This window comes from Colletotrichum fioriniae (assembly GCF_027942845.1).
Source record: "Colletotrichum fioriniae strain IMI 355084 chromosome Unknown scaffold_5, whole genome shotgun sequence".
In the NCBI taxonomy this organism is placed as follows: Eukaryota; Fungi; Ascomycota; class Sordariomycetes; order Glomerellales; family Glomerellaceae; genus Colletotrichum; species Colletotrichum fioriniae.
The window spans coordinates 2,910,754-3,182,826 of NW_027076841.1; the positions used below are offsets into that span (position 1 = coordinate 2,910,754).

The following is a 272,073-nucleotide window of genomic DNA, read 5'->3' on the forward strand; positions in this document are numbered from 1 at the left end:
GGATCGCTGCTTAGCCATGCAAGAGGCGAGGCCGGCGTCTGCTAGTGGGAGAGATGGAGGTGCGATGACTGACCCCAACCCAGATACGTCTTCTGGGGTATTACGCCGCCTGACGTGGGGGTTAGCTTCGAAAAGGCCCTTGATCTCCAAGTTGCCTCCTTGGACACCTGCAGAATCGAGCATTCCAAGCCGGCATTGCCATCCCGCTAAGCTTCACACCAGAGTAGTCTTGGAGGGCAGACGAATAACCTCCAGATCTAAGGGACCATCCTCCCGATGAAATCTGTGAGAAATGAGCCATGAAAGACCTTGCGACAGCCGCAAGCAGTTCGGTTGTCACTAATGTGGCTCGGTATTCTTAAACCGGTGGGTGAGGCGGCGCCCTTCTCAAGTTTCGGTCTTGTTTTTACCTCCATCCAAGTTCTATCAATGGGTTGATGTTGGAGGCTGGCACGGCGTCTCGACCGGCGCTCATGGGGTCAACCGATCTCAGCAGGCAATACATTGTGATTCGATTCGGGGTATGAGAGAATTTGCTGCATTTGCGCCGGTCATCTTTCTGTGAAAGATATGCTTGACCTGAGTAGTAAACAACGGATCTTAAGAAAGAGGTAAACCATGCTCTGAATAGAGATATCGCGAGACAATCAGGCATGCGCTTCTGCCGTAGGTGCATCAGAGAATGATGTCTGGTTCAGAAAGCCTCGAGTGAATTCCAAAGATTCGTTGTAAAAGAAGCTGGATTGTGAGTCGCCGATTGACACCTGCTCACGTAAGCCTAAAAGAGAGTGAGTGAGAGAGAGTGAGAGAGTGGGAAAAGGGGATTTGCTGATGTCTCCTCCAGATCACCTAAGCCTTCAAAGCTGCCTCATCATATCCCAAATCATCTTGGAATCATTCCGCACCACGAATCCCATGCGCGATATCGAGAGGCATAGCCCTTTCCCCGCAGCCATCGTTTTCTACCGAATCTCATTCATACTGTCTATACAACTCACGCATTTTCGCGCATGGATGAAAAGCAACATCGTCGCTTGTCCCCACCAAATGATTCTGATCTGCCTCATTGAGAGCGTCAAGGACTTTCTATTCGCTGTTTTGTGGCGGAGTTCTTATGAGCCCTTGTATTATGAACAGGGTTCAAGATCAGAGAATGAATAGTATGAAAATAACCTGATTAATATCTACCAAGCCGACAAGTCGAACACGTTCCATGAACACTTTCATTTCGGAGGGGTGGGAGTGAAGAACAAAGCACGGAGTGAGCGACCAGCATCGGACACAATACACCGCTGCAAGTCATGCACACACACGAAGGCTAGCCCATCATGCAGTCGATGATTTCGAGATACCTTGCTACGACATGACCATGGAATCTCGAGGTTGCAAGATGGCTCCACCGTTCAGTTTCCAGATTGGGAAACCGTCTTCGTCATGTGTTCTGAATAGTTTTCCAAGCCATCGTTTCCTCAAGCGCCCTGCAAACGTCCAAATCGATTTGTGAGAGGACCAAGCGTAACGACTCATGAGTGAGAACAACCTTGCTGCCATCGGATGTTGGACGGATCAACAGACAGTAGACAACACTAACCCCCACGCTAGCCAACGTGCCAGCTCCCCCGGAAAGCCAGGTGCCAACTCGTTTGAGGGGTCCCCTTGTCATGGACTATTCCCAGCTTCTTGAGGCGGTAAGGCAGCCCTCATGATTTACGACGTGCGTTCAAACGACATGTATCCGTCTTGGATTGAAACTATCTGTCGGTGGCAGTGTTTCTCTGCCTGCCTGCCTGCCTGCCTGCCTGCCTGCCTGTCTTTGGTCGCGTGCCGAGTCTTACATATTTTGCGGTCTTACTCTGCATCAATCTCAGTCTCGTCCACCACTCATGCTCACATCTTGGGACTGTAGAAAGCAAGGCCCTGTCATCATCAGCGCATAGATGACGGTGAACCTAGTATTTTCTCCTGCTTATGGATCCATATTCCTGCGTCGGTCGTCCTCCAGATGCAAGGACGGACCCCGTGACATTGTGGAAGAGCTGTAGCTGTGCCCGATGTCTTGGCCTTTCCCTCATGCCACCATCGACAGTGCAAGTCGTCTCCTTTTTCTACAGTGTTTGTCCGCTCGTCCATTTGCGCCGGTCCAGCGTCTTGTATCTGTCGTTGGCGCCTTCGGGAATAGTTGCAAGTGTCTGCTGACCACCAAATGTCCCCCCCCTAAATGGAGCAGGACTCCGCCCAAATGGTGTGGCAGACGTCGTTGCCAGCAGTCTTCCTGATGTTGCAGCTGCGCCGCGGGACCTTTCCCCTTTCCCACGACGAGACTCACTCACACTGCCCAGCACGTCGGATAACGGCACCTCGCCACCACCGGGCGGCCCCCCTTCCAGACAGAAGACTGGCTTTCCCCGCACTTTGCCTGACAGCGATCTGATATTGTTCCCCGCGGATTACAGTCTGCTCTTAAGCCGCACGGTATCGTGCCTTCATCGACGTCATGTTTCACACCATATGGCCTGGAATCCGACAGTCTCTCCTATTTATGATTGATGGAGAATCAGGTCCGTCATTATGTCAATGGCTCTCTTCGCATCTATCTCGGCTTCGCAAGAAATCTCATGCCGCCATCTACATCGGAGGCCTTGAGATGATAGCCCAATCGTATTACACAACGCACACTCCGGCAGTCAACCCTTCCACGGATAGAATCATGGTTTTGGCATCACATCGCCCTCACAGAGGACAGCAGCGAGCTGCCTATGCCACGTCTGCAGGCTTGGAAATCCGGGGGCGGGACGTCATGCGGTGCGGATCTCGACATCTGGACCTTCCACGAAGCCCAACATTGCTGGCACCACTCTCGCTCGCATTGGGTTAGTTTGCGATTCTACTCGTTGGAGCTACAAGGCGGGCGGAGAACTATCACTGTTACCCTCGGTTGGGTATGGATTTCCGTGTCGTTGGCAGGGGCGATTCCCATCGTTTCGGTGCACTTGGAAGTCTTGGAAGTCCGGGAAGACCACTCATCCTTAAGCCGCTATATGCCGCGCGAATGTTCATTCGGTGATGTGGAAAATCTCCACGTGTCTTGCAGCTATGATGTGATCAAGAGTAGAACCGACCTGTGGTAATGGCTCGTCGATCAAGGAGCTGTCGCCAAGATACAGAGCTGAAGAGACAAGATCTTGTTTCCTCCTTGCCTCTCTGAACCTGGTTTCGTAATAGCCAGGTTCTCTTGTTGTTTCCTCATTCCTCTCGGGAGGTATATGGAGGTCTGATATACGATGCGCTTACTCTCGGCAGCTCCCGCTTGCTGCTTCTCAATACCAACGCACGATTCTATAATCAATCCCCTCCAAGTCCTCGGCGTTGCTGTATTTCCAGAGATTTGGCGTTCTTATTGTCTCCTTTCTCTTCTTCTATAATGTAGATATCCGACAACCTCAGTTATATAGCTACGACGACAACTCCGATAAGTGTCAGCCTCTTTTAAGGATTGCCGCACGACTTCGTTTCACTCCCCTGGCTTTTCTAGAGCCCTTGATATGTTTTCTGGTTTCTACCTAGCCTTTCCAAACCTGCTTAGTACCAGGGATTTCCGTAGCACCTACCGAGTACTGTGAAACCTATACATATGCGGAGGACCCTGCAAGTGTTCACTCATCCCACGGCTGACCGAGGGATTGTCTCGCTGAGCCCCCACACCCCACGGCACGTCTCTGCGGGCTTGACAAGGAACGTTGACTTGACCTTCCCGAAGGAGACCAGGTGAAGCTGGAGGCGCTCTAGAGCAGTCAATCCGGGCTTCTGGGACCTTGGAGAAGGATGGTGTTCTCGTTCCTGGCGGGGGCTTACCTTAGTATGTTGCTGTCGGGCAGCCGCTGGCTAGGACAAGCTGCAAGTTGGGCCTTTGTGCCTGCTTAGAGACCCTATTTTGACTACACGTCTTCAAAATGACAGTTTATGAATGAAGCAGGCACTGTGTCTCAATCAAGGATGTCGATATTTGCCTTTCGTGGCTGAAGCATCACTCCTTACTTTTGTTCCTGACGAGAGAGTTACTGTACTGCCAGATTGACCACTATGAAACGAAACTCAACTTTTAAGATATTGCTCTTGTCACAATGAGCCACCTAAATGATATGGTTCAAGCCAATATTCATAACGCTTGCTGTGTTATTATTGAGATATTCAACATCCCGAGGCCACAATCCACTATTTGCAACATACCCACCACCTCCTTCCGTAATGTAGTAGGGAATGGTGGTATAAGAAGTCTGTGCTATAAAGAACCTTTACAATAATAAAACCAATAAATTAGTCTCTTGAAAACCGAAGTCACACATAACGGAAAAGAACCCTATCACACAGGCTCGTTAATGCGCCGTAAACCGCCCCCCTTGCATGCTCGAGGCCGCACCGGGGTTGCGTCTCAACTTCGCCTCCTTCATGCTGCATCATTCTCATTTTTGGCATGCCACTACATTTAAGTAGACATTAGCTACTATATTTGAAGTAAATCTGCGTCGACACGACCACAAAAACAACGCAGAGGGCCTTCTCTTGGGTGCACATGTTGACATCAACACTTTGAGGTCAAATGTGGTTCCAGAACCGAAAAGCCGTCCGAAACAACTCCTTACAAAGTGCCGGCAAGATTTCAATCATTTCCACGAAGGAAAAAGACACTGGAATTTTGAAGGACATATGAACGGTCACCTGAAGTCACCTAGTATGACGTGGCATTCGACCCGAACGGTGACAGAAGCGCCGTTCGATGCCATAGACGCATACTTATATTTAAAGATGCATTAGTCGCGCTCTTGGATTAAGGCCAGATTCACCTGCTTACGACGAGAAAGTTGGCTTCTACCAAGCTTCTGAGAACTGCGTATGGGCGACTTACCGCTGTCGTCAATCCGTAGATTCTAAAGCACCCCTTCGATACAAAATGATCTTAGTTGTCACACTTTAACTACCTGGACCAGTCGCTTGGCAAGCAGCCTACTGATAGAAGCTCTTTTCGCAAAAACATTTACGTTCAAGTTCATAATCGCCACATACTTCTCATTCTCAATGACAATCCCAGTGACGTCCACTTCTGGATTTGTGGATTTAGGCTGGTGATTGGAACAACTTCATCCCGATCTGCATCAATGTAAACCCACCAAACGTAGTCCCGTAGTTCCGCAGTCTCGAACTCATCACGAATCCGGTGCTCTATTTCCAAGGAATTCTATCATATCCTTCAGCATATCCTTGGAATAACAATGATCTAGCCCATTGTAGGTCTTGAAGTCAACATCACAACCCATCGTCCGTAAAACTCTCGACGCCTCTTGGCCATAATGTACTGGAACATTATCATCCACAGTCCCATGCCCGAGAAACACAGGTGTCTCTCGTAATGATAGACGCGTCGTCAGCTCCGGTACTGGGATGCCGATTTCGTCTCCCAGGGTACGTAATGCTCGCTTCACCGGATCGCATTGAGCGCGGCCAGCCTCCCTGCTAGTATTTGAATCTGCATCAGACTGCTCAAAGGGGTCGTCATCAGAGTATTCCGGCGCCTCGTCATACCGTCCATCCAGTCGACGATATCTTTCCACCATGGCCTCGCTTATCGCGCCAGCCATGGGCAACATCCCGCACATACCCAGTATGCCACCGAGTGCCGTCCCCCGCCACATCAACAGGCAAAGAAGTGCCGCGGCACAGCCTTGGCTGAAGCCGCCGAGTACTACTCTACCCGTCCCGCCCACCCGAATAGCTTCGTCTTCTATTAAAGAATGAAGGAACAAAACCGTTTCCTTTGCGTGGCCCAAAAGTGTCTCCTCCCAGTCACCGCTCCCGTCATACCATTGATTGATAATCGACCGTCTGTAAATGGTTGCCCGCGACCGCGGCGCAGTCGGGAATACGAAGCGCGTATGCGGTAGATAATCTTGGAAGGTACCCGAGCTCAGGCCCGGCGATGCGGCTGGAAAGCCCAGGGGGACAGACAGAAGGTCCGGTGCAAAAAATTTAGCACTGGAACCTCGGCCGTGCAGGAGGATGATGGTTTGCTGGTGCGGCTGCTTCAACGGCGGTATGACCATGGGTGGAGGGAAAGCATGCAATGGCAATCGCGGCTCAGAACTGATGCCCGAAGCGTTCTCCACGTCTACAGCCTGGGCCATTGGTGATGTGTTGACCTGTCAAGTTGTCTTGGGGCTAGGAGCGGAGAGAGGGGGCAGAGCGGGCGGGTTGAGATGGCGTTCGGCGATGGGCCGGAAAGTATCCACCACGACCGGAGTGCTTCCCGCGACCGGCCGACTGATGCGGTTTTGAGACGACGGAAATTTGTCCAACAACTGTATTCGATAATATAGCAAACTTGCATCGTCATCGTCAATGTTGTTTCGTTCTTTCATCGCCTGTAGATATACTTCCATTCTCGACGACGCAGGTGTGAGGGTTACTCCAGAGCTTTTATTCTGAATGCATCGACGACGTATACCAAAACCATTTCCAGGTTCGGCATCGCGAGAAGGATACCAGAGCCTTCGAGGAGGGGCTGGCGGCATCTACCAACCTCTATCGAGTCTCTATCGAACCCCGTCTCGGTATATCCACAACCTCGCGACGAAACCTCCTTGAAGGTACTAAGAAGGACAACAACCAAGGCTCAAAGGTATGCCTGAGATCAGGACGGCTCATTATCGAACGCTCCGCTCGTTGGAAAAATCAATCGCAGCCCTTATTGTCTTTTCACCTAGCAGAAATACATCCAGGCCGAGAAATAGTTCCACGGAGAAGTGCCTTCTCGATGAGCCGGCTGCGCTGATAGCCAAACGCCTAGCACCGATAGGATCTTGCATCTTATCGTAAGGTATCATCATTCTGTCTCAAGCAAATAAGTTCCATCAAAGTCCACTACTTCTCTTTATGAGGTTCGATATCATCGCTCAGTTGCTGAGGGAGAGTGGGTACTCCGCGGCACATATACCGACAATTCGGCTGGACGCAATAGCCCTAGGAGCGTCATATATGGGCAAGCTGGCGCCACGAGCCCCATGATGGAGAAATGCACAGCACTGACTTTATTGGAAGCGATCTTACCCGAGGCAGATTTCTTTTGCACACTGAAAGTATTAGATTGTAGGACATAGGCTCGGGCCCAGAAGAAATCTCACCAGCGTACCCATGATCTCAACAATGAAAATTAAAAGCCATCATATCGCGGCAATATTGTTCGAAAGAATAGGGCGTAAACAAAACTGAGACCTCTTCCTTCTGCATTCACAAAATTGAGTTTGATCCCAACAACCTGGCGATTCTGAGCGACTTTCGGCGTCGTGATTCAATGCGTCCATGGCGAAGCAGAGGGCACTATGTTTGACACATACCAGGTCCGATGCTTAGTGGATTCCGTATTCCAGCGCTTAGAAGTATATTGCAATTCAATTATATCCATCTCGTATGCTGACCACTTCGTCGTCGCCCATCAATGGCCTCAAATCTTGCTCCATGTACAGGCGAGACGTGTAGGCAGCCGCCGCTCACCCAATAAAGGAGTGTGATGAAGGAGTCGAGTGTCAGCCATTAGGACGAGGCATACAGATATTGCTCCAGGCACCGTCAGATCTATATCACGATAGCTAGCAAGAGTCAGCACCTATAACGCCAGGTACATCTTCAGCTCTTCCTCCTAGAAGCGGCACGGGAATCCTGTGTGGTTTTGAGGGGCCAGAGTAAGCAAGGGATAGCAACCCAATCCTTGCACAAAGCTGACCGCATTGTTTGAAATCAGCGTTCTGAGTGAGGATTCTTCTTGGTCGTTCGTTCGTAGGATTGTAAGTGAAGGATTGTAAGCCCAAGTCAGCACCTACCCTTCGGCAGGAATGAGTGATCCGTACGGAGTAGAAGGGAAATATCTAACTGTGTGCAAGACCATTGGCTACCCATATAAATTGAGTAGGTAGCACACGACACATGGTCCAGGGTTCAGAGAGGGGAACGGTCGGAGACGCCGTGACTTCAAGAGAAATCGGGTCTGATGGAAACCTTGACCGCCGTTCTTTCTCCAGTCAAGACCCAGTTGGAGCGCGTAAAGAGAAAACAAAGTTCAAGAGTCATAAGGCTGAGCGAAAGGCCCAGGAATGCAGCTAGACGTCAGTGGACTTTTTCAGTATGCGAACCTGTGGGCAATTGACAGAGTCGTTCCCGCAGATAGACAACTTTTACGAGGTTTCGGTCAAGATTAGCGAAGGGGTGGCAGATGCTCCATACCAGCATGGTACGCTTGATGAAGCACTTTTCCATCTTCAGAGACGGGCGCGCAGCGGCGACAACTGTTACTGGGGGGTGTGACTGTGGAGACGGGATGGGGCGACGGGCTCGGGTTCTTCGTGGAGTTAAATTTAGAGATGCTACTGGCGCTAGTGGCGCGCCTTTAACTCGTTTCTTCAGGGGGCCGCCTGGGTGTTTCTTTGGGAATGTTGGCCCGTTGTGCCAGCCTGCCAGGCTTTGTTCCGGGATAATGGATGTGATGCTTTAGGTCTGAAGGGTGTTTATTTTGGGTTACTTTTCGATGCCGGTAGTCGTGGAAGCTGGTTCTCGAGGCTTGTAGAGCTGGATCTTGCAGGATCGGCTTAGATATGTCATCGGACAAGGTACATGCGTGGCGAGGGGCTACTGGTCGTACAGAAGCGAGTTTGCGGTTGGAACCCGGGAACTAAACTTCAACCCTTCTGCTTCTGTATGCTGTGATACCTGTCAACCTACCTGACAGCATTGTCTGCAAGCCTTTGCTGCAAGCCCTGCGCCTCTTCCATGCACAATATGGAGAACCATCAAACTGCACATAGCTCTTCATGTCAATAAGCGAATTTCCAAAGGCAAGCCCTGGAAAGTCTTCAAGGAGACCAGCATCACAAATGTCTGGCAAGACAGTGCCCCAGTCGATACGATGGAGAATGTAAAAGGACGTGGGCTCAGTGGCGTTTCGAACCCAAGATCAACCTTTCTTGCTGCGTTCTAAGCAAGGGGAAGCCCGAGCTCCTTTCGATTCCACCAGCAGGCTGGAAGGATTTACAGCGATGACCAAACGGTGTTATGTGGATTCGGAGCAAGAGACTTGTCTATCGAAAGGGCTGAGATGCGGTTCAATGCCAGGTTGACGAGCAGAGACCACAGCCTATTGTCGATGTTGGCTCGCACAGCCACCGCCTGACAGCCTGGGAGGATGGTTTGAGGCAACCCGACCGGCTGGATACGAGTGCCCACTGCCCACGAAGGTAGGCCGCTGCACAACGCGTAGAACGTGGAAGAGTCCGGGATACCCCGAGCCGCCGTTCAGTCAACGGCTGCACGCTGCCAGAACAAGCCGATCAGACGACTCGGGGCTATGGAACGTTGCGGCGGCTGTGGCACGGGGCGGCCGTATCTTACTTCTGTTTGTCTGCGGCAGCGCGCTTGCCTCGACTCATCGTCGCTTCCCTTTGGCCCAGTACCGAGGCCAAAGTTGAATGGCAAAGCCTTTTTTTGGTGACCAGGGTCGGCCTCTTCACCCTTCTTTCGTGTTGTGAAATGGCGCGTGATGAGCGGTAGCCCCGTGTTGGTCTTGGCCCCTGGCCGTACAGCGGAGAATTATGAAGATCTCTGGAGTATTTTCGGGGCATCGGCACGCAGTCTGAACTTCTGAAGTGGCTAAGAGAAATTTGAATTTGCCCTTACCTCACAAGAAGAGCACTCGCGCCGGTGGTGGAGGGACAAGGGGGAAGCTGTTAGTCGGCGAATGACAAGACCATGAGATCTCTGAGAGATGAAATGAGACTGAGAGTACCTGTATCAAACGGATTGGTATTAGAACTGACGGTGGGAAAAGGGGCGGGCTGCACTGTGACAGGGCAAAGAAACTCCTGTCCCCCCGGGCCGCCCTTTGTTTCGAACCGTCGGGCTGAACTTTCTGAAGTCAGTTCGGAGCTTCGCAAACCACAAGAAGAAGAAACCAAGGGATTACTGGAAGGATAACTCCTGTTTCAACCTCTGGACAGCAAGTTCCGGTTCGCGATAGGTCAGAACTGGCAATGTGGCTTGGTTCTTGGAGCGCTAGATTTATGGACTCCGTAAGATAAACGGGGCGTTGCAACAGTTTGCTACTGGATTCTGGAGATCGAGCGGTCGTGGTTGGCCGACGGTGGCCGCGGGACTCGGTATATCTCAGGAGGTGGGATGAGGACTTTGTGAATCTGGAAGATTAATCATTGGTAGCCTCGAAATGAGCACGAAGGACAACCCAAAAATTCAGAGACGGGCTGGACTTAACAGATGATTGCGAGTCTCTCAAAGCCACTGAGAGAACACATCTGCTCCTGCATTGCTGGGCGCAGCATTGCTTACTCCTTCATTGTGCGCGCGCGCACTTTGTGACCTACGCAGCAGGCGCACGACGAATGGCCTCATCGCGAGGTGTAGATGCAGGGACTTGGTGTGACATCCAGTGTCGGCAGGGTTCCTCGCAAGCAACGCATGCAAGCAGGAAATACCTGGACTCCTAGAGTGCCAAGGTCTGACAATACTGTGTATGCTGCGGTGCCAAGTTAAGGTGCGCTAGGTTTTGGAGGAGGGGGATCTCCCACTGGACGAGCGAGAGTTTAGCCTCGCAGCGGGAAGCTCACGGCCAAACACGGCGCCATCGTCGGGCAACGGGGCCCCGAGATTATTCTTGTCTTGCTGTGGTATTGTGGTTGACCAGAACAAGTCGGGTTGCTGAGTCGAGTCGAGTCGGGCGCGGGGGTACGACCGAAGTTGGAGACCGCCAGTCCGTCACTGAGAGAGTCAAAATTTTGAGAGAAGACGATACGGACCGGCTCACGGATGCGCCGCAGGGATCACCGCTGCTTCACCTGCTGAGTTGTTGCATGCACTGGCCATCAGGTGGACGTACGATGGCGGCAGGCTGCAGTGACTGTCCATTTGTGCCCCAGTGTCTGGGTCTTGGAGCCCCCTGCAGTGAACATAGACTGCAGTGCCCCTTATTTTGTCAGGCGAAGGAAGCATGAAATTGGTTGCCCTCCTGGCTTGGTACTCGATAAGACACGTCGACCAACGAGGTGAACTTGTTCGGCTTCCCTGGAAAGGCGAGGAAGCAATCCTTCTCGATCTTGGTTGACCAGCAGCTTGTCGAACAACAACGGTACAACTTTTGTCTGCTAGCGGGCCCGGCGCCATGTGCCCTCTTGGAATGCTGGCGCGAGGAAACAAACCAGGTGGGCGACTGAGTGACAGCAGGAAGCTAAGGCAGGCTGGCTGACCCATGGCTGGATGTTGCCTCCAAGTCATCCCCGGGAATGATTCGCCTCGTGGCAGCAGCTCTTTGGAATGCGCTGGAAACGGCCCGGTCGAGTCGAGGAAGCCGGCGGCAAACACGATGTGCAACGCAACGTCACTCACTCATGGCCGTGGTAGTGACAGGCGAGGTGCTGAGTGTTGAGGCGAGTATGATGGACTCTGATCTGTCTGGCGGAATTCCGCGCGCTTCATCACGAAGCGTAGCGAGGTGTTTCTTCGTGTTCCATGTCAATCATTGCTGATCATCCGACGTCCTAAGTGGCCTTTGCCAGGAAATTATGCTTGATTGACCGTGGGCCATGGTCCGCAATGATGTATCCGTATGGATGGACCGTATCCGTACGAGAGATATCCCTCGTTGGCTCCGTACAGTATACGTACATTTTGCACGTACTTCTTAGTCAGATTTGAGATCAGGTACGTACCGAGATACATCCATGGCCCGTCGCTTCCATTGACCTGGGAGTGGCAGAGTGCCGTCCCAACTTCCCAAGTGGTGTGTGTGTCTCTCCTGCAGCCTGCTCATCCCTCAGGAACGGATGGCAGCTGCTCTACGAATCCTTGGACACATCTCTCTCTCTATCTCTCTCTCTCTCTCTCTGCCGCAATCCTCCGACTTCTATCAACTCTACCATGACCAGACTCCTGCTGGTAGGCGATGCCTTCCACCCGGAATAGACTCTAGGAGTCAATCTCTCTCAATCTCTCCTCCTCTGCCTTACGGAAAGGAGACCCCGGACGGAAAAAGAAAGCAGTGCCACTTCTCCCGCTGCCTTTCTTCTTCGGGCAAAGTCATTGAATCCGTCTTCTTTCATTGGGTCATCTATGCAAGTGCAAATTAACCCTTTGCTTGTGGGAGGGACTTTGGGAACAAGCAACAGCAGCCCACTGACGTTCCCAGTTCAAGTCCACCTTGAATTTTCACCCCATGGATCTTCAGTCCTCAGTTGCTCGCTGTTCTCTAGAGATGTTCTTCCCTCTGGTCATGCCACCACTCACAAATCACCAGTCACAAGTTGCAGCTCCCCATACGGTGGTGCTGACAATTATGCGCACACACACCCAAACAAGTTGTCCTTTGACAACAATAGCGAACGGCCCCATCACCCCCAGTCACTCTGACCTTTCCTTCAAGAGCTAAGGGACCAGGGGTGTCGATGGTTCAGGCTCAAGAGTCAAGGCTTGGCCGATGACCACCCCTTCACCCCCCTTCCCAGGACACTAGGCAAGTGCAGGGTCCTGAATAAGGTACGAGGTCGTATTGATTCGCCCAGCTCGTGGAGCGTGGGCCATGGCCCAGCGAGCCACATCCCACCCCCGTCCCATCCAGCCCAGGGACCAAGTCACCAAGACAAGAGAGAACGAGCCATGGCGCACCTTTGCCCTGGTCTGTCCATGGTCACCGGTGCTTAGTGCTTGGGTACCACAGATACTTGGTCTTGGTACCTGTTGTTGGTGTGGTTGCTCATGTTCTGCCTAGTTGGCCCTGCTAGGCACTGCTGTGCCTCATCTCGTCGAGTCCAAGTAATAAAACCATCCTCCCCGTTCGTGTGTTTCTATCCCTCAACCTCGTTCCTCACCTCCTCTTATTTTGCTTCCCCACGAGCTTCTACCTCTTGCCTTTTCTTAGCTCACCTGCCAGTCTCTCGTTAATCGGCATAGCTTTTCATTATTTCCACACTCTCACTGCCCCTCAAGCCACTTTCCAGCTTCCAGCTCCTTTAATACTTGTCAGCAGCCTCTGATAAATATCTCGTCACCTTCGAACCTTTTCTCATCGAACTCGCTACTCGCTTCTTCCCTCGATCGACGTATACGAATCACCGGCAAAATGTTCTCCAAGATCTTCTCTGCTGCCACCGTGGCTCTCGCCGCTTCCACCATGGTCTCTGCCCAGACCTTCACCACCTGCGATCCTACCAAGAAGGGTATGTTTTTTCCGTGACTGGTTGTTTGAACTACCGTTTTGTTTTTCTCGTAAAACAGTTTTGCTAACTGATATTCAGACTGCCCCGCCGACCCTGCTCTGGGCAAGTCGGTCAGCATCGACTTCACCAAGGGCAACGATGACTCCGTCTTCCGCAAGCTTGACGGCACTGCCGTGAAGTTCGAGGATGGCGGTGCTCTCTTCGCCATCAACAAGGAGACCGATGCTCCTACCATGGCCTCCAAGAAGTACATCTTCTTCGGCAAGATTGACGTCGTCCTCAAGGCCTCTCCCGGCCAGGGTGTCGTCACCTCCGTCGTTCTTCAGTCCGACGACCTCGACGAGATTGATTGGGAGTGGGTTGGCGGTGACAACGAGCAGGTCCAGACCAACTACTTCGGTAAGGGTGACACCAGCACCTACGACCGTGGTGCCTACCACCCCGTCTCCAACCCCCTCAACGACTACCACACCTACACCATCGACTGGACCCAGGAGTCCGTCAAGTGGATCATCGACGGTGCTCTGGTTCGTGAGCTGAAGTACGCCGACGCCAAGGGTGGCGCCATGTTCCCCCAGACTCCCATGGAGGTCAAGATCGGAACCTGGGTTGCCGGCCGCAAGGACGCCCCCAAGGGCACCGTCGAGTGGGCTGGCGGCTACACCGACTTCTCCAAGGCTCCCTACAACGCCTACTACAAGTCCATCACCATCACCGACTACCAGGGCAACAAGGGTGTCAAGGGCGCCAAGGAGTACGTCTACGGTGACCGTTCCGGCAGCTGGGAGTCCATCGTCGTCAAGACTGAGGGCGGCAGCGACGACAGCTCTTCCTCCGCCTCCAAGGCCGCCACTAAGACCGACTCCAAGACCACCCTGAGCACCGTCACTGCCTCCGGCCCTGCTTCCGCTACCGCTTCCAGCGAGGCCTCAGCTACCGAGGACGCTGCCTCTACCGCCACTGGCTCCAGCTCCGGCTCTTCCAGCGCTTCTTCCACCGGCACCGCTGCCGGCGCCTCCAGCACCCCCTCCACCGTTGCCGCCAACTCCGGCTTCATGAACAAGGCCAACCTTGCTCTCGGTGCCGCCGGCCTCTTCTTCACCTTCCTGCTGTAAGCGGGTCCACCGGAACTCTTGAACGACCGTACATGCGCATAAAGACAACCACAAAAAAAAATCATGCCGCCCGGAGAGCGGATTGTACAACTTCTTCACTTTCGATCACGATCCTTATCACGACTGAGTTACGCATGTTCCTTTACGGACCTAGCGCGCAGTTGGGGCCATACCTTGCGACATAATCCGGTACTTTTAATGATCACGCTCTCCCGCGGAATTCTGTCTCCATGAACTGGAGGAAGCATTTCCGCAACGGCCTTGCCAATATTTTACGCGAGAGGAGGAAAGTCAGACAACGGGAATTGCATTTCAGATGGCGGATGCTCTTTTTTTCTTGAAGCAGCTGGGTAGTGTTTGTGGGAGATGGACTATGATACCTTTAGAGAAGAGTTGAAGAGGACGCCTTGTGCCATTTCGCCGAGGTAGTCGAGAGAGATAAAATGTTGACAATCAAAAACATTCAGATTTGAATACTTCCTCCCGTGGCTTTCGGTTCACGCAGATCTCACAATATCGGAATTTTAGACTCGCGTGAAAATCATAGGGCGTGGATGCCTGGATGGCGCGAATTGGTCAACCAAGAGAAAAACACCGCGGTTGCAATCTCACTGTGTTTGAAGTTGAGCAACCCCGGCAGGGTCCCCCACCTGAATAAGAATTTTGACTCAAAGAGGAGAGGGGGGCCGGGGGATGATGGATCCCAGAAATCGGATCCATTACCGCGCTCTACCTTATTCGGTACCTAATTTCCACCTGTGCACCATTGCCGCCCTCACTAAGTGTGAGACCCAAGCACAACCAAAGCAAGGAGATTTCTTATGGAAAGTCGAGTACTTGCACAGACAGTAGTGAGGCATTGTGCCCAAGATAGGGCGCCGTCGGTGCCGCACGGGTAGCCTAAAGTGTCTCTGCGCGTCTGATGTGATTCTAGCGTGACGGGCACCGTTGGAGCCAAGGAAAGGATTTTGTTTTTCTTTTTGAGGGGGGGGGGAGAGGAAAGGAAATGGGATAAGTACCGCGCAGGAGCGTCGCAGGATTTAGGTACGTGAGACTTGATCGAGTCTTGGAGGGGTTTTCGTTAATCAAACTTGCTTGGGCCCAAGGATCTTGGTAGGCGATCGTCTCTTGAGTCCGGTATTAATGTTAGTGCGCATCGCCCTGCGGCACAATTGTCTCGATTATTCCATGACATTTTTCTTGGCTAGTCGCCCGGTTTTAGTGGCTTTTTTTCAACTGAAGTCCTGCGGGAATTGTAAGATCCGTGAGGCATCCTTACGCGCTGTTAGAGTTGATGTTGTGATATTTCCTTCTTCCGTCCACCGCCATTTATTGTGTTTAGTGTGTATCGATACAATAGCACTGAGACGCACGGGTTTCCTGAGCGGAAGACTGATCGTTATTCACGAAGTCGATGCTCCGTATCAATATCATCATAGCATGGCATGGCATAGCATGGCTGATGACCTTTGCTGTATCCATTTCTGAATGCCTGTCTACCACTTCCCAGGGACCCAGACACGCCAGAGTCCAGGCTGAGGACCATGCCGTCCGAACCGCCCAATCAAAACAAAAGTCCCGTTTTGTCCAGGCTCGCTGAAGCCTGGATGGGGGAAGAGGGTTTGACGCCGGACGGCAGTGATTTGCTCCAGGGCCCTTGTTCCTCGGTACGTGTATTGGCAAATGTTCTATTGACTCGGCGAGGAGAGGCGGAGACTGCCCCGGAGCTTCCTTTAATATTGAACCGCCGGGTGAGACACGGTGACGGTTGGCCCAACAGGCGAGGGAGCGGAAGATGCCCGGAGCGAAGGTTGTAGGTCGAATCCTCGTAGAGACCAAAAGTGCGACTATTTATCCAGGGAAAACCAGAAGCGAAGCCATACCTAGGTAGCGAGTAGCTTCCCTTGTTGGTGCATTTTCGTGCCTAGTAATTTTGGTGACTGGGCGATGCATCTCTCAGAGTCGGTACACAACTATTCTAGCTGCCTACCTACCTGGGCCGAGGGCCCGACTTTTTCACCTCGCCTTTTCCAAAAAAAAATCAAAAATCGATTGCCCTCAAGGCATTGAAGCTGTGAAGAGAGTTTTGAACAAGGCGTAACGAAGCGAGAATGTTCTCACCTCTTCCACCATGGCATCGGCAGCTGGATTTGCATGGAACCAGGCCTGCCACGCTTGATGAAGCCGGCAGGATGAAAGGAGGGAAGGAGTGATTGTTCATCCGGGATGGCCCCATTGGTGCCTTCCGGTTGGAGGCTTAAGTAGCTTCCTGCCCTTCGGCAGCGGAAGGTGGTAGGCACCCACCCCCGCTTCACCCGGCTCCTTTCTCCGTTCCTGCTCCCGGAATCATGGAAGTCTACCGGCATTGTGGGGCCTTTCGCCTCCGAGGCGGTATTGATGTGTGCATGGCCTAAGAACGCGGCATCGCAGCACGCAGGCTATTCTGAAATATGCAGGTACGGCGCACAATGATGTCGATATCGGGCTGGGCTAGCACCGGTCCGCCGTTGGAAGCGAGACGTAGCCGGCTCATCGGGTTTCGGTGGCAAGAAAAGAACTTACTCGCGAAGGGCTTTCGGGCGCGACATTTCGGACCTGCCGCGCCGATCGGCCCTCTACCATGCGGATCTTGCATGGCTGCTGCCACCAGGAAAATCAAGCAATGGGCCCGGCGCGGACGTCACCACCGGCGATCGCGGCGCCGGTCCCCTTCTGACGGGTTTGAGATGTACACAAAAGCCGCCAGCGAATTCTGGCAAGGTGGAAGTCCCACGTGGTTTTCGTGATTGTTTTCGTGCACATACTTGCACGTATCTTACCTCACGATATTCTGAATTAAGCCTTTTGTTCTCCCATACACGAAAACTATCTTATAAGAGTGAAGTGCGGACGGCAATTCGATTTCAGCAAATGTAGACAACCATGGGGCAGAGGGGGGGTGTTCGAGAGTGTTCCGAAGTTCCGCGGCGAAGATATGCGGTGATTGAATAAACCTCACCAACAACCCCCCCCCCCTCCTGGGAAGCAAACACAACTCCACGGCTCCCGCATCTAGAACACGGGATCAACCTTCTTGTACAGTACCCTGCTTCAGATATCTCCCCGAACGGGAGACGCGGGATCTGGCAGCGGCTCGGAGATAGGGGGGGCTTTTCGGGCATCTGCATCGTCGTTTGTGTAATCATTCGATTCCTCGACTTAAGATTGGGCCCGGGGATTGTAAGTATGAATAGTTGGGGACTCAAAGGGGCAGGAAAGGTGTAGTGGGATCCCGGTAGTCGCCTTCGTAGATGGGTATGCATGATGCGGCAAGGGCGGAACACAAGATAATCAAATCAAAGGGGGCACTGCTATGAAAAGACAAGGTCAAAGGTACGGTGTGTTGCAGCCTTGAGCAGGATGCATGAAATCGGAGTCAAATTGTTTCCACATGTGTGTTTTGAGGTCTTTTTGGGAAATAGAAGTCTACGAGATAAGTCCGGCTGCGTACTAAGCAGAGTTCCATCCTGCGGCCTGCCAGCTGTACGGATACGGAGTACGATTGCCTCTGTAATTCCGTGGTCCGGAAGGGACCCTTGCCGGGCCACGTTCACGGCATGTCTAGTAACGGAGTAGGTTCTACCGGTATCTTTGTCGGTGAGGTAAAGCTCTCCGTCCTCGCACCGGTAGTTATCAGACTTTCAGCTCCCATTCAATCTTAACAATGGCAGCCAACTAGCGTGGCGGTAGTAGACAGATTGGCATTTAGAATTCCGAGCTACCTCATCGTCGGATGATCAATATCCTCCTGGGCAAAGATAAGAGAAAGCTTGAAGATCGATTCACACAACGACCACAGCAACAAAGTTGGACTGAACCGCGGGCAGCGGGCGGGTCATCGGTGACGTGCCGATGGCCCCTGCGCGGCAGACTTTGTGATTTCTCCATAAAAATGCACGTTTTCTAGAAGCTTTGACAGAAGAAACCGAGAACGGCGAAGGCCGGTCAACCGCCGCCCAACGGGAAGAATCCGCAGTTGACGTAAGGGCAAGGCTTTCGAAGGGGCCACAAAATCTCTTCAAATCCCAAATTGGAGCTCAGTCATCAATGAGATCAATGAGGTGAGGCTGAACGATTCATTCAATCGCGTTGGCTGCCAAGTTGGTTTCCCCGTGGCCTTGGAAACAGGGGATGGGCTATCCGGGATGAACTATGTAGGAGGGGATGGGGAACGTGGTGAAGAAACCCAGGAAAGCTTTTTTCGTGCAAATCCCCTTTCAGAGTTGTCTCAAACACCAGAGAGACCCGAACTCCAATTTTTCTCGCTCTCTCTCAGTCCCGCCCCTCAGTTACGGTGTGAAGCCACCCAAGTGCCGGAAAATACTGGAGTCGATGACATCAAAACACCACCTTTACTCGGGAACGGCGGCCAAGAGAATCCCTGTGCTCACTGATTGGATAGTGGACACATGCCTTCCTTCGTTATCCATTCGTTCTTTGAAGGGGTAGCTCCCCATCTTGCCGCCGCATCTACATGTCTCTAGTTCTTCGTGTGTTGACATGTTGAAGTTTTGAACAGCGGAGAGAGAGAGCCCGAACCCCACCCTTCTTCAACAGCAATATCTCGAGCTGTAAGGAGTAAGGACGTGCCGGGTAAAGCTCAACCGCCACCTAGAGAGCGAGAGATACAGGATCTAAACGGAATTGCAGATAATGAGAGAAGCCGTTGGCTCTGTTGCCGTCATTCAATACCGTCCAAACCAAGCATCCATTGCCAGGGGCCCCCGGTGATTCTTGATAGTGTAATGTGTATCCGCGCAGATAGAAGGCAAAAGCACAACAACCTCCAAGATTTCTAAGCCAGATTTCCAGAGTTACCCACCTCGGCCGGCCCAGGCCCCCATATCGGCCCGGCGAATCATGACGACGCATATCGACCTTCTTTGACATTCCGTGCTGGAAAGGTTCCGCACCACCACTGGCCCACCCCTCTTCCAAATTGTTCAAACGGCGTCTCTGCGTCTCTGCGCCTCTCTACCTCTGGCCTTTTGTGCATCAACAGAGTGTCAGTCAACGGGGTCCTTCTTTTCACTCCCCCTTGGTCCTTGCTCCATCGATCTCGAACCGCGGCACCGAGCCGCACTTAGGTCCATCTAGTTTCCAATCTATTCCCAGTCCGTTCCCGCTGTTTGACTCCACCCATGTTGCAGTTTTTTCTCCTCTGCCCTCTAACACGTAGTACTTGCTGTGATTTTTTTGCGCAAAATTCGTTATCCAGGCTTTCCAGCTTCATGGTTCCTTGGACGACCGGCGGCGTTAGTCCCCTCTTTCGCCGATGAGTTTAGGACTTAAGTGAGTTTACAAGATGGGGAGCTAAAGGTTTAAAAGAGGCGTGTCGTTCCCGCCTTCCGACGATATCATTCCACTCTGTACTCACAAGCTTCCTGTTTTCTTATACATAAGACCATCTCTCTTATAATAAACCAAGAAACAACTGGCCTCCAGATACCCCTTCTCTATCCTATCTTTCACACCACACATAAATCACAATGGCCGCTACCGACTACAAGTTTGAGGGCTGGGTTGGCCTCGACGAGAAGTCCTCCGAGGGCAACATGGTCTGGCAAGAATACGAGCCCAAGCCGTGGGAGGAGAACGATGTCGACATCCAGATCACCCACTCCGGTGTCTGCGGCTCCGACATCCACGTCCTGCGCTCCGGCTGGGGCCCCGCCCCCTACCCCGTCTGCGTCGGCCACGAGATCGTCGGTGTCGCCGTCCGCGTCGGCTCCAAGGCCGTCGGCGGCATCAAGGTCGGCGACCGCGTCGGTGTCGGCGCCCAGTCCGACTCCTGCCTCGGCCGCCAGGGCCCCTGCGAGCCCTGCGAGACCAAGAACGAGCAGTACTGCCCCAAGTCCGTCCACACCTACGGCCACTTCCACTACAACGGCGGCAAGGCCATGGGCGGCCACTCAAAGTACCATCGCTGCCCCTCCCACTTTGTCGTCAAGATCCCCGACGGCCTCGAGTCCGCCTACGCCGCGCCCATGCTGTGCGGTGGTGTGACCGTCTTCTCCCCGCTTAAGCAGCACGGCGCCGGCCCCGGCAAGACCGTCGCCATCAACGGCGTCGGTGGCCTCGGCCACATGGCCATCATGCTCGCCAAGGCCATGGGCGCCGACAAGGTCGTCGGTATCTCCCGCAAGGGCGACAAGCGCGACGAGGTCCTCAAGATGGGCGCCGACGGCTACATCGCCACTAGCGAGGAGCCCGACTGGGCCAAGACCTACGCCAACTCCTTTGACATTGTCATCTCCACTGTCTCCTCCGCCAAGGTCCCCATGCAGGACTTCCTCAACCTCGTCAAGCTCGACGGCTCCCTCGTCCAGGTCGGTCTCCCTGACGACGGCGCCTACACCATCTCCCCCGTCCCCATGGTCATGCGCCGCGTCAAGTTCACCGGCTCCCTGATTGGATCCCCCCACGAGATCCGCGAGATGTGGGAGCTCGCCGCCGAGAAGGGCGTCAAGCCCTGGATCCAGGTCCGCCCCATGAGCGAGGCCAACCAGGCTATCGTCGATCTGGAGGAGGGCAAGGCCCGTTACCGCTACGTCCTCCAGAACTAAGCGGGAAGGGATTGTGTGTTTTGAACATGATCAAACCGTTTTCTGGAGATGCTGTACATAAGATGAGGTTGATGACATGACTTGGGTGCATAGAAAGGGCATAGCGATTGGTTATATTATAGACATAGAGAGATAGATAAAATCTCAACTCAGAAGCTGACAGCTTCAAATTTCTCATGATTTGATTCACCTTTGTTCGTGATTTCTCTGCATACAAAGCGCTCACGCTCCTAAAGATCGTGTTCGTTGAGAACTCAACACTGAAAGAAGTTATTCTATCAACTCCGTTGTCGATGGTGATATTTGTAAATACTTTTAAACAAGTTGAGATATCGCGGTGCGCAAGCTTCGGTGTGGTTACGGATGATGTCACGCCGCCTCGGTGAAGGAGTTACCGAACATCCTGGCATGTGGGGAAATGACTTGCAAGGTCCCCGTTCAACGACCATCTCACTCCATTTTGGATCACTTACATCCCTCTCATCAAGTCAAACGGGTTTCATTCAACAGTCAGGTTATTGTCTTCACGGTCTCTAGGCTACTAAATAGAGAATGATTGGATGGTTAAAGATCCCTGCTGCTCATTCTCGTCCCCTTACTTTGCCTTGGTGCCTGATGGCGAACGCCTCCTACGGGTAAGCAGATTGCCTAAACGCATCGAGATATAAGCTGCCCCGAAACAGCATGATGAGAAAACATCTCATAGACATTAGACATATCAACTGGACTCCCACAAGACTATCAACATTCCCATTCCTAAAATCACCTGGTTCGAATCATCCACCCAAATTGTCCAGGCATTATCCACTGACATTCCCCAACCCAGCCAACCGCCGCCCAATCTCGTTCAAAGTCATGGCCCCCCACAACGATGTCGCCGCGTTCCACGAGGCCTTGGCCTCAAGCAAGCGCATTCTCGCTCTCTGCGGCGCGGGCCTCTCCGCCTCCTCCGGCCTGCCGACCTTCCGCGGCGCCGGCGGTCTTTGGCGAAACCATGACGCCACAGACCTGGCGACCATGAAGGCCTTCCGCCGGGACCCGGGCCTCGTGTGGCTGTTCTACGCGTACCGGAGACACATGGCTCTATCGGCGAGTCCGAACAAGGCGCACTATGCCCTCGCCGCGCTGGCGGAGAAGAACCCGGATTTCTTGTGCCTGACGCAGAATGTTGATGGTGAGAACGACTCTCTTGCATTTCCCGCAAAGAGACAACGACAGCTAAACGTCACTCGCAGGTCTCTCGCCAAGGGCAGGACACAAGGAGGACCAACTCCGCCTCCTCCACGGAAGCCTCTTTGACATCAAATGCGCCAACCCGCAATGCACCTACATCGACCACAACAACACCCAAGACCCCCTCTGCCCAGCCCTAGCCCCGGCCTCCGAAGACCTCGCAGACCCAACCCAGACCCTACCGCTCCTCGACCCTTCCAAGAAGCTCCCGGCCATCGACGAAGCAGACCTGCCCCACTGCCCATCCTGCAAGACGGGCCTGCTGAGGCCCGGCGTCGTCTGGTTCGGCGAGGCCCTCGACGATGCCATGCTCGACGGCGTCGACGCCTGGATCGAGCGAGGGGAAAGTCGACCTCATGATCGTCGTCGGCACGTCGGCGCAGGTGTGGCCGGCCGCGGGGTACATTCTCAAGGCGCACGCGGCCGGGGCGCGGGTGTGTACCGTCAACCCCGAGGCTGAGGACGAGGGCCAGATGGGCAAGGTGAAGAGGGGGGACTTTGCGTTCGGGAGGGACGCGGCGGAGGTGCTGCCTTTATTGTTGGAGCCTGTTATTGGGAAGATGAGGGCGGATGGGCGGACGTATACGGAGGATTGGAAGGCTGAGTAGGCAGAGACACGAATGCGGCTTTTGCTTTGTTGTTCTAGTGGTGGCAGAGGAATGGATCCAATAGCGAAATGTTGTCATGAGTAGTGGTTCGGTTGAGTGTTTTTGGGCATTATATTGTTTTCCTATCAAGCAACCTTTTGAGCCATCTGGCCATGGCGCAATGCATTTCAATCAACCTCCAGGTTTTGTGACTTTACGGGTTCAAGTGAGAGCCACATTACCCCGAAGGTTGTCAAACCAAGGCCATGGGCAAGAACTATTCCAGTCAAAGTAGGAGTTTCGGAAGTTGTTGAACTGGCCTCTACAATGAATAACAAGATAGACGAGATGACTTACTCATCCATTTTGAAAAGTCTACGGCAGTACAGCAAAGGGTTGTGAGCCTAGAGCAGGATGTGTAATGTTCTTGATGCGATCGCTCGTTGACGTAAAACATCAAAGCGGTGTTGCACGAGTTCTCCCAAGATTTCGTAAATATATAATAATGTCTACTCCTGTGTTGTTTCTCTCAGCCAGACTCTTGAATCCCTAAAGCGGAGAAGAAATCGAACTTGTCTCTACCATTCACGTACGCAGAACTTCCTGATCGATGTAGCCTCCCTCGACAAAACATGTCTTAGCTGTAACACTGGTTCACATGGCTAGATGATTCGACACATGAGATAGCCTCATATTGAACACAAGAAGCAACAACCGTGGGATATGGTTTCCATCCATCCATCATCATCATCATTCTCATCCAATAAACCTTGAAGTGAGGAGGGAGGTATTAAGCTTCAACGAACAGAAACGCCTCAAGCGAGTTCTCATGCTTCTCAACTCTCATGACACATGGCATAGATTCACATATGTCGTAGAGAGCCTTGAAGGGGTAAACGCGCACAGCTCATCAAACGGGAGGAGCTGAAATGGCGGGCATCCAAGACAGTAGCCTTATCCAGCCAGACAATTACAAAGCGACGACATATACTCATTTCCAGCCTTTCACACGTTTAACCTCGCCTCATTTCTCACATTATCCCTGAACGATTCACGATACAACATCAAGAATAACGAACCAGTATATACAGAGGAACACGTCCTACCTTATGCGTAACACTCGTGGCAACCTCCATAGCACAGAGACACAAACAAATCACATGACCGCAAACTGACCGACCATCGTCTCTCACTCTCGAATCTCACATATATACTCAACCTTCACCCACCTCACTCCAAGCTTGAAGTTGACTTACACCACCACCACCACACCAACAACCCCATAGCCTCACCTGTACCTGTACCTTACAAAACCGTACCGACCAAACCCCAAACTCAAAAGAGCAACTTCACCAGCAACAATGTCAACCCTCACAATATCCCCCGACACCCCTGAAGCCCCCCAAATCGCCTCCATCCACATCTCCTCAATGTCCTCAAATCCCCTCCTCCCTTGCAATTCCCCCACGCCCGCCTCCCTCGCCGACCTCCACAATTACCTCGCGAACGACGCCCTGCATCACCTCCGCGACCACGGCGATGCGCCGCGGATTCTCGTGGCTCGCGTAGGCTCCGACGTGGACTCCGACGACGACGACGACTCCGACGTGGGTGCGGCGGACGCCGATGACGATGATGATGCTACCGGCACCGGGAACGGTGGACGTGTGATCTCCTTTGTGAAATGGGATATCGTCCGACGTCGAGGTCAAGGTCAAGGTCGAAGTCATGTCATTCAGACCCCCACCGCACCCGCATCTGCCAGCGGTTCACGACGCTTAGAGCCGGGCAATATGCTGCCAGCGACGGCGGCGGCGGCGGCAGCAGCGCAGGGTGTGGTGGATGATGGGAGCGAAGAGGGGCCTCCTCAGGACCAACAACAACACCATCAACAATCGAAAGCGGAGGTCGGGGGAGGAACCAAAGTATGTGTAGCAGAGGACTACAATAACAACAACGACGACGAAAGCGAAGACGAAGAGTGGCCCGCTTCAGCGAACCGAGAATACCTCACCGCCTACGCGACCGCCGCATCAAAAGCACGTCGGGAAGCCATGGGCTCACGGCCTTTTCTCCGTGAGCAAGCCTTTCAATCTCTTCATATGATTACTCGTCCACTCTGCCTTTCGGTCCTTTCTTTTCTCTGACAGCTTTATTTTTGTCCCCCTCCCCCCATTCCCTTCTGCCGCTCCATTCATGATTCAACCGCCGTTCTTAGCCCAACATCTTCAACCACACGCGCACAACTCCACCATCCCGGTATTTCCCATTACGTGAAATTTTCGGGAAATGTCGCGCGAGGGGGTGTGGTCCATTCTCCCATCCACCTACCTGTATCGGCATTTTCCCCCCATCCCAGTTGCCTGTACCCGGCTTTCCGCCGACTATGTTAGCAGCACCGGTGCCGTATTTGCCTTATCCGCAAACCTCGCACTTCCTTGCTGGCGCTGTCTGAGTCGGCTCCGAGGTCGGTGTTTGCCCCCGGTGGGGGTTTGCCTGGTGGGGAAACGCATCAGACAGCGAAGACCCTCAAAGACTCGGAGTCTCTCTCCTCCCCGGGGTGCTCCCCCCAAGAAACGCTGATCCCAGACAGTTCTCGACGGCTTCCTCCTCCCTCGGCATCACCCTTTGTCGAATTCCAGAATGTCATTTCTGTGACATCTCCCCACGGAACGGCGGGGACAGCGCCGCAGCGGGAACCACAGTTTTCCCTTTTATTCCCATCGCGGTTCCCACGTTACACCTGTTACCCGTGTCCACTTTGCCAATGACATTGGCATTAACCGTTGAAAGGCCCGATTTTGGTTTTGCTGACATCTCATGGGCGCTCTCTCCCCGCCGGCACCGGGGACCACCGACGGCGGCGGACCCGGGCTCGGCGGAGATGCCCGGCTTTCTAGATTTGACGTTCTTGTGCACTGACTACCGCTTCCGAGGCCGCGGCGCGGGGAAAGCTCTGGTACATGCCGCTACCGAGGCCGCCAGAGCTGAGGGGCTCCCGGTATTCCTTGAAAGCACGACAGACGCCGTGCCGTTCTATGAAAGGTTGGGTTTCGCAACGATTGGAGGATTTCACATGAGTCTCCCAGACGGAGCTCCGTCGACGGAGGGAGTGACGATCTACCAAGAGACCCTTATGGTTCTTGAGAATACGCAAGACTCGTGCGAGACCAGTAAGTACTGCTGGCTTCGTCTGCCTAAACCGCGATGATCTGACGAGTGCACCCGGTACAAAGAACGGATGAATCCATAAGAAACGTAAAATGTCGAACCGTTATGCTTAGAATTGTGGAAAGACGGCCCAGCATCCGTGCCCAAGGTCATTCCCTCAGTCCGAGATCGTCGGGCCGCGACTTTCTGACCTATAATGATCAGCAAGTATGCCATCACAGTATGATGTCGGAAAGTGGAGGGCGGGAGGCGGTTAGGCACCCAAAACCACACTCTCCTCTCTGCAATGGCCGGGCGATACAGCTCTAGACCATTCGAGGCAGAGCAGAGTCGGGCAACTATGCCCAGCCTGCCTTCGTCGCATCACAGGAATCAATGACCAATCGAATTCCCAAGTTGAACTAGACGCATGTCTCGAACTTTGCAGTTGACCGGTTTGGTTCGGCTTTGGTGCTTTTTGAGAGAGCGGTGAAACTCGTCCAGTTTGCCGCCGCTGCCTCGTCCGGCGCTTGCGAGTCCCCAGACGTGACACAGTCTCTTCCAATCGATCGATCCAGCATTTTTGTTTCGAGGAAAACTGCGTAGATGGAAACGTGTGAATTTCTAGTAACAGAACTACTACGACTTTGCGTTTCCGTCTCCACAGGGTAGGAGGACTTTTCGGCTCATAACATGTAAAGAATGTGGAGTCTATGAATGCAGTAGGTCGTGAAGGTCGCGGAAAAATCACGAGAATAAGGTATAGATATACCAAAATGCCGTTTCACATGCATTCGCGCCGTTGCGGACGTGGAGGTGTCAGTGTGTCACTGTTCCATGGTGGCCTCGGACCGAAATAGAGGCTTCGGGTATATCTTTACCGGGCAGGACTCGCCACTTGGGTCGAATAGGCAGTTGTCGATTCAATTTATACCTGGTCGGAGCCGACGGCCACCGGAAGCGCTAGCGATAGAGCCGCCGGGCTGGCATCGTGAGACTAGCGGGATTAGGAACTCAATGACGTAAGTAGCAGCTGGGTGATTCTATGAACCCCTGTTTGGTTTTGGCTCTGCTAGGTTAAGGGTGTGGTGCCTGTGTGCGTTCACGATGTCGCACAACACATGAAGTTACCCCCCCACGAGCCACGAGGGATGTGTCTTTCGGGAAGGGTTATGGCTTGCTCATTGTTGAGGCGAGGCGATCGGAAGCCGTGGCATGCAGGGCTTCGTGGGGGTCTCCCGCAGGACATGGCAGGAAGAAGAGACAGTTAAGTTGTTGAGTTTCAATGTCATTTGTCGAAGAACGTCAGAAGATGATAGAGCACGAGGACCTTTGGGGGCCTTTTTTTCGGCAGGTGAGCCGACGTGGCATTTTGACATTTGGCGAGCAGGGTATTGCCGTTAAAGATGCCCTCTCAAGCAGCAAGTTGGTTTGAGAGGTGTCAGTTTGGTCGGCTGCTGGCGGTGGCAAGACGACCGTGGAACGAATGCTGTGGGTTAGGCCAAGATGATATTCGGCCATGGTGGTGTGTGGGTTTTCCTGGCCCTGATTTTTCGAGTGGTGGTTTCTTTCGTGCCGAGGGTGGGATAAGTCGACGTCCATTTGAGATTGGCATGGTTAGTATGATGAGCAGCGAAACAGGGACGATGATTCGCAGGAGACCAACTGCCCCGCAACCCCGCGTTACCAGGAACTGAGGCTGGTCCACGGCCCACCAGATCTGGGCTTTGGCTGATTTGGAGAGTGGTGAGTTGTGAGGTCTTTGGTTGGAGTATCCAAGTTCTTCGATGCCGATTTGGAAGTTGGGGCCGTGACACAGAAGACGCATTTCAGTTCAGGGACTGGCAAGGTTCCTTGCTCATCGGGCGCGACCGGAACAGGCGTGGACGCTCCTTCGCATCGACTCCTCCTGCCTAGCTAGCATGCCGGAGGGAGGAGACGTCGTCTAGACCGACGGCATGGAGATTGGAATCGATGGAGACAGTGACAAAGAGTCTCAACGGGGAAAGGGTGACATGACAGGGGCGGGACGGGTTGAAAGGACCCTGAAGCGCAACGGCGGAACGGCGATGATTCGGGGCGGCATACGACAGCCCACGATTTGTGTCATCGTTGGACGATCTCTTGGCTGTGGGTTGAATTGTAGGTAATAACTTGAATCTGTGTCATGGCATGGGCTGGTCCGCTTGATGGCTGGCGTGGTGGCTTGATTTGATGGTTCCGAACAACGGCAAGCTAATGAGTTGGTGGTGAGTGGGAGAGTGGGAGGTGAGGGACATCCGCTTCTTTGCCCGCTCAAACTTGATGATGGGCTGCATATCTTAGCAGCTTCTGGATTCTAGGATGAGGGATGATGCTGTTGATGGTGGTCCCCTGGTAGATGTTGTGTCGCAGGTTGATCCCTCTTCCAGATAGAGCAGCGGGTCTCCTGAGGTGTTGCTGGTTGTGCGGTTGCGTGCAGTCGGGCTGCATGCGACTCGACATTTGGCTGCGGTCAGCGCCGTGCAGTTGTAGGGAGTACTGCGGTGCCGCATAGCTAGGTGGTGAATGGGCGTTGCTTGCGCGCGCGAGAGATGCTGGTTGAAGAGGAGGTTGAAGTTGGGACGATGGGCCAGAGAGACCTTGGTCGTCGAGTTCTGACTCGGCAATATTCGAGAATTACGTTATGGGTATTGCTGCGCTAGTCTCGAAACAGGCAGTACCGGACTTTCTATAAGGTAATGGGAGCCACTTCGCTAAAGGGGTGGGTCATCAATGGAAGTCTAGGGCACTTCACTCCAGTCTCCAGGTCTACCTAGTGTACAAGTAAGGTATCTACGGAGTACGCAGGAAGGAATGTACGTCTGCGCTACAAGCGCCGGTCGAGGCAAGAAGCGGCGAGTGAGCTGCAGAATGGCAGTAGTCAATGGTGGGGCCCCATGTTCCGCCCGAGTACCGCCGACTCGGATCGTGCAGCAACCACCACCACCTTGGAGTTCCTTACTTTACCTTACCTGACGTTGCGGAGTCTTGGGAACAATACATGTACCCTCCTACCTTGCAATGTAGGCACGGGTACGGAGTAGCGTACGGAGTAGTGTACGGATTGACGGAGCTGAAGCTGAGGAAACCCCAAGGGCCCCAAAAGACGAGGTGAAATATATGAGCCGTGATTTGCCCATTTGCCATTATGTATTTCTGTCTCGTAGCATCTTTCTAGAACGCCTGCCCCGGAATGGACAGAGATAAGGCGGCGCCCATCTCCCCTCCCAAATGTCTCGTGCTTTATCTTTCCGTCCCTCCATCGACACCACCACTTCCCTTCCCCCATGCCATTCCCAGCAACGACGACCCAGTCATCGTGCCAGACAGGGCCAAAGGGTCGACAAGTCGCACACTTTGCCATGTGCTTTTGTGGAGAATTCCCCTTCAAAGTTCCTATCCGGCCACCAAACTGTGACCATCACCAAAGTCACCATGACCAAAAGTCTGTGAGTCGGAGAGTCCTCCATACCTATTCTCCATTGTCAACCTTTCTTCTTTTCACGCGGAATGCAACGAAAACGGCCCTGGCGGCCTTTTTAGCCTCGCACCTTCAAGCACACTTCCCGGTTCCCATACAAGTCCCCGGTGGCCTTCACTGATGCTCCTGGTACGACACAACGTAGTCGCTATCAAACGTTCAACATGTCACCTAGGTAGACCTACTGCGTAGAGGCTAGACCTATTCGGCTAACATGCCTTGACGTCTCCAAGTGCTTCACCGTGCCCTGGTCTCTTCTTTGAGCGATAGATCACTTGGTCACTTTCCTCTTGTTTACCCGACGTCTATTTCTCTTACCACATTTTCTTACCTTTTGCGCCCTCTTGTCTGCTATCGACCGCCGCATCGACGCGCGCCTGGTCGTTCGATTCCCGGCGAGCCGCAAGGTAATTCATTCCTTCGTAATTGGGCGGTTTCTGGCTTGGCTTTGTTCAACAATCGATCCGACACTTACACCCCCCGCGTACCTTGGGCGTGGATGTTCGAAAAGCACAGCCCCGGGCCTACCCTGTTCTCTTTATGTTTTTCCCTTTTGCCCTGTTTCTTAACTTTTGGTTCGTTAGCCGGTAGTTCCCCATGTTAGTTGTCACTGACACGGACAAAGTCTCTCCCTCTATGTCTCTCTCTCTCCTTCCTCTGCTCGTCTTATTGAGACTTTTTTTGATGCCAAGCCATGCCTATGCCTGTCTCCTCGGGTATTGCATTTGCAGCTGCCGCTTTGCACATCATTCCGTGTCGGTGAGGGCAAGGCAGGCACCAGGCTGCAGAAGTGTCCAGGACTGCACTGCGGTGCGGTCAGAGAGTTAGAGGCAAAAAGGACGCCAGGAGGGTGAGGCCATGCCTGTCCCATTCCATCCCATGCCATCCCGTCCCGTCCCATCTCAGTCGACATGTCCTTGCCCATGCTCTTGTCTCCATCTTGATCCCCATACTCCATCAAACCAAGGTTTGGACCATTCTTTCTTGATGTCTTTTTCGGCCGCTTGGTCCGTCAGTCGGACCATTGAGACCAACGCCCGCCGGCCAGTCAGATACTGCCGCGCCTCCTCTTCCAATACACCCTCCTGCTTCTTCCTCCACCGACGCGAGACGTGCCATTCATAGTGAAGGGGTAGAGTAAGAGACTTTGCCCGGGCCTGCCTGACATCTTTGCAGTAGGCCGCCGGCGGTCAGGAACTTTGACCCTTCTTGGTTGGAGCTCCATCCCAATCCTGACTATACTCCTCTCACGGCAGATCCTGTGTCAAGGGTCGCTCTGTTTTAGTCTGTCTCTGTCTGTCTGTCCTTGCGGGTTGAGAGGAACCGCAACACTCTCGATCAAAGATTGATCTTCAAAAAAAAAAAAAAAGAAAGTGAACCAATGTACGAGGGCCAGCGGCAATGTAAAAAAAAGGACAGTAAGGAGCAAGAAGAAACCAAAAACCTTCACCCGGCATTTGAACTCCCCTGGCCGTGTCAGTGTTTGGGTACCATATCTCTCTCACCTACATTCTGTTATTCACTTTTTACGTGGTTGGGCCGGTAATAGAATGAGTATTCGTAAAGGTGGGAGGAGAAAGAGAGAAGGAGAAGGAAAAGGAACTTGCACATCCCATCTTGTCAGGTTCCTCCTTCTTACTATGGTTTTTTTCTCTTTCCCCTTGCGCATCCATCCATCCATCCATCCATACCTTGCCTTACCTTACCTTTTTACCTTACGGAGGAGTACTGGACTGGAGTGTGTGCTCTTTACCTTAACCACCTTGGCTTTTTCTTTTCCTTCTCTCTTACTCTCTCTTCCCTCTCTCTTCATTTCCCTCTTCTTCCTCTCTCTCTCTCACTCCCTCCCTCTCCTCTTCCCTCCTCCTCCTCATCTGCTCACCCCATCCATCGTTCTCGCCACCCAATCCCCATAAAAATTTAATTATTTCTTCGTCTCCAACAAAAACGGCCAACCCCAAACTAGACGCTCTCCAAGGAACCCAGGGATAAGATCGAATATCCAAGACCAAGGACGTCCTGGTGCACCGGCACATCCATTAATGGATACTTGAAGCGCCATTACCACTAGAGACATTGGACACTGCTCTCTTACATATACTTTTCTCCTCCGCCTCTAGTACCCAATGACACCGATAAGCAAGGCTTATCTCATCCTTGCCGCCATCGTCACTTGAGAGTCCACCGATATCGATCCATCAAACCCCATTCATCCAATCCATCCAATCCCAAGTTTGGATTACTTCCCAGTCCCGGGCCCCAATTCCGGCCCTGCATCCGCACCCCCCAAAAAAGTACAACCACCATTACATTTCCATCACCAAAAACGGGCGCAAATCATTCCGCCTTGGCCACTCCTGTCCTGCGGCGCACACTACCTTATCTTTGCCTTTCCCCAAAGAAATTCGAAGCCGCGACCGCACCGCACCGCGCCCCCTCGGACTTTCTACATCCCACCCCAGATCTTGACGAGGAACCACTCAAACTCAACACATACCTAGACAAGTACCTGTTCTCGATTCTCTGGAAGGTTGGAACGCCTACCCTTTACAGAGTATCCCGTTCCAAATCCCCGTTGTCGGCTTATCTTGTACCCTTCGCACGCACGCGACACAACGCGCCTCACGACTCGGACGGGTACCTATCAGTCTCCTGCTAGGTAGATAGCTCTTGGGAACACAATCTGCTCGTGTCTTTGTTCCACCTCGTCTAGCCTTGAAGCATCCAGGCCCCCCGTTCATCTCACGCCAAACCTCGCCATCGCTACCGGTCGTTGTCCGTCTGCTGGCGTACCTGATCTTTGCCTGCTGCCACCTCCCGGGCTTCCAACAAGCCCGTCTTATCTCAACCGGCCTCGGCGCACCGTAGCGTTATCAGTCCAGTCCCTGCCCTGTGGTAGCCCGTCTGCTGTTTCGTGTTACAACACAGGCTCACCCATAGGAATTCGTCAAGATCGAATTACCGCTCGCCAGCCAATCTGATTTGGCGGATCCTGCATTGGTGCTACGCACACAATTCTCAAATCTCACGTCAACTCGACCACAGATATTCTTATTCTTCTGCTGTCGATCTTGAGTGGCGGCCCAGACCTACCTACATAGGACCAGCACCAGGATCAAGCCAACGAGCGACATTGCATCACTTGCTTCGCATCCCATCCCATCTGCTGCACGCCGTGGGGCTCGTTGAACCAGCTTCCATCCCGGGGAGTGTGCCAGCCTCTCCCGTCTGCTTCCTTGGCCTTTGGCGAAGCCTATCGTCCTATCACCGTTGTCATATCTCCGGTTAACCCTAGGAGTAAATTCACGCCCGCTTCATTCCCCCAATCTCCAGACAAGGGCCCTGGGACCCCGACTTGACGAACCGGGTCCGTCCGCCCGTCTGCTTCCCCTGCGTCGGCCCAGCCCTGCCTGTATATACATAGCATTGTCTCTACTGCCGCGCATCACCTATCCATCATGTCCAACCCAAGTGCCGTCACCAGGACGGCTCCCATCGCCATTGCACCAAAGCCTCCCCGCCGCCAGAACTCTTATCTGCAAGAGGCATTCACGAACCTCGAACTTTTCCGCGGCGGCAGCATGCCTGGACGGGAAATCGCAGAGTCTGTTGGCTCATATACCACACGATCACTCAGCCCATGTGAATCCTGCCAACGGTCCAGGGTCAAGTGTATCGTGAGCGAAGACGAAGATAGCTGCATACCTTGCCAGGCTAGCGGATCTGATTGTTCCTTGCTCAACAGCCCCCAGCCAAGGAAACGCAAGCTGAACGGTGACTTTGACGACAGTGGTAAAAGAAGGTCAGTCTGCTCAATTTTCCCCTCTTCTCATGTCTTCAGTCTCACTCCCCTCTCCTACCTACTCCTACCTACTCCTACCAATACTCACTCTCACATTACTACTGCTCCCCGCCTATTCCTCCCCCCTCCTCTCCCTAACCACACTGGCGAGTACATCTCCCTACTGCTCCCTCCCCGCCAGCCTGGCTCGCTTCCGCTTGAGCTTGCATTTTGCGCCCGTTTGATGTTTCTTGGGCAGCCATGGGGGCACGCCGCGGTCAGGGGGGCACGTCTGATAACGAACCTTAATCTCTGACACGTGATTGGTCCATTAGTTCACCAGCTAGAGCCGATATCAGAAGGCGAAGGCAACACCAACCCAGCCTCTCCAGCACCACAGGAAGCAGCTCTTTTCTTGAAGACATGGCGAATGTCGGAGGCCCGACTCTGCTCAAGCGGACGCTGGGTCTCCAAAATGATCGCTACAGCCAGTACATAGGCCCGACGACCGACTTTGAGCCTTCTCTCATCAACCTCTCACCCTTCAACCCTCAGGATGAGAGTCTACTGGCGCGCGGCACTCTGCGCAAGGTCAGTGACGATGACACGTTCCTGCTACTACCAGATTCCAACACGCCCGGCCACGAGCATATCCTCGAGGATATCGAGGAGATTGAGGGCCTCGTGCGGCCACATGGTCGCAAGCTAGTAGACTTGTACTTCCGCATCGTTCACCCCGCCTTCCCGATTATTCAGAAGACCGTCTTCCTAGAAAAGTACGAGCGTAGTTACCGCGAATTTTCGCCTTGTCTACTAGCTGCTGTTTACCTTTTTGCCATCAACTGGTGGGAGCACGATGAAGAGCTCGCACAAGTCCCTCGACCAAACATTCCCAACCTCGAGCGGATGATCCGGACAACTCTTGCCGACGCAATTTACCGTCCGAAACTGTCCACCATCCAGGCTGGTCTCCTTCTCTCCCAGCGACCCGAAGGCGATCAATGGGCTCCGACTGCCCAGCTCGTCGCCACCGCCCAGGAACTTGGCCTCCACCTCGACTGTACGCACTGGAAGATCCCACCTTGGGAGAAGGGATTGCGGAAACGCCTTGCCTGGGCTCTGTATATGCAGGACAAATGGGGTTCCCTCGTTCATGGGCGGCCCTCGCACATTTTCTCCACCAACTGGGGAGTTCAACCGCTTACAGATCATGACTTTCCCGATGTCGAGTGGGACGAGAAGGATGTGGAGGAGAAGCTGGATATCGAACGCGGTCGCACATTGTTCGGTCAAATGGTACAACTGTCGCAGATTCTTGCCGAGATTCTCGACACCTTTTACTCATTGCAGGCCATGCAAAACGTCACCAACGCTGGCGGGCAAGGCACGCATCTGGTTCTGGGCATGGCAAAGCCCATCCAATTGAAGCTCAAGGAGTGGTATGCCAGTTTACCAGCGGCCATTCGCATGGACAGCACGTATTCGTCGATCTCTGCCCCGCCAGGTCGATTGTCGAGCATCGGATACCTCCACCTTGCTTACTTCGCCGCCGAAATCACGCTCCATCGCCGTATTATTCGTTCGCTCGAAGCAACCGGGTCGGCTGTCGATTCATATGTTCAACATATTTGCCGAAGCGCGGCCAAGGCTCGGCTGATTTCCGCAATGGACTTTGTCAACCGCCTGACTACCTCTCACCTTCGCTCCTTCTGGTACTTCGCGTCCAAGACCAACTTTGCCCTCATCGGAACATTTGGTTCGCTTCTGTGGGCGACATCCCCAGGACGAGAGGAAGCCGATTGGTACCGCAGGCGCTTGGGTGAATACCGCTGGACATTATCCGTGAGCTCGAAGCCAGGCGAAGGCAAAGGTCTAACAATGTTTGCCATGACGATGCTTGACATTTCAACCGGCCTGCTCAAGAAACTTCCCGAAAAACCTTCCATGAGCCGCAGCGGAAGCGTGGTGGATATCGGACTTGGAAGCATTAGCAGCAGCTTTGCTAACAACGGCTTGCTTTCTCTTGGACAGAGCGCGCCAGCAACCATGAGTCTAGGAGGATTTAGCGGACTGCCCAGTGCCGACGTAAGCAACGCTCAGAGCCCACTCAGCGTGGACAGCAGCGACGACGAGATGTACGAGACATTCGCTCCGACGTCGGGTATGGCAGGCTTGGCCGAATGAAGAGTGCAGAGTGCAGAGGCGATGAATGGATCATCGCTGAAGCTGTGAAGGAGAAAATAATGACAGCATGAAGAGACGAAGACTCGCTCAAGCGGGAGATGCCATCCAAGAGAAGGGAGCTTTTCGCTCGGAGGAATTTTGGGATTGCATCATGATCTGCAGGATACCACTGGTTGATGGGCGGCAGGCCTCGCGGAGGCTATGTCAGAAAGTTGGGAAGAGAGTAATGCCTGCCGCTCACAGCCTGATATTGATGATATTTTGGACTTTTTTGCTTTTTGGTCGGGATCGATGATGCGAGAAGGGGAACCCAACGCGATTTACTCGGTGCCGGCGCAAAACTCTCGGGAGGGATATATACCATCCATCATCTTTGAGCGGGAAGAAAGTCGTAGCAGGATTTTTTTTTTTTTTTGTGGAGGTTGAGCGATCCATACCTTGCCTTACATATTAGCATAGATTGCAGAGCTCTTTTGATGAAATTACATATACCTTGATGTCTTGCGATGGTTTTAGCTTACCTTACACACCTGGAATGCTTACCTTCTACGTTAAGATACCTTGATGTCTTGTTTAGTCGACTAGGCTAAACGATGATTCATCTAGTCACCTCTTGAGCGACAGGTGCAAGAGCCCAATGATAACGAATGGCAATGAAATGTCGCGAGCCGCTTTCCATCAATTGGGTGAAGGCCGATGGGGGAGAGAAAGCATGAGATTCCATGAGCTGTCTCCAACGGAGGAAACCAACGCCCTCAAGTAGGTATCTAGATATCCAACCGAAATCACGCAATCGATGGTGACATGGTAGCCATCAGCCTCGCCTTAACGACTGGCAACAAACTACGTCGCCAGCATTCCTGTGAATCAGAGCCGGAAAGCATCGGCCTTGGGCAAAGATATCTACACTAAAAAGAGGCCAATATCACGGATTGGCGTCTGTGTGACCCAGTTTTGCGATTATATCGACCACCACTTTGAGTGTGAGGTGGTGCAGCTTCGCAGTCGCGTGATGATGCAGCCGGTTCTACTTGAGACGGCTGACCGACACATTGGGGGCCATTTTGTTTGGTTCTTCACAGAAAATAAGGCACAAAAATTTAGAGTGATTGAGAATATACGACATATAATCCTGACGTAGAAGTCAAAATGAGGCCAACGAAGGTATCGCAAAGGTTAAAGGTATTGTAGAATTTCTGGGGTAGGCCTCATTACATAATCACGCTCTGCCCCGCTACCCCCCGGCGCCAAAAGTCCAAGGTAGCGGCGCACCAAGAACCCCCACCACCTCCGAAATACCACCTTCCTACCTACAAACGTGGGAACTATCCCGTCCCGCCGGAACCCATCTCCGCCGCGACTTTCCAAAAACCACCCCGACGAAAAGACGTCGTCGCCGCGGAGTGTTCACGATCACGTCTACGTCCACGCCCACGTCCACGATCACACCCACACGATCAACCAAACCTCCAACGACCTCTCTCTTCCTCCCTCAACCCCCCTCAATCGCAAACTCTCTCCCTCGAAAATCCCCCCTCAACCTCGCCCAAAATGCAAGGCTTCAACATGGGACGGTACGTCCCGCCCGAACACGAAGGCACGACAACAGGCAACGCCCTCGCCCGCAAACACCCCCTCGGCGCCCGCGCCTCCAAGCCCGGCATCCTCGTCGTCCGCTTCGAGATGCCCTTTGCCATCTGGTGCGCCCACTGCCCGAAACCGACCATTATCGGGCAAGGCGTCCGCTTCAACGCCGAGAAGAAACGCATCGGGTCCTATTTTACGACGGCGATATGGCAGTTCCGCATGAAGCACGCCGACTGCGGCGGCTGGATCGAGATCCACACCGATCCCAAGAATACCGCCTACGTCGTCGTCTCGGGCGCCAAGAAGCGGGATACAGGCGAGGACAATGGGAGGGTGCCGGAGGAAGGGGAGATGGTCATCCTCACGGAGGAGGAGCGCGAGAAACTTCGTAGCAACGCATTCGCTTCGCTCGAAAAGACGATTGAAGACCGCCAACACCTCGCGCAGGCGACGGAGCGCATAGATGAGTTACAGGACGCTGCGAAAAGGGCTTGGGATGATCCGTATACGCGCAACAAGGCGCTTCGCGCGACGTTCCGCGCGGGACGCCACCAGCGCGAGCGGGAGGCTGCCGTGGGCGACGCCCTCAAAGATAAGATGAGTTTGGGGATCGAGCTTGTGCCTGCGACGGAGGAGGATGCGCGGCGGGCGAGGTTGGTTGAGTTTGGGGGTGTTGGGGATGGGGTTGATGAGGCGGGGCAGAAGGCTTTTGCGAAGCCGCTTTTTGCGTCGTCTTCTTCCTCTTCTGTTCCTCCGTCTTCAACCTCGGCCAAGGACGGAAAGTCTACAAAGACGACGATGACAACGAAGACGGCGACTGGTAAGGCGGCGCTACTGCCCAAGGGAACACCCAAAGCAGAGGTCCTCGCTTCCAAGAGGAGGGACACCATTGTCTCCGAGATTGTCGGGAACACGCGCATGGCGAGGGATCCGTTCCTGGTCGAGACCAAGGCAGCGGAGAGGTCATTGGCGCCGAGGATTCCGGGGCTGAAGAGGAAGCGTGATGAGGACGGTGGTGGTGGTGTTGGTGTGCAGCAGAAACAAGAGTTGCTGAAGACCACGGAGCCCGAGCAGAGCACACCATCGTCCAAGTCGCTCGTGGCTTATGATTCCGATTCGGATTGAAACGGGGAGCCCTCTATACTTTGATTTCACGAGGAGCGCTTCCTGATTTGGTTGTGCGGCGTTTTAACGGACATGATTCAGAGCAGAGATACCCCGGACATTATTATTATTGGCGTTAGTGTGGTTTTTACTACAGAAGCTTTTTCTTTATATAGATCAACTCGAGGGTGCTTTCCCGAGTGGTGATGACCAGAAAATGAGGTTTGACTAAAGTCCCCCAAGCCATCATCCACCATAGGCCAGGCCCACTTTGGCACATGCTCCTAAAGATGCGCCCTCGCATTGTACTCAGGATGCATCCAAAACAAGTTACTTAGAGTCACACAGGGCAGTTGTTGCTGTTTGCATGACTGTTACTGACTATCTGATATAGATCCTAGAGCCACTGGTCCGAGTTGATCGAACAAATTGGAATCCAATCTGGGGTGGTATGTATGCTGTGCATGCCCACGTCGTCCCCATCGGCCATTAACAGCTCTCCCCTTGAGCAATGGGCATCATCATAATCAAGCCCCCATCCTATCCGCGATTGTCTCATGTGAAAACTCCAAAGCTGATTCCCATAAAAATGCCCTTGCCTAGTCCCTTAAACACAAATATGGAAGAATCCTGGCCTCGCTGCTGTTCGCTGGTGAGGGAACACTAAGTGCCCCTCAGCAGGACCACGTTGAGTAGGGTTCCAGAATGCCAAGTCCAATCACAACCCGGGGGATATAAGTCTCCTGCGACGCCATTTCCATGAATGCTCTCTCTAGCCGTGTTCCCTTCAAATTTCCCGACTGCGCTTCATACATCGTCAAGGCGGCCGGCGGGTTCCTCGTCATCGTCGCCGAAGCTGCCAACGGATGACATGTCGTCATCGTCTTCGCTCTCGGCACCGGCTTCGTCGGCAGCATCTTTGCTTGCGTACTTTTGGACGTACTCTGAGCCCTTGTTAGCAAGATATTTTGACCCCTTTCTGCCTTCTATTGCGTCAACGCACCCTTGACCTTGGCGTCGTAGCTCTTGGGTTCTCTTATCATCAGGGCAGCCGCCTCGCCATTCAGGGGGTCCGTCGGGTTTGGGTATCGGAGAAGCTGAGGCAAGAAGACCTCGAAGATGTTGATCATGTCGAACATGGGCGACCAAGTCTGGTTGATGACATCCAGGCAGACGGAGCCCGACCTATGCATTTTCCTAGATCAGCTCCTTGCTCTGTTTTATTACCAGCCAAACCACCTGTTTGTGCATATGCATCTCGGCAGGATGTTCTCCACTCACAACTCGTCAATATTGGGGTGGAAAATGCGATTCACAAATCCGATACTCGGTGACTTATAGGGGTACTGGTCAGGAAGCTCGACATGGACCTTCCAGACGCCGCCTTCGAATGGAGCTGCAGAGAATAAGCACAATGAAGTGGTACTTGGATATTGGTTGGACTGACTCTCGGTAGGGCCCTTAAACCTAACATAGAACTCTTGCCTGGGTGGTGGGGTTAGGATCCGAGTATGTCGTCGAATGGGTCTAAGTCTTACACTTGACGTGGTGTTAGTGGCAACAGCTCTGAATACGGGCTAGGGAGGCAACATACTGTTGTCGTTCACCAGAGTAACCTCATAGTCACTCATCAACCTACGAAGGTCAGTATACCAAGCAAAAGGTGGTTGGTCGGTAAATCGCACATCCTGCAGCAGGTTAGCAGGCTATCAAAGGTATGGCGTGACTCGGGGTGCCGTTACTTCATGACCTAGACAAAAGACAGAGGTGTGAGCTTGCTGCACCGTTATCATCCAAAGGCTCTGGTGGCATTGTAGACTTACATCAGTCTCGATTCTTCTGCGTGGGCTGCTCATCTTGTCGGTTGCGCGCGGGGTGTTCAGACGATTATTCGATTGGGGTATAGTTGTTGTAAGCCGGATGCGGGGGAATACGGTTCGATGTTGGCGTGGAAGTTCCCCTAAATATGAGGTCTCGCCGCGGGGTTTCAAAAGGTGGTTTCCTATTCGTGATGTCGCTTGTTGTTGGTCTTGGGAATCGTGAGGAGTGCAGTGGGTAGTTACAGAGAGGAGGAGAAGGTCGGATCGGGTTCCTGACGCCAAGTCACGCGCAATGATGATGTGGGCGATCCCGGACCATGAGTGATAAGTGCAACGATAAGGAAAGGTGGGCCCGAGGATTAGGCGGCTAGGCGCGGATCTTGCCAGCCACACAGGTTCCCTCACTGTCTGTTAGAGCCAACTGCCCACCTGCCTTGGGCTCTTACATGACTAAGACAATGTGGGACAATGCAAGCCTTAATCGTCTCGGAGGAACAATGTCGAACCTGAAGGTCGATGTTGGAGAGGCAAAACGTTCCACAAGTATTGAAAGACTGCATACAAAGCCGTAGATACCTTCGAAGAAGAGTTTCTTGAAATTCAACCACGATTTCCTCGATTCTGTAACGGCATCCAGTCTTGCCCGAGGCTACAAGCACTTCTTAGTTCTAGCTGAACTCAACTCACCTTAGACGTTCAGAGCCAGATCAGCCAACAGACACCGGCAGTTCCGACTAACAGAGTTCGCAAGAATGATGTAAGTCCTTGGGGCTGTACAACAGCGCAGTACCATAAGGGCCGTTCCGTCCAACGAAACCGCCTGCTTGCGAGATCCCTTGAGACATTTCTACAAGGAATAACCTATTGTTCCACGCAAGTACGAATCGGATGGACTGCAGTCGTGGGCAAGGTTGTACGCTGTCACGAGCCAGGAAAGAGACGCCGTTCTCTAATGGGTAGGGGGTCTATCCGTGATACCGGCTGCCCGTCACTAATGCTATGCGGGGACCCATCTTATACCCAGTGAAAGCGGTGTCGGTTGACCATTACTAAGGCTAAGCCAACGAGAATAGGCTCCAAAAGGTCAAGTCACGCGAGCGCCATCATCCCAAGCTTCGGGTTCGCTAGTCAGCTTGTCCCAAGCCGATCTGGGCCAAGGGAACCTTGGACATCCCAATGCCCGTCCTTGCGGAGGGCCGAGATCAGAAACCGCCGGGCCCGAGGCAAAATTGCCTCGGTCTTAGCTCACTTACCTCAGCACCGGGCCCTGAAGAGGATCAGCGTTGTACTGGCGCTCTAGGGACGATGGACAATAGAACGCAGCACAGCTCACTAATCCCTTCCCAGAACAAAAAGATACGTATCGTTGAGGTCGCAATGAACCTCTCTGGTAGGTGCCACCGAACGTGCCTCGGCGCCTTGTCCAATCACGGAGGTTGGTCGCAGGTGGACCGGACACCGTTCCTTGGACCTTTGGGGGGACTTTCCCAGCGAAGCGTCCAGCACGGCACCTGTGTGGTCAGCTTCATGAGATTGGCCCGCTTTTCTCATCTCTAACCCCCAGCCCAGAGAAGCGGCGGGAACGAAACACCACCGGTAATTTTTTGGAGATACTCAATTCTACGCAGCAAAAACCATCATGACTTGGATAATAAAAGATTGCGCTTCGCCCTTCAACGCAAACTTTTCTTAATCTTCTCTTCTCCACACAGACAACATCAGCGTCAACTCAACACGATCAGATTTGCATTCTTGCATTCTCTTTTTTTCTGCACTTGCATATTCCATTCATACGTTTACTTCTTATTAGAGACAAAAAGGTACTTGGCTGCTCATATGTCTCTCCCTACAATCCGAAGTACCTGTCTGAGGTCGTGTGCCTCTCTACTGAGAAGCACGCGACCCTCGACAGCAGCGTCTCTGATGCGACCCATGTATCCCGCTGTTATGCAACCATTGCAAATGCGACACAGCTCGCATTCTCCCATGGGTACAACTTCTGCAAACCAAAGAAAGAAAGTCACACTGGGTTCCTTGCGCAGTCTGTACAAGAAGCGCGAGCCAATCACAGTAATGACTGCGCACGACTTCCCCAGTGCCCATGTTGCCGACCATGCTGGCATGGATATCATCCTTGTAGGGGACAGCTTGGCCATGGTTGCGCTTGGTATGGAAGACACGAGCGAAGTTGTGGTAGAAGAAATGCTGCTCCATTGCCGTTCTGTCGCAAGAGCCACCAAGTCCGCATTTACTGTAAGTCTACTCTGGATCTAAGCTGCAAATATCGTACTGATCCAAACTCAGGTGGGTGATTTGCCCATGGGCAGCTATGAAATAGCTCCGGAACAAGCTCTGGAAACTGCCATCCGCTTCGTCAAAGAGGGTCGCGTGCAAGGCGTGAAGCTCGAGGGTGGCAAGGAGATGGCCCCCACAATCCAGAAGATCACGTCCGCGGGCATCCCCGTTCTCGCGCACGTGGGACTGACACCGCAACGGCAGAACGCTCTTGGCGGCTTCAGAGTGCAAGGCAAGACTTCCGACGGGGCTCTGAGGCTCCTTGAGGATGCACTCGCCGTACAAGAGGCCGGTGCTTTCGCCATGGTCATCGAGGCTGTTCCCGCTGAAGTCGCAGCACTTGTCACGGAAAAGCTCTCTGTCCCAACCATTGGCATCGGCGCCGGTAATGGCTGCTCCGGCCAGGTCTTGGTGCAGGTCGACATGACCGGAAACTTCCCTCCCGGCCGATTCCTGCCAAAGTTCGTCAAGAAGTACGGTGATGTCTGGAGCGAGAGTCTTCGTGCTATCGAGACCTATCGAGACGAGGTGAAGAGCCGACAGTATCCTGCACCCGAGCACACCTATCCCATTTCCAAGGAGGCGCTTGACGAATTTACCAGCGCTCTTGGAAAGTTGTGAGGAGTTGACCGCGTTCGGTGGGTAATAGATCATTGCTTTGCGTCACTTTCGTGCTGCATTACCGGTGTTTGGGAGTCTAAAGGGCGGTGGCATTTTCATCGTTTTTCAGCCATGGGATACCATTTGATAGCATACTTAATCTCAGCCGAAGGCTGGATTCATAGCATAAGAAATCACAAGCTGGCCGCTTGAATCTTTGAAGCACTGTCGTAAGCATGTTAGCATTTGCATCTGCCATTAGTAATAATTGCTGCATTGACGTACACTATGCAAGTTACCGACAATCTCGTCGAGGGAGGGGGCGAAAGAGTCATTGACGTAACAAAAGACGCTGTCTGTTTCTTGAAGCTTGAGTCTCTTGCGCAGATACCAGATGACAGTGTGGAATGTCTGGGTAGACGAGATCTTGGCCACCCCTCGAGCGAGCGAGGGTGCACTTCCGACAGCCTTGAATTTGACGACGACCTTGTCTGAAGGATACTCGCCTGCGCTGCTCAGAGCAGAAGCCACATCGCGAGGTTGAGCTATCAGGATGGCTGAGGCGGACATGGTGAGTGGCACTTCCGGAGAGGCAGGACGATCCGGGATGGTGGCAGGCGGAGGTGACGCCGAGTCTGACCTCGGGATGCCAGGCGACGATGGAGTGGCCATTTTCGGATACTGCGTTACTGTCCACCGCAGATGCGTGTTCGAAGAAGGGTTAAAATGAGAAGGATAAAAGTCGAGAGCGGTGTCGAGCTAGCCGAGTCATCAGATGGAGATTGTTCGGATGAATAGAAAGTAAAGGAAGAAAGTTGAGGTTGGAGATGAAAGAGTGAGACTGGCCACATATTGTGTGCTAGGTTTGGCAGGTGGTTGACTGGGGCCCGTGAGTGGTTACCTACTGCCTGAGTGCGCCCCGGGCGGACTTACTAGGCACCAAGCACCTCAAGAACCTTCTATTCTCCAGACACAACTACACACCCACTATCAATTTCATATCCAACAACTGTCTAGACAAATTTCAAACCATCTCTTCATCATGGACCCACGATGCTACAACCGACTATGGTCAAGAGCACAACACTCGATAATCTCGTAAACCAAAAAGTTTGGAAAATAGGCTATCTGGCATCATGCATGCGCCATGATCGCCGAGTACCGTACCTAGGAGAAAGACGGAATTCAGTCTCACCGCATAAGCCACGCTCATTACCTTACAGAGAGCACAATATGCCGTGAGCAACACTCGAGCCAACGAGTGATTCGCAACCACGCATTCTGCCGCGGAGAGCTAACACGTAGTCGGGCTACTTATAGCAATTCACTTCTTCTCTAAGCTTGCTTGATGCCTTAGAGGCATGCAAACGTGACACAACCGTAAGAAATCTTCTCTGATTCACCTCACCTTCCTTATTCCTACGCCACACAATCACAAACGAGATGTTGCTTGCCATCATGGTCATGGGCATATTTATAAGGCACATTTTGTGCACTTTGGATTGTTTCTTTTCCCAAACATTCCTTGAACCAAGCAAAACTCAATTTCTAACCTTGCCTACAGAACTTCGAACCCCCTTTAAGATCTTGATCTCACCGCACCCCCAGGGTCGTCCAAATCTACTAAAATGGCAACAACACATGCTACGCTTGTGCGCAAGCAAACGCGCGATGTCAAAAACTTGGGAAGCTTGGCATTCGTCTTTTCCTTAGATGGCTTGTATCTCGATGTTCCCGCCGTCATTGCTGTAGCGCGTCACGGACTCGTTCCTCGCGTGAAGGATGACCAAGTAATTCGAGATCGAATAAGCCAGAGTATCAATGTCCTCGACCACCATGTCGAGAACGGCTGGGTCGTGTACGGTGTCAACACGGGCTTCGGCGGCAGCGCCGACTCACGGACGGAACAGCACAAGCGACTACAAATTTCTCTGCTCCAACACACTCAAAGCGCCATCATCGCCTCCTCTGACATGACCGACAGTCAGATTGATCAAGACGGACAGTCTCACGTCATTCCCACGGCTTGGGTGAAAGCCGCCATCGTGATCAGAGCGAACCAAAACCTCCGCGGCCATAGTGCCGTCAGACTGGAGGTTATCGAGACCCTTCTCAGCCTTCTCCGTCACGACATCACGCCGTTGATTCCTTTGCGAGGCACCATTTCGGCATCCGGGGACTTGATGCCCCTATCTTACATCGCGGGGACTCTGACCGGGGATCCCAACATTTCCGTCACCATTGGATCAGGCCCCAGCAGAAAAGTCATGTCTGCCCGCGATGCATTGAAACAACATGGCATACAACCTGTTGAGCTGCAACCAAAGGAGGGCTTGGGCCTGATCAACGGGACTGCACCCTCTGCTGCATTGGCTACATTGGTAATTCACGAAGCGAACCAACTCGCAGTCCTCGCCCAAGGGCTTACTGCTTTCACATCCGAGTGCCTACTTGGTAACGTCGAGTGGACTAATGAGTTCATCCATAGAATTCGACCTCACGGCGGACAGAAAGAAGTGGCCAACAATATTCGCAACTTCCTCAAGTCCTCCAAGTATGTGACTGGTCTGGAAGGTAAGAAACGGACGGGCCAAGGTCTATGGCAGGACAGATACTCGACACGAACCGCGCCACAGTGGATGGGCCCGTACCTCGAGGACCTTCAACTGGCATATAGGCAAATCCGGACCGAGCTCAACTCAACGTCCGACAACCCAGTCATCGACATAGGCGTTGGCGGCGATGTTGCCGCAGGTGACGTGTACTCGGGAGGCAACTTCCAAGCGACTGCCATCACCTCTGCCATGGACAAGACCAGAACGGCGTTGCAGATGATCGGGCGAATGCTCTTCTCCCAGTGCTCCGAGCTGATCAACCCGGCCACGAACAACGGCCTCGACCCGAACCTGGTCTTTGGAGACCCTGATCAGTCCTATACAATGAAGGGCATCGACGTCAACATGAGTGCCTACATGTCAGAGCTGGCTGCGCTCGCGCATCCCGTCTCGTCACACGTCCAGTCGGCCGAGATGCACAACCAGGGCATCAACTCCCTCGCATTTCTCTCAGGCCGCCGTACCATGGAGGCCGTCGATGTCTTATCGCACATGTGTGCCGCTCACCTGCTGGTGTGCTGCCAGGCGGCTGACTTGAGAGCCTATCACGAGAAATTCCTCTCCTCTGTGTCCTTGTCGCCTTCCATGACGAACTTGGCTTCCTTGTTGGTAGCAGATAAGGACACCAAGAGCAACGGTCAGACCACTGATACAACGTCAACGGCCACTGGTTTGGACGAGCTGGTCAGAGTGTGGTGGTACGGAGCAAACAAGTACAGCCACACCCAGCGCTGCTCCATCGTTGCCTCGAAAGCCGCCTCCCACATTGTGGATACGATAGCCCACGACGGATCTAGCTCCGTCTCGTTGATGGAAGTCCTGGCTGTCCGAGACGAGTTCTGGCAAACCATGGAAGTGTGGGTCGCCGACCCGTCCAAGAACCCTGACTCGAGACACACGCACCCTGAAGGACTAGGACGAGGCTCTGCAGCGCTTCACAGTCTCGTGCGCCAGGAATTGGGAGTCCAATTTCACCAGGGCCTTAGAGAAGAACAGTCTAGTACTATTGGCACCAGCGTTTCAAAGATTTACGAGGCCATCCGCCAGGGTTCCGTCATCCAGAAAATATTGCCCTGTCTTTTTCACGATGACGGAGAGATTGAAAGATATATCAGTGACGGCGGAGCGTGGGCTCGCAACATGCCGAGCCAGCCCCTAGTTGATGGCCAGTACCTGTCAGCGTCGCTGGTACATGAGCGAGAACAAGAAACACTGAAGAGGAAGCGGGAGGAGTAGGTCTCGCGGGGGCTTTGGCTCGTCACGCTTATATATACAATAGACATTGGCTAAACCCGGCTCCGTTGAAACAAAAAGAAATGGAATATTGTTGAAGACTTAACACTGAATCCTGAGCACTGGAATGAGTGGCCAGTTGTTTACGGATAGTTCATGCGTACATTTCAATATAATACAGCACTCGAAAGTGGCAATGAGCCATCTTAATCTCAACTCAAGTTGAAATAGAGCTACCCCCAAGCATTCGACCACTACGTTCTTCTTCCTCGTCGACTCGACTATTGAATACTCATGTCAAGATTAATTCCAAGATTGCGCATAGACTTTTATCTTTTCTTGGCTCTGGAATGATGCGTTTTGCAAAAGAACACAGATATGGTATAGTATGGTATGGTGTGTATTTGTTAGTCAGAGTTTACGAGGTGGGTGTGCTTCAAGAAGACGAGATACAAATGAGTAAAAATAAAAAAAAAGACAATGAATGTATATAGCCTTCTAACCAAACAAACCACATCAAACTATCAGAAAATAAGAAATTCACACAAATTCAACCTCAAACACCCCAAAAGCAAAAGAAACTGTCCCTAGCAAGGCTCGAACTTGCGACCTTTGGATATCTCTAGTTGTTCTAGAGTCATACGTATGGATATGAGACCAACGCTCTACCGACTGAGCCATAGAGACTAGTTGTTACTTTTCTTCTTCTGAAAGCGTATTATGGACCCTGCAACAGAGGACCCCGCTGGACAAAATCGTCATCTCCACTGAGCGGGCCCGTGGGATGGTGGGGCAGCGCGGTGCAGCGCGCGGTGCGGCACGCGGAATACGCAGCACACACCTACCTACGCAAGCGCGGACGGGATGGTATGCATAGAAGCTTTTTGCCTGACGTGCAAACCGAGAAACGAACGCGTGGGAAAACGAGCCGTCCGGTTCAAAGGCTATGTAGCTTGCGCATCGTCGAAACCTAATTCGCATGACAAACCCCCCATTTGCTATGGAATTCTTCTTTCCTCCACCTCATTTCGGACACGATAACCTTTCAGGAATCGTCTTTGCTCGAAAGTAACAAGTCATCCTTTGTTGTTCCTACCTGCCTACCTCACCTAGACCAAGCTCGGGCCGCTTGCAAGACGGCTGGTGTGGCTGGTTCGACAGACCGGCGCCTTTCTCATGACGAGACTAGAATGAATGCACAATAGCTTCTTAAAGTCGAGATCGTGGCTGTCAATGCACCCCCGGAATCCGGAAATTTGATGTACTTAATAGTTCGTTACATGCTCGAAGGATCTGACACTGAGATCTCGTCTCCAAACTGAGGCGGTGACATAATCGAAGCCTGGAATTCACGACGACATTCATCTAGGATACGGGGGGGTATATGAAATGCTTGAATTATCCTCAACGCCTTGTTCTGAATAACACAAACACTCGGGCTGCTTCACAACACCCGCAGCATCCTACTTTCCCAAACCATGCAGTTTTCTTTTCGTGTTCAACGTACAATATACACAAGCATAGACTGTTCAATGTGGATATCTACACCGTGGTTCATTAAGACGCGCCGTCCTGGTTTCTCCGCCTATCGCATGTACGGCCTTTGGTGATAATGATGATGCTGATGGCCGACAAAATGCGGCCACCCTGCCCGCGCCAAAAAAGAAAATGGAAAATTGAGCCGTCGTGGTATAAGATAATCCATGCCAAACGCCACTGTGCATGCAATGATATCAATGCGAGCCGACCTATTAGTGAAAGACGAAGTGAAGAGAAAATAAACATGACCGGAAACCAAACATGGTTTCATGTTGGACAGTCTACTGGTATCATTGGTTCCACGACAGTGGAACGTATCCGTAGCTTTTTGATGATAATGCGCCGCGCATTGCAACGGCAAGTGGGGGATCGAGAAGAACATTGGGAAGCAGGGCAGAGTCAGTGTTAAGGTGTAGAGCGACATGACGAGGAGTCCGTGGGCTGGCCTTGTCTACAAGGAGTCGTCCGTGTATTCGTCGTCGCGTGAGTGTTTAGATCGGTATCTGGGAACCCGGCCCAGTTGGCTGAGAAGGTCGTCCAGCTCGGCCCAGTTGTCAGTGTTTTCAGCAAACTTGCGATGCTTGCGTGTGAGAATGTGCTTCGAGCTGTTAGCGTGACAGTATTATTATTCAAGTCCCACTCTCCACATACCTCGTCAAAATCCTTAAATTTGTCCTGGCAGTTCTCACAGTAGCCCGGCTTCAGGTCGCGCTTGCTCTTAGCCGGCGGAGCCTGGGTCTTGGAGCTGGTTCTTGAGAGCTTGGAGCTCTGCTTCTCGGCATCCTCCTCAATGAGCTCCATACGCCTGCTGGTGGTTCGAGAAACACTAGTAGATCTAGTAGACGTCGCTTCCAGAGACATCTCCGTGAGCCGCCGAGAGCTGGCGTCCTGGGGAACCGGGGCACCCCGTTGCAACACCTTTCGTTGCAAACCATGCACCTCCTTACTCGTACCGGCCTTGGCTCCGTTGATGCCAGAGGTAGACGAGATCATGTTCGACCGAATGGCCGAAGTCACATTTGACGGCTGCAATCCAGAGGCGACGGGTTCGCCGGCCAAGAAACGCCCATTGCCAGTCCGTCCAGTGAAAGCATGTTGAGTCCGCCCGAAGTCAATCGGGTTTGATACCACAGCCTTGGGAGGATTGAACACATCCATGGGCTTCATGGCAGCCCGCAACTTGTTCTGGCCTTCTTGCATCTCAGAAAGCGAGCGCTTGCCAACGGCTGCCTTTGGCGCAGGCACTTCCGGAGGCTGGAGAGACGGGCTCTCCTCGGCCGCAGGCTTGGCAACATGTTCCTTGTGTTCCTTTGGATCCTTTTGCTGCGTTGACGGTTTCCGACTGGGCCGTTCGACGGGTTCCGGCTCTTCGACAAATGGGCACCGGCCCTCGGTAACAGTCCTGAACTGCGGCCATTCGCCGTGGTACTTGTTATTGACCTTGGGATACTCCCGCACCATGATGGGCTTCTGCTTCTCGTCGATGTCGTAGATGTAGATATATGGCCCCTTGAAGTTGATCATTTCCCGGCTCGTGACAGCATCCGAGGGACCGTTCAGGCGCTCATGCTGCAACAGCTGCAGCAGACCGGGCTCCTCCGTAGCCTTCTTTGTTCCCACGTTTCTCGCAGAATCGCGGTTGGCGCCATATGCCGCGACGACATGCGGATCAGGCTCCAGCAGGAACTGCAATATCCTCTGGAACTTTTCCACTGACCAAATCTTCTTTCCCATGTCTCGAGCCTTGTGAAGAACATCGTTGCTCTGGGTTGATCTCGTCCTCCGGGTTCTGTCATCGTGAGCCTGAGCTCGCCTCGAGGTAGTCTCTAGCAGAAGACGTCTCCGTGCATCGGTAGACCGGTCGAGAAGGGAAGGGTTGATAGTTTGAGGCTGCTCCTCGAGTTCGGTATCGTGTGCAGCAGCTTGCACGTCTTCCTGCGCAGGTATCGGTCGGGCGGTCACAATGTGGGTGATGCTACTGGAGAAGAACCTTTCGTCTCTCTATACAAGAAGTTGTCAGTGGATAAGAGCCAACAACATCATGGCTGGCAAGCTTTGCACGTACGGCTCCAAGAGACTGGGCTTGACGGGCAAGCTTGGCCCTCTGGTCTTCCGGAACACTATCAAAGTAAAAGACCATCTTGGGAAACCTCCCACGGTATTCTGCCTGCCATTGACGGATCCTCTCGACGTTACTAGAGTCGTCATGGTGTGTTGATCGTTCCTTTGTTATAGGGCGGCCGACCCGCTGGGGAAGCTGGGAAGCCTTTGTGACCTTCGAGGGCGACCGAAGCTGACGCGAGCCGACATTTTCGACAACCTGCTTCTTGAACGGGGTGGCTGGGCGTAGAGCTCCTCCCGTTGAATGTTGGCATGAGAGCGCTTCTGTTTGGCGTGAGCCAGAGCAGAAGCGGCTCTCAAGGGTGAATTGACCACATTGGGGTTGCTAGACAAAGGCGTTCGTCTGGTTGACATGGCCGAAGGAGGGATGGGATTCGGTGATAGGGATATGGCTGCCATAAAAATGCCCAATCAATATGTTTGATGTGAGAAGGCTGTTGAAAATTATCGGTCGGGTCTGAGTGGTTCGGAGGAGGCGCTGCAAATCAGACAGAGGAGGAGACAGAACGTGAGTATCTGCGGTGGTGGTGGTTGTGGTGGCTGCGAGAGGCGGGGGGGGGTTTGCTGCTCTGTGGACAAGCACGCGACGTGGGAGGCTACTACACGTCGCTCACGCGTTCCAACAGAGACCGTGTCGACAAGTTCACCAAGACATTGAAGACGGAGTTTGAGCCTGGTAGAAGTTGCAAAAAACCACACAAGCGGAAGAGAAAGGAGGAGGGGAGGGTATCGTCGTCGGAGTCGTCGTGAAAGAGCAGCACCTGAGAGGTGTGTGGTGAATGTGCAGAGGAAAGAGCTTTCTTAATCAAGAGAGTGGTTGGTGTTGTGTGTGTGTGTGCGTGCGTGTGGTGGGAACACCGGGAAGAGAGGCCCCCCCCGTCGTCCACTCTTACCAGACCGTGGCCCCCCCCAGGCTTACCCAAGGACCCATGGCAGGACCCAAGTCGCGCTTGACGAGTTTGGGAGGGGAACAACAGCGCTAATCCCAGTTGGACACGCCCAAAAACACGCACGGGCCAGGTCTCTCTCCAGCAACCGGCCAAATCTGCTTGGCCCAGCGCGTCTTGCCAGTCAGCGGCCACAGTGGATGCAGCCGCTGTAGTACAGGCATAGCTCGCTATAATTCCGGGTATGGTCCCTACCTAGGTATGGTAAGGTCCCCAACTTTAGTGAACCTCTCTACCTCACCTTACCTACCTTAGGTAAGAGAACCCATGGCCCACCCCCCGTCAACAATAACAACCTCTCGGGCAAGGCTCCTGGGTGCTAGGCGACAGGCTGTCTGCGGGTGGATAAAGGTGACAGGCGTGCAGACGATGGAAATTGGATGGAGCTGCCAGTGTGGAAAAACAATAAGAAAATCTTGCTGCTTCTGGGGCCATGTTGGGGTCCATTCCCCGGTGCATCTGCATCTTACCTACGCAATGTGTTCGACAGTGACCATGATAGCCATGTGTTGACAGGCGGGCATTAGCATCTTGTCAAGTATCTTTTCACGTTCCAGAGAACCTTGAAAAGTTATGACATAACACTACGCAGTATCGACTTCGTAGACAGATACGGTAGCACCTCGTACTATTCTACTATGTCCGTAAGGATTGGCAGGGTGGCTGGACGGAATAAGCTATGGGATGTATAACAATTCGCATGCAGATGCAAAACATAGTCTGCACGCCTTCACTAAATACATAAAAAATAACTTATACACAAGCTCTCATTTTCACTGCAAATTCTCATCCACTCGTCATTGTGGCACGATACCTAAAAGGGGGGTCATCTAGGTTACCCCGTCTCACTTTCTCACGTAAAGTCCGCTTGCGCTCGCCATTGACGAGTCAGCAGCGAGCGAGCACCTTCACAAATTCTCCTGCGCCGTATCCGTTCGTACCTTGTGGTTAGCATCTCCGGTCATGACCTCATCCGAACCGTAGAGCCTGTCCATCTTTCGCATCCACCTACCTCCCCTTGTCTGACTGTCGCTCACCTCACACCCACCACTCATATCCCAAGTGACAATAAGGTACCCGGTCATGAACGTCTCACGGCCGGTGAGCCGCGCCCTCCGTGCCGCCCCGAGGTTACGCCCGGCATCACCATGGCGGCGGCCTCTATCACCCTCCGCCTCCGCCGCCGTCGCCGGTCGTCAGCTCCGGCCGTTCTCCGACGTCTCTGCCGCCGATCTGCAGTTCGGCCAGCCGGTACATGAGACTCACCCTCACATTCTCAAGGCCGGAGAGAGTGAGTCAACTCCCGCCATTCTCACTCATACACAATTGAATCTCATGGGTGCCTGTCTACTTCAAGTGAATCTCATGTGAATGGCCCATGAGAACAAAGATATCTTACATCCTCCACCTATACCTTAGACTAACACCACTCTCCAGTCACACCAGGCATAACAGCCCAGGAATATCACGATCGCCGCGCCCGCCTCGCCGAGCGCCTCCCAGACAACGCCGTCGCCGTCCTCGCCGCCGCCGACCTCAAATATCGCTCCGGCGCCGTCTTCTTCCCCTACCGCCAAGACTCCAACTTCCTCTACCTCACCGGCTGGAACGAGGGCGACTCGGTCGCCGTCATCCGCAAGACGGGTAAGGACTACGGCGACTACGAGTTCCACCTCTTTGCCAGGCCAAAGGAGCCCGTCGCGGAGCAGTGGATGGGCGCCCGCAACGGCGTCCAGGCCGCCCTCGACATCTTCAACGCCGACAAGGCAGACGACATTGCCCGTATCGACCGCTGCCTCCCCGAGATCCTCAAGGGTGCCAGTAGAGTCTACACCGACATCCCGAAGCCGGGCAGCGAGCAGAACTCGGCCAGCAACGGCAGCAGCAGCAAACTGGTTGCCAGCCTCATGAACTCGGACAAGTCCTGGTTCCCCTCCGTCCGGATCCCGCTCTACCCCGTCATCAACCAGCTTCGCGCCATCAAGTCCTCCGCCGAGATCGCAAACATGCGCCGCGCGGGCCAAATCTCCGGCCGCGTCATCACGGACGCCATGCGCCGATCCTGGACCAGAGAAAAAGACCTTCACGCCTTTTTAGACTACCGCTTCACCGCCGACGGCTGCGACGGCCCGGCCTACGTCCCCGTCGTCGCGGGCGGGCGCAACGGCCTCTGCATCCACTACGTTGTCAACAACAACACGATTCCCCAAGACGAAATGCTCCTCGTCGACGCGGGCGGCGAGTACGGCACCTACATCACAGACATCTCCCGCACCTGGCCCGCGTCCGGCAAATTCTCCCCCGCGCAGCGCGACCTCTACGAGGCCGTCCTCACGGTCCAGCGGTCCAGCGTCGCGCTCTGCCGCGAGGACGCCAACCTTTCTCTGGACGAGATCCACGAGCACACCTCGGCGGGCCTGCTCGAGCAGCTAAAGAGGCTCGGCTTCGAGGGCGTCACGTCCCGCGACGTCGACGTACTCTTCCCCCATCACGTGGGGCACTACGTCGGGCTGGACGTGCACGACGTCCCCGGCTACGGCCGGCGGACGCCCCTGAGGAAGGGCCACTGCGTGACGATCGAGCCGGGCATCTACATTCCGGACACGGACCGGTGGCCGGAGCATTTCCGGGGTATGGGCGTGCGGATCGAGGATAGTATATGCGTGGACGAGACATCGCCGTATATCCTTACGACGGAGGCCGTCAAGGAGGTTGCTGATATTGAGGCTCTGAGGGACTAGAGAAGGGGGCGGGAAGAGAGGGGACAGGGTCCAGGGCGGACGGGCTGTGTGGTGTGGTGTATCAACATTTGTGAAACCCTGTAAACCTCCGTGTATCCATCGCTGTAACAACAAAGTAACGATACCAAAGTGGCACCATAGAATGGCGCCGTTACACAAAGAGAAGTTATTCCGCTTTTGCTGGTTGAGCAACGACCTATTTCGTCCACCTGAAAAGTCGCAAGAGACGGGCTACCCATATTCTTACAGCATAGTCGCTTACTAGGCTGGCATCTCTTGTCGTCATTCTCTCCACCGGACGGTATCAAAACCCTTGTTTCCCACCGGAACTGCGAAGGTCAAAGGGAAAGTTCGTCAAGGCGCGTTCCCAGCATAGACCTGGTGGAGCCTGCTCCTTGTCATAGCACTAGCCCTAGTTACCTCGGAACCGACTCACCGAGTTTACAGGCAGGATTCAGTCAAAGGCCATGTTGGTCGGCTGATTCAGAAGAACGTGAGATTATCATCATCTCGGTGCAGGTGGTTAGTGTGACATGTGTGGCAGGTTGCCGACTTATATGGTGGCGGTTGAATATTCACCATTCGCATGGAATAACTAGTGTTGACTGACTTGAGTAAAATTGCGGCTTCAAGAGTGGCTAACAACGATCAAGGACACGTAAAGATAGAAGATACTCAGGATGTTCCTCCTCGTCAATCTGGGCATCGCAGTGATCGTAGCTACGGAGATTGTCTCTGGAAACAGTGAGGAATCTCAGTATTTCTCTTCTGGCTGATACACCTTGCTTTAGGGGACCGCGACCTTCGATCCTAGTCTCATTCACGCCGAAGTTCATCCGAACTTGAAAAGCTTCCTGTCCGACATATCACCAGGGATGACGCCATACGAACCGCTTTGGTAGTCAATAAAGCCATCTTTTCATTCCCCAAATAGCTCCATTTGATTCCGAACGCAGTAAAACATTTCATTGCAGGTCTGACAACCTGTGATTATTCTTAACATGCCTACTCATTCCTCGTAGATTGACCACAATCGTATATTTTGGGGGCAAATCGCAGCCCATGACAAACGTAATATGTACAGTTCGCAATCGTAATGCGTCATGTGATGAGAGGGGGGAAGATTCTTTTAACAGAAACCTCTTGGGTCGAACAGCGTCCTGCTGTAGTTCGGCATGGGGAAGGGCTGCCGAGCCTGCGCGCTCAAGAGCTGCTCAAAGGCCTGCAGACGCCTCGCGAGTTCCTGGTGCTCACGCATAATGGCCTTGTTCCTTCGTTCTAGATAGTGTATATATTCAGTCGCCTTCGTGAGGACGGTGCCCTGCAGATGAGTGTAAGCAAAAAGGTTCCGCGTTTGCCAGACAGGGGAAACCACTCCAGCTTACCTTGCTAACTTTAGGGCCGCGCTGCGATTGGCTGTCAACCTCAGCATCTTCACCACCTCCTTCCTCAGGTATTGACCTCAAGGACGGCACCGCGTCGCGCAGCTCCGAAATTCTGTCTTTGAGATTGGTACGGTACTTCCTCTCAATGTCGTTGTGCGCCGTTCGATCGCCAGCCTTCACCTTATCCTTCGACTTTTCAGATATGCCAGTGGCATTGGTTGTGCTCCGTGACACTTGCGGCCTTTGGGTGCCAGGCTCCTCCTTAATGGGGGCTTTTTCCTTTTGCTTGCCCTTATGAGGAGCCGCTTGCTCGGGGTCGTTAGCCGTATCGTTCATACTGCCTGACGCCATAGTAGCATCGAAGTTCTCCAAGCTCGCAAACTCTGGACCAAGGTCTGCTCCGACACCAAATCCCATGCCGGACCCCAGACTGGTCGAAGATCGCCCCGTGTTGAGCGCTATTGCTAGTAAGCGTCGCTGTTCGGGATCAAGCATAGGCGCACCCATGGCACCCATTCCCCCCATTCCAAAAAGGGGATTCATCCTTAGCCCAGGTGCAGGCTTTTCCCAGCTCAAGGGCGTTGAGTAAAGGCCCTCCCTGGGTGGTACCTCTTGAGGCGGCTGAGAATCAATCTTCCCAAGCTGGTCACCGAGATTCATTGATTCCAGAAAGTCCTCATCGTCAGAGAGGGCATTGTCGAGCGCGGCGTCATCCATGAAGTCCTCTGGCTTGAACACAGGATTAGTGTATAATCCGGCACCCAGGCCAGGTGTTGTCGACATGGGATTCAAGCGGTTTGCAGCGGGCCTAGCAAATGTCAGTACGTTAGCTTTTCTTTAATGCTCAGTGACAAGTCTCCAGCTCAAGCTATCTTACCTAGGCCGGTAATTCGGAGTAGGGTTGCTACGCCTTGAAAAGTCGATCTCAAAGCTTCCACCAAGCTTTTGTTCCTCATCATCGTCGAATTGGATCCAGTAGTCAACCGATTCCAATGCAGCAGCCTCAGAATCGACTTTGGTCCGTTTCCGTGCGTGACCATCTCGCCGTCGGGGATCTTGATTCGGCGCAGCGCGGCTCGGTAAGCCTGGATTTCTTTGTTGACCACCATGGTTGAACTGCATTTGAGCTGGCATGGAGCCGAGCCCAAAGTTCGTGCTGGCAGGCGATGCCTGAGCAAAGGAAGGCAACGAACCCGAGGGGCCGTTGGACGTCGACTCAGAGTTTGCAGGGTCGCCACCTAAGGACTCCCACAAGGAGTTGTCCGGCGCATTCCTAGCAGCACCTGTGGCGGACGACTCGGCAGTCTGCTCGGCCGAGTTTGTTGTTTGGTTGTTGGGGACAGCAAAGTAGTCGAGGTTTTTGAGAAAGTTGGGGTCCATCACAACGCCAGCATTTCGGCCCCCGAAACGTCGGCGGTCGTCGATCTAGAAATCGATATATGCAATGTAGAGTGGATGTACAGCGGCTCGATCGCTTGCCGAATAATCCTTAAGCAATTGAGACCCGGACCTCGTACGCTTCTTGGTCGGTGAAAGAGTTTGGCGACTCAAGATGGTCAGTCGTACGACCTCGTATAGCCAATCAAGGCGATGTAGTCGTCCAATGGCAGCGAAGGCGATGGGGACAAGCAGCGAGCAATAGTCGTCGGGGTCGGCGTTGGCAAGGGAGGCAGGGCAGGACGCAGTAGATGAGCAGAGACGGTCGTTCGCGTTCGTGTACCGTCAAGAGAGTGTCGCTCGCGCAACAACAGGCAAGGCGGAGATTTCGCTTATTAAGATCAGCACAGGTTCAAATCGTTCAAAGAATTGTTTGGTCTTTGCGAGGAGGCCTGTGAGTTCGTAGGAGGCAAACGAGAAGCACGGGGACGGACAATAACAAGATCCATCAAACACGGGGAAGGATGAGAAAAGAGTTGAGGATTGGGGAGAGGAATATGTGGAGGCGAGGACGAAAATGACTGGTCATACCTTACGTATCCAACAAGGGACATGTGGGAGGCTGCAGGAGGTTTACGGAGGCGGGAGAAAAAAGTTGAGCGGTTCAGGTGATTTGATAGTGGTGGTGGTGGTGCTGTTAGAAACGGCGGCAATTTGTGGGAGAGCAGGCCGGGATCGCGACTCGCAGGAGGCAGCTGAAGCTCTGTAGCGGAAGGACGAAGACAAAAGTCGGCTGATATTCAAAGACAGGAAAAGGGACCCGCGCCGGATTCCGTGAGGGAGGGGGGGATTGACTCGAATTGACTCGGGCCAGGGCGGCCGAGTAGGCAAAAAAATAACTCCGGCAGAAAAGTGTGCAAAGGTTTGGCAATTGGGCGGGAAACAATGATGCAGGATCGGGAGGAATGGCCTGACATCGAATTTGCCAGTGGCCGGGGCACACTGGCTGAGCGTATCAAAAATCGACCACTTCATCTTGACAATCGTATGATGAACGAGGCTGCTGGAGGGGAGTCGTGCGATGGGCGCCGAGCTCCAGGACAAGGGTCATTCATTGGACATGTGTCGATCCGGCCCCACCACACCGCGCTCTCGTTGTCAGCCTTGCAAGCTGGTCCGAGCGCCGGCCCCAGAATAGACTTCCCGCTCCGTTAGGGTCCGGCTGCTTCTGGCTTGGTCTCCCCGTGCCCCCCCAAAAAAAATCCCCTAGACATCTTTCCCGAATCGGCGTCGGTCCAGTCAAACTGTCCACCACCTTCCGTACCCCCCTTTGACGTTTTTGTCCCGTTTCTGAATAGGAGCAGGATCGTGATTCGCTATTCCCCAAATCCAGACATCAGGTACTTGCCGTGCTCCTCGGGGCGGGACCGGCGCGGAAGTTCTCAAACGTCAGGAACACTGCTCTCCGCTCCTCCCCTTCGCCGTCGCATCCATGGCCCTGTTCCGCCCCTGCCAAGATACTTCACCTTCCCTCGAACATACAGGCGCAACGGTTATGCCGCAATTGCAATGAAGACCGGTAGTAGAACCGTTTGTGGCGGCGGCACCCACGTGGAACGGTCGAAACAAAATGCCCCAAGCGCTGTTGGCGCCGTTGAGCTAACAATGCGCATAGACATCTAGAACTTCTCTGAATACATCTTTTAATTGCTTTTCCTCCCTTGCGTTCCCTTCCGACTGACGTCCCGACGGCGGTCGAGAAGTTGTCTCTCATATAAGTTTGTTTGATTTCATGCTGCCCATGCTGCCCCAATCAAGTTTGCTGCAAGTGCACATGCTCTGATGATCGTATCTGCGTTCAATAGTTGGCCAGCGCGGACAATACAAACTTCGGTCAAAGGGCATCAGGAGCGGCAGAGTCGCTGGTATCACGGTGGTGAATGAGAGCATCGGTACCTATCCCTCAGACATCAATTCTTCGGATTGTACAAATACTCGCTCCTCATTTTCTTAATACTTCCCAAGAGAATTACACACTCCATCCTCTCATTCGCTTTACCTCCCGAGCCATCAATCCATCCTCGCTCTACGGTCACCATGAAGTTCATCATGGGCATCGCCACCGTCCTCCTGGTTTCGGCCTCAGTCGTTGCTATTCCAGCCAGCCCCATCGCCACCCCAAGCCCTCACCTCGAGCCAATGTGGCCAAAATGCATCAAGTTCTACAAAGCTACAGGCGGTGAGACGTGCGACTCCATCGCCTCCAAAAACAACATCACCAAAGCCGATGTCAAGGGCCTAAACCAGGCCATTGGCGGCCTCCGTGGATGCTCAATGAACAACATTTTCGAGGGTTACTGGTACTGTGTCAAGCCAGACGGCTGGTAATGATTCTGGCAAGGGGGATACAGAGTCTCGCATGATGGACAAACTTCACACGGGAGAAAGACGGAGGACTACCTAGGTGGCGGATCAAGCGAGGCTTCGTATAGTGACGAGCTACTTTGGCGTGGCGTTATCCTTGTTGCCAACAATTGCTAGTTACGGTCAACAATATCCACGAATCACCATCATCCGCTATAGTTACTCTCCCTGTGCAACTGTTCTTCTCCTTATTCGATTTCGGTTCTAATGGTGGCCTGAATCAACAATCGCTCGGAGAGTACTCTTCAGCGCTGTTGAGGATTGGGGTCAGCCGCTCGACTGATGCAGTCACTACAAACACTGGTCTCAACAAGAGTCTCGTGTTTGGCACTCGGCCCTTTACAGCCCTTGCCTACGTTCTCGCAATAAACGATGTTATGGAAGCCTTTATGACCGCAGGCCCACTGCTTATCATACAGGGTGCACATCTTCCTCGATCTTGACTCTCGACTCTGTGGCCTGCTACTTGTTCCCTCGTTCTCGTGGGTGATGGTCCTTGCTACCTTTGCCCGTCAGCATATTTATTTACTTCTATGCCCGCAATCTTGAGCTCAGAGGAATTTTTATACAAACTGGAAGATGTGTATTCGAGATGACTTGACTCTCTCAGACAGTTGTTGTCTCACACCGTGACTCTAGAGTCGGTTATATCGATGAATTGCTCTCTTGCCTTCTCGTGTACTCTGCTTCGGACTCTGAGGTCGCGGGCTGTCTAATAACAGCAGGAAGCCTAGGCGGAAAAGGCACTCCGAGATAGAGCTTCAAGGCATCGGATTCGCTGAGAAGAGGCTCAGAGGAGATTCTCTGACGAGGTAACAAAGCAACACAACAAACGTGTTGGGAATGGAAAGAAGAAATCAGCGAGTTTTGGCTAAATACCAGTGATGCTGGTTCTTGAATCGAATGTGGTAGTTTCAAGACAACTGAGGACTAAAAAGGATCAACAGGAAGTCAATATATGCCACTCTCGGCGAAGGAGAATATTTGACGTTTTCCGATGTGCAACCAATACCATGTGGTCCAGACCCCGTCGGACGCCTTGCCGCGTTCCGCGGTACTGGAAATGACGAATCGAGACGCAGGCAGCAAAGGAAGAGCAGAAGCCCTTCGGTATATCACATATCAGAATTCTGCAGGGTGACTTGATAGCTTGGACGGAGAGGGGGGAAAGGGGGAGGAGACCGGGAGTCGGGACTTGGTCTCTCTCGTCAGCTTCTTGGGGGGCATGCCACCGATGTCCGTCGTTCCCAGTGGGCCACAACCGACGTCACTTCGGCGAAGAACTACGGGATTGGTGGACCCTTGGATGTGTAACCTATCAAGCGGTCGGTTGTTGGGGTCCTTACCCGGCTGAGTGCAGAAGAATATTGTCTAAGGGTATGGTTTCACGAAAAGGCGGTGGGTAAGGGTACGGGCATCTTTGTCTTCTCTTGGCTGTAAGTTCATCGAGATTTATCTTGGACGCTCTACTATGCTACGCGCGCGCTCTTTATCTCTCAACTCCCCAAAGAGGAGAGTCTTTCTGGTAAGGATGAATGTGCGGACCAAGGCAGTGAGCAGTAAAGATTGCTGTCAAAAGGTGGGGGCGGACTGGGCTCCTGATGATGCTTAAAGACCCTAGATCCCTGTTGACTCCTCCGGGGTACCAGAAGCCCCCCCGTCCTGGCCCTATCACGCACTGTCACTCTTTGATATGTGATCTGCTCAGGGTGTCAAACGTCAAAAGTCACGTCGGTATTCTGTTCTGTTTGTTTCCAGCCGCAGGAAAAGGGGGAAGTAAGTATGTACCTCTGCAAATCTTGCAGCCTTCATGCGAGAGAGCGCCTCGGGATACGACCTTGAACACTTCCCCGAGGAAGTCCATGTTGCCGCGATGTTTAGTACGCTTGTAGCTTGCCAGTCGACGACCCCCTTCCCCCTTCAAGTTTTCTCGAAGAACCCCGCTACTGCGAGCTGCTGCGCGAATGGGCTGATGTGGATGGCCGTTTGCTTGCGCCATTTGTCAGACGCACATTCATAGACATGCATAGCAGCGCACGACAGGCTTCCTTCCGCAGCGAATAGTCTCTGGACCGAGAAAATCCCTCCGAGTGGAGAAAGGCCGACGCACTACTTCCTGCAGGGTCGCCAGAGGAAAGCCGGTTATTCATGTAAAGATGCTTCTTTGGACTCGATTCTTAGACGTAGGCACCCGGATTGGGTCCTTTCAGGTCACAGCTGTTCGGAGCAGTCATCGAGATGTCGGACCTCGTTGTCGGTTAAGAATACCCCCAACTTACAGCCTCCGAATTTTTTTTGAGAATATGAATTTCAAGGCCACGAGCCGTGATGATAACTTGCTTCGGCGCTCATTTTGCCGGTGACATTGGGAATTTCAATGTATATACGGCCTGTTCTTATGGAACACCAAGCGACAACAACGGGCAATGCGATGCCAATGGGCCGAAACACTTCAGAGAAAACCGCAACATGCTTCCGACTTACTCATAAGCTGCATGTAATAGTTTACAAAGCTACACTGATTTTTCATGCCTTTCCTGACGCAAGTCGGGAACGAGGCTTTGGAGAATACACGCCTCGGGCGAGGGATGATGATTTCATCGCACAGACTGGATTGGTGACGATGTCTGATAAAGACCTGTACGTTTCGACTCAAGGCATGATAGGGCTATTTATGAAGCGAGCTCCTTGGGCAGAAAACTGGTCAAGCCTTTTCTCTCGAACAGCCAATAAGGAGACACTAATTTTACTGCTGGCCATACCTTCTGTTGTATGCCAATCTTTAGTTATTTCATCTTTGGTAAATGAAACTCCAGATCAAATAATTCACTCATGGGCCGCGAGTTCGATAGTAGCCCAAAGTCCAGTGGTCATTTGGGGTCGTCAAACGCTGACTTGACCGCCCAACCCCCAACCTCACAGCTACATAAGTCGAAGAGAGCTGGAGATTGCAACAATGTTCGTCTATTCTTCCATGCGACGAAGGAATCGCCTCTTCTCATTCATGTGCTAGCTTGTATTTGTGTTATTGCTCCAGGATATCTGCTTAGAAGTTATTCGATGTCGCCCACTGCGTAGTCATATAACACCAGTGAGCCTGGGTGGCCACTCGCTCATACAGACTCATTCACCTAGTCATCTCGTTCGATAAGGATTTCGGTCGTGTTCTTAAGGATGCGCATTGTTGTATTCGGAAGACTTCCGTTGCATGAATTCAGGTTCACTCCGAGGTCGTTAATGGGTCGGATGTAGCTCAAACACTTCATCCCTTGAACCCCTGGTGTCGTCCCTTCCTACCCATCCTCACTAAGGTATGACTTGAGTTCGAAACGCCTTTTTGTACCGAGATCAGTCTTTTAAGAATAAGGTATTCACTTATGGATAATACCAAAGGTAGCAAGGGAGGTAACTTACTGCAGGAACGGATAGTGGTGAAATGGAAGGCACCATGGTCTTGCCTCGTCAAGAAGGACACGGTCAATGGGAAGGCACGAGCTGGTGGTTAGCTCTTTCCGCTTTCAAACCAAAAGCCTCATGCTGAAGAGGGCACTTTCCCGATGACCAAACCTAGGTCCCGCGACCAGTCCCTTCCTCTTTCTACCTACTATTCTATGCCAAGTCCCTTCCTAAATCTGGAAGTTGCCTCGTTTCGTTTCATTATCTCTTCCAACAAGTTACGGCCGAGACTCACAACCTTCTTCCACACCCACTCCTCTCCTTCTCACATATCCTTGCATCATAACCGGCGTCACTTCGTCATATCTCACTGGCTGCAACATCACTCTGTCGGTCTCCGTCTCGAAGTCCTCTACTTCCTTGCACTCACTTCAACCTGGGACAAACAACGCCAAGGCGGCGCAGGTGACAGAATGTGGTGCAGCGTGCCGAAAATCCTTTTGGGATTGTTGTCGATTCGGGTATGGACCGACGGTGTCGAAGCCTTCTCTTGGGGAGGTGTTGAAATGAGAGCAGACCACTCCAGGTCCGTGGAAGAGCATTTGATCAACCCCTCGGTTGTGGTTCACGACGCATCACGCTTGCCAAATGTCTACGCCGTCGCCATGAAGGAGCTCCAAGAACTCGAATCAGAACCTCTCTGCCATCGAATCGCTGCTCGGCTCCTGGTCAACAATTGCCAGCTGCTGGAGGGCAAAGACGACGCTACAGTTCTCACCGATAGCGGCAGACGAATCCGTGACTTTGTGGACTCCTATGCCGCCAGTCTTGCTATCTGTGATCTGGAGAGAGGCAGTTTTGTCATCCCGTCTGGATGTGCACTGTTCAGAGAACGTTCTCTAGCTCATCTACCGACCTCGAAAGTTGCTCACCTTCACGTCTCACCCCGGCAGATAGATTCGTGTCTCTCGGGATTAGCCAAGTCCGACTCTGCGTGGAATACCTGGGTGAGCTACCGTCACAAAGCTCTCAGATTCTGCGAAGCTGCTCGCGCAGACAATGACAAAGGTAACCATTCATCATCCTTACATAAAAAATCTTCTAACCTTGCTGCAGCCCAGAGCATTCGTCTGTATCAACGTCTCACCGAAGTCCTCTCCAAACTCTCCGAGGGTGTTGAACAAGAGCTTGAATCCCACCTACATGCGATCAACTTGAGAGCAGCCGAGACTACGGAGCAGCTCCGCCAAATGAACCCAGACATCGACCAGTTGCGAAACAGCTTACAAGACCTGGACAGATTTGTTTCTCAAGACGTGATGCAGATGGCGCAGGTAGGTTTACTAGATCCATTCCTGTACAGTGCGACTTGACTGACTGGAAAGGCATCAAAGTCTGCGATGCGAGGCGGCCTCGAGGATGCCCAGAACCTGCAACAGCTGCTGACTGTGCTGCTCAAAACGGTCCTTAGCAGCAACGCCGAGGTTGCAGCATCACATGAGCTGGCACTGACAAACTTCAAAGAACGAACTGGCAATGAGGTCGCGGTTGTCATGGCTGCGCTCGCAACAGCTGTAGCATCGTCTACATCCCTTCATGGCCAGTTGGTAAGCAAGCCAGGACTAACCGTTTGCTTTCTGGGCTGACATCAGATAGGAACTTTCACATATTCGAGCGATTGAACTAGCTGATCGGCAAGACAGTCTTGAGAAGGTTAGTGAAGACGGTCTTCTGGAAGAACCCAACGTGCAGCTGACTATCTTTAGGGATTGGAGAAACTCCTAGACATTACCGACGACATTTCCTCGAAATACGCATCACACTCTGAGATGCTTTCACACGTGAACCAGGTTTCAGAAGACCTGCTGGATACACTTGACAATATGGCAACGTCGACGTCAGAAGTTCGCGGTTCTTTCCATCGACCGGGTTGGACAAGTTGGGTGCCATATGTGGCGTGCCCAGCCGCGTCTTTGCTCATGGGATCTTACGGTCTTCCACCATCAGCAGTGAGAAACCTCGGACTAATTGCGCTCGGTATGGCTATGAAACATTACTTTGCAAGAAAAGGATACTGACTTTTATGTGCTCTACAGGCGAACTTGCTGGCTTCGTGGTAGCTTATGCCAAATATCTTTCGCCGGGTATCCTCGAGACCGATCGGCGTATATCTCCAATAGTTGGCGCCATGAACAAGACCTTCATCTCCACGGCGACCCCAAATCATCTCTCCAGAGATCTGCCGCTAGATATGCGCAATATCCGAGGATCGAAGACGACTTGAGAGATACTAATCGAGAGCGACAATCGACATGAATCTCCACATCGAAACACTTACAAAGTTTATGACATCTGGGCAAGGCGAAATTGTTTCTGGCGTTTGTGATTTCATCCTTCACCTGTCTTCTTGCTTTTCGTTGATATTTTGGGATGGGTTACTAGATTATGGTCTTTGCAATCGGTGGAAATTAGTACTGGGCAAACGGTTGCCTCTGACATCATTTCTCGCATATGAACTTAGCAAATCGCCTATTCGGGTACTATGCACTTTTAACCGGAGTTTAATCATTCTCATCCATTCATCTCCCCTTTTGCTATCTTGTGTGCCTATATCCCAGTGCAAGGCAGACTGACTGCGGGGAAGTGCATGAAGGCGTATTACTGTTTTTCCTCATAGCCTGACCCCGACCGCTAGCCAAACTTTGCCGTTGTCTCCAAACACCCGACCGTCTTGAAGCTGCGGGATTAACTCAAGACGAGACGAAGACAGCGGCGATGGCGGACAAGGTCAAGATCGCGCTCATTCAAATGCACCCTAAGGTCAGTAAGTCTAGGACTACCCCTCATCAAGAATGCTTAGCCCAGTCTAGCTCCCGCGCTTCCTTTTCATGCGCCATAGTTCACGAGGTTCCCTGCGGCTGCGGCGGGAGGACTTTTTGCCTATGAGCCGGGGTAAAAAAAAAACAGAGTTCTGATGAGCATCACAGGTCGTCGCGCCAGAGGAGAACTTCACCAAGGCAGAGGCTTACATCCGCACCGCCGTTTCTAAGGGCTGTTCGCTCGCCGTACTGCCCGAGTACCATCTTACATCATGGGTCCCCGATCACCCTCAGTTCGTATCCGCCTGCGCGCAGTCCTGGACGTACCTTGAGCGGTATCAGGCCCTGGCCAAGGAGCTAGGCGTGTCCATCGTGCCGGGGACCATTGTGGAGCCGGACGGTGAGGAGGGGGCAGACGACCTGGACCTTTTGAACGTTGCGTACTTTATCGGGCCCGACGGCGCCGTTCTGGGGCGGTATCAGAAGAAGAACCTGTGGCACAACGAGAGGCCGCACCTGACCAAGGGTCCCGAACCGCACGGCGCCTTTGATACGCCGCTGGGGAGGGCGGGCATGCTGGTGTGCTGGGACCTGGCGTTCCCCGAGGCGTTTAGGGAGCTCATCCGCGACGGGGCGAGGATAATTGTCTGTCCCGCCTTCTGGCTCGCCGACGAGTATAAGCGCGACAACGGGGCGGGGAACGGCGCGACCGAGGTGGTGAACCGGGACTCGGAGCGGGTGTTTCTGGAGAACGTTATGGTGACGAGGGCGTTTGAGAACACGGCGGCCGTGGTCCTCGTCAACGCGGGCGGGCCCGCTGGCGGAGGCGGGGTGGAGGTTCGGGAGGAGGGCGGGGCGAGGGTCCGGTATTGCGGCGTCAGTCAGGTTGCGATGCCTCTTGTCGGCGCACTCGGCAAGCTGGGCGCCGAGGAGGCGATGGAGATTGTCGAGGTCGATTTGGGGCTGTTGGATGTTGCTGAGGACGCGTACAAGGTGAGGGAGGACATGAGGAAGGAAGGGTGGCATTATGGGTACTCGATTGTGAAGGAATAAGCGACGATCTCAAGACGACAGTGTATGGTTCACAGGACACTTAATATAGAAAGACGGCAGAGATATCTTGACTCAGGGTATAGGTGGTCATGATGAATGATTTTGATTGCAAAGGTCTGGTGTCAATGGCACACTACTCGCTATCAATATGCCTGAGACTTGTAGGCGGATGAAAAGATAGACCCCGGCCGCTACTTTAGTTCATTGAGAGCTCTGGCTGGTCTCATCTAGATAAGCAAGAAACTTCCTTCTCTGCTCGATACGGGGCCGGGTATGTTTCGACTCCAGGTAATCCCAATATTTCCGGATCTTGGCCTCATCCGGGCCACCCTCTGAGCCGGCAGCATCGACACGTCTCAATCGTTTGTCGTCATTGATCGTCCATACTCCTTGCCAATTGTTGGGAAGGTCCTTGTGCTCCTTCAGGTACTTCACCAGACTTGTGGCTAACGGTGTGCATAGCGAAGTAGCCATCAGCGCCAAGACGATATCTTCGCGCGGGTAGCCAAACGAGACAAACCGGTCCATGAGGTTCTGGAGCTCGACGGTCTTATCTGTCGATTCTTGGGAGTCGGTCATGGTTTGATCTGTGGCATCGTTCGGAACTTCTCCTGTTTCTTCTTTTTCTTCCTCTTCCTCCTCCACCTCCTCCTCTCCTTCTCCCTCTTCGGCGGGCGACTCTTGAACTTGTGCAGGAGTGGGTGACTGGTTCCGGTCGACCCCTTCTCCTTTATCTCTCCCGAAGGACAAAGGCAAAGGGGTCACCGACTCTTCCTCGCCCAAAAGCTGTTGTGACGGCGAGATATCGAACTCGACACTGTCTTGCGATTTGTCAGGTGCGTTGAAGGCATCATCGAAGCCAAAGTCCTGCGTTTCGGGCTCCAAACGACGGGGCTTGCTAGCTGAATCATGTTCAGGCTCGTCTTCCTCTACGTCCATCTCTGCAGTCCCCTCAACTTGCTCCTCACTGGCCGTCCACTGTTTGACGCTAAGCGAGGGGCTGGGGCCAAGGTTGCCAAAGCTTGCGAGACCTAGCTTGTCGTCGGGAGTCGATGGGATCTCGTCGTCTGGGCCTAGGCGCTGTCGCTTTTTCCTGCTATTTGGTGTCGACGGAAAGCCAGACGTCTCGACAGCGATTGATTGCCTCTTTCTAGAAGCACTGGGAGTAACCGCTTGCTGCATCTGTAAAGATTCTAGAGGCACATCCGGTACAGCGTCTTCGTCCTCGGGCTGTGGAACCCCATCGTCCTCGGATTCTACGTCAGATTCGTCCAATATGCCGCTGGCGGCGAAGCCGGCGACGTGGTCTGCAAAGCATTGTTGTATCAACTGAGCATTTTCAACGTGGAAGCCCAGACTATCTGCAACTGCTGCCCAGTCGGTTTCGACTGCACCTTTCTGGTACTGGTCTCCAACAGCTTGCCATAATTGCCACAAGTCGATGGGCTGACCATTGATTTCGGGATTAGTTTGGGTGTCGATATGGTGGTACGTCCTGTAGCCCCAAAGTTGGTCGTAGAAATCCTGTCTCGTGACAGCTGGGGCTTCTTCGACTTTTGGCACTCGTGGCTGTTCCGCTTCGTATTTCTTTCTCGCGGGGCTTGCACCAGATAGAGCGACCTTTGGTGCAGAAGTCTCCGCGGCCTGGCTGTTAGATTCGTTTGGCCTCTCGTTCTGTGGGCGTTCCGTCTGCCGACTTGGCTCGCCACCGCTAGGAGCTGTGTCCGGTCGGGTCTTTCTGTTGACTGTAGAGGATTCTTTAGGTGAGGGTCCGCTCTCCTCGAGGCTTTCCTTAGAGCTCTCCCGAAGTCGCGGCTCCAATATCTGTGTCCAGTGCCGTTTCCACGCACCCTCTGAATGAGTGGAGTGCTACTCGGGTTCAGCCTAGAGCCATCATCATTACGGTGGAAATCAGACGTACCTTTTCTGAGAATCTCTTGAAGAATTTGGTGTCGGGTGTACCGCCAAATCTGCCTGCCTCGCGTATCAGCAAGTCGTCTTCTGCCTCTGTGAATTTGGCTCTCTTCGCTGGAGTCGATGGCGCTTTGACGGCTGGCTGATGGGCGGCGGAGGTCGGTTTCACCGCTGTCTTCACCGCTGCCTTCGCCGGAGGCAATTGCGAGACAGTTTGGGTAGCTGGAGGAGGCGCCTTCTTTACTGCTGGTCGCGTAGCTCCAGATCGCTTAGAAGAAGTCGCGGCTGCCGGTGGTGGCGGCAATGCGATATCAGGAGCATTAGCTGCCAGCTTCTCAAGCTCAGTCGGAGGCAATTTCGATAGCTTCTTGATCCATCGATCTCTCCAAGAATGCCAGGTATGACGATTGTTCTACGTCCCTTTAGTGATAGTAAGAAGAGTGTACCTCGAAAACTGAACTCACTATTCCCTCGAATGTCTGATAGATCTCATTGCCGCTCTTTTTATTCGCCGCATGAGACAACACCCACCTGGCGAGACTCTCATCGTCGGTCGCGTTGAACGGTGTGCGGGTTCCTTTAATAGGGGCAGAATTGGCCGACTTGGCTGTAGGACGGGATCCGCCAGCAGGACGAGAACCACCAACGGGGCGCGAAGCTGTGGGGGTCTGGTGCATCTCGTATTTATCCGTTTCTTGTATCGCGCCGTTGTCGACGGAATCTCTGACAAACTTCCAATCGAGCGATCCAGCTGGTTTGAGCCCAGTGTCATACGTAATGTAGTGGTCCGCCTGGGTTTCCAACTTGGCAATTGTGCCGCCGTTTTGCTACCTCAGTCAGCTCCCAGAACGCCTGGCATGTTAGAAGTGATTACCTACCTTGATAAGTTCCAGGATTTTCACCCTGCCGGGCACGCGCAACGACACAAAGAACTTCAGATCCTTGAAGAGAGTGCCGCGGGCGCCGGGCACTCCATCGTAAGTGATTCCACCTGCCGACATATCCAGCCGAACATGAAAAGTGTAGCTGGGAAAACTCCAAGCTTGACTTTGTGACACGTGTGGACCTCTCAAGCTTGCCCTTGGAAAAAGTTGTTGATGTCGCTGAGAGTGAAACTCAGGACGGACAACTACACATAGGGAGACAGCCTGCCTTGAAGAAGTTTGGTCAAGTCGAGAATCGCAATGATGCCCCAGGAGGGTACGATAAAATAATCAGTCAAGAGTGAGGATCCACGCAAACGACGCGCTTGCTGAAGTTGATATCTCGGCCTGAAAGGCGTGTACAGGGCACACTCAAATGTCCTTCCTTTTTATGTCCGTTAGGAATAGGCGTTAGGAATAGACCAAGTGCCTTTGTTTTTTGGAGTGGGCTTGCTGCCTCTAATTGACACGGACTGTGATGCAGCTTCGTCTTTGTTACCCGCGCAAGTGCACTGCCAACACTGCAGGTATCTAACGTATTAGTAGAAGGCACACATGTGCTCAAGCGAGACGCGTGTTCGTGGAAGGGATGCCGCGTGTTCACGTGTGAACTGCTTCTATGCGTTAAGATTTGTATTCTAAACAGTACATGGGCATATGCAGTATAGCATCGACAAACGGTCTATTCAAATGTGCGCTATGACCTCTCTTACTCGATACAGTGATACTTTTGGCATGCTTCAGTGTCATGTCAACGCTCTCACTCTAAACTATCGTTGTTCTGCGACCGTTCTCTCCATTTAGCTCGTAACTGTGAAGAATTTCTCAAACCCTAGAATTATTAAACTCCTTCCTTGCTGCTGGCCAAGATCCTCAGTCTGTTGATGAGGACGGTGTGCCTAGGTACTTTAGGCTGACACCTCAAGGCTCAGGCCCTCTCCACTCGCTACCGGCCACAGCAACGGATACCTAGGTAGTGGGCTTGTCATCCGTTTGCCTTACCCGCCTCAGCCGGCACATCCAGCCCGAAGTACTGTAAACTAGGACTAAGTGGAACGTCGCCATATCTGCCGGAATTCTCAGATTTCGGTTTTCTTCAAGATCATGTGTTGGAAGAAGTCATAACACTTGATTTTGGTATAATGAGCGCCCTCCGGAATGCGGCACTCTTCGTGCTGGCTGTGTCCTTCACCGTCTTTGTCGCCTTCTTTGGCCGACTGCCGGCTCTGAGGTTCGTCATCATATTTGTCCGCTGGCTGGAGTACAAAGCCATCTCACTATTAAGAACATGAACTCACCATTTCTGCAGACACACGCCAATTGCAACGATGCATAGGATAATGTGGATCCATATCCCAAATGGCTTCCTCGCTGTAGACAAACTCATCACGGGAGGGAGGTTCTCGACTTCCATGATACGCTTTGGCAACTTCATGATGCATGACCGTCATCCCACTGTCGTCGTAGGTGTCCGAGTTTGCTACAGATCCACGGAATTCTCAAGCAGCTAACGCATCGCAGATCTTCTTCCTGCTCATTCTCTCTGTTTCGGAATACCTATATCTACCGGGAGCGTGGCCCCAGATTTCGCTCTTCCACAAGATTATAGGCTGCATCGTCATCTTCTTCCCTTATTGGTTCCTGTATCTATCCGTCATGGCCGACCCGGGCTACATTACAGCCGAGAATCACGCCTACTACATGTCTCTCTACCCCTACGACTACTCAATCTTCTACCCCGGACAGAAATGCAGCACGTGCAACCTCATCAAGCCTCCCCGTTCCAAGCACTGCAGCATCTGCAAGCGCTGCGTCGCAAAACTCGATCACCACTGCATCTTCATCAACGGCTGCGTCGGCTACAAGAACCAACACTACTTCGTTCTGCTCCTCCTGTCTACGGCCGTCCTGACCTCGTACGGCGGGCTCCTCGGTTTCTCACTCCTCTCCAACAAGATCGCCGCCAACTACCCCCAATGGGCGCTGTGGCCGCCAAAGGGCATGGAGATCAAAGAGTACCTCCTCATCTGGAGCTGGGCCCTGCAGGACAATGTCGGCATGGGCGCCGTCACCCTCCTCGCGGCCATGACCTCCCCGCTGGTCTGGGGCCTGCTAGGCTACACCTTTTGGCTTATCTACTGCGGTACCACGACCAACGAGTCGCTAAAGTGGTCCGACTGGAAGGCCGAGATGGACGACGGCTGCGCCTTCAAGCGGAGCATGCCCGCGAACCGCGTCAAGGACAAGCGCTTCGAGCCGGAGAGGACGCGCTGGCCGCTGCAGACGCAGCAGGTCTTGACGAGGACCGAGGACGGGATGTCGCCTCCGGACCACGGGCCTGGCGATGGTGAGTGGGAGCGCGTGTGGAACCTCAAGGATGTCGAAAACCTCTACGATTTGGGGCTGTGGGACAACTTGGCAGATATTTTTGTGTCGAACTACGGCTTCAACGTCAAACGAGACCAGCCGTCTGTGGAGGCCCTGGGACGACAGAGGCATTCGCCCAAAGCCTGATCCATTCGTCCTTCCTTAAGACAAGTTGTGTATACGTAGTGTGTAGTATTAATGTAACATGCCACAACCAAAAATGGACGATATTGCCAACTTGGACATCTGTGATTTAGGTAGCCAGGACACGGTGTCATATGGAATTCACAACGCATAGGACGAGGCATAGCATATCAAAACATGTAGCATGCGTAGAGGCTCTTTCAACATTTGTCTTTGTTTCATTTCAACGTGTCTCATCTAATTCGTACCTGGGGCTGCTGAACCCAAGGCAATCTCAGACGCCCCAGCTACTCAGGGCTTGTAAAGCCAATCTGAGGATCTAATGATGCATGCCGCAGAACTCTCCGTACCGTTTGTGCATGTCAGCCAGCCGCTGCAGGAAGTTTTCCACTTCTCAGGCAGGAACTTTGGCTTGACGTGGCCACCGACTGTCCAAAGTTTTTATCTTCAAACGTGCACACGCTTACAGAATAGTGCCGAATCTAAAAAAAAAAAAAAAACTTATGTTAGAACAGAAGCTCCTCAACAATCGTTATGGTGACTTGTGTAGACATACCCAAATGTGCGCTTGATGCTGTTGACGTAGTACTCTTGCCAGTTACGCTTCGTGGCCTCCTCCTCACCGACAGGGACGCCATCCCAGTTGACACGCATCAGCGTAACGTGGTCGACGTCGTTCTGGTCAAACTCGATGCTGAGCTTAGAGAAGTGGCCCTCGGGCCACTGCTTCAGGCGCCAGCTCTGTACAATCTTCTTGGGAGCGCTGAGCTCGAGGTACTCGCCCGTGACGTTTCCGTCAAACAGTTCAAACTTTGCGCCCTTGATGGCGCCCTGGAAGACCTTGGGCGGCGCGCGAGTGAAGGCGGCGATGCGGGCGGGGTCGACAAAGGTCTGGTAGGCCTCCTCGGCCGTGGTGCGGAACTCGGCGGTGTCGGTCAGAGTCATGGTGTTGACGACCTTGCCGGAGCTACCCTTGACGCTGGTCGAAGTGGTGGTGGACTTGGCCGGCGTGTTCTGTGCCTGGTACTTCGGGGTCGAGAAGCCGCTGGATGGGTTGGATCCGGGAGCATGCTGAATATCCTTGCCGTGCTCGGCGATCAAGGCTCCGGGCAGCTTGAGGAACTCCTTGCGGAGCTCGGGCACGAGCTTGGAGCGGACGAGGTCCTTGACAGGCTGCTTCTCCTTGGAGTCGGAGTAGATGTCGATGTCAAACTATCAGGCAGGCAAAGTCTCAGTAAAACGGGGCGTCCTGTTGACGATGCAGAGATTTCACAAGAGATAGACCCACCACAAACTCATCCTCCTCGGTGTCGTGGGCAACCTCAGGAACGGTGATGGTGCCAGAGACCTCAGCCTCGTCGGCAGTGGTGCCTGCGCTACGTTAGCGAGGCTCCAGAACACACGACTTCACAAAAATGGTACAATGTCAGGCAGAGAAAGTCGGTTGAACGAGATTTTTTTACGGGATGTGAAATACATGTGCTTGCATTGATGGACCTACCGGTGTATTCTAGAACGAGCTTAACATCGTAAATGGTGATGACCTTGCCCTTCCTTTGGCTAACGTCGACGTCGCCATCCATGCTCACAACCTTGCTAATCTTTGCCGTGACACCGCTATCGGCAGTCTCGACTTTCGCCAAGCTCTCCTCAAGGTACTGTCTCGCCCAGGCCGAGGCATCCTTGTTGACCCAATGCCAGTTGTTAGGGTTGTGGAGGACCATCTTGTCGGCGGTGACTCGGTTTCTGATTCAGGCTGCGAGGTAGGAAATGGGTGTCTGTAAAGATTCCAATTGCGAAGGTTAGCAAAGGAACGAATGAATGCGTCGCGAGATTTCGTAGGTTGAAGAAGTAAACAAATAAATTATCGGTTTGTCCCGGATCAGTGGTTGGTCAATAGACCGCAGCGTTTTTCATCAATAAGGGAGTACAAATCACTCTATGACTGGTGCCAGCTGGTGTATCATCATATTGGGAGAAGATGGAAAGGAAAAAGGCGCGGGGTAGATAAAGAAGGGGTGGAATTGGGGGTCAGTCCTTACCTCAGTGCGGATTGGCGCGTTGGAGTGTCATGTCCAAGGAAGTGTTGCGCATGGAAAGAAAAGGAAGATGGGATTAAATCTGAGCGCGGGACCTCTTTTGAAAGAAAGCTCTAGAATTCTGACGGCCTCTCCGCTGCCAGGTGGGCTGGGCGGTAAATCGTCGGCCGATTGGTTTGCCCGTAGTTGCGGCTGAACCCCACCTTCTCGTGCCCGACCTGCCTATTCAAGGTCACCAAATTGGTTGACCGAGAGGGGCCTGTGCTTGTCATGGCATTGGAGCTGCTCTTTCAGCAGTCTTGCAAGTTGCACATGTTCATCAGTCGTCCAGATCAATGTTGCGTACCACGAATCCACGAAAAGACGAGCCCACATGCTCGGTCCGGATTACTGAACTCCTTATTTCTTCTTGTCTCAGATGGCAAGAGTTTCAGGGCAGAGTGCAAACTGCGTCGCTTCACTGCAGCTTTCTTCTTTCCTCCTCATGTTGTACCAGATCCCTGGATGAACTAAGGTAGGTAGACGAGATATATGGGAGCCGGTACATGGAACTGCAGACGTCGGCTCATCAGGCAAACCATTTGTCACGAAGTCTTTCTATCATTCTGAGTGCGACTCATCTACATACATCTTCTTTCATCATCTGGAACCTCGAACAGGAAAAGCAAGCTGTGATTCGATAAGGTCTCGCTTACGGATGCAAGCAAGTCCAGCTCACGAAAATGCAAACACCACTCTCCATCAACCATGGCATGTGAAACGGCTGGCTTGCAGGCGACAGGCCGATGCAAAATCTGAGTGCCTTCCAGGCCATCTTCTGGAAGCCGGATATGGTCGCTCCCGCGCGGCCAACGTCCGCTCTTGGCCTACTATTTCCGTGCTATCTGGGGCAGGGTCATCTGCAGTCTACGATGCCATTGAGTGATTGCGTTCTGACCATTGCATTCACACGATGTCACCGTGAAGAGGTCTAAGGACGGGAACTCAACGGATGATACCTGCTCGACCGGACGGTTGCCGCAGTGCCGATGCTTGCCAAGTTGCCTCGTTGCACGATAATGAGAAACTCGATGATCGATGTAGTTTTCAGGATCGTGCAGTCCAAGATGTGCTCGACGGCATCGATAAGCTCGATTCCCAGTTCTGGGGTACTCAGCAAAGCCACGATGGTTCCCAGCAAACGGGCCTTGAGCAATATTTAGAACTTCTATGCCTGTTCTTTGCATCCAACCCCGCAGCTTCACGTACCCACAGGAGGTTTCTTCATTCACGTGGAAGCTATTCGGCACCTCAACCCTGTTGAATTACAGGACAGGGCCCAGCCACCCGATATAAACGCCAAAGACAGCCAAAGGTCCAAACAAGCAACAAGTCGGTGAGGAAGACCCCCGAGGCCTGGCTCCTGACTAGGACTTAAGCTTGCTCAACGCTAATGCCTGCTTCCCTTCAAGGCTGCCAGCCAACAACCGAATCACTCGTCCAGCTTCATCGGGCGGACGGCGGCCGCGGAGAGGAAGTAGGGCCAGGAGAGCAACAGAAGTCTTTCAGACTGTCGAGCAAATCGAAGGGCATTTTAAGCGCCGACAATCACCTCCGCGTTCTTTTCACAGCGCCATCAACCAATCAAAACCCTAGACGTCTCTTTGACTAGCCAGGGTCTAAGTATGCTTCCAAGAATAGAATGGCCTCCCACTAGAAAACTAACCAATCGATATGGCCGCCTACCGACGTCTCCACGAGTCTCTTCTCTTGGCTCCATCAAAATGACAGGCCACTTTGGACCGGACCCTGGCGCGATGCTCACTCATCTTTCCTCTTGTTGGGCCGTGGCAGGTCGCTACGAGCTTTGCGTATGCTATGTTCCATGCTCGCCTCTTCTCGTTGGTTGTCTTCTGCTAAGGCATATTGTGATAAGGTCTGCTAGCTATGTCGAGTCGATAATGCTCAGTACTGCGACCCTGGCTCTGAGCTTCATGCCTCCCTACTCTCTCTTATGCCGTCCTGGCCGATGATGGTCGTAACAGTACCACGCCATTTCATCATTCTCAAGAGGGAGAAGAAAGCCAGAGATGAACTGCAGCGGTGGACCTTAGCAGCACCATAGCTTTGTCGGCATCTGCAGGCCGGCCATGCAGTCGCGACAGCAGCCACATGGGATGTTGCTGGTCCTTCCGCACTTTGCTGTCCGGCTCGCTTTCACAACCTCATGCTGCAAGCAAGCAAGTGCTGCTCCTCGCGGATGGACGAACGTACTTCGTACCCATCCATAGCTTGACACCCCTTCGAATTAGCTCAATACCCTGTCATGTATCGGCTCCCGCTATGAGGTACATATGCTCTGCACCGAAGTCGGGAAACGAGTTAGTCACTATGTTTGCTGCAAGTTGCAACAACTCAGCGCCGAGCATCAACTGCCTTTAGTCCCGGCCTTGAGATCCACCATTGCGCTTTTGCTCCGGGACCCGGCTGCTATTCCTGTCGTTTCCTCGTGCTCCCGAGAGCCCGCTGTTCTCCATGCCCCTCCTGCTTCTCACCCCAATGTCTTGAATCTCGGCCACCCAAGTGTAGGGGTGCCACAGGGGTGCAGTTCTGTCGGCGGGCGATCAAGCATGAGCCAAGAGCGAGCCAGCAACCCCGGTACCCTCCTGTACGTGGGGTGGGATGTATGTACCTCTCATGCAGGAGGTTGACCACATTGCAGCAGACCCGACCTAGACATGACCATCTCTTTTATCTTCTGCGTCCGCCCACCCAAACTTTTGTTCCCTTTTCGCTTCAGCCGCGCCCTCCCCCTCCTAGGTGTGACACGACCTTACTGCCGGCTGCCTGTCCGTCCTCTCGGTTGTGCGGTGTGTTCCGCGACATGAGACTGGCTTTCCATCAGTCAAGTTGAATGGGCTGGTAAAGAGTGGAAGAAGTGCGAAAGAGGTTGGCAAGTTGCTGGCTGAGGTATCCTTAACCCCAGTGAGGGTCTAAGTCGTCCTCATCTGCTCGAACCGACTCCAGTGTCATTCCGAGTCTACAACCCTATCAAGTTTCTGACGTCGCCGGGAGTTGCTCAACTCAGCGGGTAGCCATTTGGCTTACAATGAACAATCCTCGCGATCCAACCCGGTTGCGCCAGGGTCTCAATCCGTTGTTAACTCAGTCTCTGGGTGCATACCACAACCAGGTCAACACGCCGCTGTCAGCTGTGTCCTCATCGCACTTACACTCAGCTGCTCACACACCGGCAAGCGCAATACAGCCTTACAACCCACAAGAATGGATAGCTTCACCTGCTGCCGGGTCTGAAAGGTCCCATCAATCACACCAGTTCCCTGAGCAAGGTATGCATCATTCAAAACTTGCATTGGCCCCGGCCGGCTTTGCTGACCAGTCTCGATAGGATCACCATTACCTCCGCCTCCATATAGTCCACCGCGAAGCCAACGACCACAGAGCGGTTTTTTCGAGTCCTCACCAGCGGCGAATACGTCGGCAGCACGGATCCCTCCCACGAATGTTCATAGGCCGTCCCCGGAGCCTTCAACGAACACATCATTTCCTCCCCCACCGGGAGCCGGAGGTCGGACAAGCTCACGCGAAAGGCGCTTCGGGTTTCATTCTCTGAGACGGAGCAGAGAGCCCCAAGAATCAAGTCCTCCGGAGCCGATGCCGCCTATGCCGTTATCAAGGCCAACCCCTCTTCAGATCCAGATCCCACATCCAATGCCACATCACAATGACCCGAACTCATCACACGGCCCGCCCGGTGCTCGAAGAGCTACTTCTGCCAGTGCAGTCGAGACACCAACTTCAGCTCGCTCACGTTCGGCGTCTCAGTCAAGATGGGAACCGGGAATGCCCCTCCCGCCGCCACCTCCGGTCCCACCGCCAGCTTCGTCTCGGTCACAGAGCGTGCAGAGCGGGCCGAGAACGACTACACCCGTGGCTTCCCCGCCCACAAGGCGTCCTCCGCCAACAGGCGTTGCAGCCCTTGGACCAGTACCTCCGACTCCTGCAGACTGGGTTGATCAACCCGAGGAATCTAGTAGTTCTTCACAACGGAGACACTCTCCGAAGTTGACCATCGATACTGCTAGTGCTGCGAGCTCTACACAGACCGGAGAATCAAGCAATTCCGGCGCATTGAGCTCTGGTGGCAGTCTTAGTCGGGCGAGAGCTGTCCGCCACGACAAGACCATCGTTCAGCGCCGGGCTGAGAGCCGGACCAGACCGCATAACTCGATAGATGGGACCATTAACCCAGTTCAGCTCAATGACATCGTTGTTCCGAATGAGAACACACTTTCTCGCAGGTTAACGATCAACAGATCAGGACCAAGAAGCGGGGGACGGACATCGAACGACACGCCTCGGACTGACGAACAATCGACTACACCGCGGGCACCCGGGTCGTCATCGTCATGCAGTCGAATTGAGGCGGCAACACCGCCGTTTTCACCTCATCCGTCAAAGGGCACTCCCATGATGGATGGATCACCAAGCGTCTTGCCCAAGGCGCTGCCAACACCGCCGCCGCAGACTCGATCGGCATCGAGCTCTCAAACAAGATTCAGCTCAATGACACCCGCTGAAGGCCCTTCGTCAGCATCCATCTCATCCACGAAGCACATTGTCATCACGCAAACTGCGGATCAGTTTTGCTGCGAAACTATTGAGCGATTCCAGGCATTCGCTACCCAAGAGTCCACTGCGGCCACCGATGCCGAGCGAGTTCGCATGTTTGCCGACTTCATCGTGAACGAGTCCAGGATCAGGCGAGAAAGATATTCCTCTGCCATCGGGGCCATGGGCTCGGAGATCTTTGATCTGACGAGGGACCTCTTCCGCCCCATGGTCACACGGCGTGAGTCGGCAACTTCACAGGCTGAGTGGACACCCCAGTCATCTGAACCTACGCGATCCCATCGTGGGTCGATGAATTCGGTCTATCGCGAGACGCCCGGGGAATCGAGTTCCGCTCCAACGTCAGCCAACGTTCCGGGCTCGCCCATTGTGCCATCGGCAAACAACCCAAACTACTCTTCCAACTACATGCCGTCGCTTTCTCCGATATTGAGTCTTAGCGTGAGTGACAATCACGACGATGGGGACTCCCGGGGCCGGCCTGCCAGTAGATGGTGGGAGGCAGACTCTTCAGGGGCAGGCGGGAAATTTGTCGAGAGGTCCAAGAGAGAGTCCAAGTACATGGGCGTTCCAAAGGAAGCTCACGAAGCCTTGCAATGGGAGGACAGTCCGCAAGCGGGCCCCAGTAACCCGAGATCTTCGGGCGAGTATCCTCCCGAAAAGACGGGCTGGCATGAGATGGAGCCCGTGGTTACGCCACAACCACTCCGGTACTCATCAGAATCCCTTGGGTCTTCAGCTTCGCCCACGACGCCGAACCCAGCCCATCTGGACGTCTCTCGACTCGTCACTCTTCCACCGCCGTATCCTCGTCATCATCCAGCTGTCAACAATAACCATCCAGAATTGACCGAGACTAGAGTAGCCGTTCGCCAGATCAGCGACCTCTCCCAGATTGAAACTACAAAAGAAAGATTCCAAGTCACCAGCACGAAGAAGCGCGAGGAAGCCGCAAAGGCGTCCATTGAGAGGCGAAATGCTTTGCGCTCCAATTTACAGCAGGAAATCAACGCCGGCAACATTTCGTTTGCCGATGCATCGACCATCGAAGATGATTCGGTGGCAGCCGAAAAGGAGAAACAGAAGGAGCTGGGCAAGACAGAGTTTGAGCAGTTCCAAAGCCAGGTCGTCATGCCCCTAAACGACCTCATCACCGGCCGCATCGTCCAGGCCACAACCCTCTTCGACAAGCTGGCGGGAGGGCTCTTTGACGACGTAGCCAGCGCCGCCGACATGCCCCAGGAAGAAGGCGACGACAAGCCCGAGCTCCTAGAGAAGCTGACGCTCCTCAAATGGATCTTTGAGGCGCGGGAGATGCTGCACCGCGCCATCTTTGACGTCCTCACGGACCGCAACAACCGCTACCGTGACGTCGTCCTCACGCCCTACCGCCTGGCCGGAAACGAGGAGAAGCTCCAAAACGCCGTCGCCTTTTTCGCCGAGGATGCCGCGAAGCGGCAGCTGGCTTTCGCGCACGAGGTCTTTGCGCGCACGCAAGAGTTCCAGGCCGTCATGGAGCGCAATGTCATGCGCGGCGTCGAGGTGCAGCTCTCGGCATTCTGGGACATTGCGCCGCCGCTGTGCCGGCTGCTCGATAAGATCACGCCCGCCGACCCGGAGGCTCTGCACATCCAGATCCCGTCGGCTGAGTACGACGAGAACCCGTCGTACCGCCGGCACCCGTTGCAGTACCTCTTCAGCCTGCTCTTGCACACGGAGAAGAGCACGTACCAGTTCATCGAGTCGCAGACGAACCTCTTGTGCCTGCTGCACGAGGTCAAGGAGGCCGTCACGCACGCAAAGGCCAAGGTTGTGCAGAACGAGATGGACGATGGGCGGGGTAGAGAGTTTACCGCCGAGGAGCGCGATGCGCGCGCGCAGCGTCTCCGCGACGAGGAGGGACGTATGTTGACGGACGACTTGAAGGAAAAGGTCCGCGTCGTGCAGGACCAGTGGACGAGTGCGCTGGGCGAGAACATCAAGAATGTGAAGCAGATGCTGGGGGAGTATCTGCTCGAGACAGGAGGGTGGGACGAGGCTTTGGAGGAGGGTGGTGTCGGCAGCGTCTAAATGAGCTTTTGCAATAGACGAGAGAGAAGGACACCAGAGGTTCGGGTATGATTTCTCTTATATATCTTCACGGCGACGAAGACGTTGATACCCCTTTGCGTATGACGACACTTGTTTACACTTCTTGTATATATTTTCCCAAGAAACTTCTAGGTAGGGGGTTTTGTGACCCAGGAATTAGCTAGACATGGCACGAAGATATGATATTGAACGGCATGGGATTTTCAAAAGTATTTCCAAAGTGCATCGTAGTGTTTTTTCTGATAACTTGTTTCCTCTCCATTTTTATGAGAGATGTTCTCCGCGACCCATCTACACAGTAATATCTTTCGTACGACAACTTTCCCATCCAAACGCCCATTATGTTACATTTATAAATACGGCGCCGCCCATCCTTGGAAGAATGGCCATATGCCTTGTATATTTGTTTTGTTGCTCTGCCTTCGCTGATTGCCGAGATCCAACCGCCCAAGAAATCAGCCAAGGCAGAACATTAAAATAAATAAACACGGCACATGGGCACTCGTTCTTCCGAGGGTGGGGGGCGTGGTGTGCCGTCCCACGATCTTGTGCTTTGGTATCCCCCCATCAAGGGTTTCCTTGATTCGATCGCGTCTCCCTCACTTCTAGTCGGCAGCCTTTCCAGTATCTTTTCGTAGAGCCCGGCTTTGTAATCAGTCCATTAGCTCGTTCACAGCAGTCATCTCTTCAAACAATCCATCTCGCGCTGAAGGAACTCTCTCTCTCTCTCTCTCTCTCTCTCTCTCTCTCTCTCTCTCTCTCTCTCTCTCTCTCTCTCTCTCTCTCTCCTCTCTCAGCTAGAAAAGGCTTCCACCCCCATCGTCGATAGTACTAGGAAACACACTTCATTTGTTCTCCAACCGGTCTCTAAACTCCTTGGGCAGATCCATGCCGACCCTCCGCGCCGTCAAGCGCACGCGCTCCTCCTCGTCCATGTTCATGCCCGGGTTGTAGCGCTCGAGGAGCGTGACGTAGGTGCGCTGGGCGCGGAGGTAGGCGGCGAACTGCTCGGCCTCTGCGGCATCGGCCGCGGCGCGGGACGAGTCTTGATTTGCGGCGACGGGGGCGGCGGTGAAGCTGGTGCGTAGGCGGTTGTGGATTGCCGAGCGCTCGCGGGCGAGGACGGGACGAGGCGGGAGCTCGCGTAGGAGGGAGCGGTAGAGGGAGCGGAGGTGGGGGACTGTGGTCATTTTGGCTGTTTTGCTCGATTGATTTGCCGATGTTTAGGTGTTTGTGAGGTATCCGGAGAAGATGGGAGCAACGGCGGAGGAGAATGTGGTGATGGTTGAGGTGTTGCTGGTAGTGACGATGCGACGGGAATTTTTTGGATTGAAGCTTTGCAATATGAGCGTCGAAATCCGAGGCCGGGGTCCCTTCTTTCCTTGGAGCTCTCCCGATGCGCTCAGCGGGTGTTTGGGTGGATCCCCCGTCCCTGGCGGGCACTGCTGCACTTCGGGCAGGTTCTTGCCTTGGAATCTCACCTCAGGCACTTTCAATGGAAATTTGAATACAGCCCGACCCAGGTACCCTAGAAAGGCCCGAACTACTGCAGCTTATATTACATAAGGCGAGGAAGGCAACCTGAGCTGAGCTATTACCCGTGGACGGCTATCGGTCCCATCCATGGCCCGGCGCCGGCACAGGCAACAGGCACGGATGGAGGGGTCCTGACTCTGGATTCTCGACCCCTCCTTAACAGAGCACTTGCAGCTCTAGTTACGGCAAAGCTTACCGCACTTCAGCATCTTTACTTAAGTCTGATTTTTCATAGGCATTTCCCAATACCGACCTTATCCACAGAAAGAAAGTGGAGGGCGTTGAAAAGACGACACTGCAGCTCTACGGACACCTACTAAGGTACCTCTAGTCTTCTAAGCTGGTCTTCGTAGCGAATTGACTCGTTTGTGCGTCCACAATGGCCCATCCCATGACGCAACAGCCGCCATGGTAAACACATGCTGGAGCCATAGAGTGAGCCAGGAACCAAGGAGCTTTGCCTCTTGGACACAACTTTCCCCCTCCTCCACTGTCCACATCCACATTGCGCATCCACACAAACCACCTTTGACCTCCCATCTTACGTCTAGAGTTCCATGCCCTCCAAGGTCCGACCATCAAGCGGAAACAACAAAACAAGACAGGAGCCCACCTCCCGTCTCTCTTTCGTGCCCTTCCTCCTCATCTCCTCCGTTCTCGTCGTGACACTGGCTATCCTATCTCTACGAGCTCTTCCCCGGCTCTCCCTCCTCTCGAACCACTTCTTCCCTATCACCACGACCACGACCCTCTTCTCTTCCTCCTCGTCTTCCTCGACAAAGAGAAACTCGCCGCCCGCCATGTCATCCTACGCAAAGGAGCTCGAGGTGGCCCAGCTGGCCGTCCAGCGCGCCTCCATCCTCACCAAGCGCGTCTTCCACGAAAAGGCAAAGGGCACTGTCGACAAGAACGACAAGTCCCCCGTCACCATTGGCGATTTTGGCGCCCAGGCCCTCATCATCGCCGCCCTCCGCCACCACTTCCCTGACGACGAGATCGTCGCCGAGGAGGAGGCTGCCCAGCTGCGCTCCGAACCCCAGCTCCGCGATCAGATCTGGGATCTCGTAAAGACCACCCAGCTCGACGACGCCGCCGCCGAAGCCTCCCTCGGCGGCGGCATCGCCTCCGCCGAAAGCATGATGGACATCATCGACCAAGGGAACAGCAAGGGCGGCGCCGCCGGCCGCATCTGGGCTATTGACCCCATTGACGGCACAAAGGGCTTCCTCCGTGGGGGCCAGTACGCCGTCTGCCTGGCCCTCATGGTTGACGGCGACGTCAAGGTCGGCGTCCTCGGCTGCCCCAACCTCCCCGTCGACGACAAGGCGCCCCTCGCCGCCGACATCGGCTCTAACGCAAACGACGACACGGGCTACGGCGTCATCTTCTCTGCCGTCCTCGGCCAGGGCGCCACCTCGCGGCCCCTCCGCACCGGCGCCATCGCCTCCGGCGGTCCCATCTCCATGAAGCCCGTCACCGATCTGTCCGCCGCCACCTTTTGCGAGAGCGTCGAGGCTGGCCACAGCGCGCACGACGACCAGGCCCAGATCGCCGCCAAGCTCGGCATCACCAAGCCCAGCGTCCGCATGGACAGCCAGAGCAAGTACGGCTCCATCGCCCGCGGCGCCGGCGACATCTACCTCCGCCTACCCGTCAAGGCGACGTACCAGGAAAAGATTTGGGACCACGCGGCCGGCGACCTCATTGTGCGCGAGGCCGGCGGTCAGGTCACGGATATCCAGGGCAAGAGGTTGGATTTCGCCGTCGGACGGACGCTGGCGAACAACAAGGGCGTCATTGCTGCACCGGCTGCCGTGCACGGCGAGGTGTTGAAGGTTGTTCAAGAGGTGTTGAGCTCAAAATCTAGCTAAGAAAAAAAAACCTTAGGAAAGAATAATAGTAAAAATATGAAAGATGTTTTGGACTTTCTTGATTTTGCGATTGTTGTGATTTTCCCTGGGCTGTCTTGAAGAACCAGCAGAATAAATAGTGTACATTGTTTGTCTCTTTTTTTCTCTTTTCCCTTCCCCGTACAGTGATATACAGCTATACACAGCCCTCCAGAAGCTCTGCCATCGACACACAACCACAGCCGACTCTGCAGCAAAGCCCAAAGAAGTGCCACACCACATCCCATAGCCTTCCCTCTTTCCCACTCCAACCGTCCGCGCAGCGAAATCGTCTATTTGATCTTCTTCTGCTTCAGCTTAATCGTCTGGTCATCGATAAACACGCCCTTGCCCTTATACGGTTCCGGCGGCCGCCACTTGCGCACCCGGCCCGCGAAGCTCATCATCAGCTCGCGGTCGATGCTCTCGAGCAAAATACGCGTCGGGCTCGCCGCCGTGACCTTGACGCCGCGCGGGATCCCCATCTCGACCGGGTGCGTGAAACCGAGCTTCAAACACAAAAACTTTTGGCCGGGGAACTCCTCGAGCCGCCCGCGCTGCTCGACGCTCGCGCGGTAGCCGATGCCGACGAGGCGGAGGATCGCCGTGTGGCCTTCGGAGACGCCCATGATGTAGCGCTGGAGGTAGGCCCATGTCGTGCCTGTCAAGTTTCAAAGTAGTCAGCAAAGCGCGTTCAGTCAATTGTGATGGACTCGACTTTCGCTGAAGACGAGAAGACAAGCTTGAACTTCCTTAAGAAAGGGCAGTGAAGGAGAGGGAAGGGGGGAAACAGCAAAAAAGGTAAAGAACCCACCCCACATCTCGCTCTGCTCCTTAATGTTCGAGTCCTCCACGCTCAGAACCGCCGTGCTGCCCTCGACATCGTAATCAATCTTCAGAAAAGGCGGAATCTCCAGATCCAATTCTCCTGTAGCAAACCAATTCAATCCAGCATTAGCTTAAGCTCCTTGCGGCCTCCCGGTCACCCCCCTTTCTCGAAGGGGCCCGACCAAAAAAACATACCCAGGGGTCCCGTGACGGTGACCGTTCTCTTGTAAACCTTCAAGTAGCTCGTCGGATCCTTCTTCAGCTTCGGCTCGCTAATGGCCAGCTTCACGCCCGGCGGGATCGAGACCGGCGTCCGCCCGAGCTTGGAGTTTCGTGTCGGCGTCGAGGAGAACTGGCGAGGCTGCTGCTGCTGTTGGAAAGCCGGCACAAGGAAGGCTGGTATCGTCGTGGCCGGCGAGGCGGCAAACGCCCGCCTCAAAGCCGTCCTGGAGGCCAGCATTGTTCGTTTCTTCGGAGAGATTGGCAAGCTTCACACCTCCCAATGGCGCGCTCGCTCATGTGCTTCTCGACAATTGGAATTGGCGACCCTCAGCAACTTTTCCACATCTTAGTCAGCCATGCGCGATCCACAATCTGGATTCTTCCGATTGGCCCCTGCTTAGCTCGGGAGGAACACTACCTTACCTCAGGTAAGTGTCCGCACCTAAGGTTATTACAGCTGGAACGCAACGTTAGGTAGCTCAAGCTCATTGCTTCCTCTTGGCTTTCAGGTCTAGGCAATTTTTACGTATAATTGATAAATGTCACAAGAAACAGGAGTTGAAGAATTATGTTGTTTGTGCCAGTAATTTGTACAGAGTAATCTCTGATTCTTCGTACTCATTTGATACGTCAGGCGAACTACTAAGAGAGGTATATCTAGAAGCCCATTTCCAGCAAGAAGCCGGAATCGCGAAGCGAAATGCCACCACGGGTGGGTTGGCGTAGTGTCAGGTCATAGTGACAGTGCGATTGAACTGCGCTTAAACCTCCTCCTCAAGAGGGACCTCCTCCTCGTACTCCTCCTCCTCCTCGTCAACACCAGCATCCTGGTATTGCTGGTATTCGGAGACGAGATCGTTCATGTTGGACTCAGCCTCAGTGAACTCCATCTCGTCCATACCCTCACCGGTGTACCAATGCAAGAAAGCCTTGCGACGGAACATAGCAGTGAACTGCTCACCGACACGCTTGAAGAGCTCCTGGATGGCGGTGGAGTTACCGACAAAGGTGGAGGACATCTTGAGGCCGCGGGGGGGGATGGAGCAAAGGGCGGTCTGAACGTTGTTGGGAATCCACTCGACGAAGTAGGACGAGTTCTTGTTCTGCACGTTGCGCATCTGGTCCTCGACATCCTTCATGGCGACCTTACCACGGCTGGGAACAACAAAGTTAACATTCATTCGCACTCCAGGGGCATTGTAGTCAACTTACAAGATGGCAGAGCAGGTCAGGTAACGACCGTTGCGGAAGTCAGAGGCAGCCATCATGTTCTTGGGGTCGAACATCTGCTGGGTGAGCTCGGGAACGCTGACAGCGCGGAAGGAGTGGGCGCCACGGCTGGTCAGGGGAGCGAAGCCGACCATGAAGAAGTGGAGACGGGGGAAAGGAACCATGTTGACGGCGAGCTTGCGCAGGTCAGAGTTCAGCTGACCGGGGAAACGGAGGCAGGTGGTGACACCGGACATGACGGCGGAGACGAGGTGGTTCAGGTCGCCGTAAGAGGGGTTGGAGAGCTTGAGGGTACGCATGCAGATGTCGTAGAGAGCCTCGTTGTCAATGCAGAAGGTCTCGTCGGAGTTCTCGACCAGCTGGTGGACGGAGAGAGTGGCGTTGTAGGGCTCGACGACGGTGTCGGAAACCTTGGGAGAGGGAACGACGGAGAAGGTGGCCATCATGCGGTCGGGGAACTCCTCACGGATCTTGGAAATCAGGAGGGTACCCATACCGGCACCGGTACCACCACCAAGAGAGTGGGTGATCTGGAAGCCCTGGAGGCAGTCGCAGCCCTCGGCCTCGCGACGGACGACATCGAGAACCTGATCGACGAGCTCAGCTCCCTCGGTGTAGTGACCCTTGGCCCAGTTGTTGCCGGCACCGGACTGGCCAAAGACGAAGTTGTCGGGGCGGAAAAGCTGGCCAAAGGGACCGGCACGGACGGCGTCCATGGTACCGGGCTCCAAGTCGACGAGGACGGCGCGGGGAACGTACTTGTTGCCGGAGGCCTGATTGGGTGAGAAGGTCAGCATTCGTCAATAGGATTGCCTGCACACTGGGGGACTAGGATAACAAACTTCGTTGAAGTAGACGCTCATACGCTCGAGCTGGAGCTCGGAAGTGCCGTTGTACCTGTGGTATAATTAGCTACTAGGTCCATGGGGCAGCCGCACTGGAGGACAAAGTGACATACACGCCATTGCTGTCGAGACCGTGCTCGCCAGAGATGTTTTGCCTGTACCAAGGTCAGTACGAAATCGTATCAAATGTCGAAATCGCCGCGTCGTGAGCGGTTGGCTACGCACCAGAAGGCAGCACCAATCTGGTTACCCTGTTCAAAGAAGTTAGCCCCGCACTCCGGCTCGTTGTGTTGAGATCAGGAGATACTTACGCACTGGCCGGTCTGAAGGTGAACCTATTGCGAGAAAACAATCAATGGTCAGCGGAATGTTTCCCATGCTAGAAGCGTTGGAGATGCAAGTCGGGCCATGTTTGGTAAATGTCGTTTTGGGTGGGAATATCGGCGGGGTACGCTCAGGGGCTATCCCGAAATAGTGGCCATTCCGACGCGTCGCAGAATTGTTGTGATGGGAGAGAGCGACTTACAATCTCACGCATTTTGAATGATGGATAGCTCTGAAGCTAACTTGGCCGACGATGTACGATGAAGAAGACGAAGAGAGTGCTCGAGAGCTAGGCGAAGCTTCAAGGCAAAGGGTTGTTGTGGAGGATTGGGCGAGGTAAGGTGTGGTTAGGTAGGGGAGGAGGTTGTTGATTTTTGTTTGCGGGTGGATGTGATTTTGTTCACCGCCACGGCTCGGTGGACGCCCAGAAGACAGGCCAGCGACAGGCCAGCGACAGGCCAGCGACAGGCCAGAGGGAAGGGGTGCAGCTCGCTTGTTTACTGCGTGGTGCTAGTCAGGCCCGTGCACGACCCCGATTGGGGAAAGACCAGTGCAAGGCACCCGCCCACGACCGCCCAAGTCTCTCCAAGTGGCCTTCCTAGTGGCCCCCAGTGCCCCCAGTGTCCCCCCCAAGACCAATTGGAAGTGGGGTTGACTGAGTTAAGGTGACAGCAGATTGGCAGACAGCGCGCCCACGGCAGGTACGTATCTCAAGGTCCCCTGTATTTCGTCTCCTCTGTTCTTTCCGATCCGAGACCCGGGGTGACCGACTATCTGCTGAGACATCCAAACATCCAACGACACGTCTAGATAAGGTGCCAACCACTCCATCAGAAACCCAGGAATTCAAGGCATGAATTGTAGGCAATAGTGCTGAGCTTCGGGAGGTCACGGACTCTCTGACAATCGGAGCAGGTGCGGCACTGGCACCGGGCAGCCCTACCGAAAGCCAATGTCAAACACAGTGCCTACGTACGTGTACCAACAGGAACGACATTGGATTGCTCGGCACTGATCCCCAAGCACTGACCGAAAATGCTAAATTGCCAGTGGAGCTCAACATTTGCAAGGGGGGGCTCTTGATGCCAAATGAACTAACGGTGTGCCTGAGAGCTATCAAACGCAGATCAACTTCATAAAGTTCACAAAGTGCACTCAGCAATCAAATAATACGTGACTGACGATCGAGGCATCACCCTTTTCGGAACAATGGTAGCTACGTAAACTATCATGGCCACGATATATTCCCTTAGTGAGCCTTGACAACACCAGCCGCGTCGGCCTGAGCTGCAATTCTCTTCTTGTAGGCCTGAACGTCGCCGGGGAACTTCTCAACAGTGCCTCCGTCACATACCCAAAGGGAGGTGCACACGGTCTGCAACATGGTGACGTCGTGGGAAACCATCAGAACACCACCCTGGAACTCCTGCAAGGCCGTAGCGAGCGCGTCCATCGCCTCGATATCGAGATGGTTAGAAGGCTCGTCAAGAACCAAGATGTGCGGGTTGGTCAACGCAAGGCAAGCGAATGCCACACGCGACTTTTGACCTCCGGAAAGCACCGCCATCTTCTGCAGACCTGTCGTGCCCGTGATACCAAAGGCACCCAGTTGTCTGCGGTACTCTTCATCCGTCCGGCCGGGGTACTCCTTGGACATGAAGCCAACCGCACTCATCGTCAAATCAAGGGCATCAACGTGATGCTGGGCAAAGAAGCCGACGCGCAGACGGGGGTTTTGCGAAATGATACCCGAAGTGGCCGACAGCTTTCCGATCAACAACTTGAGAATAGTTGTCTTACCCGCACCGTTGGGTCCAACGATACCGATACGAGAGTCCAGTTGCACGTCGAGATCCACATTGCGCAGCAAGATGTTCTCCTTTGTGTAACCAAATGTCACGCCCGTCATCTGGATGATAGGAGGCGACATCTTCTCGACATCAGGGAACTTGAACTGCACGCTGTACTCTGTCTCGGGCGGCTCGAGTACCGGCATCTTTTCGAGTTTCTTGATACGTGACTGGGCTTCGGAAGACTTGGCCGCGTTGTAGCGGAACTTGTCGATGAAGGCTTGAAGATGGGCTCTTTGGGCCATTTGGTTCTCGTACTCTCTCTTCGCAGTCTTCTTGCGCTCCTCGCGAGTGGCATAGAAGGACTCGAAGTTGGCACCGCGGTAGTAGTCGAGACGCTGTGAGTGTTGGTGAATGATATCCGTCGCAATCTCATTGAGGAAGGCTCTGTCGTGAGAAACCACGAGAACCGTGCTGGGATATCCTTGGAGGTAGTTGGCAAGGAAAGCAATAGATGGGACGTCCAACATGTTGGACGGTTCGTCGAGAAGCAGCAGGTCGGGCTCGCAGAACAAAGCTCTGGCCAACGCCAGACGCATACGCCAACCACCGGAGAAGGTCTTGGTGGCATTCTGTTGTTTTTCGGCAGAGAAACCGAGACCAGCCAAAATACTTGCGGCTCGTGACTCGGCCTTGTCGGACTCCATCTCAGCAAGCTTGCCCTGAATATCACCGAGCCTGCCGTCTTGAGCTTCTCTTTCCTTGTCGAGTCTGGCGGCATCGGCTGAAGTATCGGCCATGCCCGCACGTTGGGTTTCGATCTCTGCCAGCTTCTGAGTAATTTCCTAGAAAGTTGTCAGTATGATGGCACATTTCACAAGGAATTACGACTGCGTATCACTTACAGTCTGCTCTTTGAGAAGAACTTTGCGCCACACATCGGCATCAAGCACAGCTTGGATTGCAGGGGTGTCGTCACCAGTAAGCTACGCAAATATTAGTATACAACAGAGTTGAAGGTGAACGGTATTCATTCTTACCTCCTGTTCGACGTGAAGAATGGTAATGTGAGGCGGGATTGGCAATTCTCTGCGAGACAGAGCACGAAGAAGCGTAGATTTACCGACACCGTTGTGTCCAACAAGACCGTACCTGTGACCATAGGAAAGGGTCAAGTCCGTATCAGTCACGATGCGCAGGCCACCAATGGAGACATCGATGTTGTCCAGCTTGATATCCTTGGTCTTGTTTGCTCCTGAACCACCCATCTGCAGAGGATTGACAGCCATGTAGAATTCCTCGTATGACTGAGTAGATTCAGGCTCGTCGAGCAATCTGGAAGCCTCATACTCAACCGTCTTGAAGGTCTTCTTCTGCTGCTTGGCTGCAATTTTGCGCTCAGCCTTCTCCAGCTTCTTTCGATCAACCTTTGATTCGACCTTGCGAGCGTTCGCGGACTCGAGATCGACAGCTCCCGTTGACACGGCCAGAGTGGAAGACATGTTCCGCTGAGAACTGACTTGGAAAGTCTCGTCAAGACGTCTGACTGCCAAAGGACCGCTTCGCAGTCCTCCATTGGACTCAGTGTACTTCTCGACCCATTTCCCAACAAGTTTCTCAATCTTCTCCTGGAGCTTAGCGTCGGGCTTTCCAGAGGCAGAGAGCAACAACTCGGTGACAGTGGCGGCTGCCTCGGCGAGAGGTGAGACGCCAGACTGCTCTTCCTCGTCCGAGTAGATCGTTGATGCGTGCGTCAAGTATCCAACCGAGTACTCGGAGAGCACCGGGTCGATGTTCGGCAAGACAGTTCTAATCTCCGCATCCATCGTTGCTACACAAAAAGTTGTAAGTTTGTGGTGGCGGTGATGGTAGAAATTTGCTTCAACGGATCTTTCAGCAATGCAAAGCTATTTGCTCTGCGACAGTTGACTTGACGTGAGACAAATGAGGTGGAAGCAAGCCCAGAATAATGTCACTTTGCTAGGCTATCGTAATTGCCTGATGACGACTTCACTTGTGATCTAGATGCGATATTCACGACAGGCCTCAAAATGTGGACCTTGAACCGAGTGCCCTGACCGGGCTTTGAGGTCTAAATCGGGATAAAGCCCGGCCCGTGAAGACGTCCTCTGGGGCTGCTTATGTCACCTCGACAGCGTCCAGTGACTTCAGGCTGATGTCTCAGCATTTTGACCAATGAGATGTATTGCAACAACACCGCAGCACTGCCAATGAGGCAGTTGCAAAAAGGAAGTGAACTCCTTCTGCAGACTGCATTTACCGAATGCCGATTGCTCTTTAGTTCAGAAGGAGGCAATTAAATGGCACAATCCAATGTTTCTCTCTGTCAACCTTTGCCGAATGGTCGATTTTTCAACGTCTTCCAACGACCGACTCAGACTTGTTGTCTCTCTCTCTCTCTTGAAGTCCCGACAGCATGGATAACATCGCCGATTGACCTGACACTGTGGAGTTGGCTGAGACAAACGGGCAAAACGGCAATTCTCGACGCTCCATCCGTACGCTGTAGACGGAATGCTCTATCGAATACGTCTCTATTGCCACCGCCGTCACCGACATTACATTGCCGAAAATGGATGAAACCCAAAGTCTCAATTTGACATTGGCCAGCTGAAAAGCATTCGCAGAGCCTAGTCTAACCAACACCAGCGAATGGGGAGCCGCAGATCACCGAACATCGAGCTGGGTACCCTTGGCCATCGACGCGACTTGCGGAGATGGACGAACAGCGTGTAATGTTTCGCGCAGCTGCATGTAATCGCGTCAGCTGTAGGACGCACGCGACGGCTTGCAGAGGATCGTTTATTCATTTGTCGCATGGCAACCAATCAGTCTCTGACACTAGGAGAGGAAAAAAGAGCCATCAGCATGCGAAAGTTTTGAATGTCATTGGGAGACCTAGCCCTGCTCACGCCATACTACGTCCGCCATGCGCTGGAGATCCGTCCGGGGATCCCAGTAGCAGGTTAAAGTTATTCCGATGTTCGATGCTCATTGCACAATCTGTGCAAACTCTCACCAGGGTGGATACGCGAAGACGAAATGGGACATCATCGCCGCAATCAGTGTCTTGGATGGAAATGAGCCATGGAGATTTAGAGGGAAAAAACAAACGCTGAAATGAACGAAAACGAAACGACGGTCGCAGCGCAGCAACAACATCACAACAACAGCAACAACAACGGCGAAAAGCTTCCGACCTCGTAGACTGCGGCAGAGAACTTGGCCTCAAACCGGACACAATTCCGCGTCATCCTATTCAGTCACGGTTCGGTCATGGTCTCCTCTTCATGGCCAGAAGCGGACCCAACACCAACCGAAGTTCAATGTGGGATTCAATTCCCTAGTTCCGTATCACGTTGGACGCTGCAGTCAAGTGGGAACATCTGCTCACGGTCAAGGCTGGACTTGCTCCTTCAAAACCTTTGCCCTACCAATACGACCACATATTGGCTCCTGTTCCCGCCCAGAGTCGCATGCGAGACAGATCGGGCAACCACAAAGCTTTTGCTTTAGGGGTCCCCGGAGCAGAACCTTGATTCCGATGACACTGGTGCGCAGTTCGTTCCCACATCTACTACCCTCTCTGGAGTCTGTCCTACCTTGATTATTTTCTGGACTGGGATACTCGTACTTGCGAGATGACAGACCAGGATCTATCTGACTTCTGCCCCTACCAACTGGCAACGAAACAGTGATGAGGTTGATTATGAGGGTTACGATGGCACGCGAATCACACCGGAATTCAAACTTCGTTCAACGGTGATCCTCCGCGTTGGGAAAGGCCATGTCCAATTGACTTTGGCTACTCGACTCCCTGCGGGATTTCTCTGGGGCGGAGCTAAATCAAGAACACGCGCCTTTTTTTATTTATATTGGAGGCTCTTTGCTAGGCTTCCCTGCTCAGACTCCAAGTATGGATCAAGCATCCACCTCTGTCCCACTTTGGCGACTCTGCATCTGCCTATCAAGATTTCGTCATTGGGGAGTCTGTCGGCACCAAAACCTGTGCCTTTTTTTTTTTTTGGTTCGACGGCACCGCCGCACCGGAGAGTCGGAACGGCAGCGCCAAGGGGGTCCCATTGTTGAGAACGTTTCCCGTCTGATTTGCGGGAGAGAAAAGATTGCGGGCAGAACGATCTCCACAAGCTCTCATCCAGTCAGTGGGAAGCCGAAGCTCTTTGGCGAATCCTTTGGATGATGCAGATAACTACATGCCCGATATTCAATGGCAGGTTTTTTCTGACTTGTCGTGCAGGAATCTTGCAGGACCTGCAGAACACACTCATCAGCTGGTCGTCTAGCTGCATACCGTTCCCCGAGAGTAGCATAAGGACAGGTTCCGACGCAGGATTACACTATTTTACTATGGAGTCTGCACAAGCGATCACCGGGACGTCGGCAGACCGGACCACAACTTGGCCTTGTCGCATCGCCTCTCGAACTCTCCCAGTCTCCCCTCCTTCCGAGTCTCCATACCGATTCCCACGTCCTCGTACCGAACCCCGCGGACCAAGAGAGGCTTTGATGGTCTCAAGTTTCACGCGGTTAAATTGACTAGCAGGGCAACAGTCTGTGTGGGATTGTGAGGTGTGCGCTGGAGCTCTGGTCGAAACCCCGAGCGCTATCGAACGTCCTCTCATAACCTACCAACCCCCTCCATTGGTCAATGTTCGATGCACACGTTGCATGGGGCCATGGGGCCATGGGCTAGCTTCTGAGGTCGCGACTTTGCCTGGCATCTGGATGGATTGAGATCCCAACTGGTTCGAAAATCCTGGTCTGCGGCTACTCTGCACCATGCTTTTCTTTCTTTTTCTTCTTCTGTCTTTCTCAGATGAAAAAATCTTGCGGGTGAGATGGAACTCATCGGTCCATCGGAAGCTGCTCGACCCATCATAAATTCTCAACTTATAACCCTACTTGGTATCTCTCCGGGCCTGGGCGTCGACCAAGCGACGGAGTAAAACCTCGAAGCAATGTCTTGGCAGCTCCTGCTGGTCAATTGGCTTACGGGCTTAGTCGGCCGGCCGTGTGTTGTGCATGGGGCAGCTACCTACCTCGATTCTTGTTCGATGAACCGAGGGGGGAAAAACACTCGATATTACCCTCCTTACCTCGCCTCTCTCTCTCTCTTCTTGAGCCTTGCATGGATGGGCAACACGAAGAATCAGGTCATCCGGAAGACCAAGTTAACCTCATCGGGTAGCGCCAATGTATCTGGCACCAGACGGCTTCGCTTCGTGTTTCTTTCATTGCCGGCTCTAGTTGGAACGGCCGCAAAGGCCGGCGATGCGGTAGCTTCGTTATTTCGAAAGCTCAAAGCCGGATTACGCACTACCGGACATTTGCTAGAGCTTCATTCGGTCCAGCTTAGGGTGCGGCGAGAAGGGTCCTCTACTCTAGCCTTGGACCCTTGACTGCTCCAAATCTTAATGATTTGACGATGAGGTGTTCTAGTTATCCGTCGCGCATTGTGAGAGAGACGATTTGGATCATTTGTGTCACCTCGAAACGCTCAACAGCTTCTCGCAACGGCAACAGATGGGATTGGCCAAGGCTTTGTCAGATCGTCCCCCCCGGTTCCCGAATCCCACGATAACAGGGGTCCCGTGGAGCGAGCTTTCCCGAATACATCTTCTCCATGTGCCATGCCGGATTTGCAGATGCAAATGGCGGGCCACATGTCGTAACTCGGCTCAGGTTTCTCTCCTTCCCCCCCTCTCTCCCCTTCCGAGCTTTGCTCAAGCTTAGAGATTGGGCAGAAAGCTTTACGCTAGAGCACCAAATGCCAAGTGGACTAACGCCCTGCCCGCTAAAGCAAGCGCTGCTTCGAATATGGATGAGTGCGTTTGGCTGACGAATGGACAGCATGAGGCGTTCGGGTTTGCGGTATGACGGGATGGGCGAAACTTGGAAAGTTTGCTGCTAGCCAGGCGGAACTAGGACTATTCCCGCATGTTTTCTTCATTTGCTCTACGGACTTACGGTACTCGAGAAGAAAACATGGCAGTAAGGCGGGTGAGTACCGACACGAGGTCGCCGCAAACGTGCATGCTCAGTAGTGCTTCACAAACCAGCCGCCGGGATTTTTTTTTTCTTTGCAATTATCTTTCTTTTTGCAGATGATGGCTGGCGGGGAGCACGAGTCGCGATTGAGGCTCGGCTGGTGGACACCGTGGGCTGGCGGAGAGAGAGACGTCGGAATCGGAGAGAGCCTCACAGGAGATCGTCGTCTTGACCTTGTCTTGTCAGACCCTCTCTTCCCCCCTCCCCAGCTGGATTGCCAAAGGCATAAGCGGGGGTAAAGGACGCATTACGGATATTCGTGTATCCCAAACGACAGTTCGAAAGGCGACATGCTGATTGGGCGGGTAACCCTGAACGAAAGAGTGGTTCATTCCCCCCCAAAAGAGCAGAAACATCTTCATCTATTGCGTCGGTGGGGGTGAGGCTTGAGTGATGTTTGATCTGGTGTGGAGAGGGGTGACTGAGCCTCTCACCTCAGTCAACTCGCCTACTACTGGTGATAACCACCGAGCTTCTTTCTCAATTCTCAAGCAATTTCCTCCGTCTGCGAACGATGAAGAGATGGAAGGAGCGGGGTATGAAATGGAACGTCTGGGCAAGCTAAACTCTTCTGACGTCGGCAAGGACCAGGGCATTAAAGTCAATAGGTAATCCATCTCGGTCTGTCTCAAGACATGGCATGTGCACGTTGAAACGACGTGTCCTGCGGTATCACCTAACAACAGCCAGGCAATGATGTTTGTGACGGGCCTTGCGTCGTGGATCACACAACATGGGGGAGGACCCCTTCCATTCTGTTATCTGTAAGACTGTACCTGCCGGGGAGGATCGATCTCAACGTTGTGTCTCGTGGTGTGTGGTGTGAGGTGGTTGTGTGAGATGATGGTGTGGCCGGTTCGGGTAGGATGTTTACTTGTTTTGCTTTTTGTGTATGTTGTTGTTTTGGTTTGTTGTCGTTGTCAATGGCTGTCAAGCAACCGCAACTCAAAACACAGGCCGGCAGGTGGCCCACCAGCCGCGGGCCCTTGCTCGTGGATACTGGGTACTGGATGCTGCGTAGGTTCCTCTCTTGAGTCTTACCACCCATGTCACCTCGTCACTGTGGGCGGGGTGGTGGTTCAATAGGTGGTCAAGACTCAGGTTCCATCCCATCACAACATCAGACCGGCGGCCAGCCAGCTGGGTCGGCGGTCTGTCTGTCTCTGGGGCATCATTTCTTCTTTAATCTGTGTTGTCTCGCTCAACCACGCGGCTTTTGCTCATGGTCGCAGCACAAGATCTTGGGATAACAAGCAACATGCTGCACGCGCTGTGCGTGTGTGCGTGTACGCATGTGTACCAGGGTCTTACAGAGATCGCCAGTGGCAGCATCGATACCACGAAAGCGAGATACATCGCCCTCCGCGGCCTAGGTAATCAGATGAGATGGCGAGAGAGAGAGGGGGGAGAAAAAGAAAAGAAGAGCAAGAAAGGCCCCCGGCTTGTTGATGCATCGGACCAGCTGAAAGAAGATACCGGGAGGCGGGGAATAGGACGAGGGCCCCTTCCTCCGTGCGTAGTGCCGAACTTTATGGGCTCTGTGGCTGTCGGATGGAGTTGCATCGTCCGGTCTTTTCTTTGGAGACTTGTTTTGTTGGCCTGGCTGATCTCCAACACCGATGCTTCAGCTCCATCCCCCGCACACCGTACCACGAAACCCCATTCTTTCCGATACGTGTAGTTCTGCTTGCTCCTCTTCCCATGGATGTCTACCGGTGCCAGGTAGCTTGGGGATCGCCGTTGGCGAGTGGGAAGAGGCAAAGGAGTACGGAGTAGGTAGATTGATGGCGCCATGTTGGTGATGGTGGTGGAGGTGAAGACGACGGTTGCAGAAGAAAAAGCTGCTAAAAATCGAGCCGGTCTCTGCGAGATCAAAGGGTCTTCCTTGGTTGACTTGATAGGAAACGGTTCGCGGTAAGGTAGGCTTGGGATGCCCGGTGTTTACAAGCCTCCTATCGACTTGCTTCACGGTCCCTCCTCCACCCTTCTTAGGCCTAAGGCCTGCGTACGCCTGTGGGCAAGGAACAGACCATTTGGACGGTCTTGTGCGCCTGCTAGTTAGATAGGCAAGGTCTCCTCTGCCTGTGTAAGAGGAATAGAGGATGTGGCCATGGTCGTACCGTACCTTTTTTTTGTTGAAATTTTTTCCAAGGTGTAGCAGTCCGAGATGGTATTGTAAGTCTCGAGATGAGGCAAGTCAACGACAGATGGCGGCATGCTGGTGCCCATGGGCTGAATGGACGACGGCCAACGACAGTAACACGAGGCAAGGGCAAACTTGGCGACGTAAGTAGGCATCGAATCTCGAGATGAGAGACAGAAACAGGCAGAGTTGCTGCAGGTGTCAGAAGTGAAGCGAGCGTGGCTTGACGCCGTGCAAACGTGGTCGGCGACACGAGCTGAGGATTCATAGGTTATGCTGTGCGCGGTACAATATCCATCCACAGATGCAACGAGACAGAGAGTGTCGACGGGATGTCGCCGCCATGCGGCCTGTCTGCGAGTTTGATAGTTTGAGCGTAATGTATCTGTACTCTGAAGGTGTTCCCAACGGGTTCACAGACGGGCTCCATCAGTGCCATCCGCTAGCAATGGTAGGCTGCCGCTGAATGAGCCTGAATTAAAAAGATGGCGAGGAACAGCAAGCAAGCGAGTGCTGCGGCGCTTCCGGGGATCGATACGCCTGGGTTTCTCTCCGAGAGTGAGGGGGCGCTTCTCAGCTCAGGCATGGCCCCTGCAAAGGATAGTCTTCCGTCAGCTCTTTGAAAGCGCCGGGAGTTGTTGTGGGGTTCTTGTTGTTGTTGTATCCGTAGTCGCGCGGCGGCCCCCTTCGGATACACGTACCATCTGGTCAATGGCCATCGGCAAGCAACCACGCGAGAAATAGGCAGGGTCAGGGAGGTGATTTTGAAAGCAAAGGTGGTTCAAGTGAGACCAGGTTGATGTTGGCAACTTGGCAAGGCGAGAGACTAAAGAGTCCTAGACACGGACAAGCGTTCCGCCTTCAACGGACGTGTGTTGAGCATGGCCACGAGGCGGCCTGTGACCCTTTTTCCTGTCATTACAGGCCCGGTCGAGAACACCAAAGGTTGGTATTTGAGGAAGAAAGCAAAAGTAAGTACGTAGTCGCGTAGTGTACCGTATCCGTAGGCAGTCGTCGGATGAGAGACTACCTAGGGTTTGCTGCTGCTGGAGTGTGCCAAGGAAGGTGAGATAGCAGGTCTCAGCCGATCTCGCGCTAGGACAGGTGGTGTTCTTTCGGTGTTTCTTCTTCCCACGCACCCACGGCAGCCGGATTTCCCAAGCCTACGTTTACATACGTTGGCTCGATTGATTTCTGGGATAGCCTCTTTGTGAAGTGGCAGGGGGGCTGGCACCGGTGGTTTGGTGGCAGTGGCGAGAGTACCCCTCTGTGAGCAGTGTAGCATCGGTACGGATCATAGTTGGTCTGTTTTGGGTTGTTTGGACAGGAGGGGCGAACATGGAAGCAACAAAGAAGCATTGAGGCTTGGATGGAGGCTGGACTCGAGTCAAGAGTGTTGCAGAGCGAATTCGTTGAGCATTTTGTATATTACTGCTTTGGGTACAGTACTCTGGATGTGGACATTTGTTGCATCTGTATTTGGAGCAGAGAAGACGGGAGGACGAGGATGAGAAGCGGAATAGAAGTGGAACATGGCGGCTGGATGGCGCTGCCTCACCATGCTAAAAGTTGCATAGCGGGTGAGAAGGAGGAACAAACGAGACGAGGACAAAGACAAGCAGCGGTCCGTTGCAGGAAGGATTCCGTCGGGCAGTTGTAACTTGTGACTAAGAAGGCGTGTGGGAATGGGAAGGCAAGTGAGGTGCTGGTAAGGTAAGGTGAGGTAAGGTGAGGTGGTTTGCTCTTGTGCCGGGCCGTGTGCCCAGTCCTTCGTCCTTGGTCGAGTCGTGTTTGGCTGTTGCGGTGTGTGTTATCAACGGGTTGGGTATGTTATCGCCCAGGTCAGCATGGGCAGGTTGTGACAAAAAGGAAAAAGAGTCGTAGACTTCCAAGTTGGTCATTGCACCCGTAGTGTACTGCATTGTGTAAGGAGTGAGTATTACATAGGTAGAAGTAAGTGTACTATGGTACTAGTGTATGGTGTATGGATGGAGGAATGAACAGGAGGCGTTGATTAATGGTTGAATTAATTGTCGTATTGTGTATAACATTGATGGCAGATGGATATTGAGGTACATGAACCAACTGCTAAATAAGGCAAGGAGGGCAAGTACCTGGTAGCTGAGGTGCATTATTGCGTACTGCGTAAGGTAGGAAAGCAAGGAACGGCCCAATGGACGGTGCAGGACATCACAGGCAGGTCCCCTGGGTGCTGGGCGTGGGCTTGCAGGTCCGTCATTTCACCAGGGCAGCGACTGGCTCGGAGCGCTCAGCAGTCATCTCCTGCTGCTCCACGCGTCGACGGCTACTGGAAGAGAGGCGCCAGAGAGGACCACTCCTGGCACTTAGCGATGGCCCACTCGCCGTCCCAGGTACCTTATGCACCTGCAAACATGGATAATGCCCTGAGAGTGGACACCCGTCTGCCTTGAATCCTTACCTTCCTTTGCAGTACACCAGGTGAGGTATCTTACAAAGTACCTCAAGGCACTGGGCTGCGAACAGTTAGCAGCTATCAGTGCATACCATACCTACCTATCTTGCCCAGTGGCTATTGCACAAGAGGTACCTTTCCCAGCCTGTACTTTCATCTCGAAGTACCTACCTTACCTTACTGTGGAGGCGTATGTACGCAGTACGTACAGGGCAGCAGGTACCTTAGCGCAGGTATTGGCCCGCTTGCCATTCCTCATCCCCCCCAATGCTCCACTTGCTCTCATTCTCCCATCTTTCTCTCTTTTCAGTGTGTCTGTGCCTGCGCCTGCGTGTAGGTATGCTATTTCCTGCCCGCTTTTGTTTATGAAAAGAATACAGAGAGGGGGGGGAAAATACAAGAAAAATTGACAGAAACGAGGAAAAAGAAAGGGAATCAAGCAAGGGAAAAAGAGGTAAACAATTCAAAAGACACACCATAGCTACAGCAACAGCAACAGCAACGCTCTCAACACAGAACCAAAGATACAATAACAACTTCATACGGATACAGACAGACAGACAGACACAAGTAAAAGACGAGTCTTACTCGGTCGAATCTCTGTCACTGTATCTTCCCCCCCTCCTCGGCTGCCCTGGCGCCCCTCCTCCACTTACTACTGGCAAGCCTTGCCTAGGTCTCCAAATTCCCGATTCCTCCAAGACGATCCTCGCCCACCCTACCCTGCTCGACCGTCAGACTTCAGTCAAGACTCTGACTGAGAGAGAGAGAGAGAGAGAGAGAAATCCCGTCCAGGACTCCAGTTTCCAACTCAGCTAGCTTGGTCTATCCCGGTCTTATCCTCTCTGGGAACAACGACCCTGCTTCTTCTTCTTCTTCTTATTCTTTTTGTTCTCCATTATCCAGCCCATACGGTAGCAACCTGTCCATCCAGTGTCCACCCTCTCTATACTCGGTTTAGCTGCCAATTCCTCGACTTGTACTCTGCCATAGCACACAGAGACTGCTTTGTGCTCTCGTCTGGCTCTGCATCTGCATTGCTTTCCTCGTCGTCCATTCCTCTTTGACCTCTGCCCCGAACCTTGGACTTTTTAGACCACACCAAGCACCGACCGGCATCAGCACCGACACCTTGACCTGGACCTTGACACCTGGACCTGGACCTGGACCTGGACCCGGACTTGGACCTTACTACCTTGACCATCCGAGAGAACGAATGAACCAACTCCCACGGACACCACACACCACACTCACTACACACACCACACACCAAAGTCGCCCACCCCGTCTGCCCGTCCACCCATCCATCCATCCATCCCGTCTCCAATTCCACCCACCTTGCTCTCCTCCTCACCTTACCTTAACTTACCTCTACCTATCTACCTACCTTACCTACCTTCCTACCGGGACGGGACCTTACTTCACCTCACCGTGTCCGGGTCTGGCTTGATCTGACCTCTACCGCGTTCAACCCGCCCGCTTGCGCGCTTCTTCTTCCTCCTCCTCTTCCCTTCTCTTCGGTCCCCAGCGTCCTTTTCTTTCCATTCGCCTTCTATTCTGGTCTAACGGGGGGTTTCCTGGACCCATTGGCCATATTACTTGATTGTCCGAGGGTCAATCCGTCTGTGTGAGATCACGGTCGCTCGACGTGTGTGCGATTCTTCTTTCGCCCTGCCGAATACAGCCCTTTCTCTGTCTCGGGCCTCACTCTCGCTCTTCAACTAGACAACTCACCTTACGTCCACCACCACCACCACCAGCTCAACTCGCCAACGGCCCTGTCTAGGATTTCTTTACTTCGATTCAACCTTGCGCCCCTGTTCTCTCTCCATCCCCTCAATCCTTCTCTCTCTCTCCCTCTCCTGGAATCCGTCTTCTCTCTGCCCGCCGAGACCGCGACACAACCCACCCACCCACCCACACCTCGCAAAACACACAAAGACTCGACACGCGCATTCCTCACCATACGACCCGAGAAATTGGCCCATATGTCTTGACGATGCTCACCACGTCTCTCGAGAGCATCCACGACTCTTCCGCCCGCATGCCCGTCTTGGGCCTCGTAGCCGTAGCTTGGTTCTCCCGCGTCGAATAAGGCTCTGCAATCATGCAGACCGTTCCCAGTGTAAGTTGGATTGCCTTCATGCTTGCTTACTAGCCTTCGCCATCCACCCCGACAGGCATCCCCCCAACACCTGCTTGGTTCACAACCACGCGGATACTGTGTTGCGCATGCTTTCTTCTCCCGTAGACACACCAATTCTCGCCCTATATGGGTCTTCCTCATTTCCCATCTACTCCTCCATTCCCATGCTTTCCCGCACCCAGCACCGGTGTCCCTGATATCTTGTCCTTCTTTTGCCTGGTTCATCCCATCTTGCCTGCTGACTCGTCGCCTCATTAGCTTGTGGGAACTGGCACTGCCGTTGCTGCAGCGGCTGTAGGTCTAGTGTTTGCTCATCCCGACGATTCGAGTTCCACACAGTCTTCTTCCAACAGGAGGATACTAGTCTCAGACCAAGACATTCCTCCGAATCATCGACTGAGCAGCCCTCCCGTCTCTTCCTCACGGCCCGGCACCAGTTCTGTTGGCCAGCTGCCGACCCTCGACGACGCCCGCTACACGCCACTTCCCACCCACTTCTCCTTTACCTCGAACTCGAACTCGAATTCAAACCCAAACGACACCCCGACCGAACCCTCTGCGCGCCCCCGCCGTCCTCTCAGCTCTCACTTCAACTTTGCGCCTTCCATATTGCACAGTAGGAGAGCGTCCTACGTGAAGCAGGGAGACCAAGCTGCGCCCTCGGTCAATGAAGATACGAGAGACTCTGTTTCCTCCAGTGGGTCCTGGATGAGACGCCTGTCACTACGGCCTTTGTCACAACACGGAAGCATCAGATCGAATTTGGGTTTCGATACCCAGTCTGTCGCTTTCTCTCACGGCTCAGCCGCTCCGATCCTTTCGCCTACCGGTTCTATTCCTCCGCCTCTACCTCCGAATAAACTGGTGAAGCGCCCGCCCTCGGCACACCAGAATGGTCCTGTAATGCGCCGTCGCTCCAGGACACACCTTCCCAGTCTTCGCCGACCAGCGACAAGCCACCAAAGATCTGCCACCTTGCACCAGATCAATTACGACGGAAACCACATCGAGCCCATTGCAGAACCGAAATTCTCCTTTGACCAATACCTACAGGAAGCAGGAGAAGGTCCGGTGCCACCGCGACCCGAAGACGAATCGACCTTGCAACAAAAAACAAAATCAACAACCAAGTGGACCTCATTTTTCCACAATCGCAGAGCAAATGTCATTGCACGGAGCGTGCCTGACCGTATAATTGACCGGAGTCCCAGCACCCGATCGGCAACAACAAAACGCATACTGGTACCCGACGGCCAAAAGCAGGATATTTACTTAATAAGGAGTGGCATGTTGGGAGACTCGGTTGCGCCCGTTGAAGAAGCCTTGGTTCTTGTCGAAGATCCCCCATCGGCGGTCGACGATACAAACGAGGAAGTTCATTGTGAGAAGGAAACAGAAGTAGAATCGCAAGAAGACAACACCCCAGCAACACCAGAAGATACCCCGACAAAGCGCACGCATCGATCGCTCACAATGCATTTCAACTCTCCGAATTGGATGCCAAGAGCTGGTAGCCTCCGACGAACGAAACGCGGGGCGGTATCCAAAGGTGGTGGTGGTGGGAATAAGCGGCATGTGTCTGCGCCTACGACGACATCCCCCGGCCAGGCGCAAGCGCAAGACAACAACCTTGCTGCGCCTGCAGACGAGTCTCAAACGTCGCCAAAGCATCACCCTGCCGCCAGCCTAGACCCCACTTCGGATACGCACCTCAGGACTCGCAGTCGCAACTCTTCGTCGCCCTTGCCGCCGCTTTCGCGTCTTTCCAGCTTCAACGTCGACGTTTCTAGACTTGGCTCCTCATCGGGAGGCGTTACTCCATCTCCCCGCTCAATACATCCTTCTGGCAGTTCCCAGGGCTCGGCAGCGCTAGCTGCGTATAATCGCAGCGCTACGACAGATCGCAGTTCGACCATGAACAGTTCTGATTTCGATGCTAGATTTATTTCTGGCGACGATTATGACACGGATTTACAGAGCGACACTGTCTTTGACTCGTTGCGAACTGCCGAATCCGATCGCAATCGCGCAGCGGAAACCCCACTCGACCACATGTTTGATGAGTCGCCCCCAAGCACTGCCGGTCATCCCAAGGCCAAGAGGCTGTCCATCCAGGAAATGCTCAGTCACTCGTGGGATGCCAATGAGAGAATCATGGAAGAAGACGAAAATATGCCGACGCCGGTACGTGTTCATCATGAACCCAGAATTCGTACCGATTCAGATACCATGGCACCGCGCTACAGCTTGGAACGCCCTTCGAATGAGTACTCGCTCGGAAGCAAGGACTTTGGCCGCTTGTCTATCGAAGACGATTTCGATGAAGATTGGGCACGCGACGAAGACGAAATGGCCTACAGCAACCAGCTATCGCCTCCTAGCTCGATGAACTCGCGTGGCGTTAGCCCTAATTTGCGCATGGCGCTTGCCAACATTAGCGGTAATGGCAACGCCGATGCAACGCACGACCCTAGCGAGAGGCCGAGAAGCAACATATTTGACTGGAGTGAACCAACCCAAGAGAAGACCGACCTGGGCAGCTCCTTCAGACCCAAGACCGCCTATGGAAAGCAAGACCTCGATATCAGAGGTGGTCGCGCCGCCATCCGGATGCGACCCTCAGCCATGCACGTCCGCAGCCAAAGTGTGCCAGTAGTCCACGATCCCTCAGACAGAGGACCAGTCAATCCCAAATTCGGCACCTGGGGCCTGAGTAGCAAGACTGTCAGCGAGGACTGGGACGATGACTTTGAGTTCGGTGGCAACGAGAGCGAAGACAAGGAAACCGAGAACGCATTCGCAATGGTCGTTCCCGCCTCCATTCAAGCGTCACAACCTAGCCTCAAGCAGCATTCCGGCCATATCAGAGAACTCTCGCTACTCGTCAACGATCTCAAGCGTCTGTGTCGCCATGGCCGAGATCTGGATATGCTCGGCGGCTCCAACGCAGGTCTCTGGGAGGAAGCCGAGGGCATCATTGCACTTGCATCACCTGATGAAGATGAGTTGGAAGGCATGGACGTGGATTCTTCCTCTATCATGAGCGGATTCGACGCTGCGTCGCCGGACCCCGTCGAGAAGGAAGACCCCTTTGATGAGGTACACGAGATCAACGTTTCAAAAACAGCCGTCATTCGTGAACGCCCCGCTGGTCGTAGACGTTCGGTCTTCTCTCCAGACGACGATATCTTTGGCGGAAACAGTCCTGCTCCGGATGAGCTTCCTCCGCCGCGGCCAAGAACGCCGGAAAATAACATCAATATGGGTGGCCACGACGTTACCGATATTGTCAGATCCGTTCTGGACGCCATGCAGCAACGATCCGTTTCCGATGCCGCCGCCCGCGACGATAAGCTGCACTTTGGCACCAACAGCCTCAAGGCTCTCGTCAAGCGCGCAGGCGATCTCCGGGACATCTTGTCAGAGGTCATACGCCGCGCAGACCAACTTACATCGAGCCCTGCCAGAACACCCCGGCAGCACAATGATAGTCCGGCCTTCACCCGGGTTTTCACACCAGACCATACTCCATCCCCATCCAGCCCGCCAAAGAAATTGCCTCACAGCAGAAGCGCAAATTCTGCACTCGGTCGTGGATCAGTTGACGCTTCACCGTCAAGCGGCTTACAACGGATGCAAATGATGACGGTCAGCTGAGATGAGGCAAGAGATGTTGAATCACAACATCTGAAGCCTTGACGGCGTGACGGCCCAAACGTCCTTTTCGGGCTACAACAGCCCTGTACATGTACGAACATTGTTGATTTTCTTGTCTGCATAGCGACGGTTTTAGGGGGGTTTTCAGTTGGGGGTTTCTTTTTGTCCCGTTTTCTTCACTCGACGCCGCCACATTCGACACAAAAGACAGTCCCGGCACTTTTCTCGACTCGATCGACTCGGCCGAATCCAGCGAACCACAAAATTTCTACACTGCGACATCTGTGGCTGGCAACAAGCCTTGTAGACAGATACATTTTCCAGCTTCTCCAGCTGGGTTTCCCTAACGCTTCTTTACTATTTTCTTACCAACGAGAGAAGGGTTATGACGACGTAATCATGTACGATTTCGCTAGGCAAGTCCTCAAGCCCAGGTTTAATGGAATGCCATGGCAGGACAAGCACCCTCTGGCGATGGAACGGGTGGATGATGAAATGGGAATGCGAACGAAAAAAACAAAAGGGCAGGGAAATGAAAGAGGGAATGGAATTTGGAATCAAAGCATCGAGCACGACACGTGGTCCACATTGCGAAGATGGGCCATGTGCCAAAACAGATATCTATCTCGTTTAGAGACCTAGTACTCTTTTCAGCAAGTTCTTGCAGTGGCATTATGCCATGGGTAGACGAAGAGGCAAAACAAAACAGACAGGATCAGTTCATTGGTCGGCCCATTGGTTATATATCATGGCTTTTTTACCCTCCTTTTTTTCGTACATGCTTTTGCTCCGCGTATGGCGGTCTTCTTGTTGCTTCCATTCCAACAACTCATGATCACGAGACTCTATATAATGGGCATACGCTTCTCCCCTCCCTTCGCCAGGCATCATGTATTTCTTGTTTGTTCTAGGGGGGCGGGGGCGCGTCGTAATGCCTGGCACGGATCAGCATTTATTTACCTGGGCTCATTCTCATTCGCATTCCTTCATTGCACTCACTCACATGACCTCTGCACTAGCGACTTTCTCAAAGCACACTTTCGGAGAACGATAGGACGGGAAAAGGAAGAATGGATCATGAAGGGCTATAGAAAGTAATGATGCAAGGAGCACCCGGGCTTTTCAATAATAAGGGAGAAGACAGGGAAGAGGGTTCCTTTTATTAATGAAATATATATATACACTAATGGGCTTTTCAGAGGGATGGTGACGATGGAGCATATTCGGATGAGATTAATGACGTCGCGAAGTAGGAACGAAAAGAAGGAGAGCAAGGAGAAGGAGATGATGTGATGAAGACGCGTACATGGGTTTAATGAATGGCACACATTTTCAGAGTTTTTCTCACGCAGAGGATCGGATGTGTGTGAGAATGTGACTGGTGCTGAAATCGAAAGTTGCAGATATTTTTGTGTGCGAATGAATTATAGACGACTCTCATGGACTGGTTACTAAATGACGAACTCGAGGGTGCAGTCGTCAGATTCTACTTTGCCGTATGAACGGAGCTGTCCAGGTTACAAAAAAAGAGAGCCGAGTGTCGTGTGTAGCCCGTCTTTCTTCGAAAGTAGTACCTTTTTATTCCCATCAAGCAGACAGATGGGTGCATTTTCCTGACCGTAGTCGTCGTCGGAAGAAGCCCCCCCCCTCGTTTTGGCTGAGCATGATCGCTATCGTTGTGACCGGTGTCCGAACATCTTTAGTTTCTGGTTCTTCTTCACGTGATGGCTACCATGACAGGTTTATGATATGAATCAACTTCTTTACTTGGCTGTCTGGATAGATGGTAGACAGCACGTGCACTTTGGAATCGACACGGTGACTCGTGGTAAATGGAGAGAAGGGATCTTTGTTCGTTCGACTTCACTCTATTTCTGCCTATTTACTTTCCCTGTAATGTGGCCTTTCGACTCTTGACGAGTTGTAACATTCTGACTTTGGGATAAATCAACCGGGGATAATAAAGGGGGGAGGGTATTACTACAATATAAGAATAATCAGGACACACATAAAAACACATACACACATGTTGATAATCCCGAGGGTCAATGTGAGAATATTTGAAGCTTTTATAGCTGCTAGACAAGATAGAAAGAAAAACACTGTTTGAGTGTGGGTGTGACTGCAATAGTCCTTTTAGAGAAAAGAAGGGAATTTCCCACAACCTCGCGGAAACAAAAATCGCTATGTAAAAGGACCACTGATTTCTTCGTACATCGTGTCATCGATTCCTTTCCCTGAGACCAATCTCAGATTCTGGTTCTTCCTGTTCTGGATATCCTTTTCCAATCTTTGTCCAAACACAAACAGTTTCCTCAGCCAAACTGGATAATCACATCCTCCTCCACAAACTCCTGAGCCACATCCTCCGCAATCCAGTATCGTCCACCGCCCAGAGGCGTGACGCTCCTGCTTCTGAGCTCGGCGCCGTAGACGTCGTTCCACATGGCCTGGCCGTCGAAGCTGACGAGGCCAAACGTGGACGGGTCGGTGCTGGTTCCGCCCGTCTTCTTGGTGCGCTTGATGCGCAGGCGGCGGGATTCAGGGTCCTCGGGCTTCATGGGTGTCGTGTCGTGCGCGTGGCGGCGGGGCTTGGTGGGTGGAATCCACATGATGCCCGTGTCTTTCGGGATCGTGATGACGGGAGCGGTCCAGAGGGGTACGACAGCAGGAGGAGCGGCGGAGAAGAAGATTGGGTTTGCGACGGCGGGGTCGCAGACGCTTGTCGTTGCCACGGAGCCTGCGAGGGCCGGGTGAGTTGTCGCCGCGTTGAAGGAGGATGAGATGACGGCTCGGTTGAGAGCCTCTGCCCACTCTGACGGGGTGGAAGCCTTCCGCACGAGACGCGGCGCAGGGATCGCGCCGATGGCCTCATTCAGGGCGGCTTCCCATTGCGCGGCCGTCGCCGTTGTGCGGCGGAGGGGCTCAGGTTGGGTGGAGGGCGGTTGAGCGGACATTTGGGATTTGAGGGAATCCCACCACGTCGGTTGCTTGACGGCGGGGACTTCGGGGAGCGGCTCAAAGTCCGACACGACTTCCTCATCGTCGGATCGTGTTGATGCGGTGTCCAAGGATGGCGTGGAGCGGCCGGATGTGGCACGGGAGCTGGGTCTTGCGACGGCGAGGGACATCCAGTCTTCAACACGGGTCTCTACGGACGTAGGGGCCCAGAGGCTGAACGACTCGAGCTGGGGCAGCTCCTCGGACGTGACGCGGGCGGCGGAGGGCATGCCGAGGCCGACGGGGAGGGCAGAAGTTGTCCTGAAGCACGCGCGCTTGTGGCTGGGGTTGAACAGGCCAGTAGACTCCTTGTAGACGACGGCGGGTCTCGCAGCCCACATGGACGTCGTCTTGCTCTTGCGCTGCTGCTGTGGCTTGCTCCAGAGGGGAGTGTTGGACTGGGCCACCTTTTGCTTCTTCGCGGGCGCGGTCCAGAGAGAAGTGCTGCAGATGACGGCAGGCTCTGGCAGACGCTCGCGGACGCGGGCAGGGGCGCTCATCTTGTCGAGGTAGCTTCCCCAGACACGGGCATCGGGTTGCGGAAGACCTGTTGAGGCGCGACGGCTGATGAACTGCTTTGGCTTGGGTGCCCAAAGAAGGGAGACGGGTTCCGGCGAGGAGGAGAACTCCTCGGCGGCGATGGTGATGACCATTGAGTCGTGCTTGGTGTCGTCGTTGCCCTCGGCTGTCTTCTCGTCTTCAGAGTCTTCGTACTCTGACTGAGAGCGCTCAGAGATGTACTCCTCGGCGAAGGACTCTGGGCGGTATGTCATAGGCTGGGGGAGAAGACTGTTCTTGGATGGGACCTGATCCGACTGGAGGAGACTGGCGATTTCCCAAAGAGTGGTCTCGTCGAAGCCGTCGTCACTATCTTCGTCGTCCTCAATATCAGACACTTCGTCGTCACCTTCTTCCTCGTCGTCGTAGTCGTCGAAGAAGGAAGAGGAGTATTCTTGAGCCTCGAGTTGCTTTGCGCGAGCTTCCAATGCGGCACGTACTGCAGGTCCACCAGTTGACATAGTACCGGGCATAGCCATAAACATATGACTTGGCCCACGCGGTTGGACGGTGGCGGTGTCCGACTTCTCGCCCCAGGGGAACTGGAAGATACCGAGCGTACCTCTCTTATCAGGAAGGGGTTGCGGGCTCTCAAGAATATCGGGCAACAGTGTGACACGCTTGCTACGTCTTGGTGGACGTTGGGTCAGGGGACGCTGGGGCTGTTGGAAGTTATCCTTGACGGGCTCAGGGCTCCAAGAGACACGCCAAAGTCCGGAGGTGGGCCGTAGCTTTTTAGCAGCAGTGTGATCGGGCTGCCAAAGTTGCGAGCTCACGATATTTAGGGGATCGGAGACCTTGCGTGTCGCAGGGCGAACGGAGATACCAGGTAAGGCGTCGCCCTGGGGGGAAGTAACTTTAGACGCGACGCCATGGTTTGCGGGAGGAGCCCAAAGCAGCGGTGGTTCGCGCTCAAAATAGACTGGCGAGTCGGGTTTCCACAGACATTCTGGGGGTGCGGGAGCTCGCTCGTTCGGCATGAGCCTCGCGAGTATCTGAGCGTTGACACCGTCACCGCCGTCGGACTCCTCGTCGGTGTCCGGTGGGGTAGGACTGCCAAGCTGCAACGCCGCCGCAGTCGCACTCAAGGGCGCCTTTGAGACAGACAAGAAATTGAGATTTCTCTTTGCCAATAGTTCAGAAGCGTTCTCCATATACTCCATTTGAGCATCCGCAAGTCGCTGTTGCCAGAGACTGGTGCGATTGTTGTTGGTGCCGTCAGAAGAGAGGGAAGACGCGCTTAGCGTCCTCAGATCTTCAGATGAAGACTTGCTCATGCTGCCCATCCGAGCGCGGCGGGAATTGCGCCGATCTAACGCAATGTTATTGCGCTGGGGGATATCTTGCAGCGACTCGTCAATCTGAGCAAGGCTTCGTGAGTTGACAATTGCAGATTCGTGTTGCGAGTTGCGGACCGACGTCGTCCCAACTGTCGACATGGAGTCCCGGCTGAGACCATGCTGCATCTCGTGCCATTGGTTCTCTTGCTGGCCCATTTCAGCCTCCAAAGATTCCAGAAGACGAATCCTCTGTCCCTGGCTCTCGTACGAGTCGCGGTTCGGCTGTTCCAATTTCTTGAGTTGCGCTTGAATCATCTCGTAAGCATGTTGCGGCGACTCCAATGGAGAAGGTTCTGCGGCGTGCATCACGATCGCGTTCTTCTTGACGGGAGATCTGAGTTGGAGAGCCCGCGGAGGGGGCTGTCTGCGTGACTGCACCGGCTCCTTGCGCTCAGTGAATGTGATGCTCTCGTCGCCGATGCGGCGATGCCAGCGAGCGCCTCTGTTCGCGAGGCTCACCTCTGGAAGGTCGACGGGGCTTTCGCGGGCCTCTTGCGGCGCTTCCACGTCTCTCTCGTGCTCAACAGATGCATCGAGCATGATTGTCATGACTTCCTTGCCGTCATTGTGGCTGATCATGGACAAGTCGCGCGGCTGGATCCACGTCGGCTTCGGCATGTGCGTAGCTTCTTGGATGTTCACTGGTGCGACGGGTGAGTGGATGGATCCCCAGTTTGTTGTAGTCTCTTCATCGCGAGTCCTGACCGTCCTCGTCTCGCTGAACTCGGAGAGACTAGGGTTGCGGACCGGAATGACAGGTGATGACTGGCGCTTTGCTCCATCGTATGCCCGCTTGATCTCCGCGGTATCGTTGATAGGCAAGGCAGGAATCCAAGAGTCGTGCTCATCTGGTCTTCCAGTAATAACAGAGGTATCAACGCTGAATTTAGAAGTGTTGCGGGGCAGATCCGGCCTGACTGACTCTTCGATATCAAGAATGCTTTGAGTTCGAATGGACGTCTTGGTCGAGCGATCAGACTGCTTGGACTGATCCCGGCTGCTTCCTGATTCCCATGCATCTCTCTCGTTAACTCCCGAGTTACTTGCAGGCTTGAAGGCCAAAGGAACCATGGGCATCTCAGGGACTGGGGTCCTGGGCTGGGCGCCCGCCTCAGAGTTGCCAAGACCTCCCGGGAAGAAGAGGTCCATCTTCTCATCGAAAGTCATGCTCTTGGTGTCATTTGGCAGTGCGCGTACAGGGTGGTTACCGGCGCTCTTCGGTGGTGGTGGCAAAGGAGGCAGTTGGGTCGGGCTGCCAGGATTCGACAACAGAATCGATTTCCTGCTCATGATGGAACCACCTGACTTGCTCCGCCTATGGTTAGGAGAGTTCTCCGCTGGGAAGATTTGACGGTCCTTGCCCTGCTGTCTCGGGATCGGGCGAGGTCGATGAACGACGGACCCTGATGACTTGAGCCCTGGCCCAGGGGACTGCATAATGGGCGTCTTGGCGGCCTGGTTCGAGGCTCCCTCAATAATGCTTTGCACTGCTGTCGGGTCGTTGTACTGGATGTTGTTCACGAACATGACAGTCTGCTCCTGTTGAACCGCGTCCTTGGGCAAAGGCCTCATAGCCATGGCCCTCGGGTTTGACGGCAGACCACCTGTTGGCCGTCGCTGTAAACTACTCCCACCAGGTGTTTTGGGCGAAAGAGGCTTTTGCCTGGAAGGACGAATCGTCGGGTCAACTGCAGTCTGAATGGGCCAGGTCGGTGGCAGATCCGGCTTCTTGGTGGGTGACATCAAACGAGCGGCGCTCTTGGGCGGAGGCGGAGGTACGAGACCAATGGGCGGTGATGCAACTGTGAATTCGGTCGCGGTAGAGGATTTTTGGCTCACGGAACGATCGAGGGTCATTTGCGTCTTCTGGCTCATAGTCCTCTCCACGGTGCGCTGGCTGGCTGATCTTTCCATCGTCTCAAAGGGGCTCAGAGGTCTTTCCGGCCGTTGTGGGCGAGGCGGAGAAATACTGCTGACGGGTGCGGTCTGCGGGGGCGTGACTGGTCTCTTTTCGTTCTCAAGCTGCTGCAGGGTCTCTGGCATTTGCCTGGGGGACCTGCGTCTGATTTCCTCCACGCCGGGAGACAGCTGGGCGGACGAAGTCGTTGCGGGAGGATTCGACATGAGCCCAACCGATCTGAGTTGTTGCGGTTCCGCGGGGGGCGACTTCAACCCAATTTCCTTCCGCTTACCACTCTGAGCACGTTTGAGAGCCTCTTCCGGAGTAATCGCTGGGGGCTTGGGAGCCGGGCGCTGGGCGTTGAAGCTCGAGTTCCTTTGCATCGAAGTAAAGTCGTTACCCCTTTTCTCCCTGTCGTTCTTCGCAGCTGTGGCGAGGTCGATGGTGGCGATCTTGCTCAGGGGGTTCTGCTCTCCGCTGTCTTGGAGGATCGGGTTGGAGATAGCATTCTTGATGTTCGAGCCTGGTCCAATCTTGTCGAAAATACTCCGTCCCTTCATAATGTTGGGCCTCGCGTCCATGCTCCTGCTTTGCCTGGGAGGAGCCGTCTGCGCCCGAATCGGTGGGAAGAGCTGGCCCTGCACGGGAACACCGCCTACACCGGTAGATGCCTGGCCCGGAGCGATGCTAGGCATGGTGGGCAGAGCGCCGCCGCCGACACCTCCACCGAAGTCTACAGGTTGGTTGAAAGTCGTGACAGTAGTAATCGTGCCTCCTTTGAGGTCCTCGTATCGCGACGGCGGGTAGTCAGTGTCTGAAGTTGAAATGTCTCTGCTAGAACTGATATTTCGCGGGGACTGGGCATCCGGATGAACCTCTTGCTTTTGACGAGGGGGCAGCAAGACTCCCAGAGAGCCTGTAAGGATGCCTGGGAAGTGTTAGCAAATTAGCGCAGCGAGTCGAAGGCTTCACACATACTGAGAAGGATTGACAGGCCAGTGGCGGGGAGAGCAGTTCTGAAGATCAGCTCAATAGTGTCTATGCCCAGAAGCATTGGGATACTTGTCTATCAAGATGGTGTGTGATTAGTACTATGATGCGTCAAAGCAATAGCGCGTAAAACTTACCGCCGTCCAGAGAGCGAGGGCGCCGATGACCCAGAAGATGGCCTTCTTCACTTGCACACTCGTAATGCCGATGGAGTTGGCTCTGAAGGCGAGCGCAGCAATCACGGCGAAGTCTGTGACCATCACAACAGCACCGATAGCCAGGAGATCATTTCTGGCAACGCAGACGGTGGCAATCTGAGCCTTCTGGAACCCAACAAATACGGCGCCCAGAATAAATCGCACGCCGAGGACCGCCTGGTAGACCATGGCGCTCGCCGGCGCTCTTGCGTTCGCGTTGATAGCCCATAGCAGGAACTGCTCGATGGCGAATCGGGCGAGTTGATCGAAGATTGTAGTAAAAATTACGGCGACTTGACATCCGGCAGTCGAGGTTGGGTCGAGTGTGAGGCCGGTGAAGTCTATTTGTGCCCACAGGGCGGATGATACAAGGAATGTGATGAGGACCAGCCTCAGGCCGTCCCGAAAGATCTTTGAGCCATGGCCCTTTGCTAAAGGAAAGACGGCGGGCGTCGCGGCTTGGATGACGATTCCACTGTGAATCAGGATGGTTAGCGCAAATATTCCCCCTCCGTTCTCAACGGTTCCCTCCTCTCTTTCGTATCTCCCAAGGCCATGATCGTTTCCTCCAAGCCTCCTTCTTGGCCTCGAGGCGCCCAGCTATTCCTAACTAGCGTCGACGATGGAGGTAATGACGGGTGACTGACAAGGTAAGGGCCGAGACCAAGGCCTGAACAATTCCTGGAATGAACATTTCGTTTGTCGGGGCCGCGGGCCGGCCGGGAGGAGAATCGAAAAAACCCAGTCAATGGGGAAATGTTGAAGGAGAGGAAAAAAAGTCTTAGTGAAGGAAACGAATCATGATGAGAATGCCTCGTACTATGGTAGCATTCCACGATCAAACAAAGACAAACATGACAGGAAAGATGCCCTACGATGTACACACGAAGTGGCAGATAGATGGTATGAAGGATGACAGGACGGAGATGTGTGAGGGCGCGTGGTAGGACGAGCAGATGCGGCTGTTCTCTCGATACTCTTTCGGGGACGCACCAGAGTGGAGAGCAAAGACGGGGGGCACAGACGGAGAGGGAAGGAGAACAGAGCAGCCGGCAGTGACATAAACCGGGAGGGGTGTGTGTGCAGATGGTTGAAGGTCAGGTACGGATAGTCAGAGACTCAGAGGAGATTTGGATGTGGTAGTGTAAAGAAAGGTAGGGATGGATGGGTGGATGGTGGTTCTGCGGCTACGTCTACGTCTGGGCTGCCGCGCTGGAGGCTATAGCAAGATGGGGAGCAGGAAGACGTAACGCCAGGGACACACGATGAAGAGGCACCAAGGTTAGAGGATGCCAGCAGAACCTGCAGACGCTGCAGACTAGAGTATACGTTCGAAGTACCCGGCCTCGTCTCATGGGACGGGCATACTATGGTAGCCTATTTCCAAGGTTATTCTCGGTATGGGGGTTCTGGAGGACCCGGCCAGATGTTACCTCAGCGGATGGTCTAAGCCAATCCCAGGGCCAGAATCGGCTGAAATGATGTCTGGTCCTTTGAAGAGTCGAGTTGCAAAAATGGGATACTTGACAGTAGACTCGACAAGCGTAGTGTAGGAGGGAAGAGGGTCTCAAACCGGCCGTGGGCAGGGTGCTGTGTGAGATCTCTCGATACGTCGTTCATGCCGGCACTGGTCAGGGGCGGTGATTGGGCTGGCGGCAAGGCTGACAGGGGTTAGAACCTTGTTCTATCCACCACGACGCCGTGGCGTGCGTCGACTCTGTTTCAGCGTCGAAACCCACGATGTTCGGGATGGAGGGGTCCAGGGCCGGCCAGAGGCCCCATTCCATTCCATCCGTCTTGACTTTTCTTTTTTTTTTCTTTTCCTGGTCTTTGGGTCTGGTCCAGTGTGTCTGTCTGGTTGGTGGTCTCTTCTCATCTATAGCAATTCGCCTCGTGTCTTTTGGGACCTGGGCTGGTTTATTCTTATCATCGGAACAGGAACGTCAGACCCTTATTTGTGGGCTTCTTCTCAACTAGTCTGGAACGATGTAGATGGACTCGTAGTAGTTGGAAACAACACACAAGACTCGCAGCGCAGACCTTGACAGCACTTGTTGTGCCCCATCGTCATCATCCAATGGAGTGGCGATGGTGAGTTGAGGCTCAACTTTGGGGCTAATCGACCCGCAGACTTGCAACAAGGAGTTTCTGAAGGTCGGCGCTTCGTCGAACAATTGTGCAGTACTCCGTAATACCAAAGTCCAGAGGAACATCCTATAGACCAAAGATGACAAGACTCAGCCAATTGCTGGTCGTACATGGCAACACACGCAGCCTGCCCTTGCTGTTTGACAATTGACGTCTAACTTTGACGCTGGCCTCGCTATGAGGGAAGAGGGGAAAAGAAGGTACTGAGGTGCATTCCTCGCATCAGGAACCTACCTGCGCTTAGCAGAGGAGAGACCGAGAATAGAATCTTTATTCGACGCAACGGCGATTCCCTGCTCTGTGCAGCGTGTCCCCTTTGGAGCTGCAGATGTCCTGGAACTCCTGGTTGATCGAAACATGAGGAATCGAACGCCTTCTCTCTGGAAAGCAATCGCCTTTTGGCAGAGCTACCCTCGGTTCTAGGCTGAGTGACATGTGTTTCCGTCATGCGGCAAGGCACCTCGTCCTCGTCCTCGCTCGCATTCTCTCTCTCACTCTCGTCGATGGGTGCAGCCGTACGGATACACCTGCAGCGGGCACTTAGGTCGAGCGATGGGAAAAATAAGGTAAGGTAAGGGAGAGCCAGCTGCAATCCAGGACTCCAGGGAATCGGATGGCGGATACAGGGAAGAAGCCGGTGGCGCCAGGGGCAGGTCTGCAGTCGCTCAGACAGTTGACTTTGGTGTGTGGTGGACTGAAGAGAAAAAGGCTGATGAGGTGTCTGTGTCTACGTGACAGTGAGAGTCTTCTTCCTTGTGTATCTGTAGTGTGGTGCTGAAGGCGGATGAATGGTCACGAGGGTGTGAGGATGAATTCTGGGTGGGAGAAAAGGATGGGAGATTCCCAGTGTTCCTTGAGATTTGTCAGGGGCTTCGATGTTTCTTGGCGCACCCTCTACAGTGGAGACGCCTGACGAGGGTTCCCCTGTGACGGCGGAGGTTGCCCACGAGGGCAAGGAGGGCTAGATTGATCATTTCAAGAGTCGAGAGTGCCTTGCCTGCTTCCAAGTATCAGTGATTCCCACCCTCTGTGAATTACGTGCTGCAAAGACCGAGAGCACCAGCTGATTAGTAAAGGTCGGATGGTCCCAAAAGGCTAATCAATCAAGCTTTGGCCGCCCAGCTATCCTGCGTTTCGGCTGCTACCGAATCCGACCAGCCGCTCAACTTCTCACACAACAACGCTACCACCCCATTTGTGTACACTGTCACAACTATCTGGTGTAGTACACCAAGACCAAGACCAAGACATCGAGACTCTTTGACTCTGCGCGGGTATGCGGGGGGCGGCGCAGGTACGCAGCGGCGCCACTGGCAGGCAAAGCAACGCAAGACTTGTTTCTACCGCCTCTGCATGCGCCTTTGTTTCCTTAACTTTCCTTCCACTCGGTTCCCTCGGTGCGTTTGCTGTCAAATACTCTGCAGTAGTCTTGGACACTAGGTACTGTTTCTCTAACGACGATGCCTGTGAGCGCGCCCGGAAGATATCACTACCGATATGCCAGCATTGAGGCGAAGTGGTTGCGCTATCATGTAAGATACCACACTTCGCTGCATGATGATAATACACAAGGACAATCAACGCCTCGGCTTCAGGAGATAATACAACTAGAGCCCAGTAAGGCGTAAGATTAGGCAAAACAACTTCTGCGGGTAGACGGCATAGGAACAAGATGGCTTCAACGATGGCTCCCTCTCATGCTTCCAACTTCCAAGGACTTCGGGACGCACCAAAGCACAACAAATAAACCTTCAGGTTCTGGAGCTTGTCCCGTCTGATGGCCCCAGCAGACGAACGTGATCGCCATCATCATTTTACCCCGCCCTCAACTCTAACGTTTTTCTTCCTCTTACACGTACATACAGATGATGGTAAACTTTAGTCTCGGGCATCGGCAGTAGTCCAAGGTTTTGGGACAAACGTCTCTGGAAGGATAAGAAAAATAACCTTTGCCGAATTGAGGCCTGGGGGTGAGGATCAGGCTCAAGTCTGTCGGACTTTGAAAAGACTAGTTTCGCTATGTCACTCACTTCTTCCCAACGGCATTTTCAGGTTTCGAGCGGGTTTGGGGATATTCACTTCCTCCGCTGACTCAAGCGATGAATGAGACTCCCTGTTCCGATGCTCAGATGCCAGTAACGAGATGTCCGGTCGCGTCAGATCCCAACCGTAGAGCCGTGATCCATCCGCATCGGCGAGCGCCAGGCCGGGGACGCGCCTCCACACCTTATCCGGTAATTCCGCCCCCGCCCGCTCACTCAGGTCCCGCGTCGCTTCGTCCACAGATGACGACCGCAAAGGTAATCACTGAAGTCAAGCACTCCTTAGCACAAGATCTTGCATGGCCGCTAGCTCCTTCGCGCCAGACTTCACTGACAGCGGGAGCCAAACACCAAGAAGGCTGGTTGGACCTACTCGATCTAGTCTGGCGTGGGACTGCAACGTGTGCAAGTATGCCGCTTGCCGGTGCCGCTAGCCTCCTTCCACCCCTCTCCTCCCGCTATCACCTCACCTCACACTCCGCATGCCTTCTCATCCTTTCGGAGCCGGGCCCGAAAGGTACAACGAACCTCACCCGGCCCGGTTCGTCCAAAATGAGTCAATAGGTGTACGCGGGATGACGGCGGGCGTAAACGGCGTATCTTTTCTTCGTCGTGTTATTGGGTGAGCGTTTCTGGTTATCAAGTTGGAGAAGGGGGAAACAAGACAAAGGGAGACAGACAACCTCTACAAGAACATTCAGTAGTGGTATTAATTAAACGTTTCTCACAACATCAACATATCAAATAATCTCATCATTGTTCTCAATATTCTCAACCGGAAGACATTATCCAACCATGCCTCGCACCGAACTTGAGTATCCCAAAGAGCCATATGGCACCGTTAAACGATACAGCCCGCGTGGTATGTCTCACTCACTCTCACTCACCTCAAGTCTTCACGAAACCATCAACTAACACACCCTCAAAGCATCCTACGCCCTCCGCACAATCCACACCATAATAAACACAAGCCCAATCCTCCACGTCTCCTTCAACGACCCGCAATCCCCCTTCCCCACGATCCTCCCCATGCTCGGCCAAATGGGCTCCTTCTCCCGCCCCTCCGCCGACGAAGGCGACGTCCTAGACCTCTACCTGCACGGCTACGTCTCCTCCCGCCTCATCAACATCTCCCGTCATCAGCCGTCCGACGCTTCTTCCGCCTCCACCTCCACCTCTTCTACTTCCTCTCCTTCGTCTCCTCCACCAGGCCTCCCCGTCTGCGTCGCAGCATCCCACCTAGACGGACTCGTCCTAGCCCTAACCCCAAACGCCCACAGCTACAACTACCGCTCCGCAATCCTCTTCGGCCACGCCACCCTCGTCTCCGAACCCGCAGAGCGCCTGTACGCGATGCAGCTCATCACAGACGGCGTCGTGCCTGGTCGCTGGGAGGGGTCCCGCGTGCCCCCCAACAAGGGTGAGTTATCCTCCACGAGCGTGCTGAAAGTGCGCATCGCGACAGGGAGTGCCAAGATCCGCGAGGGCCCACCGGGGGATGATAGGGCTGATAAAGAAGACGAAAGTGTCACGGGGAGGGTGTGGACGGGCGTCGTGCCGGTCTATCATGTCCTTGGGGAGCCTGTGGCGGGTCCGTATAACGAGGTGGCGGAGGTTCCTGGGTATTTGGGGGAGTATGTGAGGGAGACCAATTTGGCGACGAAGGAGGCGGCTTTTGAGGCTGCTAGGAAGGTTGCTGTGAAGAAGGGAGGTGAGGATGAGTGAGTAAATATCACGAAGACGGAGGATGAAAGATCTCTGAGTAGCAGTGCAGAAAGCGATGAGTTGATGAGATATGGAAGACATGTCAGGGAGCTGTGAAGAAATATATGATGAAGAGCGGTTTGATTTTACGACTCAAAGAATAATTCCTTCTAAATGAGCTTGGCAGTTGGTGCACGCAGCTCTAACTCTAACTCATCCCAATATAATTACACATGTCAGAGTACCATATGTACAGAAAGCAAGACCTCCTCATCTCCAATGAAAAGACTGCTCGTCGATTCTATCCTCGATCCAGACTTTTCACGCAAAAAGACACCCTTCCCTCAGCCAAGGATACAGAATCACCACAACTCCCAAATCTTATCCGGCATCACAACGCGCATCACCTCCCAATGCCCCAGCGCGCTCTTTTCGTGCCACTTGGTCAGCTGCTCCGTGCTGTTATCCCTCAGGATCCCGTAATCCCCCTGCAAAAAGTGCTTGGGAAACACCTCGTGCGCCGGCATCAAGAACGCGCGGCGGGTGCGGCTGCCCAAGAAGTCGTCGTCCACGGGGGCCCTGAACTTGAGCTTCCCGGACGTCTTTTTGCAAAAGATGACCATGTTGGTAAAATCCTGGCCCTCCTCCTCAATCTTTTCCGGGGTAGGGTGCTCCGACTCGCGGAAGATGCGGCAGGAGGGGAAGACCTCTCTGATGGTGTCCACGACGAGTTTGGGGGCCGGGTGGAGGAAGTCGCCGGCGTAGTTCTATGAGCTATAAGTATACGGAAGCCTAGAGAGGCGGGGGTCAGACGCTATGACGACTTACGATGGCAATGGCGCCGTCGGGCTTGAGGAGCGAGTTGAGGCCCTGGAGGAACTCGAGAGTGAAGAGGGGCACGGGCTCGGCGCCGCCGGTGAAGACGTCGTGGACAATGTAGTCGAACCTCGCGTCCGGATCGTCGGCGAGCTTGCGGGTGTAGCTTACCGCGTCGGCGATGACGGGTGTGTGGTTGGACGGCAGCTGGAAGTACTTTGAAGCGAACTCGTGCACGACGGGGTCGATTTCGACAATGGTCGTGTCGACGCCGTGAGCGACCAAAGCCGCTGGCGTAGTACCGATACCAAGACCGCTGTTTCGTGATTAGAATAGGTTCCGTAGAATCCTTTCTTACAGAACGATGACCTACATGTTCAGAGCCTTGGCCTTTGAGTCGGGAACGGCCTTGGTAGTCTTGACGAGCCGAACAGCCTCCAACATGACAAAGACACCATAAATAGGCTCCGCGACGCGAGGACCCTTGTGCTTCACCCACTCGCCACCGAGCAGCGAGTGATCGCACCGCATAACACGGTACCCGTGCTTGATACTCTCTAGCACGGAGACGTACCCCGTGACGGACTCCTTGCGATCCAGCAGGAACCAGTTATCTGCCTGCAACGTGGCGTTGAGCGAAGCCGCGGCCATGGGCGTCAGCGCATGCGGGTTCAAGAACGCCGTGTGCAGCACGGCAGGGATGGCGAACAGCAGCAGCTTGGACGGGGCGTAGACGGCGTAGGCGGCACCCAGCAGCGCCTCGAGGCCGATGCGCGTCTGGAAGAAGGACCGGCCGACGTAGGTCTGCAGGTACTCGCCCGACAGCGTCTCGACAAACCGGAAGAGGCCCCAGGAGCCTAGACCCGGCGCGGCGTCGGCGACGAACTTGGGCAGCTTTGACAGGCTCACTTTCTCCATCTCCGTCGCCACGCAGCTCACCGAGATGACGATGATAGGGAACAGCGTGACGGCCTCCATGACCAGGGGACCCCAGTACGCAGTCAGCAGCGAGCTGGTCTGGTACAGGTAGTACTGGATCGCGGGGACGCAGAGGGCGACGACGGGCAGGAGAGTGGCCGGGTTGAAGGGCAATGAGCGGTTGAGGACGACGTTGCCGGCCCAGCCAAAGAAGCAGGCGACCATGACGAGCTTTGCGTGGTATATCGACGACGGGATGGCGCCGTAGACGGGCGACATGGCCAGCTGGGAGACGTTGCTGTAGGTGGCGGCGAGGGCGATGAGGATGGTGGCCTTGAGGTACGCCGTGGCCTGCTGCTTGTAGAATCTGCCTCTGGTCTGGCCCTTTGCCTTTGCCGCGAGGCTCTTGAGCTCCTTTTCGAACCGTTCGGGCGTGAAGCCCTCGGGAGCGGACTCTATCTTGACTGTTGACTTTGGCGGCATCGTTGTGAGGGGGAGTATGTGCGTGTCCGGTGCTGCCGGGTGAGATGAAGTGAGTGAGGTTGTCGTGTGATGAGATGGGAGCTGCGTGAGTGAGTGACGATGAATATATTTTCAATATACAAATATGAATTAACAAACGCTGAGGATGAGCGCCCGGGAAGCTCTCCAAGCGGTTCGGTAGGGTAAAATATGGAATAGAAGGTATGTTATCAGGCAATTTCAACAGCCTGCTGTCGAAGATCTCTTGGTCTTCCTCTTCACTCTCGCGCGTGGCGTGTTTCTCTTGAGCTCAGACTTTCTTCAAGACACACATCACTTTGCGATGCGACACAACGCTGTGGGCAGGAAGGGGGGTTTTGTCTGGGTGCTCTTTTGCTGCCGTTTTGAAACGTCTCCTTATTGCTCCGTATCCGTAGCTCCCTCCTTGAAATCATTTCTGGGGCCACTTGCGCGTGGCGCGAGCTTTGAGCTGTAAGCTTGGCGTGGCTGACTGATTGGATGTGTGGCGGTGCACTGCTCACTCTCACTACTCGCCTAGGGCTCTCCTTCACTTTTACTCTCTTACATATCAATTCAGAGACAATCAGTCGAAATCACACGCAGATTCAGGCTCAGTATCTCATTGAGAATTGTCTCATTATTCAGCTATTGTGACGGGATAGAGAGCCTCTAGACTCAGTTCTATACAAGATGCCATCGTTGCCCTGCGGAATGGCCCCTATGACCAAACCCCCTTTTTGGTTTGCAAGAAAATCAGTGTAAAATCAAACGCTAGGTATAAGGGATGGCCACAGAGCTGAAGCTGCGCCATACAGGATGCCATCGTTGCCCTGCGGCCTGGCTCTATTCGCCAGACCCCCCGAATTTTGGGTTCGCATGTGCCAATGCGATTCATGTGCCCAACTGCACAGGATAGCCATTCGAATTTGGCTATACAGGATGCCATCGTTGCCCTGCGGACCGACCTTCTTCTCTGGCCGGACCCCTTTTCTCGTAAGACGGTAACACAGGATGATCGGGCGGCTGCCAAACCACGCAGGATGCCATCGTTTCCCTGCGGACGAGCAATCTACACTATGCTCGACCCCTAGTAGACTCATGAGCCGTAGTGACTCCTGCTTTAAATCTTCTCTCCCTCAATGATGGGCTTAGCCTCGTCGCTGGTCCACCAGCTGATGCCCTGCTTTCCGGGGTAGCTGTACTGGTCCATGCTGTCCGCCTTCATCTCGACGCTGTAGCCGGGCTCGGTGGGCGTCTGGTAGTACCCATCCTTGATGACAGAAGGGTTGAGGAAGTGCTCGTGCAGGTGGTCAACGTACTCGAGCACCGAGAGCTTGCCGCTGACGACGACGTAGTCGATGGTGCTCAGGTGCTGGGTGTACTCGGGCAGGCCGACGCCGCCCGAGTGGGGGACGATGGGCACGTTGAACTTCTTGGCCATGAGCAGGACGGCGAGGACCTCGTTGACGCCGCCCATGCGGCAGGCGTCGATCTGGCAGATGTCGATGGCGCCCGACATGAGGAGCTGCTTGAAGATGACGCGGTTCTGGCACATCTCGCCGGTGGCGACGCCGATGCCGTAGGGCTTGAGGGCCTCGCGGATGGCCTTGTGGCCGAGGATGTCGTCGGGGGAGGTGGGCTCCTCGATGAACCAGGGCTTGAACTCCTTGAGCTGCTTCATGTACTCGATGGCTTCGGGCACCGACCAGACCTGGTTGGCGTCGACCATGAGGATGTTGCCGCTGTCGTAGCCAATGACCTCGCGTGCGATGCTCAGGCGCCTCTTGTCCTGCTCGACGCTGCTGCCAACCTTGAGCTTGAAGTGGCGGTACCCCTTGCCGAGGGTCTCTTGGAGGAGCCCCTTCATCTTGTCCTCGCCGTAGCCGAGCCAGCCAGCGCTGGTGGTGTAGGCCGGGACGGCGCGGCTGTTCTCGGCGTCCTTGATGCGCTGGGCCTTTGTGGGCTCCTGCTCCTTGAGGAGCTGGATGGCCTCCTCGGGGGTGATGGCGTCGGTGATGTAGCGGAAGTCAATGCAGGCGACAAACTCCTCAGGAGACATGTCGGCGACGATGCGCCAGACGGGCTTGCCGAGGACCTTGGCCCACAGATCCCAGATGGCGTTGACGACGGAGCCGAGGGCCAGGTGGATGACACCCTTCTCGGGACCGATCCATCTCAGCTGGCTGTCGTTGACGAGGTATCTCCAGGTCTGGCCCCAATTTGAGACGAGGTCTGACAGCTTCTTGCCCTTAATTCTCTCGACCAGGTAGTCGATGGCCTTGCAGACGATATCGTTTCCTCGACCGATTGTGAAGGTCTAGTAAGGGAGAAAGAGGGGTGAGCTACTTTGCGAGACGGAAATGAATTTGGAGTTAGGGAAAGGAGGAAACATACCATGCCGTGGCCAGAGTACTTGGAGTCGGTCTCGAGAATGCAGTAGGCGGCAGAGTAGTCACCAGCAGCGTTCATGGCATCGGAACCGGTCTTATCCAAGGAAGTAGGGAAGCGCACATCGCGCGTCTGCCACCCGGTGATGGTGATATCGAGACTCATGATGGGCAACTGACTGAAAATGGCAACGATAAACAATTAGAGAATAATACAGACCGTGATTCTTGGAGAAAGGACGATAGACAGCAAGAAGAATGGAGGAGGAAGGAGGGAAGAATAGAAGGAATTATTGCACTACACAGTAACGGGCAGAGAAATTTGAGACCTTTATAGCCTCCGACGATGCGTTTCTTCTCCCACTTTCCCCTCCCCGCCTTTGCCAATGGCTAGACCACTCACGGGCCACGACCCTCTACTTTTTTCCACCTCGCTCGCTCACTTTTTTGCTTTACCCCGAGTCTGGAGTTTGAGCCGGAGGCGGAGGGGACAGTTGCTAGTAGCAGCAGCATGGGGGAAGACGGAAGAATGGAGGGGTAGGGTGAAGGAGGGGAGGGGGCTTTCAGTGGAGGGCTTGGAGGGGCATGCGCCGGAGAGGGTCCCTTTCGGTGGGGCTTGGCAGCAGGAAACAACCCGGCCCAGAGACGGCGTGCCAGCGCGGGGGGTTCGCCAGGCCGAGCCGGCTTCGGACCCATCCCCTTTGCGTCCTCTGATTGATGGAAGAATTCCTCCGCCTGAACAATTTAGCGTGCCTCGTGCTCGGTGTACGCTCCGCCAGACCCCCAGGCCTCCCAATTCTAGCCTCTAGCCTTCCACTGCAGATGTTGACGATATTCGTGGGTGTTGGGTGGGGGAGCGAATGAGAATGGAAGAACTCGATCAGACACGTTCTCTACGAAGTACTTCCCTGTCATTCGGGGTTCATGTGGCTGGAGAATTTGATGTTGCGTCCTAAGCCGTGATGAATTTCATCTAACGCACGCAGGTAGGTAATTCTCCGTAAAGTATATGCAGAACGGCTCTAGACGGCATCTCACCGCCAAGGGATTATTCTCTCTGCGTTTGCGCCCATCGAGCTGACTTGGCGGCATTGACGAATGGAGTACCAGACAATCGGAACTCTCTCATATTGGATTTTACCAATCGATGTTCCCTCAATAGGTTGTCCCTTCAAAACGTCTGTTCGATAAGGCTGTGTTAGTGAGATGTACGGTTGACAGGGTGCCAGTTCAGTGTGTCCTCTAGCTAAACCCGCGTCTTCTCGGATAGCCGAATACTCGAATACTCTCATAAACCTCGTGATATTCTTACACTTCTTCCGTTTCCATCTTGCAGGTCCAGCGGTAGGATTTACTCCATACGTGGCTGGCTTCGGCAAAACGCTGATAGAATCGCTCAGTCATTACTGGCTACAGCTCTCCCACCGGGACCTCCCTAACCCGGTCTTCAAGCTTGATATAGGAGAAGGCAGTCGGGTGTATTGTTCTCGGACACCGGCTTCAATTCTTGATGTTGACTCAAAGATCACCATTGACCATGCGAAAGACAAGGCATGGAGTTTGCAAATCCCGCCAAGCACGCCCTACGAAAAGAGTAGATGGTGTACGATGCAATGTGGGGCTTCGCAGGGGACCCAAGGGCGGCATACCATATCATCTAAGACGATTGCTGCCAAGAGAGGATCCTACATCTGCATGGCACTGTCTCGCTCTCTAGTGCTTGTGTGAGATGTTCTTGGTGAACGCCCTGGCTGACGGTAGGGGTGAGACGCCTGCGAGCTGATTCGAGAAGCTCGACGACTTCTCCGAGACCACCGGACCGCGCCACTTGCTCGGCCGAGACTTCAAAGTACCGACGGTTTCCACGTTGGAAGAGGTATTTTGCTTGGCTACTTGTGTCAACCTCAAGGGACGCCAAGTAGTCCTCCAGTATAGTGTCAGCACCTGGGTACATCGGCACACCCCAACGATCACCCGGAGCGGGCCACGGCTTCTCCGCCTCCCGCAGATGAGCCGGATCCACAACGACGTAGAGAGCACGGAGAGTACGGGAGCCCCACAAGGTTAGCAGGCCGTTCAATGCCTCGGAATTGTAGAATGAACTTCGGCCGTCAGAGGGGCCGACTTGGTGAGGTCCAGGCCAAGCGAGGGCCAGACACCGCAGCGGGGTCGGCACATGAAGACGGAAAACGCCGGCAGTACTGATCAGACGGCAGGGCCACTGCCATCCAGTATTGAGGATGATGAGATCCCGCATGGCGTCAACTGCCATGTGGTATGCGCCCAGGGAATCGCCACCTCGAAGTATGAGGGTGTAGGAGGATGAATCACCGCCTCGAAGAAGAAATGGGTGAGAAGGTTTGATGAACTGGAGAGCGCGTGTTGCTACAAGATAGGAGCGATGACAGGCGAAGAGCATGCCAAAGAGAGTGGACATGACGCAGTCGCGATCCGAGAGATGAGGGGGACCAGAGGTGCGAAGTCTGTAGAGAAGAACTCTATCTTTGATATTGTAGCGGTCGATGGAGCCATCCTCGGCGCGGCCCATGGGATGGCGGGCCAGTTGAACATGGAAAGCGGTCGGGGCGGGCGGGGGAAGGGCAGCCTCCCAAACCTTGTCTTGTAGCTCTAAAGGTAGATTGGGAAAAAGAGCAAAGTCAATCATGGCTGTTAATGATGATGCTAAGGTGGGATAAGGTGTTGTAGGGTAGTGTAGATGGTGTAGGCGATGCCGATGCCAATGCCCATTGACTTTTAGATGAAGGCTGATGGATGAGATGGCGAGGACGGATGGTAGTCGTCCAATACCGGAGCGCAGTCCGGGATGCTTAGACTACCTTGGAAGGGTTCGGGAGGCGAGTTTGCGGGATGGCTGTCGATCTTGGACGGCTGAAGAGATTTGTTGGTTGAGAAGGCGAATGAATGGCAGCTGAAGATGAGGGGAACAACCAAACAAGAGACGGCGACGGTAGGGCGAATGTTGGTGGCTCGAGGACGATTCAATGCAGACGAGAGAACGCGGGGAAAATTGCAATCGTTAATTGGCTCATTGTGGCCACGGCGTTGGGATGTGTATTGTAGCCTCGAGGTGGAGGAGGCAAGCCGCGAAGGGACAAAGTGGCGGACGTAAGGTAAAATCAGGGTTGAAGGTGGGAGGATGTGGGAACTGGGAATACCTACTGTAGGTATGTCACTACGAATACTGCGAACACCAAAGGTGGTGAGGCTTTTCGATGACATGGGCCAATCCACCACACGGCGACGGGCAACCTAGACGGGAGCCTTCCGACCTTCCGACCTTCCGCCTGCCCTTTGGTCTTTGCCTGACCTGAGCACCTGATTGCCGATAGTACGTACATCTGTATACACCAGTACGTACACTATTATGTAAGGTAAGGTAGAAATGCAGTTCCAATTTCTTACCATCTGCAACTTTCAAAAGAAATGCCATCACAAGATCATCAAGAGAGTATTTCGACTGAAAATCACTACAAAGGAAACATCCCGCCAATACAATAGGCTACTCGCAAGATCTCACCACTGCTCCCCCGATGCCACCCGTCTAATCTCTGACCCCAACTCCGAACTCACTCCCGCTCACCGCGAACCATCCGACATGCCGTCCATCCATTGTAATCGCAGCCATGCTCACAGTCACCCAGCCCACCGTTGAGCGAATGCGAGTTGAGATATGACCCCTGCTAACGATCGGGACAGCCCACCAACCCCCCAGGCAAACATCCCTGACCGGTCAGAGCCTCGACCACTTTTTCCCTCGAGTTTCTTGGGGCACAAGTTGCAAAGGTGGGATACGATGACGTGGATTCAGCAAGGATGCCCTCGACGTTCCATTCTCCCCATCCATGTTTTCTCTCAGCCAACTGACAGTGAGTGAGTGACTGACTTGCAGTGACTGCTCATGGCACGCCGCAAACACCGTGACACCGACAGACAGCGGGTTTTTGAACGCTTCTCCTCGAGTCTCGACTCTCGGGTCGTTTTTCTCAAGATCCACTCTCCACTGCTACTACTGCGTAAGGTAGAAGAAGCAAACAGGAACGCATGGCTACCTTGTCGAGGCCCAGCCAACTGCGATGTGTTGTCCCAACCTCACATCATTCTGGGCTTAGCTTGCCCTGCTTTGCCTCACAGACGCAGCAGAGTGAGGCATCTCATTTCTTACCCTACACTACCTTTCCTTGCGCTCCTTGCACACACCATCCCAGTATGCCCTCCTCTGTGACCTTTTTAACCTTTTTGGCTCTCCCACTGCCCGCTTCATGCCTTGTGGCCCGCTTCTCCAGTGGGAATCCGGTTTTGAGCTCTGCCTCGTCGAGTTCCCAAAGCCTCCATCATCGTACATGCATATCCCGACCTCCATGCGCGTGGATACCTGCGCTGACTCTACCTTTCGCCCTCCTCCATGCTATAACATCCCTCCCTCTTGCTATCCCCTCACACCCACAAACCAACATGTGCATGGAACAGCCCATTTTCTCACGCTCAATTTTGATTCCCCGAGACGTCATTTGCCGCTCACAGAGAGTCATGAATTCAGCAGACTGCGAACCTCAACCAACCCATATATGACTTTCTGCATACCCTAGAGAATTCTCCTGCCACAACCATTGGTATTGCTATACTGCCAACAGACCAGCAGGCAGTTCAATACCGCTTCTCATCGCAGTCTTCACTCACCCAGCGTAGCCTCATCACTTTTTCACCATAGCTACCCCAACCAGAACAACATGGATCGCCGTCCTCATGCACAGTCACTGGCACCGCCAGCCCCAATATCAAATAACCCGCCGGAACCTCCACAACGCTTACGGCGCAGGCTGCAAAAGAAGTTCCTGTCCATCCGACGTCCTGCACCTATCGACCCCGTAGCATCAAACAAACTCAATACCGGGGTGGCAGTAGCTGCCCAGCAAGCCGGAACCATCGGCCGACCTTCCTTGCGTTTGTCACCAGACTTGAGCGATGCAAAATGGCACGCATATCTCGGAGACAGCAACGCTGTTCAAGATCCAAAATCGAAGTCACATTCAAAATCACCGTCAAAATCAAAGCCCCTACCCGCGAGACCAAGAACGCCAGAGAAACCACGAAAAGTCTCATTCGACACAACACCACCAGCGCCAGCCATCATTCCAGAATTCTCACACCTCGCCGTCAGTAATTTGACGCCGAGGCCCTCTCTCGACAGTTCACTCAGCTCACCGACCTCGTCGATCAGCACGAGATCGAGCATGAGACGCCATGCAAAGACGCCCATCTACGCCATTGGGCAGCTGGAAAACGCAAGCTATGGGAGGAATGCCAAAACTGCCGAAAAAGTCACCAGCGTCGACCTGATTGCGAACCAGTACCGAGATCTCCTCGCGACCCAAGACGCCAGCTCAATATACACTGACGCCCACTCTGATCCTTTCCCGTCACGACAGTCTTTGCACAGCCAGATTTCTTCTTCGTCCTCTGCTACTCGGTCACGCCACAGCGCCGGCGAGACACCCGCAGAGCAGCTCCGACGAGACATCTTTTCGCCGGCACCGGCGCCGTTGCGCCGTGCATCAGCGGCGTATTCTAGGTCACCACGGTCTGATGACGGTACGCTAGTTGCATTCGATGAGGAAGCTATCTACTTCAAGCCCCTGTCATTCTCGCCAGAACCGCCGTCGACACCCCCGCCCCCGCCGCGGAATCGCGCCCGACTGAATCGCAATTCGTCCTCTCAAGGAGGGTCGAGTCAGAACCTGAGCTTGCAGATTGCCATGGACCTCTTGACCCGTGAGCTCTCAACGAGCATGTTGGACAATTCGCATAAGACGGGAACAGATGTCTCGTCTCTGCAAGTTTGGGTGATGATCGAAGCCTACGAGAGGTTGCGAGACCAGGTTCTGGAAGCAAAGAGGCAGACAGATGAGGCGCAGAATCTGGAGACGGTGTTTGATACCTGGTTAAAGGCTCTCTACACCCTTCACGACCAGATGACGAGTGATGCGGCTTCTCATGAGAGCAACTACGATGAAGCGTAGTCGGAGCTAGGATACGAGGATGGATGGCGGATGATCTACTCTTAGTTAACTTGGGTACGGATACACCTGCAAGGTTAGGGCAACGGTGTTGGAATCGGATAGGTTCGGACACGGCATGTCTGAGCAAGAGTACCTTCAACCAAGTATAAAGAACAACAGTATCAAAATTCAGCATCAATTCAAGTCTGGAAACGAGAAGATCTTGAGTGATGCATGCAATTTGCTATTATTCCTGATTTGCAATAAGTTGATTACAAGTGAGGTGGATGAATAACCCCACCAGTTTGACACTTTTGCTGAGGTGCCTAACTCGATGGCATCATCAATTGCCTTTTGGGGCGTGTGGCCCGCTGTAGTCACCACTGCGTTGGCTACCAGACCCCGCCAAAGGTAAGGTACGTTCCACAGATCCATAAAGTAGCTTTCGCAGACGCGACTCTCGCCGCGTGCACTTTCTTTGCCTCATTCAACATCACCAGTCGCATTGCCGTCTTCCTGCTCTCCACGCCGTGTACCGTGGCACCGATAGAGCTCAGATTTCGATTCCTACACCTACGTGCAACTAAGGAATTACGTAGAACTGCCAATCATGGACGACGATTTCGGCGCCGACGAAGACTTCCTGGCCGCTCTTGCATCGTCGAACCCAGCGCCTTCACGCCCCGAGCCTCAACCACCTCGTCCCCGAGTGCAGCAACCGACACCGCAGAAGATACAGCAGCCGACACCGCAACGCTTGGATAGACCACCGCCCGCAAATGCTTCTGCGAGCGGCAAGATTGTCCAACCGACACCCCAGGCCCTTCCCCAGCGAGGATCTGGCTCCGCCATTCTTGTGTCTCCACGGCAGAGGGGCAACCCGGTGCTCGCATCTCTCAAGTCGATGCCGTGGGAGTATAGCGACATTCTAGCCGACTACGCTCTCGGTTTGACGACATGTGCATTGTTCTTGAGGTTGGTTCACTACCCAATCAATTCCCTCAAGAGACCTACCTACCTCGAAGGCAAGCATGCTGACCGGTGTCTGCGCTCAGTCTGAAGTACCACCGCCTCCATCCCGAATACATCCATACGAGAATCAGGAATCTCCAAGGCAAATACAATCTACGTGTTGTACTGACCATGGTCGATATTCCGAACCACGAGGAAGTCTTGCGCGAGCTGTCCAAGACCTCACTGGTCAATAACGTCACCCTCGTTCTTTGCTGGTCAGCCGCCGAGGCCGCGCGATACCTCGAGCTGTACAAGTCTTACGAGCATGCCAACTTCAACGCCATCCGCGGCCAACAAGCGTCGACGTATGCCGAGAAGCTCGTCGAGTTCGTCACGGTTCCCAGGAGCGTCAACAAGTCAGATGCCGTTGCGTTGGTCAGTAACTTTGGTAGCTTGAAGAACGCCATTAATGCGAATCCCGAAGAGATTGGCCTGCTCGCTGGCTGGGGAGCTGTCAAGGTTAACAAATGGGTCAAGGCTGTCGAGGAGCCCTTCCGAGCACAAAAGTCTGGCAAACGACAGCTGGATCGATCGGACCGCACCGAGGACGGGAGGCCGTCGCAAGCATCGAGATTGGATCAAGCTGTGCCTCTCAGCCGGGTCCCGCTTCGTGAGATGTCCACGAGGGATTCTTCACGAGGCTCACCTGCAGTGGGCACGCCAACGACAACACAGCCCAAGAGACCTGCGGCTTTGGAGAGAGGCAATCCGGATCTGGATGAGGACGATGAAGAAGCGATGATCGCCGCCGCTATTGAGGAATCAAGGCGGACTGCTGAGGTGCAGGCACAAGCACAAGCACAGACGCCGGTGCAGGCGCAGACGCAGACGAAACAAGTTGACAGCGCAGGTGCCAAAGACGATGCACTTACAGACGGGGTCGCAGCCGCACTCGCAAAGTTGCGGAAGCAGGGCTGAATACCAGTATTTTCTGGGCCATCTCGCTTTTCGTACTCCGTACAGCCCCAGAAACACGACACAGCCTTGAAGATTGTGGGCTAAAGTCTAATCGACGTTTCGAGAGGACGACACATCCCACAAGAGACGGATTCGAATGTAAGGCAATTTTCCTTGGTGTTCCGCAAGGCACCCTTCGCATAAGAAATAGGAAACTCCATGACTCGTTGGGGTTCAAAGAAGAGCATAAATGCGGCTTCGAGAGGAGGAACGAATCGAACGATGAAGTAAACTTTCCGCACTTCTGAAGCGACCCTTGGTTCGTCGGTGGGCCAATCACGACGATGCCGACCGGGAAACAGACTGCAACCATCAGACGATTCGCCCGGTAAGAAAGCAAAGTCCGTCGGTAGAGGCATGCCATCCAAGCCAGATCTAGAATCTCCAACGCTGGCTTTGGCGTCTCAACAGAGCAGGTGGGGGACTGTATGCTGTGCTCAATATAGGTTGTGTTCGCGGGTTCGCGCAGTGCGGGGCGGCCTCGACACGGATTTGCAGGTACCGAACTCAAAGTCAAGAGTTGGAGATGAAGATCGTCACGCACGCATCTGTTATTTCTCCAATGTCACCCTTCTGACCAAGTCAAGTGGTTGACATGGGACGAGCTGGCGGACCTTAGTTTTGACGCCGCGCCATTCCTCCCTATCACGATTGACATCTGGTCTTTGGTTTGTGTAACTCTTGGGCAACTTGCCAAAGGACTAAAACTATTGATGCGCTACTCCTTGCTCTTACATGAAAATTAAAAATGGCACTGCATCGACGCCGAGCATGCAGAGCCTCCGAGATCCAATGATCAGTAGCTCCGATCATCCCCGGCTAGGTTAAGCCGGGTATAGCGGCCTCCGGCACAACCAAGCAGTCTTCTGATCCGCCCGTGCCAAGGCCAAAGGCCGCAGTCGGTCAACATCTGGAGGCCATGGAAATTGACTCCCCGTTGAAGCGCATCTCCAAAGTCCCGAGGAGACACTGCCTCATACGGAAGGTCAACGAGTTACAACTTACAATGTACAACACCTTGTCGTCGGGACATTGTACGAGGGCCCAGAACTTCCCCCCATTCCTGCCCCTCGGAGGCTCGGGTGTTACAACTCGCCAGCATTTGTTTCTCTGATTTCCTTTGTCCGTATGCAACTGCAACTGCAACGCAACGCTGCATTTAACTTTGGGTAGCACTGGCAAGGGGCCTTTCCCAAGTTCCACCCCAACAGCTGCTCCGCACGTGCTTGATTCACCAGGGACGTCTGTGCCTGGTGACTTTGCCATTTCAAGATGAGCAGCGACAAACCTGGGCAAGATCTTCTCTGCGCGTGTTTGATGCCAGTCATTACGGCAACCAGCGGACTCGGCCCGCGTGGACGGCTCATCACTCGCCCTACCAATGGTGCAACCCCCGTTCGAATAAGAACAGTTCGTCTGACTCCTGGGTGTTAGATGCACTCATAGTCTCATTTTACTGGGGTGGTGGTGGGACTTTGGGGAGGTGGAGGGTGGTATCGAAAGGAACAATAATCAGGAGGGCGAAGATGGGCCGGAGATGGGAAGAGAAAGACACCGGGTCGCGAGGACCACCTATTACCATGTCGAATGGACACAACCGCCCAACGTTGCAGACGCAGAAAGCGGACAGAAGCAGGAGAAGAAGCAGGGGCAGCTGGTGTGGGAAAAAAGGTCCCGACTATGAGACATGGAGCAGGGGCGAACGCAAAGTCCGGGGGAGTCTGGATGAGAAACAGAGTTTATTCATCTCATGCTGTGCCTGCGTGAAAGTGTCCCAGTCTCCAGGTCCTCCCTCCCGAAGTTTCCCAGAGTTTGCCGATTCCTGGGGGTTGCGTGATTCCAACACCCCCCGACTGACCCATTGTCATTTCATTAGCCTTTGCGCGCCCCAATAATGCAGTCGACATAGATATATATATTTGACCGCAGCCTCTCTCTCCCTCTCCCATTACCGTCCGTCCGGACCCTCCTCCGTCTACAGTCTCTCTCTCTCTGCTTCCCAGAACCGGCATCTAATAGCTGGAGGCTTTTCGTCGCGAACACGATGCACCTGTCAATGCGTAGACTGGCCATCGCCGGGCTCATCGCCCAGGCGTCAGCCTCCCCTCAATCTCTTCTACAGGCCGCCGCGCCGCAGTATGTTAACCAGCCCGAGAGGGCGGCAGCCGTCAAAGAAGCCTTCCAGCGCTCGTGGGACGGGTACCGCAAGTTCGCGTTTCCGAATGACACGCTCAAGCCGGTGTCAAATACGGCCGAGAATGACCGGTACGTTTCAGTGTTTTGCTCCAAAAGAGACAGAGCGCAAAGACCCCCGTTTACTGACAATGTTATGCTGTAGGAATGGTTGGGGTGCGAGTGCTGTGGACGCCTTGAGTACTGCCATCCTCATGGAGAACAAGGACGTTGTGGGACAGATTCTAGACTTTATACCGACCATCAACTTCAACGTAACGGACAGCGAGGTTTCTCTGTTTGAGACGACTATCCGATATCTTGGCGGCATGTTGGCAGGTGAGACAGGCCTCCCAATCTAAATGGCGGTGTTTCTGTCGCATTGCTAATACAATGAATTAGGGCATGACTTGCTGAAAGGACCACTCAAAGACGTCGCCAGTAACCAGACCGGCGTAGACAATCTTCTCGCACAGTCGAAGAAGCTCGCAGACAACCTCAAAGTCGCATTCGATACCGCAACCGGCATCCCCGATAACACGCTCATCTACGATCCCAAGCCGCGCAAGAAGGGCTCCGACACGAACGGCATCGCGACCATTGGAACCTTGGTGCTGGAGTGGACTCGCTTGAGCGACTTGACGGGGGACAAGCAGTACGCGGATCTGTCACAAAAGGGCGAGAATTTCCTCCTCAAGCCTAACGAGGAGGTGTTCCCCGGCCTTTTGGGTACAGACGTCTTCATCTCGAACGGGACATTTGCGGATCGGTCTGGTGGCTGGAACGGAGGCACCGACAGTTTCTACGAATACCTCATCAAGATGTGGGTGTACGACCAGAACCGATTTTCACTCTACAAGGAGCGCTGGATTGCTGCGGCCGATTCATCGATCAAGTTCTTGGCGTCGAGCCCGACTACTCGGCCCGATTTGACGTTCTTGGCGGCGTACAACAACGCAAACCTGAGATTCGTCAGCAGCCATCGTAAGTTTGTATCGCTTCTTTTTGGCTATGGCCGACTACTGACGAATTCGTCTAGTTGCGTGCTTCGATGGAGGCAACTTTATTCTCGGTGGTCTTGTTCTCAGGGAGCAGAAATACGTCGACTTTGGCATCAAGCTGACCGAGGGCTGCCGCGAGACGTACAAGCAGACGGCTACTGGAATCGGGCCAGAAATATTCCGCTGGCAAGACGACAGGCCGCCGGTGAACAAGACGCTCAACCCGGACCCGCCCGCTAACCAGACAGAGTTCTACCAAAAGGCAGGCTTCTGGATCAGAGAGGACGGCGCGGGTTACGTTCTCCGGCCCGAGGTCATTGAGAGCTACTACTACGCCTACCGCGCCACCGGCGACAGCAAGTACCAGGACTGGGCGTGGGACGCTTTCCTGGCCATCAATAAGACGTGCAGCGCGGGAAGCGGCTTCTCGTCCATCACCAATGTTCAAGATCCGAAGGGAGGGTCATTTGACGACTTCCAGGAGAGTTTCTGGTTTGCCGAGGTTCTCAAGTACAGCTACTTGATCCAGGCGACGGACGCCAAGGTCCAAGTCGAAGTGGCGGACAACAAGTTTGTTTTCAACACTGAGGCGCATCCGTTCCAGATAGCTTAGAAAGCGAAAGTTTGTACGGGGAGAAGAAGGCCGAGATTGCGGTGACGCATTGATGAGCGAGAGGTGGGACGGTAATATTGATAGTTGGGCATAGATACCCATTATGAATTAATTGCATTTTGTTTTTCTGTTTTTTGATAAGTCTGATACCGAGCGTCTTCTCCGTCAACGTGATATTTGTCGGGTTTCTTTTATTTTGTCTATAAGCTATTATGAGCCGCCGTCTCTCTTGGCGTACTCCTCTTCCATGGCCTCCTCGTAGAGCCGGTCAGCCTCAAGCTCGGCTTCCGTCTTGGGGCGGGTCGTGCCGGCTCCCGTGTTTGCGCCGGCGCCGGTAGCTTGGCCCGTGTGCTGCTGCTGCTGGCTCGGACTCTGTTGGTTGGTGAGAGTAGACTGAGCTGGTTGTGTTTCTGAAGATTCGTCTTCTGGGACTTTGGGGACGCCTAGTTTGATTGGGAGACCCATTGCGATGACGTAGTGTGGGATGGAGTGTGTGTGTGAGGGATGTACGGAGTATGTCTCCGTGGAGGGTGGGAGTTGGATTAGGGTGAGACAGTTGGGCGAGGATGAGGGTGAGGATGAGTGTTTGTGAAAGAGAAGTGTGGCTGGAATGAGGCTGGTGTATGTGATGAGTTATATATGGGGAAGGAAGTTTTGTAAGGTAGGTGGATGGAAGATTCCATGTGGCGGTGATGGGTAGCTAGAAGAATCCGCATAGGTAGACTTGCGCATGCTTTGCTTGTGTGCTTGTCAAATAGCCACCTGTGGCGAATCATGGGAGGGAGCCAGCAGAGCTGTTCAGCTGACCTAGGGACGCAGCGAGCTCCGCTATTCGCCGTGTGTGGGTAAAGGTAGTTCGGATCCGAACTGATGGTCGGGGACTGGAAGTGTCTTTGTCTTCGAGCAGATCCGCCCCACCTGTTGTCTCTAGGATCAAACTGGACGAAGGTCCAAAGACACACACACACACACACACACACACACACACACAACCCGCAAGCTTGACAAGGTAGGGAAGGTAGGGAAGGTGAGATGCTTGAGTGCCAGGCAGGCAGAGAGGTATGGTACGTAGGTTGTGGAATGTACTTCCGTACACGTGCTGTGTTCACCGGGCAGCCGGAATCGAGATTTGAGGTGAGACGATTGTTGTTTGCCTCTTTAATTTAGAGGTTGGTTCATGTTTGTGATCTAGATTGTCTTGAAAGTTTGGAACACTCGTGTCTCTCTTTGTCGGGAAGTGGGTGTGAGAGAGAGAGAGAGAGAGAGAGAGAGAGGAAACGATTTAGAAGTTTGAGCCAACGTTCTGGATGAGACATGGCAAACACAGGATGGGTTCCCCGAAAGGCAATTGCTCGAAACTTTTGCTTGTAATGGAGAGTCGGAAAAGTCAAAGCATACTGCGTGCAACGCTTTGGCTCTTGAGTCCTTGAGCAAGAGTTCAAGGTGAGGGGGCCATGGGATGTGATTTGCGGATAAGGCCCAGTGTTACGGCAGTATTTTGCAATCTGCAGTCTGTGAAGTCAAAGGGTCCCCGGTGGGATGGAGTCCTGGAAAAGTCAGGGACGGCATTGCGACATTACCCATGACATTTTGTGAGATAGCGTTCCACGGCAACGTCGTTCTTGGTGAAGTGTGTGTAGGTATGTGCGCCTGAGCCACCAAGAGACACAAGACACTGCCTACTCTAAATCAACTCGACTGGGCCATATGAGACCTGTCTCACTCCCGATTCAATCGTACTGCGCCGCTCTGTCACGTTATCCAGTGACGTTTTCTTCTTCGCAGTTGTCTGGTGACTGAAGGGAAGAGTCGCCATTCTGATTCGACTGGTGCAGGTCAGTAGCCACCCCGATTACAGAACAGAAATACGGAAGAAGGTGAACGAGGTGCATCCAGATCAGCCAGGAACCATTTCGAATACCCAACGGGCCAGTGAGAGCGTTTGGATTTCGAATTTCCCGTCTCCCGTCGGCGCCGAGCACCGAGCGGCGATTTCCCCCTCGGACTTTTCTATCTCGATCAACTACCTTTTGCAGTAAGCAATTGACCGTGCAATTGCATGGCTCCAGTCAGGATGAGCATGCTTATTCTCTCTTCACCGTTTCTCTTTCCCCCTGTCCTCTCTTTACATTACTGTAGTAGGCTTCTAGATGAAGATTAGCCCCCCCTTACCACAGTACGACTCGGCGCTGCGAAATAAACGCCGGAAGACCGGCCGTATGACCCCCGGAGGGTCGGCCGGTTGCACCGCGAACCAATCAATAGCGAATGTAGACGCAGTGAGAAACCCAAAAGAGGAAACGTAGTTATGTAAAGCAAAGGTAAAGCGGAGGTAACCTTGCAATTTGGTCCGTCACGGTGCTCCGAGTTGCGTTTAAGGATATAAGAGGTACGTACTTGTCCGTCCGTACTCCCGAGCTCTAGCGGGGCCCTCCCGAGCCAACAGGCCAATGAAACTCATTATAATTAGTGCTTACCTTCAGATCTGACCAATCATCGATCGACCATTGGTGATTACTCGTCCGAATGGTAACACCGGGTCGCAGGGTGGCCTGCAACCCCTGCAGCCTCTGGGATCGGGGGCGCTCGAACTGGGCCCTTGCTAATGGCTTTCCGGGTCGCATTGAGCAACAAGCTACACCATAGGCTGCTTTTTGGCTTGTCATGGTCGGGACTCGAGGCAAGCTTGGCCCTTTTTTTTTTTCACTTCTGGGGCTTTGTAAGTTTCGTTTTTGTTGCCCCATTGCTTGACATTCTTCTAGTCAAAGTACCTTGATTCTGCTTAGCTTTGATATGTAAGGGCAAGAAGGGGGGGAAACGGTACCTTGTGAAAAAAGTCAAACGTTCCCAGGTCTCGAGGAATTTAAAGTGACGGATGGTTGCCCTCTTACACCACTCTTGACTTGACACTGGAATGCCAACTGATCTCGTCCCTTCGTACTACCTCATACTACATCATCCAGACCTGTGAACAACTCGATTCAACCAAAACAAAACAAACAAGCCTGTCTCACTACCCCGGACTCGAGTTCTCTCTCTCGACTTCCCTCTAAAAACCGAGCTTACACCTCGCCGATTTGCAAGTCGAAAGAACTTCTTTTTTCTTTCGGACGTGCTTCGACAAAGATCTACAGGATCAGGGCGAGAGAAGATTGAGATACATCAGATTAACCCCTACCTGGACGTCGACACCACGCTCCCATCGCGATAATACAATAACATCAGGAAACCCGGCTTCCATCCTCCCCCCCTCTCTCTCATATCAAGGAGAAGAGCTATACTTCACATTATCATCACATACACACAAAATGGGTCTCGTCACATTGAAAAACCTCCTCTTCGGCCGCACGCCGCCCCCGACGCGCGCCAAAACCGTCAACGGCCGCGCCGAGAGCACAATGTCCGATGAGACTATCGTCGACGGCGGCGATCTCGAGAGGCAACCCCTGCTGCGGTCCAGCGACCGGACCGTCTCGACGGCAACCATGGCGACGACGACGTCAGAAACCTCCACCACATCCACGAGGGTCTCGGAGAGCGACTCGCGCAGCTTCCGCCTCGACGCTCGCATGATCTCTGATGCAACCATCGGACTGTCCGACGGCCTGACGGTGCCGTTCGCCCTCACGGCCGGCCTGTCGGCGCTGGGGCAGACAAAGGTCGTCATCTTTGGCGGTATGGCGGAGTTGATTGCCGGTGCTATATCGATGGGTCTTGGTGGCTACCTTGGAGCCAAGAGCGAAGCGTGAGTCTTCCCTCAATGGGTCTCATTTCTTCAACTTTGTATAACGGCAACGGACTAACACGCAAACCGTACAGCGCATCCTATAAGAAACCCGCAGCGAATGCACCCGCCTAACCCAAGACGACCCGGCCATGGCCCGCGCCCAGGTCCTTGAGGTCCTCGAACCCTACGACCTCCCCAAGCAGACCCTCGAAGACGTGACGGACCATCTCTCTACCTCGCCCCGGCTCATCGACTTCCTCATGCAATTCCACCACTGCGAGCAGGAACCGGCCTCCAACCGCGCTTTCATCTCCGCCCTCACCATCGCCGCCGGCTACCTCCTTGGCGGTCTCATCCCGCTGTTCCCCTACTTCTTCGTCCCCGCCGAGGACGTCTACCTGGCGCTCTACATCTCCGTCGCCGTCATGGCCGTCGCGCTGTTCGCCTTTGGCTACGTCAAGACGTGTATTGTCTCGGGCTGGTCCGGGTTGCGGTGCGTGAGGCAGGCTGTTGTGGGTGGGTTGGAGATGGTTGTCGTCGGTGGTGCGGCGGCGGGTGCGGCGATGGGGTTGGTGAAAGCCTTCGATCAGCTGGCGCAGTCTGATGATGTGTCTGCGTTGGCGAGCAAGATTTTCTAAATACCCTCACACCTTTTTTCTTCATCTACACTTTTTTCTGACTTACGTCGTCTGTCTGGACAAGCTCCTTTTTCTTACTTCAATACCTCTACTCTTCTTTTTATTCTTTTTGTTTAGGGGTGTACACGGGAATGTGTTACACGCCATCAGGGTGGTAGGGAGGCACAGGTAAACTCGGACCGGGGGTCAGGTCAGGGAAAGGAAAAATCTCCCATGTTTGCATTGTTTAGCGTTTACGCGGTTACTCCAAGGGAACCATGTTATCCCAGAATCGCCTTCCAGATCGAGAAGATGGTTAGGTCGCAGCGATGCGAAGTAGGGCGGCGTTGGCGTCGAAGAATCTCAGGAAACCATGGGATATGACAGTAAGGACCGCTGCAAGGGAAGACAAATCCTCTCTAGATATATCATCTATCAAAATAAGACTTGAGATATACTATCTCTTTCTACGATTCAACACCTTGATGAAGTGCCTTAACTTGTTCAATACTTAGGCCATTACTGGGTCTTGGCTCTCTGCTTCTCATGGCGCTTTTTGCAGTGGGCGGCAGCCGATTACTGTGCCTCCGTTGGAAGTGGTTGTAGTGGAGTCCTTCTTCATTCCTATTTGCTCACATCGCTACTTACTAAAGGAATTCACTGCCATACAATCGTGCCTTTACGGAAGACGTAGACTAGACCCCTCTTACTGTACCGCATGTTTGACTCTTCTCTCCGTCTCAGATGACCACTATGCTCATAATTTACTTACTTGGGCACGACCCAAACCACACTAGGCGTAGTTGGCAGGGGCTCGTAGTGCAAAAAGGCTTTCCTCTTGGCGGCTCTCCATCTAACGGCTTTGATAACACCAATAATGAAGACACCTGAGATGACAGTGATCCCAACGACAGCTCGAGCAATGTCTTCGCGTAAACCCCACGGTGATCCAACGGTGCCAGGAGAAGAGCCGTGGCCCGGGTCTTGTAAACGAAGGTCAGTAAGTGAGTCTTAAGGGGTATCAAGCAGAATAGAAGACATACCTGTTTCTGGTGACAGCAGCTCATCCACAACATGAGCAACTCCACCGCTAACAAGCACATTTTGCATCGTCACCATCTTGTGGTTCACAAAAATACGTCCCTTGGAATCGCCGCTGATGGAAATCTTCTTGCCGCTCAACGTCGTCACCATCCTCGGCTCTTGCGGGAAACACGTATGGAACAAGACATGATTCGGAACAACGTGGTCTTTGATGAGCGTCTCGAGTGCCTTGTCGTCAAGCGATTCTAGCTTCGAGCGTCCTCGCCAGACGGCCTTATTCCGTGGGAGAAAAACGGTCACGTCGCGGAGCTTCTCGAGTACACCATCCATGCGGGACTCGGTGACTACGTTCCAGAATCCGTCGAGTTCTCCCAGGCTGCTTGTCTCGGAGAGACTACGGGGGAGAACCAAGGCCTGATTGATTGTGTGAATGACGCCGTTTGCGTGGTGAATATCCGTGTCGACTGTGTGTATGATTTTCTGGTCGCCGGACTCTACACGGAGATTGTGTGAGCCGTCGCAGGTCGCTGTCAACTTGACGACGGCGCCCTTTGACATGTTTGTGAGGCCCGAAGAGGGCTTGAGGAACGACCGGGCTAGCTGGGTCTCTGTGTGAAGCGCGGGAGCCGATGAGAGGTAAGAGCCCTCTAGGAAGTGGTACTGCAAGATTCCCCTGGCGATGTCTGGGTCCATGGAGGTAAGGTTCAACCCCCATTTTGCGAGGTAGATGATTGCATCGTCGGTCATGGCCAGGAGTGTGGAGTTTTGAGCCTTCTCGAAGGTGTCCATGAGCTTTAGGTCTACGAGGAGGCCATGAAGCATTGAGGTCGAGCCATGCTTGGCTAGAATGTCTCCGAGAGACTGCGCGGCAGCGGAAGCCAGTAAGACAGTAGTTGCGGTGTAAGTAAATAGATGCATCGTGATTGAGTATTCACATGAGGCATATTCTGGCGTTGGATGCGTAGAAGGGGCTCGTAGACGGTTGCTATATCTACATATACTTTCCCAGTCGTCCCCGGTCTTGGCTTGGGGTCGTCGTCAGTCTCCTACTCCACCAAGTCTCAGGCTCGAACTCTTTTCGGGTACGTAGACGGTAGAACACCTATCTAAGGTTCAGCTTATGCTGAGTCAAGCTATAAACAGCAAAACTAACTATGCGGACAAACGGGCGCACTGGAAGGTGGCAGGTTGATCCATGTCGATGATATCGACCGTTTCGACAAACGGATTCTCAATTTGGCAAAGCACTGAAAACAAGACTATGTGCCAATGGCCAAGCATGTGATTTCTTGAACAAGGAGCCATTCGCCACAGGAAAATAGGCCTTGATTATCAAGTGATTGGCCTTTAAAGATGCTGGGACTTTCGTGAGTGGGATCAGTCAACTCAGGATCTTGGGTCTTGAGCCATGTCTAATCTGCAAGGGAACCCTCTATATTGCCCCTTGACTCCTGCAACTGCCACATACGACCATACCCATTGGAAAACTCGGGATCCCGTCCGCTCTCCCATAGATAAGCCAATGAGGGCCGGATTAGTAGTTGGGTCGGTGACGACCAGCGAATACCTGGTGTTGTATGTTTTTTTTTGGTTTTTGATGTACTTATCTACTTCATTTCACGCCGAAGGGAACCGAGGACCTGTTACGGGATTTTCATTATGAATGCAGATGGGATGGTTTGGCTGCCCTTGCACATTCGCTTGAATCAGGAAGATCTCTCTGATGCGGTTTGATGATTGCTAGGCTAGCCGTGCCCATAACGACTCAAACATATCCTCGCGATCTGAACTAATTGGCCATACAACGCGGCTCAACGATTTCCTGGCTTCAGACCATGCAACAAAGCTAGTGATCTTGGCCCAGCCTCGAATGAAGCTGGTCAATTCCTCCAATATGCAATCGAGTCGATTGTCGCAGAGAAATGGCTGGGCATGGACTACACTTAATGATCCGACAAATGCTTTCCAGAGCCACGTGTCGCGTGTCTCTCGGTTCATACTTTGGAGTTTGGCCAAGTCGTTTCTCAGATCTTGTGTAAGAATCCGAAGTATATGGTAGTGCAGTTGCTTCTCCATTGGCCGACCTTGATTCCAGATCCCAAGAACAGCAATCATATACATGCCGACGCCCACACAGAATCCAGACCACGACGATATGAAGGCTTGTTTTCCATGCGACGGGAGCTGAATCTTGTCGGCGAATGATGAAGTATGGGCGCTGATTACTGCGAACAGCAGTTCAGATGGGCCACCGCTGCCCCAAGCCCTCCAGGACGTGGTAGGAGCCACGTCAGCAGATGCTTTCGTATGCCTTAGGTCTGCGAGCTTGGTAATATTCCGAAGAGCTGTAATAATTGGGTACATATCAATGTTCTTTGGCTTTCTGCTTTGTGGCACAGAGCTGAAGAAGAACGGCACCATCTGGAGGGCCCCGAGACGAAGATCTTGATCACTGACCTCGTGGGTATGCCACTCAGGTATCAAGTGGGCTAACTCTCCAGAATTTGAGCGTGGCTTTTGGCCTTGAGACGATGTGAGGTAGGTAGCACGAGTGTCGTCTGATCGGCTCTTCAAGCAATGGACGACGTTGCAATCTCTGGTGTGGTAAGAAGTCAATGAACATGTCCATTTTCTTCTGCCCTTTGAGGTTTCTTACAAAATAAGGTAGCGATTCATTCGCTCAGCTTCAAGGTCATCAGTGATGTGTCGACCGTGGTTTTCTGCTCGCTGAGATTCCAGGTAAGTCGTTAGACCTTTAAGGTGAGATTCGGCTATATCCAGATTTCCTAGGCAACACTAAGAATTTGAGATGTCAGTTTGACGGAGTATAAGAGCAAAATGGCTTTGAAGCACCTCTATGAAGCAGAGCGTGCTGATATACTTTGCGCACCGCATTATATCTTGTTCGTATGGCGTTGCGACAAGCCAAGAGTTGACCTGTCGTATGCTTTGGATCTTTTGGAAGACAAAAGTGGATTCAAACGAATGCAAATCACCTTTATTCCATGCGTAGTGAAGACCGGATAGCAGTATCGTATTTTGCAGGACATCCGCATCGGAAGTAGCTGATGCAATACTACAGGGCCTTTGAATATATCGTCACCCGGATACCGCGATAGACACTTACCAATCATCCGGATTTCCGGGTAACGGACCAAGAGAGTTTCCAGCCTGGAAAACTGTTTTGTTATGATCAGATACCGTCAACGCATGTTACTGGCTTAGCATAAGAGAATGGACTAACAGTAGTGAAGAAGTTCTTTCGATCTGAGGGGCATGTTGATGGGTAAAGTGTCGAAGGGATCAAGGGCTTCCCACGGAGTTACGTAAAACGGACTCGGTATTGCGAGACCTTGGATAGATGGCATCTCTGATGATACGGCGGTCTCTTTGTGGCTATGAGAGTGGTGTGTGATGGGTAGTGTATCCTCAACGGCCCATGGTGCTTGTTGACCAGGGCAAGGGCCAGCTCTACGTTCGCGGAGCGGAATCTTCGGCACATATGAACATAACTGCTCTTTGAGTATACAATTGAAGCTATTGGACAGAATCATTAATCATGCATGTCTGAAGAGTTGTAACTTGTGATGAAGCCTCGTGGGGTAGATTGTTATGATGTGCTTGGATCCTCCCAGACAGCACTTGTCGAAAGAGTCTTCATATCCACTACCTGACCGCGTAAATGGACACATTAGGAACGCAGCTTACCAAGATGGGCGCCTCTCATCGCATCGAATATGCTTTTGGCGGCATGATACGCACCCTGTCCGGCTTCGTGTATTGGTGCGTCCCGCCATGGGCTTATCCGGCCCAGGTGTCATGGTTGATATCCGAGCGGCCGAGATCACTGATCGGATAAGAGCTTTCTTCTCTGGCCTTTCGACCTGACTATGAACAAACGAAAACAGGAGAGAGTAAGTGACGAAATTCGATTTCCTGTGAGATTTAAGCAGAGGCAAGTAAATGCCGCTATTCCTGTTTGGGCCGAATAACCTGTCAGCCGGCGAATTATCTTTGGCCTCCTTTTCCCTACGATCGTACGGGATTCGGCCAACTCCTGCACATCCCTTGGCGAACCACAGAATTCCCATAGCCAGAACATGTTTGTTGCGATCGAGTATGGCAACGATCGGTTCTGCAATGAGCAGAAAGCGGCTTCACGAAACTTCTGGAAGTCTGTCTGCTGATCCTACTAACAAGCCGCTAACAGCATCACCAGGCAACAGATCGAGCAACTAGACTTTGGGATTTGGTATAAAGATCGCTGTAATTCCTTACAAGAGGAAGGAAACAAACCATCTTTGCCTTCTTCATCACTCTTAGTCAACATAACTCTACCACACCTCAGACAATGGCCTCCCTGCCCTTCAGTGCCCGTCCCTATGAGGTCCCTGCTTCAGCAAATCTCACGCCCACAAGCATCTCAATCCCTGATGCTGAGATTGATAGTTTGAAGACGCTTCTCAAACTTACGCCCATTCCCAAGCCCAACAGGTTCAACTCGCATGATGATGAGTCTTTCGGCCTTCATCGAGATGTCCTCTCGGCGTTGGTCAAATACTGGGAGAACGACTACGACTGGAGAAAGTGGGAGTCTACTCTCAATACTATTCCCCAATTCAACATGGATGTCACCGATGACGACTCCAAAACATACAAGATCAACTTCTTCGCTCTTTTCTCCAAGAACCCATCGGCAATTCCCATTCTCTTCTTACACAGCTGGCCAGGCTCTGTTGTAGAGTATCTCCCGATCCTTCGCCACCTTCAATCTCAATACGATCCCGAGTCGCTTCCCTATCACGTCATTGTGCCTCACCATGTCGGATTTCCGTTTTCTGACGCACCGCCCCTCGACAAGGATTTTTCCCATCTCGATAACGCTCGCCTCATGTCAAAGATGATGCATGAGTTAGGCTTCGATAAGTCTGGCTACATTGCCTCAGGCGGTGACCTCGGCGGTTGGTCAGCGCCCGTCATTGCGAATCTCGACCCAGCGTGCAAACTTGTCCACATGAGTATGCTGAACGTTTCACCGCCTGCTGGTGAAGATGTCGAGGCCGGTATTGAGTCAGGGCGGTACACTTCAGACGAGGTAGCAGCCTTTGCCAGAATGGCCGAATTTGCAAAGACGGGCACCGCATTCATCCAACTCGACGGAACGAAGCCGGCCAGTGCAGGATATATCATCGGAAGCAACCCAGTGGCACTAATCGCCTGGATCGGGGACAAGATGATCAAGTGGTCTGACAAGACACCAGATAGAGATCTTATCATTACAAACCTGGCCCTCTATTGGTTCACGGGGTGCTTCCCAACGTCGGTCTATATCCATCGTGTGGTCTTCGAGAACGTTGAGCTTATGATGAATGGCTGGAAGACTCTCAAAGTCCCACTAGGATATTCAGCATTCAAGTATGAGCTTGTCACTGCACCTGAGAGGTGGATCAAGCAAACAGACCAGGTGAGCTGGTATCGAATGCATGAGAGAGGAGGCCATTTTGCTGCGCTTGAAGAGCCAGAGACTTTATGGAAAGATGTGGAGGATTTTATCGGGAAGTTTTGGCCAACGACCTTGTGAGGCCTGCTGTGTAACCAGGCTTCGAAGGTTTCCATGTGATCTTATTGCGCGGAAGGAAACATCGTCGATGAGAATGCTTTATAGTTGTAGAGTCACACAAGAGATTGAAATGATATAGGGCGATGTGCTCAACAACTCATGTTCCTGTCTAATAAGAATAAGTTTACCCAATCATCGAAATATTCCGATACTGATTGAACTGGGCACACTTGATGCCCTAGAGGCAACAAAATACCAGACAGAGCTCTGTTGCAACGGTGTCGCCGACGATGGACTACGCTTCTGTGCTGTGGTCCGATACGATTCTTCGCCAGTGCTTTCATGTCGCTGTGTCACACAATATCCACTGTACGCACGCTGCCATCCGAATACATGCTTCTCTGCAAATCGTTCGGTGGGGTGGTTGACTGGATGAAGAAGCATCCGATCCGTTCAAACTTACCAGGTTGCTGCTTGCTTTCCCTCAGGACCAGCGAAATGAGCTTGAAATTGTCACTCGGTCCATCTTGGATGAAGCTCATCCTGAGGCAGAGGAGATCTGCGCCTGGAAGAACTTGGTCTGGACCAGGGCTATCCAAGACGTAATCAGCATGGATATGGAACCGCCCGGTCGATACAACGACATAGTGAACCACGGTCTCCTTCCCGTGACGAATCACGGTGTCTCGTTCAAGTACACCCTCCATTGTAAGGCCGGATATTCTCAGGAGCCCGTAGGCTATGCCGCCATAATTGTCCACACCTGATGGAGCTACCTGGCAGTCCAGAACGGTGCTGTAGTGCTCAAAAAGGCCTCTGGAGTCTTCTTCGTAGTCAAGGTCGGGGTCCCAGACAAACACTGCGTCCCACACATCGACGCTCGAGTCAACACTAGCCCAAGACCATGTCGGTGCGGTCCGGGGACTTGGTCTCGGGGTTTTGAGTGTAGTCCGTATGATCCAAATAAGGTCATCGTTTATGGAATCTTCCCATATCCCTGCCAGGTAGGTCGACTTTCGCCTGACCGCCATATGCTTTGCGAGACCTCCGATAGCCGGTAGACGGTCCGAGGTCATTGTGAGATGAAGCGCGGTGTATGAGGTGATCAGGGTGCGCCATAACCTCGCCATGAAATAGCCAGCTACATCCACCCAATCGTACCCATCAACCTCGCTATCAAGTGCGGAAGCGTGCAAGAGTTTGGTGATGGATATGGGGGAAGAGTCAGACGACCCATGGAACTTGATCCGGCCGCATTCACAGAAGAGGTCGGAACGACACTCGAAGAATATCTCTTGGGGGCCGAAATGGAGAACGCGTGTCGACAGCATGCGTTCCTGATACACCCAAGCTCTAGTTAGTAAAGGATGAAAAGAGGATGTTGGATCTCCTCGGTCTGTTGGATTGACGATATTGATGACCTCAAGATGATGGTCAATTCTACGGCGAAAGAGTAGTCGATAGGGGTCACCCGTGACCGTGGGCAAGACAGAGTCAGACACCTCGAAGTCGGGTGTATTGACAAATAGTCCTCCATCACCATTACGTGATTGCGTAGCAGCAATGGTCAAGTAAGCGTTACTGTAGACCTCGGCCATCTTCACAGACTCTGTTTCCCAGTCGAGCTTGGAATCTTGGATGATACACAGTGAGTCAATCCAGATGTATTTGATTCCAAGTCTTCGAGTGACTAGGACGGCGTCTTGAAAGGTTTTCGAAAGACTTGTCATTGGAATCCCTGTCTTGTGTTGGGAAAGAGTTGCATTTGTGCTGGTTATGATTTGCTTTTGGCCCCAGCAATGACTGAGAGTGATGTAGTCTTCGTGCTGGCCGCTGGAATCAATGAGTCGAATCATGTTTTCAGCGTACTCAACGTCTAGTACCCGGCTTGGAAGCGTCGGCTTTTCAGGAGACTCGCAATATGCATGAGAATCGCCGAGACAAATCTCAATCCATGATCTGACTTTGTCAAGAGCAATATCCGAATCAGTACCTTCCGATGTCCTGTATGTGGTCGGTATCGATTCCCATGTATCACGAACATGATCTGGGGCATTTCTTTCAACATGTATGATTCCACATATCACCAATGGATTGTGATGTGCTTACCGCCCTCAAGCGCAAAAACTTCGACTTCAAAGCGACTCCCGTTTGTCATGTTGAATCGAATTTGTTTGTCAACGTCGACCGGAAAATCGTACTTAAGGTCAGACGACAACTTGTAGATGAATCGTATGTCGCAATGGTTGATGTCGGCTTCATGAATATTATGCTGCGCTAAGCAGCCTCGGCACCCCATCAAGAGGACACTGCAAGTGTGACAGGAGGCTGCAGAGCTTCGGAACTTGTCCCATGGCACCCCTGATATTTCATGGTTCCGCCTGGTCCTCAAGGCTGGATCTTGAATGTCTCCATGGCCGTGGAGGTCATTGCAGACCTGGCAGGCCATGATGAGGATGAGCGCTGAGCGTGCGTTATTGTTTGGCTGGATGTTCAAGGCATCTGACGAAGCGATAATCAAGGGGGTTTCAGTATCATGTGACCGGTTCCCATTGGCGTCGTAGATGCTATTGACACTTTGTGGTCAGGTGCAGGCTGACTGCATATTGCGTAGTGATCCGCCTTATTGCGATGCGCAGACTGATTGGCTCACCAGTTGCGAGTCCCTTCGAAGTCAAACAGGCTGAGCTAGAGCTTAACGTGGTCTTCAGTGACGCATTTTGATTATGGCTTGATGCTTATATCTCGCGTTGCATGCCTTTATCTAAACAGTATTTAGGAACCGTTACCCAAAAGAACGCCCGCTTTAAATGCGAAAGAATAGACAATGAATACAGTAATAATACACTGCAAACGGTCGTTCACCTAAAAGTCCCTGCTCTCTCCAATCTCACACACATCAAACACGCCCGTCGGGGGCAAGCCCTTCTTCTTCATGGCTTCCTGAAGAAGCTTGGGCGGCTCCAGAACCTCTTCCATAGTCAAAGCCCATGTTCCCCAATGAATGCCCATGGCACGCTGACACCTGGTATCCTGGAAGATCTCGACGGAATCGAACGGGTTGGCGTGCATCCCTGAGAAGGCAACACGGGGGTAGTATGCGCCAATGGGGATCAGGCCGAGGTCAAACGGCCCTCGGAACTCGCCAATCTGCTTAAATTGCGGGCACATGGGCAGGTGGGCGTACTTTGGGCCGTAGTCGTCGACGTCAAGCGGGGTCCACGGCACGGCGCGGTATCCCGTGTCACCGCCAAACCAGACCGACTTACCGGCTGACTTGACGCCCCACGAGGCCCAGAGCGTCGTGTCCTTGTCAAACGGCGTGCGGGCGGAGGTGTGCTGGCAGGGGAGGCAGGAGACCTGGGCGGTGATGGACTCGGGCGCCTCGTCGACGCCCTTGTCGATGTTGAGGGTGATTTCGGCGTCCTCCCACCAGTCGAGCTCCGTGACATTCTTGAGGCCGGCGTTCTTGAACCAGGATTCAAGGCCGAGGCCGACGAAGAAGTGAGCCTTTGGGTTGTGCTTCTGGATGGTGAGGACGGACTCGTGTGAGAGGTGGTCGTAGTGGCTGTGGCTGATAAAGACGGCGTCGACAAAGGGTATGTCGGCGAGGTCGCAAGGCTTGGGGGTGAAGCGTTTGGGGCCCATGAAGGAGAAGGGCGAGCAGCGGTCCTCGAAGACGGGGTCGAAGAGGACGCGCAGGCCGGAGGGGAATTCTACGTAGTAGCAGGCGTGGCCCAGCCATGTTGCGCGGAGCTTGTCTGAGGCTGTGCGGTTGGGCAGGAACTCTGGCTTCTTGACGGTCACGGTTGGCGGCGTGGTGTCGGGCCACTTGAGCTCACCTGTCACTTGCGGCCTGTGATGGTCGTTAGATGCAATTGGGCGGAAGTGAGGCCGGCACGGAGCCGGGATGGCTGGGCCATGAGAATGAGAATGAGATTGATACGTACCAGAGGACATGGCGGACCATTTTGGAGAAGCCAATGCCATCACCAAAGGACGGGTGGACGTTCTTGAAGCCGACTCTATTGCCGTTCTTCGTGACGTGGTGAGGCTTGGACGAGGCATCCTCAGGCGAGGGACCCAAGTCGGGGATCTTGGTGACGGTGGTTGAATATGAGGCCATTGAGAGGGCGAGCACAGAGGCTGGTGTTGCTGAAGCTCTCTTGGTACCGGGGCGTATGGGCGGTTGTTGGAAGAAAGTACGGAAGAACTGTCTGAACTTGGACATGATCTATCAGAGGCCCTCTTGCCCGAGGGGTGTAAGGGGATTCCGAGATATATATATTGAGTCGGATTTTGCTACATATGCAGAATGTGACACAAAGAAGAGAAGAGGGAGGGAGGGGCGTGGAAGAGACAAGCTCAAAGTGGTTGCAATCCGCGCTCGCCGGCCGGGGAATTAGACTAGACGGAACGGGATCCACTCGGCGTTAGCGACAGCAATGAGCCCGGTCCGAGAGAGAAAAGATGAGGGAGGCAGTCAACGATACGTATGCATCACTCATTCAGTGTCATGCGGTAAGGCTTGGTTTAAATCTGCACGCCTGATGTGCGATTGCGAGCCACAGGAATGACTGCCTTATGAGCCATCAGTTCAATGGCTAAGAAAAGTGAGTTGTTCTCCCTGGCGCAACGCGTCAAGCATCTGCGCGTCACTACCTTACCTCCAAGTCATTGTATGTAAGTCGTCGCATCTGATTGGCACGTCAGTGGAGATACCGGCTTTTAGGACAACCAAAGTCCCCTAACCCGCCCATGGGTGTGCCCGTCCCATTGACAGTCCGATAGTCCATACGAATAGAGCAGCCCTGTAAGTTTAAGCCACCAACTCCGGCTTCCAAAGTCCCATCTCCCATCACCAACCAATTTAAGGTACTTTGGGTGAGCTATTGCACTTGGCTTGCTTGGGTGCGAGTGCGGGGGTAGCTAAAGTCCGGCCGTACCGTTTGACTTGCTGCACCGGCGGCTCATCGCGGACACACGGTGGAATGATCCTTCCGTGGTGCGGGATACCGGGACAACGACGCTAGTCCCCTTTCGTACACCACCTCTCTTTTCACCCTCATAAGTCATCGTTTTTGAAAGTGAAGACAGCCAGGTACCCTAGAACAGGGGACCCAAGTACCCTAGAAGAGGTACTCTGCAAACTTTAGCCAACTGGAAGCTGCCCCTCCATCCTAACACCACTTTTACGAGTTACGGTTATTCTGAGCACATGGCAGAGTCCATGAAAGCATGCAAGTAAGCAACGACAAGCTGGATGACTGGAGCAAGCGGGCATGCGGCCGCATGCACCGCATTCTACACGGACCGCACTCGCATCTGACAACCTGACTTCAATGCGACTCACATACACCATCCATGAGCAAACCACATCTTGATTTCTGGCAGCAATTTTGTATCTGTTCATTGGAATCCTCTGGATTGCAATGCACCGAACGCCCGGGGGAATCTCCAACATCATCTTCTACACCGATGCCCATGAGAAACGACCATGTCCAGCAAAGTCGAACACCCCCTTGTCCTGCTCCCACTCCTGCCTCTCCATAGCCCGTAAGTACTGGGTTTTTGCCCTGCGCATATTGACCGGGTACTTGTATCTCATCGCCAGCTGCAGCCGTTGGCTCTCCTGCTCCTCCTCGCGGCGAGCCCAGTCTTCCTGTTGTTGAGCCCGGTCTTCTTGGCATCGAGTCCAGTCTTCTAGACGATGATCCCACTCTTGGTCGGGACAGGCATAGGCTTCCATTCGCTCTATTTCTTCCTCTTCTTGTTCTTCGACGTCGTCGTCGTCGTCGTCGTCGATTCCCTCCGGACCATCGGTCTCATCTGGCATTTCCATTGCTCTCCTCACGAGCTCAAGGCTGAGGGGTCGCGGTCTGCCAAGGGACGGAAGCGATACGGTTCTTCCTAGGGTCTTGATTTCAGCCGTGGTGGTATTTGAAGTAACACTCGTAGTACTTTCTGTTGTATTCTCCTCGCCACGGCCAACCCAACGCCTCAATTTTGCAAGGTTATGCGGAATACGTTCAAATCGAAACGTCTTGATGACAAACTGGTTCCGAAGACAGTGCAATTCAGCCTCACAGTCCTGCACAATACCAACGTACAGGAGCCATGTAAGTTTATGTCCGCAATTCTCTGCCTCGCTCTCCATCGAACGAGCTTCTCGCAGCCATCCCTGGATTTGTCGTGTTGCGTCCCGTGGTAAGCGGTGCTCCTGGACGAGGCGGTAGACATCCCTGTACTCTGCTTCTTCGAACCCGTCGCGCCATGTTTGCACCTTTTTGTCCAAGAGTGGGATGCTGCTTTGTCGGCGTAGTGCGAGAATGGTTGATTCCCAGACTTCTGCGTCGGAATTGGCTGCTGGTTTAGTTGGTGGGGCGAGTTGTTGGTGTTTCGTAGGTGTAAGGAAGTTCATGATGGCTGCGGCTGGCATTTCTATGTGTTCTCAATGTATGGATTGTTATATTTTTAGGCGCGATAAAAGGCCTGAGAATGAGAGAGACGGCGGTGATGATTTCATACGGAGAAGTTGTTTGCTATGAACAAGCACATCAGGTTCTCGATTCGCTTTTTGTATTCTTTCCATCAACCTTTGCGTCTTAAGACGTGGATATCGGAGATAGTTATGGGGTTGTACCTATCCCGCGTAAAACTCTGCCGCGTTAATCTAGACGGCCGGGCCCCAACTCCCACCTGGAAGTCTTCAGAAACCAACTCAAGCCATAGAGGTGCGAATAAAGTCAAAAACAGTAAACCAAGTTCAAATTCATCGGGACTGTACCGTCCCTGTCGCCGTCATTATCCGTCATCATGGTATCTGAGAAACAAGAACGAAAGCAAGCCCTGGAATAAAAGTTGCGCCCGAACGGAACGCTCATCAAGAAAACCAATAGACGATCCTCGCAAAGGAAACGTCCATCAAGCCACCCAAAGAACCTCGCAAAGCAGTCTCACATGTTGATATTTCGTGTGTCCTCGCCCATTTCCTCGCTGCCCAACTCTGCCTGGACCTCGTCGGCCACGAAACCCTCAAAGTCGTCCAGGTTCTTCTGTACGTGAATCTTGAACTTGATGACATCGTTGAGCATGCGGTCAATCTCTGTGTGCAGCTCTTCTCGCAGGGAGTTGGCACGAAGCACAAGCTGTTCGTATCTAAGGTAACGGTCAGTACGGACGCACCAGTAGCTGCGATTTTCTTGGACTTACTCGATACTGGTGTTCATCTCACGTTGTTCCATCAGCTGTACCGACTCTGACAAAGTGGCTCGCATCTTGGCGAGCTCCTTTTCCATCTTTTCGATCTGGGCATCAGACGCCATCTTTTGTGTCGTTGTAACCTGTGATAGTTGTTAGCATGTGGGCTATTATCCGGATCAAACATACTGCCTACCTCCTTGGTCTTCTCATATTCTTCCTCAGCAGCGCGGACACGATGCTCTAGAGCCTCAACTTCGTTACGCTTGTCTTCGATTGCCTCCTTGATGCCATCAAGCAGATCATGATCTTTCATCATGTTATCCATAGCAATGGTTCTCCTTTCAGAAATCTCCTTCCTTAGCGTGAGGAAGCTGTTCTTGACCTGTCCACGCAGGTCGAGGTTGAGAATGTGAGCCGCCTGGTAACCAGTGACGGGGTCAGCAAGCAATCGGTCGCTTGAAGAAACGCCGTTAGAGCCCTTCAGCTGTGAAGAGCTGAAGTCCGGTCCATCATTGACCGTTACTTGCAATTCATAGTCTCTGCCATTGGCGTTTACTGCGGTTGCAGGTATAAGCGCAATCTGATACGCCAAAGTGTTGTATCTGTCAACCATTCTCTCGAGTTCGTCCAGCTTCCTGCTTGCCTCCATCTCCTTTTCGGCGACCTTCTTCTTGACGTCCTCCAATCTTTGCGATGCCGACTCGATTCCCTTCTGGAGACGTTCCCGCTCAGCAGTCATGCGGTCGATATCCTGCATGCTGATGCCGAGATCGTCCACAGCTTTTTGAAGTCCTCGTCGTTCGTCCTCCACCTCTCTCAGCTCCTCATTGAGCTTATCGAGCTCTTCGTGAAGGACGTTGATTCGGGTTTCGTACTTGTCAGATCTCTGCATGGCAAGCGCATTGTACTCCTCGAACTTGATCTTGTCCTCTTCCATGATCCTGAAGTGATTGTCGAGGACCGCGGGATCCGGTGTAGACTTTTCAAGATCTTCGATTTCTTGCAGAAGTCGGCTGTTCTCTGCCTCGAGCATTTCAAGCTCGGAGGTGTACTTGGAGTTAGACTGCTCGAAAGCGGCGGCCATCCTTTCAATATGAGGGGCGAGTGCTCGGTTGGCATCGTCGTCATCTGCGTCCTCGTCCATGGCAAGCCAATCCCTATATGCCTTGCTCAAAAAGTCGAAAATGATACGATCCCCGGTGACGTCGATGCCGCTTTCGAGACAAGCGTCGTCGTATCGGCTACAGGCGTAGCCATCCAGCATCTGCGCTAGCTGCATCATCCAATGTAGCAATCCCAGGAAAGTGCTCCAGTTTTGACCGCCAACAGCGGCAATCTGACTCTTTGTGATGCTTCTCTCGTACGGGTACCGCAGCTGCTTCAAGATAGGCGGCACTTCTTGGTCGATGTTCTTCTGGAACTTGTGGCTCGGGTCAATCCGCCTGTACAGCCATTGGAACATGAAGTTGAAATCCTTTTGCGTAGGGGACTTGATGATGTTTTGCGACAGGGTGTGCTTCATCTGCATTTCGAAGTTGTTTTGGGCGAGGTAATCCAGCAGCTCCTGTCCTATTCTAGCCTGGTATGATCTGTCTCGCAGCGGGCGGGGGTCTCGCGGTACGCCAGCAGGCTGCGGTGCTTGCTGGAAAAAACTCTGGTGGCTCATAGGTCCGGCGGTTGATGTTCTTGCGCGGTACACACTGCTCCTCCTATCGTCTTGTGAAGATCGTCCTGGTGCAGGTGTCGGCGCGAAGGACTTATCGCGCATCGATGATGTTCGCTTCACCGAGGACAGGCCAATGTCTGCCAGGTTCGTTCCGGATGATGAGCGCTGGAACATGGGCTGACTGGGTCGCGACAATGCCAGAGATTGTCTGGAGCCGGACATGGATCGGCCATGGCTGTTCGAGTAAGGCGCGCCTGCGCCGACGCCTGAGGCGGATCGCTTCATCGCTGATGCTGGTTGAGGCAGGCCGGTGTTGTAGTTAATGCCTCCTAATGTCTGCGCAAGATGTTAGTTATGGCGAACCTCTAGAGGCCATGGTATTGCGACAGGCTGATGTTGAGGAAGATGCTGACTTCTCTTGGTCTGCGCACACTCCACAGGCCGGTGTCTTGCGACATGGTCGGAGGGAGCTGAACAGTGGTGGTTCTGGTGCCAAATCGCAGTCAACGGACTTGCGAAAAGACTTGTGATCCAGGAGCCAACAATTGCGAGTCGCGAGGATAGAAGCAAGTTGTTGCGCGACGAATTCGAGTAAAGATGTATGGTTTGCGCGTGCGTGCATGCGTCGTGTGTAAGGAGGTCGAGTGGGATGGCAGATCGGGTAGCAGATGCAAAAGTGTTGTTGCTCTGGAGCAAGTAAACAAATTGTTCTGCCCCTCGTTCATTGGTTGCGCACTGCCCCTCTCAAACAATGGGCGATGGGTCCCCGGCTGCCACGGTCTCGGTGATGCCCAACACGTGACGGTGAGCGAAGGACATCCGGACGGTACTTGCTCGGCATTTCTCCGCATTAGGTAATCGCTCCAGACATTTCCCTAGCCGCTGCTCTGCGCCGAAGCCTCGGCTCAGGATCCGGCCACCCATTATTGCACGTAACCAGGTCGCGAAGGGCCCTCCGTCATTCCTTCCACCTGCACATGCCTTTTACCTTCGCCTCTATTATCGCGAAGCGCACTCTTCATTGAAGAAGTTCGCGGCGAGGTTGACAAGGCGACACATTGAAGATGGCCATACGAGAGGATATCGTCGCATCAGCGGTATGGTGAACCCCAATCCCAATGTCCAATGACGGCCTGCTAACTTGTAGATAGACGCAGTGTTAGTACCAACGAACCGATGTATCGCGCGCGACCCTATACTGACTGAACTGTAGTTCTGCAGGACCCGAGTGTTGCAAGCTCATCCATCGAGAGTCGCATGTCTTTCCTACGGACTAAGAACTTGACCCAAGAAGAAATCGATGCCGCTCTGTCGAGAGTCGGCGTCCAGGCTGCACCGGGTCCGATGCCGGTCGCTCAGCAGCAGCAACAGCAACAACCACAACAATACTACCAACCAGCATACCCTCCTCAGTACCAGGCGTGGCAACCTCCACCACCGCCCCCTAAGAGGGACTGGAGGGACTGGTTTATCATGGCAACAGTCGTCGGCGGTTTCAGCTACGGCGCATACACTCTGGCTAAGGTACGGACTCCTACACCTTTGGTTCTACGAATACAGATGACTGATAAAGCTTAGCGATACGTGGTTCCTCTGATTGCGCCGCCGACACCTGAAAAGCTCGAACAGGATAAGAAGTCGATTGAGGAACAGTTTGACAAGGCCTTTGGACTCGTGGAGCAGCTGGCCAAGGACACAGAGGAACTCAAGGCTACGGAGCAAAAACGGACCGAAAAGCTGGACACGGCCCTGGAGGACATTGAAAAGATCATGACTGAGCTGAGAAACGCCAACCAGCGACGGGAACTCGAGACACAGCGCGTCAAGGACGACGTGCAGATCCTCAAGGATTCCATCCCCAAGGCCATGAACACCCAGAAGGATCTTACCGACTCGAGACTGAAGGAGGTTAACACCGAACTCACTAGCCTCAAGACCCTGATCACACAACGCATGACCGCCGCGTCATCATCGACACCCACCAACGGTCTGCGAACTGGTGCGACCGCTACGCCCGCTCCTGCTGCAAACAGCACCGAGGCCGCTGCCAGCACCGAGGCTACCAAGCCCGCTAGTACGCCGACCTTCAACCGTCCTTCGCCGTTCAGCGGTGCTACAGGCGCAAAGGCCTCCATCCCGGCGTGGCAGATGGCCATGGCGAACAAGGACTCTGCCGCCACACCGGCAGCAACAAACGGAACCACGTCCGACAGCAACTCACAGCAGCAGGCATCCGCTTCCTCATAGTTGGGCTAAAAAGGAAACACACTGTACAGTATGCATCTATGATTTCATTGCGTCATGAACAGGAGAGCGACGGGTATAATTGCGTGTGTGGAACTTTTTTTTTTTTTTTGGAAAAGAAACGCCTGTACAGAGTAGTAAAGGTAGATATAAGCCTTGAAGCTGAATACGTGTATGCGGCATAAAACATCCGAAAGCGACCTTTGTGTGACAAGTTTTCCACGTGCAAGAGCCAGAAGCCTAGCCCAGCCCTGGACCGCAGCTTCAGGGTTCAGAGGGGTTGTGGACGTGTGAGGCTGGCCAGGGTTCCATTGACGTGTTTTACATGGGCTGGTCGCTATCTCGGGTGTTGCCATAGTTGTCCCGTAAGCGAGGAGGGTCTCGCGGGGGTGAAAAGGTTCGTTGGCGAGTGTGGGTGTGCGTGTCAACGTCTCACGGCGAAATGATCCCGTCTCATTCACTTTTGGTACTTTTACTGCCATGCCAGATGAGATGCTTTGATAGATGGGCCAGATTGTCAGTTTCATGGGCGACAGACCAATTGGCAACGTGCAATTGGAGAAGATCTACATAGATGTCGGTGAGGCAGAGAAGAAAGAGAGCGTGGGTGTTGAGAGAGATTGGGTGATAGAATGGAAGGTACAAATAGCTGTCAAACGCAGGTATCTGGCGATCTTCGCAAGCTCGACTGAAATGGGGTGGCGTCGCCCGATGGTGTTGCGGGAGCGCGCCTGAACGCCGGGGGCCCACTGCCGGAGCCGTAGGATTGGGTGCATTTCTTCTTCCATCTAAGCGACGTTAATCATCCGAGAGGGGGGCTAGAAAACTAAAAACGGAGCATGAGAGCATGGGGTTTTAGTGTCTTGTGTGGGATGTGGTGTCTCTTTTCTTTCGTGAGTCGCGCTTGATTCAGCAACGGGCGCAGATCTCACTCTAATGGTGCACCACATAGTCCACATTGGAGCTTTACGCTCCTTGCTTCAACCCACAGACGATGGGGTCAGATGTTTGAGAAGAAGAGTGAAGAATGCAGGGTTAGGATGAGGGGTGAGAGAAGGTTGAGTTGAGCATCTATCTGAACTTTTGAGGAGTGGATAAGCATCTCTTAGTCTAAAGTGCCAGCCACCTCGAAGCATGGCGGATTGCTCCGAGCAGTAAGGTAGCTTTGCGCAATCCTTAATGTGGCTTCAAAGTACATTGTAAGTAGGTATCAGTTGTCAACCACATGGAGGAGGTCTTCGGAACAAATGTCAAAGAGTGTTTTAACGTCAAACACTGACACATTCATCTTGCCCCTCCACCATCAAAGTATCTGAACACGATGGGAAGAAAGAAAAAAAGAAGAAGAAAATCGCCCAGCTTTGGTGCGAAACGCATGCCCCGCGACATCTAGTCAGGAATACGGAGTAAGGTCAGGTAAGGTACACTAGAGAGCACTGGAGCGGGCCGAAGAACAAGCAACGAACATGTTCCACCCTTTTCCGCAACAATTTCCTCTTTTGACTGTCCTTGCGGAGCGAATAACAGCAACCCCCCCAGGAGCCGCCGCTGCTAATGAAGCAAAAGCCAACGACCCTCATCTTTTTTTTCTATTGCGGCTTGCCGACCGTCTGGTCTTTGGATTCCTTTCCGGCAACGGTAATACCCAAAACATGACGCCTGCCAGGCTCATCCCCGCCACTGCATCTGCCATCTCAATCAATCGTCTCCCTTCCCCCGATGGACGGGCTGAAGCCTAAGGTAGCCGTGTGCTGCTCAGAAGTTAATACCAAGTAGTCATTTTCAGACTACTTTCTCATCAGCCGTCCACTCACGGCTTCTGGAACCCTTCGCATTGCGCTGGGCCTCCTCGTGAGTGTCGTCCTGCGCGCCACTCATATCCAATTGTGGCCCTCCCTCGGCCCCTCGGCCTCTTCTAACCTTCCACTCCATCCATCATCGCTGCTGGAATTGCTCCGAAGCCCCAATGGATCAAGAAATTTGGAGTGACAATGAGGTAGTTCCCCAATTGGGCGAACTCCCTCTCTACGGATACAACACCAGTAGTAGCCTTTTGGCACATGATGCAAGGGTTAAAGCGGGAAGCTAACGGTGTCCTGGCGAGGTAGACTTGCCTTAGACCGCCGCGCATTCGTTTGATGGCCACAAGCGATTAGTCGAGGGAAAATCCCATCAACCGAGGCACCTTTTTGGGCTAACCGATATGTCATCGATTTGTCTGCCATTCACCTACTGCGGTAGAGGTAAACTCGCCTTGGCCGCCAACGACGCATCCCCAGCCTCGTTGGCTTTCTTTTAATTTTCCAATACTCTTCTTAGTTTCTTACTTTGGCTCATGTCGCGGGCACTTGTGGGCTACCATCCAGTTACCGTTACATTTGTTTTCTTCTCCATTCTGGTTCTTCCTATCCTCTATTCGTCCCGTGGCAGAGTACAAACACGTTCCCGCTTTCCCCACAACAGCAGCTATTCCCATCCATGCCACGCACACTCCCACGGCAAGCTTTCTTAGCTTACCCTGTCTTCTTTTCGACCTTGGTACCCTGTTCTTACACTAGAGGCTAGATACATCCCCTCCCCAAGGGACCGCCGATCCGTCGGTGAGGTGTGCGTATGAGTCTAAGTGGCTCCGAATTTGATGTCCAGGGGGGTCCCGCAACCAATTCCCTCCTCATCTGAACATACTGTCGACCCCTAGCCCTTGACCGTTGCTACCTTCTATCGACAGATTGCAGCCTTCTTTTGCTGGCGTAGCGTGTGTTGTTCCTGGTGTTTCAACCACGTCAGGCATAGTAGCCGTCTTGGCCTCGACCCTTCACTCGCTTCTTCTTCTCTTATATATCCCTCGACTAGAACGTCGCCTATCTTCCCTTCCCTCCCCTTTTTTAGCCATGTCCCGCTCATCCTTCGACTATCCGAACCCTCTCAACATGGACCCTGCCCAGTTCAAGTTGCTGTTGTCATTGCTGCCCAAGGTGCCCTTGATAACACGGGTAGCACTGCTTCATGTTCTACACTTGTCAAAGTCGTCTCAGTACCTGGATCTGCGGAGCGACCTCATCATCTCGGTGCTACGTTCATACCTTCAGCCAGCCAAGCTGCGCTCTATCACGTCCACACAAAAGCTCGCCAACCGTGATAGCGGCGTCAAGGGGAGAATATGGGTTGCCACATACGCTAGCCCCGTGCCGCCAGAAACCGACGTGCGCGATGCCATCATCGGAGTCATACAGTCAACCAGGGCCCCGAACACGCCAGAACTCAAGCTGCGATTGCCGGATATCGTGCCAGTAGAGGCCGAGTGGACGGGCTACCGTGCTGGTGCGACCGAAGAGGAGCGGCCACCCGCAATCGGGGAGAAGGACAAGTTTGAGAAGCTACAGAAGGAGGTTACCAGCCCGCTGACGGTTTTGTACCTTCACGGAGGAGCGTACTATCTCTGCGACCCGGCGACTCACCGGCCAGCTACGAAGAAGATTGCCAAGTTGACTGGAGGCCGTGTGTACTCGGTTCGGTACCGCTTGGCTCCGCAGAACCCTTTCCCTTCGGCTCTGCTAGATGCCTTGGTTTCCTATTTGACTCTGCTATACCCGCCACCCGATGCCTACCACCAAGCAGTCGACCCAAAACATATTGTCGTTGCTGGAGACAGGTGAGCAAATCTCAAGTGTCAGGAGAAACTTGGCGTGCTAACCAAAATGTCGTAGTGCCGGGGGCAACTTGAGTCTATCTCTGCTACAACTCCTCCTCGAGCTGCGCAGACAAACCAGGAAGATTCGCTGGCTGGGCGAAGAAAGAGAAATCCCCTTACCCGCGGGACTCGCACTCAACTCACCATGGATGGACATTACGCAAAGCTCGCCCAGCTGGGACGCCAACGGAGAATTCGACTACCTGCCCACAGGCGAAGTCTACGCAAAGTACAACCCGCCCCCCTGCGAAGCGTGGCCTGCGAAACCGCCCCGGATAAACATGTACGCCGACGACGACCTACTCGCGCATCCCTTGGTGACGCTCCTGATGAGCCGCAGCTGGGCGGGCGCGCCGCCCGTGTACATCTGCACGGGGTGGGAGCTGCTGGCGGACGAGGACAAGTACATGGCGCGCAAGCTGCACCAGGACGGCGTGCCCGTGGTCTTTGAGGAGTACGAGGGGATGCCGCACTGCTTCGCGCTGATCCTGACAAAGATCCCCAATGCGAGGCGGTGCTTTGAAGGGTGGACCAATTTCATGAAGAGGGCCGTCACGAGCCCGGAGACGATCGATTCCAGGGCGACTTCGATCAAGTCCAAGACGCTACAGGAAGAGGTTCTCGACTTTGACTCATTGAGTGCCGTGAGCGCCGAGGATGTGCAGAAGAGGGTTCTCGCTAAGAAGGAGACGACGTTGGCGGCTGCGCCAGAGACTGCGGCGAAGCTCTAGATTCCACAAAGAAGAAAGGGGTGGAAGAGTCGCATCGTCGACAGCTGATGATGAGCCTTACGGGTTTTCGATGAAAGGAGAGATTACTAATGATTTTATTTTTTTGCATATTCAACATCAGATCATGTAATTATTTAAACGCCTCCCGAAAAAAGGAATGATAATAGGGCGAGCAATTGCACAAACCAAAACAAGAGAGCTGCGCAGCACAGAAAAATAGGACTCGAGTCTACTTACCCTCGGTGCTGGGATCATCCCGTTCAACAAACAGCGGACGGGTCTCTAAAGCCAAGAAGATTATTCCTGTCCGCCCCGTTCTACGAGCTAACATCACATGTGAGGGATGCTTTTAGCCAACGAAACGTGTATCACGAATACGGAGGTTTCTGTGCGCTGATCCACGCGTTCGTGACGATTGACGAGTTGGGAAATGCTCGGGCCGTGTTGCAGTGCAGCAAGGTGAGATGGCGGATTTGGTAAAGATTTCACCTCACACACCATGTGTGTTTGCTGTACCGGCATCGGGCCGTAGCTCGTCGTGTCACCCTTCGCCTTGATGAAATTCTCCGAGAATTCAGGGGCTCCCGCATCTAGTGATACTGGAGGCTCGTTCACCCACTCTTACGGGCTCACGGCCCACGGCCGGAGGTTGAATAATTCAGATTTCAGATTCATCTCTCAGAGTGAAGAGGTTGAAGATGGCATTAATGGCTGAGGCTGGAACTACCCCTGCACCGAAGAGCTTCCGGGTAAGGTAGGGCCCCCTGTCAGAACCTTGATTAAGTACATGCGGGTGAGCTAAGGCACCTACAGCCCCGAAGACGTGGCGCTGCGGCGCCGGCGCGCGACGTCTAGGAAAAATCTCACCTCACATCCGAAATCTCATTGACGTAGCTCTCACTCACATCTCATTCTCACTCACCCCGGTTTTGGATGTGAACACACAGAGATCTCACCAAGATCTCACAAAACACCCAATCATCAAGGGCAAGATAGCTCAGGGTGAATCATTCATATAGGGTATAGGCACGACGAATAACGACCTCACAATGGAGCGCCACAAGAAGACCGTCTCCAAGATCGCCACCGCGGTGCGGTCCTTCTTCGACCGCAAGGAACCCTACCGCATCTTCCACGGCTCGACAAACAGCACCCGCCCCTTCCGCCGCGACCGCGTCGTCGACATCTCGGCCCTCGGCAGCGTTCTCGAGGTCAACAAGGCCCGCCGCACCGCCCTCGTCGAGCCAAACGTCCCCATGGACCGCCTCGTCGAGGGCACCCTCCGCCACGGCCTCATCCCCCCCGTCGTCATGGAGTTCCCCGGCATCACCGCCGGCGGAGGCTACGCCGGCACCGCGGGCGAGTCCTCGAGCTTCAAGCACGGCTTCTTCGACGACACCATCAACGAGGTCGAAATGGTACTCGCCGACGGGCAGGTAGTCCGCGCCAACCGCACCAACGAGCGCGCCGACCTGTTCCGCGGCGCCGCGGGAGCCGTCGGCACCCTCGGTGTTACCACCATGATTGAGCTGCAGCTCGTCGAGGCCAAGAAGTACGTAAAGACGACGTACCACCGCACCCACAGCGTCGCCGAGGCCGTCGAAACCGTCCAGGCCGAGACGCTCAATGCCGAAAACGACTACGTCGACGGCATCCTCTTCTCCAAGGACCACGGCGTCGTCATCACCGGCAAGCTGACGGACGAGATCCCCGAGGACCGCAAGCCGCAGACTTTCAGCGGCGCCTGGGACCCCTGGTTCTACCTGCACGTCAAGGATCGCACCCTCGCCGCCGGCTCCGCCAACAGTGAAGCGACGACGGTGGCGACGACATCCTCGTCCGCCGTGGTCGACTACGTGCCCCTGGCCGAGTACCTCTTCCGCTACGACCGCGCCGGCTTCTGGGTCGGCGCCGCCGCCTTCGACTACTTCAAGTACGTCCCCTTTACGCGCTTCACCCGCTGGTTCCTCGACGATTTCCTGCACACGCGCATGCTCTACCGCGCCCTCCACGGCAGCGGCGAGTCGGCCCGCTTCGTCGTACAGGACCTCGCACTCCCCTACAAGAATGCCGAGCGCTTCGTCGACTACACGGCCGAGAACTTTGGCATCTGGCCCCTCTGGCTCTGTCCCTTGAAGCAGACCGCCCCGCCCACGTTCCACCCGCACACGGGCGAGGTCGAGACCTTACCCGCCGCTGAGGGTAGCAGCAGCGGCAGCACGGTAACGGCCCCCAAGCCGATGCTCAACATCGGCCTCTGGGGCTGGGGCCCCTCTGACCCGGCCGAATTCGTCACCAAGAACCGCGCCCTCGAGCACAAGCTCCGCGAGTTGGGCGGCATGAAGTGGCTGTACGCGCACACGTACTACACCGAAGACGAGTTCTGGCAGGCCTACAACAACAAGAGCTGGTATGAAGCCCTGCGCGAAAAGTATAACGCCACGACGCTGCCGACCGTGTACAATAAGGTCAAGGTCGATGTCGAGGCCCGCAAGGGTGAGAAGAAGGGCTGGCGCGACGTCGTCAAGTCCAAGCCGCCCATTGGCGGCCTGTATGGCATCTACAAGGCTATCCAGAGCAAGGATTACCATTTGCACCGCCGGGCCGAGTGGAAGTGGAAGGGTGACAAATGAAGAGGAGAGGGTAGAACTGTACGAGTAAGAAGGTGAGGCCGCACCATATAATGGATGTAACTCGTGATTCTCATGTCGGGCGTAGATCATGTTGGGAACGGCCGCGTATATTACCCATAGATTGCCATGCGTGGCATGTATCAGTAGTGTAGCATCATCAGCATCACAGCCAACCGCAAAAGGGGGCGCTTCAGCATTTTGGCATAGAGACGGGATTATAAAAACGAACTTTTGGAATATTTACCACGTGGACTTGGCCACACGAGATTATGGGAGTGATATGGCATGATTCAATTCATTCGTCTATTCTTCCAGCTTCATTCGTCCTAAGGGACGCTCAAATACGGCTATCTGGCCCTGTATATACAATGCCCCCATTGCGAGGTGCATTCCAAGCGCCATTTCCTTTCTCTCACGGCAGAATCTCCGTCTGTCGTGGCCGGCGGCGTCTCTGTATTTCCTCCTCTGATTAAACTACGTAATGCTGGCCCATGCTCCTTCAGTCATCATGATGTCGCAAGATCTATGCAGCCACCTCTATTTGTTTCGCAATTCCAAGATCAAAAAAGTCATTGTCGGTTTCATGCCTTGACGCTGTAGGAACGCTGGAACTTGTCGTTGACCTTCTCCAGGTAGTATGTACCGGGGGTGATGGTGGAGGCGTCACCCTTGGGGGTGAAGTCCTTCTGGAGGTGAGCCTGGTGACGGAGGTCGCAGAACTGGAGGAATATTGTCAGTAAATTTTCGCTTAGAGGCATTCCGTTGGGAGAAGAAATTGCTTACAGCCTCGTAGGTCTCAGGGGCAAGCTTGGTGCGGGCCTCGAGTCTGGCGGGAATGTCGAGAACCTTAGCGAGAGGAGTGACGTCTCCGTTGATGCGGAAAGACAGGAAGCTGGCAGCCAGACCGGAGCCGTAACTGAAGACACCAACGCGCTTGTCCTTGAGAGTGGCAGCGTCCACGTAGGAGAGCAAGCTGGCAATACCGCCCCAAACGGAACCGCAGTACATGTTGCCGAGGAGAGTGGCGACCTGGGCACCGGGAGCGACTCTCTCCTGGTACTTCTTCTTGGTGAGACCCATGAAGGTCTTCTCGACGACCTTGTCAGTCAGCGACTTCTCGTAGTCCATGTCGCGGAGCTCGGGGGCGACCTCGGCGAAGACGGGTGAGTCGGCATCGGCGAGGTAGTCGTGGTAAAGCAGGCGAGCGTACGACTTGGCAACGAGCTTGCAATTGGGGGCGTGGAAGGAGAAGTAGTCGAATCTGTCGAGGCTGGTCTTGGGGATCTTGGACTCTCCGTTGGTGGCTCCGTTGCCGTTGGCGTGGCCGTTGGCGGCCTTAGCGAGCTTGGCCTCACGCTTGTTGTACTCGCGGTAGGCAGCATCCAGAGCCTTGGTGTAGCAGGTCAGGGAGTAGTGACCATCAACGTAGGGGTACTCGCTGGTGAGGTCGGGCTTGTAGAAATCGTAGACGTGGGACATGTAGGTACCACGCAGACCGGGCTCCAAAACAACGGGAGCGTTGGGGCCAACAAGCATAGCGACTGCGCCAGCGCCTCCAGTGGGGCGGGCGTTGCCCTTGGCGTAGAGGGCAATGTCACCAGCGACGACAATGGCATCACGGCCGTCCCAGGCGGAAGACTCGATCCAGTTGACAGAGTTAAGGAAGGCGTTGGTACCTCCGTAGCAGGCGTTGACGGTGTCGACACCCTCGATGTTGGTGTTCTCGCCGAAGAGCTGCATGAGCACAGTCTTGACAGACTTGGACTTGTCCAGGAGAGTCTCAGTGCCGACTTCGAGGCGACCAATGGAGTTGGTGTCAATGTTGTACTTCTTGATCAGGTTGGAGGTGACGGTCAAAGCGAAGGAGTAGATATCTTCAAAAAGCGCGACAGATTAGAGTAAGCACCGGGTTTGGGGAGAAGCAGACGGAGCTCACCCTCGCGGTCGTCGCAGAAGGCCATCTTGGTCTGGCCAAGGCCGATGGTGTACTTGCCGGCGCTGACGCCATCAAAAGTCTCAAGCTCGGTTTGCTCGACATACTAGACGACGGGAAGCAGATAGGTCAGTACGATGCTCTCAGAATCTTCTTGTGAGAGCTTCAACAAGGAGCGGCTGTTTGACCCGCTCGAGCCTGGGGTGGGAGATTGAGGAGGGGTAATTCTGGCAGTGCTGGCGTGTGGATTGCGATTTCGGCGCTGAGGGGCAGAGCGCGGATTTTTTTTTTCTCTCCCCTTTCGTTCTACCTCTTCCAGCAATTTGGCGGTGGTGGTGGCGCAAAAAAAAAGCATGGTGAGACCAACCTGGTTGGGGAAGTAAATTTCGATGGCCTTGATGCCAATGTTCTCAGGTCTGGAAGCCATTTTGGGCGGCGCGATCGAATAGACTGTGATATGGGAGAATTGAAGTCTACGAAAGACTGAAGATTTAGCCACAAAGACTTATTTTTGAACTCCCAAACACCATTCACCGCCGTTTCAACACGCCTGGCAAACAGGTCGCCAAAGGTGCCCAACGTGCAGAATCAGGACAAGGATGTTCCAGCACCAAGGAGGGGACGGGAAGAAGAGGGGGAGGGGCAGTGAATTCAGGCCCAACGCACCTATTGGTAGAGGATGGTCGTCTCTCGGTGAAGGACCAAAGTGTGTGTTGGAGAGAGTTTGGGAGGATGAGGAGGACGAGGAAGGAAGAGCAGGAAGGAGTAGGAAGAAGAAGAAGAGCAGGAGGGAGGAAGCTATGAATGATAAGAAATCAGGAGAGGGAGGCTGTGGGTAAAAAGATGTTGGGACGGAGACGAACGGGAGGCAGCAGTAGCAGTGACAGCAAGAAGAGGGTCCAGAGGTCGAGGTGGTGCCGTGGTGGAAGGGGCGTTTATCTTTTTTTTATTTTAATTCTCTTCTTCTGTTTATTCCCACAGCTCTGCAGATGATAGGAGCAGACTAACGGCGGCATAGGCAAAAAAAAGGTACGGGGGAGTGATTTAATATTAAATCCCCACTGACGTCGCAACACACCATACAGCCAGACCATTGACCAAGGGCGAAAACGAGCTAGGTATCCGTTGAAGGGTGGGATCATAGTCATACTCATACACCACAGGTTCATGGTCCAAGGTCCATGGTCCATGGAGGGGATGGATGTACACCCGACTACTTTATGGACGCGGGATGTGAGGGGACTGGCGCTACGGGTACAAGTTTTTTGGTCGGAACTGCGACTACGACTGCGACTGGAACTGGACGCGCATCAACAAGTAGCCACATCCCAGGCCAAGTATAGCTGTCCGCTGGCCGTTGTCCGGCGTTGACCTTGGACAGGAAAGACCTTTCACTTTGCCCGTCTGCATTACCTTCCTGGGACAGTAACAGTAACGAGACACCCGAAAACGCCGATGGGAGAGAGCCCAGGAACGAACACCGGCGGTGGCGGCGCAGACTGGCAGTGTGCGACCTGGACTTGTGTGACAACCGGTGGCTTGGGTTGGGGAAGAGGGATTGTGCGGGCTGGGCGCGCAGTCAAGTCGGTGCAATGCCCAGCCTGATCCAGGTTTCCGAAGATTTATCCCTCCGAATGAGCGCATGTATCCGTACTTCGTCTTGCCCCAAGCTGTCTGCGTGATGGTCTGCCTATATCACTCTTCAATACCGGGTTGCTTGCTCTCTGGTATTCTTGACTGAACAATGTGATGATGTTGCCGTATTCCGAACAATTAAGATTGGAAGCCAGGACCCTTGGAGACAAGGTACCGCTATCGTTATCATGCTTATCTGGTGCTGCGCCAACGACCCTTCCTCTTCTTGCCTTCCATTGCCTCGACTTCGGACTCGGCGCATTCGCAAACTTGGCGTATCTCACTTGACCTCGGTCTGCACTAGCACACGTTTGCCTTGGCGGTTGAAGAACTGTCTTGTTTGTTTTAGCAGTGGCATGACGAGGTGTAGCAAACGTTCTCTATAAGCTAAAGTAATTAGCAGCTAGCTACATGCCCAGGTGAGGCGAGAGATCAACGACATATCGCGCCAGGGGGAAATTGAGACACCCGACAACCCTGAAAAGTCAGTTGGATGGTCTGTTGGGCCTATTGAGTCGGCTGCCATGTTTCCTCGCTCGCCAAAGTATCTGGTCGGTATTGTATTGCTTGAGCTGAAGCGTCACACAGCAACAATCATCAACACAACGGAAGAATAGAGGACCCCGGTAGGCCTGGTCAAGTAGATAAGGTTGCTACGGACCCTGCGTCCGGAACGCAGTCAGGTCGTACAAGCACAATGCCAGACTGACAAGAAACATGCAGGAAGAAACACACTCGTGGTGCTGCTGCTGAATGATTGATGGATCGAGTTGGAGGGGGGACGGTGCTCTGCTCTGATGTGTGGGTGGGCAGGTACCTCACCTCACCACCTTACCTTCCGTTGTGTGCCCGGTGAGAAGGAAGCAAATCTTACTTACGGTACCATCACCATCAAAAGATGGGAAATGGCGTTTCCCGCCCGGGTCCCCCTCGCCACCTCCGTCCATCGGTACGTACCTGGCTCGACATTCTCGCATCGTCTTCGCCCACCTCATTCGGAACATTTGGTGGGGTTCAAGTACAGTCAAGCGGGGCCGAAAGCCAAAAGGTACCTTATCAATCTGCCCCTCCATCAAAGGTACCATTTTGATGGATACTCTCAAGAGGCAAGTTCGACTTGCGACAAGTACCCAGCTGTACCTTGCTGGGCTCTCACACACACTTTGCTCCATCGGAGTGATGAAATTTTCGAACAGACGAAAAAAGAGTCTTCCGTCCTGTTTCTCTTCTCAGCTTTGGCTCAGGGCTGGATCGCAACATGGCCAAAGCAAGACGGGCGGCATCTCGGAACGAAGCGTTTGATGCCTGTCTATCCGACTATCGGCGGCAACAGCCTGGCATGACGGATAGCTCCCTTATGGCAAGCAAAGAGAGTATCTGAAAAGGCCACCAAGGCTTTCTCAAGACAGCTCAAGCTCGCTTGCACTGAGACATGAAAACGGCTCAACGTGGTGAGAGACTTTTTCCCCCTCCAGCCCCGCGGTTACCCCCTTCGGTACCTTGGCATCGCCTGTCTCAAGTTCGGAGGTATCTGACGTAAAGCATGTGAAGTGACAAGAAGGCTGGCAGGAGTCAGGACACGGAGAGATGCAGAGATCAAGGTACTTGATAACATGGCAGGCCTTGTACTTTACTTCTAGTGCTCCGAGAATGCTTCGTGTTCCATATATTGAGGATCCACTGGACCGGGCCGCAGACGCTTCTTGAGGCCAGCAACGCGGCAATTAGAAGCATGCTGCATGCCATGGCAGGTAGAAGAAGTTCAAGGGTCGAATAGGCTGAACAGGCGGTACAAGCCAGCCATCCGAGGAGCGCAATCAGCAGCCTTGAGGCGCTTATTCATTATTCTACTCGTGATTTTGGTCATTGAAGCAGGAAATTCAACCCAGGTTCAAAAAACCAGTCGTCAAACAGCAACTCAAGCTCGAACGACAACAAGACCCATTCGTTAGGCGTCAGTTCGATGTCCCTCAGTAAAAAGACCCCGCGCCACACTCCTGCTGTTTCTCGTCAAGGAAGGAAAGTTTTGGTAGGGCAGGGCATCTTACGTCAGGGCAATATTCGCTCGCCTCTGCCCCTCATCTCTCACTTTGTCACGGAAGGCGAATCGCATGACCCCACCAGTTGCGGAAAGATTGCGGATACTCTTGGGCGCTTTTCTGCAACGACGGCAGCTACAGAGAAGAATTCTTTCACTCAGCGGCATATACTGCGCAGTAGGTGCGCCTGGCTTCTCAGGTTCCCGAACTTCGCCAGGGCGTCTACCAGGATGAGACGCTGCGCTTGCCCCGAGGCGTGCGTCCAGAACTGCAGTTGATTTGGTAAAGTCCTGATTGGGAATAGCGTCTTCTGCTCGTTGACGATTCATCGTTTGATAGCTCCATCTTCAACAACACCACAATCATCTCTGGCGTTGACTCGCTAAGCTTGTTTAGTCTAGCTTGATGCAAAACGGCCATGCATCCCGATATTGACATTTTCCAATTTGCTTTCCACCGACAGGAACTTGCCTAGTCGGACTACCAATACCATTTACCAAGCAGCTAGAGCGGGCACAGGCACAGGCACAGGCACAGGCACGGAAGAGTCTTTATGGGAACACAAAAAGGCACAGGCACATGCGTCTGACTGCAGAACTGCAAGGGCAGCAAGCAGCTTACCAGGCGTGCTAGGGTAGCGGAAGACCAAGGGTGACAGGCAGGCCAGTCATCAAGCCACCACATCGCGGAAACTCCAAACACAACTACGAGGCTTCATTCTCACCACCATAACCCCGTGTCATTGGTGATGGTGTTCGCGTTCATCGTGGCTGAGCTTGCCGTCCTCGCCCTACCGACGTTGGGGAGCAGCTGAAAAGCCCGGTCAAAACTTCGCAGAGGTCAGAGACAAGCAAAGAAACTAAATAAGATCCGCAAACATTTCGTTCATGCCGCATGTGCGCATCTCGTCAGCGGCAAGCATGTTGACATTTGGACCCTTGCACAAATGGACAGTTTCACCTCGCCAGACGTATGTACATCGGAACGTAAGAAGAAAGAGGGAATAAAAAAGAGACGTGAGACCTTTTCTGGGGATCACATCCTTGCACTCCATCTCTCTCTCACCAACCCCATACTCTGAACTCCGACTGAGTGACTGGCCATTGTTACTCCGTGGATCGACTGCGACCTAGGTGTGGTATGGCATCCCACGCTTTCGACTCGCATCGCCGCGTCGGTCCTCCGAACGATGACCCCTCCCGGCGGATATCCACAATGGGACCGCCCCGCGCAACGACATATCACAAGCAGTTGGCGGCTGGCCCCTTCTCGCAGTCTTCTTTTCAGCCTCGAACTCCGAGGCTCTTAGACCGAGCGCAACAACCATCACGTCGTCCAAGGAAAAAAAATTCTCTTTCTAACCCCTCGTTCTTCATGCCCTGCAACCCGAACCGCACCGCACCGGTCTCGCATCGGCCCTCTTGCCCAGGTTCGCATGGTCCGGCCCTTCCCCTCAGTTTCCAGTTTTCTCCAGTTTGGGAACCGTCGCTATTCCTTGCGTAGCGATCAAATGTACAGCACGGCAAGGTGAGGCAGAGACGCATGCTCGGCACGGACATGGGCATCTTTTCATCGTCTGAAGATCTTGCCCTTGAAACCTTTCAGATGTATTGTGTCCCCGTTCTATTAGCTCGGGAACCACATGCATCTGGGACACACCCCATCCAAGGTTTATCGAACCATTGATGATGACACTCTGCTTTAGCTGGCCCGCTTCTTTGCCGCTGAGACCCCGGAGTTGCATCTTGCCCGTTCCAGTGACTGCTTCCAGAAGCCTGCTACGAAGTTGTTGTCAGCATTAGCCTTCCAAACCCTCAGCGCAGACTACAGCTGTGACTCAATGCTACAGCTTGGGGATATACTCAACTTAGCATTGCCGATTTTCCACATACGACCATACCCATTGGAAAACTCGGGATCCCGTCCGCTCTCCCATAGATAAGCCAATGAGGGCCGGATTAGTAGTTGGGTCGGTGACGACCAGCGAATACCTGGTGTTGTATGTTTTGATGTTTTTGACTGTTTTCGTGATCCATCTCTCGGGGAATGCTGTCCCAGTCAGAGCAGCCATTCACACCTCACATCCTATTGCATTTTCCACGCATATTTTGCCTGGCCCTCGAGAACTCATTGTTAGACTGCTGTACGGTAAAACATGAATGGATAAATCTCAAATGTCTCAGAGACGTGGAACATAGCAACTCGAAATGATGGCAGCGCTAGGTCGACTTATAAGATTCAGGCCCCATGCTGCTCCCCCCCCCCATTGGACTTCCCTTTCGATTCTCCTTTGGCAACACTTTTATGCTTGTCAATTTTGTACTGGCCCTTATCAGTCTCAAGACTCCCAAGCAGGCTTCCCGCAAGCTTCTGTAGCGTCTGTGCTCCCTCCACATAGATTTCATATCTCTCCCAGCCTCTCAGAGGATAGAACAACAGAGCGAGAAGAGAATCGTTCAGCAACGGCCTCTGCCTCGTCAAGACGATAGTTGTGAAGATACAGGCCTAGTCCTAGCACCACTACTGCCACGGGAACGGCGAGACCATGCCCACCGCACTCGTATCAAGGCCATAGTCCCGAACGCTCGCCCCCTGCGTGAACGTCTTTTTGTTGCGGTTATTCTCGGGGTCGCTGCTACGCGGTTGATCCATGGGGACCGCCTACAAGCTCCTGGTGAGATTGGCGATGTCAGCCCGGTACAGAAGGTGCGGCATCTGCTTCGGCGAGTTTGCCGTCGCTTCGTTGGTGGCTAGGTTCCCTGGACGTTCTCCGTACTCGGTCTTGAGGATATACTCTAGATAGCTGGGCAATTCGGCCGACAATGTCTTCGTGTACTTGTATCTGTCTCCCCCGGTCCAATGTCTCGAAGGCGTTGACATCGCAGGTGTTGTTCTTGTCAGTGTCGATCCTCTCATGGGGCTGAAGGAAGGATTCGGCGACTGCGGCGCCTGCGATATCCCAGTATCAACCAAAAGTGGGTGGCTTCGACAGCTGGCAGCCGCGGACGATTGCTGACGCTTTGGCTTCTTGATCATTGGCCCATGATCGTTGCTCTAGAGTGGACAGAAAACGTTATAGCAAGATATAAGTAGATAGAAGCCTAGGCAGAGTCATTCATTGATATTTATATACCACTCGGAGTTGGCTGGTCATTTCTTATAGGGTCGGCAAATTCCTCACGATAGATAATCTCGTCTACGTATTGTCGATAGGAATCCAGGAAATATTATTCTTACCCTTATTGATACTCCATCATCATCATCATCATCATCATCATCACCATATGGCCGACGTCTGAATACAGAAGGATCGCGGACTACGTGTGGTTGTAAAGCTCGAAATGAGATAGCAGCCTGGTAGGAGTTACGCAAGTTAGCCAAGCACTGCCAAGATACGCTGGTCACAAGCTAGAGAGGCTTCGGTAGAAAAGCAGGGTATTACGCACACTACTGCAGTCAGTCCCAATCTCGCCTTTTCGTTATCGGCTCAACATTACGAGGGAACAAAGTGAGTTTGCAAATATACGAAAGGGTCGTTCACACTCGAAACTACAGAGATACTATCAAGCCTTCTCATGAAAGGCATAGTATTGCGAATTGTTGTGAAAAGGCCTCCGGCAATATATCTCACAAAGTTCCTTTCTTTCATTAATGTATCGTACCTCCCAACAACAGATATGTGATATAGAATGCATGTCCCTGTCACTATATACCTAGTTTGCTTGCTTGCTGAAAGGTGTAAATTGGTCGATGAGCTTTCCGCCAATTTGGATCTTATTAAGCACCTGTTCCGACTAGACCTGCCTCATGTTCTAAGGAACCAGTTCTGCGGGCCCGAAGACTCTGGTCTGTATCACAGTGGGTCTAAGAAGCCTGATGAAGATTATACAATCTGGTTATCGGTGATAAAACTTACCATCTTCTCCAAGCCATCCGAAGTGGAATGACACTCGAGCAAGCAGACGTATGGATACAAGAGAAGTACCATGCTGCTGTTAGGCTCAGGATCGATCGGATTTCTGGCGATCCTTTGCCAATGGACTAATTTTATGTGAACCTCACGCTGGTGTAAGGACGGCGAGGACACCCTTCGAAGTAGAAATCTGACGAGCATGTATCGCAGCCTTTGCCCTTCTCTCTTACTTCTAAGCTCAATATGGAGATACGAGACGAGTGTTTTCACGTAGAAACATTGAAGCTCTCTGAACCGCGCAAGCTTATAGAAGGTCAGAAGAAATAGCTTAGACGAGCATTGATTCGTTGTCGTGCCTGAGTTATGGAACCAATTTTTGTAAGAAGATCGTCTACGAATTCACTTGAAAGAAAATATGAGAGGATCTTTTTTACTTGCCTACTCCTAAGGCCGTTGCGGAATTTGAAAAAGCTGTCTGGTCCGGAATACGGCCTGACAGAAAATATTTGCCCAATGTGTTCACAATATTACCCAGAACAGTGTCGTATGTTTTGAGTTTCTGGTTCTTGAAGCTGTGGTAATCTTAGTAGAAGGCTGTCGGTGAGACGAGTATTCTACGACGAGTGACGATATCTTCAGGCCGGCCGGATGCGCCCACCCTACAAGGTAGGATCTAGAGGAGACAAGAGTGCTCGAGCAATCAGGCTGTGCCTCCGACGTCTAAACTAACTAAGCTGATGCAATGACCGAGCACACAGCTGTCAGTCATTGATGGCAGCCAGAGCGTGAGTTAGTCAAGACGCTAACGTATACGAAGACGTTCATGTCTAGCCACCGTTGCAATGTCATTTACTTTGTTCAATAGTCTAGATGATTCCTTGACAATCACAATCTTCTTATATTCATGTTTTATGGCTTATACATTGGCCTATTGTTTGGTATTTGAAGATGAACATGAACCATGCCTTTCTCTATAAGTTTGATGACATCAAATTGAAACCCCTTGAAGAAATAACGCTATGACATGGGATCGCAGTTCCCCTCCGGATCTCCCCATCTAAACCGGCCGCCCGGACGCCGGTAAATGCAAAAGAACAAGTATACAGATACGGGAAAGAAACAAACTCCTCAAATCCTTGGTAATGCAGGGCCCCAACTTTCTCAAACCTCCACTGGAGTACCGTAACCCGAGTCTCGCTTTTGCGTGACATCCTCAGCCCCGTGCTCGGCCTTGGCCCCCGAGACCACGACCGGCTCCTCCGCCGTCTTCTTCTCCGAACCCTTAACGGGGGCCTCCGATTCCGATCCGGAGCCAGAATCCGAGTCGGAAGAGGATGAATCAGAAGAAGCCGCCTCCTTATTCTTATTCCGCTTACTCTTCTTCTTCTCCGCCTTGCGCTTCTTCTCCCTCTCCTCTTTGCGCTTCTCCTTGGCCTCCTTCTCCTTCTCCTCGGCCTCCTCCTTGCGCTTCTTCTCCTCTTCTTCTTTCTGCTTGGCCTCGGCCGCCCGCTTCTCCTCGGCGGCCTTGAGCTCCTTTTCCTTCTTCTCCTTGCGCGTCTCCGTCACCCACTCCGCCGCGCCCGCGACCGCGGCCTCGGCGCTGCGCTTGTGCTTCATGAGGTACCCCTGGATCTCGGCGGGGCTGAATTCGTGCGCGGGGATGCGGGCGACGAAGGTCTCGGAGAGGGCCTCGACGGCGGCGACGATCTCTGCGGTGCGGGCGGCGGCTTGCTCGGCAAGCTTTTTCTTCTTCTCGTCGTCGTCGTTGTCCTCAAGAGTGTCACCGACCAGTTGCTTGTGCTCTTGGAGGGGCTGCGCGGCAATGTCCTCGTCGCCCTCAAGGGGTGCGTAAATGGCACGGAAGATGGCGCCAATGATTTCGCCGTCGGCCAAGGTGAACTTTACAATCTGGTCAACGCGGCCGGGGCGGATGAGGGCCTTGTCGAGCTTCTCGACGTGGTTGGTGGTCATAATCAGGACGCGGCCCTCCTGGCTGGCGACGCCGTCGAGGATGTTGAGCAGGCCGGACAGAGAGAGGCGGCCGCTGGTGTTGTTGGCGCCGTTGCCCACGGTCAGCTGGCCGGGCACCATGTCGCCTCCGTCCTTGGCGTCCACGGCATCGCTACCGGTCCCGGTGACGTTCTCACGGGTGTGCGTCAGGCCGGCGGTATCAATGTCCTCGAGAAGGACGACGCATCGCCGGGGCAGCTCGGCGAACAGGGTGGCCAGGTTCTCCTCGTTGGCCGAGATGGAGCTCAGGCTCACGATGTAGATGCGCATCTTGAAGAAGCCAGCCAGGGCGAGTGAGAGCGAGGACTTGCCGGTACCAGGAGGCCCCGTCAGGAGGTAACCGCGGCGCCAGGGGATGCCGCGGTTCGAGTACCACTTGCGAGTCACGGGGGAGAGATAGTCAGCGACGTCGTCGACGAGCTCCTTCTTGGTCTTCTCGTTGAGAATGACGGTCGAGAAGGGCCGGGAGGTGCGGGCCATACACCGCTGCCATGTGGGCTCCGTGGTGCCGGCGCGGGTGCTGCCGCGGTAAATCATAGTCTTTTGCGAGTCCTTTTTGAGGTACTCTGCGCGGGCCTCCTGGAGGAGCTCCTTGAGGACCCAAGGGTTGCGGCCGAAACACGAGAGGCTAATCTCCTCGCGCTCGCTGACGACGAGGTAGGAGGCCTGCTCGCGGTTCTGGCTGCGCTTGAAGAGGAGCAGGTGGCCGCGGTACCAGAACGAGTGGCTGCCGAAGCTGGGCGTGTAGGCGAGGGGCTTCTTCTTCTGGCCCGAGATCTCGACGAGGCCGCCGTCCGAGGACTCGTCCGACTCCTCCTCTTCGTCGTCCCAGCGCCAGAGGAACCAGGAACGGGAGCTCAGGTTGGTGTTAACAACGAAACGCCGCGAGTTCTTGGCAAACTTTTGGGCGGCGACCCAAGACATGAGGATGTTGTAGATCTCGTCGTCGGTGCGGACTTCGACTGTCGACATGAGGTGCTTCTCGACCTTTTCCCAGAGGTACTCGCTAAAGTACCTCCAGGCAAAGGTGGCGCCGCCACAGAGGATCACCAGGGGGATGTAGACATTGAGGTCGATGCCGAGGTACTTTTGGAAGGCTGTCGTGAAGACGCTGAAGCCCGGGAAGAAGAAGTCCAGCAGTGCCAGTTGGGGAGGAGGCTGAGCTGTGCTGGATGAGGTGTTGATAGGGTCGGCGTAGCCGGTATCTGTTATTGTGTCCATTGTCTTTAAAAGCTGAGAGAATGAGGCCAGCTCGAGGGGAAACAATGTCAGTCTATTTATACAAACGGTCTGGTTGGGCTGGGATATCTCGTTGATGGTAAGAGATTTAGACGGTTGAGATGCTTTCTCTTATATATTATAAGGTAGAGAAATAAGGAGATGTCGAGCTAGTGATGTGTGTGAGATTCCCGAGTTCTGAATGTGCGAGACACTTGCTATTTTATATAGTCGAATTACAGACGAAGATACACACCCATTCACTTGGGAGGCAACCACGTCAACGAGGCGTTCGTGACCATAACTCTAGCCAGTGAGGTAAGGGTCTCTGCAACCACCACATGCAATATGCGGGCAAGTTTGCTGGACCACATCACACACCAATTAGCATAGCCGGCCCAGTAAACTTAGGTCGTCAGCACATGGGAATTGAGATGGGTCGCTGAGGCCGCCTGTAACGGAGAAGGCGTGAAAAGCATGGTTTGAGTCACTCCGGCCGCGCTAGGATAGCGGTGAGGTCGGGAAAGTCGTAAAACTAAGTCCTGCTATAACCTTGAGGGGCAATTTTTTCTGGGGAAACAACAGTTAGGACTTGACGCTAAATGCTAGGCAACATTTGCTGCCTGCGGCTAAGGACTCTTGGGACGTGTAAGGCTGAGTGATGGGCATGGAACCTGATCTGGGGAAGAAGGCCCCGGGTTTCCTTGGACGGCCGGAAATGTGCGGCCCAAGGAAGGTCTAAGGTGGATATGGTTGAGCCACTTAGCTTTCTGGAATGGAATCTGGGTTAAGTAAGACAGCTACGTTGGTGTTCATATGCAGTCATCAAAGTATGGGGATAGATGAGTGGTTCAAGTGAAGGTGGTCCTCGTGAGCCAATGGAACGATTGGGAGATGGGGAAGGAAGTGTAGCAGTGAGACCTGCGTCTACGAACAAACGAATTTGCTCGAATTGGGTCGACCAGACGTTGATTGGCTTGCGAAACGAGACTTCCACATTGACACCAGACTGCGGTAGATTTTCCTGCACGACACATCAAAGGTGGCGGAGGCCGAGGGTTTTTTTTTTTTCTATATGCAAGTACTGCAGTTTACGATGTGCCAACTTAGGGAAAAGGAGAATCCCCACCATCCAGAATGCGACTTCACATTGCGGCTGAGAAGCAATTGCAGCACAAGTTGCAGAGCCGGAGATGCAGGATCAAGACAATTTGGACGGGGTGCACTGTGAAATGCATGGATTGAGGCCAACTGCGAAGTCTGTGTGTGGCTGTGGTCCAGACTCCAGAGAGCCGAGGGACAGCGCAGAAGTGCTCAGCCACACTTTCGAGCCTTAGCTACAGCGGCTTCCCCGAATGACGCAGAACCGGTAGGTATCTGCATCGATGCCGTTTCCTTGCCTTTAACTGTCGGTAATATAATTCATCGGGAGTTTGCACAAGATGACATCACTGAAGTAGGTAGGCACATTGCCTCTGCGAACAGTCACGACGAAGTCTCAAGACACCCTGCTTTGGCTTCTCTCTAATTCGTCTGGTACTTCCTCAGGATTCGTGTCCCCGCTGATCCAGGGGTTGATCCGTGTTCATTGTTCTTCAATTGTAACATTCAGGGGTAAGGTTGGTCACGGCTTCGATTTTGGGCATGCTGCGTGGATGTAGATTCATATGGGGGGTTGAACATCGACATTAAAATCTTATATTCTCTGGTGATATCATTAGACAAGAGCAAGCTATCATAATTCATTAGACACCCTCCCCAATTTACTTGAAGGTCCTGTCTTTCCCTTCGAAAAATGTTCTGGGTACAATTGGAGGGGAGGGGAAGTCCTGTAGGTAGTGTGTGTCTGTGTGTGTGTGTGAGTGTGTTTTTGTTGTCAAACGCCAACATCGATCGTCAATCGAAGCCCAAAAAGAAGAAAAGACCAGCCGCCTGCCCGTATGTCCGTACAAGAATCGTGACCGCGTAAGTAAGAACACACAGTGTCCCAGAGACCAGCAAAAACAGACTCAATCTTCCCAATCATCGTACTTGCCAGGGTTGCCAGGGAAGTGAGGACCACCACCACCACCTCCGCCTCCGGCATTAAGATCCACAAAACCGGCATCACCGCCGCCGCCGCCGAAGGCTGCCGCGGGAGGAGGCTGGTGATACCCAGGATCCATATCGAAAAAGGCAGGCTCATCATCGTACATGGGAAACCCGGGTCCGGGAGCCATACCGGGTGGAGGCGGAGGCGGTGGGTGGTTGAACGGAGGAGGAGGGGAGGAGGCTGATACGACACGGGCGGCACCGGGAACCGATGCCGGCCTCCGCCCGAACCCCGCTGCTCCCTCCGGAGCCGACCGCTCGACCGGCTACTAGAGCGGGACGCGATCTCGGAGATGCTGTCGTCCCATTTGGGACTGACCCAGGCGTAGGAAATGTACGACGCGTCGCTGTACACGCTGCCGCCGCCGTCGTCGTAGTCCCAGTCCTCTTCGTAGTCGCAGACCTTGGTCTTCCGCAGGGCCAATTGCTTGCCCGGTGGTGCGCCCGTCGTCCACTTCATAAAGGAGACGGTCCAGTGATCGCTCTTGATGTTGGAGTGGGATGTCTGGGACGATCTGGACTTTTTGGAACCGCCCGAGCTGGAGGATGATCGGGAGGACGACCGGGAGGAGCTTCCGGACGAGTAGCTCGATACGGACGCGGCGTCGTCAAAGCGGTGCTGGTGTTGATGAGCCATGGCTGAGGTGCGTTTTGGGAACGACGAGTAAAACTGAATTGGTTTGTTTGAGCGAGTAGGTGCAAAGAAGCAGCAGCACAAGCTCCGTATGGAGGGATGCAAAGAGATGAAGGAACACCCTGGTATGACACAGCAGAACTTGGGAACAAGTTGCCTTGGTCGGTACCCTTACTGGTCAAGTACGCAGCAGAGAGTTTTGCTTCACCACCGAGGAAGAGACGGAGCAGACAACGACAAGCGAGCTTTGCACAGACAGTCGTCCGGGATGGGGCTTGATCAAATACTAATTGCACACGGCAACGGGGTATTACAGGCAGAATTGGTTTGAGCAATAGGTCGTGAAGGAAGCTACCTACATGTTTGGTCAGCGTTGCTCGCCTCGTCTCATTGCTAGTGCTGGAGCAAGAGAGCAATGGCTGCATGCAAGCTCGAGCTCATGCATGATGCAAAGTGCAAAGGCAAGGGGACTGGACGTAAATTGCATGTCTCGTCCCTTCACCTTGGCAACCAAGACGAAGAGAAAAAAGTACCCTTTCACCCTATCGCCAGACACCTAGTGCCGGTAGCAGCCGAGTATCAACATATGAAGAAAGGCTACGAGATGGTGTCTCATGCGGGGTATGTACCTTCAACCCTCACAGCCCACCGGCGCACCCTCCTTGGGATGCAGAAAGAAGCACTTCTTCCTCCGCCCTGCTTCCACTGCAGCCCTGCACACACACACATTTAACCCATTCACCGTGTTTCACGCCGATCATTCGAGACAACTCAAAGCGCACCGAGAGAACCACGTTCCGAGTCTGGTGGCACCAGGATGCCTACCTGTACTTTTGGCAAGGCAGCTATCCATTGCCGAGTGGCACAACTCAGCGCATGTGCGAGACCATATGCCACACAATGGTGTAAGGGGATTACAGAACCGAACGAGAGAGCGAGAAAGCGTGGAAAAAGAAAAAGAAAAAAAGCACGGATAACATGAGGGGGAAAAGAAACGGATGATCTGCCTACCTACTCACTGCCAGTCCGCGATTGGAACATATCGAGTCACACCACTGCAACCAATACGATGCAGTACCAGACTCAGCAACTAGAGTGACATCAATCGAGCTTGTTGCCAGTCGAGGTGTTGGCTTCGAGAGAAATCCCGGCCAAGTAGCCCGTTGCCCCTATAGTAGAATGCGATCCTACGGCCATCAACTCGACTGCCGTTGACCGTAGCCAACATCTATTGGGATATCCGGCCATGTGGAGTAAAAAATGAGGCTGCGAATGCAGGAGAAAGACAGAACAGGCAACCAACGAAATGTGTCCGCATCAGGCGACCCCTGGACCAACAACGTGAAGCACTTGCAGCTGTTGCTCACCAGGGGTGGAGGAGGGGGATGACTGGATGAAAATGGGGCTGCTCATCGAGTGATCAGAGCCACTCGGCCGCACATGTCTCTTAACGTGCAGTAGCCGCGAACCACCCCATCCATACAAAAGAGGTCACAGCAACCCTTTCTCTCTCGCCTCGATCCACGTAGGAATGCGAATGCAGACACCTAGTCCGCGGGTAGTCGACTGCGGCCATTTTTGGTACTGGTCGCTTTCTTCTTCTAAGCAGGCTAGCTGAAAGGCATCGCCATTCTCAAACTCTGTCTGGTGGATGGGATCGTAAAAAGAGGTGGCCATATTGGTGAGGAGGTTACACCGAAATCATGGGACGAGCACGGGGGAGATGTGACCTGTAGCATAGCCGAAGCCACATCCGCCCGTCTAAGCAATAGGAGACCGCAGATGGCGTTGGCCACTGCTGAGCATACCCGGCGACAAATCCTACGTTGGGGACTGAAGAGCTCCGGGCGGTCGCAGCGGGCGGGCAAGTGGCTGCTTACATGGTCCGGGGTCGGCTCCGAGAGACAGACGATGGGATGATGCATTCGTATGCGGGTGCCAGGACTGATGAGACGCAGGCTGGCAGGCATCCATCTCACAGTATGCCGGAGTGTTTTGCGACTTCGACTCTGACTCTGTGCCTGCATGGTTGCCTTGCCTGTTGGTCGCAAGAGCTGCACACCGAAGTTGCCGCAAGTCGTGACTGGCCCAGCCAAGAACGGCGATTGAGTGAGAAAGGGGGCGTTGAAAGGGTCAAGCGTCTGAAGTATTGGCTGACTAGAAAGCCCGCGGGCTTGGAAACCTTGATTTGCAAACTGCCCGGAGCCGCATTGTCGAACAGGCACAAGTAGCTAGAAGCAGCAGAGCAGCATCGTCAAAGGGGATACGCACTTGGTCAATGCTACAGGTGACGATGAAGAAGGTGAGCATGGTCGTGGGTTGTCCGTCAAACCGAATAAGTTGTAGTTGTCGATGGATGTGTGGTATATTGTCTGCGATCCAATATGAGACAACGATAGGTAGACATCTGTCCCAGGACTGCATTTGCAAGTCTCCTACTGTGAACACAGCACTGCCCGCTTTGAATGTTGAATACGCCGCAATGTGAATACGAGAGGGATATCAACTTGCAGCATAGGAGACGGAGAGCGAAGGGGCCAACCGGGTCACGGAAGTCGAGGTGAAGTCATCAAGCATCCCGGGTGATGGATAAGTCGGGGGCTTTCCGTTGGCAGGGAACCGTATCCACAATCCGCAAGCCAAGGGCTTGAAGAGGCACCCACGGCACATGGTCGCCGTCAGCGGCGCCGGTCGAGACCACAAATAGTGGCCCTGGTATCCAAATTCGTGAGTAAACAGCGGCATAGGCGAAGGCTCTGATGGTAAGGGGCGAAGTGGTTAAAGACTCTGCCTTTGTTGGTCGATAAAGATATCGCAGCTTGTATGTGCTCCGTATAGATAATCAATAATAATCAATATCTGTCTGGTACCCGCAGTTTCTCAGTGGTAATAGAAAAGTGCGAGTCAGCGTTGCAAACTGATGGGTCACTCACTGCTCGGAACAGATTGGCAAGACGGGGTTGTTGACATGGCCACGCCTGGCAAGAATGCTGAGATCACCTCGAGTTTCCCAACAGACTTGTGTAAACAGGCGAACAAGCTGAACAAGATTCTGAGGGGAAGGAATAGGCCGGGGAATAGGTAGGCTGCCAAGAGACGAAAGCGGCTGTAAGGGAACAGGCATCGGTGACCGAAGTTCAGCGAGACGGGAAGCTTCGTCTGTGTCTTGAACTCTTGACAAGTCGACTCTGACCTGCACTCGGACGCAAATGGTTTGGCCGGTTGCCTTTCTGGGGAAACTGAATTGTATATCCCCGTTAGCAGAACCTTAATCCTTAATCCAGATAACGTGTCAGCGTGTCTGGCTTGACGGGGACAGAAGAGGCATTCGGACAGGTAATTGTAGGTCTAGCGACATTAGCTCATCTTATTTGGCTTGCTATCCAAGTATCCGTACGGATATCTACTGCATCATAGTGAACCCTTCGTCATCTAGGATCATTTGCCGCTAGCCGACAGGCCGATCAAGAGACAGCGGGAAGCATTTTGGCAGGCCGGATTTTGGCGACGTAAGGCGGTCGAAGAAACAAGTGGATTCTGTACCTTATACTCGTGACAATCGGCGGTACACCATGTTGGAGAAGGAAACATACAAACCACGGTGACTAGGTACCTCGTGCCTTGAACAGCCATCGACGAGCTCAATACCGGTATGAGTGTCTTGGTAGGTACCTGCTTGGGAGCACCCTGTCAAATGTCTGGCGCCGTGTCTGAGTGTGGTAGAGACAATCATGGAACGAGCCTGGAGCCCTTGAGCCTTGTTGTGGTGTTCTGGAGCAGAAGAAAAAGACCGGCGGAGAGAAGAGAAGCACTGAGGTGTGCCCCACTTTGGACATTCAGTTCCAGGCGCGGTACGTTCCCGGTGCGCACCTTACCTAAGGCACCCTAGTGTACTAATCTGGAAGTCTCTGTCACACTCGTAGTGGTTGATCCGCTCTTAGCCAGTCAACGAGAGTTGAAGAGGTGGGACACCATGAGCTCTATCCAAATTCCTCAAATCTTTGTGCTCTTTCTCTCTTCAATCAATGTCAATGAACAGTTGCTGTTTGGCTTGCACCTGTAGATTGCGGGATAGCCTTTACAAGGGCAGTATTGCTTATCTGCCAATTTCTGTCCCGGGCCTCCTTGCCTGCATAATGCTCTCTGCAGGCGCGGATGAGATTTACAGGGGACGGGGCCCACGGTCCACGGTCCACGGCGAGAAAAGTGACAGACGCTAGACCCTATGCGCTCTCTGCCATAGTAATCTCGTCACTCTCGTGGTGTATGTACAAGAGGCTTTCCGGTCGTCTTTTTTCGGTCCCCACATGCCCTGTTGAATGTTCGCTTGGCGGAGAGTGAGAGACCGCTTGGCCCGCAGCGCTTGAGCCGACAGGCATGCCGCTAGTCTTGTTTCGGATCTAACGCCAAGCTCTCGCGCCGGCAGCCAAACTGAGATCTACACTACAAACGTCCCTGCTTTTACTCCCTCTGCACCTTTTACACTCTTCTTTTGTTCCGTTGACTGCAAACCGGAACAACTAGGGATACTTCTCTCTCACTATTCAGAGACGTGGGAGGCTAGGTGAATAGCTGACAGGCTGGACCTAGATTGGTGAAAACACCGCACAGCGACCATACTGCCAAAACTGGCACCTCAAGTGACTGGACGGGCGGCATTTGAGGTGGGAACCCCACTGTTTGCCAAACGTCTGAAACCCTGCTCTGCGACAGCATCTCTCCTAGTTGTGCCAGTTTACTCCGAAGACTCTACTTGGTCTCGTCAGTCCATCTGAAGAACTGAAGGATCATTTGGTGTTGCTGACAGGACCGGCATTCGTTCGCGACTTGACACAGAATCGCCCTGTTTCTCCCCAGTCATCACCAGGAGCAACTTGCCGAAAGTGAGCTCGGGATCCCCGTGGTCGATTCCATGCTCCTCGCAATTCTGGGAGGGCTGGTCGGTGGATGGCCGAGCCATACACTGTAGTGAGGTGACAGCTTGGTTCTACCGGTAATTTACAGGTCAAAAGCAGCTTCAGCCATGGGACAGTAGAACTTTGGTTTCTGTCTGTGGTGTTCCGGGTAAATAGGCTCATCACACAAGATCGCTCTGGGCAGAACAAATGGCAATGTTTCTGGAATGCCTTCTGTGGATCGGTGGTTGATGTCCGTAGGGATAGATGAAGAGGCAACCTGGAAGTAAAGTGTTTGGATTTCCCTTGATTGACAGAGTATAACAGAATCAGAGAAGGTCGCTATTACTGGTGGGCAACAGGTCTCGACAGCCTGTCGGCCGGCTCTGCAGATAAGGTGTGAAGGATCCCGGTCCGCTCGTGGCACACTATTACTCGGTACGGAATTTGTGCTTGGGCGTGGGTGCTGTCACGCTGTGGGTGGGTGGGAAGAATGCCAGACAAGGAAGAAACGATGAAGCACCGAATGGCAACCGATCATGTTCTCCTCGGTCTATTTCTGTGATGTGTGAAGCCACGAGTTGTTCCCCGCAGTAGCATCATGGGCCACGACGTTGTACTGCGTAGTGTACATAGGGATGGATAGGTATTTCCCATGTGTGATGAAGAGAATGGAGGCAAATGTTTGGGGACGGTTTGGTTAAGTAATCATAGTGTCTACGGATAGATTGATCTACAAATGGAATGAAAGGGTACCTTGCTTTGTGTACGAAGTACTGTATTGTGCCATACCTTCCACATCTTAGCTGAGATAGAATATAGGCAGTGTGGCAGTCTATCTGGATGTGCGATGGGTGGTACGGTAAGGTACTGCGGAATGGCGGATATGTTGGCAGGTAGGTATGATGAGTTAACGACCTTCCTTGCCGGTGATAAACGACCGAGTCTGTTTGGGTGGATCTGGGCAGTGAGTACTCCGTAAGTAGGTGGGCGGGGCGGATTCGGTGGATTTGGACTTATTTAGCGTTTGTTCACTCCAGACGCCAATGCTGCACCTCCCCACCCGTCTCACACACAAACGAACTCCTGCACCTGCACCTTCAGGGAGGCGCCGGCCGAGGGCTGTCCGCGGTCCCACATTCACATTGGTGCTGCTCCTGTCTCCTCCACTCTCAATACCTTAGGTGCTTAGGAACTGTCTCTGCCCGTTATTACTAAGGCGATGCAAAGTAGACTCTGCAGTGCACTAGGTAGGGCTGTACTTGCGGATTTCGCCTAGCACTCTCCGTACATTTCTTGCGGACAATTGTTCTTGAAGAACAGAGAGATCGCCGAGGAAAGGTCAGACACGCAGACTACCTTCCCAACCTACCTACACTACGTTACTGGAGATAGACACCACGATATCTTCACGATATTCAGTGAGAGCAAGATATCGTCAGCTGCCTGCCTGCCTGTCTTTTATCTTTCCGACGAGACTGTGACATTGCCCAGCCCAGCCCGTCTTCCCAACATCACTGTCTGCAGCCTGCTGACGTCGGGCCAGAATACACACGTATTCGTACACTACACTACGCAGTCCACGGAACACGGCCACACGCTCCTCGTCTTAGTCGTGTCGGAAGAGTGTACTTGATCCAGCTGCTGCGACACACAGACGACGCCTGTACCACTGATTCCTAGACCTTAGCAACGGATTGTCTGTATTCGGGCGTCTTTGTGATAGATTCGCCCGCCCCCTCCCCGGGCCCAGTGCTCCCAAAGACGGCACGGTTTCCCCTTCTTGTCCCTCCATGTCACTCTCCAGCACGCACCTTCTCTGGCCGGTGCCCACGCCTCCCACGCAGTACGAAGTACATAGTATGTACATCTGGGTCATAGCCTGTTCTCCTCCTTCTTCCTCGAGTCTCTTCCTTTCCTCCCCCCTCCCCTGGATTGGCCTGGCCTGGGCAACATCTGGATAACCCTTCCAATACAGACTGATCACGCCGTGATGTGCCTAAAGGCAAGGTACCCATAAGTACCACTCTATTCACCGTGAAGGGAACCCCGGTCGTTTCTTGGTTCCAGCAGGAAAGTCTCCAGCGGGTTGGCTTCTCTCGCTTCTGAATACGGCCCCTGGGTATCCTGCCTCCGCAGCCGGTAGAGAAGGGAAAAAAGAGGAACCCCCCGGCCTCCCACCAATCAAAGTCCCGGACGCTTCGTGTCGGACCCCAAACCCAAACTGTTCCTGAATCGTCCAACCTTGTCTGGTATTACCCTCCCGCACCCGCACTCTCCTTCTCACTCCCTCTTTCGCCCTGTCCTACGCCTATTCCTCTCCTTCTCCTCCACGACCCAACTACCCACGCCCTGCCTCTCTTTCTTGCACACTACTGATTCCACACCTGTCCACCACGCAACACCACAATTCCCGACAACCTCGTAATCACCATCCTGCCGACTCACTCGATCGATTCTCAGTTCGACTACATTTGGCGACGACTGGTTCGGAGCGCGGCACAATCGGCAGAGGGTTAACGACGCAGGCAACCGCGGGTTGAGGCCGGGATTGGATCTGCATTTGGGCCTACGGGGTCAGCGGCGGACGCCCATGTTGTGAACTTGGTGCCACCACACTCTCAACAGGCCGCAGCTCGTCGTCGACATTGAAACCCGACCATCGAATCAACATCACCATGGATCCATTCCACGACAAGGCAGGCAACGAGCGGAGGGCTTCCCTCAGGATGTCAGCGAGGGCTTCTTTGACCGCCGACGATGATGACTACGACCTAGCAGCAATGGGCATCTCAGACGGCTTTCGCCCAGCCAACGTTTCCGCTTCCCATCAACCCATCAACTCGATCACCAACCCTTCGACTGGCTCGGCGGTTGTGTCACGAGAATCTCCCGTGCCTCAGCGCGTCACACCCCCTCGACCTTCCAGCATCTCAAAGCCTCCTCGATCCCACGATCCGCTAGCCCTCCGTCACGATGGTTCGACGTCTCAATCTCAATCCAACGGCGCTCCAATGTCTCGCGTCTCCAGCGCTTCGAGTGATTCACCCATAATCAGATCCGAGAGCCCCTACGAGGGACCATCTGGGCCGTCCTTCCCGTACCAAATGTACCCGCAACGGACCAACAGTGTCGCAACATCAAACACCGCTCGCATGTCTGAAAGATCATACGCCGGGCCTCGCGGACCGACGCACCCATACACACTCTACACGCAAAACACCGTGACCCCCGACACGAATGATGGTGACAACATCCCCGTGGGATTTGCTGGCCGCTCCGATGGATATCACCGTCGAATTGGGCCAGATGGAGAGGAAGCCGCCGACCTGATCGGACCATTGGGTCACACCGAAGAGCTCCCACCCTACACTCGATATCCCGAGCAGGCCTACACAAGGAAACAACCTGGTGAACAACAACCATCATCGACGCCTCCAGTGCAATCCCAACCAGAACAACAACGGCAGCCAGAGCAGCAACAACCACCGGCACAGCAGCCTGCCGTCACGGTTATGACTGCCACGGTACCCGCCATTCCCGCTGGCGCTGGCGGCATCGGACTTGCGACACGCAACCCTGAGTTCGAGTCACGAGAGGATTTACGTCTTTCATCACCATCCCGAACGTCGTCTCGCACGTTAAATGACGAGACTGCTAGCCAACATGAGATCAATACTGCTGCCGAGTCCTACGCGGAGAAGGGAGAAAACGCGTCCGACCGCAAATGGCAAAAGAGGGCAAAGAAGAGGCTGTTCGGTGTCGTTCCTTACTGGGCTATCTGCTTGTTGGCAGTTGGACTGGTGATGATGTGAGTTGATATCAAATTCCTTCGTTCTTTGTTTGATGCAACTAACCAAATCCAGGGGCATCATTCTCGGTGCTGTCATTGGAACATTCTTCGCCAAGCATAAAAAGCCGCCCGGCAAGCATCAGGACGATGAGCCTATGCCAGTGGTTATCCCAACAGCCACGGTTGATGTGAAGCCCCTCGCTACTCTCCCACCGGATCTTCCACCAATGGAAATTGGTACTTTTGGTCTGCCGCCTCTCATTGCAAGTCAGGCACCAAGTACTTGTTTCAACGACACAACGCAGGCCCAAGCCTGGACCTGCAACATCCCCTTTACCAGCTATGTCATGGGCGTTTCCAGAATCGCCAATGAACTACCTATATCTGATTACACCTTAAAACTTACTACTTTCAATGACAGCGATCACGACGACAACTCTAGGATCAATATGTTCTCGTGGGGTACTCAACCACCACTGATTATGGATCCTCTGAAGATGCGGCTTGTCAACGACACTTCTGAACAGGGACGCGGCGCCGCATGGTTTGCTCAGATGACCTACAACAAGACCGTGGTCGTACCTGAGGATAGGTTCCCTGGTGTCACCACTACCCCCAGGAAGCAGCAGCCGCAATCCAAACGGGGCGGATCATGGGACGGACCACCGCCTGGTATGTCGGAGTTCAGTAGGAAAGGGGTCAAAGGAGCGCAGGCCGGCGACCGGCCTTGGATTTGTACTTGGCCTGGAACCCTCCTCGAAGTCTTCGTCTACCCTGCCCAGAACAACAGCTATCAAAGAAAGCCCTCCACTACAACGTCCAGGCCTCCAGCGGCGGCAACTTTCCCTCCTTCAACATCGACACAGTTCTTGGTCCGTGGACTGCAAACTCAGTCTCCCCAATCAAGTCCGATCCCGACTGATAGGCCACGCCGTGCCCCACCACCACCCTACCCTCAAGTCATCAAATTTGAAGAGCGACGTGTTTCGCTCGACCAAACCAAGAATGCCTACTGCCGACAAGTCGAAGTCTGCGATGATGGTCAGAACACCGTGCCCGTACTAGACGATCAGGGCCAGCCAATCGAGGTCATGATTATGGAAAACCGGCAAACGGTAGCAGTTGCAGATTCGAGCAAACGCTGGATACACGAAGACAGCCTCTTGGTATCACCTCGAGACCGACCATCCAGGACAAGTCAACTAAGCGACTGTGGATGTATATGGTGGTTCACATAACACCCATTTCCCCCGCGACCGACGAAGTCCCCACCACAACCATGATTTACTGTACGGATTAATGTACCACACACCATCTTTGCGTCAACAGGCTGTACTCTTCAACGCGGCTTTTGACTTTTTTGTTTGGGGGCGTCAATTGAGAAATGGATGAGCATCTATGGGCGTCATTCACTAGGGCGCAATTAGGCAGGCGATTGTATATATATTTGGCAAATACCTATGGATGGGCAAAGATGCCCCCGAAAAGCCACCTGTAGGACGGCGGAAAGGTTTACTTATATAACCTGCCGATTCCTCTCAGAGTAGGCTACACACTTATTTAAAGAGATTTATTCATGTTGCAAGTCATCCTATCTTAGTCGTAGTGTTATGTGTAGAGCGGTAGGCATAGAAGAATTCAAGGCAAGGTTACAAGTGATCACAAAACGCATTGTATGTCTATACGGTCTGGCTCTCATGATGTATGCCTGCTGCCGCCTACTGGGTATCATTTTCAAACATTGTCTCCCGCCCTCAACGGTCGCTCTTCATGTCAGCCGCCAGTCCATCCAAAAAGTTCTCCGCCATCTTCTTGGCCCTCCTGGCCTCAACCTCTTTCCGCCGCTGCTCAATCTCCTTGCGCCTCACTTCCTTCTTCTCCTCCCTCTCCTTCCTCGCCGCCTCCGTCCGCACTCTTTCTTCTTCGAGCCCCTGAAACTCCTTTTGCCTCGTCTCCTCGTCCTTGCTAAACTTGTAAAAGCCCGTGCCCTTTGTGCGGATCTCGCTGTCGGCGTCGTAGTGCCTGGCCTCAGGCGGCGTGGCGCTGCGGTCCCGCTTCTTGGCCAGCTCGGCCATCTTGTCCGGGTCCTCGGGGTTGAAAGCCATGGTCTGGATGGCGTCGCCGTACAGCAGCTTGGCCGGGGCCGCGGGGCGGGCCGACATGCGTTCGAGCTCTTCGGCGCCGAGGAGGCCGCGCCGGCGCTGGCGCTCGAGGCGTTCCTTGTCTGCTTTTGTGCCGCGGCGGAGACGGCCGAATTCGTCTTCGTATTCTATTATTGCGCTGTCCTCGTCGTCGTCGTCGTTGCCGTCACCGTTGGACTCGTTATCGTCAGAGCCGCTTGAACTTGCTTCCCGGCGGCCGTTGTTCTTCTTGTCCTCGGATTCGGCCCATTTCCGGTCAAAGTCGATGAGGGGCGCCGCCTCGTTCTCCTTGGGGACGTAGTCGCCCCGCTTCATGGCCGCGTAGAGGCGTGCCTTCTCTTCCATCTTGCGTCGTGCGCTGGCTAGGTTTGATGTTTCTTCTTCCGTGCCGAGGGGGTCTTTTAGGTTCAACTTGTTGCTGCTGGCTGCTGCGTCTGCGGACTTCTTGCCATGCCTGTCGCCATCTCTTCCTTTTCCACCAAAGAGACTTGCTCGTGCCTTGGATGGTCGAGGCCGGGCTGGCGCTGAGGATGCTGTGGAGGGCGCCGACATGAGGGAGGTGAGTTGAGCTGTGAAGTCGAGCGAGCTGCCGAGGGCTGTGTCGTTTTTGCGCTTCTTGGGCGGCGGTTGGCCATAGAGGTTTGGGATCTTGCGGGGTCTTGGTGTGCTGCATCTTGGTGTGCTCCGATGATATCACTCAGATTGATCAGAAGTCTAGAAGAATGCTTGCTGTGTTTGAAGTCGCTGTGTATGGTGGTAGTGTTCGTGAGAGGAGGTGTAGGTTGGGAGACCTGGCCGAGAAGCATGCGCGCGCTGTCAGCGAGTGCTATGGAAATCACCTCGAGGCCCCTTATCGTTATCGGGGTCAGGCGACACCAAAGTAAGCCTACCCCAAGCGAAAACAGAATTCAAACGGCCCCAGGTACCCTAGAGCAGAGCTTCAGGTACCCTAGAAACGACGTTGTCGATTAATTTGAGACCGTCCGTCCCCCAATTCGTGTTGACTTGAACCAAACGCCACGAAGCCCGGGAGAAGGCTGCTAGCATCCTTGAAAACATTTACTACTTCCCGTAGGTTCTGTTTACGAATAGATTTCCAGACGGTCCAGTTGTAAAGTTATGTCACCTCAAAACTACAGTCAAGAGTAGCTTTCCTTATTCGGGTCTGCTGCCCCTATCGCATCATTGTAAATATTTACGGCATCCCATTAATGGAGGAACTTGAACAAACCAAGGGGAAAGCTAGCCTCCTTTTCGGTCAACAGAACCGTCAAAATGCAATTAGCAGCCCGACAAAGTAAGCACATAAACAAACGCTGCATCAGGAGAGGGACGCTTTTCGCAGCTCATTACGCAACCATGACCTATCCGCCCATCAAGCTACTACTCTAGTCTCTCGCGAAAATCTTGCCCTCAAAGCACAGCCCCTTCATCACAACCTCGCATTCGCTCTACCCAGAAAATGAGCTGTGCCCGGTCCCGGACTCGCTCGGATGCTGTATACGTTTCCGCGCTGAATCTGTCACTGTCGAAGGGACGGCCGTCGTCCCACCCGAGGCTTCCAGTGGTGGCGGTGGTGGTGGCGGTTGTGCCTTTTGCTGTTGCGACAGATGCCTCGGCTCACGCGAAGACGTCTGATTTTGGCTTTGATTCCATGGACGGCTCCAGCATATTCTGTAGATGTAGATGACGATGTCTACACCGATCAGGAGGAGGATAGGGCCAAAGAAGCAAAATCCCAGTGCGATCTATTGAGTGTTAGCGACGCGGCGGCTGGGATGGAATTAACGGGACTTACAAAGGCGCCTGAGATGTATCTGACAATGGTAGGATAGTCGGAGTGTAATAATGAGTAGGTCATCATAGTGTCGTACCACGAGACGGTTTGCGCGTGAGTATCCATTAGGGGATTGCAGGAGCAACGGCGACGGCCGTTGACTATTTGAATTGGAAACTGACTGACGAAAGATGACGATGATGGGAGAATGACGGGAGCAACTGAATGCGGCGGGGTGTTCTTGGATCGCAATGGCCGGCTGGTGCAGTCGCGCGTGTAACGACAGAAATGTGAGGCAGTCTGACGGCAGATAGCGAAAGGTATGTTGGGAGTGGTATGACGAGATGTAGTTGAGCAATCAGGAAGAGGTCGTTGCTGGGGATCCTAGACCCTCTGCGCCGAGGGGTACGATTGGGGGGGGAATCGCTATCTTAATAAATATTCCCCTCGGTCATGGTCTTGGGCGGGCCAGTCGTGAGACAGTCAGGTGTTGAGAGCCGAGGTGGATAATCAGGCAAAGGGAGGCATTGATATAGATGCTTATGAGGATGCGCGAACAGAGCATGGGATGGCCGACCGACGCCTCCGTCACGTTTTAGTATTTAGTCCAGATCGAGCGGCCACGGTGCAACGACTTCTGACTCTGTAAGTGACAAGGCATTTTGGTAATCTTCCGAGAGCCCCCCCATTCGATGGAATTCACAGCAGCTGGGACCCTACGTGTTCCCATGTCTTAAGGCCGAGATGGTAGAGTCACCGCGTTCCTCTCTCACCATTTTTCTGGTCTTTCACCAATCCATCATTGATACAAACTACACCTGTATCTGAAAACCTGTCGTGCTCTGGACGGGATGGTAAAAGGGGCCTCTTCAGCGTTGGAAAACATGGTACCTGAACTTGTAAGGTACACCGGCGGGTGGCTGATCACCCGGAACGAGTGACGCAGCCAGGAACCCGCAGCGGGCACGGGCGCGTTAGGTGGGCCTGCAGCTGTTATCGCTTATCACCCAGGTACCGATACCCTGAGGTTCACGGGGGAGATCAAGCGTCAGTACTCACCGCCTGCCCAATCGGCAGCTTTCATCGTCCCCCCGCCATGCATCACCGCCTGCTCCCATCGCAACTTTTTGATTTTTAGGCGGCCAATTGTTCACTTCGAGCGCATATCAGACGACTCCCCATCCAAGCCGTCTCTCTACCCGAAGATAGCTTGAAAGCCTCTACTCATCCGTTGCGGCTCTATTCACAGACAATTGATCGGATTCGATCAGTGACCGGCCATGAGTAGACCGGAAAAGAAAAACAAAACCACAAAGCGGGAGGAGTATCGCAATGCGCGCAACCAGGATGGCGTAGCTGAACTGCCCAAAAAGAAGTTCTACCGCCAACGCGCTCATGCAAACCCCTTCTCGGACCATCAATTAGTCTAGTTGAGTCTCAATAGTCATACCGCCCTCGTATTTCTACTCTCTCACTAACTGTCACCGTTCCAAATGAAGCCCGGCTAGTCCAGACTCCATGAACTGGACGCAGTACTATCCCGCCTTTGCAGCCAATGAAGAGACTCCCTCCACCAATCCCACAACCACGGAATCCATGACTCTGGATGCTTCGAAGCCGAAAACGCGCAGTCTGACAAAGGATGTGGAGGTTGTTGATATTGGCTGCGGCTTCGGAGGCTTGACCGTAGCTCTGTCACCGATCCTCCCAGAGACCCTAATTCTCGGTAGGTGGACTCTATAAGCTTGAATCCGGTGATTGTGCTGACCTTCCTCCTCTCCGCAGGCCTCGAGATCCGCACTTCGGTTACAGAATACGTCCAGGAGCGCATCAAGGCCCTTAGAGTTCAGAACCAGGAGACTGGCGGGTACCAGAACATCAGCTGCCTCCGCGCCAACAGCATGAAGTTCCTCCCCAACTTCTTCAAAAAGGCACAGCTGTCCAAGATCTTCATCTGTTTCCCCGACCCGCACTTCAAGGCACGGAAACACAAGGCTAGAATCGTATCCACGACACTCAACTCCGAATACGCCTTTGCGCTGCGCCCGGGAGGCATCGTGTACACTATTACAGATGTCGAACCCCTGCATCAGTGGATGGTGGGCCACTTCAATGCCCACCCCGCATTCGAGCGTGTGTCTGAGGAAGAACAGGAGGCGGACGAGTGTGTCAAGGTGATGGCGTCCGAGACGGAGGAGAGCAAGAAAGTGACGCGGAATCAGGGACAGAAGCACATTGCCCTTTTCCGCAGACTGGAAGATCCTCCATGGTGAATGGCCAGGACTTGACCAGAGTGATGGCGGCATGGCTTTCTGGTAACAGAGACCTCGGTGCTTAGGCTCGAAAAAGATCAAATAATACCCCTTTCTTCTCGTCGTAGATTTTCAGAAATGACTATATTGTGCCCTGGTCTCGGTGGAATACTGAACTTCAAGAAAGATATGTCAGAGGCCGTTGATAGGCCACTTTATGCTCAACCCTTACTATCGTACATGCAAGCTCGACGATGGTCCAGGCTGTTTTCAATACGTTCAGTTCAAAGAGCTTTTCAACGTCATAATTATTTTCAGGCCGCAGTAAAACAAGACCGCACAGTTGCATGTATGTATTCATCTCTATTCACAACGCAACTCATGCACTCACAGTAGCTTTCCGGTAAAAGGCAAGCGCATTTCAAGCATAAGGAGGTACCTTAAGTGGCAGGGCCCCACCGAGACTCACCTCATGCACCCGACCCTGCGGCGCGCCTGCAACGGTAAGAGTGTTGCAAAAGCCGCTAGTACTCTGAGGTCAGTGCCTACCTTACCCTGCTGTGCCTGCTATGCAGAGTACAAACGGCACCTCCCACATTGAGGTACCGCGCACGTAAGTAAGGTGAGGTCAGGTACACTTCACCGAGGTACATGCCCAGGTGCTCCCTCACCTTCCAAGCACCGGGAACAAGCGTCCAACGGTCACACCTCAACATCATCCGCAATCTACCATCCACACGTGTCTCTCGACCCGCACCTTCACGTCCCCTGAAATCGATAAGGCCCAGCCAAGCCGACCTATACTCCTCCTCCAGATTTCCCAACCCAGCAGCTTCCGAGAATACCGCAAATTTCGACGACGTACGATGTAGCGACAGCCTATCGCCCCTTACAACCGATCTGGATATGGCCCTGCAAGGAAGAGAACTGATCCTTGCCGCCATCACATGCTTCATAGCCTGGGGCTATGCTGTTAGCTGGGTCCCGGTCTTGAGATGGGTAGGATACGCCTTGGTCGGAGGGGTCATCTTGACCGTTGTCGCCTTTCTCGCCCTCGTCCTCGTTACGTCGCGCGGCTTCGGGCGCGGTTTGCGACACCGATCCCCGCGACCAAATGGCCCTGCATTCCTCGCACCCAAGGCCTGGGCCCGACAGGTCTCAAGCCTTCAAACACGACAGGCTTATACGAAAGTCGCCCTCGACCCGAACTCCAAACGCATATCCAAAGCCCTCGACGACCTCCTCGAACTCATCATACGGGATTTTGTCAGCTCGTGGTATTCCAACATCAGCAAGAACCCAGTCTTCTCCAACGAGGTTGATAAAGTTGTACGCGATGCCCTCATCAACATCCGAGAGCGCCTCCTGGAGCTCGACCTCGTCGACATCGTCACCACTCGAATCGTACCGATGCTCAACGCCCATTTCCGCGACTTCTACGAGGCTGAGCGAGCTGTCCGGGGGAAGAAACTTAATCGATCGGTGACGGAATCGGAGGAGTTAGACCTGGCAATCGCTTCGAAATACAAGGATGGGAAGCTCCACCCCGCAGCTTCGCTGTCATTCCCCGATACAAAGCTCGTGCAACAAGATTATTTGCGAAAGATGGTGTCTGGCATTCTTCCGAAAGTCCTACCGCCAAATATACTGGCCAGTCGAGCCGTCTCGAGCATCATTCGAGAGATCGTCGCCTGCGCCGTGCTATTTCCCGTAATGCAAATCCTAGCCGAGCCTGATACCTGGAATCAAGTTATGGAAAACTACGGGCGTTCGATGTTGCAAGACCGGTCGACAGTTCGGAAGCTCAGGGCGGCCTTGGATCAACATGCTTCTCCAGCGCCAAGATCGGGCAAGGCTGCCATTATACCCCGTCTCTCGCCCACCGACAGCGAGAGAAAGTTCGAAAAATTCATTCGCGCTATACGGAAAGTCGGTAATCTCTCGGACGCCAGGCGGCTACGGAGCGAGGTCGCCAGCCAGCTGAAACGGGATTCCTTGGAGGAAAACCAGGATCAGGTCTACCTCAGACGACTAGAAATGGGCAAGCGACTACTAGATGAACGTGTCCAGCTTCTTGCTGCCGGTGGAAGTCGGCAGTCCTCTGCGACTTTGCCCGCTCGCCCTTCCGGTGTTCCCCAGGCACCCTCGAAGCTCGAGCATGCATCTCTTGTTGACCTCCTCCGAGATGCGTCAGGCTTGTCGTATTTCATGGAGTTCATGGATCGTCACCATATGATGCCTCTGGTCCAATTTTGGCTAGTAGTTGATGGCTTTCGCAATCCTTTAGAGGATGAGGGTCAAGACGACGAGCATCTACCGTCCAATCTACCAATGTGGACAAGTTCTGACCGTGAGGATTTGGGCCAGATTGACCACGCATATCTATCTAAACCCGAACTGAAGGTCTCGAAAGCTTCTCGAGATGAGGTACGCGCTTTCCTGAACGCCGGAAAGACAGCCACTCCTGAGCAGTACTACAGAGCTCGCAGAGCAATCCTGAGGGCCCAGACAGCTGTCTTGGACGCAATGCAAGCCCAATTCTTTCAGGCCTTCAAGAAGTCTGATCTATTCTATAAGTGTTTGGCCTCACAAGAAGCGTCAGCAAAAAGTGCACCACTCCCTGTTGCAGAGCCGTCAGCGTCTACTGCAGCACCTCCAGCACACCCACCGACGCATCGGAGCTCCCATTCCTTCCAATTCAAACCCAGTCCTGTCACTCGTATAGCCCCAAGGTTAACACGACCACTGTCAAGGCGAGCTGGTTCTGCATCGGATTTGGCCAGCCTCACTCTTAATGGGAACGGCTCCGAATCTCTCTCTAAGCAACGTCGTTCTTTCGAGGAAGATGTTTCAACCCCGCTGTTTGACGACGACGATTTTGATCAGGAGGGCATGATGGACTCGGTCGCTAGTCTTGACCAGGACACAGGCAAGCCTCCTGTGCCAGATACGAACGTGGTACAAGCAATGGAAGAAGCTCTGAACAACATCATGGAGGACAATCGGCCGCAAACGGCTGAAGAGTTTCGAGAGTCATTGTTTGGAGCGGATGACCAAGTCGACAGGTCAAGTCTGTTTTCTGGAGATAACGAATCCCTCCGCGGATCACTTGAAATGCCGAGACCTGCAGCTTCCTCCAAGGAAATTGACAAACCAAGCCTGGCATCTCTTGGCCTCGTTAGTGCGGCATCTCGCATTGGAGTGTTTGTGGATGATGATCTTTTTGGTGATGAGGAGAAGTACCTCTCTGACGAACGAGATGATCCAGAGGAAGAGACGAAAGGCGATGTGGAGGACGAAATCCAGGAGGCAGCTCCTGGTGACCTCGGACTAGCAGAGGCTATCACGGCGTTGTCCAACGACATTGACCGCCTCATAGCGCAAGATGCTATCGTCGAGTCACTGACAAAGAAGGCGGACCTCACCAACAATACGGCTGAGCTTCGTATCCTGCGGAAGTCCAAGGCGAGTCTGCAGCGCGAGATCCGTCGCAAAGAACTTCAAAGGCAACAGTACGTTGTTCAGGAGAGCGACAACAGCTTGTACGGGCGATCAACAATTAAGATCAAGGCCATCCAAGTGGGCAAAGAAGACGATGGAAGGGAATTCGCCCTGTATGTCATCGAGGTGCAAAGAGATGCTGGCGAGAAAATGCCAGCCGCGACATGGATGGTTACTCGCCGGTATAGCGAATTCCACGATTTGCATCAGAGACTTCGCTCAAGATATCCTTCTGTTCGGAACTTAGAATTTCCCAGACGAAGGATGGTTATGAAGTTCCAGAGTGAATTTCTTCGCAAGCGACGGACCGCCCTTGAGAAATATCTACGAGATCTCCTTCAGCTTCCAGAGGCGTGCAGGAGTCGGGACCTGCGAGCATTCTTATCACAGAGTGTAATAGCGCAAGGTCAAGATCTTGTGGATCGCGAGGACAAGAAAGACATGATCACAAGGTTTTACGACTCCGTTACGGATGGAATGGAAGACATCCTCGGCAACATTCCTGTCTTGGATCAGTTATCTGTGGCTGGTCAGAATCTCATCGCAGCCGCCACCAACCAGCTGAACGCTATGCCACTACCTGTTAACGAGGACGGTGTCAGCGCTGCTGAGGCTGAGGCTGAACTGAACGCTTTCGAGAACAAGGAGCTAGAGTCTTTCATCAAACCTATCTGCGACATCTTCTTAGAAGTCTTTGAACTCAACCGAGGAAACAACTGGCTTCGAGGGCGTGCTGTGGTTGTCGTCCTCCAGCAGCTACTGGGCGGCACAATCGAGCGCAAGGTTCGAGACAATGTCAAGATGCTCGTACAGGAAGATGCCATCATCAAGTACATCGCCCTGCTCAAGGATAGCATGTGGCCCGATGGGGAAATGAATAAGAACAAGCAACCGAGGACGGCATCAGAGAAGAAGAAGACGAGGACGGAAGCCAGCTTGATGTTGGCTACTCTTATACCCGACCTAGCAGGAAGCGTTGTCGGAAGAGTGAATGCTCAAGCAGCCAGCCGGCGTGTTTTCGCAACCTTGAACAATTCGAGACTCAAGTAAGTTGTTGATGCGAGGCCGAATTGCCCTCGGTTGTCACATGGCTAACAAGACGTCTGTTTCCCAGCGCACACTTAGCCTTTACGTTCATGGATGAATTGATAGAAACTTTATTTGGTTAAGACGCGCAGGCTTTGCTTACTTGGTCAATTTGATACCATTCGGATGCGTTTACAAATGACGCGGCGTACCGTCCGCTGGGCGTACGATCATTCAGCCTGAACCAGTGGCGTATGCCGGGAACGATTATGAGGTTGCATGAGCAGGCGTCTGGTTTTATATTTCTTCGTCCGGAAGTACATACATTCACACTCACGACATGGAAGAGGGAGGCGGGTGGGCCAAGAAGTGGCAAATAATGCAAAAATCCTGACGAGAATCTATTCACGGAAAGATGTAATGAAGCGATAAGAGGTACGAGACTGTGTCCAATGAAGTCCACGGGAGGATATGCAGTTCTCCGGGAATTGCGATGAGTTGGACCTTTCTAGTCAACTACGTAAAACTACATGTAGAAGCTAGGCAGAACCCCCCACACTCGCGAGGCCGACGAAGCTCAAGACACATTCAAGTCACGGGTGATAACTTCGTAAATGCGCAATCCGAAAGGTTAGCACAGTAACTTGCACATTAGCCCATGTGACAATCTGAAGTTCCCACCAGCGAGAGCAGTGGTTTAGATTTGCTTCTGCGATGACAGTTATGTGAGCAGAGGAATGGGAGGAAGGTTTCGTGGAATAGGCAGGAATAGTAGAGGGGCCCGTCTCTGTTACATAACCAAGTCGGGTACGAATAACGGACCTCTTTGCTGGGTCGTGTGAGTTTCGAGGCCAGGCTTGTCCTCGGGTTTCGGGGTCCCACCATCCCCTAAGAGCGGACGGCTCGGTTGAGGTTTTGATGATTCAGAACACCTGGTATTACTCCAGGGTGTATTGGTCACCCACCACTCGTCATATCATGGATTGGGTTGGCTCCCGTGTTGCGGTACCGCACATCGGATTGCTAAGCTTTATTGGGCGACACGGCGACCATGATCTATCTATGAATCAATCGACAATGATCTGTCAGATTAGGTGTCAAGGTATTGTAGAGTGATCGGATGGCATGCGTGCGACCGACTCGCTCTCACATGTCATCCTTGATTTGCCATGGATAGCTGTTGCGGGAGGAAGGGTGGAGAGTGGAAGTTGGTTCGTTGCGCAAGTCACAAAGTAACCAAGTACGAATAATCAGAGCCAGCCTGCTGCAGTATCCGAACTGTCTTGGCACACTTGGCTCCTTGCCATTGATCTCCCGATTTTCTTCATGGTCATGGTAATCTCAGCTTAGGTTTCTCTTCGAATGTGACTATGTTGAGACGTTGCCTGGTGTCGACTGCCCTATTGCGGGTTGGTGAAACGGACAGGTCCTGGGACTGCCTGGGGCTTGGTTACCAGATGCAGCGGGTCGTACGGGAAAAGGGGGGGGGGGTGTGCCAGGGCACCGGTGTGGCACCAATCTGGAGACGAGGTTGCCCAGTGTGTCTCTGTTGTCTCTGTCTCTCGCCGAGACTTTCTACTGTGGTAATGGTTGCCGGACGAGACCGATCACTGATGTGTCCCGTATTCACTTTGTAACCGACGCGGATACAAAGCCCGGCTGGGCAGGGTGATGTTGGGAATCGGAATAGGACCGAAGCCAAGAGTAGATTGTTATCCTTGACGGAGATCTCCCTTATTTCGTCCCCTCACTGTTTTGGGACGTTAAGGGGAGTTTGAAGTTGCGCCGGCGACTCCTCCTATTCTCCTCTCCTCTCGGACGGTTGAATCCATTGAAGAAACAAAAGAAATTAGACCTGAAAAGAAGGAGGATGCGGAGGGAAAGCGCCACAGTGACCGTTGGAGCTAGCCACAAGTGACGGCCTTCAAAATGAAAAGTGTCAAATTCAACGTGCATGAGCTAGCCTGGAATTGGAATGCCTTTTCTGTTAACTGTGATTAATGACCAGTATGGATAGGTACCTGTATGCATAGAGCGTCTTCCCCTGAATTTGTCGCAAAGCCGAGTCGAAGTCGTTATCTGGAAAGCAGCACTGCAAGTTGCCTGCCCTCTTAGCCATAAGATTGCTGGTGAGATAGACTCGTGGAGCCGAATGGAAGCTTGATCGGATGAAAGCGAGCCATCGGACATGATGTTCCCCTTTCGCATACCCTGGTCTGGCGAGGTATCCGTACCTGAGCCGGGTTAGAGCGATGTAACTGATCTGGCAAAATGGCAAGGTTCCCTCCTCTAGGTGAAATATCCAACAAGCCAGGGGGTTTTGGTTCATTTTCCCGGGGTATTCAAGCCATCGCTGTTGCAATAAATGAGTGGCTTAATGAAGAATGACTTGAGGGTGCTAATAAAGTCAATATTTGAGCGCAAGAGCTCTTCTTACCTTAGGTAGATAGAAGTGGATGAATAAGTATTTTGAATGATGAAAAAAGCAAGGTATTCGCTGTTCTGCAACTCGAAGAGAGAGCCCGAGCTTGTGTACTTCTTGAAGGTACCTATCTACCACACCTACTCCGTAGAGTGAGGTGAGGTTCCCTACCTCAGGTTCCCACCATTGTCAGGTACGAACCAGGATCACGATGGTCGAGGAGACTGAATCAAACGCGATCATTGGCTGATGCTACGTCTAGTCCGGGGGGCAGGCGCTCTCCTCATTGCTCAAAGGTACCTTGGGACTAGAAGCAGAAGGCCGCAGCTGTGCTCTGGGGCCCGGCTGGCGGCCCATCACGCCCAGATTCAGTCTTCTCCTCCTCGCCTCCTCTCCAGGCCCATGTCTGATTCTCTTTTTCGCTCCACCCTCCTTCTTTTCGAACTCACAGCTCCTAGCCTCCTGCTGTTTCCCCTGCTCCTTCTTTTTTTTTTCTCCATTCAAGAGGAAAAGGAAGAAATCAAGCTCCTTCTCCTCCTCCTCTTCCTAAGTTCCTACCTACCGAACCACAAGGAACATAGGTTCACGAGGTACCCACTATTTGTACCGCGGTACCTCCCGTCGCAGAGGTAAGGAACTTTACCGCCTGCCCAAGGGTACCTTCCTTAGCTACCTGAGGTACAGATGCCAACCTACCTAAGCAATATCAAATACCTTCCATTTGCCTGACCACCACACCCACCTCTCTCTCACCTGGTCCCATTCTCCTCAAACCACCACAATCACAACCATTCCAGAACCCCTCCTCTTCTTCCTCTTCCGACTCCTGCGCCCTCGATCTCTCGCACAGTCAGATTCCATCTCTGCTCCGACCAATCGCATCGCGACTCGACCGATCGGGGTCAGCGTCGAAATTCCCGTCCTCATAATATCCCCGCCTTCCAACCGTCCCCCGTCGATTCAATTCCCCTCTCGCAGACGTCGAGCGACGACTAGACCGGGCATCTCGTCTTTTTGAATCGTCAGTATATCTGGTTTCTTGCGCCTTGGTCAAGCTGGCCTCTACCGTTGGAGCCTCCTCCTCCTTTCCGGTCCAGTCGCCTCATTCTCTGCCTTCGCAGCTATACCGTTAGGACTGCTCCGGAAACTCTTTGGACATCTCTCCCTGCCCGGTCTGCGCACCATCGCCTTTACGAATCCTCCTCCACCCAGACCGGAATCTTGGGCCAACTTTTGTTTTTATCCAACGACCGACCCTGACTGTTTACCCAAGGACACATCATATTCAACGTCACAATGACCGAGGTATCCTCCACCAGGCTGTACCTGGGAAATCTCCCTCGCAATGGTAAGCTCAGCCTTGCGCATCACCCGGCGCGTTCTTGTCGCAACCTGGCTGACCTTCGTAGCCACCAAGGCTGATGTCGAGGCTCATTTCGCGACCCATGGCACTGGCGAAATCACCGAAATAAAGCTCATGAACGGATTCGGCTTCATCGAGTACAAGGATGCCATGGATGCTCGCGATGTTGTTCCTGGTATGTGATCTCTAGCTATTGTTACTATTGCGCCTGTACGCATTACTTTGTTGCTAACTTCTTCCTTACCTAGCCTTCCGTACGTCCTACTGCGCCGTCCCACCACGTAACAATATCCCTTCACTTCTGGTGCGCTAACCCTAGCGTTGAAAAGATGGATCCGACTTCATGGGCGAACGCTTGACTGTACAATTTGCCCGTGGAACCCGTCACAGGGAGGGCGGCAGTGCCGGCGGCTTTGGCAACAATGAGCGCGCTCCTCCCAGGCCTCGCCGCACTCCTCACCGAATGCAGATCACGGGACTTCCCACCGATACCAGTTGGCAGGTCTGTTGTTCTCTCCCCATTCTCTAAGCTGGATTCCTGGATTCCCTTCTCTTCTTGCGCCTATGGCGCGCCTGGACCTTCATCGTACTCTTCGAGGTGGACTGTGGACTTTCCGGCATGCTGTGTAGCCTCAGCTCCAAGCCATAGGCGGCCTGTCAGTCGACTAGTCCGGACCGTGCTGCGCTCCTGAAACTTGCTTTCCCAAGTCCATGACCGTTTCTTTGAACCGGCGCGGGCCTGCCAAAGCAGCGACGGAACCCCAATGCCGGACGACACCACTCCTGGCTTCAATCCCCTTGGCTTGCTGCCGACTGGTCTATGAATCCTGGATTATCAGCCCTCTTCGGCCCATTATACCGATCCTGGACACCAACTTACATGGATTCTGGATATAGGACCTCAAAGACTTTGCTCGTCAGTCAAGCCTTGACGTTGTCTACTCGGAAACGCCCCGCGACGGCAACGGGCGCGGGTAAGTTGACCTTAGCCCAACACTTGCAATTATGCGCTTGCTGACCAAGACTCCATCCAGCTTCGTTGAATTCGAGACTGCGGCGGACTTGAGAACCGCTGTCGAGAAGCTTGATGGCCGAGAATTCAAGGGAAGCCGCGTTACCTGTGTAGCAGACGTAAGCGAGAACAGATAAGCGATTATGAGAGAATGTTTGTGCTCACGTTTTACCAGACACAGCCGGACATGCCGCCTCGCGGCGATATGCGCAGCGCTCGGTCTCGTTCGCCCGGCGGCGGCCGTCGACCCTACCCGCCTCCAGTTGACGACTACGACCGACGTGGTCCCCCGAGAGGCTACAGCCCACGCAGAGATGGTTATCGTGAGGGGTACCGTGAGCGCAGCCCCCGCCGCGAGTACTACGACGAACGTGCTCGTTACCGCTCTCCTCCGCGCCGCCCCATGGACGATTACCCACCTCCACGAGGCCGCTACGACGATCCCTACCGACGGGACTACCCTCCGCCGCCCGACCCCTATGTCAACGGCAGAGGACCATATGATCGCCCCCCTAGAGACTTTCCTCCTAGGGAGGCAGGTTACCCGCGTGACGGGTACCCTCGCGAGTATGAACGTGGTGGCCGTTACTGGTAACTCATTCCTGCTCATAAACTTGCCTCATAGGGGCTGTCCTTGACTCTGAATAGATCCTGGAAGCACCTCCGCTCTAATGGCTCAAGCCAAAATGGTAAATATCAATGGCAATAAGCGGGGTTCCTGAGAATGAATTAGGAGGAGGTAGTTGAGCAGTGTTAGGCTTGCGCTTTTACGGGTGTTCGTCAAGCAGACGACCCAGGCATGTTTCAAATTGCGATTTTTTGTCGGACCATCATCAACAACACAGCTGCGGATGCAACGATTCGGGGTTCGTTGAGTTCAGGAGAGGAAAAAAACGTCGAGTGCCTGATGTATATTGTACGATTACATGCATGGATATCCACCAAAAATGAACAGGCGTATTCGCCTCATGAGCACAGATTTGGTCTTTTGTTTGGGACCGGCTTTCGAGTCAACTATAGAATGACATGCATCACGGCTCAGGCCAGGCGATATTGGTTTTCTTTGAAATCAGCCGTGGCGACTGAGGGTGATCTAGACACTCGACATCGGAAAGAGCAATACATATTTCCGTCTGTAGACATCATGAACATTCCATGTTGGTGAAAGAGGATTACTTGGTATCCAAGCCGACTATCATGTCCGCATCGACAGCAGGGGGTAGCTAGCAGTCTGCCTACCTTATCCCGCCCATCATGGCACCATGCCTTCAGCCCAGGCTAGGTACATACCGAACGCCCAAAAGATTTCAAAAGCACTGCCTCAGTCAAGCTCTACGCATATCATTCCTCCTCTTCAACTTAGTAGACAAGTACAATACCAGTCGCTCCGACGACGCATCTCGTTATCCGACATACAACACAAATCATCACAAGCATACATATACAACGCGCTATCTTTCCTTCCATGCGGCAACGCGATTATGCCGTCTTCTTCCACTGGGTATACACGCCAATCAAACTGCTAACGGTGCCAGCAAGGCCGACGATACCATCATCAAAGTTGGCCCACGCGAGGGCAGAGGTGGGGACGGTCAAGTCGCAGAGGTCGGAGATGAGTTGCAGACGGCCGGCGGCGCGCTCACTGTTGTGTTTTGTCAGCTTGCTGTTGCCAGGACTTGAGGAAGGGAAGTGCATTCAAGGGTGGGTAGTGAAAGGGGGCGGACTATGTGGAACGTACATTGCTATTCTCTTGGCCTCGACGACACCCTCGCCCTCCTTCTTGTCGACCTTGGCCTCACGCTGCTGGAGGCGGTAGAGGGTGTAGGTCTGGGCGACGACGCTGAAGAGGATGCCAATGGCCCAGAAACGGTAGGCCTCCTTTTGCAGCCTCTTTGCGCCCTCCCACTTCTTGATGCCGGCGGCGTCAAGGACGGTGGCAGCGTCAAAGGTGAGGTAACCGGCGTAGCCCAGCTGGCGGCCGACGGCGGCATAGCGGAGGACGGGGTCCATTGTCTTCGCGTCGGAGGCGACGGCGGCGGCCTTGAAGTGCTCGACGTTTTTGCCGATGCGCATAATCTTGCGGGTCAGGCCGAACTGCTTCTTGATGGCGTCCCAGGGGGCGATCTCGGCTTTGGAGCCATTGGTACGGAACAGGTACCAAGCGTAGAAGCGGGCAAAGTACTGGAGGGTGCGGAGGATCTTGTCGCGGCCGACGGTGGTGGCTACGAACTTGTTGTAGTGCGCTACGGACGGGTGGTAAATGAGAGCGTCGGCGACCATTTTGGCGGTTCTTGATGGGATTGCAAATCACCGGATGGGATGGATGCGATGGTGGAGTTTGATGATGATGTTTTGCTGGGTTATGGAGATGGCCTTTTTTTTGATGGGGAAGCAGCACGAGATGGATGAGTGGGCTGGTCTTCACGCGGAGGTTGTAGCATTCAAGTATGACTACGGTATCGAAAGCAAGTAGGCAGTCTTATCGGGGGTGGTGCGGTTTAGAGAGAAAGAAAGAGAGCATTGGGCAAGCCGACCGGCTCAAGGACGAGCTGCCACATGCCGAGGTCCGCCAGCGAACCCGAGACATCGCCAGAGCTGGGGCTTGGGGTGCTGGCTGGGAGCCTGGGGACCGACCTGGGGAGACAGACTGAAGGACGCGCAGCTGGGCAGCCATACTGTAACGCCAACAGCAGTAGGAGCCAGGTGCGGAGAAGGCTCTCACGTGCCTGAAGATTTTCCTCTCTGCTCAGTACTCATGGACCTCAGTGTCTCCTGGTCCGCACTACCTAACACAGCAAAGCACGTTTTGGACTCGATCAGCTTAGCTAAGGATATGGGGCGGTTCGCTGGGGAAATTGAGTGACCCGTGACAATTGACGGCAGTACGTTTTACCCAAGGCCAAGGGAGCCAGTCATCAGCATCTTATATCCCAATTACCAAGTGCACACGGATAATTCCCGTCCCCTTTGCGGCTAAGGTTCTGCCTAGGTAGCGATCACGCCAAGGATCCTGTTTGTAGTAATGAGACGTTGAAGCATTTCCCCTTTGATTCCAATCTTTACCGGGTTTCCAGTAACGAGCGTCCAACTGCTCCTCCTCTCTCTATGAGCCAAGGTACGGATATTGGATCTTCCCTCTCCACATCCAGTATGGAGAGGCTGAATTCCCATGACTACACAATGACTAGTTTTTCCTCCTATGGTAATTGTAAGCAGTGGGTTCCCGGAAACCCCCTTGTCCTTCATAAGCCATCCCACTTCTCGTGTCTTTCTATTTCCATCCGGCACATGGAATCGCAGTGACTTTTCGCTCCATCCATGCCCCACCCCGTGAGTCCTATCAAGCAACAGAAACGTACGGACAAAGTCAACACCTCTTTCCCACCGTAGACTGTCAGAATACCTATGTATACGTAAACCAAAAACATCACAACATGCATATTTAAAGAGAGGGGAAATTAATTGTCAACGCGAAATGCCGAGACACAGGGGAATCAGTACATAACCGTCCGATCCAACGGCTTGGAAGGTAGGAGAAATAGGTGCTAGGGTCCAGAATACTTTCATCCCATCGCCCGCATGATGTCACCCCGTCCATCGGTCATGTCTTATCCGCCGTTCTTCTCTGCCGCTCCTCTACCAGCTCTACTCCTATCCCCGAAAGAGTTGCCTCTGGCTTGAGAGCCCCTCCCCCTCGACGCGAGTTATTAGTGTTGCTAAGCTGCGTTGCCCACACATAGGTGCGGCGTGGCCCCCCGCCCCCGCCAAAGGCAAGGTTCTCTGTTCCAGCCCAGCCGCCCTCTCAGAGTCTCCTTTCCCAAAGCCACCCGTAGACTGCCGCAGCCATTGTGTGTGCTCGCTGCACACCGCGCCGAGGGTTTCCGAGAAATCCTCGAGGGGCGCCTTGCGTCCTCTCCTTGTTGCGCCCGCGTCCCCATGTCTCGGGTTCCCCTCGGCCGGAGGTGCCTGCGGTTGGCTCCACTTTGTCGTGGTGACTCGGGATCGAGCGCGATAATAGGACGTGTGGCCCTGTGATAGCCGTATGCCGAACTGAGGGGCATTTTCCCATGGCTGGGCCATGGACCACGCTTTTGCCCATGGAGAGCCAGGAGAGGACCCCTTGGTACGGAAGTACACACACGAGAGCTTCCGGCAACGCTGATGATTGAAGTCTCAGGTAATTACCTAGTAATAGTCCATGCCCCCAGATCCGGGCCTACAAACAAGATCCATTTCCCTTCCAATCTCTTCTTCGTGATCGCATCTCTTGACTACTTCTCTCTCTCTCTCTTCTCCCTACCTTCCTCCAAAAACGTAACCTTCTTCTACTTACCCTCTACTATCCCTCGGCTTACATCCCGAACCATTGTGTCAGTGCGCAACACTCTTTGTTAGAGCTCCCGTGAACCCCGCCATCGCAAGTGTCAAACCCTCGTCCTCCATTGGAATTATTCCGTAAGTTTTCTCTGGATTTACAAGCTGTCCGGACCACTCTTCCTCTATCGTTGATAGCTAAGACTCGGTACTTGTAGACCAAAATCTTGCCCATCATGTCAGCCTACACAACAAACGCCGGTGAACAAGAGACCGAGAAGATCAACACCAACATTATCACTTTGACCCGTTTCCTGACGGAAGAGCAAACCAAGCACAAGGAAGCCACCGGAGATTTTACGTAGGTCTTCTACGCCCTTTCAACCCTCCGTGATAGCTTCTGACAGTGGTTCCAGTCTTCTGTGCCACGCGCTGCAATTCTCCTTCAAGTCCATCGCATACTACATCCGGCGAGCTACCCTGGTCAACCTGACAGGTCTGGCCGGTTCCTCCAACATCACGGGCGACGACCAAAAGAAGCTCGACGTCATCTCCAATGACCTCTTTATCGAAGCCATGAGGTCCTCCGGCCGATGCGCCCTGCTCGTGTCGGAAGAGGAGGAGGAGATCATCTTCTTCAAGGACGCCACCGGCGCCCGCTACGCCGTCGCCTGCGACCCCATCGACGGTTCCTCCAACCTGGACGCCGGTGTCTCCGTCGGTACTATCTTTGGCATCCACAAGCTGCCCGAGGGCTCCACCGGCACAAAGGAGGACATCCTCAAGCCCGGCTCCGAGCTGCTGGCCGCCGGCTTTACCATGTACGGCGCCTCAACGCAGCTCGTCCTCACCATGAAGGGCGGCACCGTCAACGGCTTCACCCTCGATAACGGCGTCGGCGAGTTCATACTCACCCACCCGGACATGCGCCTGCCCCAGTCCCGCGCCATCTACTCCGTCAACGAGGGTAACTCGCTCTACTGGGAGGACAGCACCAACAACTATTTTAACTCGTTGAAGACGCCGCAGGAGAACGGCAAGCCCTACAGTGCGCGTTACATTGGTTCCATGGTGGCCGACGCCTACCGTACGTTGCTGTACGGAGGTGTCTTTGCCTACCCGGCGGACAAGAAGAGCCCCAAGGGCAAGCTTCGCATCCTGTACGAGTGCGCGCCCATGGCCTTGGTGTTTGAGAATGGTTAGTTGCAGGCCGTTGTACCTATTCAATTGTAGCATGCTAACAACATCATCACAGCCGGCGGCCAAGCGGTAGACAGTCAAATGAGGAGAATGCTGGACGTCGTTCCCGAGGGTATTCACGACAGGGCTGGAATCTTCATGGGCAGCTTCGACGAGGTTGAAAAGGTCAAGAAGTTCCACCAGTAAATATGTGTTGCTGAGGGAGAACGACTGGTGTCCTCGTGCTGCAAACCATCTAACACCAAAATGTGGGAGAACACGGCGCATTGCATCATTTACTGAAACCTGGCGGGTGGTTTATTCTTCTTTAATGTGGCGCTTTGGGACAAATGCTATGATCACGAGGTTGGCTGGCTACGTGCCAAGGAGGGTTTGAATGGAGGATTCCCTGTTGCAAGCTCTAGGATAATTATCTGGCCGTAGATCGTAACCCTTGCGGTGGCTAGAAATGGGATATGCATTGAATGAATTGCGCGTTTGAGTGATGTTCAGAGTAAACCTCGCTGACTGTTGAGTTTATCCAACACACCCACCAATGGGTCCATTGAAGATGATGATGCCCACAACGGTGCCTACGCACTTAAAAGATCTTGGGGAACAACTTGGGTGTGTTCTTCTTCCACTCTTGGTAGTCCTTGCGGTCACCGTAGCGCTTGTCGTACTTCTTTTCGCTCATTGGCACTCCCGACACCTTGAGGAGAAGGAAGCTGACGAAGGCAGGGCTCACGTAGGACATGGCCATCGCAGTAAGTGGCCCGGTGACGCCAGACGACAAGCCAAGTGCCAGTTGAATGGGTTGTGTCACAAGTACTCCAGCCGCCGCGGTCGCGATTCCTGTCCATAGTGACATCTCGCCGAAGTAGTTGGGGTATTGGCTAGAGAAAGGGTCAGCTTGTGTCTGGTTCCCGCAGCGTCAGGCCGCGTCGCATGCGGTCTTGCAACATCCGCATGGATCAGGTGCAATCGCCAGACATACCTAACACTCCAGAGACCCTTGGTCATAAACTCCTCGTCATGGGCCTTTGCGCGCTTCTCGCGCAGCCACTTGCTCTTCTGCCTATCTGCCGTGATCTCGAATGCGAAGCCGGCGACGTAGACCAACAGGCCAATGGCGTCCGTGATCTTGAAAGCTGGAAGGGAGGCAAAGGCGGCGGCGGGCACGGAGTTCAGAGCGATGACGGGCATGAGGCAGAGGGAGACCCAAGTCGCTTGGGCGAACCAGGCACCGGCAAACTTGGCCGGTGACTTTTTGATCTCGTCGAACCTAGAATCTTTGCCTTCTTCCAAGATGCGCTGGAAGAGGTACGATCCGACTGCGGTACACAATCAGTCGGTTTTTGAACACCACGCGCGGCTAGAGGAAGGGGGGTATTACGTCTGACAGCCCAGAAAGCGACGGCACCGCTGATGACGACCTGTCTCCAGTTGAGGGCACCCACACCACCGGGCTTGGTGAACGCTTCGAGGAGACCAGGGAGCGGTGCCGAACTGGCGACGGCCGAGGAGTATTTGGCACGGAGGGAGGGCAGGTATAAGCTCAGAGCGGTGACAGACAAATAGGTCAGCGACCCGGAGAAGTCGTAAAAACGTTCATTTTGGGCGATGATTGACGGTACAGCGAAGGCCGCCTGGATCGCATACGCTGCCGAGACGGCTGGGATCAGTGTCCGCAGCAGTGGGCTCTTGAAGTTGGTGAGGTGCAGGAGAGATTGTAGTAGAGACATGATGGATGTTGCTCGTACAATGAAATCACCTGGTTTTCCCGCAGTGCAAGATCGGGGGAATAGGCAACTCTTTATGAGCTACAGAATCGATTTGAGCTTGCTGTAGAGTCAGCCCTATGGCTTTGTATGAAGTCCACTCGGCCGAAGCTCACCCCTGGTGAGGCTGGAGTGAATGACGACACGACCTGGCCAAGAAGGGCCCAAGCTCCCTGAGCTTCGGCCTTCAGAAAGGTGCGGAATGCCGACATGCCCGTCTACCGGATCCGGTCGCTCGGTGAGAATGGCGGTGTTTTTCTCGGTGAGTGAAATACCGACCCCGCACTCACCGAAAGATTATCGGGGTCTGAAGGGCGATTGCCCCACTAGGAGCTGCCCCGCGGTCGGAGGGGCTTCGAAAATGAGTCTATTTCCCAACGTACACTTGCATGACATATAACATACTCTTCAGCAATCACATCTGAGTCGATTGACAAAAGTAAATCAAGCAAGTGACAATGGCCTCCTCCAAACAAGTTTTCATCGCCATCATTGGTAAGAATTGCCCACCTCCCGCGACACCCTCCGGGCTCTCCCTCTTCCCGCTGCATGTACCAGTGAGCTTATGTTGACCGGCTGGTGTGCTACAGGTGCTGGCGGTGTCGGAAAGTGCTTCCTGTCCCAGCTTGAGGCTTTGGCCACCCGCAGACCCTACCCGAAGCTCAACTTAATCTACATCTCGACCAGCAAGAAGGCCCTGTATGATGCCAAATACACTCCCACCCCCTTCGCCAGCGCAATCGAGGGACTGTCTCGCGCTTCACAAGCCCCTCCTGCTCTCCCTCAGCTCGCCGAGTACCTTGCCGCCGCCCCTGCCAAGGTCGTCCTGGTCGACAACACTAGCTCCCAGGATGTCGCTGACGCGTACCCCGTCTTCCTCGGGAAGGGAATCAGCATTGTGACCCCGAACAAGAAGGCCTTCTCTGGTTCCTACAAGCTGTGGCAGGATATCTTCAACGCGGCCTCGACCTCCGGCGCCAAGGTCTACCACGAGTCTTCCGTCGGTGCGGGCCTACCCGTCATCTCAACGCTCAAGGATCTCGTCGACACGGGTGACCACGTCACCAAGATCGAGGGTGTCTTCAGCGGCACCATGTCCTTCCTCTTCAACTCCTTCGCTCCGACATCGGGTGCCGGCGGCAAGTGGTCTGCCGAGGTGGCCAAGGCCAAGGAACTGGGCTACACGGAGCCCGACCCGAGAGACGATCTCAACGGCCTCGACGTTGCCCGCAAGCTCACCATTCTTGCCAGACTGGCGGGGCTTCCCGTTGAGTCGCCCACGTCTTTCCCTGTACAGAGTTTGATTCCCAAGGAGCTCGAGTCGTGCTCGAGCGGAGACGAGTTCCTTCAGAAGCTGCCCGAGTTTGACAGCCAAATGGAAGAGACCAAGGCTGCTGCGGAGAAGCAGGGCAAGGTCGTTCGCTTTGTCGGCAGCATCGATGTCGCCAGCAAGCAGGTCAAGGTTGGCCTGGAGCAGTTCGACGCATCTCACCCCATCGCCGCCCTCAAGGGTAGCGACAACATCATCAGCTTCTACACGGAACGTTACGGCAGCAACCCGCTCATCGTCCAGGGTGCGGGTGCTGGTGGCGATGTCACGGCCATGGGCGTTACGGCTGACTTGATCAAGGTATTGGGCCAAATTGCTTGAAGCTCTATGTAGCATTATGGAATGGAATCCACTTGCCTACTCTGACGCCATGGAATATCTCGGGATGTCTAAACACAACAGTGATTTCTACCTGGCCGCGGCCTTGCCCTCCAGCTTTTTAGGCGCCATAGCATCTTAAACTCGTCTATCCCCCCATCCGCAAAGCCAACTCAACCATGATGACGACTTAGCCGGTGCAGGTGCAGCGACATATTCCTTCTGGAACGGAACGTCGGAGTCCGATGACTCGCGGCGGTTGCTGTAAGCGGCCAAGTAGCCAACAGTGAAGCTGAAATCACCTGACTGGGTTCCAAAGAAGCTGCGATGGCGTTAACAACAGTCGAGGGTTACTTTGCAAAGAGGCTTGCATCTCACCTTCGCATCATGAAGCTGATTCTCTTGATGTTGGCAACGTCCAGCGGCTTGGCATCAGGCTTGTCCCTACCTCTGTAGGTTGCCTTGAACTGCTCCCACGGAATCTTAACTTCGCCCTCCTCGGGAACAAAGTCAAACTCCCAGCTAATGGTGCTCTGGTCGCGGCCGTCCTCTCTTGGCGGAAGGATCTCATCCTTGATAGTGACTGTGTACTTCTTGGAGTCGCTCTTCAAGACTTTGATGGCAAGCCCGTCATACTGACTCAAGTCCAGGTCAAGTGTGCCGAGCGTCCTCTGCGACGCAAATCCTGCTCCTCCCAGAGCGGTGATGTCCAAGTTGCCAAAGAACTCGGCCTTCTCCGGAGACTCGCAGTGCAAATGAGACTGGCTCTTACCGCCACGTACTCTGTCATCTGAATCGGTCCACAGGCTTGAGTCCCAGGGGCTGCGGATGATGGTCAACGAGGCAAGTTCACACGGTGATCAAACAAAAAAAAAAAAAAAAAAAAAAGGCCGGATGGTCAGGCATGACCATGAGCAAAGCTTGTTTAGCAAACTGGGGCACACTAACTTGTCACCACCGTAAAGGTATAGCAATTTCCAATCGGGAGGCATGATGTGCGCTTTGGCAGGTTGGCAGAGCTGTGGCTATATCGGCAGTTGCACTAAGGCGCGGGTTCGGAACAAGACTGATGGCACGAGGATTCGAGCTAGTCAATTGGCAGATAACGGGCCAAGAACCAGTGTTAGGCTTCAATTATTCGGCGGTCGAGATGGAATTGGCTCCAAGATATGGCTGTGTCGTGAAAGGTCGATCGTAGACAATAGTGGTTGAAGAGCGCGAAGGATCATGACGACTTCATCTGAGCGTTTGCGAGGCTGGTGAGCTCCCAAATGAGTCCTAGCCAATAAGATGAGTGAACGGAGGCATGCAGCATGGCCCCATACGGGTGGGTCACGGTAGCTGTTGTGGCTCAGCGATCTAGTTACCTAAGCTCCTACGGACGTCCTGGACTGTGGCTGTACAACGGCTATGCTGTCCATCCTTCCTCCTCCATCACAGCGCATACCTTAGTTCGAATAGGGCACCTGTGCCTTCCCATTTACTTCTAATCGCTGCCTGCGATCAATTGACTCCATATGGGTTCAGTTCCGTAATTGGCAAAAGGAAGTAGTCGCCTTGGAGGAGCGAATGACATGTCGATCGCTTTGTCATTGTCTCAAGTTACCCCGAAGCACTACGACGCTGAGCCTATGCATTTGGAAAAAGGGTTTTGTCAGAACGTCGAATCCAGACACAAACTGCGGAAATCATCACGGCCTGTTCCGCCAAGGAGCCGAGAAGGAAGGCCGAAAAACGCTAGGGCAAATGGTACCAATCTTCCAGCCAGCCGATCGACATGATTGCTCACCCGCTGGAGAGGTTGAACAAGTTTCGTTCACGGCTAACAACGGTTCTACAAGCTTTGTCGTAGGAGAGGGTTTACAGACTCTAGAATGCACCTGAAACTTAATTACACGGATGATGGTATGTCGATTGAAGTTGAAATGGTGCGGCTCAGCGCGAGAGACGCCGAGGAGCGAGCTGGGCTCGGCCGCGAAGGCGAGCGCGAAACTCAAGTGTAAAATGCAGTAACGAATGAAATCAACCTTGTGTTGAGCCATAAGGCCCTTGGTTTGTCTTTGTGTGTGAGTTGTGTCATTGTCCCAATGGCAGCTTTGGCCGCAAGACGGCGCGCCGGGCTCAAGCTCACATGTCTCTGAGAGCCTAGCGTGAGCTAAACTCGAAAATAGCTGAGGCTTAAGTTAATGCTCGCCTCGACGGATTCGGATGAGCGACACCACTTTCTCATCGTCTCAACTTTGACGATTCATCGCCTCGGTGCGGGGCGGTACGATGCTGATTGGGATGATCTGGCTCACATTCGAACTGGCAGAAACAACGATACGAGGCAATGCAAGGGATGTTCCTCATTGCAGATGGATATTGACTTTGATGCTTGTGGGGAAAGTCACGCCTGAATAGCATGGAGTACGTTTATCACGAATCACTAGGTATTCATGTTCTTCTCTGTGCTCTGCAGCTCCCCGACCATCCCTATTGCTGTAAGGCAGATCTCAAGTGCTTGTCTTGATTGCGCCCTTGGGGAAGGCATGAAAGGGCCGTGGACGGATGTTGGTTTAGCGCAGTGATGGGATTCTGGGGACGGGCGTTCGAGCTGGCGGGGGCCGGTCCTGTGCCCCGTCTTCTGCCGGATCGGCTCCGAGTGTGTAACTAGGAAGATGGCGGTTCTGAGAACTCGTGACTTAGTAAGGCGGGGAGGCGGGCAAGGGCTTTTGGCGGCCTAATAAGGTTCATGGCTGAAGTCGACCTAGACGGGATGATGACGTACCAGATCTCCCCGGTGAACTTTGAGATGAAGTAAAAGGATAAGATTGGGTTGAATATCGGAGTAGACTGTAGGAGGTCTAGAACGTGCCTATTCAGACGCATGATTCATCCGCTAGCTAAGGAACATTGATCCAGGATTCGGGATTCGGCTGGCCCGGCGTGGTTGGATTGCGATGGATATGGTATCGCTAGAGAAGAACATTGGGATAGTGGCTTTTGGTGTTGAACGGCCCTTAACTCCGTCCAATCTTATTCCGGCTCCGGTCCCGACTCCGTTTCTACTACAGAAGTAAGAGCCTACAGAACTACGCATACCGTTCTTCCATTTGTCGGATGATCCTTTGGGGGCCACTGGAGCCTAAAAGTAAGTGCCGGGAAACGTTCACTCTGAGTAGAGTTCTGGTCATTTCGGTAGCCGTCATCAAAGCGACGAATTGCAAGTGTCCAACTTCGGCACCTTTCAAAATCTCGCCGACATATCCAACCTGCCGTGGCCAGCCTAGGCCGCGCGTAGCGTTAACGTTCCCAGTAACTAGTAATAGCGCTACCTCTTTTTGGTTCGAAGAGAGAGAGAGAGAGAGGGCAGAGACACAAGATGAGGTGGTGGGAACGTGTTTTGTTCCTCCAAAGGTCGCGACTCTATTTAAAGGACATGCCAAAGTGAGACATCTAGCGGCGTCTTCATGCACATTTGCCGGCACTGCGTACAGTACATAGCGTTATCACAGGAACAACTGTTATCATCCTGATGGATTGTACAACTCATAAGAATATCTCGAGAACTTCAACACTAACCCGAGCACCATCAAGTGTTGTCCGGTGAAAAGCGAATCGTTCCCGCCCCATGTCGGCCTACAGATTTACTTCCCTACCCTTAAATTCTCGCACTTCGGATGGAATCCTTACTAAGAAGAGGAGGCTCTACTATTGCACAACATGACGGGTTAACACAAAGCAGACGGGGCTTAACTCCGGAAGACACGCACGCACACGGCACACCCCCCGGGACCTCTCTCTCCCGTCTCTTTCACGGCCACCCTCAAGCCTCTCTCTGTCTCTCCTTGTCCCGCACTCCCCTCCCACTCGGCTGTCTTCCTCCTCCCTGAAAAAGATGGCGTTCTGCCGCCCTCGGCGACATTCCGGCGACTTCCCCAGTTGAACAACATCCGTAGGCGTTCAGATACAAGCAAGTAGACACAGGTAGTTAGAACTAGCCCCAAAGCTACTAAGCTTTTGGGAACTGGCCGTGGGAAAGTCAGAAACGCCTCCCATAGGTATCCTCAATCTCTTGTAATCAATCGGTGCCAAGGGGGAACATGGGCTCATCAATAACCTTTACCCCAGACCGACTGAACCGGGCGACCGTTTGGCTTCCCCCAATTACACCCCACACCCCTGGAGCGCTCCTCGACCGGCGTTCAAGGGTTTCGCGGCAAAACGCCTCCAATGCGTGCAAGTCAATCCCCTTTCTGCGTCTACGTTCAAATGCTGTGTCACCAAACCGAACTCGTGGTGGCCCCCTCTTTGGCAATCTTTAAGGCAAAGTCGTTGGTAACACATCATGCGGTCGCCGGCAACTCTTGCACGCGCTATCAAATCTTCTTGTTTCTTCCCCCTCTTCCCAATGCTTGGTCCTTTTTCTGCGCTTGCTGGGGGGGTGGCAGAGCAGTACGCAACCTGACAGCCGACTCGAATCCTCCTTGTGTCACCTTGGGCCTAGAGCCCGACCGACTGATAACCTGGGGTGGGCCGGCCTCTCTCTCTTTGTACGACAATGGCCATGCTTCCCCAATCGAGCAATAGACGCAGCTCGCAGCAAAAGGGTGACAAGCGAAGCGGTTCAAATCCCGTACTTCCCATGGACCGTCCGAATGCCATCCCCGAACCGTGCCATCTTCACCCATGAAGGTGTTGATCCCATGCCATGCCACACCTTGCGATTGCCCTGCAACTGCAGCCAAAGTTCCCTTTTGACATGATCTACTGAAGCCTTCTCGACGCCCGGCTTTGCCGTACCGTCGTGTACGAGTTATCCGCATCATCTTCGCAACATCCGTACAGATACCCTTCTCGTGCTCTTGATATGGCCATGTTTCCGCTCCATTTGTCATGTGTAAGACTCTCCTCTCACGCTCCTCATAAAAGGGGGCAAGAGAAAGTCAGCGGCTGTGGCAGGCTGGTCGGGCTTTGCCGTGTAAGGCATGCTCCTGAAAGCGCCCCCTCCACCCTCTTCTTCCCCTTTTCTCGACCCAATGTACTCTGCGTGAGTTATCTACAGACAATCCTCCTGAACTGCTATCTTTGGGACTTTTGGCTGAGGCCGCAATCACCAAAGCCGTTCCGCCGCCACGGTGTCCGGCCCAAGACACGCAAGGGCATATGACGACGATTCCCAAGATCCGACCGGGCTACGGGCGAACATCCGCCCGTCGGAAACGTATACGTACGGCTCCCTCTTGTTCCATGAAATCACGTCGGTATTCTAGCAGGCTGCACCGAATTCAACGTCGTTTGCGCGTGAATCTCCCCAATGTCTTCGTCATCTTGTTTCAGATATCTTTTGGGAGCATTGCTTCGCGTATGTTGAAGGAGATGAGGACCATGGGTATTCTCGCGTATATGCTTTCCGCCCCTCGTCCCCCCCGTTCCGCTCTCTCCAGTTGTCTTGGTCTCTGATCCCTGTCGAGCACTCGCTTGCGGCAGAGGCTCATTCGTGGGTGGTACCGCAACATCGTTCATCTATAGTGTACTGCTTTGCTCAGGATTGCTAGAATCCCGGTCTTTCCAATCATCGACAATCACCGTCCTTTTCAGATGTGAGGTATCAAGGAAACGATTCCTCCCATAATGCAATACCATATTAAATTTAGCTCAGGATCTAAGTTCCTGTTTGCCTCTTCCTCATGGACGTGTCGTAGTTTCTACCAATGCTACGAATAACACAGCACCCTCATCCTCATCTGTTCTTTAAAGTGCTTTGTCAGCTGCCTTGACCGTGGCCAAGACTTGTAGTTTGTATCTCGAGTCTCGAGCTTTGTCCCGAGTCTATACGGATGCCAGGAGTTAAGAAACTTTAAGCTATTTTCTCCGCACCCGACTCGGCCAGACTGATGTTTAACTCCGCCTTCCCTGCACGCTTCGTATAATCCTACGATACGTATAGTCCTTCACGGCGGGCTAGAACTCGCCGCTTCTAATTACCAGGCTGTCTCATCCCGTTGCTGCCGCTCTTTCGGCACCCGTACCAACGCCCATCTCGTCATCGGACACATTCCCAGTACGGACACCTCACAACGATCAAGATGGATGATGCACTCATGTGATTGATATCGTGTTACTTTTTTGAGGTTGCTCTCTATACTAGTACAAAGAATGTTTGGGACAATCTCGTCTTTAAATTTTGGGCTGCCGTATCAAACCTCGTAACAAGACGATCCTCGATGGGACCAGTCTGCTCAAAGTGAAACGCCGTCGCCTATTCCCAGTCATATCTCCGTGAGGTCGAGCGCTTCGACCAATACATGCGATCCATACGCCCCCAAACTCCTGGCCAAAGCCACGCTGAACATGTGCAAAAGGAAATAAAAAAAAAGGGGGGGGGGGGTGGTGGATGAAAAAGAGCCAAGTGGTGATAGAACCCCAGTTTGTAGTCGCCAGAAAATGCTACGCTCCGATAAACAAGGATGTTGCATGTTCGTTTTTTCTCCTCCTTCGCGCTGCGCTCTCTATTGCTGGATCAGGCCAGGAGATCCCGGCATGGACAGTGGTGTTGTGGGATACTCGTAGCCGGCGTCGGAACAGTTGGCCGAGTGGTCAAACGAGTGTGAGAGCGGAGGAGTCTGCTCATCAACCCATCAGCATCATGTATCGCGGGAAGGCGGTTGTCGCATATAACTCACATGAGGGTTCGTGGGGTCGTAGGAGCTTTGCGCGTTCATGTCCATGCTGGGCATGTACGCGTAGTTCATGTATGGAGAAAGACCATCGTCGCTGTGGTATGATTCGCGCTTGATGGCGTCTTGGAAGTGGTTCATGGGCGGCAGTGTGACTGGGACCGTCGCGGCGAGATATGTGGGATACTCGGCGGCTGACATGGGGTACGGCTGTGTGGTGTATGCAGGAGCCATAATCATCTCTTCGGCTGGGGGGTAGGTTGAGTATGCGAGGAAGGGAGGAGTGATGGATCTTCCGCGGTCATCCTCGTAGTGCTGCTGTGCGAAGAAGACCTCGTCGTCGTTGTTCATAGGAGGAGTGAATTGGCCCTGGTTCATGGTCTTGGTTGGTGGGGGCGTCTTTTGTGTCTTGCTCGCCGCCTTGGTCTTGGTGCTCTTGGTTGCCGCGGGCTTCTCGGTGGGGGATGTGCCTTCCTGACCAGCGCGTCTCTCGAGGTCCTCAAGGCGTCTCTTGAGCTTCTTGCCTGTGAGTCGGTGTTAGTATCTGTGTGATTGTATCGCTGGGTGATTGTGACTGTGACGTACGGTAGTTGCGCTGGGCAATGCGGTTCTGGATCCTCCTGCGCTCAGCGAGGTCGGAGATCTTGGTCCAGTCTTCATCAGGGTTGGCGGAGCTGCTGAAGGCGCTGCTGGTTCCGTGTCCAGAGTATGCCCTGGGAGCGGGAGCTGTTGCCGGGTAGGCGTATTGGTGATGTTGGGACATGGTGAACATTGACATTGTGAGCGGGCTGTGGTGTTGTCGCGCTTCTTGGTATAAGAGGATGGTATGGTGGGGGATATTAGGCAAGATGTAGAAGAGGAAGCTGAAGCTTGGTGATAGTCAACAAGTCGCAACTTATATCAAGTCTAGATTGTTGGAAGTCTGGATGATGAGGCGAAATGTGGCAGAGGAAGGGGAGAGGAAAGCTATTAAATAAAAAGTAGCCCAAAGGCTTCACAGGAGCTCAGCCCGAACCGCCCAGCAAGCCGGGAGCAATGACATGGCTGGCAGCGGCAGCAACAGCAACGACGACAGGGCTGGCAGCGTGAGTGCGAAGGACCACCAAGTACAAGCAGGGGTGCCTCGCAGGGCGTGGAGTTGTATCTTGTCGATACTTGTAGGTTCCACATAGCCTGGCGACCCTATGTACACTAGTACAAGGTATCGCAGCAAGACAGATGGGCAAGCAGATGAAGGGTAGGTATTCGTACAGGTACCGTGCCTTACGCCGCCAGGTGGAAGACGAGGAGGGGAAGGGGAGGCAGGGGAGAGGGTGTGCGGCTGTGTGGAAGGGGGTGTGATATGGTGTGGGTGAAGTGAGAAAAGGCGAACGAGCGAGTACCTATGGGAGATGAAAGCCTACGAATTACCCATCGCAGGTAAGGTAGGATACCACGATGACTAGGGATGGATATGGGGGGCGCATGGGAAGGAATAAGGAGGGGGAGGGGCAAGAGAGCGAGGAAGAAACACAGACACAGAGACAGAGAGGCAGAGAGAGAGTGTGTGAGAAAGAGAGAGAGAGAGAGAGAGAGAGTTGAGAATAAGGGGAGTGTGAATAGTAAAGTAAAGGGGGGTGGAAGGGACCGTAGGGCAGAGAGAGTGTACCATAGTAAGAGGGAGAGAACGGCAGCCGTCCGCAGACACAAGAGACAAGTCGGAGAGGATGGATGATGGGATGGATGGGTGGTAAAGAAGGTGCCTGATGACCTTTTGGTTTAAACGGAGCAAGCCAAGAGCAACGCCTCGTTCCCCTCTCCGTTTACAGATACTGGCGCCTCAGTTTCGACGGGAGCTCTTTACGACGGGACGGCTTGGAGAGAGAGGTTGCTGTAGGCTGTAGGCTGGCACTAGCACAGGAAGATGGGCGCACCGGCACCCAGGGATCATCAGCTGGGCTGGGCCGCAGCAAGGAGATTTGATGGAGCTGGTAGAGGCCAAACACACACAGATTGACGGCCAGGCTGCAGTCCGGTGGGTGATGAGAGGCGGCAGCAGACACACACTGGATGCTGCGCTGCACTGCATCTAGGCCGGTGGAGGACGACATTGGAGAGTGTCCAGGCTGGGCGGGGAGCGAGAGAGACACTCAAAAGAGGAGATGAAGATGGCAATACTCGGTAATGGAGTGGTTTGTTGCTGTGTGGCAGGGGTCGGGTCCGACATTGTGTTGTGTTTGAGTGTCATTTTCATTCTCAAAGACATGGAAGAGTGGAAGAGTATCCGTAAGGTAAGGCAAGGTAGGTAGAGACGGCGGGCGGTGGAGGTACGTACCTTGCATCTCCATCTCGCACTTTCTTCGATGGCTCCACCCGACCGGGTCGAGAGAAGCTGTGAGTGCACCGTGGCCGTCGTTCAAGGGTTCGCGATAAGTTTGAGTCTCCACGTCGAGGGGAGACACAGACTCATACCACCTACCGCGGTAAGAGTACGTACCATTACTCATTGAGGACAAGGGAAGGGTGGCACTGGCCCTGGCACTGCACTGATGGCCCGGTACCTACGGAGCACCTACGGATAGGTACCGTACCTCAGTATCTTACCTACACTGTCACTCACTACTACGTACTCCGTACTTTACAAACCTACGAGGGTCCTAGGGGGTGGAGAGACCTACGACCGGGGGAGGAAAGCAACGCCCATCAACCGCAACTTCCTCACGACTCCATCCAGACTACCTTACCTATCCGTGCCTACCTCTGGATACGTAGTTTTACGGAGTACGAATACTCTGGAGCAGGGGCAGGGGCACTCGTCTTCGGTAGGTACGGTAGGTGGCTGGAACTCCAAGGAAGGCGCTGCTGCTCCTCGGGGTTTAAACTGCGGCTGCGGCAGCGGCAGCGGCAGCGCCAACCCGACGGCACCACCAAGCCCCGACTCTTACTTTACGGATACCTTCCTTGCCTTACGAATGCCTCGAATCATCTGACCTCAGCCAAGTACTTACACAGTCAAGCAGCTAATCCAAATCATCCACCTCAGATACCAATGACTGCATCACTTGTACGAGACACGCAAAAGGGTTTGGTGCCCGTCAACACCCAGGATATCATCTTCATTTCGACGAGGGGGACCTAGACAATCGCTGGCGCCTAAGGTAGCCACGGTATGGCAAGGTAACCTTGGAAACATCCCCGGATGTACGATACTCCATCAAGTTCAGAATTAGAAATCCCCTACGGAAAACCAATTTGTCTACCAATCTTGGGAAAGGCAGGTGAGTATTGTTAGAACCCGACAGCACCACCACGATATATCGAGATGCTCCTCCATCATAATAGCAGACAGCCCAGGTAATTCAACATCATCCGTAGGACTCTGTCGACTGGAAGGGCCAATACTTTGGTTGGTGGCAGCACGCGGCACAGCAGAGGCAGAAGCAGAAGCATTCTCATTGGGCCAACTGTTACTAGCCTGGGCTAATTTTGCCCACTTGCATTCGTCTCCTGCTATCAATACCTGCGAAATGCTACCTCGAGATGCCATTGCGAATCAAGCGCGTCAAGTTAAAGGCAGTCTGGTTTTACCCATCTTATTTTGGCATCCATTGTGCATTAACCGATCCATCCTTCATCTCAAACCTCCATGCTGGCCAGACCTCATGCCCATGGATGATGATGATGATGATGATGATGATGGAACAGGCGACAACTCGTCGGACTTCCCGCGTCAGTCGAATGAGCAGCTCGATCGGTTCACATTGGATGACATAGCGTCAAGGTTTCGCTCCTTTGAGCCAGCTGTCCTGCTTTGTAAGTTGCTCTCGATATATCTCATATGCAGGAAATTAGGAATAACCTCGTGGACGCCTTGCTCTGTCTGCTACGATGCTTTGAAAAGTCCTAGACTCCTCCATACCTTAGGTATGGTAGCTAGCTGGCCCTCGAGGAAACCTACAAATGTACGGATACATGTACCTTACGCAGTACTCCGTAGGGACTCGCAGCACCCCACTCAAGAGGTAAGGTACGTACTCACGTACTCCAGTCCTGCCACCAAGGATCGCATTCCCTGCCAACTTCTTGTGTTACACAAGAAAGGATAGGGCATGGAGTTCGTACGGATATTGGCGCAGACAGGCTCTATCCCATTCGTATGTACTTCGTACTACGGACACGGACACAGAACGACAGTAAACACCTTACTCCGTACCTTATGTCCGTCCCGTAGGGCTGCACGCACGCACGCACGCACGGAGAGATCCCGTTTCTCTCGCCGCTTCCCCCTCGCGCTCATCCTTTTGCTCGGTGCCTCTCTCGTTGAAGGATCTGCCAGCGCAGAAGCACCTTGGGGCCCTTGGGGGCGTGTTTGAGAATGGTAAACGGCAGAATGCGCAAGTTGGTCCGCGCCGTTCGTCGCCAACATCCGCCTATTCGTACCTAGACATGTCATGTCAAGCAATGGAACGGAAAGGCAGCGCGGCCCTGGCTCCTGGAATCACCTCAGTCTACCTAACCTTAGGTACTCCGTACCTTGTAAAGTAATTGGTATGCGCTGTTGCGGCAGAATCGCCCTTACCCCGACGCGGGAACTGCTACCCCATTTGGGGGCCGCCGTTCAGATCCAAGCTTTCGCCTGGCGTTCTGTAGGGCGGCCGATCCCTCCACCGGTCACCACCGCCTACTTGGTGGTGAGTTGTGGCCTTTGGGGCCATTCCAGGTCACCGTCGCCCTGAGTCCATACTATGTAGGCGTGCAGGGTACCTGAAGGTGAAAGTAAGATACGTATCCAGGTAGCTAATCTGTAGCAACCTGGGGATTTTGGGGGGAGGTTTCAAAACCACTGCTCCCCAAGCTACCTAGCTCAGCCCGCACACAAGGCCTAGCTTCTCCCAAAGTTCCTCACATAGGGCTAAGATGCGTCGTCTTAAACCACCAAAACACTCACACACCCATACACACCATAAGTTTTGTGGCGGCTTTTCTCTGCCGCGCCATAACGTCCCTCCCGAGATGGAATCGAGTAGGATTCTGTACCTATGCAGCTATGCCTCATACATTACCTGGTCTTCATCATTGGAACCACCAATGCCACTAGGGACACTCACACAGTAGTAGACAGACCATCTGGTGAGTCTCCGCGCCCAGACACCTAAACTCCGCCTAGACAGATCAATGTTTGACAAGAACTCACAATGGCATTCCCCGGCCCCAGTAACGAGTGTTTCGTCCTACCTTGACCCGTGGCTGGTCATTGTTCACTAGCAAAAGACCATGCCGCTGCTGTGGACGGTGAGTAGGCCCTGAGGTCGCCATGGCTCCGTGGCGAGCTTTCAATATTCTGATACAGAGGCACCCCTTGTCAGTTGAGGTGTAGGTACTTGGCAGATCTAGATGCTCCACGTTAATCAACCCCCACCCCCTCCCCGGACAACGACCGAAATCTCGTCTTGGGGGGTTAAGGAATAGTCTCCGACCCAAACAACGGACGAGCTCTATTGCTCGTGTAGTTGAAGTGTGGTTAGATTGGCTTCTCTTACGCGGGTGCGCGCGCGCGCAGAATGAGTCCCGAACGGGAGATGGCTATCCAAAGACGTACCAGGCAATAGAGTTGACACTGGTGGCATTTGCTGGGTTCGAAGGATCATCGACAACGACCCTGCGCCTCACAGGTGTACCGTTCTAGTGGAGGCGCGAAAAAGGGCGAGCGCAGATCCGTATGGACGTCGACGGTCAACCAGGCTGTCTGTTGCTTGCCATTGACATAATACGTCCAGAGAGGCGCGGGCTAGTTGGCTGGCATGGCTGGTTGGTAATCCGAACGAGGTCGTGACCAGGTCCGTGGGCAAGCAATGTGCCCGGCAAGATGCTGTCAGAAGGGGTCGGACGGTGCCGTAGCTATTCCTTCAGCCTAGCACCATTTCCGTGGACAACGAATTGACGACGTCTTAGTACCGACGATATCGGAAAGAGGGGAGATGATGGCATCCACCTTGGCCTCGAACCCAAAAGATCAAGTCCCAAATCTAGCTGCGGATGGTCAAGGCAGAGCCAGAGCCGGTGGGATTGGAAAGTCTTGGACGGTAGAAGCATGGATCAACCCATGGCACTACGTACGAGGAAACTCTTTCCAAGTGACTCCATCTACGGATACAGCTTCGTCCATGGTAGACTCCCAGTTGATTCGTACACCAGCACATACGGAGTATATTCGCAGATTCTTTCATCGTGGATGCGTAGGATGCGAAGCCCCCGCTTGCGATGGGGCCGGACACAGCACGATATCGGGAAACCCTTGGCGAATCTCGAAAGGGTTCCCGAATTGATCACAGTCAATCCCGCAATCTCGCGCCTGCAATGCTGAGCCGGAGCGGGAGCTAGGTGTTCGTAGACAGGGCCATTGCCTGTAAAAGTTGATTGAAGCATCCGTGACCAGCCGGCAATAAGGGCGGGACAAAAGTGGGCTGGTCCCGGGATGGAGCGGAGCGGCGCTAGTCCCAAGATGTAGCTTCGTAAGACGGGCCAATCTCGAAGCTTCAAAACCCCTGGTTTTTAGCCTCTTCCGCAGGCCAAGCTTTGCAGATATACCTTACTTTGATGGGGTGAGTCGAGATGAGTGTTCCCCAAAGCACGGGTCAGTGCACTAAAGTTTTTGGATGATTTCCAGCGCAGCTGTGTGTTATGGTTTGGGGTCCAGGATCCTTTTTTTTTCCTTCTGCTCTTCTCAATCTTGGGGTTTCATGGGCCGACTGCGGTAGCGGTGCTACTGCTAGCCTGCTAGGTGGCAGGTGCTCGATGCTGGGTACGCAGTAAAGGGAGGGGACACTCAGACTTGGGACACACTAGCTGGGTCACTCTACCCCTAACCTTGCCTTGGCTATATTAAACACTGAAGCGTGCGGCCCAACCAGCATCACGAGAATTCGATTGCCTAGAGGCGAGTGGGGGAGTCTCGTGGCCGAGCTTGGTCATTAATGAATGGAGCAGCCAGTGAGAGCCCGTCGTTGATCTTTTCTTTCGCTGCGCAGTGCTGTGCTGTGATCTTTTACTCCGTACACTACGTAGTACATCTTGCGCCCGCGCAGAGGCGCAGGGTGGGGATCCATGGGGATTATCTTCCATTCCATCTTCCCATGTGAGTTGACTGGAAGTGAAAAAAAAGAGTCCTACCCAGCCCCCAGTCCCGGACCCGACTCCAGAGACCAGGGAACCTTCAACCCCATATTGTGGTTCAAGGGCTCTCTCCCCTGCCGAGACGTCATAACCGAAGAGGTAAAAAGGATTCAAGGACGGGACACGGTACACCCCAAGGCCCAAGGGGACAGACAACCCACCACCCCAAAGCCTTTCCAGCCTAGAGACGGGAAGAGGCTATTCCGGCTACCAAGCCACAGGGCGAGGTGCGCCAGCGCCGTTTTGGCGGTGTCCCGCCCGCAAGGCACACACGGCACAGCGTCACGTCTTTCCTGAATCCTTACCCGTGTCGAGGTTTTACCGTTGGGTTAGGTTCTCACGGCGGTCTGTTGACACTTGTGAATAATGAGGTAGGAACTCGTATCACGGTACACCGAATGCGCGTACTTGGCACGGTTCGTTGATTTCTTGCTATTTACAAACACAAGTTCGGATATGGCAATATCAAATCGCCACGGGAAACCTGGATGGACCACGGCCGGAGTTTCCATAGATCCCTGCCTGTAGGTAGATAGGTGTGTGTGTGTGTGTCATTGGCGAGCTGAAGATATATTCAGCATCCGAACTTCACGTTGGTCGTGGCAAGGATATTTGAATCCAAGAAAGCGGTCGAGACACAGATTGCTCCGTGCAGACGGGAATAAGATACATAGAGATGCGCCGTGAAAGCAACGGGCGAGATTGGGGCCACGTCTTGCTCCGGCTATTGTTGGCGAGTTCCGGTAATTCGTACGATTGTTCTGATCATCATCATCATCACCATCACCTGGGTCGTCCTGAATCCTACCCCTCGGTCTAGATCCTCAACATGGAGAATCCTTCAGAGCAGGACTAGTATGGATAGTCAATACAAGAGGCCAAAATCGACAAGGTATCAAAACAAACCTTGACGCTGGAAAGGGCGCAAGGTGCTTAGGTCGGCCGACAGCCGCGCTGATCTGGTGTGTGTAACTATGAATTATCAATCTCGAGAGTCGAGACAAGGGCTTCCCCTTCCCCCATGTTGACTTGCAAATGCAACGTGCGCTTCATCTGCTTGTTTGGGACGCTCGTTCTCGGCCCCCAACCAGCGATAGTGACTCTGGGCCTAGGCTCTGGCTTTGTACGTAGTGCCTTAAGGTAGTCTGTAAGGTAAGGTAGGCATATCCGTTTACTTTACACCATGGTGACTGGGTGATTACCTGGGTACCTTGGGTGTGGTAGGAAAAGGTACTTCCGAGAACTACGCCGTACGCCTACCTTACGGTAGTGCGGTCTACCCTTCCCGTGCCTCTTCAAGGACCCCCAAAATCTCCCGGGGGGCCAAATGACGAAGACTTCCACGTGCTTTGTAAGACGTCTATTTTTGCAAAGTCGATTAGCAAGACGATACCTGCCCTCCTATTCGTCCGTACTTGCTTGCAGTCACACAACAAAGTACCTGCCTTCCACTCCGCATCTTCCTCCATCTACCTCAACCGTGGATGCGCGGATACAACCCAACCCTCACCTGCGCTCCTTCGGACGAAGTGACCCATCGTACACTACCTATGTATCTGTACTTCGTACCCATCTAACCCTTCTCTCCTTGCCCCGACCCCCAACCCCCGACCCCTTCCCAAGAATCACTGCACCTTCAAACACATCGCTGGGTCATGCCATGCCATGCCATGCCATACCATACCCATGATCCGAACAATTCCCACGTCCCTTTCTCTCTTCGCTGGGCCTGTATCGTACGGTAACCTATATCGTGACCCCGTCCATGGAAACCATCGACGCCCGCAATACCTAGCCTACTCTACATACTCCCTCAACCCCTGTCTACGCCGGCCAGCCGGCTCCATCGCCAAAACACCCCTTGTCCCTGGATCTTCGTCGCAGCCTGGGCAAGCCGCAAGGTCGAAAGCTCGCAGTGGGTGGGGACCTCGGACTTGGGTTCCACAGGAGAGGGTACGAATAGGCATCCAACAAAACGTGCAGCTTTCGTACGGAGCTCCAACAGGGCTGCATTTCCCATCGTTTGATGCTGCTATTGCAGGGCCGTCGAGCCCGTCGGGGTTCAGACTTCGTCAAGCACACGCCTGATCCGACCTGGCTTCTAACGACTTTTTAGCCGCCAGTAACCACTCTTCCTTTGGCGCATCGAGAACATCTAGAACATGCCATCACCATCACCATTGCAATCTCGGCCTCTGAATGGCCCGTCGTTGCATGACACGTTGACTTGGCGATATCCATCTCCGAAATAAGAACCCAGAGTGTAACAAGACCTAACTTTGTAGCTGCTCTTAATTAGATGCTGCCTGTTATACATCGCTGCCGTCCTCCTCAGCCCCGGGCCCAAGAGGAATACCACTGGACCGCCAGCCGAAGCAGAATCAAATTGATACCAGCCATGGTTTATCTTGTCCATGCTATTGCCGAGCTTGTCAGCACTGCACTTCTCCTCTAAGATGCGATACAACGTAGCTTCGGCTTCTGACTTGGATTTTCAGGGGCATCACAATGCCACCAAAACCGTTGGACGCACTTGTCCGTCCAAAAGGCGGGCGTCGTGTAGTTCGCTTTAGAGGCCGTTTATTTATCTGCACTTGTCAGCAATCCAACGGCGGCCGGTCCGTCACCCTGTCATGGCAGCGCGGACCAAAGATGCCATGCAGACGTTGTCATCACCTTGGCTCCGAACAGAGCAGAGCTGTCCAAATCGAGAAACATAACGCACCGTGCCATGCCGTCAGACATGCGCTTTGTCTAGGTAGCTGCGCGAGGGCACGGCGCAGCACTGTCGGTCATGACGATAATCAAACGTGCCCACGAATCGGCAATCTTCACATTCTCCTCTTCAGGCAGCATATCCTATTCCATTTAGGTTGTCTTTGACTGCCCAGCCGCATGATTGATGCAAGAGCCAACCTTGCGGGCTGCCTTTGGGTCCAATTCACTCACCTTGAACGACGACACGTCCTTTCTCTTTCCTGTATCAAATATGGACCTTGGATGATCAGTAGACCTCGGTTGCTGGCGATACTTCTCCCATTGTTCGATTGAACCCAGTGATGTGGATAAAGGCTCGTAAAGGTGGCCAAGCTCGAGTCGTAAGGGGGCATGGTGTTCTACATGCTATGCCTTCTCCTGGATATCCAGCCCTACGCCATCCAGATTGGCTTCATCCATCCTAGGGGGGCAGACAGATGGGCGCATACGATTGCATCCTCCTCCAGCGAACCCCAGCCCACCACACCGAACTCTCGGGCTTGCAGGATGAAGCGGTGGGCCAGTGGGATTACACTGCTTCGCGGGCCCCGGCCAAGAAAGGAAAGGGGGCGCTGCGCTGGCCCCCCTACAGGCTACAGGATACAAGGCTTCATCGACATGGGGAGAGGGGGGTTTCGACGGTTTAAACGATTGGGTACCAGGCCATGTTTCACGAGACGACTACCTGCTGAAAATGTGCCAGCTGAAGCTCTGGGGGGGCAATCTGAAGAGGGTGTTTTTTAGGTTCTGACGATGCCCACACACAAGGTGAAGGACAGCCTGTATCCGTACTGGGATGGGCTGCCAAGCCCGAAATTTGGGATTGCTTTGCCAGCAGGGTGCAGAAATGTCGCGGGTGTGGCTGATTGTACTAGCCGTTTTCTTCTTTTACCGACTTGGCCTCATTGTGGTCAGTGGGCACATCGTCACATGTGTAGGCCCGTAAGGAGAAGGGGTAGGATCTCGAGATGTAACCATAAATTTTCCCTCGCATTACGGTGATGTCGATGGATCTTGGCCAAGAGAGGGAGGTACGGATAGAGCTACTTTGGCTAAGAATATGAAGATGAAGATGGAGATGGAGACGGAATTGGAGTTGGAGAGAGAGGCAGCATCAGGCTGCCAGATTCGAAGGATAGCAAGGGTAAGGTAGGTTGGAGGAGTCCAAGGCAGTCCAGACCGGGCCAAGGTTGCGCGATTTCTCTTCCTCCTCCTCCTCCTCTTCCTCATTCTTCTGGGTTGCGTGGTTGCTCAGGCTGTTGAATATCCATACAACCATGGGTACGTATAGTAGCATACGATATGGGCTGGTTGAAAGTCTTGGAGAGAGATGAGGAGGCAAAAAGGGTCGCCGGGATTGGCAGCAGGTACGGCGTTGTCTCCGGAAGGCCGTTGGGTTCGGGGCAACAGCGGGTCACAGCGGGCACTTGGAGCGGGCAACATCCACAAGCACAGCACAGGGCACCAGGTGGCAGGTACACTGTACCTTAGTGCAGTACCCAAGGAACCGTAGTCCGTAGGAGTCGTCCTTTCCCGTCCGCTTCAAAGCTCCGGAGTCGATCGGGGCCAGGGAGGCAGAGGGGGGTCGTGACGGTCGTCAGGGTTCCGAGACCCACAGCAAGCGGGGACGAATGGCTGCGACTGGCCGGCTCGCATTTGTTGCGCGGGGCCTCCACTGTCCGGGGTCGAAGCCAAAGGGCAGCGCAGCGTTTCTTTCGTTTCTACTGCTGCGGTCCATGTAGCACAACCCGTGAACCGCAAACCACGAAATCGCCAAACCGCAGGTTGCAACATGAGCACATATGACGGTCACAATTGAGGTTCGTTTGGCTAAGAATCGCAAGGGAATATCTCCTCCTCCTGCTCGCGTTGCTTGCCTTGGTCACAGCAATACACCGTCGTCGTCACGCCCGTTCGGTCACAAGTCACACGGAGAGTACGGATGAAAGTACGAAGTAATAGTAGTAAAACTCATCACTGCCTCAATCACAAATTCATCGGGTTCCAGGACTGGCATGCAGGAAGCAGAGACAGGGTAAGGTAGGCGAATAATGGAGAAATGGCGTGTTTGCTGGCCTCGGCAAATATTCGTTATTGAAAAAGTTCCTGGAAAACAAAATATACGTTGTTGAAAAATCTGGATAGGCATTTTCCAAGGCCATTATACTGCTGCCTGGGACCGACCGGTGGAGGGTCGGTCTTCAGGCTCCGCTTCGCTTGTCATGGCTGAGCAGCAAATCTCCTCAACCCAGGTTCATTCTCTCGATGTTGGATCATGGATGAAAGTTCTGTTAGTGTTGCGGCGGTGAAATCGCGAAAGCGGATTTGGAGGATAGGATGCCCCGATTTGACTGCTTGATCTGGGCATATTTTGCAGTGCAGGGTGGAGCAGCCCCGTGGAGGCTGAAAGGGAAGGATGGAAGCTGAGGGTATTCGTAGTTTGTACAGAGTTGCGGGCAGCGAATATGCCATCCCATGGATGATTGTGATGAAAGCCCACCGGGAGGGAACCCCATCATGGTGGATAGGTAGGAATCCAGGACCCTACGAAGTATACCAGATGATGTGGAATCCCTATCCCTGTCCACCGTCACTGAAAAGTTTGAATAAGCTAATACATAGAGCGGAAGGGAAGGGGAGGGGATTGCTGTGATGCCTGTGCTTTCTTCTTGTGTGTCCGTGCTTGGAGTCGCGATGTCACACTCACGATGTCTGCAGATTGCGATTGCCTTGGAATCATGACGGATAATACGCCGCACCCTCGCCTTGTCGGTTCCAAAACCCAGGGTGTTGGGAGTTGAAAGCAACGCCAGATGGACTGAGGGCAAGGGGTGTGTCGCTATAGATCACTCACTCGAGGCTTGACCAACTCCCACCCCTCCCCCGGAAAAGGGTTTGCCTATTTGGGTCCAGCGATGTAACAAGGAACTCTAGAACCTATACTACTTACGCAGTACGTCTGTGCCTCCGTCAAAGGTATCGTTCATCGGTCGAGTGAAATGATCTGTGCTTAAGTAATCAGCAGATCAGTAGGTACTCCCGAACTCGAGAGAACAAGAAACGACGCCGTCTTCTCGGCCTGCTACCAACTCAACTGCCATTCTCTCAATCTCAACAGGAGCAACAAGGCAAGGGAGCTCCAGGGAATTGCCCACGTCGCGCCATGGACGGCTTAGCGCCCGCGAGAGGATTTTGGAAGCTCCACGATTGGTAATCCAGACGATAACGGCCGGGCTGGTGTGTCAAAAGTGCGTGCGGGAGTAATTACAGCGTATCCGTAGGTATTTTCTAGTCTTGTTGGCTTGTCTCGATACGGTAACTCGTGGTGTGAGCCAATGGGAATCCCCTCTCAACGACACGCCACGACGCACCAGTCGTAGGCCCCAGACTCCCAAAGGACCAAAAGTCCTAGGTATGCCAACACAACTCCAGCCTCTGAGCACCCTGCCTTTATTTAGTCTACTCATTCTGTTCACATAAGTAAGGTATTGCATCCGTAGAATCCGGGACAGACGTGGCTTGATAATTGCCTACCAGGCTCGTGCTGGAAATCCAAATTCCTGTTGTAGCATGTCTGCCACGCCCAGCACATAGACACAGAAAGTCCCAGCCATGACAAAGTACCTTAGTCATACATGGACCTTCACTTGATCTGCTTGCGGGAACATGGCAACTCCACCAGTGACGTCCCGCACTGGCGCACCATTCGATGCGCCAGTGAGATGCTTAATTGCCAGATGGATGCCCGTAGGGCTAGCTTCCACAAGCCATTTGGAAATCGGGATGACTGTTTGGATACCTAGGTAGAAATTTGCTTTCAAGTTCGGTTAGTGTGCAGCGTACGTACTGGTCGCGCCGCAGTTACCCCGAAATCCGAGCGTATGTGGCCGGCATGCACGGAGGAGAGGGAGCTGCACCGCCGTTCCGTCAAGACAGCTGCAAGGCATAATCGAAGGCGTTTCTGTCCGTACAAGACATGGCATGCGTCGATGTCGTAGATTTGGGTTTCTGGCGGTGTAGCTATCTAATCGAAATTTCCCAAAGCAGCATGGGACGTGCCGGTCAGAGGCGGTTTCGTTGACGATGATGCACAGAGCACACAGGGTCGTTTGTTCGTGCATCAACTTGCTGCAGCATAAGACTCCCGTCATAGAATCTTGTGCGTGTAGCCTGTAGATAGGTACTCGACAACAGCGGGGACGAACGGGCGAGACAATGGGGAATCGGGGCCGACCCTTGGCCTGGTGTGGACTGGCAGGGGAGCGAGTTGTCTGACACTACGTTTGTGAAGCTGATGGCTCGCTTGGATTTGCTGTGTTGTCCCGGGGGGTGTGAGACGAGAGGTAAAGAGAAGCGAGGGAATGATTCCATGGAAGAAACGAGATTGTTACACAATGGGGCCGACGAAGCAGAAGAGTAAGGAATAACTAGTGTAGCTCGTACCTACGCGCGCACAGCCGACGCGAAGGGTGGATGACGAGGAAGCAGGGAGGGGAAAAGGCGGAGGAAGCAGGTTACACAGGCCTTGAAGAAGTTCCTGGACTGGGGTGAGTCAGATGGGAAATGGGAGCAAGTTGAAGCAAGAGGCGGAGAGACCAGGAGACCACCAGGCGGGGTCAAAGGAGCTTGGGTGCAGTCTGCAGATGCCAAGCTTTCGGTGACGCCGCCAGAAAACGAGGGGTCGTAGGGCTGAAGGAATGCCCATGGGACGTGATTGATTGGTCTGTTTGCTTCAAGAGCTTGTGTAACCTCACCCTTTCTCGCTTGCGGGTTACCTTGCCTGCATAATGGTACAAAGTACGGAGTACCCGTACCCAAGGTAGGAGTACCCTAACCCTGCCCGCGGGCTCAGAGACTCCAGGAGGCTGTGAATGTGACACGCTGCTGCCAATCTAAGGTGAGGGAGGCAGGTACCTCGTTCCTCGTAGCGAAACATACACCCGTTCGAGGTATCCGTACCATAATTTGCCTATCTGAGAGCCGCCCGCTGTTCTGGCACCCTGCCACTTCACAGGCTCACACCTAGCTGTCCGACCTTCCCCGAGTCCCGCTGCTTCATCCCGTCTCCCGACCAAGGCTTTTTCTAAACTCCGTAAGTACGGATAGATATTTCTTTGAGCATTGCTATCTAAGTATCTCTCCTTGAAGCCCCACGGAGTAGCTATAACCTGTCTTCGCTCTCTGGGACACATCTTCGACGGCAGCGCCCGCAGCAGCCCTCGGCCGAATTGAGCAACAGCACATGCTTTGTCATCTAGGTACCAATGGAAGTACACCACCATGACCACCTCAGGAAGTGATGATCGACCAAAATGCCCTGCCCGCACAGAGACATCCAAATTGTTACCTACCTACGCATCACACGCGGGTGTCCTCGCCATAAACATGTGCATACCCGCAAGCCACTCGCTGATGAATCTAGTGTAGGTGCCTAGACAAGCCAGAGCAAGGGAGCACGCCGTGTCTTGTCGGTTTCTCGCTCATTTACATCTCATCTGGCGATGAAGAGGAGAGGTAAGCATGCCTCCAGGGCTAGACAGCAATTGAAACAGTAGTATCCATACGAGTTCTTTGACGAGAACATCAATAAGACGGCGTTTGATCAGACAGGATGCTTGATCCAGCCTAGTGACTCGGTGTTTGGATTTACAAGGGGACAAACACCGATGTAGACGTTGTAACGTCGGGGGCTCCCGATGCCGGCGGTGGTGGCGCCACAATCGACAACCTGGAAGCATTGGATCATGTGGATGGCACCTATCCGTAGCCTCGCCTGGTCAAGCTACTATTATGTGCAGGCAAACACTTTTGACAAGTCATGATCCCTTCAAATCAATAATTACCGGCGCGTGTCGTCACAATAGGAATCGGCAGAGGGATGAAACGCAATGTGTGCCGTGGCTTTTTGGCATCTTCCCATGGTTGGCGAGGTGGCATGCCTGTCCCAACAGCAGTACAACTGCGGCTCAGCGGACGACTGTGAAATAACAATGGGCATAAAATCGAGTGACTGGGAAAGTCTTGTGTTCCGCACTGAGGTCCCGGGATGACGGGCAATAGCAATTGTCAACGCATACAGAGTTCGTAGTGTAAGGCCCTTTGGACAGATGGTTGTCTGGCTTGGTTATCACCACCATGATGGAAATGTTGCAGGACTCGGAACCCCAATGCGGTTCGCCCGTTCGCGCCTATAGGCTACACGTGGCCGGACCGTATCATGAAGGGTTACACCGGGACTAGGCAATCAATGGGTGCCGCTCCGGGGGAGATAGCCTGAGGTGCTCCTCTACTCTCAATTCAACTCGTGCCGGGCATCTGCATCTTCATCTTCTTCTTCCCGTCTCGCACCAGGACGACTGCCGGCAAGATGTGGCTACGAACTCGTGCCTGTTTCTTCCTGTGCCTCTGGACGGCTGTGCGGCGAAAGGGGGATCCATCATGCCGTTCTCGTTTGTCGTTCATGGCCCCCGATCGCAAAGAAAATCGGCCACTAGTGCGGGACACGCAGGGTCATTGCGCCGGTACTGCAGTTGGGATTCGGGTGCGTATGGGTAACGAACGATGAAATGCAAACGCGTCCCAAACTGTATCCATATCTATGAGGACAGTCAGGGAAGGTATCTACGTATGGGTATCCGTATGTTAGTGCGATATGGCCAATCGCGTGTATCGTCTTGTCTGCGCGTGCAACGTCGTCGAGCGGCCGCCTCTCATGGAGTCATGGGTAACAAAAGGTCTTAGCAGTCAGTAATGGCCGGTGACACAAGGGCAGGGAGAACATGACGATGGAGCCCAGGACATTGTATTCGTATGGGCATCCACTGATCCAGACAACTGCTGATACCTATTAACTGACCGCATGGTCCATTTGTGACAGATTGAGCTTCAACGACGGACCGAAAAAGGCATTGATGGCAGCATCATACATACCTATTGCCACCGGGCATATGTAGGTGATTTGTAAGTAGGGCAAGGCAAGGCAATACAAGGCAAGGCAAGGTATGATAGCGGGAATGAGTTGTATCCGCAATCCGTAAGTGTGTGATGTGGTGTACCTAGAGCCTAGTGTGTACGAAATGACGAAGTACGGAATATGAGGCCAAGGTGTGGAACCTCAGGTACGACTGCAGAGGCCATTCGATTCGCTGTGTCCGGAGTAACGGCATGTTATCCAATCAGGTCACGGCCATCTTTTCTCTCCTCCGAAATTCGACCAAGACGAGCCACCGCCAATTCCCGCCAGATTTTGGTGTGCCTCCTCGAGCTTTGGTGGTGAAAAGGCGGAAGACAAGGGTCTGGACTGCAATGAGCTAAGGTACAGAAAAGGAATGGGCGCACGTACCCCTGCACCATTCTGCCTCTCAGTCTCCGTACGAAGTAAGGTAAGGTAGGTATGGATCCAATACGTACCTCACCCGCACCCGCTCTGCACCTTACCTGCACGGTGCACTACCTACCTGCAACTGCAAGTGAACCTGCACCTGCACTGCGCCTTCCTCAGAATCTTGGAGCCCCTTACCGTTTTGTACAACACGACAGAACGGTGTCCGTTTTCGTACTAGCTCGTCGAGCTCCATATCGACTGACTACAGACACTTGTCTCACGGTCAACTACACCACCCACTCAAACCTCTAGTTGACCTTGAATCCATCTACCGAGTACTTACCATGTTTCCTCAATTCAGTAGACAATATTCCGTTTCCTCAGAAAAGGCATGTGATTGACTCATGAGTAGGCTCTTTGCCGGAATGATTCATAGTTGCTCCTTGTATAGCAAGACACTCACTACAACATTAGTGTCTGGAGAACTCGAGGTGCATCTACATTTTGCCTCTTGCTACAATGCAGCCCAATGAACGACGTAGCCGCCTTACGCATATCAGGCAGCAGACTTGAGGCGGGACACAAGGCATCGTCTCCTCCTCTGGTCATTCGACGAGGACGAAATTGAGCCGGGCCCGTTGGATTTGTCACGCAAAATGAGACGCAAGCTCGTAGGGCTGGCAAATAGCGTCCGCCATCCTTAGCTTTACTCCCATCTTGTGTCACACGTTCTCGTGGTCCGTCCATTTTGGACCCCAATACGCAGGCACGAGTTGGCAATGTCTTGAATTCACGACGGAAGTGCGGCGTAGTTTACATCACCCCAGGGTAGGTAGCTGCAGGCCCATCGTCCCTGCCGCTGCCGCTGCCACAACCATCTCCGCGCGAGCCTCGTCTACTTTACCCTCGAGCAATCCTGAATACACGAAACAGACTGCCTTCCTCCGTACGTGGCGACGAATCAGTCATAACTGCCTTGGGGTTGGAAAATATGCATCCATTTCGAATTGGCCATCAGTTATGAGCCCAACATGGCCCGCGTGGAGGAGCGCCAGGCTCCGGCCGATGATTGGAAGTGTATTTTAAGGCTGAATTTGTAAGCCTCTGACTAGCCTTCCACTCAAGCTCAGAGACTTTGTCTGTGTTTCTGGATGTCGAAGGGTTGGCTCCTTCACTCTACCCCTTGCTCTCTCTAACTTCACACTCGCGCGCGCTGGCCCAGACATGCCCACGATGCCCTGTGGTAACGGGGATGATCAATCCTTCCGCCGAAATTCTATAGCGTCTTCGTACTCGCCTCCAATGGGAGCTTGGCTCACAAAAGGCCCCGAGGCCCCCGAACGAAACTCCACACACTCTTCGCTTCACATGGCCCCTTCGGCCTATCCGTGCCAACAGGTGTATTCTAGACCTCATGTAAGAAATGAAGGCATCTACCATGCTTCGAGAGTATGCTGGACTTGTCTGGTTGACTGAGAGCCATTCGTCAAGCCTCATCTCCCGCTTTGCCTTGGAAGGGTATACTCTGGTTCCGGCTCTGCTGCGTTGTACAGTCCCAACTGGGGCAGGCAGGAATACAGACATGCCCTCCCGGCTATCTCCGCATGACTGCTCATCGAACACTGCGATTTGGAGTCTGATACTTCTTGAGACTTGCATGACTTCTCAACGAAGGAGACCTGGACCGTGGGGACAGTTCTGCCGGCGTAAAGAACTTTAGTTGCTGGCGTTTTGCCGTGATATGTAGCATCTTGAATCTCAGACTTGTTGTCATGGTTAGATAATACGCGATATATTGATCTTTCACCCCTAGAGAGCTACCTCTGTGAAGGTCTTGTTTCCGCTACCAAGTGCCCACTCACGTTTCTGGGAGAGGTAAGCGGCTCGGACCATGTGATTAGAAGACCCGGTTTCCCGGAGCACGTCTTTGGTGGCCGGGTTACCTCAGAACCCTATTGGGAACACGTTGGGCCGTAGGGCCGTAGGGCTGACGGAATCCTCCATTCTTCCTCCGAGGAGCCAGCATTTGTCCGAGAAGTGTAAGGATCATGTGGCCCCAATCAAGTATCTATCTAGTGGAGTCATCCTATTCGCCAGTGGATGAACATTCATAGATACGGGGTATTCGTTTTCTGGTTCTCGTCTACCTCCTCGAAGCTCCTTCTGATCGCTAAATTCTTGTTTCCAAGTTCCAATCAAAGTGACTGCCAAGAAAGTATTCATTGTCCCTTCACTGAAACTCCAACTTGATACACTGGATGTTAGACACGCAAATGAACATACAAACGTAAGTAATACCTGCGGATGCTGGGATTACGTATGATCTTCATAATATACGCAAAGCTCGAGTACACAGCGTTGTCGAACTAACCAAGCCCAACGACGGACCAGGCCGCTTTAACAAAGCCTTCATATACACACTTCCCAGGCGAAGTAATCGGAATGAGTAAGGATCTTTCCCCTCAAACCCCAAGTTGAACAGAACGACTGTATGCTGGAAACATCAAGTGAGACCCAACTGCTCCTGTCACCTGCTGATGCTGGAGGACACATGCGAAAGTTCTATGCACAGCGGTGCTGGTTTGTCGAGCCCAGCCGCGGATCAAGCTGCTGGGACGAAGTTTCCATGCTTTCTTTAGTCGTCGGATGCTTGATCACTATGGAATGTTCCCATAGAAACTCTTGCCGGGCCATATATGGTGCGCCTTGCATTACAAAGGGTGGATTTGAAGACGGAGAAGGAAGGGTGACTCCATTCTTAATATTGATATGATGTAGTGTCGAATGTAGTAAACTCTCGGATATATACGATAACTCCAACTACTAATACTTGGCCCCGGCCGCATATTGGTCCTTCGCCATGTTCGTCGGATCTCACTGATTGACTCCGTATGAAGAAGTTGAGAGGCTGGTCATTATTCGATACCTTCCGAGAGCAAGACCAGACTCGTTGTGATACCCCACCCGTGTTGCCAATCAGCCACCGGCCTGATTGAGCTCATCCGTTGACTTCAGATGCCATTGAGTATGAACCACTAGATGTCTCAAAACGTGTATCAGTAAAGGGACAAGAAAATCCGCGGTTATGTAGCTAGACCCGTGTCGATTCGAGAACTTGAACACACGCAGTCGCGACGAGTAACGTTGGTCAGGTTGTGAAACTAACCCTCTTATCCCTACTGTCCTCATTGCTTCTATTATCCTTCTTGTCTTTGCTATTTTTGCTGTCTTTGCGGTCTTTTTTAGTTTTATTATCCCGGGCTTCTGTTCATGTATACTGGGAGGTACAGTAGACTGGTGACGGGTAGCTTTAGTAATAAGGACAAGTTTATTAGAGGCTGTATATTTTCCTTATATAGAGACCTTTCGCCTTTGGCGCGTCATTTCCAGCGGCATCCGCAGTAAATACCAAGGCAACGCCAGCTCCGAGGCATGCAGTTAGAAGGGAAATTGTTTGTGATCACGGCCACTGATGTTGCCTAACGTTAGACACATCCTACCGATGCTTCAGCCATTACGTTAGCAGAGAGGGCTGCGAAAGAAGCCGACAGAGAAAGCTTACGCTTGATGGACCATAGGTCAGCATCGTTGTACGGGAAACCAGTTATATCGAGGTTGGTGGTGGGATTTATCGGTGTATGAAATATTTTACTGTATCGAAGTTTGCCTTGCGCTTTATGTCGTTTGTTTTGCTGCATGTTGTTATGAGTGGACATTTTCTGATAAATGTTTGGAGGGGACACGAACTTGATAGATGCTAAGTGATTTACAACTTGTATTGATGGATATCTCAGCTGAGTTTGTTGACTGTCTCCCGCAACGTTGGGATCATATCGCACAGAGTCTGAACGTTCTTGGTATCTCGTTGATGCTGCTCGTAAAACGTTTCGAGGGCCTTTCGGAGAGTAGCGAACTCAATACTAGTATTGGTTTTGAGCTCAAGAAAATCTTCCAAAGGGGCCATAGGGGCTGTGGGAAACGTTGACATAATTTGAATGCTGGAACGTGATGTGAATGACCAAAAAGGTGTTATGGTGAAGATTTGCTTGTGAGTTTGCAAGGTTGCGAGGTTGAAAGAAGGGGGAAAAGAAGAGAGAGGAGAAGAAGGGAAGAGAGAAGGTATTAAAATTACCTACCTTGACGGAGTGCCTTCCTTACCTTAACGCGCCTTCTCTATCTTGAGGGAGCGACGACTTGACCTTTGCAGGCACCGATGTGAGTCGCGCTGCACCGAATTGCCAAGATTCATGGAACAACGAGCAGAACTGTATGTGGTTACGGCCAGAAAGCCTTCATCATGTATCCAAAGTCAACTACGAGTGCCTGGATCTGTGATTCACTGCATGTTACCTCTCCCTCTCCCTCTCCCTGGCAAAGCTATCATGCTATCCCGCAATGAATTGAGCTAGATGGCTAGGAAACACCTCGCGGGGACATCGTCTTATCTGAAGCGTACATCATTGACTTGACCAGCCGGAGAGCATTGGAAAGCATTGTTGGGGAACAGGTGATGAGTTGGAGAAATTGGATTCATGGACCTGACCCTTTACACATACACCGGGTAGGTCGAGCCATATAGCATGACAGCCCACACCACCAAGAAGAACATTTCATACAAATATACCACCCGACTGAAGCCAATACTACCATGCGCGACCCCGGAAAGGAAGTATGCTAGCAACAGAAATCTTTGGGCCGTGTCCATAAAGCCCGAGACGTCATCCCCAGCCTCCGGCGCCAGTTCCAGGTCCGCCTGCTCCTTACCGTATAATCAAAATGACACAACCCCATCGCCAACACCGAACGAGAAAAGAAACCCTTGCTTTTGCCCCCCGCCTTTTCGATGCTACATATGAAGAGAGGAAGAGAAAAAGAGAGTCCGCGCAAGTTGAAGATGCATCCCAGATCAGCCTGATATGCCCCCATCTGGGCAGAGAAAGCGGGTATCAATACGTCTACGATGCTTTGCGTTTTCCGATGAAATCACTGACCTCCAAGTCGCCGAGTTATGCATGAGTCTATGTTGGCCCCAGAACGTTTACAATATGTCAGGTATCCTTGGCCTCAAAGGCCAGGATGCCCCCCTTGGGCCGGTTCGACGACATTGTCTGACAGGTTTATAAGGAGCTGGGCCAAACATCTCTTGGTCGCAGCGTCGTCTCTAAGGACCGAAGAAAAGGTTGCATCTCGGAGAGGCTCTGGAAGGCACTGGCGCAAGGCCTCACGCGCGCGCGCGTTGTCGCTCAGTCTATGCGGCATTAGCGAGAGGCTAGAATGATCGACCCATCTCGGGGAACCCACCGGAGAAAGCATCTGACAACGTGCTTGAGAAGCCGAGCTGTTTGCTGCTCGACGAGTTGAGCAACCATGTTGCTGAGGACAGTGCCCACCGCGTAAAAGCGTTCGTAGGTGGCGCAAATGTAGTTGAGCCCATTGTCGTCCAACAAGATCTTTTGCACAATGAAAATCGCCACAGTCTTGCTCAGCTCTGAGCCTGTCTCCATAATACGTAGGCAAAGAGGAATGATCTCTGTAGTGAGCAGAAAGTTGATGACCTCGGATGAATCGTTCTTGACGAGGGCGCCAATAACGCCTAGCGACGTCAGACGTAGGTATTCGAACGGTCTCGACTTCGAAGTCGTGTTGAGGAAGGGATACAGGAATAAAGGGATATGGGCTGGTGAATGTGAGCTCATGGACAAGTAGCGTTTTAGGGGATCATCTGGACGGCGTACCATTCAGAAACAACGTGCGCGTATCATTGTGGGAGGCAACACACTGAAGAAGTGCTAGCGCGTTGCATACCCTGTTGGAGGCCGCAGCAGTGAGTTGTGAAGGGTTCAAGAGAGTGTAGACCGAGATGATCTCCTGCAGCAGCGATGTCATGACTCCTACGTGGGTTTAGTATGCATCAATCACACTGGCCTCCAGGGATAAAAGCTTACCGAACGAATGCCACAATATGAGCGCAAGCTCGGGAACCTGTTCTCGCTTCTTGCTCAGCTCTAGAAGGGCCGCCTCACGGGTGCTCTCGCTCAGCAGATCAGCAATGTAAGCCATCGTTCTTCGATTGTCCTCGGATATATTGTCGTGGCCGCCTTCCGGGGCATGCGCATTGCCAAGAGACGGAACCGCAGAATGCCCGCTAGCAAGTCTATTGTAGTGCTGCTGCTGCTGCTGTTGTTGCTGCTGTTGCTGTTGCTGTTGTTGTTGCTGCTGCTGCTGCTGCTGCTGCTGCTGCTGTACGGCAGAGGCGGCGGCGACAGCAGCTTGCTGAGCATGGTGGTGTTGATTAGACTGCTGATGCATCCATGCCGAGTCAGTCTGTGGATTAAACTGATGGTGTCCGTAAACGTGCTGAGCGGGCATCATCTTCGAGTCCCAGATCCGTGTGCCTTACGGAGTATGTTCTCGAGAAAAATATATGTAGGGTTGAACGAGGGAAGCCACTGCACTAATCGCAGCCGAGTATTTCTATCGCAATTTCCTAACGAGGAATCTCTTCCGACTTGCACTGAAGCAAGAGGAACGATGATGGGCTGCGGCAATTCGTCGGAGTGCTGATGTGTGAGCGGCGGGCTGCGGCGGATCGAGGATGTCAACTTCGCGGGGGGGGTGGGCGATTCAGGCTTTGGGCTCTTGTGCGCAAGGCCGTTGGAGGACTTGATCGCAAATTCAAATTGGGTACTGAGGCTCGCAAACTGTGCCGTCGTGGTTTCGTGGTGGCGCGAACTTCAAACTTTGGCAGATGCTTCGTAGTCAAGGGAATAAATGTGCGGACTCAGTCAGGGTGGAGGTTGTGAACAATAAACCAGGTAAGGTTGAGAGGATGAGGCACACACAGAGGAAGGCAAGGCCAGACAGGGTTAGGTAATTGGTAGGCAGTCAGGCTAAGGTTAGGTGTACCTAAGGAGAGCGTTGGAGGCAGGGAACGCAGGTGCCTCATGCACGGGCATGGATAGAATAGCACGCAACTACTCCGTACTCCATACCAAAGGTAGACCAGCATCAGACCTGGTTAGTCAGCACCGCCGCTCTTATATTATAACCTAACATACATAACTAAGACCAGAGCCTACCCCACAGGCTAATAATAACTATAATATACTATATATATATATAAAATTATAAAATATATATATTATTTTATAAAATAAAAAAAACTATAAAATAAGTTATATAATAATAAAATAAAAAAGAACTTATATATTAAGAATATAAGTCCCTGTTTTTTAAAAAATACGGATTTTATATATTTAATATATAGAGCTTATTAAATAAATATATAAATAAAAAAATATATTTAAAATTAGGATTTATATATAATATAATTTTTAAACTAAGCTTAAAAATAAACTTTTTATAGCTTTTTTTAATTATTAACTTCGTATTAAACTTTATAATTATTTTTTAATTATTTTTATTAAGAACCCTTTAATAAAACCTTAATTAATTATTAAGCCTTATTTTATAACTTATAAATACAATTTTTTTTAAAAACTATTTAATAACCCTTTTTATTATTACTTAGTCTTCGTAGCCTAAACTTTTACGAACTTATTTTATTATAATTAGCTAGTTATAATATTTTAATAGCTCCTATTTAATAAGTTTATTTTTTTAAAAAACTAACAAATAATAAAAATAACAATATCTTTTTAAAATACCCCGTCCACTTCCTCCACTAATAAGAGAAAAGCTCCCGTACTAACTAAAACCCTAAATAAAAAAAATAAAGGACGTTAAAAAAAATTAGAAGACGAGTTAAACTTTATATAGAGAGTCTATAAAAGCCTCTAAAATTTTTTTTAAGAAAAACGACTCTAATATTATTAATATATAATAAATACTTAATAAGGCCTTGGGACGGCTCTAAAATAAAACTAAAGAGGCAGACTACTTTAGCAAAAAAAGTTAATACTCTCTATACTACTATTAATATTATTAATACTTTATATAACGGATAAAAAAAGCTTAAGCTTAACTCGCCCTAAGCTTTTAATAAAACCTTAAAATAGCTTAAGGGATTCCTTATTTAAATTAAAATATACTAACGCTTTTATAAAATAAACTTTAAAAACGAAGTAAAAAAGGTTATCTATACCGCTTCCTTTTTTTAAAGAAAAGGCTCTTACGTAATTCAAACTATACCTTACTAATTTTATAATTATAAGTAATTAGAACGACCTTAAGTAAGAAACCTAGGATATTTTTTAAAAGCTTATATAAATTTAAAAGTACTCTCCTATCCTTATTCTAAGAACTAGATAAAGAATAATAATATAAATAAAAACTCTTAAATCTCTAATAAAAAGGAGCTATATTAATATATATTACTAAGTTTAGATATATTAGTACTAAACTTAACTACTTTAATAATATTAAAATCTTTATATTCTATAAAAGATTTTTAAAAAAAAGTTAAAAAATAAACTATCTAAATAAAACCGGCCCGTTAACTTTTTTTAAATACGTTAAACTCGCTATTAAGCTTAATAATAAACTCTATAAATAAAAAAGAAAAAATATACTCCATAAACAAATACTAATAAACAATACTAGCCGCACTCTTAAGAATAGAATTATCTAAAAAATAATTAATAATAACCTAGATAATCAAAGTCCTACGGACAGCACAGTAGCCCTATAAATCTTAGCACTACTATTAAGGAACTACTTAAAAAGGACTTTAAATACTATAATTATAATAAGCTAGGATATATAGCCCGAGACTATAAATAACCTAAAAAGCTCTATAAAAAAAGCTAAAACTATTAATATAACTATTAAAAGAACCCCTAATATAGATATAGAAGTACCTTATAAATAACTCTTATAAACCGGCTACTTTAATAATAATTATATTATCTATTAAAATAATAAAAAAAAGCTAACTAATATTTAAAAAAGCCTAAAATACTCGTTATAATATGGATTTAAAATAATAAAAAGAATACTAAAACCCTAGTTATAATATTCTAAGCTCCTAATACTAAACTCTTTTACAAAGTAAACGAGTAACTAAAAAACGCTATTAAAAAAATAATAATATTACCCCATTACTATCGAATATCTAGCTAATTATAACAAACAATAAAATAAACTTTAAATAAATTAATAAAATTATTATAATACCTAAAAAAAAGAAATAAATAAAGAACCCTTTAAGACTAAAATATTCTAAAAAAAATTTTAAACCAGTTTATAAGCTAAAAATCGTCCTACGACGCGAACAAACCTCGCAATATTAATTAATAATATATTTAGATAAAAAATTATTAATAAAAAATATATTTAAAATAAATAACTCTGAGTTTAAAAAAAGAAAACTAAATTATAGAATAACCTAAATAAAAAATTTTTTTTACCCCTTATAAAATAACTAATTCGTTCTTTTTAAAAGAATAAATAACTATATTAAAAACATAGAAACACTACTAATAACCTAAGATAACCCTAAGTTAACTCTATTCTATAATTAATATAATAATATCTTTTAAATAAAATACCTAATTAACGATTACTACTACCACTTCTATTAAAAAAAACAATAACTAATACTACTTATAATAGTTCTCTAATAAACTAATCCCTAAAGCCTACTTAAATATAAACCTATGATTTTAAATTACGGATATAAATAATAACGACTATATTACCTTCTCCCCAAACCCGCACTACCTTATAAAATACCTTAATAATATTAAAAAGGATTAGAAAACGTACTAATAAAACGAATATAAAATCTACTCCGTACCTAAATTATAAAAATAATAACTTTTATAAAAAAAAGCTTAGGAAGAATAACTAAGAACTAGCTCGTTCTAAAGAAACTTAAATAACCTTATTATTAGCTTATAAGATTACCTATATAACTAATATATTCTAGGGCCCTAAACTAATATTAGGGTACTTAAGGACTATAAATCGTTTCTTAGAGGGAGAGAACTCCACCCAAAAAAAAATATATATCTAAGATAATATTAACGCCCTATATTTTATTATAAAAAGATAGAAGTAAAAGGACTTAAAAAAAACTATAAATAACTTGTTTAAAAAGGATAAGTACCGGCTCTTAAATAACTAAAAAACTAAACATACTAATTAAATAAAAATAACAAAAAAAATAAAATAAAAAAAATTAAATCCCTTATAATAATTAATATAAATAACTCTAAATATTATATACTAAATATTAGTATTTAAGAATATAAAATACGTATTATAATTAATAATAGTACTTAAATAAACTATATATTAACCTAAGTAATAAAGAAATTTAGAATTAAATAAAAAAATAAAAAAGTTATTATACCCTCTTTATACGTTTAAAAATAAACCAATTTAAAATAATAACGAATATATATTTTTAAGAGACTGCGCTCCTCTAAATAAATATTAATAACTAAATAAAATAAATTATTTATAACGTTATAGAAATAAGAATAAACTAAAATATAATTCTCAAAATTATATAATTAAAAAAACATAATTTATAAATAAATTAAAATATAAGCTATTTTTAATAAATAAACCTAGTTACTAAACGACTTAAAAAAGGAAAGGGTTTAAATAAGTCTTATATAATACTTAATAAATAAAAACGACCTAAGTACCCAGCTTATATTAAAAAAATAGAGCCGACTAGGATAATCGTACCCAGTACGGATAATTAAGGATTAAATCTACTCTAAATTATACTTAAAGAGTACTAAAAATATATAAAACTATTTGTTTTAAAATTTTTTTTATAAAACTTCTAAAATATAATAATTAAAATATAAAAATCGAACTTAAAAAAAGAACGTAACCTAAATTCTATTTACTATACTTAATAAATAAATAAGAACAAAAAGAACTTAATAAGTATATTAATAAAAAAATTAAAAAAAAGGATATATTAAACCTTCCTCATCCCCCGCTAGTATATTACTCTTTTTCGTTTTTAAAAAAAAATAAAAAAATTAAAACTTATAATTAATTATAAAAAGACTTAACTTAATTATTAAAAAAAACTATTACCTTTTACTCTTTATTATTAAACTAAGAAACTTATTATATAAAGCCTAATAATTTACTAAAATAGATCTTAAAAAAGCTTTTAACTAAGTATAAATTAAAAAAAAGTAACGAATAAAAAATAACGTTCTAAATACGTAAAGGACTCTTTAAATACTTAGTTATACTCTTCGGACTTACTAATATACCCGCTATACTTTAAATAATAATAAACTACGTTTTTTAAAAAAATATATAAGTAATTTTATAATTATTTATATTAATAACGTCCTTATCTTCTCCCCTAATCTTAAAATATATAAAGAATATATTTATAAAGTATTTTTAAAAACTTTAAAATATTAAACTCTATACTAAACTTAAAAAAATACGAGTTTTATATTTAGGAAATTAAAGTTTTTAAATATAATATTATATTAAGATAAATATATATATAATTATTAAAAATAGAGGTAGTTAAGGACTAGCCTATATTTTAAAATATTAAAAATATATAAATCTTTTTAAAATTTATTAATTTTTATTAATAATTTATTAAAAACTACGTAAATATAATTAAACCCCTTAATAACTTAACTTAAAAAAAACGCTATTTAATTAGAACTTAGAATATAAAAAAGTATTTATTAAAATTAAAAATATAATTATTTTTAAATTAGTAATTATAATTCCTAATTTAAAATAACCTTTCGAAATTAAAACTAATATTTTAAACTTTATTATAAAAAGTAGTTTTAAACTAACGAAATAAATAAAAAAAACTTTATCTTTACGTATTCTATTTTAAAATATTCTATAAATTAAAAATTAAATTAGTAAATTTATGATAAAAAAATTAATAACTATAATTAAAATATTTTAAAAATAAAAACCTTAGTTATTAAGAACTAAGTATAAAATTATAGTTTATATAAACTATAAAAACCTAGCTAACTTTATAATAAATAAAAATCTAAATAAATAATAAATTAAATAGACCGAATTCTTTTTAGAATTTAATTTCTAAATTATATATTAAAAAAGATTAAAAAATAGTAAAGTAAACGCTCTTAGTAAAAGGCCGGACTACGAAATTATAATACTTAAAAAAACATAAGTTATCTTTAAATTCGATAATAAAAAGCGACTTAGTATTTATTACTAAACTCTTTATAATAGTTAAAAAAGTTAATATTAATATAATTAGAAAAATAACTCCTAAACTTATTATAAAAATCTATAATACTAAGGTATACGGTTATTAAAATATTACGAAAATATAAAAATATATTAAATAATATTATAATAAGTTTATAATATAAGTAAAAGTCGCTAATATAATTAAAAATTACGAGATATATAAAAAAAATAAAAACAGCCCCTTATAAACCCTATAAAGAGCTATAATTATTACTAATATTAATAGAACTATAATAATCTATTTTCTAGGACTTTATTATTAAACTCCCTAAATCTAAAAAACTATTTATAAACGTATATTACGATAATATTTTAGTTAGTATTAACTAACTTACTAAATATATTTATTTTATACTTTATAAAAAAATAAATAATACTGAGGAACTAGTATATACGTTTACCAAATAATAATTATAAATTACGGACTATTAAATAAAATCGTTTTTAATAAAAATAAACTATTTATTATTAAGTTTTTAAAAATCCTTAATCTCGTAACTTAGTATAAATTATAAGCTATTAATATTATTTTACTTACAAACTAAGAAATAAATAAAAAAAAATTAATTAAATTCTCAAAATATACCTTTACTATTATATAAATTACTAATAAAATAATTAAGTAGAACTTTTATTAATAGCTTAGTTTATATATAATATAATAATAAGTAAAAATATAAAAGAATTACTGTTCTAACTTAATATTAATTACTAATTAACTATTTATAAAAAACTATATAAAGGACTACTTATTATAAAAGTAGTAATAAACGTAAAAAAATTCAAAAAAGATCTAGGCTTAAGTTATAAAAAGACCTCGAGTTTATACGAAAATATATAAAAAAAATACGCTAATAAATTAAAAAATTAGAGGACTAATTTTTTTTAAAAAAAAGATAATACTTATCTCCTCTATTAAAATATTAAAACAAAGCGACTAAATAATAAATTAAATTATAAAAAACTTAGATTTTTTTAAAATTATTTAGAAAATCTTAAACGTTAATTATAAACTAAAACTCCCTAATATTATAAAATATTACTTAGTATTCTATATTTTATTCCTAAAACTAATACTCCTAAGGCTTATATATAAATAATTATATTATTATAAAACTAAATTAACTAGAATATAAAATTAAATAAATTATTAATTATAAAATTAAGAACGAAATACGAGAATTCTTAATTAAATAAAAAAGACTATAAATATAAAGAAAATATATAAGAACTTATTACGAACTTCTAAAACTCCCGCTAACTTTTTAATAAGTATTAAAAAAATAATACTAAAAAAACCTAAATTCGTAAACTCCTTACTAATCCTAAAAAAAGCCTAATCCGCCTTATTAAAAAACGCTAATAACTTAAAAATTATTAATAACTTACTACTTATATATATTTAATATAAAAAGGATACTATTTTTTATTCTCTAACTCCTATATACTCTAAATAAACGTTTTAATATAACGCTCCTTTACTTTCTTTTAAATAGCCCGTATATAAGCAAAACGACTTACTACCTCTGTAACCTTAAACTAGATCTAAATTAATTTCTTATAAAAACTAAATAAAGTATTACTAGCTTATTCTTTTTTTTTCCTATTCTTAATACTAATCGCTTAGTTATTATACTATAAATAAATTAATATAAACTAACAAAAATAAGATAACAAAATATTTATAACTAAACATAATTATAAAACTATCATAAGGACGCTTTAGGTTTTTATAACCTTAGTATGTATTCGTACCCTTAGCTATTTGGTACGTACGCTTTATACGAAAATAACGTATATAAAGCATAACGTCGTTAGAACCGAAATAATTAAATACGTTATTATAAATAAATTAGAATATAAAAGCAAATTCTTTAAAAAAACGCTTTTTAATATAACCTAATATCATATTAAAATATTATAATAAACAAACTTAACGAACCCTAACCTAAGCTATAAACACTTACTTATAAATCTACGGGACTAGACTTTTATAAAAAAAAACCTAATATTATAACCTAATATATATAACTAAAACTAGGGCCTACCCCATAAGCTAATAACGGCTATAATATACTATATATATATAAAATTATAAAATATATATATTACTTTATAAAATAAAAAAAACTATAAAATAAATTATATAATAATAAAATAAAAAGAACTTATATATTAAAGATATAAGTTTTATTTTTTAAAAATACGGACCCTATATATTTAATATATAGGGCTTATTAAATAAATATATAAATAAAAAAATATATTTAAAATTAGGATTTATATATAATATAATCTCGAGCTAAGTTTAAAAATAAACTTTTTATAACTTTTTTAATTATTAACTTCGTATTAAACTTTATGATTATTTTTTAGTTATTTTTATTAAAAACCTCCTTAATAAAACCTTAATTAATTACTAAGCTTTATTTTTATAATTTATAAATATAATTTTTTTTAAAAACTATTTAATAACTTTTTTTTATTATTAACTAATCTTTATAACCTAAACTTTTATAAACTTATTTTATTATAACTAGCTAATTATAATATTTTACTTTTACTTTTTTAAAAATAAATAGTGCCCTGCTCCTTAAAAAAGGTATTTAAGTAACCTTATAGTCTTATAAACCCCTGTAAAGTACTCTCTTCTACTTATTTATAATAATAACTTAAAAACTATAAACTCTAGCTTTTTATTAACCTTAATAAATAATAGTTTTTATTAAAGTTAAAATAATAATAATATTTAAACTCGTATTTATTAAATAGTAATTTTATTAATTCTTAATCTTTATATATTCTTAATTACTTATTATAAATAACTTCTCTTTATTTAAAAGTTATATTTAAATACGCTTTATATTAAAGTATTAGTTTTATTATTTTATTAATAATTAACTGAGGTAATAGTAGTTATTATTAAAAAATCTCGACTTTTATTTAGCTTATTAATTTACTTATAACTAAAAAATAAATATCTTCTTAAATAAAAATAACTATTTTAATTATAAGCTTAGAAACCTTATTATTAAAACCAGATATATTAGGCTATAACTTAATTATTAATATATAAAAAAACTTTAAAAAATATCTTAGTTTAAATTAATATAAAATAACTAAATATAAATAACTATTTTAAGTTATTTAATATATTAATAATATTAATATAATAATAAAGTATAATAAACTCGATTTATTAGCTATAGTTATAAAAAAGTTAAAAAGGGGGATTAGTTAACTTATTAAAAGATATAGACCTAGCTTAAGTAGTAATATATCCTATTAAAGGACGAAGATCCATACTAAATGTGAACCACCCAGAGGCTCTTGCTTTCTCACCTTGAATCACCTTAACCTACCCTTTTTTGACAGCCTCCTGGCAGGATGCATTAGATCCGTCTGCTCACAGCTATCCATGTCTTGCGCTTACACAGTTTTTGGTCTGACTTCACGCAGCCTTCGTAATGGTTCGGGATTCAGTGCCAGCGCACAATGGTTGACCATGCCAGAGCATGTGACTAATTGTGCAATGTTGCCTAGGTATATCTGAATCACCCCAGACTACCCTCACGCTTGAGGTAAAGCAGCGGCAGCTCAGACTCTACGCTAGAAATAAATTTGCTTCCAAGTCTGCCCAGCGACGTAGAGAGGGATAAACAACGTGCTGCACTTTGCGAAGCTTTGGGTATGCATGGGCTGTCCGGAAACGTTCTTGAGAGGATCATTGTCCATTGTTTATATTGGGCTGACGCACCTGTCAAGGCCGACATCATAATCCTACGCAACATCCAGCAGAACCCGAACAGACCTTCTCGTGGTACCTCCAGATTTCTCGTGCCTGCTAGCATCCATTGACGACTGAGTGATAGCTTCTGAGTTAGACCATCTCCGCCCTGGCACCGATGTAGCGTCGGCGGAGTTGCAAACTATACGGCTAGCTGCTTTTAGTAGGAATCAAGTGCTCGCACATATGTACACACTATTGTCGTTTCTAAACTTCTCTATACACATTCACCTAATTGAATTAGTTGACATTACCCAACCGCCGCTGGATGCCTTGATGGGCACCTATCCAAGTAATGCCGTTCCTTCGCCAAGGCAGAAAGTTGCTTACTGATTGGCAGTTGGCTACTAAAACACCTCGATTGACTCCAAGGCGACCGAGAAAAGAAAACCATCAAGTTAAAGGTCAAAAAGGTCGTACGATGAGATTATTGCCGTTGATACCCTCCATCCGCTCTAGTATCCCTGAGTGGGGCTCCCAGATCGGAGCTAATAGATGTTCTCCGCGCTTTTCATCTGAATGCTTCCGCCCCATCTAAAGACGAAGCTCCCTCAAAACCTGATCGGCCATATTCTTGTATTGCCATGTGTTCCCCACCAGTCGCTTGAATTGGATTCCGTGAAGAGACAACAAGGGGACCTTGACAATGAATATCTCGAACTCGAGGACCATGCTTCCACCAAGATCGCTCTGAACGTGGGTGCTCGTCTCGCCGGGTACTCTTCTAGATGACGCTCCCGCTTCCCGCGAGACACTATCAATAGAGACGTCCGAGTTGGAGTAACTGTGATCTGCCTCAGCACGTCCAGAGCCACGCGGTGTACTTGGTCCCCGTTCAGTTGCTGGCAAGTCTTCTCGTTCCCGGTCGCCACCTCTGATGGCCCCAAAACTGAAGCGTCTCCTGTGGCCTGGTGGCGCTTGTCCCGGGCTACCGGGAACCTCTGGGACTTTTTTGAGATCAATACTGGGTGTATGCTTGCACAAGAAGCCACCTTTGATCTCGGTATAGTCAACCCCTAGGCCCTTGAGCACCCGCTTGATATCCGCCCGGATCTCTGTGACATTCTTGGTAGAAGTTGTTGAAACGCTGAACAAGCCTTTGAGGAAAACGGGCTTGGCCAAGTCTGAGCTGTCCAGCCTGTCTGTGGACACGCCACTCTGGTCGCCTTGCTCTTGATCCGTCTCCTCCGGCACGTTGGCCTCTCGAGCTTCCTCCCGGCGGAGCCTACGCTGCTGAATACTCTCGCGCCTGGCGTGACCGAGTGACTTCGCTCTCATGGATGCAGCCCGTGTTTGCTGGCTATCTCTAGATGCGGGCGGTGGTCGATCGGTCGCTGTCGACTGGTCTGAGCCGCTCGTCGGGGGTGGCTCCTTCGGTGTCCGCGTCGACCCACGACGACGCAAGTCTGCAGAATTTACGCTTGTAGATCGACCCAAACCTTTGCGCCGCGAGGATTGACCTCCGGCCGATAAGGGAGGGCTGAGAAGATCACCGTGCTGTGGCTGACTGCTACCGGATCGGAGCGGAAGAGGGTCTGGTTCTTCTCGTTCCCGTCTGCCGCGACGTATGCTGAAGCTTTTGCGGGGCATCGGTGCAGGAGGGGCCTCGGAGGGTGAGTGAACCTGGACTACAGGCGGATGGGATCGGTCTCTATCGGACCTTTCCGGATCCCTGCGTCTTCGAGTACTGAAGCGACGCAGGATGCCTGCAGCGGTACTCTCCTTCTTTGGGAGTGGCTCGGGCGGCACCTCTGGAGAAAGCGGTGTTGTTGGTGAAAGTTGAGAATTCTTCACTGCGTCGGGGGCTTCGTCTTCACCGTGAGTCCTTGCGCGAGGACGAGAACGACCGCCCGTGACCCTTTCGCCGGGCATCTCGTACGTAGAGGAGTTGGTATGAGCCTCCTGCGGCGGCGTAATCTCAGGAATTGCAGGCTTCTCCTTCTCCTTGTGAGCACTGGCAGCTCCAGGGTTCTTCTCAACGCGATCGCGATCCTGTTTTTCTCGCACCAGGTAGTATATCGAAACCAACGGACTGAACGCGTTGAGAGGATCGTTGCCGAGCTGGAGGGCCTCAGAACTAGGAGCAGTCAACGTGTCACGGCTGGTGCCTGAGTTCCTCCGCTTGTAAAAGTCAAAGCCAAAGCCGCGCTTCTTCTCAACGTCTCTGGCAGGCTGAGGAAGCTCTTTTTCGCGCTGGTAGAGTTTGACTGCGCGTTGGTAATCCTCGGACTCGATTGTCCGTTCCAGCTGGGCCTTGATGGCGTCTGGTGAGCCAAAGTTGAACCCAGTCATGGCGTTGACAACATCGGAGTCCAATGGGAGCGAGAGTGGTTCTCGCGGAGGCAATCCGTTATCCAGTGGGCTGTTGTAACCCTTCGTCATCCACGGGTGGACCATGACTTCCTGCATGGTTGCACGTTGCTTGGGATCCGTTACAAGCATCCGAGATAGCAGGTGCTTACATTCTGCGCCACGTTAGATACAGCCTAGACGTAGTACAAGTCTGAGCAACTTACCACTTGAAAGCCAACTTGGGTAGTCCACCAACCCCTTTTTGATTTTGGCGTGGAGGGCGGGCATACTCTGGTCGTCAAAGGGCACCTTTCCACACACTAAAACGTAGAGAACGATACCGAAACTCCATACGTCAACCTCGGGCCCGGTATAGGCTCTCGCCTGAAGCAGCTCCGGGGCGGCAAAGTAAAGGCTGCCGCAAAAGGTTTTGAGATGACCGCGTGGAGCAAACAGATTGCTAAGCCCGAAGTCGATGATCTTGATGTCTCCATTTTTACTGATGAGAATATTTTCGATCTTGAGGTCTCGGTGGACAATGCTGTTCCGGTGACAGTAGTCGAGAGCGCTGGCGATTTGACGGCTGAACTTGCGGGCCTGCTTCTCCTTCAACTTGCCATGGGAAATGATATAGTCAAGCATCTGGCCGCCATTGACGTACTCGCAGAGCATGTACCAATGGTAGTTGGTGCGCACAACGTCTCGCATACCACAGATGTTGGGATGGCTCAAGAGCGTGACGATGGCTGCCTCTCGGGCGGTCCTGATTTCCTTAGACTGGTCCGCTCTCTCCTTGTCCGCTCGTGTCTGATGTTGTGTGTCTTCCGTTGAGCCACGGGGAATAATCTTGCAGGCGACCTGCGATTGGGTAGGAGTGTGGGTTAGCAAGCACGACACGTTTGAATTGAGAGGCAAGGTAGGCCACGGGAGGGGTGAGAAACATACCTGCTCGCCTGTATCCTCTTTACGGGCCAGCTTCACCTTTCCCATGCTACCAGCACCGATTGTTTTGCCCAAGATCCATTTTCCGGATGGGGTTGGTATTGTGGTGCGTGATCTACTCGTATGCTTCGAGGTGGTGGGCGCGCCTGGACTCCGGGGGTCGGGCCCGCCATGATTGCTAACAGGAGCAGGCCCAGCGTTATTGGCAACTGCAGTGCTCGCGGGCATGTCGGCAGCGTGATTGTATCGATGATTTGATCTGGTACTGCTGTGACGCTGGGGACGCGAAGCGTCGGCGCGGGTCGATGAGGGCGGGTGTTGGCTTGGGGCGTTTCGCTTGGAGTGAAGAACTACTTCTGGTGTTTCATACTCATGTCGTGGGAAAATGTCTTGAGCGAAATGAGAAGCAGCTGAGCCAGCGGAAGCGACAGCGGCAGGAATGGTGGCGGAGGTGGAGGTGGAGGTGGAGGAAGGTTGTCGAGAGTGAGAGCGGTGTTGAAGTTGCTGGCTCCCGCTGTATTGGTGACGGCGCTGGTGGTGGTTGTGTTGTTGATTAGAGGTGGAGGAGCCACGCTGTAAAGGAGGACCAGAGCCAGAGGCGGAGACAGGAGGCCGGGTTCGGGTGGAGAGGGAGCGGTGCGCGGTCGATGGATGAGATTGGGATTGAGATTGAGAGAGAGCCAGAGGAAGGGGAGCCTGGGGAGGAGGATGTGCTGGCAGATCAGTGGTGGCCGGGATTGCTGTTGTCATTGCAGGAGAGAGGAAACGGGGGTGTGACACTGCGAGGGTTCGCTGTGTGAACTGGCACTGACACTGACACTGGCACTGGCACAGTTTCCGGCTCCTCTGGCGACACGAGAGGGGAAGAGGCAGAACGTGGGCCGAACAGTGAGGTCAGGTACGGTAGGACACTATCAGGATGGGATGGGATGGGATGGGAGGGTACAGAGTAAGGAAGGTATGGGGGGGCTGGGGAATCACCGACTCCACTGCCTACTTCAAACAAGTCTTGCACACAAGAATAAGGTATCCGTACGGTTGGAGGGGAGTGGAGGACCTCAGAGTGAGGGGGAGTCAGGAGTCGTGGTACTGAGGAGGGCAAGCGCTGCACCGCTTGAGGCGAAAGTGGAAATTTGTCGGGGATGAGGCACCGAAGCAGACGAGCGGTCAGACGCACAGAGAGAGTGAAAGAGTGAGAGAAAACAGCGACAAATGGTTGATGAGTATTGGTACGGTAGTGGCAGGCGGGGAGGGGAGAAGGTGTGCGCAACAAGACTCATGGAACTCAAGAGTGAGCGGCAATGAACAATCCCTGCAAGGATGATTTGAGAGCTGAGGTATCCACACCAGTCAAAGCAAGGAAGCCAGGCGTTCAGTCTCGTCTGATGCGGGTGAGCGGGCGTGAGTGCTGTCTGTGTGTGTTTGCACGCAAACGAAGGATGAGAGTGAGAACGACCTTGAAAGGGCGGGGAGAGCAACACCTTATCCATAGAAGGAGAGGAGAAGAATTGGGAAAGATTGAGAAGGTGGAAAGTCGGCTTACAACTTCTGGTACCTTACCTTGCCTTAAGTTGGTCAAGACTTCAAGTTGTGGTTGCCCGGCGGTTATCGGTTACCTGCCTTGCCTTACCTGGCCTTCCACTACCTTCAGGCTTCAGGTTCCTTTACCTTCAGGTTCCAGCTCAGGTATCCGTACTTACCTTACTTGCGAATGCCTCTTGCTTTCAATTAGCAAACCCCAGCGATACCTAGCCAAGCCACCGATAGGTAGTCTACGATAACCTAGGTAGGAGTCTCCGTAGACACGACCATTTTGTTGCTCATGGCATGCATTACGCGTAGTTTGAATTGAAATTTCCATGTTGCTAAGGTATAGTATTTGTGAGCAAGGTCGACATGAAATCTCCTTTTCCAGTGTCTTTGTTTGACGGGGCAAGCCACCTCATTGTTGCCGTGGTGCCATGTCGACCTACCTCACATTACCTTGCCTCGGATGTCAGGGGGCACATGTCGTTCTGCACCTTGGGAAATTAGTGTCGGATGGCAGGTGCTCTAAATTCGAATGGCGAGGTACGGATACCACGTATCTATAAAATACCTCTGTCTAACTATCTGCATCTATGGATACGAGTATCTACCTCACATCCCATCCACTGGAGAATTGGGCCGAGGAGGGCGGAAACAAGTTGCCCAAAATCATGTCCATCAGAAATGACGACAGATGCCGTGGACAGGAATGCAGACCCCGCGCTGGAGAACCTCGGATTAATTTGGTCGGACTGTCGCAGAGTCTTCTTCGCCAGGGCGCAAGGTTGCCAAGTTGCCCTGACTGCCCTGGCTTGAGCATGGAAGGTAAGGTAGGTAGGTACCTCGGGCAAACGTCCGGTCCTCACTAGACGGTACCTAAGGAACCTAGGCACCTTAGGTAGTCCGTACCTCGAGGTACCACCTACCTAAGGTACCTCAAGCGAGACAAGCCAAGGCAGGAAGGGAACAATAAGCAACCATGCGACAACTTACAGATATTCGGACGACACCAGGCAAGAATTCCACGATGCGCCGTAGATTGAGAATCTCTGATCTCTGACAGAGACAACCGTGAGCTACGAATACACACTGGGTCAACGTTCGACTCTAGTACACAATACTAGGGCGGGCCCCGGAGTCCTGGACACGAAGCTGCGCTGATCAGTATCTGGACATAGGTAATGATATGGGGTATCCGTACTGAACTCGGAGCAGTTGCCCAATGCTAGTCCCAACTCAAGAGTGTGATATGATTGGGCCTATCTTGGCCAAGGAACAGAAGAAGGTGAAGTAGCACGGTACCTTGGCACCTTACCTAGATATTCGTAAATGCACCCACGGTTAAGTAATTGGAGGATTCGCGGACGGTCTGAGTCTAGGCCAGGCCGAGCAACAGCAGCACGGACTACCCTACGCAGTAGTCAGGTCCCCATGGACATTTAGGAGTGACCAGAAGAGGTCTAATTCTAAGACAAGAATACCGGTATCCGTACGGATGCAGCCTGAGTCTTTGGACCAAGACTGATGCAAAGCCACGTCCGAGTGTATTACTATCATTCCTATCCTAGCTTGCCCTACCTCATATTGCTTCTGATTCTTCATCCACCACAGTATGGATGGATGCTATACAACCTGCAATACCTCATTGCAGGATGGGAGGGAGTTGGCTCGCGCTTACGTACAGTTGCTTGACACAGGTATTCGCAGTCATCTTTGTTTAGCTTGTCACTCTACCCTCAGTCATGTTGGTCAAGGTAAGATTCCTTGCGGAGTATCCGTACATTTACAGAACCGTAGGTGGGGAGGTATGGTACCTTTCCAGTTTCCGCCAGTCTGTTTCCCAGCATCCATCAAGCGCACGCTGGAGGCTACGTGAAAATACGCCCTGGTGGTTAATGGAAAGTGCTGCTGCGCTCAATAGTAGATCACTGCACTCTATACCGGGGAGCGGCTGTAAGGAATGATCCACACACTGAGAGACAAGCATCGAGAGATCCATCTTGTCGGTTGCCCCGAATTTCAACTGTAGACCTGAGCAATGACGATCCTCAAAGACTATTCGCTACACCGCAAGAACCTTCCTAGATGGACAAGCTCGCCCGCACTCTTTCCCCTGATACCATCCGCAACTCAAGTGCCCTCGCTGAGCTCAATGCTTTGCGCTACCTTCAGATGTCCGTACTATGCGACAAAAAGCTGCCTTGCGCTGTCCGTGACTTAGGTTGTCAGGCAAAGATATCCTTGAAGGTACGGGTCTTTACCGTAATTACCTCACCTAAGATACCTTAGGTAGATAGATTGTTCCCTATTTAGGTACCTTATTGCGGATCGAGTGCTTATCTTATCGTGTCTTATCGATAGTGAAACTACCTCACCCTACGGAGTAGCTTACCTTGACTCAAGGTGCCTAGGTACCTAGGTATTCCACCTCACCTAGGAATCCGAAGGCTTGCAACATTGTCGATGTCAAGGTCCTTCACCCGCTTGTCTTTTATCCCACCGCAGACCTGACGTACCTTCGCGCAGGCGCCCGCTCGATTCGCCCAAGTGAATGTAAGCAGTGACGCGCTCACTAGCTACAAAAGCCTGCACAGTTGTTCGCCGTCGTTATTACATGTCGCGTAGCAAGAGGTCGCATGCTACTTACGAGGCTGACTTGCACGATGAAGCCGCCGTACACGTCGCCTTTGGCACCCCTCTCCCGCCACTCGACCCGGAAGTGCGCGATGATGGCACTTATATCCCAGTACATAAGCAGGAAGTAAGGGATGAACACGGAAGGCGACGTCTTCACGGCGCTTTTACAGGTGGATGGAGCGCAGGGTTCGTCTCCCACAGAACCTCCAGCAAACGAATCAAACTCAGCAATCACTTGGCTGATGAAAGAAACCCAGATACTTCAACACCGTCGGCTCCAAAGAAGGATGGACGCCGTCTACGTTTGTCTCAAGTCGCACCAACCGTCGAAAAACCGAGCCACGTACGAGCCAACAACGCCCAGAGGATTACATGGACGAAGAGGATCTCGCAGATGCTGCTGCCACTCAGAACATCCAGACAACTGATCCATTTTCTGCCCTCGGCGCTTCCAGTCACATTATGCATCACGCCGGCGATTTCACTGGTTTGGCGAAAGCTTCTGGCGATACCATGGGCCTTAAGCTTCTAAGGAAGATGGGTTGGAAGGACGGGCAGGGCATTGGCCCCAAAGTACGGCGGAGCGCTCGTCTAGATGTCATGACCAGCACTCAAAATGCAGCCACTGGAAGCATTCACCTGTTCGCTCCAGATGATGTCAACATGATAGAGCTCGACCACAAGCGAAACCGCCAAGGCTTAGGTTTCACAGGAGAGCAAAAACTCGCACAGCTGTCTGGTCCAGGCATCATACGGACGAATCGAGATCAGTTCGACATGGAAAACGGGGCGAACAACGAGAAGGAATTCTCAGATAGTCTCCAATCCGCACTCGGCATCTCACGCAATATAGGAAAGCAAGGCCAGGCAGCGCCACGTGGGGGCTTGGGCGTAGGCATACTGAATGACACCGGCTCAGATGACGAAGATCCGTACGATATTGGGCCACGAATATCATACAATCGAGTCCTTGGAGGAGACAAAGGCAGGAAGAAGAAGAAGCAGCCAGCCAGTCTGTCTGCGAACCCTACAGTGAGGTCGAAACCAGTCTTCATCGCCAAATCCTCGTCAGCAAAGGCCTATGGCCAGACACGATGTCTCGACGGGAAGCTGCCGCTTAAGGGATTCGCTTTTGGCCAAAGTATGGAATCTCGCCTAACTGGACAACCCGCGGTGTCATATCATCCGCCAACCGTACCCAATCACTGGAGATCAACGAAGCGCCCTGTCGGCGGGAACGCAACAGCAGCATACGTCTCTACAGCAGACGCTGCCAAGACGGCTCAACATGACCCTAGATCTCGCGCATTGCTCCTGGGTGAGTCGACATTGCCTGGCAAATCGATCTTTGACTACATGTCGTCCGCTGCTCGCGAGCGAGTGGCTGCGGCCACTGGAAGAACAAATCTTCCCCCTGCCAAAGGCGAAATTCCCGCAGAGCATGCGCGCACGGCAGAGCAAAAGCTACAAGATAGGCTAGGAAGCATACCTGTCTTGACCAAAGAAACGGCCATTGCCGCAATGAGTCGAGGATCAGGCACAGGAGGGCCATATGCAAACAACGAGGCCAAGCAGACAAGATATCGACTCTACCTACAGGATGCCGCGGGATTCGGGGGTTCGGCTCCTCTCAAGCCTTCAGGCATGACGGAAGATGACTATGTCAAGGAAATCGAAGAGTTTTACGGGTGTGCTCGGCTATTCAAGCCAATGACGGGCTTTATGGCAACACGATTCACGACAGCTTCGACTGGGTCCAAGGAGTGCGCAGACGTAGGCTCTCCTCGCAATGCGCAGCAGGTCCAGGGGCTAGTTGGGCAGGCAGATCCTATTGAAACGGCCGCCAAGATGGGAATGTATGGGCGCATGACGAGGCTGACTGCAGACTTTTTTCCAACCAGATTACTGTGCAAGCGGTTCAATGTTCGACCCCCCCCTCATTCGCGAGATTCGGATGCAGCAACTCCACCAGAGCCTCATAAGACATCCTGCGGAGTGCCTGCCAGTGAGGTCACACCCCACGAACCACTTAGCCGTGGAACAAACTCAGATGTGGATGAGATGCTGGGTTCCGACGTGGCGAAGCAGTTGTCGAAGCCGACCGCCGACATCTCAAAGCTCGAAAGCGAGGCCGGCGAGGTCTCGCGACCAAGCAACGATGTCTTCAAATCGATCTTTGGTGACAGCAGTGATGAGGCTGAATGAAGTAAGTGTCAACTGTCTTCACTGAGACTGACGGCAGACGAGACAATGAAGCCATGTGGATAGCCCAGGTAACCTTACACTCACCGAACTACAGCTCGAAGGTGAAAGGTCAGCAGGGTCCCCCTGTGGGGTATGGCTATGGGCTTTCTGTTATTCGAACCCATCACCTTCAACTTAGACTCTCCAAGAAGATAGCAAGGTGTTTGTAGTACGGAACGGGAGGACGGGTGCTGCATACTACACACCCGGCTTTGGTTGCATTTGCAGAAGCCGAGATACGGGGATTGACTGAAATGCCTCAATAAGAAAAGCACGTTTTGCAAGTTCACAGTCGTCTATGCCATAGGGCCAACAATAGAAGCCGATCATGCTCAGGAATCGAGGATATTCCAAGAAAATACTGCCACGCTCGGAATGATAATATGCAGCGGGTAGGGATTCAGCTATGCAGGGGATCAAAGCACGGGCATTGCAGTTGGAAGACGAGATGGGGAAACGACAAATGGGCGCCGTAGGCGACTAAAGCCTTCCTACGGCTACTTTGTTCATCCCATCACAGCTTGATACCTGTGCCTTTGTGAGTGCCATAGCTATACGTAGCGGTAAGGTAAGTAGGCACTGCAGTTGTTTAGAGCATTAGACCGGACCGTCGGCATAACACGTGAGGTTATCACATGTTGTTTTGATGCCTGAAGGCCCCGCGTGTAACACTCCAATGGTTGGGCATGTGTTTATTGAAGTAGTGGTTTGCCTTAACTTTTGCTGGCCGTCATTTAGAAAGAAATATGGTTATGGGGAAACGTGAGCTCATAGCGATACCTGCATTGTTACAGGCCTACATTGTTATGAACCCAGGCTTCTGAGGCGCGTTCATTGGCTGCACTGGCCACCTCCTTCCGTTATCCTTCAGGTAGTCTAAATACCTACTAACCTATAGCAGGGTAAGAAATTAGTTTAGTTTAGTTTAGTATAGGCCATACTAATATACTAAATCATTACGTAGGATATATATATATATATATATAATACTTATATAAATAATATAAAACTATTATAATTTTAATAATATTTTTATATAACGTACTTATATAGCAAGTAACGTATTATAACGAACGACGCACGTCCTTATAATTTTACTCTTTTTATTCTTAAAATACTTTTTATATATATAAATATATAATCTTTTTTAAATAAAAAACCGAATTATTTTTACTTTTAAACTATTAAAAAATACTTAAAAAATATTTATATAAAAAAGCTACTTTTATTTTTAAAATCCCTAAATTAACCCTTTATTATTAACGTATTAAATACGTTAATATACTTATATATATTACGACCTAATAAATATAATAAGGCTAGGGGGCGCCCTATAAGACCTATAGCGGCTATTATACTATATATATAAAAAGAACGAACTTAAAATAACTCCTCTTAAAATAAAAAAAACTATAAATAAGTTACGTAATTATAATTATATAATAAAATAAAAAAAATAAATATTTATAAAAAAAATAAAATAGATAATTATATATAAATAAAATGGACGACTGTTTAATAAATAGTTAAGTAATTATAAATAGTAATATTATAAAAATATATTTATAAATAAGACTTATATATAATATAAATTTAAACTAGGCTTAAGAATAGATTTCTTATAGCTTTTTTAATAATTAATTTAGTATTAAATCTTATAATCGTTTTTAGCTATTTTTTATTAAGAACCCTTTTAATAAAACTATGATTAATTATTAAAGCCTTATTTATTTTATAATTTATAAATATAGTTTTAAAGAAGCTATTTATAATTACGATATTATTTATTTAGTTATTATAATCTTAACTTTTTATTAATATACTTATTATAACTAGCTAGTTATAATACTTTAATTATTCTTATTTAGTAAGTTTATTTTATAAAAAAACTAATTAAATAATACGAATAATATTTTTTTATATTTTAATTAAATTACTTATTCTAAGCTCTTTTATTTTTTTTAAATAACTTATTTAAAACTTAGCTAAAGAAATAGAAATAGCCCCTTATAAATATTAATTTTAATAATAAGGTTATTTTTTAAAAAGGAAACTTATAAATAATTTTAAAAAAAATTAAAAAAAAGAGACGTAAATATTATTAAAATATAGACTATATATAACAAAATTATAAATAAGCTCTAGAACTTTAAAATTATATTTTAATAATTTAGAAATAAACCTTAACGTATTTAGGCCTTAAAAAATAAAATTATTTAACTTAGAAAATAAAAAATAAGTATTAATATTTAAGCTCTTTAAGAAAAAAAATTAATATCCTCCGAGCTACTATTAATATTATTAATACTCCTTTTTAAAGAGGACGATAAAAACTTAAACTTAGCGTACTTATTATTTATAATAATACCCTAAGTACTCTTAAAAAATTTTTAATTTAAATTAAGAACTATTAGAACTTTTATTATAAAGATTTTATTAACAAAACTAAGAAAGTTATATATACCACTAGTTTTTTTTTAAAAAACAAGCCCTTAAATAATTTAAACTTATTTAAAAAGAATACTTTAATAAAAAAGACTTTTAATAAGTACTTTACTAAAATATATAATATTTATTATAACTTTAATAAATTTAAAAAAGTTCTTAAGTCCTTATTTTAAAATCTTAATAAAAAATAATAAACTAAGCGTAACTTAGTATAATTATAATAAATTAAATTAGTAAAAGAATACTTTATTAAATTTTAATATCTTAGTACTTAACTAGACCTTATTAATAATATTAAAATATTTATATTTTATTAAGGATTAAAAGATAAAGTTAAAAATAAACTAATTAAACTTAATAAACTAAATAACTTCTTTTAATATAGCAAACTCGTTATTAAAATTAATAACTAATTTTATAAATATAAAAAAAAAGAACGACTTAATATAAAATATAAGTACTAATAATAACCCTAGTATAGCTTTTTAAATAAATTAAAAACCTTATAATAACTAAAATAGTAATTACTAAAGTATTACTTATAAATAATATAATAGTCCTATAAACCTTAATATTATTAAAAAAAAATAACTACTTGAAAAAAAACTTTAAATACTATAATTATAATAAATTAGGATATATAACTAAAAACTATTAATAACCTAAGTATATTTAATACTAACTTATTTTAAAGAAATAAATTAATATCGTAAATAAAAAAAGTCCCCTATAAATAACTTTTATAAATAGCCTACTATAATAATAACTATCTTACTTACTAAAATAATAAAGAATAAACTAGATAATATTTAAAAAAACCTAAGAATAACGGATAACTAAAATACGGTACTACTTTATTAATTAAAATACTAGCTATTATAACTAAAAAAGAAATTATAAATAACCTCGTCCATATAGTATAGTAAAATAGTAAATAAAAACGACCCCTTAAGCTTAAAAAACCCTGACCTAAAAAAAAGTCCTAACTAAGTCTATTTATATAATAAAACGAGAGGATAATAATAAAAAATTTATTTATAAAATTAAAAAAATAGCTTAAAAAACCTATTATATAAAAAATAAAATTAAAATAATTAAGAAATTAGACCTTAATTTTAAAGAAATTAAAAGAAAAATTAATTTCTAACTTAATAAAGAACCCCACACGGGCCCTAATAAACTTACTTTTTAATAAAAAAATTATTATATAACTTAGATAAACCCCTGTAACGTTACTTAATAACGTACTTAAATAAAAATTAGTTACGGATTTTATTTTAATATTAATAATACTAACTCTAAAAAAAGATTTTAATAAAAAACTAATATAAAAATATTAACCTATTTAATAATAAATAAATATTATAATTCTATAAAATAGTAGAACTTAAAAAAGTTCTTATACTACCCTAAGTAAAAGGAGATAACTCCTTATTTAATACTAAAAATATATTCTATAAAGAATTATTTTAAATAGAGTGCTTAAATAATAAATACTTTTAATACTTTTTATTTAAAAAGGATAGCTACTTCTATTTATAAAAAACGTAATAATTAACTTATTAAGGACGTTTATATTAATAACTAGTTACTAAACTAAATAATTATATATTTTAATAGGATTTATAAAATAATATTTAGACTAAATTTAGATTTCTTTGTATAATATTAAAATAATAATAATATAATATAGACTAATTATAAGTATAACTAATACTAAATCTACTATATTCTTAAAATATAAACTTAAAAAAGAATAATAAGAATAAACGGAATAAGAAAAAATAACTAAAGAATAAAATATTAAAAAAACTAAAAAAAACTAATTATAAAAAAAAATAACAAAAAGCGAATATTAAAAATAAGTTCTTATATATAATTAAATAATAATATAACGTATACTTATTAATTAAATTTATTATATATAAATAACTACTACGTATTATAATTAATAGTAGTATATAAAGAAGTTTTATATTACTAAAAATAATAAATAAACTCGACCTATTATAAATATAAAAAAATAACTTATATTAATTATAAATAATAAAAAAGAAAAAAAAGTTAGTTATAATAATAAATATATTAATTAAAAGACTATATACCTCTTAATATATATTAATAATTATAAGGATTAACTATAATATAATATTATAGAGATTAAAAATATCGATATTATCCTAGGAATCTCGTAGTTACGAAAATATAACCTATAAATAGATTGGATTATTAGTTAGGTTTAATAAGTAAATTTAATTACTAAACGACTTAAAAAAAAGGGTTTAAATAAATTTTTTATAATTTTTTAAAAAAAAGGAAAAAATATAATATATAGTTTTTTATTAAAATAATAAAAAGCTCTAGGAAGTTCGTATTTAGTATAAATAATTAAAAATTAGAATAACTCTAAATTATACTTAAAAAAGTATTAAAAATATATAAAACTATTTATAGAACTTAAAAAAATAGGATTACTAAAATATAATAATTAAAATATAAAGATCGAACTTAAAAAAAAAGAATATAACCTAGGTTTTTCTTTATATACCCTATAAACTAAGAAAAAATAAAACTATTTTAATAAATATATTAATAAAAAAACTTAAAAAAAGATATATTTAACCTTTAAAATCCTTTATAGGATTACCCTTATTTTTTTATACTAAAGAAAAAAAAACTAAGACCTATTATTAATTATAAAAAAACTTAACGAAATTATAAAAAAAGAATTACTATCCTTTACTACTTATTACTAAACTTAGAAATCTATTTTATAAAGCTAATTAGTTTATTATAATAAACCTTAAGGAAGTATTTAATTAAATTTAAATTAAAAAAGAGACAAATAAAAAATAGTATTTAAATTTATAAAACATTTATAAATTTAAATACTATTTTTATTTGTCTCTTTTTTTTAATTTAGAACTGGTAAACTACTTTCATGGAACTATTATAATAAACTAATTAACATAAGATTTCTAGGGTTGTGGCATGAGATAGTGAACTAACATAATTTCGTTAGGGCCCACATAATTAATAATAGGTCTTAATTTTTAACAGCAAAGAGCTAAGGCAATCTAAGGGAGCACAAGGTTAAATATCTTTTTTAAGTTTTTGACCAATATATTTATTGGAAATATTTTATTTTCTTGGTTTACAGAATGAACTGGGTTTATTCTTTTAAGAAGTTCGATATCTTCCTATTACAGTATTATATTTTAATAATCTATTTTTAAGTGCTATAAATGGTTTTATGTATTTTCAGTACTCCTGAAACTATAATTTAGAGTCGTTTCTAATCCTTTAATTATCTATACTAAATGCGAGGCTGCTCTAGGCTTTTTACTATTTTAATAAAAACTATATATTATACTCGCTTGCAAGGAGATTATAATAGAATTTATTTAAACCCTTTTTAAGTCGTTTAATGAATAGAACCCACTTATTAGACCTGGCTACAGTTTAATCTATCCATAGAGTTATGCTCGTAATCATGAGATTCGGACAAATAACGTCAGTATCTCTTTAATCTTTCATACTAATCGTGTATAATTATTTGTTTAATCATGGTATTAATATATATCGAGAGGTATACGGTCTCTTTAATTAATACATCTATTATTGTAACTAACTCTTTCTTTTTACTGTATAATTAGTATAAAGTTATCTTTTTATATCTATAATGAGTCGAGTTTATTTACTACTCTTTGGCTAATATAAAATCTCTTTACATACTGCTAGCCAATTATAATACGTAGTTATTGTTTATATATAACAAATTTGGTAATTAGTAAGTATGCGTCATATAGCCAACCCATATATAGTACTTATTTTTAGATATTTGCTTTTGTTATTCTTTTGTGACTAAGCTTAATTGAACATATTTTATTCTCTCAGATCGTTCCTTTATTCATTTATTTCTTTATTATTCTCTCTGAGGCTCGTATTTTAAAGAAATATAGTAGATCTAGTACTGAGTCATTACTTATAATTAGTCTATATTATATTATTATCGTTTTAATGTGCTACAGGAAAGTCTAGACTTTAGTCCGAAATATTACTTTTATAAATCCTATTAAAAATATATATAATTATTTAGTTCGTAACTAGTTGATTAATATCAGGCGTCATAATAAGATTAGTTATTACGTTTTGTAAAGTAGAAAAGCCAGCTATCCTTTTTAAATAAAGTACATTAAAAAGTGACTATTGATCTAAGCACTCTACTAAATAATTCTTTATAGAAAATATATTTTAGTGACAAATAAGGAGTTATCCTTTGCAGGGTAATATACTGAGACTACTATTTTAAATTTGCTGTGTTTATTTATTGACCAAATGAGTTAATATTTACATATTGAATTTTTATTAAAATAGGTAGTGTGTGTATTAAAAATAGATCACATTAATAGTACATTTAGCTGCGTTGACAATAACGTTACAGATTTTATCTGGGGCCGCTGCGGCTAATTTTTTTATTAAGCAAAGTTTATTATTGAGTTGAAATTATTTTTGGCAATTCTTAATTATTTTAATTTTATTTTATATATGGGTTTTTAACTTATTTTAATTTTATAAACTTTTTATTATTATCTATCGTTTATTATATAAATAGACTTAGTTAGGACTTTGGAGTGGGAGTCGTTTTATTTACTGTTTCTATATATGGACAGTTATTGCAATTTCTTTCTTTTAGTTGTATTTAATTAATAAGTGGTTACTTATACATTTAGTTATCCATTCCCATTCTTTATTGAAACCAGATAGTTATTATATATTGGGCTTCATTTATAAAAGTTGACTATAGGGGACTTTGTTACGATATTGAACTGACTCTTTAAAAATAGTTAGTATTAAATATACTTAGATGTATAGTATTTAAAGTTTTTCAATTATTTTTTTTTAATAATATTCAAGATTTTATAGGAACTATTATAAACTGTTTATAAATAATAGCGGTACTATTTGAATTATTACTGGGTTTTTAATTATGCTGGGGTCAGTAATCCAATGCCCCTTGACACATATTAAGTCGTTCTTTTTTTTTGTTATAGGAATTGGTTGATATTTTAATGGCAGTTTAACTATAAGAGAGATGGTTATTAGGACTGAACGGACATTTTTAACTATCTTTTAATCTGGCAAAACTATAAAAGTATTTTAATATTATTAATAGTCACAATTAATTACTGGAACTATTGGAAATTTAATGAAATACTATTTAATTTATTATATTATGCTGAAGTTGCAGCAGTTTATTATTTTTATTAGATTTGCAAAAGCTGAGGCTTAAACTTTTAGAGGTATTGAGATTATATTAAGCTATTATATGTGCAGTAAAGTAACATTAAAAGTCTTTGACAAAGTATTCTTTTTTAAATAAGTTTAGGAGAAATTGTTTTAAAAAACTGGCGATATATAACTTTCTTATTTTGGTAGCAAAATACATAATAAGTTCTGTTAAAAATTTTTAGAATATTTAAGTGACCAGTATAGTATTAAGTACTGAGATTTAAGTTTTTATCGTCACAAAAAATTATTAATAATATTAATGGTAACTCGGAAGAGATATTATTTTTTTTCTTAAACTTAAATATTAATACTTATTTTTATTTTCTAGGATAAAAAATAATTTTATTTTTAGGGCTAAGCCCGACCAGGTTATTTCTAAGTATTAAGAGCTAATTTTAAAGTTCTAAACTTACTGATATATATAGTCTATATTTAATAATATTTACGTCTCTTTAATTTTTAAGTCTTTATAAGTTCCTTTTAAAAAATAACTGTTATTGACAAAATTAATATTTACAAAGGAGCTATTTATTTCTTTTAAACAAGTGTTTAAAAATAAGGAAACTAGAATATTAATTTAATTAAAATATAAAAATTGTTCGTATTATTAGTAGTTTTATAAAATAAACTTAAGAATAATTAAGTATTATAACTGGCTAATTTAAGAAACATATTAATAGAAGTTAAGATTATAATAACTAAATAAATAATATCATATTATAGTAGCTGCTACATATATTTATAGGTATAAAATAAATAGACTTTTAATAATGTCATCAGTTTATTAAAAAGAGTTCTTAACAAAGCCTTTAAAAAACATAAATTTAATACTAAGTAATTATTAAAAAGCTAAGAAAAATCTATTCTTAAGCCTAGTTTAGAACCCATATTATATATAAAATCTTATTTATAAGCTCTATTTACATAATATTACTATTTATAATTACTTAACTATTTGATAAACGATCGTCCCATATAATTATCTATTTATTTTTTTATAAATATTATTTTATTTTATTATATAATTATAATTGCGTAAGCTTATTTATAGTTTTGACACAGAGAATTATTTTAAGTTCGTTCTTTAGCATATAATATGGCTAGCCGCTGCCAGAGGCGCCTAACACTTATTATATTTATTAGGT

General features: G+C 51.3%; 60 protein-coding genes and 1 non-coding gene across 61 annotated transcripts; 31 read left to right on the forward strand and 30 right to left on the reverse strand.

The window, feature by feature from the left end:
- Positions 1–13,162: 13,162 nt before the first annotated feature.
- Positions 13,163–14,374, forward strand: N0V96_005424 (uncharacterized protein; the record flags this gene model as incomplete). Its single annotated transcript, XM_053197522.2, has 2 exons — positions 13,163–13,259; positions 13,338–14,374. 2 exons carry the CDS (start codon positions 13,163–13,165, stop codon positions 14,372–14,374), a joined length of 1,134 nt encoding a protein of 377 aa, XP_053045062.2.
- Positions 14,375–19,902: 5,528 nt separating this feature from the next.
- Positions 19,903–20,979, forward strand: N0V96_005425 (uncharacterized protein; the record flags this gene model as incomplete). The annotated part of the gene is made up of 1 exon (XM_053197521.2): positions 19,903–20,979. The coding sequence occupies one exon, from the start codon at positions 19,903–19,905 to the stop codon at positions 20,977–20,979; it is 1,077 nt and encodes a 358-aa protein (XP_053045061.2).
- Positions 20,980–21,834: 855 nt separating this feature from the next.
- On the forward strand, positions 21,835–22,820 carry N0V96_005426 (uncharacterized protein; the record flags this gene model as incomplete). Its single annotated transcript, XM_065757397.1, is given in 3 exon segments — positions 21,835–22,153; positions 22,215–22,612; positions 22,626–22,820. 3 exon segments carry the CDS (start codon positions 21,835–21,837, stop codon positions 22,818–22,820), a joined length of 912 nt encoding a protein of 303 aa, XP_065614166.1.
- A 1,340-nt stretch (positions 22,821–24,160) lies between these two features.
- N0V96_005427 (uncharacterized protein) lies at positions 24,161–24,581 on the forward strand (the record flags this gene model as incomplete). The annotated part of the gene is made up of 2 exons (XM_065757398.1): positions 24,161–24,512; positions 24,565–24,581. The coding sequence occupies 2 exons, from the start codon at positions 24,161–24,163 to the stop codon at positions 24,579–24,581; spliced, it is 369 nt and encodes a 122-aa protein (XP_065614167.1).
- Positions 24,582–33,655: 9,074 nt separating this feature from the next.
- On the forward strand, positions 33,656–35,416 carry DAL81_2 (Fungal specific transcription factor; the record flags this gene model as incomplete). Its single annotated transcript, XM_053197518.2, has 1 exon — positions 33,656–35,416. The coding sequence occupies one exon, from the start codon at positions 33,656–33,658 to the stop codon at positions 35,414–35,416; it is 1,761 nt and encodes a 586-aa protein (XP_053045058.1).
- Positions 35,417–36,967: 1,551 nt separating this feature from the next.
- On the forward strand, positions 36,968–38,128 carry saf4 (the record flags this gene model as incomplete). The annotated part of the gene is made up of 1 exon (XM_053197517.1): positions 36,968–38,128. The coding sequence occupies one exon, from the start codon at positions 36,968–36,970 to the stop codon at positions 38,126–38,128; it is 1,161 nt and encodes a 386-aa protein (XP_053045057.1).
- Positions 38,129–38,914: 786 nt separating this feature from the next.
- ubc8 (ubiquitin-conjugating enzyme E2 H) lies at positions 38,915–39,963 on the reverse strand (the record flags this gene model as incomplete). Its single annotated transcript, XM_065757399.1, has 6 exons — positions 38,915–39,051; positions 39,111–39,292; positions 39,389–39,503; positions 39,555–39,592; positions 39,698–39,795; positions 39,931–39,963. The coding sequence occupies 6 exons, from the start codon at positions 39,961–39,963 to the stop codon at positions 38,915–38,917; spliced, it is 603 nt and encodes a 200-aa protein (XP_065614168.1).
- Positions 39,964–41,913: 1,950 nt separating this feature from the next.
- On the forward strand, positions 41,914–42,843 carry ECM31 (cell wall biogenesis and architecture protein; the record flags this gene model as incomplete). Its single annotated transcript, XM_053197515.1, has 2 exons — positions 41,914–42,180; positions 42,232–42,843. 2 exons carry the CDS (start codon positions 41,914–41,916, stop codon positions 42,841–42,843), a joined length of 879 nt encoding a protein of 292 aa, XP_053045055.1.
- Positions 42,844–42,984: 141 nt separating this feature from the next.
- atg12 (Ubiquitin-like protein) lies at positions 42,985–43,494 on the reverse strand (the record flags this gene model as incomplete). Its single annotated transcript, XM_065757400.1, has 2 exons — positions 42,985–43,047; positions 43,108–43,494. 2 exons carry the CDS (start codon positions 43,492–43,494, stop codon positions 42,985–42,987), a joined length of 450 nt encoding a protein of 149 aa, XP_065614169.1.
- Positions 43,495–44,450: 956 nt separating this feature from the next.
- On the forward strand, positions 44,451–46,673 carry N0V96_005433 (uncharacterized protein; the record flags this gene model as incomplete). The annotated part of the gene is made up of 1 exon (XM_053197513.2): positions 44,451–46,673. One exon carries the CDS (start codon positions 44,451–44,453, stop codon positions 46,671–46,673), a length of 2,223 nt encoding a protein of 740 aa, XP_053045053.1.
- A 579-nt stretch (positions 46,674–47,252) lies between these two features.
- On the reverse strand, positions 47,253–47,357 carry N0V96_005434. Its single transcript has one exon. It is a non-coding gene; the product is annotated as a tRNA-Met (tRNA).
- A 1,303-nt stretch (positions 47,358–48,660) lies between these two features.
- DBF4 (Cdc7p-Dbf4p kinase complex regulatory subunit) lies at positions 48,661–50,349 on the reverse strand (the record flags this gene model as incomplete). Its single annotated transcript, XM_053197512.2, has 3 exons — positions 48,661–48,807; positions 48,861–50,210; positions 50,275–50,349. The coding sequence occupies 3 exons, from the start codon at positions 50,347–50,349 to the stop codon at positions 48,661–48,663; spliced, it is 1,572 nt and encodes a 523-aa protein (XP_053045052.2).
- A 2,011-nt stretch (positions 50,350–52,360) lies between these two features.
- On the forward strand, positions 52,361–54,018 carry ICP55 (aminopeptidase; the record flags this gene model as incomplete). Its single annotated transcript, XM_053197511.1, has 2 exons — positions 52,361–52,568; positions 52,715–54,018. The coding sequence occupies 2 exons, from the start codon at positions 52,361–52,363 to the stop codon at positions 54,016–54,018; spliced, it is 1,512 nt and encodes a 503-aa protein (XP_053045051.1).
- A 1,129-nt stretch (positions 54,019–55,147) lies between these two features.
- On the reverse strand, positions 55,148–56,783 carry N0V96_005437 (uncharacterized protein; the record flags this gene model as incomplete). Its single annotated transcript, XM_053197510.1, has 3 exons — positions 55,148–55,339; positions 55,404–56,211; positions 56,281–56,783. 3 exons carry the CDS (start codon positions 56,781–56,783, stop codon positions 55,148–55,150), a joined length of 1,503 nt encoding a protein of 500 aa, XP_053045050.1.
- Positions 56,784–58,877: 2,094 nt separating this feature from the next.
- N0V96_005438 (uncharacterized protein) lies at positions 58,878–59,168 on the forward strand (the record flags this gene model as incomplete). The annotated part of the gene is made up of 1 exon (XM_053197509.1): positions 58,878–59,168. The coding sequence occupies one exon, from the start codon at positions 58,878–58,880 to the stop codon at positions 59,166–59,168; it is 291 nt and encodes a 96-aa protein (XP_053045049.1).
- A 4,757-nt stretch (positions 59,169–63,925) lies between these two features.
- Positions 63,926–66,472, forward strand: N0V96_005439 (uncharacterized protein; the record flags this gene model as incomplete). The annotated part of the gene is made up of 6 exons (XM_065757401.1): positions 63,926–63,934; positions 63,986–64,207; positions 64,257–64,313; positions 64,367–64,637; positions 65,356–65,420; positions 65,588–66,472. The coding sequence occupies 6 exons, from the start codon at positions 63,926–63,928 to the stop codon at positions 66,470–66,472; spliced, it is 1,509 nt and encodes a 502-aa protein (XP_065614170.1).
- A 201-nt stretch (positions 66,473–66,673) lies between these two features.
- Positions 66,674–69,387, reverse strand: N0V96_005440 (uncharacterized protein; the record flags this gene model as incomplete). Its single annotated transcript, XM_065757402.1, has 4 exons — positions 66,674–68,341; positions 68,394–68,798; positions 68,851–69,213; positions 69,265–69,387. The coding sequence occupies 4 exons, from the start codon at positions 69,385–69,387 to the stop codon at positions 66,674–66,676; spliced, it is 2,559 nt and encodes an 852-aa protein (XP_065614171.1).
- Positions 69,388–70,451: 1,064 nt separating this feature from the next.
- SWF1 (palmitoyltransferase swf1) lies at positions 70,452–71,823 on the forward strand (the record flags this gene model as incomplete). The annotated part of the gene is made up of 3 exons (XM_053197505.2): positions 70,452–70,540; positions 70,619–70,772; positions 70,831–71,823. 3 exons carry the CDS (start codon positions 70,452–70,454, stop codon positions 71,821–71,823), a joined length of 1,236 nt encoding a protein of 411 aa, XP_053045045.2.
- Positions 71,824–72,283: 460 nt separating this feature from the next.
- On the reverse strand, positions 72,284–73,544 carry AHA1 (Co-chaperone; the record flags this gene model as incomplete). Its single annotated transcript, XM_053197504.2, has 4 exons — positions 72,284–72,302; positions 72,377–73,032; positions 73,109–73,191; positions 73,322–73,544. 4 exons carry the CDS (start codon positions 73,542–73,544, stop codon positions 72,284–72,286), a joined length of 981 nt encoding a protein of 326 aa, XP_053045044.2.
- Positions 73,545–78,332: 4,788 nt separating this feature from the next.
- On the forward strand, positions 78,333–80,561 carry N0V96_005443 (uncharacterized protein; the record flags this gene model as incomplete). The annotated part of the gene is made up of 1 exon (XM_053197503.2): positions 78,333–80,561. The coding sequence occupies one exon, from the start codon at positions 78,333–78,335 to the stop codon at positions 80,559–80,561; it is 2,229 nt and encodes a 742-aa protein (XP_053045043.1).
- Positions 80,562–81,427: 866 nt separating this feature from the next.
- On the reverse strand, positions 81,428–81,772 carry N0V96_005444 (uncharacterized protein; the record flags this gene model as incomplete). Its single annotated transcript, XM_053197502.1, has 1 exon — positions 81,428–81,772. One exon carries the CDS (start codon positions 81,770–81,772, stop codon positions 81,428–81,430), a length of 345 nt encoding a protein of 114 aa, XP_053045042.1.
- Positions 81,773–82,675: 903 nt separating this feature from the next.
- Positions 82,676–83,989, forward strand: MET22 (3'(2'),5'-bisphosphate nucleotidase; the record flags this gene model as incomplete). The annotated part of the gene is made up of 1 exon (XM_053197501.1): positions 82,676–83,989. One exon carries the CDS (start codon positions 82,676–82,678, stop codon positions 83,987–83,989), a length of 1,314 nt encoding a protein of 437 aa, XP_053045041.1.
- A 311-nt stretch (positions 83,990–84,300) lies between these two features.
- On the reverse strand, positions 84,301–85,295 carry MRPL6 (mitochondrial 54S ribosomal protein uL6m; the record flags this gene model as incomplete). Its single annotated transcript, XM_053197500.1, has 3 exons — positions 84,301–84,668; positions 84,822–84,935; positions 85,031–85,295. The coding sequence occupies 3 exons, from the start codon at positions 85,293–85,295 to the stop codon at positions 84,301–84,303; spliced, it is 747 nt and encodes a 248-aa protein (XP_053045040.1).
- A 523-nt stretch (positions 85,296–85,818) lies between these two features.
- On the reverse strand, positions 85,819–86,238 carry TUB2_1 (Tubulin beta chain (Beta tubulin); the record flags this gene model as incomplete). The annotated part of the gene is made up of 1 exon (XM_065757403.1): positions 85,819–86,238. The coding sequence occupies one exon, from the start codon at positions 86,236–86,238 to the stop codon at positions 85,819–85,821; it is 420 nt and encodes a 139-aa protein (XP_065614172.1).
- Positions 86,239–86,265: 27 nt separating this feature from the next.
- Positions 86,266–87,670, reverse strand: TUB2_2 (Tubulin beta chain (Beta tubulin); the record flags this gene model as incomplete). The annotated part of the gene is made up of 6 exons (XM_053197499.2): positions 86,266–87,060; positions 87,130–87,184; positions 87,246–87,287; positions 87,358–87,383; positions 87,444–87,467; positions 87,659–87,670. 6 exons carry the CDS (start codon positions 87,668–87,670, stop codon positions 86,266–86,268), a joined length of 954 nt encoding a protein of 317 aa, XP_053045039.2.
- Positions 87,671–88,705: 1,035 nt separating this feature from the next.
- GCN20 (ATP-binding cassette, regulator of translational elongation) lies at positions 88,706–91,072 on the reverse strand (the record flags this gene model as incomplete). The annotated part of the gene is made up of 3 exons (XM_053197498.1): positions 88,706–90,091; positions 90,152–90,232; positions 90,287–91,072. The coding sequence occupies 3 exons, from the start codon at positions 91,070–91,072 to the stop codon at positions 88,706–88,708; spliced, it is 2,253 nt and encodes a 750-aa protein (XP_053045038.1).
- Positions 91,073–103,532: 12,460 nt separating this feature from the next.
- N0V96_005450 (uncharacterized protein) lies at positions 103,533–105,716 on the forward strand (the record flags this gene model as incomplete). The annotated part of the gene is made up of 1 exon (XM_053197497.2): positions 103,533–105,716. The coding sequence occupies one exon, from the start codon at positions 103,533–103,535 to the stop codon at positions 105,714–105,716; it is 2,184 nt and encodes a 727-aa protein (XP_053045037.2).
- Positions 105,717–108,031: 2,315 nt separating this feature from the next.
- N0V96_005451 (uncharacterized protein) lies at positions 108,032–114,395 on the reverse strand (the record flags this gene model as incomplete). Its single annotated transcript, XM_053197496.2, has 4 exons — positions 108,032–113,442; positions 113,493–113,580; positions 113,642–114,176; positions 114,349–114,395. The coding sequence occupies 4 exons, from the start codon at positions 114,393–114,395 to the stop codon at positions 108,032–108,034; spliced, it is 6,081 nt and encodes a 2,026-aa protein (XP_053045036.2).
- Positions 114,396–118,686: 4,291 nt separating this feature from the next.
- N0V96_005452 (uncharacterized protein) lies at positions 118,687–119,616 on the forward strand (the record flags this gene model as incomplete). The annotated part of the gene is made up of 2 exons (XM_053197495.1): positions 118,687–118,753; positions 118,820–119,616. The coding sequence occupies 2 exons, from the start codon at positions 118,687–118,689 to the stop codon at positions 119,614–119,616; spliced, it is 864 nt and encodes a 287-aa protein (XP_053045035.1).
- Positions 119,617–119,957: 341 nt separating this feature from the next.
- On the reverse strand, positions 119,958–121,812 carry N0V96_005453 (uncharacterized protein; the record flags this gene model as incomplete). Its single annotated transcript, XM_053197494.1, has 3 exons — positions 119,958–120,362; positions 120,424–120,727; positions 120,785–121,812. 3 exons carry the CDS (start codon positions 121,810–121,812, stop codon positions 119,958–119,960), a joined length of 1,737 nt encoding a protein of 578 aa, XP_053045034.1.
- Positions 121,813–122,932: 1,120 nt separating this feature from the next.
- On the reverse strand, positions 122,933–124,365 carry LGD1 (L-galactonate dehydratase; the record flags this gene model as incomplete). Its single annotated transcript, XM_053197493.1, has 2 exons — positions 122,933–124,129; positions 124,207–124,365. The coding sequence occupies 2 exons, from the start codon at positions 124,363–124,365 to the stop codon at positions 122,933–122,935; spliced, it is 1,356 nt and encodes a 451-aa protein (XP_053045033.1).
- A 5,086-nt stretch (positions 124,366–129,451) lies between these two features.
- N0V96_005455 (uncharacterized protein) lies at positions 129,452–130,237 on the forward strand (the record flags this gene model as incomplete). Its single annotated transcript, XM_053197491.2, has 1 exon — positions 129,452–130,237. The coding sequence occupies one exon, from the start codon at positions 129,452–129,454 to the stop codon at positions 130,235–130,237; it is 786 nt and encodes a 261-aa protein (XP_053045031.1).
- A 589-nt stretch (positions 130,238–130,826) lies between these two features.
- RAD10 (ssDNA endonuclease and repair protein rad10) lies at positions 130,827–132,148 on the forward strand (the record flags this gene model as incomplete). The annotated part of the gene is made up of 2 exons (XM_053197490.1): positions 130,827–131,191; positions 131,272–132,148. 2 exons carry the CDS (start codon positions 130,827–130,829, stop codon positions 132,146–132,148), a joined length of 1,242 nt encoding a protein of 413 aa, XP_053045030.1.
- A 2,083-nt stretch (positions 132,149–134,231) lies between these two features.
- Positions 134,232–135,973, forward strand: mns1B (Mannosyl-oligosaccharide alpha-1,2-mannosidase 1B; the record flags this gene model as incomplete). The annotated part of the gene is made up of 4 exons (XM_053197489.1): positions 134,232–134,452; positions 134,526–134,698; positions 134,762–135,343; positions 135,399–135,973. 4 exons carry the CDS (start codon positions 134,232–134,234, stop codon positions 135,971–135,973), a joined length of 1,551 nt encoding a protein of 516 aa, XP_053045029.1.
- Positions 135,974–136,183: 210 nt separating this feature from the next.
- N0V96_005458 (uncharacterized protein) lies at positions 136,184–136,438 on the reverse strand (the record flags this gene model as incomplete). The annotated part of the gene is given in 2 exon segments (XM_065757404.1): positions 136,184–136,416; positions 136,435–136,438. 2 exon segments carry the CDS (start codon positions 136,436–136,438, stop codon positions 136,184–136,186), a joined length of 237 nt encoding a protein of 78 aa, XP_065614173.1.
- A 2,843-nt stretch (positions 136,439–139,281) lies between these two features.
- CCC1 lies at positions 139,282–140,338 on the forward strand (the record flags this gene model as incomplete). The annotated part of the gene is made up of 2 exons (XM_065757405.1): positions 139,282–139,718; positions 139,816–140,338. 2 exons carry the CDS (start codon positions 139,282–139,284, stop codon positions 140,336–140,338), a joined length of 960 nt encoding a protein of 319 aa, XP_065614174.1.
- Positions 140,339–141,328: 990 nt separating this feature from the next.
- On the reverse strand, positions 141,329–142,305 carry N0V96_005460 (uncharacterized protein; the record flags this gene model as incomplete). The annotated part of the gene is made up of 2 exons (XM_053197486.2): positions 141,329–142,222; positions 142,297–142,305. The coding sequence occupies 2 exons, from the start codon at positions 142,303–142,305 to the stop codon at positions 141,329–141,331; spliced, it is 903 nt and encodes a 300-aa protein (XP_053045026.2).
- Positions 142,306–145,461: 3,156 nt separating this feature from the next.
- N0V96_005461 (uncharacterized protein) lies at positions 145,462–146,942 on the forward strand (the record flags this gene model as incomplete). The annotated part of the gene is made up of 2 exons (XM_053197485.2): positions 145,462–145,467; positions 145,710–146,942. 2 exons carry the CDS (start codon positions 145,462–145,464, stop codon positions 146,940–146,942), a joined length of 1,239 nt encoding a protein of 412 aa, XP_053045025.2.
- Positions 146,943–149,786: 2,844 nt separating this feature from the next.
- Positions 149,787–151,152, reverse strand: N0V96_005462 (uncharacterized protein; the record flags this gene model as incomplete). The annotated part of the gene is made up of 2 exons (XM_053197483.1): positions 149,787–150,777; positions 150,872–151,152. The coding sequence occupies 2 exons, from the start codon at positions 151,150–151,152 to the stop codon at positions 149,787–149,789; spliced, it is 1,272 nt and encodes a 423-aa protein (XP_053045023.1).
- A 1,239-nt stretch (positions 151,153–152,391) lies between these two features.
- N0V96_005463 (uncharacterized protein) lies at positions 152,392–153,040 on the reverse strand (the record flags this gene model as incomplete). Its single annotated transcript, XM_053197482.1, is given in 2 exon segments — positions 152,392–153,012; positions 153,032–153,040. 2 exon segments carry the CDS (start codon positions 153,038–153,040, stop codon positions 152,392–152,394), a joined length of 630 nt encoding a protein of 209 aa, XP_053045022.1.
- Positions 153,041–153,877: 837 nt separating this feature from the next.
- NDC80 (kinetochore-associated Ndc80 complex subunit ndc80) lies at positions 153,878–156,075 on the reverse strand (the record flags this gene model as incomplete). The annotated part of the gene is made up of 3 exons (XM_053197481.2): positions 153,878–154,079; positions 154,134–154,264; positions 154,318–156,075. The coding sequence occupies 3 exons, from the start codon at positions 156,073–156,075 to the stop codon at positions 153,878–153,880; spliced, it is 2,091 nt and encodes a 696-aa protein (XP_053045021.2).
- A 1,188-nt stretch (positions 156,076–157,263) lies between these two features.
- On the forward strand, positions 157,264–158,037 carry PEX14 (peroxisomal membrane protein pex14; the record flags this gene model as incomplete). The annotated part of the gene is made up of 2 exons (XM_065757406.1): positions 157,264–157,272; positions 157,369–158,037. 2 exons carry the CDS (start codon positions 157,264–157,266, stop codon positions 158,035–158,037), a joined length of 678 nt encoding a protein of 225 aa, XP_065614175.1.
- Positions 158,038–160,925: 2,888 nt separating this feature from the next.
- Positions 160,926–162,456, forward strand: N0V96_005466 (uncharacterized protein; the record flags this gene model as incomplete). The annotated part of the gene is made up of 2 exons (XM_053197479.2): positions 160,926–161,686; positions 161,742–162,456. 2 exons carry the CDS (start codon positions 160,926–160,928, stop codon positions 162,454–162,456), a joined length of 1,476 nt encoding a protein of 491 aa, XP_053045019.2.
- A 1,049-nt stretch (positions 162,457–163,505) lies between these two features.
- N0V96_005467 (uncharacterized protein) lies at positions 163,506–165,089 on the forward strand (the record flags this gene model as incomplete). The annotated part of the gene is made up of 1 exon (XM_053197478.1): positions 163,506–165,089. One exon carries the CDS (start codon positions 163,506–163,508, stop codon positions 165,087–165,089), a length of 1,584 nt encoding a protein of 527 aa, XP_053045018.1.
- A 581-nt stretch (positions 165,090–165,670) lies between these two features.
- Positions 165,671–167,449, reverse strand: ERG13 (3-hydroxy-3-methylglutaryl coenzyme A synthase; the record flags this gene model as incomplete). Its single annotated transcript, XM_053197477.1, has 4 exons — positions 165,671–165,808; positions 165,873–166,963; positions 167,026–167,128; positions 167,390–167,449. 4 exons carry the CDS (start codon positions 167,447–167,449, stop codon positions 165,671–165,673), a joined length of 1,392 nt encoding a protein of 463 aa, XP_053045017.1.
- An 8,321-nt stretch (positions 167,450–175,770) lies between these two features.
- N0V96_005469 (uncharacterized protein) lies at positions 175,771–177,840 on the reverse strand (the record flags this gene model as incomplete). The annotated part of the gene is made up of 1 exon (XM_053197476.1): positions 175,771–177,840. One exon carries the CDS (start codon positions 177,838–177,840, stop codon positions 175,771–175,773), a length of 2,070 nt encoding a protein of 689 aa, XP_053045016.1.
- Positions 177,841–188,050: 10,210 nt separating this feature from the next.
- N0V96_005470 (uncharacterized protein) lies at positions 188,051–189,272 on the forward strand (the record flags this gene model as incomplete). Its single annotated transcript, XM_053197474.2, has 2 exons — positions 188,051–188,055; positions 188,093–189,272. The coding sequence occupies 2 exons, from the start codon at positions 188,051–188,053 to the stop codon at positions 189,270–189,272; spliced, it is 1,185 nt and encodes a 394-aa protein (XP_053045014.2).
- A 1,732-nt stretch (positions 189,273–191,004) lies between these two features.
- On the reverse strand, positions 191,005–191,943 carry N0V96_005471 (uncharacterized protein; the record flags this gene model as incomplete). Its single annotated transcript, XM_053197473.2, has 1 exon — positions 191,005–191,943. One exon carries the CDS (start codon positions 191,941–191,943, stop codon positions 191,005–191,007), a length of 939 nt encoding a protein of 312 aa, XP_053045013.2.
- Positions 191,944–194,686: 2,743 nt separating this feature from the next.
- Positions 194,687–195,441, forward strand: TRM8_1 (tRNA (guanine-N(7)-)-methyltransferase (tRNA(m7G46)-methyltransferase); the record flags this gene model as incomplete). Its single annotated transcript, XM_053197472.1, has 2 exons — positions 194,687–194,894; positions 194,954–195,441. The coding sequence occupies 2 exons, from the start codon at positions 194,687–194,689 to the stop codon at positions 195,439–195,441; spliced, it is 696 nt and encodes a 231-aa protein (XP_053045012.1).
- An 885-nt stretch (positions 195,442–196,326) lies between these two features.
- Positions 196,327–199,971, forward strand: TRM8_2 (tRNA (guanine-N(7)-)-methyltransferase (tRNA(m7G46)-methyltransferase); the record flags this gene model as incomplete). The annotated part of the gene is made up of 1 exon (XM_053197471.1): positions 196,327–199,971. The coding sequence occupies one exon, from the start codon at positions 196,327–196,329 to the stop codon at positions 199,969–199,971; it is 3,645 nt and encodes a 1,214-aa protein (XP_053045011.1).
- A 3,694-nt stretch (positions 199,972–203,665) lies between these two features.
- On the forward strand, positions 203,666–205,339 carry N0V96_005474 (uncharacterized protein; the record flags this gene model as incomplete). Its single annotated transcript, XM_065757407.1, has 6 exons — positions 203,666–203,717; positions 203,779–203,907; positions 204,062–204,234; positions 204,630–204,706; positions 204,767–204,863; positions 204,920–205,339. 6 exons carry the CDS (start codon positions 203,666–203,668, stop codon positions 205,337–205,339), a joined length of 948 nt encoding a protein of 315 aa, XP_065614176.1.
- Positions 205,340–206,223: 884 nt separating this feature from the next.
- On the reverse strand, positions 206,224–207,024 carry PEX11 (Peroxisomal membrane protein PMP27; the record flags this gene model as incomplete). Its single annotated transcript, XM_053197469.2, has 2 exons — positions 206,224–206,386; positions 206,483–207,024. The coding sequence occupies 2 exons, from the start codon at positions 207,022–207,024 to the stop codon at positions 206,224–206,226; spliced, it is 705 nt and encodes a 234-aa protein (XP_053045009.1).
- Positions 207,025–209,294: 2,270 nt separating this feature from the next.
- On the forward strand, positions 209,295–210,444 carry FBP1 (Fructose-1,6-bisphosphatase; the record flags this gene model as incomplete). Its single annotated transcript, XM_053197468.1, has 3 exons — positions 209,295–209,419; positions 209,475–210,256; positions 210,314–210,444. The coding sequence occupies 3 exons, from the start codon at positions 209,295–209,297 to the stop codon at positions 210,442–210,444; spliced, it is 1,038 nt and encodes a 345-aa protein (XP_053045008.1).
- Positions 210,445–210,838: 394 nt separating this feature from the next.
- N0V96_005477 (uncharacterized protein) lies at positions 210,839–211,982 on the reverse strand (the record flags this gene model as incomplete). Its single annotated transcript, XM_053197467.1, has 3 exons — positions 210,839–211,133; positions 211,235–211,571; positions 211,634–211,982. 3 exons carry the CDS (start codon positions 211,980–211,982, stop codon positions 210,839–210,841), a joined length of 981 nt encoding a protein of 326 aa, XP_053045007.1.
- Positions 211,983–212,476: 494 nt separating this feature from the next.
- On the forward strand, positions 212,477–213,669 carry HOM6 (Homoserine dehydrogenase; the record flags this gene model as incomplete). Its single annotated transcript, XM_053197466.1, has 2 exons — positions 212,477–212,513; positions 212,609–213,669. The coding sequence occupies 2 exons, from the start codon at positions 212,477–212,479 to the stop codon at positions 213,667–213,669; spliced, it is 1,098 nt and encodes a 365-aa protein (XP_053045006.1).
- Positions 213,670–214,040: 371 nt separating this feature from the next.
- On the reverse strand, positions 214,041–214,456 carry N0V96_005479 (uncharacterized protein; the record flags this gene model as incomplete). Its single annotated transcript, XM_065757408.1, is given in 2 exon segments — positions 214,041–214,431; positions 214,449–214,456. 2 exon segments carry the CDS (start codon positions 214,454–214,456, stop codon positions 214,041–214,043), a joined length of 399 nt encoding a protein of 132 aa, XP_065614177.1.
- A 5,839-nt stretch (positions 214,457–220,295) lies between these two features.
- On the reverse strand, positions 220,296–221,091 carry N0V96_005480 (uncharacterized protein; the record flags this gene model as incomplete). Its single annotated transcript, XM_053197464.2, has 2 exons — positions 220,296–220,852; positions 220,914–221,091. The coding sequence occupies 2 exons, from the start codon at positions 221,089–221,091 to the stop codon at positions 220,296–220,298; spliced, it is 735 nt and encodes a 244-aa protein (XP_053045004.2).
- A 21,728-nt stretch (positions 221,092–242,819) lies between these two features.
- rcd1 (RNA-binding protein, CCR4-NOT complex subunit Rcd1) lies at positions 242,820–243,870 on the reverse strand (the record flags this gene model as incomplete). Its single annotated transcript, XM_053199437.2, has 3 exons — positions 242,820–243,154; positions 243,297–243,452; positions 243,507–243,870. 3 exons carry the CDS (start codon positions 243,868–243,870, stop codon positions 242,820–242,822), a joined length of 855 nt encoding a protein of 284 aa, XP_053043120.2.
- A 10,210-nt stretch (positions 243,871–254,080) lies between these two features.
- Positions 254,081–255,988, reverse strand: KIN2_1 (Serine/threonine-protein kinase; the record flags this gene model as incomplete). The annotated part of the gene is made up of 2 exons (XM_065757409.1): positions 254,081–255,949; positions 255,983–255,988. The coding sequence occupies 2 exons, from the start codon at positions 255,986–255,988 to the stop codon at positions 254,081–254,083; spliced, it is 1,875 nt and encodes a 624-aa protein (XP_065614178.1).
- Positions 255,989–256,021: 33 nt separating this feature from the next.
- KIN2_2 (Serine/threonine-protein kinase) lies at positions 256,022–257,008 on the reverse strand (the record flags this gene model as incomplete). Its single annotated transcript, XM_053199436.2, has 2 exons — positions 256,022–256,696; positions 256,784–257,008. The coding sequence occupies 2 exons, from the start codon at positions 257,006–257,008 to the stop codon at positions 256,022–256,024; spliced, it is 900 nt and encodes a 299-aa protein (XP_053043119.2).
- A 4,308-nt stretch (positions 257,009–261,316) lies between these two features.
- Positions 261,317–263,149, forward strand: N0V96_005484 (uncharacterized protein; the record flags this gene model as incomplete). Its single annotated transcript, XM_065757410.1, has 1 exon — positions 261,317–263,149. The coding sequence occupies one exon, from the start codon at positions 261,317–261,319 to the stop codon at positions 263,147–263,149; it is 1,833 nt and encodes a 610-aa protein (XP_065614179.1).
- Positions 263,150–272,073: the final 8,924 nt, after the last annotated feature.